The sequence below is a fragment of the Lycorma delicatula genome, chromosome 5, assembly GCF_047948215.1.
Source record: "Lycorma delicatula isolate Av1 chromosome 5, ASM4794821v1, whole genome shotgun sequence".
Taxonomy (NCBI): domain Eukaryota; kingdom Metazoa; phylum Arthropoda; class Insecta; order Hemiptera; family Fulgoridae; genus Lycorma; species Lycorma delicatula.
The window spans coordinates 129,181,094-129,469,451 of record NC_134459.1 but is presented as its reverse complement, the minus strand read 5'-3'; the positions used below and the strand labels follow the sequence as shown (position 1 = coordinate 129,469,451).

The 288,358-nt window shown below is 28.9% G+C and overlaps 1 protein-coding gene across 2 annotated transcripts; it reads left to right on the top strand.

Annotated features, from left to right (window-relative positions):
* Window positions 1-89,612: 89,612 nt before the first annotated feature.
* Window positions 89,613-283,988, top strand: LOC142325390 (fibroblast growth factor receptor homolog 1-like). 2 transcript variants are annotated; one of them, XM_075367110.1, is made up of 20 exons: window positions 89,613-89,946; window positions 149,637-149,717; window positions 196,764-196,867; window positions 220,709-220,859; window positions 223,296-223,624; window positions 226,886-227,053; window positions 228,394-228,581; window positions 230,747-230,888; window positions 232,164-232,292; window positions 232,956-233,144; window positions 234,494-234,672; window positions 246,711-246,852; window positions 256,158-256,287; window positions 258,166-258,265; window positions 260,541-260,769; window positions 261,335-261,657; window positions 262,704-262,897; window positions 266,596-266,736; window positions 269,273-269,378; window positions 271,155-283,988. In XM_075367110.1, exons 3-20 carry the CDS (start codon window positions 196,783-196,785, stop codon window positions 271,245-271,247), a joined length of 3,018 nt encoding a protein of 1,005 aa, XP_075223225.1. In that variant the 5' UTR covers window positions 89,613-89,946; window positions 149,637-149,717; window positions 196,764-196,782; the 3' UTR covers window positions 271,248-283,988. The 2 variants fall into 2 exon arrangements, with proteins under 2 accessions (XP_075223225.1, XP_075223226.1); XM_075367111.1 differs by lacking the exon at window positions 234,494-234,672 and adding an exon at window positions 238,734-238,909 and having other exon boundaries at window positions 89,615-89,946; window positions 271,155-274,118.
* The last annotated feature ends 4,370 nt before the right edge of the window (window positions 283,989-288,358 follow it).

Sequence of the window (288,358 nt, the reverse complement as noted above, 5' to 3'; positions counted from 1 at the left end):
TGAAAGTAGACTTAATTATTGAATGTTTAAATTTATCAGAAAAATTACCCCTAGCAACGGAGTGTTTCTTATACGAATTTTTTTCAGCTATAAACGGCTACGCATTTTTTATTACGGTAGAAAGGATTTCATCCGAACAGTAGAAACACTGTTTTAAGATTTTTTATTGTGGGTATATCTTCTTTGGATACTCAGTTAAGTATAGTTTTATTCATACATTATTTCTGTAAATTTTTAGATCTGCTAAGTTTACTTTCATTGAAAGTAACATTTAAAATGAAACTTTTAATAAATTGGCTCAACAACTGGATTAGTTGTTTCTATGTTGGCTCCTTTTATTTTTATGAGCAATTTATTCTGTTATGCATTACTGTGATCGTGTTTATCAACTTTTTATGTACTTCAGCATTTATTTTTTGACTTAGCTATTTTTTTTATTGCAATAAATTTTTTGTAAAAAAATATATGTATTTTTTAACATATAATTTAAAATTATGATCTACCTTTCAGACTAAAGGTGTTATTCATTTTTATGTTAATAGAATAATTCATTTCTTTATAACAACTTAATTTTTCTTAACGTGTTTGAATAGAATGATAAAATTAATAAAAATAAAATATTTTCAGAAAGATTTGTTCTTATTAAAATGTTAGTGTATATTAACCCCATTTTTATTTATTTAGTAAATCCAATAAAAAAAGGTATTTATTTCTTCCATCATTAAATAAACTCTTTCTGAGACAAATATTAATTCGTCTATTTTATGAACGTAAAGAAAATAAAAACTTAATGCCATGTAATCATGGCTAAAGTGTTTACGGGTAAAATTAGACCTTCCGTAAAATATAATAAATACAAAGTAATTCATGTAGTAATAAACAGGTAATAGATATCTTAATTTTTAAATATTAATGAGTGATAAAAAATAAAAATTCTATTCATGTAGGAACGGGTTGGCACCAAGGGTCCTCTTTCATTACATCTGTTTCAGTTAAATCTTGAAAGTATTAAAAGCCATTAATCAGTCCTGCTGATATATTTAGAGAGCGAAAAACAACAGTAAACCAATAAGATTCAATGAAAGGTTTATAAATTATCTTATGGTGATGAAAAGAAAGTTTATTTCTCCAGTTTTGTATTTTACTTTTGTGAAACTTTGGAACAGTACAAATTAAAATAGTAAAATTATTATTTTTATTTTAAAAACGATGGATTGTAATGAAATAATAACAGTTTGTATATGTTATTTTTAATTATTATAGTTATTAAGTAAGAACTTGGTTGCGTAAGAAACCTCAAGTTAGGGTCTTCGTTTGGTTAGTTTATTAATTCTTGATATCTGATCCCCATAATGCATGTCTTACTAATAATAACTCTCAGATAATGTTCAAGAATAATAAATAAAATATGAGAATGACAAACAAGATATAATTAAAAATTAGGGCTTTAAGGACTTTTTTTTGTGAACTGGTGAAATTGATTCCAGTTTGAGATTCCAGCTTCCGCTCCAATTCTGGATTTAAATATCTACCCATTTTACTTTCAGTACAATAAATATGATATGAAATGGAGTACAGTAATTATTTATTTTATATGTATATTTGATATAATATATAAAAAGACTTACAATCTTTTTTTCACCTTAGATAGATGTCTGACGTTCTCTGATAAAAGTGAAATATTAAAATTAGAATTTAATATAACCGCCAAGTCATATAGTAAATTAAAATTCTATTCGATTAATATAATATTTATTTTTGATTTCCTATTTAACTGATGTAGAATTTTTATCTAAAATTTAACTAAAATATATTATAAATAGATAAATTAATATTTTGTAATAAACTCATTTATAACAGGATACACCCACCAAAAAAAAACAATTCCCCAAGACTATATAAACTTATTACTTTGACTGAATAAAGTTTTATATTAAATAATCAGTGGCAGTTTTAAACAAACATTATAGTAACATACAGTCAAAATTTGGCTACAACTTCAGAAGTATAAATCACAAATTCACCAACACTAACTACTTAGATATTTTATTTATACTAGAAAAGTACTATCTGCTTGGATTTTATAAAGTATACAAACAACTTAAAACATAACATATGAATATACTAAATTAAGAGACACATTTAGCTCTAAAGATGTATATATCTTAAGTACTTGTTTTCCTTATTAAAAAAATTCATTACCAATAGCTGAAACAACCAGGATCAAACATTTGGGATAAAAGATTTGTAGCTGAAAGTGTTTTAATGTAGGTAAGACACGATGGTTAATTTAGCTCGGTTAGTCATAAAAATGTAATTATGCACAAGACATTTTAAACTTTAACGAATTCTCTTGAAATAAGTTATAATATTAGGAGTTTTATCTTACTATAAAACCATTGATATAAAGTGAACAATATAATCAAATTTTGAAAACAAATGTTTCCTTTGATTAAATTTTAAGCCCTGTTTTAGATTAATTTTACTATCATGACAATTGCGTAAAATTATAATCCCCCAGAGCTTAATCATTTAGTAGGCTACCCAACGTTTACAGTGTATTTACAATACATATATTTAAACAATAATTATTTTTCGTTCTTTGTTTGCAAAACTTATTTATATATATATTTTTTTATCTATTTATTTTTTTACCATTAATGTTTAATGGCTTAATAATTAAATTTATAAAATTTAATGATGCATAATATCAAGATCATATTTCTCTCTTACGCATACAGTAAATATATTCAAATTTGGAATTTTTACAAATATAAATATCTGCAATTTTCGCGCAAATATACCTTCTATGGGATAGCCAATTGGTAAAGAACTTCGTATAATAAAGTTTAGTTTCTTTTTATGTTATGGAACGAATCTCCTTATTCAGTTTTGCAAAACATTCAACTAATGATTTTCACCCGCATGCTAACAGTGTGCAATATTTAGGCTGCGTGCAATCCAGACTGGATCTGGATCGCGATCTGACGTGGAGGAATCAGTCAGGAAGAAAAGGACCCAGCTTAATATTAAGTTCACGAAGAGGTACTGGTTGCTAGGCAGGGGGTCGCAACTATCATTATCCTTTTTTTTCCTGTTTAGCCTCCGGGAATTATCGTCAGATATTACTTCAGAAGATTAATGAGGATGATATGTATGAGTGTAAGTGAAGTGTAGTGTTGTGCAGTCTCGGGACGACCATTTCTGAGATATATGGTTAATTAAAACCCAACAGCCAAAGCACACTGGTATCCACGATCTAATATTCAAATCCGTATAAAAGTTCAACGTCTTTTTTAATAGGATTTGAACGGTGGAACTCTCGACTTCGAAATCAGCTGATTTACAAAGACGCGTTCACCACTAGACCAACCCGGTCGGTCAACTATCATTACCTTTTTTCCTCTCTACTTCTCTGGGTCGGTCCGAACTGTTGAGTATAACTCCACCCAGAGGAGTGCCTTCCCACCAACCGGCTGTATATCCGGCATGGTAGGTCAGGTCGCCGGTCATCTCTTTTGAGGAGTCTTTATTGTACCCTTTCGTGATGCCTTGTCCGGACATATCTGCCCTAAAAACAGCGCCGGGCCTTTTCTCTTTTACTGTGCCTACTATTCCCTGGAATCCCCAGAGGATCATAGGCACTTGCACACCTGGGCATGCCAGCCCTGCCTCATGATTTGGTTGGTCTCCTACTACTAAATTTATCGGTCGAATTTGTCTTTTGCCTGTCATTAGAATGTACCTGCATTTCGTGGGTGCCAGAATCAACCCTTTTGCCGTCATCCAGTTATCGATCATTGTTAACGATTGATTACCTCTATCTTGTACTTCCTCTTCACGTCTTCTACTCACCAAGATCGCTATATCGTCCGCATAGGCAATGATCTCTACCCCTTCTGGCAGAGATCATTGCCTAATACAACTATCATTACCTAATAAGCAATTACTGCACTCAACGGTCCCGAAACCGATTTGGATCTACGATATCCAACTGTGGGGTACGACAAGTACTTGTGTAATTCATAGACTATTTTGTGGCGATTTCTTTGCTTTTTATGTTCTAAATTTTATCAATATTTCTTGGACTTATCTTTGAATGTTCTTATTTATGTATACTGTATAAGATATGTATATGTATGCATACAAATATATATACGTTATATGCAATTCTTTGAAGAATTTCAATGGAAACCGTTCTTTACATGTCAGTATTTGTATTCAAACTTACTTATGGTTCGGTAAATTAAAACCCATTGTAATTAAATACTGCGACAAAAAAATATATTCTACGAAATGATTGCGTAAATTTTTAAATAGATTTTAACTAGAATATCCCCTTACGTCTGTTTTTAGAAATCAAAACTATTATTATTCTGTTTTAGACAATAAAAATAAATAAACAACGATGCTTGTTACGGATATTGTTAGGAAGGACTAAGGGGGTATTATCCCGTAGTCCTTCCTTATTAGAAATGTTTATTTTATTCCGGCAGAAATATTTATTTATCAGTGGTACAGAAGTAGGTTGAACATTGTACGCATATATGTGAACAGCGATGAATGAATTGAAATCATGGTCATCAGAAAACCTCAAAAGATTTTCTTTGTCTGTGCTATAATAATCTCTGTTGGGTGTTTGTATAAGAGGAAGTAATGTCTGGGAAGGAAGTATTTTTGATTTACTATTTCCTTGACTAACGATTATTCTTTAGTAATACGATTCTTAGCGAGGGAAGTGTGCCGTTAATAATATTTTTATTCTATTATTTATTAGAAGTTTTTATTATTAGTATTATTCACATCCAGTACATGGAATTCTAATTTTTTAATTAATTATGCCATTCACACTTCACCTTAAATGTTAAATTATTAAATTACGTTGAATCCGCTTTCATTAACATTAAAATAAAATATTCGGAGAAATACGAATCGATTAGGCATAAATAAATTTATTATAATATTCATTAAATTAAAATACGAAACTGCGAAATAATTAAGAATTTTTGGTGTCAGCAATCAAAATGCTTTGTGTGTCTTTGACACACAAAGAGATAACAGCCAGGATTTTATTATTTCATCCAGAAAAATCTTTTTTTTACATAACTTTTTATAAAGAAATAAAAACCTAGTAAAAAATTTAATTTAAATTAACTCATAAATAGAGTTAATAAATTGTAATTGGTTGTAAACAGAAAAAAGATTTATCCTTACATCTGTAATTAATTTTAAGCTGTAACGTATTAAATAAAACAACCAGGCTGGTATTATTATCATAGTATAATATGATAGTAGCTGGTCTAATATCATAGTAAACCACAGGGCGGTCTAGTGGTTAACTCGACGTTGTGAAGTAGTTGCTTAACAGTTGATTTTCAAAGTCGAATGTTCTGAGGTTCGAATCCTAGTAAAAGCTAGTTGATTTTATACGGATTTGATACTAGACAGTGGATACTAGTGTACTTTGGTGATTAAGGTTCAATTAACCACGTCTCAGGAATAGCCGACCTGAGTCTGTACAAGACTACACCTCATTTACATGTCATATATGTCATTCTCATTTTATTAGGCTATGGGTGGTTGCTTATTGTTCACTAGTTGAACAGGTTGTGACGTACACGTTAGGAAAAATAAAAATCGATTGCTCTTGGTTAAATTTATGTCATAACTTTTAACTGTAACTTTTTCATAACTTTTTCTGCACTCATTTTTTTTTTATTTCAAGTATAATTCCGGACATCTTGATTACTGAAAATCTGGAATAAAAATATTATTTGTCACAGAACATGTCAGAAAAAGGTAATATTACTTCAAGGATTCATCTCATAACGAAAAATTATCTTGAAACGGTTTAAAAAAAGTATACTGATTACAAAATATCGTAATCTATAAGTAAATTTGTAAAAAATTTTTTTTCTATTAAATATATTTATTATCAGCAAATTACTAGAATCTACGTTGTAAATGAAACACCGACGTTGGTTTTACGCCATGATGAGATCATAATTTTCCCATTCAGAGATTTTTGATAAAAGAACAATCGAACTTTTAATCAGTCTTTTTCAAAAAAATGTTGTTAGTAAGATGAAATAATGTAAAATAAATTCATAATTTGACGGGATATACTTGTAACAAATTTTTCAATAAACATAGATATTCATATTGTGAAGTAACACTGAATAAGCTTGCAAAGTTACGGGCTAACATAAAATATAATGATAATAATATAATTAATTGAAATAATAAACAAAGGTTATATAATTATATTTTATTCGTAGAATAAAATTAATGGTCCTAATAATAAAAATTTTAATTTTTTTAAATTATAAGTTTTTACCGTAGCAATTGTCTTTCTGAATTTATTTTTTTATTTTGGAAGAATTATTAATTTTAGAACGTCTTTTAGCGAGTTATGTGCCAAAAAGGCTGTAAGCCAACACTCAGAACGGGCGGGAGCGGGACCGTTGGAAATTAGGGAGCAGGGAGAACGTACGACTATCAGTTGAAAAGAACCAACCCATTCGACTTGAAAATGTGCATTTGTGTCTGTTTGTGTATGTATGTATGTACGTGTGTAGAAAACGTGTATAGTATTTAAAAGATTATTTCTGTCGTTATGTTGTTTTTTCCTCTTACGTTAGTCATATATCAAGTTAACAATACAATGCAGTTCAAAATATTCTACCTAATTAATAAATGAAATCTTGGGACTATACCAGTTCCAAAATTATACAAGTTTGTAAATTTGTCGTAAAAAAAAATATATAGATCTTGGTTTGGCAGAACGATTTATCACTAGTGTCATTTAATACTTCATTCAACAGTGTGTGTGGTTTTTTCTCTATATGTTTGCGTGTGCGTGTACATGAATCTTAGACACTATGCGACTATTCGGCGACATCCTGGGTAACCTGTGACCCGATGTGATTTTTTATCGGTTATTTATTGTCCGTGTAAAAAATAAAAAATAATTTATCTTGTGGAATCCGATTTGGCAATGTTATTATTTAAAACCGATTTTATTCGATTAAAAAGAAAGAAATTTTCAACGGAAGAAAAAATATCATTAATTATTTTCCACTTAATTATTTTCTTTAATTATCTTGCATTATTTATCGATCTAAATTAGAGGAACTAATTTATTAAAAGTTTACTGAAAAAGAATACTTTATTCTAAAAGAATACTACCATAAAACTTCAATTTCCAAAGGAGATTTAAAAATCTCCTTTGAAAATTGTACTAAAAGTTTCAGTCTTTCTCTCTCTAAAATCCGAAGAAGGTTCTACTGGGTATTGTATGAGCGAATTTGCAGCAAGACTCTTTGCTGCATGGGCGTCAGTGAAGTCGTCCACCGTAACAGTTGTAGCTTTATCCCAACTTGGACATGTACTAATAAAACTACTAGCGCATTCCCAGACGCTATGCAATGGGTCATTGTCTATACTCCACAGTGTTCGATGCCGTAATTAATGTTTTCAAATATTCTAACATAAGACAAAAGTCATTCCCGAAAATAGTATAGCCATTCTCAGTGACACAAGGTTCTAACATCAAACTTACCAAAGGAATTGACGTGGTTTTCCCGTTCCCTTTTTTGCTTAAATAAAGAAATATTTGCCCAAAGGTTAGCCAAACCTCCATTAAAACGCAAATGATATTATTTTTACAAGCAACACCTTCACTCTTTATGTGTGTGTGTGTGTGTGTGTGTGTGTGTGTGTGTGTGTGTGTGTGTGTGTGTGTGTGTGTATATATATATATATATATAAAACAGAGATAGACTGTATAGAAAAACCTTACTTTCAGAAAAAGTAAATATGACATACAATTCTTGCACAACTTCCATCAATAATTTATCCTGGATTCTATTTTTTAATTTATTAAAAAAAGGTTTTGGATTCTATTTTTTAATTTATTAAAAAAAGGTTTTGGATTCTATTTTTTAATTTATTAAAAAAAGGTTTTAACAGGAGTACTTTTGAGGTATACCATATAAATAAGGTTTTGTGATTTACTCTTGGAGGTAATTAAATTTCTTATTGTATCTATAACACTTACTGTTGATGCGATATTTCTTATTTAGTCTCTGAAGATGTATTATAGCAAAATACTTTAAAGATAAAAATAGAAATTTATACAACTTTATTGGCTCAGAAAACTTTAACTTAAGTACGAAAGTTTGGTAAAATGTACTATTTTTATATTATCTTTTTTAAGGGTGAATAAACGTCAAAAGAGAAAATTACAGAAAATAAAATTTGTGATGAGGTTCAAAGAAATATTTTTCACTAAGTTCCTTCATCTATTCATCATGGTTCAGTGCTTCAATTAAGAACATTAGTATTCAGAGAAAAAAGGATATAATTTATATAAATAAAAATGTAAATCTTCGGTTGTTCAAAATCGTATATCTCCGAAAGTTCTTCACCGATTACTTTGAAATTTTTACACAACGTTGCATTCGAATACGCGCGTGTTTTATATACCTACTATTTATATACCTAAGATGTCACACCTGTGACAGGTAAAAAAATGTCTTCTTTGAAAAACAGTGCTATCTGTTGGACGTAAAAGCAATGTACGGTATACTAAATATTTTACGATTCAATTTTAATGTTTCCGATATGAGTGTCCGCTATAGACTAAAAACCTGCTGGATCGATTTACTCGCGGGGAAAAGGGAGAAAGGGAAAAATCGGAAAAGGGAAAATCGCAAAGGTAAAAGGGAGAAGGTAAAAAATGAAGGAAGGGAAAATGGAAAAAGGGGAAACGGGGGAAAGGAAATGGGAAGGGGGAAGGAGAAAAATAAAGGGGATAGGGAAAATGGGGATGAAAAGGGAACAGGAGAAATAGAATGGAGGAAATTGTGGGAGGAAATGTGGTAAAAATAAAACTAGAAACGGAAAATGAGGAACGGGGGAAAGGGGGGAAATGAAAAGAGGAAAAGTAAAGGAAAAATTTTGTGAAGTTCCGTAATGTTCATTTTGTTAATATTTTATCAAACTTTCAATTGTGTTCATTTAATCTATATATATATATACTCAAATCTAGAAATAGCGAAGCATTGCCGGGTCTGTTAATACATAATAAATTAAATTTATTTATTTACTTATTCACATCTTTTTTATGATTACAAATAAATTTTTAGTGCGTGAAATATATACAGCTTGATTAAGATTCGAATCTAGGGCCTTCCAGATGAAAGGCAGAGATATATGACTAAAATTTCTACATATGACATTAATGACCTCTACTCCGATGTTTTTCATAACTGATGATGTCAAATGCGGCAATGACATTAAACTGATATCATATGTCGCAAATAAATTAAAATTAACATATCAACCTGGAACAGAAAGTAATGGAAAAATTATCCAATCCATTCAAGAGATGAAAAAATTATTTATTAAAAGCAACCATTCATGTGATACCACTTTTTGTATTAGAAATATATCTTTTTAAATTTAAAGACGGTTAATTAAATTAAATTTTAATTGCATAAAATAATCGGTTGCAGATATATTTTGCAATTACTTCAGTTGATGATTATAAACGAAGTACCTGCTGTACATTATATAACAAATTTATACAACAAAATATGCGGTGATTTCTTTGATTTTTTAAAGTTCTGTTTCTGTATTTCTTTTTACTCACTACGTCTTTTCTTCAAATATTAATATTCTAGAAGGAGAGAGAAAAACAGCGATAAAATTAAATGAAGATAAATGGCATTCAAACATCTGTTTTGACACACATACAATTTAATTTTCAATATATAATGTTTCTTATAAATATGTTTTGTGTATTATTCAGAAAATAATAATCGTTAATTAAAATTTACATGAATTAATGTTTACTTTCGTGCTTCTTTTCTCACTCATCATAATGTAACGTTCTTACTTGAACGAGATCATTGTACAAAAAATAAATATAATGGTATAGATCTACTTAATTAAATAATGACTTTCTTTAAACTTAACATAAAACCTCAATACAACCTAAAATTATGTCATTTCTTAACAACGATAAATAAGCGGAAGACGTCATGATAACAGTCTTCTTCATTTACACATTACGACGTGAAGTGATGTTAATATAACATTATATCACAAAGAAATTACAATAATCTTAGTTGTAATTCTTTAATATTTTTTCTTTACTCTATCTGTTTATGCTTATTGCTTAGAAACAAAATAATAGGACAGTAAATTTAAAGAGGGTAAAGTTTTTTGTCGAACAAAAAACAAAAAATTCGTATGACTTGGAGAGGTAATGTACTGGAGAAAAGAAACAGACAGACCAGAAATTCAAGAATATATTGGTAGAGTTTCTCAATTATCTCTCTCTAATAAAGTTTTTCTATATAAGACCTTCTTGAAACCGATATGGATACGAAAGACCTTCTTGAAACCGATACGGGATTCAGCTCTGGGGGATGACTAGATAAAGTAATCCAATTATCACAGAACATGATATAGAGGAAAATGACCCAACCGCCTTGGTTCGTGAGGAATTCTAACCCCTAAGGATACCTTGGTTAGTCAGGATCCCGTATGTTCAGGATGTGATTGACCGTTTCAGTCCTAAATACAAGGTTAGGCTTAATAGACATGTAAATCCCCTTGCTTTGAACCTGCTAGATAACAGTGATGACATTAGACGAATGAAAAGGGTTCATGTGCTGGACCTTGGTGATAGTCGTTGAAGATAATCTATTTTACTGGTTTTTTTCTGTTACTATATTTTGTTACTATCTCTTGTTACTATTTTTTTCCTATTCTTTTAACAGTTATTTTTGTTGTTTTAACGTTATTACTGTTTATTGCTGTTTTCATTCATTCATTTATCTAATTGTGTTTTAGTTTTTATTTGATAAAATACATCACGTGCGTGATGAATGTGTTGGACACATATGATTCACAAATTGGACAAATTATAGAACCCACTGATGACAGAGCTTTTGATATAATGAGTGTTTATTGGATCTTAGTTGTTACAATAAGTATGTTTATTAACTTGGACATTTCTGTTATAATCTTTTACTGTTTGTTTTCAGGGGGAGACATCATTGTAGTAATCTTTCATTACAATTCTTTCATTCTTTTCAGGGGGAAGCACTCTTTCATGTAATTTTTTAACATATTATTTACTTATTATGCACCCGGGGTGTGGCAGGGATGTTGCATGTCACCGACTCTGTTCAACTGTTACCTAGAAGCGATAATTGAAAAGAGTCTAACAGGTAATAAAGGTGTAAATATTGGAGGAAGGAGGATAGAGTGCGTTAGGTTCGCTGATGACATGGCAGATTGGCAGAGAGTGAAAACATGATGAATGAAATATTGAGAAGAATAAATCAAATCTGCGAGGAGTGTGAGATGTTGATAAATACAAAGAAGACAAAAAGCATGCTAATTAGCAAATCAACCAAAAGGACAACGATTAGGATTGGGGGAAGTAAAGTTGAGCCAGTGGCATCCTTCAAGTACCTGTGGTGCATCATTAAGGAAGATACTAAGTGTGATCAGGAGTTAAAGTACGAATTGCTAAGGCAAAGGAATCATTCAGCAAAATGAGGAGATTGCTATGTTGCAAACTAGATCTGCGACTAAGGAAAAAACTTGCGAAATGTTTTGTGTGGAGTGTTGCCCTTTATGGGGCAGAGACATGTACTATTAGGACGGGAGAAGAGAGAAGATTGGAGGCCTTTGAAATGTGGATTTGGAGGAGGATGAAAAAGATCAGCTGGACGGAGAGAGTTTGGAGTGAGGAGCTGCTTCGTAGAGTAGGAGCAGAGAGGGCGATTATTAAAATAATAAAAAAAAGAAAATGCAGTTGGTTGGGACACTGGCTAAGACGTGACTGCTTGTTGTGACGGCATTGGAAGGGTTTGTAACGGGAAGGAAAGCAAGAGGTCGAAGATGAATGAAATGATAGAAAAAATAATTTTTTCGAAAAAACAAAATATCGCTATAACTTTCTTATTAAGTAAAATATCGAATTCGTTCCTACTATTTTCTGAATAAGGGCCTAAAACTAATCTAAGTAAAGTTTTTTGATATCGTCAACCGTTGGCCCAGAAGCTGGAAAAAATTGTTTTTCGAAGACAAAAAATTCATACCTTCCTTAAAAGGCACAGTATCGAATCGGTTTAAAGTGGTTGTTAGTCCTCTAAACATTGCCTCAAACTTTTCTCAAACAATTTTTGATATGACCAACCCTTACGACAAGGAATGACCAAAATATTGCTGAAATTGTAAGATGGGACTTGTCTTATATTAAACATCTGAAACATTTTTTCACATGCGACCATTGTCGTATTGAGTAAATTTGAAGTTTTTCTTAACTTAAAGGTAGAAATCTATTTTATCCCCTATTTAGCACCGGTGAAATCTACCTCCGCCTTCCGGCGTGCCGAAAGGGATGTTTTAATTTGAGGTGTATAAAGTTAGTGCAAATTCAAGTTTAAAAACTTCAAATATTCGGTAATTTTAAGAAATTATGTTTTGATAATTTAATTTAAAATCACAGGTTTTTATTTTTTTAAATGTTTCCTGATTTTTTTTTTTTTTTGTAAATAAATCCATAACTAGAATAACATTGATACTAGCTAAGAAAATAATAATAACAAAATGGGTGTGGCAAAAACGGCGGGTATTAAGTTATCTTTGTGTAACCATAATGTATTTTTTTTTTAAATCTGGCAAATTTAATGAAAACTGTACACAAATGGCTGTTAATAATCTAAAAGTTATTCATTAAACGTTTAGATAAAAAACAAAAAAAAATCCCTTTATAAATTATAATTACTATTAAGGCTACTTAGCGTACTGCAAATGGTACTTCAGTCTCATTAGTTAAAAATATTTGGCCAATTTAAAATATATGCAAGACCTGCCGGCTTTTAGACCAGTAAAGTTTGTAAAAGAAAAAAAACAATAGTTTAAATCGGTTACTGATAATTGATTAAATTAAGTTACCTATTCAGCGTATGATTTATTTTTGGATTAAAGTTTCCATAATTCTGGAAATATTCGCCAATTTTTGTAAAAAAAAATTTAAATCATACAGTTATAATCTGTAATTAGTTGCTAAAAATGAGTAAGTATAGAAAGGTATTTGATTCTTATGAAATATTTAATTATTCATACATATTTATTATGCGGTTTTTAACACTTTTTAATGTAATAATAGTGTAACTTGTAATTATACTGCTGGCATGTGTACTTTAGTGATGCAGAGAAAACTGGAAAATTGTTTATTTACTTTTAACACATTAGTGTTTGAACAGTGTTAACATAAATAAAAAACCTAATTTTACACAGTTACATAATTTTTCTCAGAAAAATTAAAAATCTGATGTGGACTCTACATAACTTCCTTGTACGCCTATTAAATCACATATATATATTTAAAAAAAATGAAAAGTACATAAAATTTTATTTCATTAATAACTTCTGATATTTTATTTATTGTAATTACTGAATTATTATTCATCGTAAAACTTTTTTACAACGAGAGGTTAATAATTATTAATAAATCAATATATTCAAATTAAAAAAAAGGAGATGAAGGAGAAAAATTCGAACCGATGTGCCTAAGACCCAATAATGTGTCCCCTAAGACCCAAATATTTCATTAAAATTAATTTTATTGCTATAACTGTGGAACCATTGAAAATAAGTACCACTTATGATATAAGCTATATATCATAAGTGGTACTTAAGATATATAAAGAAGTGAAGTATATAAAGAAGAAGGTGGCAGAGAAAAAGCTTTCAATGAGGGCTTATTACTGCAGTTAAGAAAAAGTCCAAAATCCAATTTTTTTTTTGAATTTTGAGCTTTTTTGGATACTTTTGGTCCAGTCATTACAATCAACAGGGAAGGTGCATAACTATATGTTACAGCAGTCCTAAATCCAAAATTTCAACATTCTACGGCTAATCGTTTTTTGTGTTATGCGAGATACATTCGTACGCTACGACCAGAATGCAGACGTCACGCCGAATCTAGTCAAAATATATTCAGGGTTGGTCAAAATGAATATTTCCTTTGAAACCTGAAAACCGAAATGTTTTGCGATCACAATATTCTTTTACCTCGTACAAGGAAGTAAAAATTAGAAAATGTACATACTGAAATTTTTAAAAACATTTTATCTATATATGTAAAATATATAAGTAAACACTGTACTTTCTTAAATCTTATCAAAAAAGATATATTTTTAAATGTATAAATCTTTTAGTTACGAGAAAATATATTGTTCAAACTAATTTTTTCCTAAAAATTTAAAATAGTATTTCTTATTTGTAATTACAAAACGAGGAATTTATTATTTGTTGTCTATGTAAAAACAAAAATGGAAATTGGTACAAAAGATGGGGATTTTTATGTACTAAAAGTAAATATTTCTTTAATTAACGCGAGGTCACAGACCATTAAAAATCCAAATAAATTAAGACATTGTCTAAATATGAATTTGGGATTTGATTTTAATTAAAAAAAGTCCCTTCAGTCTACTACAAGAATGTATAATATCGTTCGCTCTTTAACTCAAAGTGTGATAATAATTTAAATTGAATTTTAAAAATTATAACGTAATTTTATTTACTATATTAAAAACCAAATAAGCACCAATATTGAAGTTATGTTCCTCGTAAAACTTGATTATGGTTGTTTTTTTTTCATTAATTTCTAAAAATCTTCTTATTTTTTTGTATGGCAGTCTCCAATTTCAATTAGTAAGTTTTTCAAACGGCCACTTTTCGGACATTAACCTGAAATAAAATTAATGATTTTCTTACTTCGGAAACATCTAAGAGCTTTAAAGACATTATGTACGTAATTTCACTATATTCATTTCATCATTTTCACTACCACATTCTTCTGGCAATTCTAAAACTTCGTGTTCAAAATCAACATCACTAGCATCATCAATTTATTCTATTTCCTCTGCTTGTAAATTACAAAATTATTCTCCCGGTAACTGTTTTCTTTTCCTTCTCTTTCATTTATTTTCTTCTCTTTTAACCAAATCTGGTCGTAGTTTTGTACAGCCGGTATTTAATATTTTGGGATTCAATTCGTCCATTGGTTTGTTATGTTTATAATGCTATCACCCATCGAAAAATTCTTTTAATATTCGCTTGTAGCTGTATCATATTTATCATTTTCCTTTCCGTTAAAAATATAAATAAATAATCTAGCACATCGCTTCTTAGCAGAATTTAATTCATTATATTATCTTAGGGCACGCCAAATTTTAAATTAAAAATTTTCAGATCACTGGGTAGGTTGTAGCAGAACCATGAAATCTCCTAATCTGTTTCCAGATAATTATTTTTGCGGTTATTTGAAACATAATGTACACAAAACAAAACCTTTAAACAAACAATGACGACTTTAAAAGGCGTATAATAGACAAACCTGCACTTTTACCGCCAAAAATGATACAAGATATAAACGGATATTATTTAAGGTTAGCCCAGTGCCAAGCTACAGAGGGGAAGAAGCACTTGGAACGTTTCTTGTAAAACGGTATGCTTTCAAAATTTGTTGTATTAATTGATATAGGACAGAAAGCATTTAACTAAATGCTTAAATTAAAGTAAATAATGGGTAAAGTGAGTAAAAAGGAGTTGATGCTACCACTACGGTATTTCTAAGTTGTAACTTTTTTTGTTGAGAATAAAAGTAAGTTAAAACTACACTCTATAATTACAACTTCGTTTTTCCGGAAAGGTACTTGTAACTTCAGTTTTGGTGTGAATTAAGTGAAGATATAACTACTACTTAAGTACAGTTACAATTTCATTATTTCGGAGTCTGAAGTAGGGCACACTCCATTTTGTCAGTAACGTCAGTCAGTTATGTTTGACATGGCAATGTTCATGCATATGAGGAAAGGAAAAACGTATAGAGAAAGAAATGTTATGAGAGAATGCAAGGAACTGATGCTTTTCGAGGATGAAAGCATTAATTTTCTAACTTCAGAATTTATCCCAAATACTGATGAAACTCGAGGAAAAGCACTAACCCCAAGAAATCACATGGAAATATTTTTACGTTATACTGATGAATCTGGATTTCAGAGTGGAATGGCAGAAGATTTTAGAGTAGACCGATCAACATTGTGTAAAAGTATTAACAATTTTATGAGTAATATTCTTGAAAAAGCTTATAACTGATTCATTTTCCCAGTACAGCACAACAAATGAATAACACAAAGTTACTGTAGCAAATGCACAATCATTTACAAACTGTTGTCAGTGAATTAGATTAAAACCATATATCAATAAAGAACCTTGGCCCTTTGGTGAAACCTGGATTTTCTGTTTCATCCAATATTAATAAAAAACGTTTTCCGCTCTTAAAGATTGATCTTTTTGTTTACTGTTGCTTTTTATCCGTTTTCTTTTTTACTTTGACCTTCATGTGTTGTAGCATTTTCTTCATTTTGGCTGCGGAGATTTCAATCCCTGTTCCTTGGGAATATATTGTAACAAGACCGGTATAACGGATCTGGGTAACGGCTTTCTACCAATTAAAAAGAAAGTAGCAGAACATATAATAATGGGAGGAATACAGAAAGGGGCTGAAAGATACCTTTTTAGTAACAGGTCCGTTTAACAATCGTTTTTTGTAACATTGCCTACAGACACACTAAACACATGTTCCGTGAGATGTAAGGTTTCGAATGCATTTGGACGAAAGAGCTCGGTCGATAGTTCTTACGCTTCAGTCCAGCAGGTAAAGAAAATAGGAGTATAAATACTCCGCGGAAGACCAGTTCTGAGAATCACTCTAGCGAGACGTTACGACGTCAGTTCAGCGAGGAGAGCCGGCGATGTGAATCTGCGAGACGTCAGTCAGCGAGAGCATTCTGCGAGGAGTACAGCGAAGGAGCGAATTTCCTGTGTGAATTAAGTTCGATACGATTAAGGTGACGCCACGTTTAATTCCAGTAAACAAGAAATACTATCGGTGAGTTACTGTAAAATTATAAGTGGAAGAGATAATGCACTGAATTTCATTCGTAAATTGTTAGGGTAGTTTTATTTGTGAATAGCAAAGGTATTTGCATTAAAAGAGCTTTATACTTGTCTTATCTATTGTAATATTGTTATTAATTGAAGACTAGTGGTTAAAAGTGTTAGACTAGAGATCATGCTATATTTTTTTGTCTATGGGACTGAATTCTGGTTGTTTTCATTGTTTATTTATGTACCTGCAAATAAACTTGACGATTACTTTAAAATCTGTTTTGTATGTAATTTCTGTGTATTGACATTTATGATTATTTGTTTGTTATTGACATGTAATATTATTATTGTTTACTATTGCAATTATGTCATTATTCTAATTATTTTTGTGAGATGTTTTTACATTGTCTGTTATTATTATTATTATTTTCATTTACATTTCTACCTACCACTTCAAAAAAAAAAATATATATATATATTATTATTATTATTGTGATTGTGATCATTATGGTTAATACGTATTTGTGTATTTACTATATTTCATTAAATGTTTTATTATTATTATTATTATTATTACTATTACCTTTCTCATTATTGTTGATTTAGCTTGTTTTACTTATGTTTTTAAATCAATAAACTGTAATTATTAAACATTCTAATTGTCAATCTCTCAATATCCTAATCGAGCTGCGAACATCCGACAATATGCTAACATGTCTCCCCACGTCTTCTTTTTTTTGATGATAAAATCGTACAACAAACGAATGACCGCCATTGAAAAATAGCGATTGTGATCATAAAAATAACATTACACGAATTGCAATGCAAAAAATTAAATGAAAAAAAAAACATTAAATTAAATGAAAAAATACATTTTTATAAACAAATCATTAAACTATCATAGCAAAACAATAATTTGTATAACTGTATTTTACCAAACATCACGTTGTATAAGAAATATTTTTCTTCGTACGATATTAAAAAATAATTATATAAACATTTCCAGTATATCTTTTCTTTTATAAATAAGTAAAGTTTTCCGCCTATACTGAATATAGCGTCCTAATTACTTACTGTATAAAATAAACTCAAGTAAATTAAAGACTACTGTATATTATTTTAACTTCTATTACTCTTCACAAAAAAGAATTCAAAATACTAATAAACTAACATTGGTATATGATGTAATCGTTATGAAACCTAATTTTATTCTTATAATAACTCATCTAAGATATGATGCCACAATATTATTAGGTCAAAAGATAGTTTCATAACAATATCTAATTCTAAGATATAATAAATGAAAGGATGGGCGTATACGTTTCAGTATAGTTAGATAAACGTAGTTTAATATGAGACACCTGTTTTACATGAGCTTAAACTGCGCATTTAAGATGTTTTCTTTAATACAAGTTCTTCGGTGTCAGCTTATTTATTATGCTTTTTTAAGCCAATTATATCACGTACTGCATAGTATAATAGTATTATAATTCTACAACTATTATTATGATTAATATATTATACATCCTTTTCTGGTGTTCAAATTTAAACCATGTAAGTTTATATAAAAAAAATAAAATAATTATTTGAAATGAAAAAAAAAGATTATCTTATACTATCTGCAACCATTATTTTTGATCTTTGATTCTTGCCAGCGGAGTCTATTCAAAAAGTGAATATCTCGATGTAGAGTAGGAGCATTAGATTCAAAATATGAATATAGGGGCAAAATTTTCCTGTCAATCAGATCAAATGGAAAAGGTGCCTAAGCATGCCTTAATTAACATACTAAAAAAAAGTCGAGACCTCCACTACATTCCGACATTTGTTGAAATTTGAAATATCCGGGTGGATATAGTAAAATTACCCGCTCTATATCGATGAAAACATACCGTAGTCCCGTAGTCCCGCAAATACAACAAAGATGATTAGAATCCTGTTAATTAATTCCAATAGAAGCTCGCTATCTCACGACTTGACTGGTGAGATAGCGGGCAGGCATGGGGCTGATTTCGTCGTGGCAACTGAGCCCAATAGATACGTTTTCGCAGGAAGCGACTGGTGTGCAGGCACAAGAAGTGTATCGTCCTATTTACCTATGGCTAAAGCGGCGGAAAGGATCCTGGCAGTAAGAATAATTGAAGAAGTAAAAGCTGTGGCGGGCATTCACCCAAACCAATATGGCTTCTGCAAGGGGAAGTCGACCACCCAGGAGATCTCAAGAGTGATAAACTAGGCTGCAAGAGAAAGAGAGAACACATGGTGAACGAGTAATATGCCGACGATGATACCTTGGCGTAATAATACATAGAGCATGCAAATACGGTGAACACTACACAGAAGTCTGTAATAAGGCAGAAAGGTCAGTGAACGCCTTAAATAGACTTTTGTCTTCGTGGGCTGCTCCTGGCTCCGTTAAATGAAGAGTAATCATGTCGGCAGTACCGTCAGTTCTTCTGTATGCAGCGCCGGCCTAGGGCAGGACAGTTAACATCCAGCAAAATCTCAACAGGGTTCGGAGGGTCCACCGTAGAACATTACTTGGAATTTTTACGGGTTATAGGACACTTTCATACGATGCACTGTGTGGGTTTTTTCTAGGGTTCCCCGGTGGATTTGCTCATCTTGGAGCGGTTTGAGGGAGTGAGTAAGGCGGACGCCAGATTGTCTGTTATTCGACGATGGAGTGAGAGCTGGAGGGCTACTGTTAAAGCAAGCTGGACCAGAAGACTTATCCCTGACCAGCGGAAATGGCTCGCTAGGAAACACGATGAATTAGATTACCATCCAACGCAGGTCATATCTGGACGTGGCAGTTTGGAGGGGTACTGTATAGAATAGGCAGAAGAGAATTGCCAACGTGTATGTACTGTTACGAGCATGACTCAGTGAAGTACAACATGTTCCATTGCCAGAACTGGTAAAATTCTCGGGTCAGGACGGGAGTCGCTGACGTATCATCAAGAGAACTAGTAGATAATATGTTGGCTTCAGCGGCAAACTGGAGAGCCGTCGACAGGTTGGCGAGGACGATTTTGAGGGAAAAAGATGACGACGGACGTCGAAGGGGATTTTAGTTTAGGACAAGGTAGACAGCCCCGGCTGGAAGAACCGGCATGCAGAGGTGTGTCGGCTCCGATGATCAGCCGGGAATCAAAAGACCGAGCCCGACTGCTGGATGGGGCCCGGGAATGACATAATCGGACCCGGTTTCCCCTCCTTAGTAGTTAGACAGGCGAGAAAATGTACAGACCGAATCCCGGTCTTTGTGGGGAGCCCAAGAACGACGTAGTCTGGCCTGGTTAACCCTGACGAATTGAGGCAGGCGTTGATCACAAAAGATTCAACCGGCAAGCCGAATTGGACGCTCGTTTGAGTTTGAAGCACACTCCTCTGGGCTGAGCTTTACTTCATTGTATGTCCGGCCCAGGGGAGTAAGGGGAAAAAATTTTACACAAAAGAATTCTAGCGACATTTTCATAAGTTCATAAATAAACGTGAATGAGCTGGTACTTACATCAAACACAAAAAAACTCGTATTTTATCTTAAACAATTCAATTTTTTGAAAATTTAGAAAACTAAAATCGAAGGTAAAGTACATATTTCTAGATAAATTTACCAAGTTTAACATAAACGTATGTATTTGGTAACTTTATAAACATATATTTACATTGTTATTTTCACTATTTGTTGCGCACTGACGCATTTTACAAATATTACGCTCATAAAACACAGTTAAAAATTAAAATTTTCGTAAAAACTAACATTACCATCTAAAAGTAAATATCTTTCCCTAACTATTACCACTGTTTAATATTTAATTTTGAAAGATTTTAATAAGTTATTATTGGTTTTTTGTATTTAGTGAATATCCCAAAATACGTTTTCTGAAATATAATGATTTTAAGATTACTAATATTTAAAAAACAACATTATATTTTGCTATGAAACTTATTATATTCATAAATAATCACCTTAAGAATATATTCGCATAGTGTTTTTTCTTCATTTCTCCAATTTGGTTTTTATTTGCAGGCCTAATTTGAAAATACTTCGACCTGACAACATTGTACTATAATATATTATACCTAAATGTAGCAAATTCTTTTAAATTTACCAAAAGTTATTTCTTTAGATATCATTTATCGATGACACTTTGATTTTTTGCAATATCTATCGTAGATAAAAAGTTATAGGTATTTGTTTATCGCGCGTGCGTTTTGAAGCAGTGCTGCCGGCTACCTCATATCTCTCCCAATAGGCAGTATATAGAGCGCTACTGTTTGTTGCGCTAGCTCGTTTATTTTTGATCTGTTTGGAATCTGTTTATAAATTTTTTGAGTAGAATATTTTGCTTATTTTGCTCTACATTCTTGATAAGAATTATTTTTTCTTTAACGACCTACATTCAAAATAGTAAAAAAGAACACGGTTCTGAAATTTTATTTTATTTATAAAGAAATGTCGGAATGGTAGAGAGGCACACGCATTTTAGTATGTGTATTCTTTAAAGCCAGTAATTTTTACACGGATTTGAATACTAGATCGTGGATACCGGTGTTTTTTGGTGGTTGGGTTTCAATTAACCACACATCTCAGGAATGGTCGAACTGAGAATGTACAAGACTACACTTCATTTACACTCATACATATCATCCTCATTCGTCCTCTGAAGAATTATCTAAACGGTAGTTACCGGAGGCTAAACAGGAAAAAAGAAAGTATGTGTATTCTTAGGGACCTTTTCTACCTGGTCTGATCGACAGGAAAAGTTTGCCCCGATATTCTTGTTTTGTATCTAATGCTCCTACTCTAATGTATTAAAAAAAAATTTATCAGCTTGCTCCTTTATAGTAATTTTCCAATTGAATCCCGCACTAAAAAAATTTCTTGTGATCATTCAATGGAAAATCGTAAAATAAGGTTTCCGATTGAATCTGTTATCTTTTAATGGTCTTTTTGAAAATTCTATATTCTTTAAAAAATTAGGATAATTGCGAGTTCTGAAAATTAAAATTCTACTTATCTTTAATAATCAAATAAATAACCATATTTCACGAAAACATTTTACGAAATAAAGAAATATGGTCTGCAAAATAAAATTTAAAAGAATTTGATGTGTGCACTACATAACTTCCTTGTACGCCTATTAAAAATTACATATACACTTTTTTTTTTAAATGAAAATTACATACAATTTTATTTCATTAATAACTTCTTATTTTTTTTGATTTTCTTTTTATGATTATAATTGAATTATTATTTATCGTAATTTTTTTTACAATTTCAGGTTAATATTAATAAATCAATATATTTAAATTAAAAATAAAGTTGAAAAAAATAAGATGAGGTCTGACTGAAACTGATGTGCCTTCCATTTGATCCAAATATTTCATTAATTAAAATTTTATTTGGCTATAAGTCTGAAACCAATGAAAATAAGTACCGCTTATGATATATCGTTGAAAATCTCTCAATCAGGGTTTATTACTATCCAAAAGTCCAAAGCCCAAACGTTTTTGGATTTTGGGCTTTTTTAGACACTTTTGGTTCAGTCGATTGCAATCAAAAGGGAAGGTACACAACTAAATATTACAACAGTCCTAAATTCAAAATTTCAGCATCCTATGGCTAATCGTTTTTGAGTTACGCGAGATACGTACATTCGTACGTACAGACGTCACGCAGAAACTAGTCAAAATGAATTCACGGATGGTCAAAATGGATATTTCCGTTGAAATCTGAAAATCTAATATTTCCTTTACTTTGTACAAGGAAGTAAAAAATGATAAATTAAAAGAAAATATCAGATTATTTATGTTAATAGCTTCTTCTTTATTTATTTTTATTACTATTATATTTTTTGATTTAATGTTTTAAAAAAATAATGATGCATTATTTCTTTATGATATTGGTTGTTTTGAGAATCATAGATTTTAAACAGTGGTTAAAAAACACTGAAATCAAAATTTCAGGTGACTTAAAGAGCACCATTTTTTTTTTAATGGATAATTACATCGCCTACGTATATAATTTTAAAATACATTTTATTTTGTCATCATCACTGCTTATAGTCATCCTTAAAGAGTTCAAGCGTAATGATATTTGTAGTATTTTGACAAGAAAATTATCTGGAAATCATAGGGTAAAAATCCTCATTTTAGGTAGTCTTAGCTCATGTTCATCAATAGTCTCCTTACGTCGATTCTTTTATTCTTTTCCTAATTTTATCAAGGCTTTAGTTTGTTTGCAAAACGTTTGCATTTCTTGTGAACGGTTTTTTTCATTCAAATGAGGTTTTAAAAGTTATTTTTTAGATTAAAAATTTTAAATTTAGATTAAAATCAAAACAATATATATATATATATATATATATATATATATATATATATATATATATGTATATATTTTAATAAGACGTATGTTACGATAACTGCAAAGAATATACTTTTTTCAATTATTTTTTTAAGTATTATATGTTATTAAGGTTTTGGTAGTTGCTTTTAATTTGAGGGCGACTTCTAAAATTAAAAAAAATAAAGGTTTAACTTTTTTTTAAATTGATTTTTTTGTTTAATTTTTAGTATCATTCTATTTGAGATATGTTTAATAGTTTTAAAAATAGTTTATAATCTTTTTAAAGGAAGTTCATCTGGTCGGCCCGTATTTAGTTTTCAAGTAACATCCAATTTCAAGTTCATTTTTGAACAAATTCTTTTTATAATAAAAATCTATGTACCAAATAAAATATCCTACTATTTAATAAAGTTTCGCTGCATAAAGGTGTATATTTGAGAATTTTTTTTCTAAAAGAAATCAAATAAATCACCCCCAGTCAATATGTGGCATAAATAGTCCTTACTAAGTTTTTTTTACAATACTTTGCCGTATAAATTAACATTGAAAATTACAAAGAACTACTTGAAAAAAATTACAAAATAAAATCCAATTCTTTATACGTAGATATATATTTGTTTAGTAATATTTTATCGCTTGCAGACAGATTAGTTATTATTTAATAAACGATAATCTATTACAATTAGAAAAAACAAATTAGTAATTTCAAAAAATTTTACTGATTCATAAAACGTTTGAAGAATAAATCTACCTGATCCTACTCGAAAATTGAAGACCATTAAAAACGTATACCTTAAATGAAGAATTACTGTAAATTCCTTTCTATTGCAAAAACGAAAAATAAATAAATACTTTTTGTAAGAAAAATAAATATTGTATATTCTCAAAAATAAATTTAAAAGGAAAAATAACATCTATTCGTAAGAAAATGAACAAATTATGTTCAAGATTTATTACCTCAAGGACCTTGTATAAAGAAATCCCTAGTATACTATTGTACTGTACTGCAACATAAATAAGTTGGTGAATTTCCATGCAGTATATCTGTCTGTACTATAGACTGTTTATATAGTCTTCTAATATGTAAGCTATAGTAGAAGAGTGTATGTATACACATATCATTGCTGCAACGCCGCTGGATATATTTATATATATATATATATACATATATATATATAACACAGTTATGTAAATAAAATACTGGATAAACCAGTAAACTTAATAGATTTTAGTTGAAAAGAGATGTAAACCAAGCGATTTCAATCTTACCCTATCGCATTCTGTATACAATAACCTAAATAATATGTGTACCTCTACGTAAACAATTTATTTATTTATACAAGAAATAGTTCGGATACATTCCAATCATATTTTAGTCTTTTTTTTTTTTTTTTAATTTTATAAGTACGAATCAAATGTGCAATTATACATTTTTATTTATAAACTGTTATTTTTAAAAACAAACTGTAAATTAAAAAAACTACGAATTTTTGTTTATTAAATCGAAATTTTTCAATGAAAAAGATTCTTACCAACATATAATTTACCAACATATAATCAAAAATATGTAGTCAACCATCAAGAGTAACATCCTAAAGTAGTCCTTTTACATTAAGTTAAACATATTTTTTATAAAAAAAATAACTAACAAACCTTATTTATAAGTATTTATTAGAAACGTCTTACTATTCTCCCTTTAAAGAAAGAAAAACAAAATTATTACAGTGGTAATTACAAAGACATGGTATAGTTGGTAAATATTTTTATTTATTTTGATCTATAAGTTTCATATATATGCTTTCATTATCAATCTTTTGATTGATGATAATTTGTTTTAATATCTTTAAAGCAGGTTCATACAATGTCATCATACCGGAGTTATGAAAAAACTAATTTAACAAACAACGTTTTGCTTGGGAGCAAAAGGTTGTTTGTTAAGTTGTTTTTTATATGTTTGTTAATTATTATTAGTTTGTTAAGCTATGTTTTATAATGTTTGTTATATAAATAAATATATATATATACAGAAGACTATGTCGTAAGTAATTCATTATCAATGCTAATTCTTTATTCATAATTAATTTTTAATTTTTTTGACTCATAGTCAATGCTAATTTCCAGTCACGCGTTTCGGAAAAGCCCTACAACTGTAGGTTGTATCTGATGCACGGTTTACACACACAACTTCATTTAAAATATTTTTATTTTATCTAAATATAATATTTTTTCATTTAATTCAGTGATTCTAATTAAACGTATTCAATTCGCACGGGTGTGGCGGTACTAGCGGCGACGGTCGGTACTAGCTAAACTAATGCAATTTCACAACTTACATAGAAAAAATTTTGCATATCCGGTCGGCAACTGGTGTAGCCGCAAGGTTTAACGTACCAGGTACTGAGTCTACCTGGTGATCGAGTTTGAGACCCAGCCAAACCAAGTTACCTTTTTTACTCTTTACATATTATTCACTTATTTAATTCTACTGCTCACCTGTAATGTCACAACATAGCAGTAGTTTAGAGCATTTTTTGGAGGTGGGTGTGATGCTACAAAAATCTTTTTTTGTAAATATTTTTTAAATTTAATTGTTTACAAATGTGCCTAAGATAAATATAACCTTAATTAGGGAAATCTCGAGATACTCAGGATGACCTTGCTCTACAGCTTCACCTTCTTGACCTTTTAAGTTGAAGATTTAATGGCATCAACGTCCCATATATAGAAGTAATCTGTCGAAGTTTGGTCAAAATCGTTTCAGTAGTTCAGAAGATATAAGGTTATTTAGAGGCCAACACCGAACACACTCACGTATATACTAACATTAACATCTGGAAAATTTCCTTCCGGTTTTTTGGGTTCCTTATGTGTCAAAACGTAAAGATCCAGTGAAAACCACAATGTCCAAATTGGACCAATTTTAATACTTCTCTTCTAGAGCTATAGCTCTGCTACAATGCTATCTAGCCGGGAAAGTAATATTATTGAAAATAAATTAATGAAAATTCTTCACGTTCTTCTTACGGTGTAAGTGCACTCTAAGAAAAGATTTTTTGAAATTTCAATTTTAAAGTGTTAAAAATAAGTGTTAAAATAAATAAATAATTTACTTGGTAAATATTTAATGAAGATATTAAAAATACGATTGGTGTGTACAGCTTTCACGTGAATATTTAAAAACTATATTCTTTGATTTTTTAAAATTCCATCTCGAAAGGGGTGAAGAAAGTTAAAAATATTTCGAACTATGATTGCAATTTTTCTCCATTTCCAACTATACTAAATGAAATACTCACTCGATTTGGGCTTACAAATATTTTTCAGATAAATATCTAAAAATCACCTTCGAGTTTTTTGAATTTTAATATTTTACGGCTTAAAAAATATAAATTTGTTTTTACATATTTACAGTTTTATGCTACTGCTATTAAATCAGTATTTATGAAATTTAATAACATTGTGAGATAATTTATGTTATGTAATTTAGATTATATATTTCTCGAGTGAAGCCGCGATAGGAAATCTAAAAACAATTAGTAGCTCCTGTACTTGCCAAACTGTTGCTCTGAAGAAATTATAGTGCACTGATAATTTTTATACATTGAACAGGCTTTAATTTATATTTATCATTACGATTTTACAAGCATGAGTTCAATGAGTTTACAGAGGGGTTTCACTCTGATGAAGCCCTAAGCAGCTTAACATCCCTTGACCGCGACGGGAAACTCAAATAACCATATAGTGCGGATGAAACCGCGACGGGTATGTTCTACTGTGTGTGTGCCCGCGCGCGCGCGTGTGTGTGTTTTAAAGTACGTAACTGTTAATTCTTAAAAGTTTAAATAAATTTCACTATCTCAATTCTGCAAAGTGGAGTTAAATTTGTTCATATATTTGTTTGGTTTCTCGATAACTTAAATAAATACGAACCCACTTCAGTAGAACTGATGTAAATATTTCATAGATCACTATTTTGTTAAGGTCTCAGTCGCTGCATTTGTTGAAAATAAAATACCAAATATTCCTCCTCTCTTCGTACTCACTTCATAAAATGAGAGCCAATTTAAATCAATCGTTTTTTTTTTAATAAATTATTTTTTTTGATAAATGGTCAAATGATATTGGTGTCTTTAACAAAAAAATTTTAACTTACTTTTTTTAATAGTTCAGAAATTAGGAAAATATTTTATAGTTTTTTAAGTCATTATTTTAGTTTTAATTATTTATAAACTAGTTTTTATATAATTAGATGAGATATCTACATTAGTTAAAAATGTTACATTAATTTAAACTAAAAAACAGCATTCTTACAATTTTCATCCTTAGATCTCTCTAATATTATTATTTAAATTTAGATGTTGACCACAATTTTATAATGTCTTAAAATCAATTTTATATTGTTTGTATAATATAACAAAGTAAAATTCAAGAAAATTTACGAATTTACGCTAATTATTTAAAATAGCCTATTTCTTTTCCTTTATTTAGGTAAATGCACAAATGTCTGATCTGAATACAAAATAATTAGTCAGTGCTAAATTAAATTAATAAGATTCATAAATATTATTAATTATTTAAAGGAGCAAAGAAAAAAAAACTGTTCGCATGTTAGATGATTTTAAGCGTACGTGATAAAAAGTAAGTTACTGTGCATTGAAATAATAATAATAATGGTGATGATGATGAAGATGATGGTGGCGGTGGCGATGCCGATGCCGTTGGCGATGACAATAATAATGACGATGACGATGACGTTGATGATGATGGTGATGGTAACTAATGATTTGTACAGTCACACGTGCATCAACCAAAGAAAACCTCCGGCAGATTCACTTTATTAATCCTAGATACCTCCGGGCCTATGACACAGTACTGTTAACATGTTCAATTAGTTAACTTGTCATCAAGTAAATCTCCAAGATCTAGTACAATGCTCACTCGACTAACAGGAGTATAATTAACGTTGTACCTGAACAAGGACTGATTGGTCTTTCTTGAGATTGATATCAGCGTTTTTATTAATATTTAGAGAGATATTCATAGATCAAGAAATGACCACCACAAGATACTCTTGAAATCGCAAATAATCCACATATTTACATATCGGAGAGAAAATCTTCACATCATCAACAAAATCTCATACTGGCAATCTAAATTGCAAGAAATGCCATTGATAAATAAGATGAAGAAAGGAGGACCCAAATCTAAGTCATGTGGCACACCAGATGTTATGGAGAAATCATTAGACACTACTCCACCATATCTTACTCTGAACCGACGATGGCTAAGATAAGAAGCAATCCAGGCGATAAAATCTGGATGAAAGCCGAAAGCCGATGAACCGATGTTGTAAGATCAAATATTTCATTAATTAAAATTTTATTTGGTTATAACTCTGGAACCAATGAAAATAATTACCACCTATGATATATCGTTGAAAAGCTCTCTATGAGGGCTTATTACTACAGTTAAGAAAAAAATCCGAAATCCAAATTTTATTGATTTTGGGCTTTACTGGACACTTTTGGTTCAGTCGTTGCAATCAAAAGGGAAGATGCACAACTAGATGTTACAACAGTCCTAAATCCTAAATTTCAACATCCTACGGCTAATCGTTTTTGAGTTATGCGAGACACATACGCACATACAGACGTCACGCCGAAACTAGTAAAAAAGAATATTTCCGTTGAAATCTGAAAACGGAATTTTCCGCGATCACAATACTTCCTTTACTTCGTACAAGAAAGTAAAAATAAAAGTAGCGAATTCTTTGTTTTCGTTCATTTATACCTCCAAGCTTCATTCTTGAAGAGTTATATACTCAAAGGTATATATGCTATCAATTTTACAAGAAATGATGGATTATTACGTATATACAGCAACTTTTTAATCGGTCAAAATTAAAAAAAAATATTTATGCCTTACTAAAGTCTAGACGAATCTAAATAAAACTTGGAGCGAATAAATAAATACTATAAAACTTCCAGTTGTACTAACTTAGTAAAATTTTGCTTTGTAAAATTTTATGTTCAATTTTTCATTTAATTTTAAATATTTTTTTACGCATTTAATTGTCAATAAACAAACATACATTGTTATAAAATTATATGTAAAATATAATTTTTAATCTAACACGTGCGTGAACACGCACACATACACATACCATTTAAAAAAATTATTGATTTCTTAGGGCCTAATTCTCCTAAAACTTAGGTTCAACCATAAAGAAATGAGTTGGTGTTGTGTGACCCCCCACAACTGCGGTATGTTTTCCCTCGCAAGTTGTATACGTTTTCTTGAAGACTGCTTCAGTCATTTCATACGTTTATTTAAGTTGTTTTGGAAATGAATAATTATGAAATATTCTAATGGCGTATACTTAAAATTTTTTTTCCTAAATAAAAAATACGTTCACAAAATTTTACTCAAGTTAAAAGCTCAAACAATGTTCATTATAGAATTAAGTAGTAGGGTTTTAACAAATATCAAATGGTTGAACGAAATAAATTTTTAAATAACTAATCATCCTTCCCTTCTAGACGGCATTTGTTTGTGTTTATGTGTTCCCCTTACCTTAGCACCGGAATGTTACGATCACTAGCGGAAAATCTCGATTCGTTAGTACATGTCTCGTACAGATTAGATTTTTCGATAAATACGCTCAATCCTGTGCGCTAGCGCAGTTGTAAAGTATAAACTTATGAAGACTAAAAAGAAGAAAATATAAACTATATAAAAAAAAACTTTTTAAAACCCCACTCATACATTAAACGCACTAAAATATAAAAAATAATTTTAAGACGGTAGTTCAGAATGGACTTGACAACATGCTTTGATTGGGATATGTAAGATTATGTGAAATTCATAGATTAAAATAAAAATTTAATGTTTTTGCCAATATTTTCTTACGCGTGTTGAATGGCCTAAAAAGTGAGGTGCAAATACGCATAAGAAAAAATTGGCAGAAACATCATTTTTAAAGCAATAATATGCAAAACCTTTTACAAAAATGATGATGTCTTTGTTTAACTTTGTATATTATAATTACGCACGTAAAAAAAAATATTTTAAAGATAAATGAAGCATAGTATGTAATTTATTTATTAAATCACCTTAACCCAAATGAAGATATTACTGCTGTTGAATGATAGACAACGTACAATTTTAGAGTTAACAAATCTGAATTTATCACAGGTGATTTCTACGATTTTTGTAAAATATTATTATATTTACCAATGAGAGAGTCTAAATTGCAGACAATACAGTTGCCCGATAATCTCTAGAAGATTAAGAAATCAGTGGCTGCTCTACTTCCTCATATCAAGTGTTTGTAGGTTGCGTATTATTATTATTATTGTTATTACTGTATTATTTTTTTCTTTTTCACTTTCATTTACCCCGACCTGCGGAACAAGCATCTAAGTATAACTCACCCTGACTCTTACACGCGGAGTTCACCTGGCGACACAGCTCCTTTCACTGAGTGGAGGAGATCAGCCTAAGTTTTCCCCTTCGCTTTGACTACCTCTGTCGTTATCGGCGAGCCTACCGACCGTTTCCTGCCGACATCCTTCTGCATCAACAAGGTGCACAAAGTGTTTCTTTCCGACCCGTCAACTGAAATATTCAACTGTGTGGGCGCAATAGTTGCCCAACTCTCCCCAATCGTCCTGAAAAACACACTGCCCAACTGTGCTCATCCTTCATCAACTAAAAAACCGACCGGCAGAAGATGGAGACCACCTCATGGTCCCCAGCCGCCGAGTTATTTATTAGGACGTAATCAGTATGATCAAGGTCAATTATAGAACTACTGCCGTCCCCGGACAGGTCTCGAGCAGATGACTGTACAACAAGGACTTGGCCCGCCGTCAATTTACCCGAACGAGCCAGGTCCCCAATACATGGTGCTTTATGAAATACCGGAGCGTGATTTGCGTGGTCGACCCCATCTCCCAGATCAATTATCCATGTAACTCCAGCACCCTCTTTTACCCTAGCGATGTCCTTCACCAGGGTTAAAGATTGGAGAACAACCTTAGGCCAGCTCCGAAAGACCAGTCTCCCAAGGTCCTCATCAGCAACACCATCATCAATCATTCGTGGAGCTCCGCACCTGACCAGGACGCAGTCCGGTCAAGACCCGGGGTTGGAGTCTACGAAGCCATGTCCGCGACAATGAAATACGTCTGGGTAGCCTCTTACACCGTAGCCGGCTTAGTTGATTATCCTTCCTGAGGCTCCACGATTATTTCATCAAGAACATCTTGAAACATCATAATACAAACAGAGAGGCATTTTACGTTCGGAACACTTCTTGATTTCTACTTTTATGTTAGTATGCTGCCGCACAAGTTAGCTGAACTCCCTAACGTGGCTAAACAGAAAAGTCATGTTATTAATAAAACATCTCCCTTCCGGAGTGCAAGGCTCTTTGCACCACCTGCACTCCTATTCCCCTCCACCTCACTCACCATGCGGGAGTTGTCCTGGAATGAACCACACTTCTCCAATCCAGAGGCCTCTACTGAGGAGTACAAGGAACCCCCTACCACCATCATTGAACTTCTTTGTTTTCTCTACAACCGGTGGAGAAAGGCGCAATCTCCGTTCTCCAGATGTCTTCGGAATTCCCTGCCCCGCTTCCAAATTATCGTCAGAGACGATAACCGGCGAAGCGACAGCCTGTCCCTGCCGCTGTCTGTGCTGCGATGTGCCTTTCTTCTCGGTTTCTCTGCGTCTTTCATCAGTCGCTCCTCACGCCGAAATTTCGCAATATCCATTTCCGCCGCAATATCGGCCCCGCTGCTGTCCCAGGGGACATTACTTACAAAAATCCGAGAAGCACCAAAATCCCCTCCAACCAGTGAAGATACACCCCCGGACCGATCTGGCTCGGTCATAGTCCAACAACAACAAAAAATAGATTAAAGAAAAATAGTCTAAAATGAAAAAAAAACAACAAACGATTGTAAACAAACTGAATAAATGTAAATAAGCTCTTAGCAACGGGTAAATACCACGTAGCAACCGTAGGTGAAAACGCAACTAACCCAAACGTAATATAAACGCAAACTAAACTAAATAAAACAAAACAAACATAAACGAAACGAATCACAACAACCAAAATAACAACGAAGAAACACTAACGAAACAAAAAAGTAAAGAAAAGCAACAAATACGGCAGTATAACTCGGAGCAGGAGAGACACAACCGTTCGCTACGGGATCTCAGCTGCGAATCTATTGTTATTATTAATTAATTTTTTATTCGTTGATAATTGTGTTTCTTGCATCTCCGAATTTCGGAGTGTGTGATTGAAACACTTGCTTCCTGTTGAAGGCTTGTAAGTAATCCTCTAAGCAGGTTGTAGTAAATGAACCCACCGGGTTGGTGTAATGGTGAACGCGTCTTCCCAAATCAGCTGATTTGGAAGGCGAGAGTTCCAGCGTTCAAGTCCTAGTAAAGCCAGTTATTTTTACACGGATTTGAATACTAGATTGTGGATACCGGTGTTCTTTGGTGGTTGGATTTCAATTAACCACACATCTCAGGAACGGTCGAACTGAGAATGTACAAGACTACACTTCATTTACACTCATACATATCATCCTCTGAAGTATTATCTAAACGGTAGTTACCGGAGGCTAAACAGGAAAAGAAAGAAGAAAGAAGGTTGTAGTAAATGAAACGCTGCAGTTCTATGGTAGATAATACTTTTTATAATCAACTTTTTTCTTATTCATTATTCCTCTTTTTCCACTAAGGTTTTGTGGTTGTAGACTAGCCCCATTAGCTTCATGATGAGGTTGCGGGAACTTGTAATATCCTTGGTGGACTCTTTGGGGGAGATTGCCTGTGAATCTTTCTAAGTCGTTTCCAGTTTGATGCCCATCCTCTGAAAGTCTAATGCTGATCTAACAAACTGGGTCTCCTAAAACATAATTACAGTACCAGTGATCATACATTATAATAACAATAATAATGTGTGTTTGAATGCGCACAAACACGCATACACACACACACACACACATCATTACAAACACAAAATTTCGTTTACGAAATTATTACAATTAAATTTGTAGCGAGCTATAAATTTAATAATATGAAAGCTAAAACTGAAACGAAATTATCCGGACCATATTCTTAAATTTACACTCTGTAATAATAATCCACACATGCACGTGCGCGCGCGCGTGCACACATATTTAATTTTTTTAGTACAGTAAATAATATTTGAGAAAGATTCATTTTAGTAGTGTTATTTTTAGAGTACACCTAATTATTTACAAAAAATATGTTAAGAAGATCTTATCATTTAACAATTTTAAAAAATTAGAAAAGATAAAATAAAATTATACAAATTATTTAAATTTATTTTTTAAGCTTTTTATTTTACGAATAAAAATTTTTTTTATTCGTAAATTTTTTTTGCAAAAAAAATATATCTAGCGATCATAATAACAGAGTTGTTTTTCTTTATATATAAATGCATTGTTGACAGATTATTGGTGTAATCAAGCGGTGCATAAAATGCGGACGCTAGTTATGGTAAAAATTGTACAATTTACGTATAGTAATTATACTACAAGCCTCTGTTTACAGATAAATTTTTAAACACAACTAGATATACGTATATAGCCTCTCTTATCACCTTTTAACAAACAGATTATAAGGAACTAAAGGAAGACAAGCATAAAGGAAGTTGTATATAAAAGATGTCTTTGTTTTCTTTACAAAGCACGTGCTAAATGTATATAAAGATACACATATGATAAATTCATACTAAATAAATATGTGCTGTAATACTTGCTACCCTCTCATTCTATCCCTTCCTCCTTCCCTCCTACTCACTCAATCTTTCTCTGTCTCTTTAAATATATATTAGAGTGTTTGTGTGTGTGTGTATGTTTGCGCGCGCGCGCTTGTTTTCTCTTATGTAATTGTATTTGGTATAAAAGAAAAGCACTAAATTTTAAATCTTAATTCTATGTCAATGAGTAAGATATCAGAGTGTACACTACTAATTTTTTACATTATGGATGTTTATTATGCACGTTAATTGATTAACGGTATATTAAATAATTTAAATGATTAGTGAGAATATAGTGAAACTACGTCCTCATTCATCATCATTCAGTGATAATGAAAACAGTGTTAATACTCTTAACTTTGCTAATATATTATTATTTTTGGCGTATAAACTTAAACATTCAATTACTATGGGACATTTTATTTTATTTTAATTTTCTATTTATTAATAATTAAAATTCTGTTGTGGAGCTCAATTTTATAAATTCAACTCAAAATAAATAATGTCTACTGTGTACAGAATTAATTATAGATTGCATTACAGTACTCTACTTTTCTGCATTTTCAATGAAGAATTAATAAATTATTAATGGCATTAAATTAAATTCTTTAAAAAGAAAACTTCGTATGGATCGCGTAAGATAAACCATTATAGATCGCCCAACTGAACCATTGTCGTATATACTTATTCCCAATTTTTTAAAAGAAGTTTAGATTTTAAATCAATGATCAGGAGAATTATTTTTCGGTAAATCTATTCGTAAATCGACCAGCTTTCCCTAATTTGAAGAAAAACTTTTATTCGTAATGCATAACTTCTTATTACTGAATCACTTCATTAATTATTTTTGTTCTAGCTTAATTTATTTATTAACTATAATTATTTTTATTTCTTTTAATAATTTTGTTCATATTCCTGTAAAATATGTTATTCTATAATCTTCTCTGTACTGACTGTAATATCAGCTAACTGAGGACAACACAGTCGGTTCGACAGTAAAGTATGCAGGCCAGATGCTAGGACCGGAAACAGCGCACGCGCGTAGCACATCACAGCTTCCGTTCTAGCAACCCTCCTCCCCCTCCATCGTCTTGTTACAACTCTGCTGCGCGACGCGAATATGAAAAACACACCACTCTCTCAGCCTCCTTCGTATGACTTATGTATTCGTTGTCCCTCGTCGGTGGACGCGGTCCCTACTGTTAAGTTTCGCTGCCGAAGACAGCTGTCATACTAGTGTTACAACCAATAAGTCTCTTTCATTTTCTCACTCATCCCTAACTCATATACACTCATACTCTCTCACTCTCTCTTTCTCTCCCCGCTCGTTCCCTCTCTTTTTTCTCAGCGAATCACTTATATCATGTATATTCTCCAACTTAATCTTTCTCTCTTCTTTCTAACCTATTTTTCCCCCTTTTTTTATAATACTTGGAATTAACAGAGGGATACCAGAGTTTAAAAAGTCATGAGATCACGTTTAGAGGCTTAGGTCTAAGCTAGATATCAATAGTAAATCAGTCGTTACTACTACTTATGATTTAAAATCTGTAATAAAATATGTCACTAATTTAGCTTATTATGATAAGGGTATTTACCACTTAAAATGAATCTATAACTTTGTGATTTTCTAACAGATCAGTTCAACTATATTCTGGGCAAGACAATAATTATTATTGATAATTTTAGTTTTAATTTGAAGCATTAATTTTTACATTCATCATTTTATAACAACTATTCACTTCTATTCACTTAGCTTTATTAAAATAAATTCTAAAAGTAAAATTCAATCAATGAAGGATTTGTTAGTAAAAATAAAACCTACAAAAGATAAAGTATCTTCATAGGTTATTTCCAATTATCAATCCCTGCTTACAAATTGCTGTCATTAATAACAAAATCTGAACCTATTTTTTTTTCAAAATTAAGGCTGTTAATATCGAATACACAGTTTTTGGTTCTTATAACAAGAAATATCATGAAAATAAAGAAGAAAATTCATACAGACAAACGTTCGCAAACTCTTCGTTACGAGTCCGGCTGATGAAAGATTTTTCCTTGATTTCTGCGCCTAATTTTTGATAAAATTAAATCAGACTGTATTTCTTGGGATCCTAATTTAGAAATAAATTTTATGGTTGATTGAGAATGAGGATGATGTGTACGAATATAAATGAAGTGAAGTCTTGTACAGTCTCAGGTCCACCGTTCCTGAGATTTGTGGGTAATTGAAACCCAAAGACCAAAGAACACCGGTATTCACGATCTAGTATTTAAATTCATATAAAAGTAACTGCCTTTACCAGGATTTGAACCTTAGAACTCTCGACTTCGAAAAAAGCTGATTTGCGATGATGAGTTTACCAGACCAACCCCGTACTACTTATATATTAATTTTGTGATGCTATATAATATACATACCTCAGTCTGTTTATTAATTACTTAATTGCAAATCAGCTATGTACAAAGTGATTCTGAAGAGTGTAACGAACCCTCACTACACGTTCTACTGGTGAAAAAAAATAATAAAAAGTTCATATAAACATAGGTTCGGAAACGCTTTAGTAGCGAGTACCGGTTGAAGAAATTTTTAAGCACCTGAAACATTCTCATTGAAAATAAATGTTCCCAATATTTTGTCGCCTATCATATCTTACCAAACGTTTACTTGGACCTGTGTTAGTATCCAGTTTCGACGGTGCCATATGGATTCTCGTGACTGTATATGTGACTGATTAATTTTTTTTAATCAAAAATTCCATTTTTAAGTAAATGTGGCTTCATCGTTATATAAAATAGAATGTATATTATTAGCATTGTCTAGAATCCAGTGATAAAAGTTATAACCTACAGGATAAAAAATTAAAATTTAGGGGGTAAATTTTGTACCTCTTGTAGATTAAAAGAATGGAGCATAACTTTTCGAAATATTCATCAAACATTATTTTGTATTAAACCAGTGCGGTAAGAAATTTCTCTGGTACTGGTTTATACTGCTAACTTATGAAATAAATTATTTCAAAAAAATTTACATAAAATTAATTTTTGATTTGCTGTTAAAAATGAAATAAAACAACTTATTTTATTTAATTTCATTTTTAACCTTGATTGTTTACTTTTCTAAAATATATTAATTGGTTTTTTTATAATATTGAAATTTTGTTAGTAAATTCCTGGTTAAATCTGTAATATTTTACATGTTTTGTTTTTTATAAATTTCAAGATTCTTTCTTTTGCGTTAAATTTCTGCGAACTTTATTCATACCATTTTACTCGAATCAATTCTCTATAAGTTTTTTCAGACACGTTTATGTGTTTATTACCCATTTAACAAAATTATTTTTCGCCAAACATGAAATAATGTTTTTTTTCGACCCCAATCTTTTGTATTTACCCCAGATTTTACGAAAACTACTTAAAATACAATTTTGGAATACATTTTCAATTTTTCAGGTGAGATTTCATGTAAACCACTAAATTTACCCCTTAATTTGGGTCCCAAGAATTACAGCCTGACTTAATTTTTATCGAAAGCGAAAAAAAATCAGGGTAAAATCTTTTGTCAGCCGACACTCGTAACGAAGCGTTTGCGAAAATTTGTTTATATGAACTTTTTTGTTTATTTTGACCAGTAGAACATGTCCAGAAAGTTTGTTACATTCTTCGTGAGTCACATATTTATATAGAATAATTCAGAAGAAAAGAGAAATAATTTGGGAACTGATTCTAGAGCTTGAAATAAGGAAAGAAGTTTATACAAATAGAAATAGTCCGAAAACCGTTTTGTTATAGAGTTGAATCGTTACCGAAAATTTTTCGGTTAGCGTAAAATTTCGTCCGAATTTCAGTCTTCTCGGTGAAATGAGATCATACTAAAATTTTTAAGACGATATATAAGACGCATTATCAATGTTATAGCCCTCTTCAAAAAACGCGAAGATATCATTAGGTGGACGACAGAAAATAGAAACCAGTTGAAAAGTGAATCGATGTCAATGGAGGAATTTCGAACATTTTTTTCAAAAGTTAATACAGTATAAACCACAGTGAGATTTTTTTAAATGTATTTTAATTTTTTAAAAACCTAAATTGTTGTACGAAAAAAACTATTTTTAATTTTTACAAATTCATAACATTTTCCTGTTAATTTTTTTTTTAATAATAGAAGTTGATTTTTTCGTAGAGATGAATTTTCTCAGAATTAAATACTCTACATAAAATGTACGCATTTAGTCAATTTTATTGAAGTACAAAGTTATTTTACTTCAAACCTGGAAAAACGTATTTTCAACGCCTTTTTTTTCTTTTTTACGTTGGATATAATGAAAACTACGGGGGTACAGTTCTAGGACCTATTTTATTCGATTTCTCAAGTCAAGAAACAAAAGAAGTCATTAAATTTACCTCATAAAACGCCTTAAAAATGTTAGTATAACCTCATTTCACCAGGGGAACTGAAATCCGCGTGAAATTTTTCGCTAAACTCTCGATAACTCGATAACAAACCGTTTTCAAACATATGTTTGTGTGAACCTTTTTCTTATTTCAAGCTCTAGAATCAGTTTCCAGATTATTATTTTTCCTCATGAAAATAATAATTTTTACATTATTATTATTAATATATATATATATATAAAATATTAGTTTCCCTAATATTTTCCCGTAAACGTAAAAAGTATCACTACGTCTATGCTAAATTTCTAATATATGTGTTCGGTTAAAATATCTCTTTTTAAAAGAGATATTTCACTTCCCTTCTTTATTACATTTAATCGAAAGAGAGCAATTCGATTAAAGCAGTGGTTCAATTAAAACATATCTTGATAATTTTACCAATTGTACATCGTTATCTCTAAATCACGGTTAGTATAAAACTAATAAAACCTCTAAAAGAAAATCCAGGTTATTTGTAGAGAAAATATTTGAAATGGTTATTATCTGCATAAAATTATTAGATAAAAGCATATTTTAATTAAAACAACGGTGTAACCTATATTTTCCTAATTATTTTTTCCTTTTAACATCTATTTTAAACTATATTTAGTTTAGGTAGCTATTCATTGCACTTCATGAATTTTCTTGAAACATTAGACTCACTGAACAGTGTGTCTAATGATAAAAGATATATAATAAACGTAATTTCCGATAAATAAGGATTCATTTTTTAATTATGTTTACCTTTTTAATCGTTAAAAATTTTATTTTATTTTATTTTCTGGGTAACAGTGTTCAACAAATTCTGATATTTAATATGTTGTCGGTTTTTGTTTCAAGTTTTGTCGAAACTAATCGAATTAGCTAAATGGTTCACAGAGTTATACTGATTACAAAATTAGAAAGGCGCATGCTGGTTTGAAATACATACCAGCAGATAGAATGGTACTTTTATAAACAAATTATTTTCCATAAAAATATATAAATAATAACGAAAAAATCCCTCTAAATGTATAATTAAAAATATTTGTATTATATTTTTTTCTCTTATTGGAAAACGTTAAAAATATCGAATTTCCATTTCTAGATAATTGATGAAATATAAAACTCATTGTTTCACTTCAAAAAGAGGACATTACACTTCCTACCTCGGTATTTGTTATAGCTTTGAAGAATTTAATGCACTTGAAAACAAAGGCATCAATACCATGCTGATATGCAACCATTTATTTGGCTTAGTGAAAAGTCCATTTTTTTTTTATTGTACCTAAAGTTTAAAAGAATTAGGCCTTAAGAAATCAATCAAAATTTACCATTAAATTTAAATTAAATTAAATTTACCATGTATGGTTTGATAATCAAATACTTAAAATATATATATGTGTGTGCGCGCGCGTCTAATTTTTACAATATAAGTTTGTTTTTTGGTAAATGACAAAGCAGAAAAAATATATTTAAATATTAAAAGGCACAGTAAACAAAAAAATTTACAAAATTATTTATTAAAAATTTTTTAACATAAATAGAATTAAAATGTTGACTAAATAAATAAAAGAATGGGAATTTCTAAAAAAAATTTCTCTTTTTTTTGTATTTTTTCTTATAGGTAGAAGGAAAAATAGAATGTAAAATATAAAATGTCATCCAGATTGTTTTCGTCACTTTTGACACTTTAGAAGTAATTTATATATCCCTTTCTAAATTGCCAAATATGGGATTCCAAAACAAATGTATGTTAGCTTTTGTACACATTAACACTTTGTTCACTTTAATGGTAATCTAAGTGATTACCATTAATTTTGCCTTAAATAAATATAAACTTATCGTGTTTAGAAAAAACGTTGATCTCTATATTACTAAGGTTATTTGTAACAAAATAAGAAATTTCTCCCATATGAAAGATTTAATTCTATTATTATTATTATTATTATTATTATTATTATTATTAATAGTTGTGTAATATATTTTCCTATGAGTTTGAAATGAAAATACATTTTTTATTCGCTTCATCATTTAGGTAAAAAAATCGAGACTTTTCTTATTTTATTCCCTAATAATTTTTCTTCTTAGCTATATAATTTAATTCCATAACTAAACATTTTCTTCAAAAAAACAAGAAAAAATTTTGAAAAGATCCTTTTTTACTACTTTTCAATGAAATTTAACATCGGCTTGAAACGCACAAAAAATATGTATAATCTGATTTTTTTGCCTGATTTGAACACTGATCTACAAGAGTTTTTTACATACTGTAGATAATTTTGGCTTATTCATAAGTATTTTTTAACGCTTAATCCAAATATGATCTCAAATTTTGTCCTAACGCTTCCGTGTTTTTTAATTGTCATTGGGGAAAAAATTAACAATTGTTAAAACCGTTTATTTTCTCTATTAATACTAAATAATTATTTGTTGAAAGAAAGTGTTTAAATTAATAAAGAAATATGAATCTGAAGATATATATATATATATATATATATATATATATATATATATATATTATTATATTTATAAATGGTGGAATAATATGGAGGAGTGACCTGTGTGACTAGTTTGGTATTACTTCGTAGAATGACATCAACACTAACTGTTTACTATGATTCATTTCTTCTAGGAAAGAATTTATCACAGTAATGTGATTTAGTTAATAACCTTTATTAATAGCATTGTAATTGATATAGTCATTTCAATAATTATTTTTGCTATTGATTAACCCAGACCAGGAAATCATCAGTTTCGTTCTGGTTTTCATGCGAATATCTTCCAAAATTTGGTCTTTTGTTTTATCTTTACTTTTTTTTTATACAAACATGTATTGTTTTTTATTGTGCTTCATATATATGGATTTTTGTGTTGTTAGTAATTTAAATAAAAAGGCTTCATTGTTTTGTAAATCATCCATCCTATCATACTTTACTGTACACATGGTGGAATTCGAAATCTCAAAGAAATATTGTGCAACTAACTAAACAGCTGTCCAAGTGAGGTGCCGCGACATATGCCTTTTGCTAATCGTATGGTGCGGAAAGAGCCTAAAAACCACTCGACAGACTTTTATTTTTGTATCAGAAGTAAATGCAAGAAATCTATTAAATATTTAAGTCTTCCTTCAGCTGTAAGATCTATTCCACTAAGTGAAGGATTACCTATCCTAATTTCGCCAGAAACATGAAGTTTACAAGAAAATAATGAAGATGATTTACAAAGTTATAAAGAAAAAGTGGATCGAGATTTCCAAGGTGAGAGTACTGAATCTAAAAATTACTCTAGCAGAACTTAATGATTTGGTTATCGATTTTTATTTGTCTAAAATGCAGTAAGAGTAATGGGTTTAAGGTTAAATTACTGGAATCTCCTCCAAAGTAGTACTAAAGAATTTTTTCCGTGTTAAACAGCAAATTTTCATCACCTGTTCCGGTTACAAAATAATATGTTGTACTGCAATGATAAAATTCTTTATTGGAGTTATTAGGACAGCATTATAATTCTACAGAATAGATATTGTTAATAGATACCTCTAAAACGAATTTGAAAGCCTCCTTTACAAATGAAATGAGAAACTGTCAATTTCTTTTGCTTATACAGAAAAAAATAAAGAAGAAGCATGATAATATGACATTTTTGTTGTCGATGATACAGTATGAAAAGTATTCTTGGTACATATGTGGAGATCTAAAGGTGAATTTAGATAATTTATTAAGAATGAATCTAAGTAATACAAACTACTCTTGTTTCTTATGCGAGTAGGATAGGGAAGTCAACTATAAAACTGGCCGAAGAGTCATAGCCAGGCATAAAAATATTATTTTTCTATCTGAAGAATGTACATACATTCCTCCATTGCACTTAAAACTAGTTTGATGAAAAACTTTGACAAAGCAATGGATCGCAACCCAAGGTTTCTTATACTTTAAAAGAAAGTTACCCAAGATCAATGAGGCATAAATCAAATGAAGAATATTTTTTGGATACACAAGCAAATGAAGAATTGGGATTTTAAGAGGAGTTTGAACGACTCTGGGAAGTCATTTCAAAATATCGTTAAATCACTCATAAGCAAGGTGGCTGAGTACTATGTAGAACTTGGTAAGTGAACTTCTGTAAAACCTTCTATAAGTGAACCTATAAAAACTCTCCTATAATATAAGTATTATCTGATATTGTAATTTTTAATAACCTTTCAAAGTGGAAATTTTTAACTTGTACTTAATTTATTAGCATTCATTTTAATTTATTCATTTGTTTCAATTTTAATATATTTTTTTTTGTAAATGATAACAGTGTTTTAAAATCTAATTTATTATCGGCTGCCTTGGTAGCGGTTGATGATAAAGCAAAGACTATGCTGCATTAAAGATCCCGATCTCAATTGTCAGTTAAGATCAGGGAAATTTTGAATCAAATCAACCTCAATGTAGTCACAAAGCTATTTGATTCTTTAGAATTTTTTTTTTTTTTTAAGTAATAGATTAACAATTGAGAATCGTTTAACAATTGTGCCTGCGTACTTCTATGATTTTATTATTTAAATTAAAATTAAGTGAAAAATAGAAACAGTAATAGATCGATGTGAATTCGTTGTGTAGTTAGAACTGCTAGTTGACAATCAATAAGATTAATAGAAATTACCTGTCTTTTATTTTGATTTCGAACAAAGTTACGAATTAAACAATTATATCGAAGATATAATACACTGGGGATAGGATCTAACTGAATGGTTAATTGTTCAGTTATATTTATTTACGTGACACAATTTTGGAAATAGAGATTTTCCTCAATTCTGGATAATTTTCCTTAGGAATGCTAAGTTCTGAAGTGGTTCTTCAGAATTCCAGCTAAGCGAGGAACTCCGTGTAATTTTAGGAGGAAAAAGAATTTTTTAAAGAATATATTTGAACTGGACAATGTAGTCATTGATTAGTGATGTGGTCTTTTTATTACTGTGAGTAAAATAATATCAGCTATTTGAAAGAACCTTGAGGAATGACTTTGGTCGGCCTGTTGATTCCTTTTACATTCTCTCTGTAAATAAATGGTCGTTTTTTTTACCTCCCACCCTTTTCCTTTAGTTTAATCCCTTTCTTCCTGATCATGTTCCATGGGCTATGATTAGATCTCATTGGATTTTTGGTAAAAAAACAAACATCTGTTTATAAATTTTTTGATATTTAGTTTATTGGAGATGCTTCTGCCTAAGGATGAATCTGGAGTTATTTCATATCTGGTATTTACACAAACCCACTTTTGTCTGAGTCGTTCCTTGGTTGATGCTGGATTTGCAAATCCGTTTCAATACGTACAAATTAGGATTATGTAAACAGTATAACTTTCAGAATTTTCTTGCTTAGAAATCAATAAAATTACAAACTATGAAAAAGTCATCGAAGACTAAGGTCATCGATATCACAGGTATATTGGTACAAACCAAAGGATTTCACCCAAAATCATATTTGCTAATTTTTAAAATCGATTTAGAGGATTGAAAAAAGTGAAAAAGAAATATATACGTATATTTATACATACGAGTATATGTATTTTTTTTGTGGCACTGAAGCAACAAAGAAAGCTAGTAGTAGTACATAAATACACTTTTTTTTATCACTTGTGTCGGATAGAAATGGAACTATGAAGATATATATGCAAAAATTTCGAAAAGATACTAAGTATGAGGTGTTTACGAAAAAATCAAGTGTCTGTAAAAAAATTAAAACTATATAGATTTAGATTAGTTAATTCGATTATTTAAGGAAGGGTAGATGATATCCATATATATATATATATATATATTTTAAAAATATAATGTAGAATAACATAAAACTTATAAATCTGGACGTAGCTAAATATATCTAATAATCTCAAAACTAAACAATCAAAATTTTGTAACAATATAATATGCTAATAGCAGTAAACAAAACGTAGTAAATTACTGACGTAAAGTACTGAAAAATATAACCTTGACATTCATGCAGATTCATTCTTAATAAATGTAGAACATTATAGCTTAAGTAACGCTTATCTTATAATTAAATAAAAACGTATTACTTACACATTTATAAAAACAAAACAAAAAGTGGTCTTTTTGTAATAGGATAATCAAAATTCAATTTCTTTTTTGTAATTTTTTTTAATACATTGTTTATATAAGTTGTCAGCTTATTAGATTATATAACAAGAATAAACAAGAAAATACAGTGATAATAATAGAACAAAACAAAATCGTGAGTTATGTAACTTCATTTTATGTAAATCGTCTAACAAATCGCCTTTAATTGTAGTGTACTCATGTAAATAAAATCCTTCACCTACGACTGTTTACGTTTTATTTCAATTATTTAAATGTTTATTATCTATAAGTGGCTAATTTTAAATTATTTTCTTTCAGTAACTTACTTTCCTGCGTATTTTAATATTTTTTATTTATATATAAATCCATTAATGCCTATTCAATTTTATTTTATGAGTGAAGTAATACATATATATAAAATTACATAATAAATAGTCCACCAGGCTGGTCTAGAGGTTAACTCGACATCGTAAATAATTTATTTAACACTGATTTTTGAAGTCGAAGGTTCTTATCCGTATTTAAATTTTTATCAACCGTATCTCGTCATTTATCTTGGAATAGTTATATATATTTTCTGTATCATTCTCCGTATTGTCTGAAGTAGCAACTACTTTACGATACTAATCTTCAGGCAACGCAGCGAGTATTCTATCGTCTTACTGAGTCGGTAAAAAAAAATCATACGAAACAGACTTAAATACACCATTAGAATCATTAGTCTTTATTGAGTAAAATTTATAAAACAACGCTTCTTATATTATGTTTTCAGTTTTTTTTTAATTTGTATGAAAATAAAAGTATGGTTTTTACAGAAGATTTTTAGAAAAATTAAGTTTTAATTAACAATACAAAAGTATACCGATGGCGATAAAAAATTGATATTTAACATGTTTCTATAACTATTACTTATGTCTGCCGAATAACAGTTTAATTAAACGATTTTAGAAATTCCTTATACTCTTTTTTTGCCAAAGAATCATTTGTACTACACAAGACAAATATCATTATAACGATATGAAATCGAAATGAAATTATGAGACACCTGATGGACGTAAATTCAAAAAATATTTTACGAATTAAAAATCTGATGAGGACATCATATGACTTCCTTGTACGTCTATTAAATTACATATACAATTTTTTTTTAAATGGAAAGTACTTAAAATTTTTTCATTAACAACTTAAGATATTTTTTCATACTGTTTTTTATTGTTATTGTTGAATTATTATTTATCGTAAAAATTTTTTACAATCAGACGTTATTAAATATTAATAAATTAATATATTTAAATTAAAAAAAGGAGATGAAGTTTGATTGGAACTTCCACTTGATGTGCTTGAAGGCACTTGATGTGCCTTTCACTTGTGAGATCCAAATATTTTATTAATTAAAATTTTATTTGGCTATAATTCTGGAATCAATGAAAGTAAATACCACTTATGATATATCGTTGAAAAACTCTCAGTGAGATCTTATTACTGCAGTTAAAAAAAAGTCCAAAATCGAAATTTATTTTGATTTTTGGTTTTTTTGAACACTTTTGGTTCAGTCGATTGCAATTAAAAGGATGAGGTGAATAACTAGATATTACAAAAGTCGTAAATCCAAAATTTCAACATCCTGCGGCTAATTGTTTTTGAGTTATGCGAGATACATACGTACGAACAGATGTCACGCCGAAACTAGTCAAAATGGATTCAGGGATGGTCAAAATGGATATTTCCATTGAAATCGGAAAATCGAAATTTTTTTAAATATTTCATTAATTAAAATTTGACTTTACTTCGTAGAAGTCATTTAAATTTTAATTAATGAAATATTTGAATTAGTCACGGAGAGGACACATCGGCTCGTATCAGACTTCATCTCCTTTTTTTTAATTTATTTTTTTATTTTTTATTTTATTTAAATATATTGATTTATTAATAATAATTAATCTATGATTGTAAAAAATTGTTTACAATAAATAATAATTATTCAATAATAATAATTAAAAAATATGAAAAAATCAGAAGTTATTAGTGAAATAATATTTTATGTTCTTTTAAAGATGTGTATATGTAATTAGGCATTATTACATATGTGTAAATGTAATAGATCTGATGAAACATCTGATTATTTAATATTAATTGAAAATTATAATTTAGAATCGTATTATTTTTGGATTTTATTGTTTAATTTCTGTTAAATTTTATTTAATTATCTGGAATTTCTGTTAATCTACATTAAAGTTAACTACAGAGTGACTTTTTTCCTGTTTTAGCCTCCGGGATTTACCGTTCAGGCATTACTTCGGAGGATGAATGAGGATGTTATATATGAGTGTAAAAGAAGTCTTGTACCACAGGTCTCAGTTCGATCTGAAACGTGTGGTTAATTGAAACCCAACCATCAAGGATTTTTTAATAAGTTCCTCTGTGATAGGAAGAGGAGGAGACCGCCAGAGTGTAGGTATTGTGGGCTCTGTGATACGGTTGAACACGCGGTGTTTAACTGTTTTAGATGGGAGGAGGCTAGGAGGGAAGTGCTGGCTATTGTTGGTGCCATAACACCAGATAATATGATAGAGGCAATGTTGCATAGCCCTAGAAACTTTAACCTAATTGGTAAGATGGTGGGCAACATTCTGAGAAGGAAGACGATGGAGGAAGTTGGAGAGGAAGAGGATGTTACCTAGTGTGGTAGTGTAGGCTGTGGCTGGATAGCCCCGTTCATGAGGAGTGCGATGTTGAGATGTCGCACTTCCGATGAGTGAGCGGGGACTCCTGGGGTGAGTAGTGTAAAGACCGAGTCCCGATCGGAGGTCCCGTGTGGGGTACCTCTGATTTGAGGCAGGCAAATAAAGACCGAGACCCGGTTAGGGAGCCTCCTTGGGGGACCCCTGATTTGAGGCAGGCAATTGAGAAGACCTAGTCCCGGCTGACGGTGTGGTATCCCGTGCCGGGGATGGCATAACCGGCTTCGGCATGGTCGCCCGGGAGGTTGGAGGCAATGGCACCCCTAGGACCGAGTGTGCTTCTGCGGCGGGTCCGGTCTTAGGGGGATGGGATTAAAAAAAAAACCATTAAGGAACACCGGTATCCACGATCTAGTATTCAAATTCAAAAGTTGCCTTTACTAGAACTTGAACGCTGGAACTCTCGACTTCCCATCTAGCTGGTGTAGCCGAACAGATTAAGGCGACAAACAACATAAACACTGAGACATACATGCCCGATCATTAATAAATTGCAAAAAGTTCTTTTCTTTTAGTTCATTACTCCTCTGATATTGTCGGACAATATTCTCCCTAAGTCGGAGTTGATCATCTCGATTGTTTGTTTTTTGTTGTCAATCATATAATCGCTCTTTGGTTTGATATAATTTTTCTGATCCTAATTTGTGTACATTTTCTCTAGTTTTCAAACGTTCTGTCTCTTTATATTCATCATCCTCTCTTAATCTTTTTATTCTTTCCTTGGTTTTAACATTTTCCTACTCTTTATTTTCTTGTCGTTTTTTTTTAGATATATTTCTTCATGTTATCTTTATTTTTCCTGTATTTTTCTTTTTCATTTTTTATTATTCACCAAATAATCCAGTAATAAAAACTGAATATTTTACACCGTAAGGTCGAAATTAACATTGTAAACAGTATACACTAGTTCACTAACGGAATAGTTTAATTATTATTAACTTTTATTTGTACAACAAACCAGAAATCTGAAACTTTTGTTAATCAACTCACGAAGACACGAATAATACTGATTTAGTAATACGAGTAATAAAACGACTGTTACTTTATCCTAATATTTCATGTAAAATTCTTGAATTAATAATTGTATAAATATTTGATATTAATAAAAACTAATATTTCAGCAATTGTGTAACTGTCCACTTTATTAAAGAATTGAAGAATCGTATCTCATTTTCAAATGAAATAAGTTTAAATGAAGTGCAGTAAAAATGTGTACATGCAATTTAATAGGAGTACAAGGAAGTCATGTGGTGTCCACATCAGATTTTTTTCTTTTTACGAGAAAGATGAGATGGAATGGTCATATTCTTTAACGTTAAATCATTTTCTTCTATTTTCGATTAGACCTTTTTAGATCTTGTATTTTCTTTCTACTTTTTCACTTCTTTTCGTTGTTTCTAGTACTTTTCTTGAAATCCTCAATTGTTTTTCGAAAATTTATTTTATCTGTTATTATTCTTTTTCAATATTTATTTAGTTTTTCTAGGCCTTGATTTACCTCCCGATGCCACCCTATTTTGTTTTTCTATCTTTGTAAAAGTTAAATAATTTTTTGTAATTCTATTGTCATTTATTTTATAATTATTGCCAAAAATCCTCCTTTTTCCGTATTTCCGTTTCTAAATTTTATTTCTTGGTAAATTACTTTGTTAGATTTAAGCTTATAGCCTTCCTCTATTATTTGGGTCCAAAAATCTTCCTTAAGATTATTCTTTTAAAAAATTTCTTACTTTAATCTTTCCTAAACACTCACTTGCATATAAAGCTTCTAGGAAAATTACTGTTTTGTTGTTTCGTAGTTTAGCTTTATAGATTAAATTCTCAATGTAAACATTTATTGTCAGTCTACAAGCTGTTTCCATTTTACGAATCCTACGTTTAATTCCTTCTTTTTCGAGTACATTTGGTGCTATTATCTTCCCAAGATACTTAAATTTGCCTACTTTGTGTACTTTTTGTCCCTTTTCAAAGATTTCTTCTTCTACACAGTTGTTATTATTGGTGATAATTTTTTTTCATAGGATACTTCTAAACCTATTTTTTTTCTGTTTTCTACCAATAGATGTACTTTTAATTTTGCTTCTATATTTGTAACTAGAATAACTGCATCATCTGCAAGGACTAAATGATTAATGAGCTAATTTCTTTTTTCGCGTTCCTAAATATACAGATTCTGAGATTGATGTTTAACTAATCCTTTTATCCATTCTTTAATTATTTTTTTTAAGACAATGCTGAATAGAATTGGAAAGATTCCATCATCCGCCTTACTTCTGTTTTTATCTCAGATCTTTGTGACCATTTTCCATGTGTTTTAGATTTGGTGTTTATTAGTTTTTGTTTAATTATTGCTACAAGTTTCCTATCTACTTCTGCTTCTCCTAATGCTTTAAAAATAACGATTCGGGGTGTATGGAATCGTAGGCCTTTTTAAAATCTATATTTTTTATTTTTATTTTTTTATTAAAAAAAAATTATATTATAATTAATCTTATTTTTGTACAGAGTTCCTGATTTCAGGACTTTTTTCAGTATCTATTGATAATTATTTTGGTAGTTAATGTGATATTTCATACCTTTTTAGTGTATAAATTGCACAAAGGCATCCCCATCAATATACACATAGCCTATAGAATATTTTCACAGTAACTAATAGAAAGATAATAGGCGATGCTTCCATGATGATGTTAAACTTCCATGATGTTAAAAATTGTAAATAAATCATACATGGTGTAATTTTGACTTGATGATATCACCACATAAGCTTGTAGCTTGTACGTGGGATATGGAAATGGAATTTTGTAGCGTATGAAAAATGCTATGCCTGACTGAGATTCGAACCCAGGACTTCCGGATGAAAGGTCGGGACGTCTTTCATCAATTTGTAAAAGGTTTTAGTTTTAATTCCTCTATTTAATTATTTATGTATATATGAAGCTATTATTATTACCATCCTTATGCCTGAAAAGATTATAAGTTAATTTTAACGCTTCATCAATGGATCTATTAACTCTTAATTTTTAATTAATGCCATTTATACTATTAATTCTTGATTTAATCTAACTCGTAAACTCTAGAACTAATGCAATAAATTTATTGGAAAATCAGCTTTCATTTTATTTTAAAAATTAACTTGCACATAACTGGTAACAATAATGGTGCTTACAGTAGGTTGTATTTAAAAATGTATAACTGTTTCATATTAATTATCAAACATGAAATGTACATCACTTTTTACTATGTAACTGAGTAATTAATTTATACATAATGTAACTCAGATGTTAGATGGCCAAAATATTTCCCTAAAAGAGATTGAAGATGAATAAATACAGTTAGAAATAAAAATAAATGTATAATTTTAAATGTAATATGAAAGAAATTGGTTAAGATCTAACAAGTTTTCGAAACTTTTTTCTTTTTTTTTTTTTTTCATAAATTGGAACTGGCATAAACGTTGTGATGGAAATTGAACAGATGTCTTCCGTGGATAATAAATAATTGTTAATGTTCAAAATTTGCTGACAAATTTGTTGTTTACCAACGACTTTCATAATGTTTCTAAAGTATTTAGTTTTATTATCTGAATGTAAAAGAGAAATGAAATAAATTCTTATAATTAGTTTTTAATTTCTACATACTGTTTGTCATATTCTAAGAATTCAGGTTGTTTGATACTGTGAACCAGATATATGTATGGATGTTGTGACTATTTTTAACTTCTAATAGATTTCATTTAATCGATGTGAGACGGTTTGTTTAATAAATTTTATTTAATTAACGGGATTTATTTAATCTTAATTAAATAAATCATTTAACAGATAATAGATTTTTAATTTTTCTTTATATCTTTTTTCTTGAAATGTCAGAAGTTTTGTTAGCTACTGAAATATCTTTTATATTTTTATATCTAGTTGAAATATTTCTATTTCATGTAATTGTAAGACATTGAAAAATACATACGAATTCAGAATTCTAACACATTTCAAGTTACATTACTTTAAAAAACGAGGATTGCATGGTTATTTAAGCAATGGATTTAAATTTTTTTAAATGGTTTTTAATTTAATTTTTTTATGTTCTGAACTTCATTAACGTTTCTTGTACTCATGTTTATATATATGTTTGATTAATAATACTACATATATAATATATATATATATATATATAAAATTTATTTAAGGGGTTTTAATGGAAACCCCTCTCTGCATGCCATTTTTTGTATTCAAATTTACTTATGGTTCCGGTAAATTGGATCAAATAGTAAATTAAATATTGCAGCCAAAAAAAAAAAAAAAATGGTTTAAATCTACAAATTCTCTATTTAGGAATAAAACCGTAACTTTTCATTGAAAAATCTTCCTCTTAATTTATCTCTTTTTTCTGTTTAGCCTCCGGAACCACCGTAAAGCATTACTTCGGAGGATGAAATGTATGAATATAAATGAAATGTAGTGTTATTCAGTCTCAGGTCGACCATTCCTGAGATGTGTGGTTAACTTAGACCCAACCACCAAAGAACACCGGTATACACGATCTAGCATTGAAATCGGTAAATAATAACTGTGTTCACTAGGATTTGAAACTTAGAGAACTTTCGACTTCGAGATAAACTGATTTGCGATGACGAGTTAGCTACTAGAGAAAAATTACACGGAACCACAACTAGAGAAACTTCTGATATATAATATTACAAAAGGTTTTCAAAATTAAAAAAAAAAAAGATTTATAGTGTTTAGTCATATTAGTATATGACTTATATTTAATCAAGTTATTATCATATATTGCATGAGTTTAATTAGTAGGTTAATTTGGATTTCAAAAGATAACATCTTATATTGAAATTTCTGATATATTTATAAAATATCAAACAAATTTTCAGTCAAACATTTACTATACAAAGTAACGAAATAATGATGTTTTTACATAGTGAAGTTTTTATTTTATTTACTGAATTAACACAATTTTCGATAAACGTTTTTATGAGTTTTTATAAACGATTCCTTAGATCCATCTCTGATAATGCATCATTACTACAATGTTGTCAAATTCGGAACCACAAAAACTCCCGTACCAAGTTTTTGTCTTTTTTTATGTCAAACGGCTATTGGATTTGTCATCTGGGACCCCAAAAACCCCTCATAGCTGTTTTGCAGATTTTGCAATCTTTTACACCTGCACCCTTACTTTACTCCGTACGGGAGGATGTTTGCAAAAGTAATGGTGAAATATTGTATGTAATGTCACTCGACCTTAGTAACTGTGCAAATTTCATCAATAAGCAATGTCAGGAAGTATGTTAAATTAAAGATACAAGATTTGAGGACAAACATGAAAAAAACATTGTGAGTTAAAGAAAAGCAAGTAAAAATGAAAAGAAAATTTTGAAATTGATCTGGTAGGGAATGACTAAGGTCTAAATTAGAACCCCTCCTTTCTTTAAATTGGTTGAAAAATGTAAGTAAATGTAATTAAAACAGAATTCAGAATTATAACACACTTCAAATTACGTTATTTTACTTCTAAGTAATACTAATGCGTAATCTATTTCAGTAAAAATGTAATTTTTACTGAAATCCGAATTTACTAAAGCAAAAATAGATAATTATTTTTAAAAAAACTTCAAAATTTCAAAACCCATAAAAGCCATTACCAAAATGGAAGCGTTAAGTATATTCTTTTGCCAATTTTTTTTTTTTTTTGCTTGATGATATCGCCACATAAGCTTGAAGCTTGTGTGTGGGATATGAAAATGCAATATATGAAAATATATGTCATGCCTGACCGGGATTCGAACCCAGGACCTCTGGATGAAAGGCCGAGACGCTACTAGTCGCGTCACGAAGGCCGAGTGGAAGCTCGGCCTTCGTGACGCGATATAATAGCCGACCTTCACTCGGCTATTATATAATTCGTACCGTAATCTGGAAATATGTTTCTCATTTTATGTTTATCAAATGTTAGCGAACGTTTAACTGATTAAAAATAATTTGGACAAAAAAAATTCTACTACAACCCCAGTAACTCTTATGTAGATACTTTTTTTTGTATCAAGGTAGTTATCATTTAAATGAATTTACGTGGATCCTTTCTGGATTTACGTGAGATATCATATATGGTTTACTGCCGAACTAAATCTCTAAAAGCAAAATAAATAGTGTGATTTTTGAATTCGGAGTTCTGAGCCGAAAGAAAATTCCGCAAAAATTTTACAAGAACTTACGAGTAATTGTAATTGAAAAGATAGATTTAACTTATATATTAGCAATTTTTAATATGTTCTGACATCTTAGTTAAGAACTAAAAATTTTTAAAACGGATTGCAATGCATAATAGATATTTATTTGTTTACGTACATTAAATGTTAACATAACATTTAATTTATTTATAGCGTACATCTGCAGTAGAAACAGTAAATAGAACCTAGTTAAATACAAACTTAAAATTCTTCACTAAATTTTAGTGGTTATCTAAAAACTGAATTTCTTTTCTCGTGTTAAATAAAAATAAATAAATATTTTTTTATTTTTATTTTTTTAAATTAACTAATTTATATTATTCTTCTTTAGTATCACATTTTGTAGTCACGTTTTTAGGATAAGAAGATCTTACAGGAACCGGACTTAATTAAAAATTAATCTTGAAATTTATGATTTTTTTCTAAATGCATGTATTGATTTCAGAGATATATTAACAGTAATAATTTGGTATCTTTGAAGTCCTCTCCGTACACCGCGCCTGCTTGATGCATGTCTTTAAGTTAAATATCCCCTGGCTGTGAAGTCCTCTCCGTACACCGCGCCTGCTTGATGCATGTCTTTAAGTTAAATATCCCCTGGCTGTGTTAGAGCGATGCACATGTTAAGCTTATTAATAGCACTTTAATCTGTTTCTATGCCTGAAGGTTTCTATTTAGAATTATCAAATACACAGGCTCATCTACACTTTCTAATTACAAGCAAAATTGTTTCATACACTGTTTACACCGTTGACTGGGTATCACTCATGAACTTAAACGAGAATATTATTATAATTGGGTGCTAACATCTGGTACCAAATGAATCCAGGTTTTTATACAAAATTGATATTCTTCCAGCTCCAAACTTTACCATCTGTTTGTAAAGATGACCCCTGGCTTTAAACCGACTTGTTTAACGATTATTAGATTTATTATTATATCTCGGTAACATTTTTCATTAGTGTGACAAAAATTTTAGGAAGAAAATAATAAATTATTTCGAAAAGTTTTTTCTATAAGAAATGTTTATGCTAAGATATATAGCTTTTTTATAATCTATTTTAATTTCTTTTAGAATTCATAAACCTGTTCAGTATTACTAGCTTACTAGCAATAATCCCTATAATTAGTAATCACAGCTGGGAATTTTCGTACGAATTTGTTATGCGTATACTTCACTAATGTTCTGTTTTACTTCACTAATGCGAATTGTTTATTTGATATCTAACTTGTTCCGTTTTACTCGTATCTCTTAGAGTAACTCCAGCAGAAACTGTTTTGGTAAGTAAAACTAACCGACATTATTATTATTTTTATTATTGTTGTCGTTACTGTTATTATTAGAGGTTTCTTACCGTAATGGTTATTTAAATCATGTGACGGGTATGTGTCAAGTTACACGTTCTTCTATTGTAGGAATTCCTGATTATTGCAATTATTTTTAGAATTATGGCTTTCTGTATGTTGGCGTGAATATGTATTAGGAAATCTAATTTCTTCAGGTATCGTGTCACTGTTTTTGCTGTTATGCCTCTGACTGATATTATGATCGGTACTATTTTTATTAAGTTCCGTTTCCAGATTTTTTTCAGCTCTATTTGCAAGGGTGGTATATTTTTTTAGTTTCTCTCTTTCTTTTAATATTAAATTATTGCCGTTCGGTACAGCAATATCTATTATGAAAGCATGTTCTGATTTTTCGATTAATATAATATCTGGTCTATTGTATGTAATTGTTTTGATCTGTCCTAGTATAGTTTTTGGTTTCCGTTCTCTAATGTGCTTTCAGATGTGTACTTATAGTATGGCATATGTATTATAAGTTCATATTTAACTGCAAGTTCATGGTGAATTATTTTCGTTGCTGCGTTGCCTTTCAGTGCAGTCTGTTCCAGTGAGTATTTTACTATCTGCTCTTATTTGTTCAATAGTTTCTAAGCATTTTCTGCATATATTTGTTTCTATATTCTCTTTCATAATGTATTTCCTGCAGTTTTTCGTAGTTATTACTTTATCTTGAATGGCTAGTGCAAAACCTTTTCGAGGAATAGTTGTCTTATTGTGAGCCATTTGTTTGATAAAATTGGTCTGTATTTTGGTCTTAAATTATGTTACAGTCATTACCACGGAATGCTTTTCCTGCCCGTGCTTCTTTCTTATGTTGTACTGCGATTGAATGACTGAGTGTTATGTATGGATTGAGTGTTTCGAGTGTTTTTTATGTTCAGTCTTTTGTTGTGAATTGAGTGGTGTATATTGCTTGTCTGATTTGTTAACTGATTTGTGAAGTGATGTGTTTTTGTTTTATATAAGATCTTAGATTTTCTATTTGCTTGTTATGAAATATTTTTACGTCTGTGAATCCTCTTCCTTCTTCTTTCCGACTAATTTTAATTGTTTCAATGCACGAGTTTGGGTGTAACTTACGATTAGTTTAATCCTTCCAGGTCTTTGTCTGACCATTTAATTATACTAAAAGTACGTTAAAACTGGAACAGCGTATGTATACATTGCCTTGATATTATTATTATATAAATATTCTCCATTTTTTAGAATTTATCAACTAGGAAACGTACCACTTGTCATCCATAATTAACTACTTATATAAATGTAATAACTTACAAGAATTTTGGGTATTCAAAGAATAATTTTGTTTATATATTATTAAGCATATTCTAGGTATTTCCGTATTTATTTATTTATTTACTACTGAGAACTGGGTGATAAAGAGTAATAAAAGAAGATGACAAAAACTAATTAATCAGTTCAGATGCAGTGATACGAGTATAGTTAGTTGACCGTCGTCGCCGAACTGCTGAGTGCGGAGTGCGGAGAGTAGTGTCGCCACCATTGAATACGTCATTCCGTGTTATTTCAGGAACACTTGTATGCTATTAATAAAACATCCTGCGGAAAAATTGTGTAATAATTTATCAGAAATCTTGTGCGTTAAAGTTGCTATTAACTTTTTTTATTTTTAGATAAAAATCAACATTATATATACTCGCAATTTATATGACTAAAACTATAACACATCATACATAAAATTTAGATATATCCCGTAAGATCAGTTAAAAGATTTTTTAAATCAATGGATATACTCCACCTTCTTAACCAATATTTTTACTCGAATGATTATTTTATAGATTTGAAGACCCACGCTTTCACAGACTTCTTTTGGTTGTAAAAAAAGTTTTAATGTTTTTTTGATATCAAACATTTCTAAAAAGAAAAATTTGTATTTGCATGAATATTTCACTTTTTTACCATGCGCAGTAATTAAAAAAATAAAAGGTACATTTTATTGAATAATAAATAGCTAAAATCTACCAAACAGATGGTACCCTAAAAGATTTATTCCAGCTCTACATCTTTATACTATTAAAATGTGTACATTTGTAGAATAAAAAAGTAATAATTTATGTATGCAATTATGCATAATACAAACAGATTAAAGAAGTTAATTGTAATATTTTAAATATAACCATTGTAAAACAAACCTTTTTATTTAGACTACTACGGCCATTAGTCCTTCACGACAAAGAAAAAATAAATAAAAATAATATCTTTTCTTTCCTAATAAAAAAACACAAGCGACTTGGTCAAAAGACTATCTTGTCAAACAGATCATCCAGTAAAAGACTTGTCAAAGAATATTAAAGCTCTGAAAGAAAAACAAGATATCAAGGATATAGTTGGACCCGTGCCACTAAAAAAAACACAAACTATTTCTAACGAAATATTGTCGAATCTATCGAAACAGCTACGGGATGCGGCTGTTTGTCACCTTAATCCGTTTGGCTACACCAGCTAGATGGTGTAGCCAAACGGATACAAAATCATATAGTTATTAAAAACTGATCCTTTCATTAAATTCTTCATAATCTGGTAAAACTATTTACATTCTTATTTCCTACAACCTAGGTTTGCCCTTAGGTCATTCTTTCTTTCTTTCTTTTTTCCATCTCCCTGAATGCCTGGATGTCGAAATCCAAGGTATCTAGGTCTCGGAGATGCATTCTTCTGATCCTCCACAGTAAATTACGGACGATGTCTTGCTGCCGGTATTAGATGATACCGGCACCGATGGTGCGGTCAGGAATGCATTAGAATCAAGACGATGCACACCCTGCTAAAGCATGTGGGGCGGCTAAAGTGATCGCCTTCTCGTTTAAAGGCATCAATGTTTTCGGAGGTTCATTTTTGGTCGTTCAAAATCTTCTTTCATTAATATCCTTACTTCAGGCTTCACAGTTCTCTGAGTTGGGATTTTCTGTATTTTAACTTTTACCATCGGTACATAATGCTCAGATTTCTTCAGCGGTTAACTTCACTTTCATTCGCCTTTTGACTGGTCGAAGGTTCATTCCTAGGTTGTTTAACAATCTTTGCTTTGGAGAAAACTATTTTCTTTTGCATCGGTTTTGGACTACTTTCTCATAAAGGTCGATTTTTCAGTTTTTCATTGATTATACGTTCAAACATACTAGTCGGAGCTGGTGCCAATTGAGAGACTACGTCGCCTGGTTTAAAGGGAGCTGCAGCAACCTATGCATAGGACGCAATTCATGACGTTTTTCTGAGCTCAATTTTCCTTGCTTCACAGTAGCTTTTTGTACAGTGACTTTTTGTATAGTTTTAATCCCTGAACTACTTCTTGCTTTCAGATAGAGCAATTACGAGATCTCGCACTACACGATTGGCAATTGTTTAATAAAAGAAAGAAATGTATAAAGGACTTAGGTGTTTTGCTGGATGATGAGTTACTGATATCTAGACATCTGGAAGCGGGAATAAGAAAGCGAAACTAAATCTAGGTCTAACTAAATGGATCTACAAACTATTTCTGAATAGTTGTCTAATTCTATTTTATAATTCGGTAGTCCGATGTCACCTGGAATGCGCTACTTTAACCTGGAATAGAGATCGGAATTGTACAAGTAATGATCTAGGAAGTGCTCAAACAACTTTCTTGTTCTGGTTGAGGTAGAAGTTTCCCAATTTTCAACATCTACGAATAAATGAGTTTCACTGTCTTCTTAAGATTCCCAAAATTTCTGCGAGAAGAACGTTCTTGGATCTGATTCAACTAGATAAACATATACATGGTTTCGGCCGTCACAACAGTGTTGCATCGCTTCGAATTCCTAGAAGAGGTATAAGAAATGTTTTTCCGTTTTCAACCTCTTGATACAATTGTCTGGCTCCTTCGAGAGATGTAAGACAATGGCGAATATATTCAGGAAGTTTTGATCTCTTTGAGGCTGATAGTAGGGTATTTAAATCTAAATTCAGGGATCTCCTGCAGCAAGATTAAACAATAAAATACGACTATTGAAAATTCAATAATTTTATTATTACTGTTAATATCTATGAAATGATGTTTTTGTTTTAAACGTATTTATTATTGTTTTGTATTAGGGTTATTCAGTTGATACGATTATCTTCTCAAAGGAATGTGGAATGTCTATAATGTGGAGATGTGGAGGGCATCCTTTTAAAATTTAAAAAAAGAGAGAATTATTATTATTTACTAACAGGGTTTATTATTAGAATCATATTTAAAAGTCTAGGTAGGTAGCTCTTCATGGTGACTGGAATGACTCTAAGGGGAAATGTAGAGGCCATCTAAAAAATTTAGAAGAAAACAAATTAAGTCATGTAAATAACATCATGAAATTCGATTATTTTATTAATTGTTTACAAAAAAATATAAATATTTTAAGATATTATTTATCTAATTTCAAAAGTAAAACTGTTTTACCATGTTATAAGTAATATTGCTATTTTTTAATTAAAAATATAAATGTAAACAGACACTGTATTTACAATTTATTATTAACTTTTAATTATTATCTTGAAAACGCGTTGCACGCATTTAAGTTATTATTTTTTAATGCTTAAAAAATGCAATCGTACTAACAATATGTTTTTATCGTATTTTTTTGCTGTGCCAGAAAAATTCAAGTCGTATGAAATTAAAATAATACCGGATAATGATTTATGTGAAGTACGGTCCTACTAACTGAAGTCTCCTAATGGACTACGTTTGGAATTGCTCTTGTTTATAACGTTTACGTATTTAGATTCGCGCGCGCTAATTTTTTCACACTCGCTATTGAAAAAAATAGGATTAAATTAAGAATATGTTTAAATAATGCACTAATCTAAAAGAATGGTTCTAGTTTAAACATTTTAAATTATTTATTAATTAACTATCTTTCTTTTTTTCATTGCCAATGAAAGAATAATTGCAAAGTTTGAGAGATCACAATAATATTAACCTCATATACAAGTGTAATTTGAATTGTTTGAAATATTAATATCTTTCTGTTTATTCATGCTTACATATTTATAAACCAGCCTAAGTTGATTACCTAATTTATTAATAATATGTTTCTTAAATGTCATTATTTAGTTAACTACCAATAGTCTGCAACTCGAAACGGATCTAAAAAAAAAACCATCAACTGATAGGAAAACAAAGTCAAACGCAAAGAATCTGAAGAACATCTCTTAATATGTGAAAGGAGAAAGAGTTTCGAAAATGTCCAGAACATATTTACCTATGTTACTTCGTAATTTTACTCAATTAGCTGATATGTTTATGTATTTCCTAGTAACATTTGACAGCTCCCAGTAATAGTTAAATAATAATTAATAAATTCTGTAGTGTATGATAAAATACCAAGAATTCAGAATATACCAGATGAAAGCCAGAGATACTATTACTATCCCACGGGGCTCAGTTGATGTTATGTTAATACAACGACAATTACAAAAATCAGGAAATTTGAAGGATTTCATGAGAGAAAAAATGATTAGAGAAATTCCAAAACTAAAAGTGAATCATCAAAAATTTCTAATAATTCCAAAAATAGGAAAATATTCACTATGATAAAAAAATTTTAAAAAATGTAATATCCTGCGAATAAATCCTGGTCCTCGAAAAGAAGACGGTTTAAATCTTTGATTTACTTTCCACAATTATCTGTGCTATCAGGATAATGCTGGACTTTTTAATAAAACTTACCAAGCTGATTAATCCGACATGCATAATTTTGTTTTTTATAGGTACACAAATGGCTTTTAAGAATTAGAATTCTTCGGTAAAATATCTTTCCTTTTAGTTAAGAACAATATACTGATGACAATTGCAGAATAATACAAAGTTTAAAGATTTCTTCCTCCTTTCGAACATGAGTCGTGGAAAATAATGTCCTCTAAAAGTAACTTTTTATCTTTAATTAAAATACATTATTAACGTACTTCATGATCCAATGAATTTTAACGCGGTCAGAGCTAAGTACTGAAAAAAATCAGCTAATCAAAATTTTAAACTAATTCAGTAATTTTTAATAACATTTCTACGCTTCAATCGTTGCAACTAATATATTTTTAATGACTCCAGATACTTGTTCTAGGAGAAAAATTATTTAAATGAATAGCTTGATTTAGAAACTACAGATACTATCAAAGGACATTAAATCTTTTCTTCAAGTAAATTAATACGTACTTGTTTCATGATGCCAAATTGCAGCTCTTGACATAGTTACGAGGATGATATATAACAATTTATACTTTATAAATAATATATAGGGTAACGTAGGTCATATAAATATTTTGACCAATTATTTACTCGTTGTATGTTAGTCTAATATGTCATTCGAAATAGGCTGCAACGTGATGCAGTAGCTGTAATAACAGTTTTGAAGATTAACATTAGAACTGAAGTCAATTTTCGTTTAGATATTAACAACATTATTTGTTGTATGCAACTCATTTCATTTAAAACTGTATCTCTGTTTCTCTTATTCTCAAGTTAACATCTACGTCATCAACTTAATTTAATGGGATTTGTTTTTTTTTTAAACATTGAGCTGTTACTTTTATTATCTTTAATATTGTCTTACAGGTCTTTCATTATATTAGCCAAATATCAGGTCAATAAACTTCAATTGGGCTATTTAAAAATTAAAATTCAGTGTCATTATATCAGATGTCTTCATTTAATTCTGAAATAATACATAAATCTATTTTATTTAGTTAAAGTATTATCATTATTATTATTAATGTCTCAATAGGGAGTCTACCACATGTTTATTTTGCGTGCCACAGTGGTATTATAACTAAACTCTGTATAAAATAAGCTTAGACAATAAATTAAATTTTTAACTATTTATTTATATTTATAACTTTTTTATTTAAATATTTATAAAAATATTACACATAGAAACACGTACAATGTTATATCTTAATTTTTCTGGCAGTAATATATATATTTTTTATCATATTATAAAATGATTATATAACCATAATTTATTGCTATAAATTATAAATATTATTAATACTGATATTAAATCATTAAATTATTAAAAAAGTTAATATTATCAGTATAATATTAATTTTTTTAAAGTTTTTTCCTGATTCCGACAATTGTTATTTAGACCCTGGGTGTCCAATTAGGAAATTATTTCTACATATTACTTCTAAGCAAAATCTATTTTGGAAACATAATTTATAGCAGCAGATGAAGGTGAAAAATATGAGTTTGAACCAACAAAGTTCTACAAAAAAAAATTAATATAATTTAATTTTAAAGTTATCTATCTACATATCTACATAAGATTTATAATTGAAATGGAGTTGTATCAACTTTTAATTAAATTGAAGTCAGTGGTTTTTTAACAATATTAGGTGCATGTGTGAATACTTCTAATCTCACTGAATCTGTTTTTACAAGCCCACACATCGCTTTTTTATACTAGATATGGCAGTCTATTTACATTTGTACTGTATAACTTTATCAAATAAATTATCTTCTATGCTGTTCGGAAGCTGTTTGTTCCTCTGCTATCCTTCCCACAGTCTGTCGAACGTCATTACACCAGGGATTTATGCTGCGTTTATTACTGCACGCTTAAAAAAACAATATTAACGAAATTTATAACTCAAGTTCAAGTTCATTCCTGTCTTTTTAAGTTTAAGACAGTATTATGATTAATTTAAGTTAAGTTTTAGATAGCGATGTTTCAAATAATTCTTTGCCGCTTTTTTACCTATTCAATAAATATCTGTGTTCATATGCAAGTATTCATTGTTTTAAAATATTATTATGTCAGTTTCAGTTTTCATTCATTTTTATTCAATCATTTCAATTTGCAGTTTTTTTTTTAATATTAAAAAAATGGATTCTTTTATAAGTTTATTTATTTTTATATTTTTTTTTTTTTTAAATGTAATGTAACAGTTTAAGAATTTTTAAATATTTTTCCTGAAATGCTAGTGCAATTTTCTTCTGGCAGAAATTTTCTTCTGACAAAATAAATTGGAAATGGGAGGACAACCTATACATATTTTTTTTGTTTTCTTTGTTTAACCTCCAGGACCACCGTTAGGTATTGCTTTAGAGAATGAGATGAATGATTTGTAGCGTCTGTGAAAATGCCATACTTGACCGGGATTCGAACCCGGGACCTCCAGATGAAAGGCGAGACGCTACCACTCGCGCCACGGAGGCCGGCTATATCTTGTGTTGTGTGTTTATATCAAAGTAATGATAAAGCACTTCTATAACTCGTGATTCGGTAACTACAACAAAATAAAAAATTACGATGACAAATGTAGTAGATTACAATTTAACTTTTGTTTAAAACAAAAACCCAGTCAATAAGTTTTATGACATCTTATTAATTGGTTGGATTTTATCAATGTCTTTTCTTTACAATTTACTGCATATTTGTTAAATTAAAAAACAACTTACAAAAATTTAGCACAAGTCAAAATAAAAAGACGAATTGAAAAGTATAAATTTTGCTATTAAGAACAATTTTCTTTTAAGTTGGTTTTTTCCGAACAGGCCTGCAGAGGACTACGAAAATATCATTTCAATTCCTTTTACTCTGACTTCCCTCTATTTCCTCCAGAATTCTTGCATTCAATCACTATGCTGTGTTTTTCGTTCTTTTGTCCAACCCGTGCGCTCTCTTTTCTTTTTTTTATTCACAAGAATGAAAAAAATAAGTCGGTTTTATTTATTTAATTATTTTAATTTAATCCATTTCCAATTGTTTGTTTAATTTTTAGCTTAAAATATCAGTAAGCCTTCAAAAAAATGGTGTATGTATGAAAAACATTCATTTTCGAAAAACCTATCTTTCGATAAAAAAATTCAGGAAAGAGATAAACGTCATAAAGAAATTATTACTGAATATGAGCTCAGTATGAACGTGAGACTTTTCTAATTTTTGTTTCTTTTTAGCCTCCTCAGTTAAATTTTCTTTAATTTTTGTAAAAAAAAAAAAAATATTTATATAGCGAATAGTCGATAGAGATATTAGAATATCAGGCAATTGTCATTAGACTGTAAAAATCCAATACACTAAAGAAGTGACGTCAAAAAATATTGTTTAAATCTCTAAATTATCTATTTAAAAATAAACAGTGCAATAAAAAATGTTCCATTAAGCAATACGAAAAAAACAACTTACAACGAGACTACTAGGTAAACTTCCAATAGAAAATAAAAATATCATCGAAAATTATGTCATATCGAAATTAATGTGTTGAGGAAGAGTTAGGCTTGAAGTAAATAGAAAAGAAATACTTATTATATGGGTCTAAATTAGAACCCCTCCCTTTTTAGGTAGATTTCATAAGAAACTACCTACTGTAACGGGTACCATGATTCGACTTCCGGAAAATTTCGACATATCTTCGCGTTTCACATCCTCCAGACCCCAAAACCACCGTCAGCTCAAAAATTTATATATACATTCGTGGACACGATAACTACTGTAATTTTGCGCCAATCGCTTTCAAATTGTAGCTTAAAAATAACTCGTCCCAAAATTTCGGTCGAGTTCGTCAACTGCCATATGGCAAAACTTATGATAAAAAAAGAAAGACATTTTTGATGGCAAAAAGTAATAATTAGTTTTTTCAAAAACAAATACTTTTCACCACCTTAATTTAGAAGGTGTTTGAACATAGATATAGACAGTCAGGAGTTGTTACAAATGTTTGAGAGTAAAATGTTTTACGTTACTTATTTCATAAACTTGAACCTTTTCGTTGTATTTTATATATTAGTACGTGAAAAGATCACTTTATTTATAATTGCACTTCCATATCTATAAATGGTGAATTTAAAAATAACGTTTATTCTTAAACTGTTTCTGTTACAAACTTGTTAATTTTGCACAAAAATTTACAGGTTTGTAAATTTTCAATTTCGGTACTATAACAACAGATGGAGGTTTAATTTTTTTAAAGGCTTACCATCGCCGAAATTATCATCGAAACGAAATTTTATCGGAGTAAAGGTAAAACTGTATGTTTTAACATACTTTACAATTTGTTTTATGGAAGATGATGAGCATGTAATTAATTGTAAATAACAAAATACAAACGTAAAAGCATAATTCCAATTTTTTTTTCCTGTAAATTTAAAGGATTCTTTTCTTGCTGTTTATATATATATATATATATATATATAAACAGCAATTGTTTAAATATATATATATATTATACAACAAGACAGAGGTCTGATTGAAAATTATTATGGCTTAAATTCTAGTGCCTTTTTTCATTAATGATATCATAGTACAATTTCTTATTGTGATAAATAGACCCCAAAAAATGTGTTTTTGTACGAATTCTCTAATAATAATACTGAATTCTAACTTATTATTTATTTCTCAGTATGAACGGATATTTTCAGAAACATCATATTTCTGTTTGTTATATTTTTTAATTTAGACACTTTATTACCTTTGTAATCATTCTATTAAATATAATATGTATTTTTTTTTTTTTAAGCTTTAGGGGCATCGACTGCCATGATCATTAGCCTCCTCCACAACAAAAAAAGAAAAAAGGAAAACCTACTATTCCCTCCCGGTTAAAAAACACTAGCGACATAGTCAATAGACTTGGCTTGTCAATAAAGATCATCTAATAAACTTGTCATGGGATTAAAACCCTAAAGAAAGACAAAAATGGCAAGGGTGTAAATGGTCCTTAGCACTCAAAAGCAAAAACTATTTCTTATGAAACGTTGTCAAACAACCAAATTTACATCAAGTAAATACACCGTGAAAATCATCATTACAAAATAATAGAAAACATTAATATAAAAATATAGTGTCAAAAACATAAACACAAGAGTGTAAAGAGCCCTTGCCACTTATTATTACATGTCACTTATAATAGAAGACGTTCAGAGAACACCAAAATCACATCTTAAAAACTCTCATGTTAAACAAAAATAAAAACATCAATTATATTAAAATAAATTCTTCATAGAAATATAGAATCGATCTCTTGTTAAATTCTATCGCCTCGGTTTCTCTATCCGCCATCCTTTTTTACTCCTTTTCACCATCTTCTGAAGAGCCTTGATGTCGATATCCATTGCATCTGAATCCTTAGAGATGGAGTCTTCATCAGTTCCTCCGCCGTAAGTCTCGGTGAATCTCCTGCTGCCGGCGTCGGATGACACCGGTTCCGCTGGCGCAGTCAAAAGTACATCGCAGTCCAGACAGGATGTACTCACCGCTAGAATATGTGGGGCGGTCGATTGTCTTGCCCTCTCCGCTAAAGGCCGTGGTTTCGGAGGCTCCACTGTTAGTTTTTTAGTCTTCTTTTTCCAGAATCATCACTTCTGGTTTCTCAGATCCCTCGGTGGAGATTTTTACCTCTTACGCTTTTACCTTAGTTGGACTGTTTCCTCTTGATGGTCGACTCTTCATTTTATCCTCGATGATACGTTCGACCATCTTAGCTAAAGCTGGTGCCAATTCTGATAGCACATCTTGTGACTTTATAGAAGCTGTAGGAGCTGCAGGAACAGCCGCAACTAGCGCGTATGAAGCTGTCTTTGGCGTTCTGCCAAGCACAATTTTCCTTGCATCAAAATAGCTGACTTTCCGTGTTGTGTTAATCTCGTGGACAGCTACTTCCTGTTTATAAGTAGGACAATACCTAGACCTTGCAGACAGTTAACACAGACAGGAGGATTCCTGTACGGGTCATCTAGGTGTAATGGTTCACCACACGCACATAATTGCATCCTTGTACTACGAGCCGCCATACGTCCGACTCTTTCACACCAAAGAAACACAAAGGTGATGGGATAAACGGACGCACATCCAATCTTCTCTGGACAATTTGGTTTATATGAAAGTTAACACATATGATGCGCAGGGTTGAACTTATCCGTTCCGGCGGATGTTTAAGCGACGGCACACAACAACACCTTGTTCCAAAAGTTCATCTACAATCTCCTTTTCAGTTCAGTTTAACAAATTCCTGGACATAATAACGCCCTTTGAAGTGTTCAAAGTAACATGGGGAGATTCAATGTCCATAACTCGGATCTTCTTGGCTTTTAATAATCGCAAAGATTGAACGTCTTTGACAGTTTCTACTAAAGGTCCAACGCATTTTTCCGTGTCTCTTTTACCGATCCTCCAGTAGCTTCCGTGATGCCACGAGCTATCACGAAAGATTAGTTTTCGAAAAATCTCCGTCTTTCCACTTTATAACTAAATATTTCGGTACTGAACCACTATTCCAGATCTATAACCTCTTCTATGTCACTAAATTCTACGCTCTTCTCTTCGCCTGCGAAGACAAAGGCTCACCAGAACGAGGGTTTTACGTGGACCATCTGCCACGGAAGATGCGGATGAAAAGTTGTTCATGATCTTATTAATACGCCAGTCGTGATGTCACAAGGTGCGGGCGGAGAGACGGTTGGGCGTGACCCGGATCATTGAGCCTCCCTTGGTTTCCCAGTCAGCCGCCTCCCACAAATATAACCCGGGCTGGGCAGTCAGGTACTGCCTGACCCACTATACCGACATCCCAGGTGCCCAGGTACCAGGCATCCCAGGGGTACTGCACGTAGCAGTAAGGGCTTCGATATCCTTACCCATGGGACAGTCCCTGCCAAGAGCCGAAGTGACTGACTCACGCTGGACGGCGCAAGACTTCGGCAGAGCAAGCTCACAACAGCCCACTCTCAACCAGGCTACAACCGAGAAGAGGGATGGCCACTCCCCGTCCGCAATCCGCCCAGCGTCGGCAAACAGATCACGGTCATGCCTCCCACCCCCCCTTCAAGTAGCGAAACCGAGAAGCACAACTACAACCAGCTCGGACAGCTCGCGATCGCCAATCCCGAACTCCGTAGAGCGCTCCTGAGCAATATCATTGCCCCGTTGGCCGATATAAGTGCAAGTACCATGTCGTTGCCGGCCCCGTACGTGTTGTTGCACGGACGTGGGGCTGGATTTATCCGGGGCATTATTATGAAGTAATAGCAAGTAAGTTCTATTTAATGAATCACCAGTTATTTAAGGTAAATAAAGTGTTATTAGTAAAATATGTAAACAAGTAAAAATGTAATTAAAATTTAAAATGTAAAAATATAAATAAAATCAGTAAAAGTGTAAATAAATTTTCCTTGATAAATAATGATTCTTTATTATGATAATTTCAGAAATAAGTGGTTTATATGATTAGATTAATACATATTCTAATCATACATGGGCAGAAAACGCCATTTTGATTCTTTTAATAACTATCACTTATAAGTAGGGCCTACTACTTTTGCAATTTTTATTTCTCTAGGAAAAACTTAAGTATTTTGTGATAATGAATTTGGGATCGTGAATTCTATTCTCTTTTAAGAGTGAGAGAATATTTCTCTTAAAGTTCATATAAATTATATGATTGTGCTCTTATAACAAGCAATTCTCTGAATGTTCAAAAATAAAATTATTCAACTGGTAACAGAATAATTATAAAATTGTTATAAACTTTTCTTTTTACCAAGGAAAATATTGAAGTGATGGGTATGAAAAATAAATATTATTGGAATTCTGCGCCCATACACGTACAAGCACGCGCAAGTACACACATACACAAAATCCAGATTCTGAATTATTATGATTTATATTCTAATTCCTATTTTTACTGTTGTCGAATTCATGGTCATAATATGATTCTATACATTATTAATTTTTTTCTCGCTTTATAATTCGTAATATTCTAAAACATATACGTTAAAATATAATTCATTTCCAACGTAAAATATTTATAAATAAAAGAATGTATAAGTCTAATTTATTATTTGTTTTTAACATATAAGTCGTTAACATATAGATAGCTTGTAGAATGAATATTAGATTTAGATTTTGAATTCTAAATAGTAAGTTATAAAATCCGTATAATACAGACTAATTAATTTTCAATTTTAATAGTTTGTTTTATGTTTCAGCTGACAAATTTATTAATTTATGCGATATTAATTAAATAAATTAAGTATTGAAGTGTAACATGACACATAAATTTTAATTCTAACATAAACTTGATAATATATTATTTTCCATTTGTTAGTTTATTTCATAACATAAGCGCGTTCAATTATATTGACTGTTAGTGCCATACAAAAAAAAATGTGGTAAATCAGTTGTTTATTTTTACGTCACTCACTTCGTTACAGGAAAATAACAAACCCTCCCTGAGCGGGTCTCCACCTACTGCTTGTTAATTTTTGTTTTATTCACTTTTAGTAGATTGAAAAAGGAGTTCCATAAAAGCTTTTTTATAATTTTTTATTTTATTTTTAACTAAGTCCACTGCATTATACTACTAGAAATGTTTTTTTTTTTTTTTGTCTTCAGTCATTTGACTGGTTTGATGCAGCTCTCCAAGATTCTCTATCTAGTGCTAGTCGTTTCATTTCAGTATACCCTCTACATCCTACATCCCTAACAATTTGTTTTACATATTCCAAACGTGGCCTGCCTACACAATTTTTTCCTTCTACCTGTCCTTCCAATATTAAAGCGACTATTCCAGGATGCCTTAGTATGTGGCCTATAAGTCTTTCTCTTCTTTTAACTATATTTTTTCCAAATGCTTCTTTCTTCATCTATTTGCCGCAATACCTCTTCATTTGTCACTTTATCCACCCATCTGATTTTTAACATTCTCCTATAGCACCACATTTCAAAATCTAATCTTTTCTTCTCAGATACTCCGATTGTCCAAGTTTCACTTCCATATAAAGCGACACTCCAAATATACACTTTCAAAAACCTTTTCCTCTTCCTTTTCTCTTAGAAATGTTTAGAAATTGATTACAGTTTACAAACTACGTCATGAACTTTTATTCTGGAAATACTCTTTTTAAAATTTTGATTATTTTATAATCATTTTGCAGAAAAAGTTATAACACAAAACTTAAGAAAAATAATATTTTTAATGCTATAAAATTGTTTATTATGAAATTTCCATCAGTTTTATTTTTAATTTTAACAAATTAAATATAGAACCAACAGATTTTAGTGAAAAAAAAAAGGAATTAAAACTACAATTAAGAGCTATTTTAGTATTTTAACATCCCTTAATAAGTTTTTAGAGATAAAAATATTTTTTAAATATCAAATAAAGGATAATGTAGTAGTAAAATAGATAAAAATATTAAAAATTCAACCGTAAATCTTTTACTATTTAGAAGAGTACAATCTTTTCTTTTTCCTGTTTAACCTCCGGGAATCACCGTCAGGTATTACTTCAGAGGATGAATGAGGATGATATGTATGAGTGTAAGTGAAGTGTAGTCTTGTACAATCTCAGGTCGACCATTTCTGAGATGTGTGGTTAACTGAAACCCATCTTTACTTTACTAGGATTTGAACGTTGGAACTCTCGATTTCGAAATCAGCTGATTTACGAAGACGCGTACACCACTAGACCAACCCAGTGGGTCTCCTTATTCTGAACCTATTCTAATTAAACAGCTTGTGTGGAAAAAAAAACATAAAAACATACTGCAACCATCACGAAATAACGTGTCTATTACAGCTGCTATTATGGACGGCAAATTATTAGATAAGACGCCGGCAAATGAATTTCGAGTGGAATTTACGAGCATTTTCATTCCATCGTTTGAAGTATAGTAGTTAACAAATTTAAGCTTATTAAAATTTTCTGCCATTCAGTATTTGCTTATTTACTTAAAAACACGAAGGCACCTATTGATCTCAATAAGATTTTAGATTATATTTTTATTTGTGTTTTTTTAATTTATTTATATAGTTAATACATTCTTTTGTTTCTTGTTGCAGAATATTTCCAAGAAATATTTAATCTTTTAGAAATTAAAATAATCAAATAGAAATATATTCCAGTTGTACTATGCATTTTTATAACGTGTACGTATTTGCCAGTCATGTATATTTAACAAAACGAAACGCAAATTAGTATTATAAATCATCAAATATTCGCGTAGATATCCACTCTAAGGCAAAGTGGTCATGTCTCAGCCTTTCATCCGGAGGTCCCGAGTTCGAATCCCGGTCAGGCATGGGGTATTTTTCATACGCTAAAAATTTCCATTTTATATTCCCATGCACAAGCTTCGAAGCTTATATGGTGAATTAATCATCCAAAACAAAAAAAAACAAAAAACAAATATTAAGTAATATTATGATCAAAAGAGACTTTTGAAATTAAAATAAAAGTCATACAATAAATGAAAATATTAACTGTAAATTTCTATGGTTTACCATTTAAAATTATTTATCATAGTTTAAATATCATTGATCTGATAAATAGCAGCATTTTGCATATCTAGACTGAATGATAAAATATTAAATACGGCGATTTATCACGGTCTCATAATTTCACGTATCAGATAAAAATAATTTTTTTTTATGGTACCCCATCTTTCTCTAAAATCCAGAAAAGTAGGCCGCTAGATCTCTATTAAACATAAAGTAAACAGTACCATGGAGGAGGTTACTTTATTAGCAAATTTACTTAGTCACAAGTTTATACACTTCTATAAAATTATCTAAACATGAAAAAGTTTAATCTTAAAAAATTTACATTTTCCTAAAATTAGGAATAATTTGCATAAATGAAAGTTTCTCTAAGCTGTCATTTGATAGTTATTATGTTATCTCTGGGGTTTCCCAAGAGTCTAATTTGGGGCCACTATTTTTTTCTATTGTTTGTCATTGACTTGCCTGATGTGAATGTTCTATGTATACTGGTGATGTTAAAATTTAACCTCTGAGTAACGATTCTGAATCCCGATTTATTCAAGCAGAATTGAATAATTTAGTTTGGTGTATTGCGGTACAAATAAATTCTATTTAAATCTGAAAAAATTTAAAGTGTTAGTTGCGTCTAGGCAGAAATCTTTAGTCCCTGTAACTTTTTAATTCATTTGTGACTACATGTTACCGGCATTTGAGTCTGTTAGCGATCTGGGGATAATATCTGATACAAGTTTTAATTTTGATATTCAATTTATTTTAAATGATTCTAGTCGTTTTACAGATATGGACTCCGTTCACCAATTATCGGAGCACTAGTTAATTAAATACAGATTTTTAAGGTATTTGTTTTTTAAGGTTAATAAAGAATTTTGTTTCTATAACATTTCTACATGTGAGTTACCTGCAATGTTAAATATTAGAAATTTAAATTTAGATGTGAGTTACTGAAGTTACTAATACTATATAAGTTTGTTAATAATTTAATAGACTGTTAGTCTTTCTTGGATAGATTAGTATTTTATGTGTCTAAGTCAAAAGGAGGTAATGTATTTTTATTCCAAGATTTTGTATCTTGCAGTGTGCAAATTCCGCGTAAAATTCTGCTCTTAAACCGTTCAATATTGTGAGCTTAATTAACAGGAGTATATCTATTTAATGGTAGTTCGTGTATTTTAAGTCTTCAGAAGCACTGATGTAGCTAGTTGTTTTTTTTTCTTTAAGTGGATCATCCTGAAATCTTTATTTTATAATTTTTTTTTATGTTTTCATTTATTTTCTTTAATCATTTTTGTTTTTTATCTACTAGTTTTAATACATTTTTTTTCTATAAGAACTTCGAAAGAGAAACTATATATTCGTTTAATGTTAATTTTAATAAGAATATTTTGACTGATGCCTGTCATCATTATCTCTTATTACTTGTAAATAATAATAATAATAATAATAAAATTATTATATTATAATAATATTATAATATGCAGTTATTAAATTATTATATTATATTATAATATGCAGCAAATGTATGGGCTTTCCCTGCTCATATAAATAATAAATTGTTTACGAATCATCCTATGGCTGCAGTATATGAACATCGTGCTACCTATTCCAGACCAACCGGAATTAGGTATCACGAATTAAGAAGAAAATATGAAATTGCTATACCAGAGACACTAGCAATTTCTACTAGAGAAATACCGCCATGGCTCTTGCCAGCGGTAAATACAAGTTTGGATCTCTCTCAAGGAGAAATAAAAAAGAAACCTGCAGTAATCATCCAGCAGGAATTTTTAGCAACCGTCAGTAGTTACGAAGAACATATTAGAATTTATACTGACGGTTCTAAAACAGAACATGGTGTTGGATGCTCGATATATGTAAATGAAGAAGCCCACTCTTGGAGACTGCCAGATGTGGCCAGTGTCTACACGGCAGAACTCACTGCAATTCAGCAAGCTCTTCGCTACACTGAACACTATTGCGAAGAGAGAGTGCTAATATGTTCCGATTCATTAAGTGCACTCGTCGCAATTCGGAACAAGAACATTAAGGATGTCCTAATTGCAAACATCCTGTCCATTTTATACGTACTAAAACAACGAGGACAGCGATGCGTATTTGTATGGACTCCAGGGCATGCTGGTATTACAGGTAATGAAATCGCAGACGAAGCTGCCAGAAAGGCAACAGTCTGCGATGATTTGGATGCATTTCCTGTAAGAGTGGCAGATGTTAAAAACCGTCTAACAAACATAGTAAGAAACAAGTGGAACGCTGAATGGAGGAGTTTAAATACAAAATTAAACTCAGTTAAAACTTCTCCTTATAAATGGAAAAGCGACTTTAAGTTGACTCGCCGTGAACAAGTAGCGGTGACCAGACTTAGAATCGGTCACACGCGATTGACAAATTTATATTTGTTAACCGGCGAAGTGAGACCAATGTGCGGTGTTTGTAATAAAACACTGACAATCAAGCATCTAATAGAAGAGTGTACCATATATGAGGACCTCAGAAAGAGGTTCCGTCTTACAAATAATATTAGTGCTGATCTGGATAATGGAAATGAAGAAAATATAGTTGCATTTTTACACGCCAGTGGACTTCTTAAAAGTCTATAAAATGGAAGTTTAAAGCTGTGGTAAGAGATACTCTAAGCGGTAGTTTTATATATACATATAAGGGAGTCTCGAAGCGTGGCACGTATAGTGACGGGAGGTAGCCCTCTTGCCTAGGCCATTTTGGCTCACCTGCATTCAAGAGCAGTGAGTCGGGGTGTGTCCGATGATGGCATGGGGGACCCTCAAGGGTGGATTGAGGGCGCGAGGCTTTGGGTGTACGCCGTGCATGCCTATGGCCTGATATAAGAAGGAATCAACTGCCACAGCACCCTGGCACGACTGATATACTGCTCAACGGCGGTTCTGGTCGCCCCCAGGGTGCTTAAGCAAACTATAAATGAGACTTCGTAGAAGAAAGAAAGATATGGTGTTGATTAGTTTAATTTTAATTTTAAGTTCATGGTCTTTTGAGAACCTATCTCAAATTTTAATATTGGGGCCCTTTACACCCCGTAAGTGTTTGTGATTGTCCTTGTCCTTCATGTTTTAATGTTTATTGTGAAGTTTGTGTTTTTTAAATAAAATGTAAGGGCCCTTTACACCCTTACATATGACGATCCTGATGGAGATAATATTTTCTTTTAAAGAATGTGACGAGGGCTAATGACCTTAGCAGTCGATGCCCGTAAAAATTCACATAAAAAAAAAAAAAAAATTATATTATAATTAATATTATTGTCATTATATTATATATTATTATTATTATAAATATTCACATTGAACAACGTAATTTAAAGCTATTCCAACACATGTTATGTGCCTACCTCCGTAACGCGAGTGGTAGCGTCTCGGCCTTTCATCCGGAGGTCCCGGGTTCGAATCCCGGTCAGGCATGGCATTTTCACACACGCTTCAAAAAAAACATAGCTTATGTCGATCTCCGTGGTATAGTGATAGGGACACGGCCTTTCTTCCGGAGGTCCCGGGTTCGAATCCCGGTCAGGCATGGCATTTTTCAAACGCTAAAAATTTCCATTTTCATATTCCCACCCCGAAGAAGTTTTGTAAGCTTCTGCGGTGAATTAATTTATCAGTCAAAGATAAAAATATGCCATTACACATAGAGACTAAATTAATAAGAAAACTGTTAATTATAGTAAAATATTGTTGAAATACAAAATCATTTAAAATATAATTATTATTTTTTATTTTGAACCGAATAATTAATTATTTATTTAACAAGTAATAATTATTTATAATTATGATTAATCATATAATAATCATCTGAATCATAATATAATCATATTATATTTATAATTATTCATAATTATTTATTTTGAACAAGTGTTAAAGTGATGATTTACTTTCGTTTTGAAATTAAGTTTCCTATGCGAGGTTATTAAAATATATTTTGCAATAGTAAAGTGAATAATTATCAAATGATTAACAAATTATATTAGACTGTTTGTGTGTTAGTGGTAATGTTTTTTAATCTTACTTTGTTTCTTTGAAGTCTGTAGGAATAGCTGTACAAAAAAATAAATAAATAAAAATTAAACAAAAAAAAAATCTCCGTCTTTTGGCCTTGATAGATGTACAAAAGTCCAATCTAGACATTGATTACCTGAAAGAATTAAACTGTTGTGATTTGCATTTATTTAAAAATTCAAGTGAAAAATGTGAGATTTTAAAATTCCTTCAATGTTTTCTTTTGCGGCATTTAATTCAAGTTATTGTAGTTCGTAAGCTTTAAATACTATTTATATTTAACCGATAAATTTATATTCTCTTTGTTTTTGTTATAATACTACAGTCCAGAGTAAACAAAGTAGATTTGTATATGTTAAAAATTTATTTTAATTTCGTATATACTTATTGCAGTTCTATAATCCTAGTATGTATTACACAGTAATCTATTTACGAGAAGATAATATATAGAAATACATAAACACACACAGGTATGTTTATAAATATGTGAAAATATTTTATTAAGAAAAATGGGCGGAATACGAGTATACTGTATATTAGTAATAAAATAAGAAAGACATTTTTAACGAAAATAAACGAGGATTTATCCAAGTACAATTAAAGAATTATAAAATAAAATAAATTTATTAATCTCAGTAGGCTATAAGATGTATTTGGGTGGATAAATAATAAATAAAATATTATTTTCAAGAAGTTGACTTAATAATATATTTTAGGACGAATAGCAGGAGATTAAAATGAGCGTGAAAAAATATTTCATCTCAAATATTATCTACAAAACAGATTTAAAATATTAATATACAATGACAATGAATGTTATTTATCCTGTTTTTAATAAACTATGAAACATAACTAGTTAACCGTACGTGTAGACTTATTTAAATATTAAAGAATTAACAAAAACAAAAATTCCTGTCATAAAAAATTATTTGTAGAATTAATAAACACAATAATTTTTTTATGCGGGAAGTTTTTCTTACAATATTTTAATCAGTAGATTTAATAAATCCTACGTTATTTCTATCTCAGCATGAAGATGTTTCTGTTACAACTTAGACATTTCAGAATTACGAATTTCTAAGTAAATTGCCCAAACAATAACTTAAACACCGACGTTGCCCACTCATCAAGTCACTTACCGGTTAACCATACGTGTTGTTTATAGATCTGGTGCTTTGTTTGTTATAACACCCAATTCATCGGTTGTTTTAATCATTTCCACTGTGACGCTATCTTGGCCTGGTGACTTGTCTCTCAATTTCTTTATTGCTTTCCGCACCTTCTCTTTCAGAATTTCTGGTTCTCTCTCGGACACTAAATTTACCTCTGTGAGCTCCGTTTAGTCGTCACGATATAGGTTGCTGCAGTACTCTTTCCATCTTCTTCCAATTTTTCTATAGTCGGTAAGAAGTTAACCATCTGCGTCTTCTAAAACCAAACATTTTAGTTTGAATGTGTTCTTAAGTTTCCTTATTTTTTTGAACATGGGCCGTGTTTCATTATTCCTGTGCAATTCCAAGAAAATAACAGAAAGATAACTACCAAATGTTTTAAACTGGACAAAGAAAATAAAATCTTAAAGAAGCAAAAATAAAAACAAATGAAATCAGAGAAAGATAGTTCAGATAAAATCTCAAACCAAGTGAAGAATTCTAGAAGAACAGAATTGTCGCAGCAAAGGAGAGAGTACACACACCAAATGGAAAACAACTAGGAACAGAAGATAAGAAATGACAATAACTGAAACTACGAGGCTCAGCTGATAAATTTTGCACATATATGCGTAGCATGGGAGTGAAAAGAGATATTGGAATGAAATAAAAAAATGAATAAAAGTGCAATACCTTAGCTACAAAATGTAGTATTTGTTTTCCAGTATAATTCCCGTTTACACTGACACACTTTTCCCAACGTGTGACAAGTTATTGCATCCGTCACTGAAAAATTCTGGCAGTCTTTCTCGGATCCAAGTGGCCACAGCTTTCTTCATCTCATCATCGGTGGTGCAATGATTACCTTTGAGATCCCTCTTGAGATGAGAGAAGAAGTGAAAGTCGCACGGAGCCAAATCCGGCGAGTATGGCGGATGCGGAATGGGCTCAAACTTCAGCTTTCGGAGAGCCATCAGAGAGTTTGCGCGGTACCTATCGTGCACAGATTTTACGGTAACCCAATTTCTCGATAATATGGCCTAACCGTTCTTTAGATATGCCTAACTGAATAGCGATGCGTTGTTGGGTGATTTGCCGGTCACTTTGAAGCAAATCATCCACTTCCTTTCGATGTTTTTCGTCAGTCACAGAAACTGGTTTCGGCTGCGAGGTGAGTTCTCAATTTATCAAATTTCACATTCACGAAATTTCAACGCCCAACTATTCACAGTATTCCTATCAACAGTTTCACTACCGTAATTGCTTTTAAACAATGATATTATTCGTAGGATTCACATTTTCTGCTGTTAAAAATTCGATCACTGCGTGCTGTTTTAACCGTGTTGATATATTGGCCGTACTAGACTCCATTTTAACTGCTACTGAAAACAAACCAGTGAACTGTTTCAACACATTATCGCAGGATTGTAGAGGGGGATTTTAGCTTTCATGTGCTGACACGCCCAACTCTATAGTATCTTTTGTCTCCGTGTAGCGCGCTAGTATGCAAAATTTATCAGCGGAGCCTAACATTTATTTTGGTCCTGCAGAGATCAGTGTCAATAGAAAAAAAATTCTTTTCTAAAAATTTGAAAATGTAACAATGAAATTTAAAAATTAGATAAAATATTTTTTTCCAAATTCCTACTAATTAACGCATATATTTTTAATTTATAATTAAAATTGACTTAAAATAACTTTTTTTTGTTATTCTATTTTTTTATTTTGTCGAAAATTCTAGATATTTAAATACTTATTCACAGGTATTATCACAGTACTTCTTATCACAGTAATCATACATTATAATTGTCTAAGGTAACCTCTATATCTACAGTTCTACTGAAAATCGATTTTAAAGGTTTTGGTATGATTTGAAGGCTCTTCTTAAAAAAAAACTGCAAAAAATTCTGAAAGTTCCATTTTCAAAGGAAATGGAAAATTTACATTTTTATAATTTATCTCCAATATCAGAAATATGTTATAAATTTATTTGAATCTCAATAGCTACTTTACACGAATTTCACATCATTGTAAAAGCAGGAAATTATATCTTCCCAACCTTAATTATTTGTTCCAAGTTAATTTTTCCTATTTTTTCAATAATTCTAATTAATGTAATTTAATTAAATTAATAAAAAAAATAGCCTCAGATATAGTTAAAAAATAATAAAATAAATAAAAGTCTTAATATAGATAAATAGACCGTAATAATAAAAATATTCATCTATTCGGTTTGAAAACCCCAAGCTGCATGTGTCATTGCCCTTAGATAAAACGGCTCGGAAAATAATCCAAATTAAATTGCGCTATTTTGAGAATTCTCGTTTTCGGTATTCTAAAGTCGGAAAGACCAAAAGTAGTATTTGGAATATAATTTTACTTAAGAATGTAAAAATTATATGAGTTAACAAAGTATAAATAAAAATATTATAATAGGAATGGGAAAAAAGGGATATTTATCTCACAGTCCCAAAAAAAAATGAATGTAGATGAATTATAGGCATCCAAGATTAGTTCAAGTTAGGATAAATATGAAATAAAAGATTTAAAGGAAAAAGGCTAAAATGTGTTCTGTACTTATTTCCTTCTTTATGTCTGATGATAAATTTATATTTATAATAATACGATATATTTTATGATGCTGATAATAATGAAACTTTAAACATTTAAAATGGAAGGAATATTCAACTTAACTGAAATTCACATCCTGACTCTTATGGATGAAAGACACAAACCCACTCCAGCGGAGATCTAAAATAGGTAACTTTTGATAATGACTTTAGAAGTAATTTTTAAGGCAAAAAATTAATAGAATTAAAAGGAATAAATGCATCAAACCTGTCAAATGAATTAAAAAATAATAATTTCGTGTTTAATAAACGAAAAACTCAATTTATAGGACACCATCTGAAATCAGATATGCCTTTTACAAATTCTTACCATCTCATCCCAAATTTTTTGTCTACGTCTTACTTCTTACAAAAAAAAAATGATACTTTAACCGATATAACGTTTACAATGTTTTATTTCCAAATAAATTATTTTATTTTAGTTTTATAGTAGATGGTTTAAAAGTTAAAATGATAATCAATTAAAATTCATGTCATAATAACTCCACGTATTTATTTTATTTGAAAAATACTTCCGCAATCAAAAATTACTTACATAAATTTTCAAGTAAGTAGTCGTTTCGTTCTTTTCTTCTTTACATCTCCTTTATTTGAAGATAGTAATTTTAATCGTGAATATGGAAACCTACTTAAGGTTAGATTTCTTACATATTACAAGTGGGGTAATCTCTTTATATCTACTTGGATTAAAATCTGACTTTTTTCCTTACGAAATAAAATTTAATGTTGTTTAAATATTTTACAATAATTTAATCATATGACATGAAAAAATATATATTCTTATATAATACCCGTACAAAATTTCTGCTTATTAGTGTAAATAAGAAATACTTCGGCAATATATACCCGTATATCCCGTTTAAATTCTCTTTTGATAATATTATACTTATACTGTACAGTAATTCATCATACATTATTTGTATATCCTGAATATGAAGTAATCCCTAACTAATAAATATGTATAGTGATATCAACTTTATATTTACGTTGACAATATAAAAAAAACGACAGGTAGCACAAAAGAAGACAAGCTTATAATGATGTCAGGTACCAGATCAGACATATCTTTGTTGACAAAATTGAAAAGACCTGCGACAACCACAATATCTAATCTGATCTGTTCTTTTCTCTTTTAGACTACAGGTAGACTACGAGAATCAGGTAACTAAGAAGTAAAGCAAATGGTGATTATACTCCTACTACTATATTTTATTATAAATATATCGTGTGTTAGTGTTGCGTATATGTGTGTGTATATCCACGCGCACACTCGTGGATATATGTTTACTAACAATGCAACACGATATAATAATAAAATGGACAGAGATTAGATGGACCAAAACAACAATACACCTACACCTTTGAAACTTGAGACGCCGCAACTCATTCAACACACAATGTCATTATCAGGTCAGTAAATTCTTCCGTTTGATTGCAGCGTATAACGTTTTAAGTAATAAATCTAGATGTATTCCTTGAGGTATTTTTTTCATTCGCGGTTATTTAAAATATCATAAAAAAGACTAGCCAGTAACGGAACTTGTTTTAAACTGTAATATTGCGCAATTATAATTGATATCGACTGATCGATGAAGACCGTCAATTTCATGGATCCATTTAAGAGTTAAAAAATTAATGAATTAAAAAATTAAAAAAACTCATCCTTCTTTTATAGTTATACAAGTAATGTTAAAATAAAACTGCATAAATATTATTTTTTCTTTACCTTTTTTTTCTTTACTTATTTACTTATCCAAATCCACGACAAGATGTAATTATAGAATCGTTTTATCATGATGAATATTTTTAAATATTATTTTTTTTTAATAATTGGAAAAGTGACCTGCCTGTGGTTAAACTCCTCATCGCAAAATCAGCTGCTGCTTTCAGCAGAGATCAGCTGCTTTTCGAAGTCGACAGTTCTAAGGTTCGAGTCCTTGTAAAGGCAGCTCCTTTGTATGGATTTGAATGCTAGACTATAAATACCGGAGTTCTTTGGTGGTTGGGTTTCAATTAACCGCACCTCTCCGGAATGATCGATGTGAGTCCAGAATACATGTTTACCGATTTATTTACACTTACATTGCATTACGCCTGCAGCTACGTCAAGCCTAGCAAGCCGGTACCGGTAACTGCAATTGCCGACCCACACACACCCAGACTCGGCAGTAGCTGGAAAACTGGTTGGAGAAAATAAATAATCAGTATTTTGCGATTGTATTTGATGTAAGAAAACAATTTATTCAAACCGATTTAGTGTAATAAATTTTAGATTTGAAACTAATCTAAAATGTGATTTTCGGTCATTAAAACAATAAAATTGGGAACGAAATAAAAATACCTCCGTAGTAGAAAAAACCACAAATTTATCTTTTGTTAATAATAATTTATACTTTTTGTGTATTTGTTTACATAAACTTTTTCTTTTTTTTTAACGCATCCGAATTTATGGTTCACTGGTGGTGTCCATGTACCTTAATATTAAATATTTCAAATAAAAAATATGAAGTTAAATGTTTCAATCGTATAAACTGCATCCTAGTTAAAATTAATTAATTATAAAAGGTTCATTAAAATAAGTTGTACCGTTCATACCGAACACGTACAAACAGGAAAACAAATACAACTCGATATAAAAACCTACAACAAGCACAAATTAAAATTACGAGCTTTTCTTTCATTTTTATATGAAAAACAAAGATAACATAAAAGTAAAACGCATTCTTAAAGGAGTTTATAAAAAAGTACTGCATATATGCAATTTATACTTATGTCCGTCTTACACCATCTGTATATCATACATTAGTTTGCCTCGTTATCTTTATATACAGTGAAAAAAGAGATAAATATAAAAAGATACTCAATAAAAAATTTATAAATGACACATTTTTTTTTTAAATATTAAATTATTATTATTATTATTATTATTATTATTATTATTATTATTATTATTATTATTATTATTATTATTATTATTTTGATTTTGTTGACATGATGAACTTGGACGTTTTTACACATGAATCAACGGATCCTTCCTTCTGTAATAATGGTTTGGATTTAATTTTGACTAACTGCAGGGTTTTCACTAGAGCTGCTGAGGCTCTTGTTTGCCCTGATAAGTTCCATCCTCCGTTTGAAATTGGGTTCCTTGAAGTCGCAACCGTTGATGTGGCGGAAATGGGCCTGGTTTTTCGCTATGATCGTGGTGACTATCGTGCGTTGTATGACGATGTGAGGTTTGCTGATTGGTGTAATGTTCTCTTGACCGTCGATTTGGAGGAATCGGTTCTGGGTTTACAGAAGATAATTACTGCAGCGATTGATAAACATGTTCCTGCATTTCGTCCTAAGTCAACAAAATTTCCTCCTTGGTTCAATAGGAACATTGTTAATCTTCTCAAGAGGAAGAAGGCTGCTCATCGCAGGTTTAAATCTTCTGGTCTGTCGGATGATTATTTCTTGTTTTCTCGGCTGCGTAGAGATGTTAAGTATGCGATAGCGGATGCCAGAGTGGTTTGGGCTCGGAAGTGTGAATCTGACCTTTGTTCTAATCCGAGGAATTTTTGGAAGTATATTTCTCGACAGAAGTCTAACTATGTAAGGACTCCGGCCCCTACTGTCGATGGGCGGACTATTTCTGATCCTCGGTTGAGTTGTCAGCATTTTGGTGAATTTTTTCAATCAGTATACCAGGACTTTCCTACGCAGACTACGTCTGGTGGCGCCTGTATCAACAACCGGCGGATTCTTGACATTCCGATGGTTTCATCTTCTGACGTATCCGGTGCTATAGGAATTCTTAACGCTAGATCGGCGGTCGGCTTGGATCGGATTCCTGCGTTTGTTGTCAAGGGTTTGAATGAGATTGTTTCTCCTATCCTTGCTTCCCTGTTTAATTGGAGCTTGTCGTCTTCTTCTTTTCCGTCCCTATGGAAACACGCAGTTGTTACTCCTGTACCTAAGCCTGGTGTCCCTTCCCTGGATAATTTCAGGCCTATTTCTATCATCGGTACTTTTTCCAAAGTCTTCGAGAGGATTCTATTTAGACATGTTTATGACCATGTTCTCCCGATGTTGTCGTCATTTCAGCATGGATTTATTAAAGGTCGTTCACCAGCTTCTAATTTGGCCGCCTTTTTGCAGGATTCAGTTAATGCAATTGAGCATAGGGGTCAAGTGGATGTGATATATTTTGATTTTACCAAAGCTTTTGACAAGATACCCCATCATTTGTTGTTAGCAAAGACCAAGGGCTTCGGCTTCAGCGATCGTTTTAATGATTGGCTATCCTCTTATCTTCGTGACAGGCGTTTTTCGGTTCGTTTTGGTGGACAGATGTCTGAGGAATCCTTCTTGGCTAAGTCTGGAGTGCCGCAAGGCTCGGTTTTGGGTCCCCTTCTTTTTATTATTTTTATAAATGATATCGGGCAACTTTTGACGTGCAATTTTCAGATGTTTGCGGATGACGTCAAAATATATTGTCCGATCAGAAATAGTATGGATCACCTGTTGCTACAATGGAATATTAACAAGGTTGTTGAGTGGGCTGACCGCAATTGTATGCCCTTGAATTTTCGGAAGACCAAACATTTGACTTTGTCTCGTAAGACGTCGAGCTCTGTTTTCAGCTATAGGATTGGTACGCACGTTATTGTCGCTGAGACATTGGTTGAGGACCTCGGGGTTTTATTTGATGCGAAGTTGTATTTTCACGAATACGTTGCTCGGATTGTCAGTAAAGCACGCCGGGACCTTGGTCTTGTCCTTTGGATTTGTGGACGGTTTAGCAATATTTCCACTTGTAACCTGCTGTACAAGTCTTTGGTGAGGAGTCGCTTGGAGTACTCGACCGTGGTGTGGAATAGTACACGACGTTTTGCCTCTGATCTGGTTGAGGGTGTTCAGGATAGGTTCTTGAACTGGATGCGTTTTAAGTTTGGAGATTGTTTTGTTGGTGCTAATAGAGAGGATATGTTGAGGCAATTAGGCCTTTCCAGGTTATCTGATAGAAGAACGTACTTTGACTTGGTTTTCTTTTATAAAGCTCTGCACAACAGACTTCCGACGCGTTATCATGTTGTCTTGCGGAACCAGGCCAGGTCAGTGAGGTCTTTTAGGCAGTTTGTGACGCCGGTTGGTTCCACCGTGTCTCCGATTGAGCGGTGTACCAGTGTTGCAGTGGAGTTCCAGGATAAGCTAAGCTTTTGGGAAGATGAGGCAGCCTTCGTTAAAAATTTGAGAGGGTTACGTGGCGATGGATCATTGTCCTTGGTGTGATGCTCACTTTCATGATTTTAAAATTATTGTTGTTTTTTTTAAGGATTATTGCTTATAACTTGTTTTACTGGGAATGTATTAGTAATGTTGTCTTTTTGTTTTTGGATGTTCTTTATGTGATATTGTGTGGCATACAAAGGTTTTGTAACTGTTCTGTTGCACAATAAAAAAAAAAAAAAAAAAAAAAAAAAAAAATTATTATTATTATTATTATTATTATTATTATTATTATTATTATTATTATTATTATTATTATTATTATTATTAAGATAATATTATATTGTTATCAGATATAAAATATTCAGTAAATGATAAATGAGAAATTAAAAAAATGTTCTTAATTTTCCTCATGGAGGAACCTTATTGGTATACGCCAGTGTTTCTCAGCATGTGGGGCGCGACCCCTAGGCGTGATAACACTAAATGAGGGGCGCAAGCTTTGATTTTTTTTTTTTAATCATTTAAGATAGCAATTAATGCGAGTGTTGTTACTTTGAGTTCTACTGGTTTGCAGAAAAGTACTTCCTCTAGATTTAACATATCATCACAAAATCGAACACTGGTAATGAAATGAGCATCTTTATTGCTATCTGTTGCCTCATCGAGCTGAATTGAAGACAATTTGTCACGCAACTTCCCGAAAATTCCCTGATGCTGTACACCTTCAGGTATATCACCAATTCGTCGGCAACAGTATAACTTGATAGAGGCATGGACTGTAATTTTTTGTCAAAATTATCTCCAAACATAGTTTCTACAATCTTAATTGCAGCTGGCAAAATAAGTTCATCACCAATGGTGTGAGGCTTTTTACATCTGGCTATTTTATGTAAAACTTTGTAAGAGCCAAGTAAAGTTTTTCATCCAAGGACAAAGATTTTTTAAAAACGATGTTTGCTTTTCATATGATTTTAATTTTAATTCGAAGAATTCTCGCTTTCTTAACTACTCACTACGAAGCATTTCCAAAGGTCGTTTAAGTTTATTAAGTTTCATGCTGTCTGCTGCTAAAATATTTGAGTAAATGACTCACAGGGGCCTCTCTTCTTCATTTACTTCAGTATTGGTAAACCCAAAGATTAAGTATTCTTGAGAGTACTTTCTTGATTTTATTTTCGGAACCACGCTCGTCTGTGCACTTGCTAATGCTTCACTATCGTCTAATGCTCGTTTACGCACACTAAAAAATTTATCCATGATTCTGTGTAAATCTACTGCCGTGATATTTAATACCGTGAATTAACACGACACAAAATTACAACAAACAAACAAACACGCAATTAAATTACAACAAACACATTCACGATAGATTCGACAGCGATAGAAGGATCGACTCGACGGAGACTGACTGGAATTGAATGAGGTGCAGCATTTATACATGTTTGGGCAGACGGTCGCGCAGAAGTTCCAGAATGTTCGAGACAACTCAGAACTTCTCGCGAAGCCGCGAGAATTTCCAATATAGTAGACGTAAAACAGACAGCAATAGAGAAGCATCGATTCTGGTTTTGTCAATGTAGTGGATCGGTGTTGTCAAATACTAATAAATTTATTTATTCTCGGTAATTTGTAAGGATTTTAATTAAAGTAGTAATGTAGCTTTAGCGTCGAAATACATTTTTATTGCATTCATTGTCATTGTATGAGAGATGAGAGCGTGATAAAAATTATGATTGAAAATTGAGTCGAAAATACGGAAAGGTTGAGAAACGCCGCATTACTGTCTTAAGTATATTATCTCCTGAGATTTACTAACAAATCAGAACAAGTTTTCATGTTAAAAAAATGAGTGATCATTGCTGGATTCATAAATATGAATATACATGAAAGTGCAACGTTTGGTATAAACAATAGTTATTTATTCTTTAGAAATAATATCTACATTTATTTAACAAGACAACAAAAATACTTTCGTTGAAAAAGGGCTTAATATACTTCTTTAGTTATTTTTAAAAAAATCTGACAACATAGGTGTAGAACTTTCCCGTAACGCGGCTAAACCGCGTTCAGGAAAAGTCCTACAACTATGGGTTGTTTCTGATACACGGCTTACACACACTTACACACAACTGAATTTAAAATATTTACCATTTTATTTAAATATAATATTTTTTCGTTTATTTAATTCAATGATTTCAACTAAAGCGCGCGCGTATACAGTATTTAATTCGCGTGGGTGGGGTGGTACTAACGGTGACGGTCGGCACTAAATAAACTAATGTACTTCACAACTTACACAAAACAAAGTTTGCTTGTACGGTTGGAAAACTAGTGTAGCCTCTTGAGACTTAACGCACCAGGTACCGAGTGAAGCGGGGAATCGAATTCGAGATCCAGCCAGACCGAGTTAATTTTTTAGATTTTAAATATTATTCATTTATTTAATTCTACCGCTCACCTGTGACGTCAGAACGTAACAGCATTTTTTAGGGTGGGGGTGCGATTTTGCAAACTGTTTTTGGAAATTTTTTTTTTTAATTGTTAACAAATGTGCCTAAGAAAGATAAGACCTTAATTAGGAAAAATTTCGAGATAGTGAGGGTGATCTTGCTGTACAGTATCACTCCCTTGACCTTTTAAGTTGATAACATAATGTCCCATATGTAGAAGTAATCTGACCAAGTTTGGTCAAAATCGGTCCAGTAGTTCTGGAGATGTAAGGTGATTTAGAGGCCAACACCGAGTACATACACGCGCGTGCGCGCTTGCACGCACACGTACACGCGCGCGCGTATATATGAACAGAAACAGCCGGAAAGTTTTCATCTGGTTTTTTTGGGTTCTTTAGGTGTCAAAACGTCAAGATCCGATGAAAACCGCATACGCCCAAATTGGACCGATTACAATACTTTCTCTTCTAGAGCTACAACTCTGCTATAGCGCTGTCTAGATGGGAAAGTAAAATTACTGAATCGTTTAAAAGAGTGTATTAAAGAGTGTACCCCCCCCCACCCCTACAAGTGTAATTACAATAAAATAGAATGTTTCCAAATAATATTCAGCAACACCTTTTAAATTTTGATTGGTTTTTTTTGTAATTTTTTTATGTATTCAATACCTTTATATATTTACTTTAATATTATTTTAATTTATTTATATTTTAAATTATTAATATGAACCTGTGATAATTGTATATTATGTAATGCTGCACGGGTTAAAGTTTAATACGATTTCCTTTATTACAACCAGCTAAATTCTGGGATAGTTACTTCTTTTTATTGTTCATAGTTAATTCTCGAAAATAACTCCGAAGCTTGTACGTCTGAATATGGAATGAAAATTTTGTATAGTATGAAAAATTTCACACCTGACTGGACTCCAACCTCCACTCATTTTGTATCCATTAGAATAAAATACTGAATATTTATTTACTTAGCATTTCCTAGAATCCTGTATTAAGATTATCAAATAATGATAAAAATTTGAATTCACTCTACAGTATAATTAAATTTATAGTAATTACATATTATTCTTTATTTATTAAATTTCAACACGCTGATGGACTTGTCAGACATTAATATTTGTCTTTTTTGAAAAATATCTAAAGTAACCATCTAAGTGCCGACCGTCGTAGCTGAGTAGGTAGCATCTTGGTATTTCGAGTGGAAATCCCGATCAGGCACGGCATTTTTTCATACGCTACCAATTTCCACCGGGCTAATGACCGTGGCTGTCGATGCCCGCTATTTCATAACAAAAACAGATCAATTAGAAAGATTTTTTAGATCTTAAGCAAAAAAAGAATTCGTAAATCTAGTAAGATTTATAAGTTTTTCAGTTCTTAAAAATTCCCTAATGTTTAGTCTGGATAATAATTTAGGGAAACAGATGTCTCCTGCTTATACGTTACTTAATTTTTAATCCCAGGTTTCCCGGTTTAGGCGGTTAAAAAGCTATTATTCCAGATGGGAAAGCTATCAGGTTACATAAACATTAAAACTGGTTAGCAAAAAAAAAAAAAAAAACAATTAAAATTTGTAACATTAGTGTAACTTTGAATTCATTCTGGTGTAATGGATAGTTAGTTGAGTTGATTATGGAAGTTAAAGAAAGTTAAGTTTTGAGAAGTAAAATGTTTAGCTACATAAGAAATATTGATTACGTAATTGGAAATAATTAGCTGCCCTCTCCCCCCACACATACACATTCACACACATACTCCCCCATTAACCTGTACAGTTTTTTAATTACAGTACAATTATTTGGTTCTTGTTAGAAGCATTAAATCATTAATCTATTGCACAATGTTTTAATTTTTGTTTATTTTTTATTCCTTACTACTACGTAATGTATTTTAATACAAATATAATGATACACCATTACTTCTAAAAATAAATTTACTAAATAAAATTACATTAAATATATTAATCTCGTATCTCAGTATTATATAATTAACTTCTCGTAACATATATAGTCAGATATGACTTCTTTGCCACACTAGTGGTGGGAGATAAGCATTACAAATAACTTGCTCACATTCATTTCAATACTGTAATATAAATTTAAAAATACATAAGGTCAACAATAATCAGGTCTTGCATATTATTAGTAAGTTAGGTGATAACTTAGGTTGCTTATTGTCACACAGTAAATTAAATAAATTTTATTCACCTCACTTATTTTTATTAAGAATTTAATACATATTCTTATTTTATCGTTAAGAATATATATGTATACAAAGTAATATGTTTTACTTTTTAAAAGTAAATTATATTACTGTATTTCTCTTACTTAGATAAATATAAACTTTTTATCAGAGGCAAAGAAGTCGTTACCATGATGTATTAATTTATCATAATTCCTGTTTTCTTCTTTTTGTTAAAAAGTACATGTTTTTTTAATTAGTTATATAATATATTGGCTAACCATTACAGAACGATAGGTCAACTTTATTATGCAAACGTATTAAATTATATGACCTTGAAAACAGTAAAATTACTTTCTCATAAGCTTAATCACACAATACTAGCTGACTAATTAATGTATTATAGAGCAATAAACATTTTTTTTAAATATATCGTGAATGATTTTTATTTTTTTATTTTATCAGCTATTATTAGATCATTTTTAATTATTTGCAATGTACATATAATGATCAAATTATATATTAATTCATTCAATGACTTTTTACTTTTTTTTAAATTATTTATTTTCTTGTTTATTACATCATATATATAGTACACCGCATTATATGAGATAAGTTTGGTGAATATGTTTATATAGGATCAAGAGTGCGTGCGCACCCCGATTGATGGAAGGGATTTTTTGTTGTGGGGAGGAGATTGGAGCAGAATTGTGTAGAGAAACACAGTGGCTCAAGGCGCTGTTTGTCTGTCTGTGCTCCAGGCGATTGAAGGAGACTCTTTAGTCTAGCATCATCACATACCGCAGTCGTAGTATAAAAGAGTGCGCCGCGATAGAATAGTTCTCATTAGTTTGCATTTTACGAGTTTTTAAGTTAATATTATTTGTATAAACAAATAATAGATTATACTGTGAAAAACTTATTTGGTGTTTAGTTTTCCTGTTTTTTTTTTTTGTTTTATTCATTAATTGTTTGTTAAAAATACATTGAATGCAAAAGAAATTGTGAAATATTTAAAGGAATTACCCTGAATATCCATCAAATCTGGTAAATATAAATTTAAATGCACTTTATTTATAACTGCATGTTATAGTCAGAATTATGTTTAGTAGCCGGTCTAATTTTAGATATTAGCAAATGAATTTCTAGTTATTTCTTTTTTCGTCAACTAATTCATTTTAATATAATATTCTTTATTGAATATACTCATTTATTACTAAAGTAGATTCGTAAATCTTTATAAGTATAATTCTAAAAAAAAGTTCACAAATATATATATATATATATATATATAGATACACGCCTATAAGTATCCGTGTCATTACATGTGATAGGATGTATCAATTTTTATATAAAATCCTACAGTAATGTTAAGCTGTCCTATGTCAACAATAATATGATGAAATACAGTTATTTTCCTCACATAAGCATTCACAACTGATTACTATTGCAGATAACAATGAATGTATTTATCACTTTAAAATGCATACAACTGCATCATCATAAAACTACAAATTACTCTCGATGAGTCAGTTTACCTCTTGCCGTAGAATACTGTGTTACACCGTTTAAATCAGACTTTATTGACGAACTACATTTTCTTAATTACGTCACACATTTGACTCTGACTCATCTTTTCAATTTTTTTTAACTAATTTTAATAAATTAGATTTATTGTATTCCTAGTCTTTAGTTGTCGTTTTATTCATATGTCTACGTTCTGTTTCATAATAAATAAATAACTCTGTCTGTCTCTCTCTCTCTCTCTACACAAACACACACACATACGTATCTTTTTTAAAGATAAACATGTTTGATTTGAATCAATTTAATTTGAATCACGTTTGATTAAATTATTTTGAAGACATATTTTAGTTGTAATATAATTGCATATACATTTACCTATTTATTTATTATTATTTTTTTTAATTTTGATTTATCTTTTTATCATCAGTCATATGATTAGATTCGTATAGTGGTCTATATTCCCTGCTAATATTTTTCATTATTAGAAACACGATTAACTTCACCTTTCTTTAGATAACTTGACCTTAGTCCTCAAAGACAACAGTTAAAAAATGATTATCAATTAAATGGATAGTTCTGAATGATTTCAACTGTTTTTGTATGTTGATATTGTAATTTTACATTATCAAAGAAGAGTTGTAGTGAATATAAAGCACTCCAATGAATATTATTTTTGTCCAATGAATCTAATTTATTTATTGATGTTATTTGATATAAGAAAATTTGTTGTTTTTTAAATAATAGGATAATATATTTAAAAAAAAATAAAATAAAAGAATGTATATATTTATTTAATATATGAATTTGTTATTCAGTAATCTATTAAATTTATTTTTTTAAATTTATTTTAATTTTCCTAATGTATACCTTACAATCTATTATAAATGGTGATAAAATATTAAACAAATTATATACATTTAGTCATTTTTTATTGATACTGTTATTAGTCAAAAATAAATCGGTTATCTATACTAATCAATTTTTTAATTAATATTAGATTTAATAATTTTCTTAATTTTACATAAATATCATCACGGTAAATCACAGCTATTGTAATAAAAAATATTTTCTCTTATTCAAAATAAAGATTACGTAAAATATTTAAATATCTATTGTAAACGGAGACAAGGAAACAAGTTTATTACTATAATGTAAATAATATTAATTGTGAATTATTAACTTAATAATTTAAATACAAGACAAATAAAAACAATTTTTTTACTTACTAATAGTACTAATTACTTAAAATTCAGTCTTTGTTCTGTTTAAATATTTACTTACAGTAAAATTAAATGAACACACACACACACACACACGTCTAATGTATAAATGCGAAAGTTTGTGGTGGGGTCTGTCCGTTTGTAACAGCATCACGCAAGAACCAACCAACCGATTGCTTTCAAATTTTCTGGACACATTTGTGTTATCCCAGGAAAGGTTTAAGGCCATAAATCGAGGTGCTAACCCTTAGGTTGTGGGTTTACCTCGACAAAAATCTGTGTACTTTATTTACTAATATTCTTTCTTATAATTTAGTTTTCTTTTTCAGGTATTTGTAAAGTCTGTTATTTCTAAGTAGAGTCTGTTATTTCTGTAAAGTCTGGTATTTGTTTGTTATTTCTCAGTATTATTCTCACAACCATGAGGATAATGAACGCAACGGGGTTCCAGAGGGCCTGATTGGCTATACAAATATATATATATATATATATACATACTATTTCGTTTCATAATGGCAGCTGCTGATTTTTTTTTAGATAGGAGAATGGAAAGAGTGTGGTTCAGGGGAATCTTCCATCGCCAGGCCACCGATACATGTTCTCCCTTTACTCTTGACGCTTACTACTTCTAACGTTTACTGGCTAGACGGGAAGAGCGAGCGAAGCGATCCCTTACTGGCTCTACATAATATATATTTGTTTAGTGAGAGATAGAAAGAGAAAGAGACTTACGAGTATGCACACATTTTTTTTACACATATACGTTTTTTCATATGCTGTAGTCTACTTACATATCGAAATTTAAATAGGACAATTTTTTTTCGTTTTAATAAATCTCAAGTAAATAAAGTATCTGTACATTTTTTTATTACATAACAAAATTAAATTTTTCCTTTTTTAATGAATTCACAAAAAAAACCTTTACAATTATTTACTTACAAGTTTCCCTTTCAGCCCGATAACCAATCGCGTTCCCCATTTGTTAAATATAAAAAAACTTGAATCCTAAAAGTGAGAATGTTAAATTTCAAACTGTTTACAATTGATAATATTGAAAAAAAATTATTTATTAAACATCAGCAGTTAATCTCTGTGGTGGATTGGTAGCGTCTCGATCTTTGATTCTGAGGACTAGTTCGAATTCCGATCAGGCATGGTATTTTTCATACGCTAAAAAATTCCATCTGACAAGATACCAAAGGGGTCGATGCCGGCAATCAGTATTGCTATTATTTATTTATTTTATGAATGTTTTTATTCGTGTAATGAATATTAAATTTTTCAATTTTTCTGTTTTATAAAATACGGAAATATGAAAATGATGCTATAGTCGTTTAATAGTATTTAAATGTCTTTTTTTACTTCCAAATTGACCCAGTATTAAAAAAAAAATACACAATTTATTTCCCTCACTTAAGCATTAATATATTTTTCATTCTCATTATGTATATAATTATTATTTATTTATTTCTGTAAGAATAATAAAACAAAATATAGAATCTTTAAGAGCACCTCTCTAAAAATATTGCCATTTTGTAAAATATTAACATATTTTTTCACAGTACATATTAGAATAAGAAAAATCAACCTTCTTTTTCATATATCCTGTTGGGGGGGTGTTTGAAAACTATGATGTAACATGATACTTAGCTATCTATGTAATATGAAGCCCTATCGATCAAGTAGCTACCAGATATATTTATTTATAAATAAAAAGTTCTAAGATAGGTGCTTGGGTTTTGGATTGGAATTTTTTGATTGCTTTGAGTATTGGATTGGCATTTTATGTCACCAATAATTCTCATGATTTCTCTTTTTTTGTAATTAAAATATACGAGATAAAAGTAATAAACTTATTATTATTACAATATATTTATTTGATATACAAAAATAAAAATGATTGTTTTTTAATTAAATACAACTGTAAATAAATTATTTTAGATAGATTTAAGAGTTATACATTATTCGAAACAAGGTCAATAATTCTTTTTTTTTTTTTATAATTTTAAACCATATATGTTAATGTGAGTTTGTATGTGGAAGCATGGGAAAATTTTTTAGCGAACGAATAATACCAACTCTGACTAGAATCGAATGCTAACTTTTTAGTTGAATAGCCTAGACACTAATATAAGCTACTCCGCGAACTAGTATTCTCATGTTACGTTATCACACTCATTACCCGTGTGATGCAGTACATTATTTACATACAATTATATAGTATACATGAATTAACTTACACGATCTAAGCATTTATTTATTAATTTAATCTATTAAGTTACGTATGAGAACAAGTATATCTCGACATACTCATACTACTCGGGTATATACATACACCAAGACCAGTACCATAAACTTACGAATAATAGGCATTCATTATCTTTATACACACATTAAAAGAGTTATTGAATGAACGGAACTGATAAGTAAGATTTATGTATTAAAAGTACTTTATTATTAGCTATCAATTGTAAATTTATTGATATTTTTCGCGGAAAATGAGAACATCCACGCGCATTTATTTAATATAAAAAAGAAAAATAATAACATCTATTGGAGGTTTACAGACTACTCGTTTTTAATATTTATTTAATAAGTTTGAGGTTATGAAAATATTTAAGGTCAGAAGTTGTTACATCGTCATTTGTTTTGAATCATGCAAATCTTAAGAATTTCATACTCTTAATGAAAGCGTAAAATAGACAGTAACTAAATATTTTATTAAGTAGAATGAATTTGTTTCTATTGTTCTGTTATAATTAATGTTATTAAAAAAAATGATTGTACATTTTTGTAACTTTTCAGAGATAAGAATTTATTAAAATCTTTGAGTAGGTATATAATAATAATTGACTGAATAAAAAAGTAAAGCTCATCAAAAGTTTAGTAAGATTAAGTGCCTCTTCCTTTATTAAGATATATTAAATGAAGTCCTTAATAAATTACTACCTATTTGTTTGACATCACTTAGGTGATTTGCGAATTGCCTAGTGTTAAGTTCACGGCGTTGCCGAATTTTCCCGGTTACAAATATAACCCCGTATTAAAAATTTAAAAAAAATTTAAATATAACCCACGTATAGCCAAATAAAATCACTTGTTCTTCATAAATATTATAGATATTCCTTTTTTTATGATTTTGTTCGTTTCATCTGTGTTTACTGCATTATTACATCTGTATTCATATATCGTGAGTTCGATGAACAAAAATTTATTGGATTATTTCAATCTGTCTATTGGAAATTTACGCAATAGATTAATTTTAAATATTTAGATACCTTAGATATTTAGAACATGTTAGGGAAGTTTTTTGTGGCAAATATTATTAAGGAAGTTTTAAATCAAAAATAAACAAATTTTCAAGAATTTTAAAAATATTTTTTAAATTCAAATTTGGTTCTACCTTGTCTAAAAAAAAAAAAACAAGGTACAATTTTATTTGTTACTTATGTTACATTTTAACGAAATTATTTCAACAAATAATGTATGAATGAGCAGGTTCTGTTGTATTTATCTTTTATATTTTCATCCGTTTGTGATCCGTTTATGGCTAAATGCGTTTTCCGATTTTTAAGAAAATTTTTCATAAGTTTTCTTATTATTAAGCGGAATGACTATCTAAAATGTTATTTCTATAATCTACAATTTTAATTCTATTTACATAAATTTTTTTGTTTAAAAATGGCGAGCAGTAAAGCTGGAAAATCGCGGATCGTTAGCCTTCATTTTCTTTGTTACCACTTTCCGGATGCTGATTGTTTATTTTACTTTTTAAATATTAACTTTATTTTATAAATTGTGGTGAAGAGATTTTAATATTAATAACAAAAAGTAAAAAGAGATTTAATGAAATTACCTCCAGTCATCAGTCGGCGATTTGCGGAATCTGTAGGAGTACTTAAGGTATCACTAATACGTGAAGTTTATTAATATTTTGGCAATAAATAAATCTTCCACAATCAACATGATCGATAATTTTATTTTTATTTTATTTATTTATTTTTTCATTTTATTGTACAGTTTCGTTCTATTTAAAGAACTACTTATTAAATCAATAAATATGAGTCTAGTCTATTCATATAATATCTTTTCTTTTTCCTGTTTAGCCTCCGGGAATTACCGTTCAGATATCACTTCAGAGGATGAATGAGGATGATATGTATGAGTGTAAATGAAGTATAGTCTTGTACAGTCTCAGTCCGACCATTCCTGAGATGTGTGGTTAATCGAAACCCAACCACCAAAGAGCACTTGTATCCACGATTTAGTATTCAAGTCCGTATAAAAGTAACTGCCTTTACTAGGACTTGAACGCTGGAACTCTCTACTTCCAAAATCAGCTGATTTGGGAAGACGCGTTCACCACTAGACCAACCCGGTGGGTTTATTCATATAATTCTAGTATTATTTACATAACATTTGATAAACTTTTGTTGTAAACATTTTCCGGTATTTTGATCCAAGTTTTCCCTTCCTTTCCTTATATAAATCATTAAAATATAAATTTTGAGATAATATAGTTGTTTTGGCGGGAAACATTTCAAAGCACATAATCTTTCCAATGTTCACATTAAATTTGGTACAATTGTTTATAGACATTGCTATACTTGTAGACTTCATTAGATTTCAATCACCTTTTAAACTATCAACTTTGTATGATAAGTTAAATATTTTTTATATCTTTCATGTTATAAATTTATATTATTAACGTGTCTTACATGTTAGGTGTGTTTTTTGTTTTTTAACTTCAGCGGAATTTTTTCTTCATTAAACACGTGTTCTTACATTATATTAAAGATTTAAAAGTTAAAGCGTATTTGATACACTTATTATTTTTGTTACGATGATGTAACAGTTTCAATTTAATAATAATTAAAGAAACCTTGTCAAAGTGATATCTTTAAGTTTTATTCATCGCGGTAAAATATATAAAACTGAAGTTAGTATCTTCCTTTTATGCATTACGTAATACGCAAAGCAATTAACATGATGTTTTAAATTAAAACGAATTGAATGGATGTTTTATTCTACTTATATTAATTATTATTAATGAATTCCTAATGGTTATTAAAAAAATATATATTTTTATAAATTACATTTTTGTTTTATTTCTTCATTATCTAGGACAACAGTTATGAATAAGTTTTTAATGTATTCACATCTACATTAGTAAATGCATTGATATTTTTTTATTTGTTATTAAAAAATTAAAAACCTGACAAATCCCTCCCCCCCAATAATAGCTTTATATTTACCTAAGAACGTATATTACATTATTGACTACTATAAAAACCATATTATTTTCTTTCTGATTTATTTACTTTTGTGTGTTAAATCTGTTTCACTAAAAATTTTCTTGTTTTTAAGTTTATAATAATTTTACTGCTCTACAATTTTATTACGGACCTTCACAATTTCAATTCACATATTTTTACTCTTTTTTTTAAAGAGATATCAGGAGGTCTATCTTTATTCGATAAATACCTAAGAACTATCTGAAATATTGAAATCTTTGTTCAGTGATCGTATTGAAAAATACTCCCCCGTAATAGGCCAATAGATAAATCCATCTCCTCATACCATATAAATAGTAAGGATTCAATAAATCTGAAGGTTTCTTCACGCTTTCTAAATCCTTCCAGGTAATGAATATCCATCTCTCTCACAATTCTTGTAAAGTTTAGGATATTTATGATGTATAATAGTGTCTTTTTTCGATTAAAGTCAACTGAGAATCTTACACTTCCTAAATCAAACAGTATGGCCATCTTCAGAATTGTGTAGTGTATGGAAATAACCAGTTGAATTATAAATAGTTCAGGCAGAAATAAATATCTGGTATATCTTACGAGCACTGTAAACAATTACTTTTCAGTCACTATTTCATGAATAAGTTTTTAATATTTAAACGTATGGAATAAAACATGGAATATCTAAAAATATATTCAGTGTTCAAGAGCAGGAAAGTCATATCTAAATTTTTTATAAAATATTTCCAATTGAGATTGTTTTTAGATCTGGCTTTACCAGTATTGGGTAACAGCACTGTTGAAGTACTGCAGTAATTATTGCATTGAGGTAGTTCAGAATGTTGTGGAGACTATAATCTCCCGTAATAGGCTAATAGATTCTCTCAAACCATATAAATACCAAGGATCTATAAATATGAGGGTTTCTACACTTTTCCTAAACACTTCTAGGCATTGGATCTTCCCCACAATTCCTGTACAGTTTAGGATACTTATAAAAATGATAAGGGCATAATATTAATGATTACCTCAAAATGACATAGGATATATCATAAGCATTAAAATAAAACCAGATAAAGAGCATTTTTAACTGCACCATAACTGCACCAGTTTTCATTTAATTCCAGTTTCCAATTCATCATACAAACCAATAATTTCTTACGAGTTATTTTAATCTAATAGGTTACAAGAGGACTGTTATGTTCTAATACCTCCTAGAGGACTGGCTGGAAGTCTTAGCTCTTTTACATTGAGCACTGAACATTATTAGACTGAAATCAGGTACGAAAAATGGATATAACATTTTTAAAAATACAATATTTTAGACCACTTCAATGACAAGTAATATGCATTTCATGATTCTTTTTTCTTTATAGCATAATTGGTTACACATTTTCTTCTCTGTACAACTTTTATGTTGAAGCAATTGAAATTGAACTTTATCAAATTACACAAAACACTTAATTTATATACAGAATTAAAACCTCCTCAATTTTTTCATTAGTGACTTAAAAGATTCGAGAATCTTTTTTAAGATTCTCATCTAATCTTTTTGTGAAACCTTATAATATTTCTGATATCTGGTTACACCCTATTTCTCTAATTGTCTATTTTCTACGTTTTAGTTTTCATATTATTTCACTGGTTTTAATTTCTGCACTTACCTCTAATTTCCAATTTTACTTACCCTTTATTCCTTAAAAAGTGACCCAATTGTATTTTATTAGATTTTTCTACATAATTCATTCTTCAGAGATCTGTACTGGACATAGATTCACTGAAATCCAAGATTTATAAACAATAGATATGCATAGATATAAATGTGAAATAGTGGTGGCTTCATTTGAGATGGTTAATTATGCTGAATGACTATTGTAGAAGCATCCAGATATCATTTGGATCTTTGTTGATAGAAGATATCTCTATTATTTGTTCGTATAGTTAATGCACTAGTGCGCAGTGTATTAAAATATTACGTACGTAATATTTTACACATCATATTTTTGGGTCTATCGGGTAATAAATTACAGTATACAAAATTATTATTATTATAAGTTCAGAATTTATAAAAGGTTTTTTCAAATACGTCCTGTTACGAAAGAATTAAAGGATTCGGTTTTAATGAAGGTTTTATTATTTGTTTTGCAACTTTGAGTTGATAAATAATTGAAATTAACACATAAATGAAGATAAGTTCAAAAATTATATGAAAATGAAAAATTGGGTTATTTGAAAGCCTGAATTAGTCATAAAATTACTAAATAGTTATAATTACGTCATTTCATAATAAAAAAAAAACTATTGTGACCAAACCAGTTAACTATGAGAAAGTTAATGGATATCTATAGTTATAGACCGTGAATATTCTGAGCGCTGTACCACGCCATGGGAACAATCTATACGTATAAATGTTATTCTGATGTACTGAAATGATTTTGGTTTTGTTTTAATTATTTTCTTTATCGGTTTTAATTTATTTCTTTTACTAAAGAAAAGAAAAGCTTTTTAATACGCAATGAAATTAAAGAAACTTGTATTACTTATAGGTATGGCGTATATATAGTATAACCTATTTCGTCACACACTACTTATAAAGTTTAGACATTGCCATTGATATATCTACTATAGTTTTTATTATCCTATTATTTATACTATTACTATTAAAAATGCTGGACAGGGATGGTTTGGATTATAAGATGCTACGTATCTTATAATGTAGTGTTATACTAAGAAGGATGGATGTGCTGTTATTTTTAGCATTAAACAAAGTCGAGTGGCGAAGATTCACTCGCTCACTCACTCTATGATTCTTGAAAATACAACTAAAAAAGTTTCTTGAACCCAACAAAAACTTCCATTTCCACGTCCCAATATTATTAAAAGCATCTCTAAAAAAAAAAATACACACACGCGCAAACGCATCACTTATATTTAACAACAATATTTATTGACGAACCAAAATGTTATTCTGTCCCTTTTATATTTTTAGATTAAAATAGTATCATCCATTTCAATTATTTTTACTTCTTTTAATAGTAACTCGTATTGGCTCGTACAAAAATAAATGTATATATAAACTTATAGATTCCTTTCAGATAGATTGATAGTATAGCAGAGTAAATATATGTAAAAATAATATTGTGTGATTGTGTGTGAGTGAAGTTGAGAGAGGGGGTAAATAAACACTAAGAAATAAAAATGTTTATTTTGAAGACAGAAAAAGAGAAAAAAAAGTAGAATTTAAGAAACATGATATCTTTTTTGATCTAAACTTTTTTTAACTTTGTTATTAAATTGACTGGTGATTTGACCTTCTCCTTTACTGTGATCAGCTGTTGTTTTATTTTAGATTTAAAATTGTCACTCATTTTAGATTTAAATAGAATATTGCTTTGTAGCTTTTACGGGAAGGCATGTTTATCATTACTATGTTTCATAAAAAGGAATTTTCTTGTAATGGCGTGTGGTAAGAAATTTTATTAAAAGTTTTCGTTTATTATCTCACAATCAATGATATCCAGCTCATTCTTTTAAGTAACTTACGTTTAAACTTACATTTAAAAAAAAGGGCCAAACCTGAAATCAAAATCTTCTTTCTTTTTCTTAATCCCTTAAGCTTTGACCCTTTCACTAAAACCACTACATATCCGCACCAGTACAGTGATTTTCACTTAATTCCAGTCTCCAGTTCAAAATTTACATACAAATCAATAATTCTTTACGAGTATTTTAATCTAATAGGTTACAAGAGGACTATTATAGTATAATAGATCCTAGAGGACTGGATAGAAATCTTAGCTCTTTTAAAATAAGCACTTAACATTACTAGACTGAGATCAGTTACGAAAAATGAATAAAAAATATTAAAAGAATGCAATTTTTTTAGACCATTTCAACGATAATTAATATGCAGCTAGCATTTCAACATGATTCTTTTTTTTTTTTTTAGCTTGATCGGTTAAAACTTTTCTTCACAGTACAACTTTTCAGTTGAAGCAATTGGAAATGAACTTTTATCATATTACACATAGTCATACAACTCAACAACATGATTAAAAACGTAGTCACCTTTCTTCCAATAATGTAATGCATATCAGAATAAAGCGTTCAAGACGCTATCTTCCTTTTCGAAAGTTTCTTTAGTTGTTTCATTCGTATAACAAAACTATTTGGAGGATACTCATTAACGTATTTACAAATTTTTCATAAATTTATTGAGATGGTATGTTTATCATTACAATGTTTCTATAAATTTAAAGAAATTTCTTGTAATGGAATGCGGTAAGAAATCTTTAGTGGCAGTTTTTTTTTAATTATCTTATAGTCAGTGGTATCTAGCTGATTTTCTTAAGTAACTTTTTCATCAAAAGTCTGACAAACTTTTGTTTCATGCAAAGTTTTGCATAAAAAATTTCTTCTCTTAAGCAACTTTTGTCTTTGCATCATTGTTTTTTGTATTTTTACCATGTACTTGCGTATTTATGTTTTACTACTTTACTACAGAACTTATAGTAATCGAGTTTGCTATTAGTCTGAAATATTAACTTTCAAACAACTAAATAAAAATAAATGGATTGAAATTTCATTAGATGTAAATAAGAAATGAATGAAAAATCAAAACTGACTCTAAACTAAATAGTCTTCAATCTAGTGTTAATATAAACTCTAATTGTTGTTAAATTCTAATGTAAATTTTTTTAAGTTCGTGTGTAAATGTAAAAGATACTAAATTCTAATTTTAGTTTTTTCGCCTCTTGAAACGGAACGTAAGAATGTCGGGGGATATTTTACCCCTTATTCATTGCAGATCCTGAAAATTAGTCCATTTTTGCTGGGTCTTTCTATTTATCTGGAGGGTATTCAATTTCTTTTAGCGAAGATTATAAGTTAATTTTTTTAGTTTAGTTTATTTTCTTTCGTTTGAGACAAACTCCGTTCACCTCAAACTTAAGATTGGGTTCCGATCCTTTATAGATAATGCTTGCGAAGTATTTTACTTGGGTTATTCCTTGGGAAATTAGCAATATATTTCTGTTCTTCTCCCGACACGATTCTCCTTCTGTCCGTCCACTGAAGGCTTTGAGGAACTAGTGGTGTTCGGCCTAGCAGAAATACGCCTGATCGGGCCCTAGTTTTTGGAGACCCCAGTGCACTCCCTTTGCGGAAGGAGTCACATGTAGTGTCTGTATGTGGTTGCCTGACTGGTAATTGTAAGATAAATGAAAGATAGGAAATCTAGGTTTTGAGATTCTTCTTATTCCTGCAGTCTGGGTGGGTTGAATCTGTTGTCGTGGTACACCCTTCTTTCTTCTTTCAGGTCTTCTTCGTGTTTTTTGCCTGACTCTCTCCGTGTTTGTTGATTGTAAATATTTACAACCGTAAACTTTTAAAATACTTGTGTGTGAGCCCTGAGAAGGGCATCACTGTGAAGACTGCAGGCATCTTCGTTCTTTCTTTTCATTCCCAGACGGCTGCTGGATTTCTTCTCCATCCTTTGTCTGCTGTCTTCTGTTGGTCTTCTTTTTCTTCTTCACTTTTTGGATATAGGGTTAGCGGGAGGACTTAGTATTAATATTGAATGCATTTGTTCGAGTACGCGAAAGGCTGAAGCATTTGCTTGTTGTTGAAATTCCACGGGTAATGCCAACAGAACAAAACTTTCGTTATTTATTTTAGACACACATGTATCTAAGAAGAGTTTGGAGAGATCACAAAGCCAGAAAGGTGTCCTTGGTGCAGTCCCTGTGGTACCAGTAACAAACCTCTTTCGTCTATTTTTATCGAACAAAATCGAAATCAAATACAAATCTATTTCATCTTGTCCGTTTCTCTCAATATATATATATATATATATATTTTAAGTTATTTCGTTTGTTATATACTCTATCGATTTGATTAATTGTAGCATAAACAGAAAAATTATTTACTTTCAAACGTTGATTTAGAATAGTTTAATGATAAAGTATTAATTTTCTGATTCTTATACTGATATTACAGCTATTTGCGGTCAAGATCAGTGATTAAAATTAAAATGATATACTAAAAAATTCTTTTACTTTTCACTTCAATAAGTTATTGTGTCATTGATTCTGAAAGTTGATAATAATCGACCCTAAATTCTATATTCTATCTTACCTCTAAAATAACCACTGGGATTAAGATTCTTTTCTCTACCTAATCCACTTTATCAGCTAATTAGAGTGTGATATTTGCCTCAAACGAATTAAATTTATCGTAGTAAATTCTATATAAATATATTAGTATTCAATATTATACCACAATAACATTCCAAATATGTAGATCATCATTAATATTCTGTTCTTAAATCATACGAATATAAAAATCTAGCGGTTTCTGATAGTCTGTTGCTCTTTCACGCAAAAACTACTCAACCGATTAAGCTGATTTCTATATGAACATAGGTTTTATAACTGGAAAGAACGTAGTACTAAGAACATAGAACATAGTTACGAAATATGCCACCGTTTTAAGATGGTGGCCATTTTAATGGCTAGCAGTAACAACCGAATATGTTTCTTGCCGATATTCAACTTTATTATGGCCAAACTGTTGCTCATATTAAATTCGGAAACCAGATTAAATTATCCACAAAAAAAAGTTTCTTTCTCTTTTTCGATATCTTTTAATTATCGAGAAAAGGAGCTTTAAAAATGCGACCGTGTGCGACATGGAGGCTCAAATAACACAGCCACTGCCACTGTTACTAAGCTTGCGAAGCGACGCGCTGCGATTGGCTGAACTTACCTTCGGTTACTTGAATAAAAGATATTGAAAAAATACAAATAAATAAATAACTAAAAAATGAGAAACGAAGTACAATCAATCACTTCCCGTGGTTTGTCGGGTAAAACTGTGCAAAACCCTTACGGGTGGGTAACCAGCTACAACTATTATTTTTAAGATGGGGCCGAATATTCTGAAACCGGCATACTTCCAATCACTCAAAGTTTCGAATCCTGTGCTGATCAAACTATTGCTCTGAAAAAATTTGCAATACACTGATAGTTTTTATAAATTGAACATCAGGCTTTAGTTATTGCTTATCAGTATTATTCTCACAAACATGAGGATAATGAACACACTGTAATCAACAGTGTACACAGTGGATAGACAGAAACCGACTAGTGTAAAATAAACTGTTTGAAATAAAATAGAATATTTTTGTGTGTGCGTGTGTTTCTCTCTCTCTCTCTCTCTTTCTTTCTTTCTCTGTATGTCTGTATGCAGCTATGTAGATTAGTGCGTGTTTGTAACTGTCAGTAGTTAAAATTTTAATAAATTAACGGTTATCTGAGATAATGTTTTATTTAAGAAGTTATTGAATTTTTCGGTCAAGTAATTTCTCAGTATGGATAATTATTTTATATCTAAATCCTCGTACTTGACCAAATATAGTATAGATTGACAAAATTAATTCTATATAACCACCTAACGGTAATAATAATATCTATATGATTGTTCCACTTAAAAGAATTTGGCTTTTGACTTACTAACTACTTAGAAATATTATTTACAATGACACTAAACTAGAAACATTGTTTAAATTTGTTAATCCACGTATTTCAATATTAGAAACAAGACAGTTTTTAATAGGTGTTTGTAAGTTGTTCCTATAAAAAAAAAGGTAAAGAGTTAAGCTAAACTGAATAGTAGAATGTATAAAATAAAATAATCTGAAGTTTTTGATTTTATTTACATAATAACGCCTATTTAATATAATAAAATAACTTTACAGACCTTGAATTTATATTTAATTGCCTATAATATATCCATTCTTTTTAACAGAATTAAAAAATTAATTAATCATTTAAATAATTAAAAACAGAAATCATATTTGATTAATGTTGATAAAAAAAATGTAAAATATTAATTTCAGATTACAGTATTTTTATTGCAAAATTTAATCTGCATTTACTGATATATGCTAGTAAAATGTAAAGTAAATTATAATTTTAATCTCTAGGTTTATAATTTCCCGATTAGCAACCTATTTTACTATTAAAAAACATTATTACGTTACTGAATTACCATAATTTAATCTATTTGATAGTTAGTAATAAAGTTTTCTTTTAATGTTATTCACACATAATATTTAATGTAAAATAATGATACGTGACACAATTTAGGAGAATTTTTAATTTTAAATATTTTACTTTGATTGTCTGGTAGATGATTAATGGTTAATCTGGTTATCATGTAAATCTAAGTTTTAATTTATATGTAAAAATGTTGTATTTTAAAAAAACATTAAAAATGCTAGTCAACAGATAAATTATAGGAGGCTAAATTTTATTTATTTATTATTTTTTAATGTTTACAGCTTTACTGAATTATATGTACTTATTATAATATTTATCTATTGTTTCATTAATTTTATTATAATGAATCAAAATTATCAATATACTGAGTAAGCAATATAAAACCAAATCATAAAGAAACCGCTACCCTACCTATTTATGAAAGTCCATCAAAAACCAGCGCGACTAGTGGATATATACTTTACTACTGATTGTTACTGTCGTTTGCCAGGTGGTTACGTATCAGTGCAGTATACTTTTAGTTGCAGTGCGGTTGTGTTTGTCTAAAATGCCTTATTCAGTCTCGGAGAGGATAGCTGTAATTGAGTGCTGTAATGTTTGTTCTGGATTGTTTGAAGAATCACGTCAAATATTCGTAGAAAAATTTCCGAAAGTCTGTATCCCAGCGAAGTACTCTTCACTAAATCGTGTATGCTACTGCATACACGATTTAGTTAAAAAAGGCGTACAACAGGTTCGGTTTCAAATGCAAAACGAAATAGGCACCCTTTCGTAAGGACTCCACAGGCTATTGCCGATATTGAAAGAAGAATTTCTACCAGTACATAAGATGCCACTTTCGAAGAATTCTACTATTCATATTTAATTTTATCGCGTAATTAACTGATAATGAAAAAGAATACAGCTTCTTCTAACAAGACGGATCAGTATTTCACTGAATTGCGATCATGCAGCTTTCAAAAATGAACGAGCTGTCAGCAGAGGACGGTGACCTCGATCCGCAGAGTTTCCTACTTATCTCATTCGATAGACAACTCTGGGGATGAACTGAAGGTGAACATTCAACTAGAGATCAACGCAATTGACAACAACGTTTTGCGTCAGACGACTCTCAATATAATCAGTCGTGCACAAAAGTGCATTGATGCCCAGGGTGGTCATTTTCAACATATTTTGTAACAATAAGGTAAATAAATGCAACATTTAAATTACGTTTTATGTTTTTTTTTTATTTAATTTATCCGTGTCATTCGTAAAATTTCATTCCAACATACCTACTGATTCTGCAGTGGTTACATTATGGGTTCGGTTTTATGTTTCTCACTCTGCATAATCCTACATTTCGATCCGACTTTGTCCGATATTTAAAATTTGTCCGTTATATAAAATTTTATATAACCATTCGATAGATAAATATTTCCTGGATTGATCCATAGGATATGCTCCCCACCAAAAACTATATAAACATAAAAAATGTAGTAAATATTAAGGACTCCTTATCATGTACAATTACAAAATAGTATCTTTTAGAATCCCACGAAAAAACATTAACGGAGATATATTCTCAATGATAACGGAAAGAATGTTTTGACCTCATTCACACAATTCGTCATTCTCACAATCCCTCAGATTATTTTTATCCAGGATAGAATTACCAAAGTGCTTATCGATGATTTTCTTCTGACCAGTTCAAATATATTCTATAACAACTTGCTTTTCTTTCAAATTGTAAAAGTATCTTTCCTGAAAGAAAAAAATAGACTTTTTTTTTCTCTTGTCCGTTCGCAAAGCTGTGAATGCGTGTCGAAATACATGTCAAACTAGAAACCAGACTAGAAAACCAGATTATCCTCGAAAACTGTTCACATAAATTTTACTTAAAATCTAAAAATAAATGGAAATTTCACTTGTTAAACAATCATCATCAGTAGACCAAATCAAAAGTATATAAAAATAAGTAAAAGATTTAATAATTAAATGACAATAATAAATATTAATTGGTAAATAAAAATTGCTTACAAAAACGAGTATTTCTAATAGTATTTTCTGAATAAGAGTAAAAAAAAGTACAAACTATGTCAGACAGTCCAAATAGAAAGAGGAAATTTAACCTCTTACATAATTTAAATAAATAAAAATTTATCTGAAGAAAGATGAATATTGCATTTATCTTACTTTGGTAAACCTTAAACCAATCAAATGGACATCCCATATTTTTTCACATGAACCGGTTTTAAGGAAGGGGATAACAGTTTAATGTTCTTAATATTGAAAAATTTCGTAAAAATATTTTTGATAAATTTATTTAAAATTCAAAAAGGTTAATTATAAAAGTTAATAACGAAAAGTAGTTCTTATATTTTTATTCCTCACTTGAGTAACACCGTTTTTATACATAAGTTTAACAAACTATGAATATTCCATTTAGTGAACAAATAAAAGAGATACATTCAGAACAATGAAAGCGAAATAATTAAAATTTTTGTAAGATATATCTAAACAAAAATTTAATAAAACAAAATAGTAAGATCGAGTAGAGATCTCATTCAAGTTACATCAAAAAAATATTAAAAAACAATTAAACTGAATTTAAAATGTTTTTTTCTTCTAAACGGTACCTTTACTGAAGAAATATCAAACAACTATATTTTACCAAAGAAAGGCAGAACAGAGATAAACACAAGTATAATGTTTTTTCCAAGATAATATTAAGTTATGCTTTGGTTTTATTAAAATTTGCTAAGCCCTTCTTACCCTAGAACAAAAAAATAGATTAAATATAAATATCACTAACCCCCCCCCCCCTACATGGAAAAACCCTTGAGACACAATTCTAGAGAGATGTCCAACGTTCTTATTACACACAGAAGAGCAAGTGGATTGCTCGATACTCTACTCTCGCCAAGTAGAAACGTCGCTGGCTAAGGTCAATCTACCTGTCACGTGATTATTTATAAATTTTTTGAACGGAAAGGACTAGAAAAAGCTGGCAGCCTATTGCAGAGATTCTTAGCAATATAGATGGGAACTAGTTCGGGAGTTCAATTACTATTAACTGCTTAGGACTTACACTGAAAATTATTATAATGTTATGTATGGTGGTACAGCACTATGTCACCTTTTAAGTTTCTATATGGATATCGATGTTTCACTTTAATTTCTGGCTGAGTTCTGGTTGTTTTAAGTTAAGATAGATGAACTTGAATTTATTGAGGGTATTATATTTTAATGATTAAAAAGTAAATGTAACTGCTAAATTATAAATCTGCGGGTCAACTGGAGGACTCGCAAAGACTAGGTGATTGCGCAGGACGAGGAAGCGAAGGAAGTCAGCAGGCTTCCTTCGCTTCCTCGCCCTGCGCAGGACGGCCGAAGGGATCTAGTAGATAGTAGAGTAGGAAGCTGGGTGGCTAGGGCCCGCCTGGACAGTTGATTGGCCGAAGGTAGGCGCTTTGGCAGCGAGCCACGGTTAATCAGATAAGAGGTGTCATTTTGTTAAGCTGTCGGCGGAACGGCGACTTCACTGCCGATAGGCATGGGATGCCATGCAGCTGTGAGGTGTAGCAGCGTTTTGACGAGGGCATTTTAGAACGAGCAAACGACACTGTCGGCGGGATGCGGCTGCACTGCCGAAGGGCATGGAAGACCGTGCAGCCTTGAGGTATAGCGGCATCTCGACGATAGTTTATTGTGGTGAATGTTACGTGGGACTCTGCGATGGAGCTGAGTGGGAGTAGGCGATCATTCCGCCTCTCCCTGGTAGACCAGACCTGAGTCCATAATTAACCTAAGTCAGGGGTTTATTTAAGCGTAAGCTGAGTTTCAGTAAGGGAACTAGGACTAAATTTCGTTGTTGCGATCAACATGTTTGGTGGTATGCTGTGTTTATTTTGCCTCGAATTAAGAGACATTCACGAAATTGGCTCATAATAAGTAGAAATAAGCTCGCGCTTCCGCGAGCTCGGTTAACTAGTTCAGAGGAAGACGATGTAGGACATTCAAGATGTCCGGACGAGGCCTACAGCGAAGGCAGTAAGCTGAGTTATTAAATCACCGAAACAAATGTTTACCGAGGCATTTGCGTCGGTGGCATCCCAACGAGGCCAGGCTTATTACTAAGAGATGTACAAAGTCAAAGGACGATAGACAACTGCCGTTAAAGCCCAACAAGGCAAGGAACGGGCGGGGGTGGCGACCGGAACGTCACTAGGCGGGTTCTTCCCCTACGGGGTTGGAATGGTAAATTATAAATGAAAAGTAAAATTAAATGTACGAGTAATTTCTTTATTTTTATGTGCTCGTTTAAATTATGTTATAGTAATGAATTATGTTAATTATGAATACTTGTTAAGTAAATTTACCTTTTACTATTTTAGTAAATACATCATGCTATTTTTTGAAATTTATTCTAATTTTAGTATGTTATTTTTAATAAATTTGATATTTTTTTAAAGGAAATTGTTTCTTCCTACGAAAATAATCATAGCATGATAGTATTAGCAGTAATAATGTTATTATTTTGTGTTTTGTAATATTTTACTTCCCTGTTTATTATTTTTCTAAGATTATTAAGTAGTTTCTAGTATAACTGATAGTATTATTTTATCTTAATACTCCGACTTTCTAGCCGAAGATTTTTAAATTAAACTGTAGAATCTGTGCTTAATATATATATTGCAATTATTTATAGTAAATAATGTATTTTAAAACGAAATATTGAAAATAAAAAATTAATAATAATAATTATTACAATAATAATGTCATAGTTTGTTAATATTTGAGTTAGATTTATATTTCCCATTTTTTGTTAACTATTACCTGAATGATTTTGTTAAGAAATGATTTGCCAGCAGGCTTTTATCGTTAAATTTGCATATAGATAGATGTTTCATCCTAATATCATAACTCGTATCCGGTACATATAACTAATATTGATAGGCTGCGGATGTATAAGCAAAATAGTAGAAAATTGTTATAAATACGTTTCAAGTTAGCTACCTCATACTTCTCATCAGAATAAAAAGAAAATTTATTCTAAAAATTATTATTATTATTTAATAATTCAATCATTTTCAAATACAATACTGTAGAATCTATTATATTCAGAAATTTAAAATGTTATTTTGATCTTTTGATGAATTTTTATGATGGTTTAAACCCTCAAAATTTCGTGGTTACTTTACATCCTCCATAAGGGGCTTTTTTAACTTCTTTCATCTAACACATAAACCAGATGTAAAAGAAATTGACCGTCTTATACATATCTAAATAATTTACTATTATTATTATTATTATTTTTTTTTTTGTAGATTCAGATAGCTTGCTTTTCATACATGGGTGTTTATAAGAGCAGTCGTTGTGGGTTGTACGACTTCCTTGAATATAAAAAACAGAGAAGAAGATTTTCCCGTGTTACTTATTGTTATTTTATGTTCAGTAATATAAATATTTCATTGAACACGTCGTTTATTTTAGATTCAGTATATATAAATTATACGGTATTTGTTTTACATTATTAGTCTCCTTTATTTATTTGACCTATGACCTCCCGTAAGAATAGAATTCTGCAGGCGCAAATGTGTGTAGGTTGCATCCTCTATAAATAAACTCTGCAACGAACCCGATTAAAGTAACATCGCAAATCCTTTCCCGCCGTCTGAACGTTCTTTTTTTTTTATCCCATCAGTAATTGATTTTACATGTTATGTAGTAAAGAAAAATAAGTGTTGTAAAATAAATAACCACGATCGATGTCCTATATTATAATAGCTTTTTGGAACAAAAAACTTATAGGGTTTTATTGCTAGATCCGTAACTTGGCTAGATCAGAGTAGGCTGACATTTTTTGTTAAAGTAAAAGCAGAACTTATATTCCCAAATTAGATCACTTACTTAAATAATAAAATAGGTTCTTCGTCTTCTCAAAAATAATACCAATTAAATAATTAATAAAATATAAATCTTTATAGTCTATAATTTTACTTTCCCGGCTCGAAAAGAATTTATAACAGAAGGAAAACGTTCACATGGATAAAAAATTATTCCTACCGATGTTTTTCGGTGTTTTGATATCCCCAGTCCTAAAACAATAAATTTTTCGCTAAAAACGTCGATATGTACGTGTTCATATTAAGGAAATAAAATTTTTTCTTGTAATTTTTTTATCAGGTAATTATAAAATTTAGTAAGGTTTTTTTGGTGAATTAAAGGGATACTATATCACAAGGAAGTTAACAAATAAAAATTATACCTTAATTAACTTTGTAACTTATCAAAACTAAACATTATTATGTTATTATCACTTACATGTCTGATACCATCAGACAACAGCTAGTCCATCTTTTCGATGGAATAGCTGTTGTTGGACTAAGTATGTTAGCTCAGTAAAAAATACAAAATTGGAAACCACTTCACTTCCTGATTTTCTTAGTAACTCTGGTATGGCATTCTTGTGATTCTTAAAAATAAAACGCCGTTTTGGGACTTTTAATTCACGTCAAGACGTCTACAACTGTGTTACAGTTATGGCAATAACATAGAAAAAATTACGTGATAGTTTTTACGGTTACAAATTATTTTTTTAAATGACTTATTATTAGGATTGAAATATTATTCTTTTTCAATAGAAGAGTAATGGGTTATATAATCCACCCCTAAAAATAATTTTATAAATATTTTTACTTATTATTGATTCAATATTTCGGCTTGAACATTATTTTTGCAAATAAAGTGTTATCAGAATAATGGGTACAGTTTCAAACACCATATGCGACTCCTTCCAAGAAGGGAGTGTATTGCATTCTCCAAAAACTAGGGCCCCATTAGACGCGTTCCTACTAGAGTGAAAAGCATTAGTACTGAAAGGCCTTCAGTCAACGGACTGAGAGGGAATCGCACCGGGAGAAGCACGCAAATACCTTGCTAATTTTTCAAGCAATTACCCGAGTAATATTCTTCATTAACACGATCTACAAAGAATCGGAATGCAATCCCAAACTCCATCCATCTTAACTAAAAATAAACACACAATCTCTACTAAGAAATTAAGTACCTGCCAGATAAATAGAAAGACTCAATAGCAAGGGACTGATGTTCCAGGCTCTGCAATGAAGAGAGGTATAAAAAAATCCCCGATACCCTTGCGTTCCGTTTCGCTCCGGATATAGTTTATAACTTTGACAGTAATCATTATTATAATAAAATTCCTGAGTTTGTCGTTATACTTGAGATTTCAGATATTTATCAGTTCTGGGTTGATATTTTTTTAGTAAATAAGTATGAGGGTATCATTCCGGACAAAGTTGTTTTCGGTCGTGAGGATATAGTTTAATTTCGAGAAAAAAGTTGTTAAGTTTAGCTTTATTTGAATCAAAGTTATATGAAAGAGGCGTGAGCATGTAGCTGTTTGGTGTGATTTTGGGCTGGATGGTTGTTTTTGTTTGGGAGTATTTTATGAGCAAATGCTTTAATGAATTTGGGCAAAGTTGGCACGACCCTCGAAGGAACGAGGGTAGCCGAGACGTGTCCCTACGGTCGTGTCGAAGACTAGTAATGTAATGAAACGCTGTTAAAATTATTTTTCAGCTTTGATAGCCTAATTATTGTATTTTTTATAAACATTTTGTGATATCTAAATAAAAAATACGTAAGCGCCATAATGAGTTATTGCTAATTTGTATAAATCTTTAAACAATTTTATAAATTTTTATCAAATCATTGTAGAAAAAATTGTATAATTTTTCTTTTCAAAGTAAATAAGTTATTAAGAGCCATCATTTTAATCTAATTTTAAAAAAAGGGTAAATTTAAGATGTATAAAATAATCAGATCAACATCATAGCAGCTTTTTATTTAACAAGGACCGTTTTGGACAGACGCAAAATAAAAATAATGAATTTTTATTAACATTTTACATTTAGTAATAATATTACTCTAATGGTAAAATTGTTAAAAATTATATACAGTTTATTTACAAATTATACGAAAATTGTTTTTCCATAAAATCTTTCTGCATTTGCACCTTCTTCACTGGAGTTACATGCAGTACCCTTGCAACCGGTAACTAATTCCATTGAAGAAGGTCTACATTATTCATTAGTTCTAAAAGTTCTTTTAGAAAAACTATATTCATAAAATGTAAACATTCGTTGATTATTATTTTTAATTATTGTAAATTCGTACCGTGTTTCGTTATGGCATTCAACGAATTTTACGGTAAATTTTCGTTATTTACATTTTGAGTGATTTATTTAGAAACCCTAAAACATTAGCATAGGAGGGAAATACTTGGCTAGACTCGTACGTTCAAAATCCCATTTCAACACTAGCCTTTTAGAGGGTGTCAAGCGTCTCATAATATATACATCCATTTACTTGTTACAGAATATCCATTACTTCTAAACTCCAAAAACTAAGTATAAAACTCTGTAATAACACAAAGATCATTTAAAAAGATAACTTTTGGAAGAAAAATAAGAAGATAAATAATAGATTTAATTTATTTTATGTTTTATTAAAAAAAGAAATTAATGTAGATTATTTATAAAATTCTGACAATGTCACTTAAATTTTGTGTCTTCTGTCGCTTTAATTTTACTTAGGTACACATTTCCAGTAGCAGCACGCTCATATACAGTTTTTGGTTTGATTTGAAGTATCATATTACGATAAGATTAATATGATTCAATTAATTATGTTTGTCCTTTTTTTTCATTCAGTATACCGTCTGACCCGATATGTAACCTAAGCTTAACAGAATTAATAAAAAGTAAATATAATAGAATTAACACTATATTGCTAAGTAATTTCTGTGGTGTATTTATATTTTATGAGAGGGGATTGATTAAATGAGAATGGACAGAGGGAGACTGGGCCTTTAAGTCGGTGACCTAAGTAGGGAGGGAGACGGATTACTGGCTACTCTTATAATCAACCCGCATTACGTAACCTATTTAATAGATACAAACGATGATTCGATGGCAAAGAAAATGATTATAAAAAAGTACCAAAAGTATTCCTGCATTATTAAACTATTAACATTTATTTATTGAACAATAATATTACTGTTGTAATTTCTGGTTATCGTTTAACTGTGAGGCTACTACTGGTAAAAAACAAATAAAAATAGTATGTAACCAATATTAAAATTCAATTTTATTTACATATACTGATTTTCAATTTCTATGGAAAAACAGTTGTACCGATAATTATTATTACAAAAAAGTATTTTGTGATATAGCAAGATCCAAATTCAATTCCGGTCAAAGACATGGCCAATTTTTACCAAATTTAAATATCATCAGCATTTTTTTTATTAAGTTGATTCAACTAAAGTCACTTTTATCAAAATTGGTCAGCAATTAACCTCGATATTGCAGTGAAGAAGAATAGCTAATCTCAATCTCCAAAAAATTGATTCTTTCTTTTACTTGCATCTTATTTAAAATAATTTTTTTTTTCTAAAAAAAAGTAAACCATAATTTTAAATTATATAAATTTGTAATTTTATCTTTTTTAACCTCTTTAACATTTAGACCTAAATATCAAGGGATTTACAAAACGAAAAAAGAACACAAATAAACCAACTTCCAAAAACATTACACTATAAACGAATTGTTAATTTTTCAATAAATTTTGACGAATAAAACTCGGTTCCAAATTAAGAAATAAAATGGGCAAAATCATACAAACAAAAAATTTGGGGTAGACTTCAAAAAGTTTAAATTTAAAGAAGAATCAATGTAATTGTATTGTTGATTAACTTTTAGTGAAATAAGTTTTTTGAACGGAGATAGATTTAGTGGTAGTATTTTATTATTATTTTATATTTTTAACTTTTTATTTTTATAAAATTTGGTTAGGTCTATAAGTAGAAGCTGTTCATAAGAAAGAAAAAAAAGGGTAAAAAACCTGTAACATAAAAATTAGAAAAGAAACTGGAAAGTGAAATTTTAAAGCGAAAGTATATTTATATTTCGTTTTGACCGAAAATAAAAAAATAAGGAATGAAGAAAGCGTTCTGGGACAATGGAAATATTGTTCTAAGCGAAAATTTTTTCCCCCTAAGTTTCTACTAATGTTCTCGAATTTTTGCCTGAAATACTTTGAATATTAAAATACCATCACACTACGTATCATTAAGTATAAATAATCCAATATTAAGTAATTAAAATGAAATAGGAATGAAGAAAGTTGTCTATGAAATTGTATAACTTTTTATTTTAAAACATCGTTCACTTAATTTACCTAAAAAAAGATTTCAATAAGACCATCATACGAACTTATTTATAGAACCTTTCTAAAATAAAAGAAGAGTTATTGAAATCAGCCTGATTATTGAAGAGTAAGACTTACTCTTCAGTAATCAGAAGAGTAAGCCTACAAGTAAAAGCTGTCCATTAAAGAAAAAATACACAAAAGTAAAAAACCTGAACCATTATAAAAATTAGAAAAATAACTAGAAAGTTGAATTTCATCTTTCAGTTCATGCTAGTTTGTACTATTCTTAGAATCTAGGAATCTTGTTTTTTACATGCATTTAAAAACATCAAGTTGAATTGACAACTTATCCTTGTATTGAAATTTGTTAAAAATTAAACATAAAATTTAATAAGATCAATATTGAAGACTGAAACTTGTAAGTTTTTTTAGAAAAACTTATATATTTCACACAACATAAACTAAAATTTCGAACAATTGGTAAGTTTTGTAGATAGTCTTTCGTTTTTTTTATTTTTTTATTTTATACTTCCCACGAAGACGTTTTTAGCATCACGTAAACGATTTAAGGAATCCAGAAATAAGTAAAAATGATTGGTTAACAGTTTTCTACTTTTGCGTCGCACAGCAATTTTTATATTTTTTTCTTAATAGAAAATGTATTGGGTAATCGTACTAAAACAAATTAATAATAGGATGAACCAAATTAAAGGAGTTAACGACGATCGAACCATATTATTTCTTAGAATCTAGTGATCCAGTCATTTATTTAGATGAATTAGTTCTAATAACTCATCATAATCGGTAAAGAAGCAATATTTCAAATAATCACTGATGATGGAGAAGTGACTCCGAAAGCGCTCGGATAATTATGCTGAAAATTGTTGGTAAGTGGAAATATTATTTCATACAACAAAAAATAAGAAGTAATACTGTGTACTGACGAATACTTTCGAAGCAGATGTTTGCAGTAGGAAATGATCAACATATTTCTACCCACATCTCTAACACCCTCAGTTAGTTCAGCAGTGGTAACACTTACTGATATGTTTGGTGTCCTATGAACTGTTCATTCATTATTTAGTTCTATTTTTAACCTTCTCAAAACATTTTATTCTGTTAAATTTTTAATTGCACCAATATAAGGTAAAATCAAATAAGGAGTAAAATCAATATAAGGAAATCAAATAATAATTGCCAAAAATTATTAACGGGATAATATATTATTCCGGTAATTAATATCGGGATATTATATATTTTTTTAATTATCCCGGTGGATATATAATGGATAATATATAAAGGGGTTTAATATTTTCTAAAAAAAAAAGACAAAACTGATACAAAAAGACAAAATCTGATAAAAATGGATATAATAATTAATTTTCATATTACAGAAGGAATAATTAAGTTGTAAAATATCGTAAAGAAATATAAAATTAGGGATACAGAATATCGTAGGACGTGAAATAAAGATATTAAGGAGTACTGAGTTCCATATTATTAAAAAAAAGCTATCTACTAAAATTTAACACGTTTACACATCGATGTGCAGTAGTTCTACATGGGGTAAATGAAGTATTGCTGGAACTGCTAATGATATAGTGGAGAGGGATAGTGTTCCACGTCAGGCTGTCGTAGGTAGCAAGAAGCCAGTCAGTCACTGGCTCAGCAATTTATTCCCACCGTGGGGACAGATCCTGAAAAACAGCCTCCTAAACTTTGACGAGAAAATAATAACAGCTTAAAGTTTTATAAAACCTTTCTTATCAACTTTTCTTTGATAAACTAATTTTGAATAACTTTGAATGATAATAAAAATTAAGTATTTAAGTAGTACTCTGGTGTTTAGATTTATGGGTAGTTATATAAATATAAATTTAAGGGTAAAAGTTTAGAGAAGAATCAGTAAGAAATGAGTTAAAAAATACATGGGACGTTGGTAGAGTAATTTGACTAGGATAAGTTTTGACATACTACCAGTTACGCCATTAATGTGTATTCCAAGAAGGAAACGATAAGTTGTAAGAAGATTATATTCATAACTGGTTGAATAATCTAATCCTTGTGAGGAGAAGAAGAAAAAGAACTACAAACTAAGCAACAAACTACAAACTATAGTTGGATTAAAATTAAGGTGTACTGGATGTCTGGTTATACTGTTAGGATAAAAGTAAAAAAAATAAATTTTGATCTTGGCAAAGATTTAGTAATATTGATAAATTAATAGGCTAATAATTTACATAACAATTATTGTAAAAGTAGGATAATCTAAATAATATTATATAATTTATGTATATTCATTTATTATTGTTTCGTTTTCTTTTTTGCAAGAAAACTAATAAGTCCATGTTCGCTCAGTTTGGATTTTGACAAACTGTCATACAGTATAAAACTGAAGTTTATTTCTAACCATCATTCAGTCAGTATTATTTAAAAAAAAAAAATGTTTTTTTTCTTTCATTTTAGCTTTGATCATTATTTTTTATTTTTATTTTTCATGTGTTGAATGACAATTACTGTTCCGTGAAGTACAGGTTAATTTCGTTCTCAGAGTTGTCAAACATGAAAGATGGCCATGATACAACTAAAATAATAATGTTACTTTTCTTTTAAAGTTATTGAAAATAGCTTTACATTTGTCACCTTAAAACAAAAAACTAATGTAACACCTCTTAATTTGAATAAACTCATTGTGCACTGTTTTAGTTTCTAAAGATCTAATTTCCATTTTTTTAACATATATTATTTTATGTATAGAACAACGGTTAGAGCTTTTAGTGATCTTTGCTAAAAAAAAAAAAAAAAAAAAAAAAAAAATCTCCACTCCTACAAAACCAGATAACAGAACAAACTGTTTATAACTCAACAGAATACTTCAGCTTACGATGAAGAGCCTTACTATGCTTACGTTGCCATTTTTTATTAATCACCAAATAATATAAAAATCTTCTCACCAAGAGTCTCTTTTACGGAAATAATATTACTCATCGATGATTTTTTAAGTAATATTTAAAAAAACCTGTTTTCTTTTTAGTTCTGTTTAATGTGAAATTAAATACAAAATAAATTTCAAAAGCCCCTTCCGATTGTGAATTATTTTGTGATAACCTTTTTTTATATTTAATGTATATAACTTAATATTATTTCATTTGTTTGTATTTAAATAATTAATATAGATTTTAATCACGTATACTTTTTATCTTATAATGACGTGATCTGTATAATTTATTATGTACCTATTAAAATAAAAGATTTATTTATTTATTACATTTTTTGTTATGATTCAATAGGGGTAGGGAGCAAGTTAGATGTTTGCTTTTTTTATATTTTTCATTATTTTAAATTTCCATTTTTAAGCTCTAATTTGATGTAGAAGATTTTGTACTTAACACCCATAACTGTGTAGTGTTAAAAAAACATTCTGCTTATAAAATTTACTGTATTCAATACCTTTATATTAAAAAAGAGAAATGTATAACAATTAAAATTTTAGAAAATATACCATAAATTGTTATTGTGATGTACAACTCGTATTTGCATGTTTTGTATAGTAAATTATGATATGTTACAACGTAAATAATTCTTCTACATCGATGATTATAGTTTATAAGTCGTTCAGTTAAACGACATAACTTAAATTTTACCTTTCAACCTTTTCAAAGATAAAAAGAAAATTCTTGAAAATGCTAACCGGTATTTTATAATGGTTACGAATATCTTTTTTAATAATTCAAGTATTAATTTTTTTCTCAAATAGAGATAGACTATTAAAAAATAATATTTAATTTATGTTTAACTACAGTCTATTTATTTTCGATGATTATTAACATGTCATTCACCTCTCTTTCAATCGAATTATTTATTTAAATGTTGACCGAGCCACATAAATTATGTAAATTAATCCTATTCAAGATAACTAACGTATAAATGAATTATAAGTTTTTTTTTATCAAAAAGAAAAATATTCATCCGGAATTTTGTATAAGATATTATTTACCTGAAAAATTCCACGTCATAGTGTACATTATTCAAATTAGAATCAAATAACCGAAATAAAAAAAAATCATAGTTTCATAAGTTTTGGTATATTTTAAATACTTACGGCTATGTTTTCTTGTTTCATTTGTTTTACGTTTATAATATTTAAAAGAATAAATAATGCTCAAGGAAATTTAAAAAGGATTATTATTAACACAAAAATTAATTTCAAACGTTTTCACACCTCTTTAGAAATCTGTTTATTTTCGTAATATTTAAGCAAATTTTTTTAAACAAAAATGATTTTTTGTTTTATTGAAGATTAATTTATTGTAATAATGGTTAGATTTTTTTACACTGTTTTAATTATGATTATTTATTTTTTTAATGGTCAAAGGCATTGAGAGACTATATAATCTGAAATGAAAAAGAAAGTTATGTAAACAGTAGATTCTTTTTTGAACATGATAAAGCACTGATTTAATCTCAGACATGGTTTTACAAGTATTTTAATACTAAATGGCGGTCCAATTATCTATGAGGGAGAAAGTAAATTGATTTTCGGGTAAAACCATACTTGTGTTATTTCCCAACTTTTATGAATAAAACGTATTCATGGAGATTTCAATACTTCATTAGGTAGGTGGGTAGATAAATTTACAATTTCTGGATGGATGAGGTCGTTCCCTTTAGAAACCTTATACCTAATCTTAGGTGACCTTTGATTTCTGGAGGAAAAATATTTTTATTGTAGCATATATTTATTAGATCTGATAACATAAAATTACTGATCGGTAATTTGTCGCTCTTATGTTAGATAAAGATAACCAAATCTCTTGGGAAATTGTAAATGAAACCTGCTAATTGAAGTTCTAACCTTGAGAAATTTTGAGAATTCTCGCAGCTGGAGTTTGTTATTTAGTGCGTGCTATTTCTTTGTAAATAGATGGTCGTCCCTTCTCGTCATCATTCATCCCTTTATCTTAATCTCATTCTCTTCTTTTCCAGTTCTGTTTTAGATATGAATTGTACGGGGCCCGTCTAGATGATTTCAAGACGTGTAGAGCCAGTAATTTGAGCTATCCTTACTGTAATTTTGGCTGCCTTCGGATCGATTCGGAAACTGTTCTCGTAGCTGCACAATAACCTTCGTGGTTGAAATAACTATCGATTAAGCCAGGTCTAAAAATATCTCTTAAAATACAAATACGTAGATAAATTTATATAATTACGTTTAAAAGTATTTGTTTATGAATAATTTTTTTACAAATATTTATATTTTATTTTTGATATTTTTAATTATAATCTAAGTACAAATTCCATAAGAACATATTTACACAGTAAATAAAACAGACATGCACATTTACAAACACTAACAGTAACGTTGAACTGTTGACATGGATAAGCGTGCTGCACGCAAGTGTTATTGTACAGACGAGTAGTTGTCTTATGTCTCCATGTTTATCAGAACACTACAAAAGGATTGCGTGCGTTTCATGCTACCATCTTTGTTTTTAATTTTCTTCATATTACGCAGCGTTACGATATTGAATTCTTGGGCGGGTTTATAAATATGCTGATGACTGCAAAGGTTAAATTTCTTTTTTCAATTTTAAAAGTACTTTAAAATTTTATTACATAGAAAATGAGACAGCATAAAATAATTTAATGTATTTTTATGTTTGAATAAATCAGTCATTCATTATTAGTATTCTGATTGATGCATTTTTACATGCAAAACAAATAGTAAAAATCTTATGTGGACATCACATGACTTCCTTGTACGTTTATTAAACTACATATGCACATTTTTTCGTGCACTTCATTTAAACTTATTTCATTTTAAAGCGAGATACAACCCTCCAATTCTTTAGTAAAGTGAACAGTTACACAATTGCTGAAACTAGAAACCGTGTACACAAATAAAGATCAGAAGAACTATATCAAACCAAAGAGCAATTAAATGATTGGCAACAAAAAACAAATAAACGAAATGATGTTCAACTCCGACTTAGGGAAAATATTATCCGACAATATCAGAGAAGTAATGAACTAAAATGTAAAACAATTTTTTATAATTTATTAAAGATCGGACATGTATGCCTCAGTATATATATTGTTCTTGTGAGTGTCTACTTTGTAATCACTCTGTAGTTAACTGTAATTTATGACACTGCTCTCTCTTATAAAATTAAACAGAAATTCAAGAATAATTAAATAAAATTAAACGGAAATAAAAATATAAAATCCAAAAATAGTGCGATTCTAAATTATAATTTTCAATTAATATTAAACAATTAGATGTTTCACCAAATCTATTACATATACACATATGTAATAATGCCTGTTACATTACATATATACATTTTTAAAAGTACACAAAATTTTATTTCACTAATAACTTCTGATTTTTATCATATTTTTTTTATTATTGAATTATTAGTTATTGTAATTGTTTTTTACAATCACGGGCTAATAATTATTAATAAATCAATATGTTTATATTAAAAAGAAGTTAAAAAATAAATAAATTAAAACAAAGTTACAAAAAAAGGAGATGAAGTCTGATTCGATGTAATTGCCTTTCCTTCCTTGTAAGATCCAAATATTTCATTAATTAAAATTCTATTTACCTACAACTTTGGAACCAATGAAAATAAGTACCACTTATAAGTAGTACTTATTTTCATATTATTACGACATATTATAATATGTCGTTGAAAAGCTCTCAATAAAGACTTATTACTGCAGTTAAGAAAAAGTCCTTAATCAATTTTTTTTTTAGATTTTGGGCTTTTTTGGACACTTTTAGTTCATTCGATTGCAATCAAAAGGGAAAGTGTACAACTAGATGTTACAACAGTCCTAAATCCAAAATTTCAACGTTCTACAGTTAATCGTTTTTTAGTTATGCGAGATACGTACGTACAGACGTCACTTCGAAACTAGTCAAAATGTAATGGTCAAAATGAATATTTCCGTTGAAATCTGAAAACCAAATTTTTTTGCGATTACAATATTTCCTTTACTTCGTACAAGGAAGTAAAAATTTGTAACGTACTGGATGACGTAGTCCAACAGTAAAATAACCAGTTGAAAAGTTATAACGGGATCGTAGCATTGTTATTCACAGTAAATCATAAAATGAATGTTAACATCCCTTTTTATGTTCAAATTTCTTAACATCTGGCACCGTTGGTATTATACAATTTATATAAAAATAGAATATCCACTTACCAACAATTGTGACTATTGACTGCCCAATAGTATTGATTATTCGGATTATTCCTCTATCATTAGGGATTACTGTTTAATTATGAATTTTATAGTTGTGCATATAAATTTTTATAAATGGGAATTAAAATGAAAATAAAATTTAAAATTATTATGTTCATAACAATTGATTGTCAGTAGTTAAAATAAATTAACGTTAAAAGAAAAACGTCTTGTCAATAAGATGTCTATAACTTATCTACATATCTGTGATATACATATCTACAAACATATCATGTTTGTAGATATGTTTGTACTCAAAATTAAATGCTCTACAAATTTTATTTAAAACGTCTAGGTGTTTACCACTCGTTTAATAAAGTTATCTTACTACAGCTATAAAATAGTGTGTTTTTTGACCCCAATCTTTCGTCCCAAAATTCCCAAATTTCTAAAAAAAATAACTACTAAAAATACAGTTTTGGAACCTATATTTTCAATTTTTCAGACGAGATTTCGTATAAACTACTAAATTTAGCCCTTAATTTATGTTTCATTAATTACGGTCTGGCTTAATTTTAACGAAGGCGTACAAATCAGACTGAATTTTTTTCACGTCGACACTCGCTAACGAAGCGTTTCCAAACGTATGCTTATATGAACTTTCTTTTTGTTATTTTTACCAGTACATATCCAGAAAATTTGTTATATTCTTCATGAATCACCCAGTGTATATATATATATGTATATATATATATATATAATATTTTTACCTTTTAGTGCATTTATTTTAAATAAAAGTCTTAACTATTTTAGTGATACTAGTAAAAACTAAAATTGTGCCTGCATTTATTACTAGTTTTTTTTTTTGTTAAACACTTTTGTTAATGTTAAAAGCAAAAGTTAAAATAAACTGTGCCATAAGTTTTTATTAATGGTTTATTTTATTAAGTAAATAGAGTTTAAGATTTTATTAATAAATTTTCTGAATTTCAATAATTTCTTTAAGATAGAAATTGGCATAACAAATTTAAGTCTGAACCTTTCTTTACTATTAATGCAGTACTGGATAACTTCAATCGACAGTGTAACCTCGCACAAAAAAATATCATCAAATTTAAGATTAATTCCAAAGAATGCTCCTTAAATATTTTTTTTAAAAGGCAAACAATTTTTAATTCTTAATATAGATCAGATTAATAAAAAAAGAATTTTAACGGCAGATAACTATACAATGAAATAAAATTTTCGTAAATGTTAAGTTTTCTATTAGCAATTTTCATTATTTTTTTTAATTAATTTTTTTTTCCATAAGAATTATGTAAATATTTTAACTGGGACTATATTACAAAAGAGAAAACGGGAAATTTATTTTCTTTTAAAATGTATAAGCATATATTTTTACATTATGTAAATATTTTAACTGGGACTATATTACAAAAGAGAAAACGGGAAATTTATTTCCTTTTAAAATGTATAAGCATATATTTTTACTTTATTCTTTTTTTTTAATTAAAGCTTTTAGTTAAGCTTTATATAAGCTTTGAATAATACTTCAATTTTTTAATACCCAGTTTCATTCTCATGTTTCATTGTTCTTTTATTATCTTTCATGAATCAACCCTTCTGTTTTATTATATGATATTATTCATATTATTGATTTATTATCTGTGAGAAAATTATGAGTGTTTTAGGAAATACAACTTAAACAAAAAAAATAACAAGAAATACAAGTTAAACATTGGTGAACAAAATTCAACTATTTTTTTGAACATAGTTTAATTAAAAATCCCTTCCGAATTTTTTCATTATTAAAAATCAGGTATTTTTTTCATATTAACTTCACCATACTACTATTTATGTTTTCATTAGGTACAGAAATCAACTTATGCGTATAATTGCGCACAAAGCGCATGAAAATGCGCTTTCATTTAAAAGAACACTCGATTCGCTCACTCCTTTAAATAGAGCTAAAGAATATTACAAGTTTGAAAGAATAGATTATGGACATAATGCTATAGAAAAATTCAGATTAATATTCTTACAATTGAATACCAAATATGTGATTCGTTGACTATTTGCTGGAGTGTACGAAAATAGCCTAAACAAAATACGTTGAAAGACTTTAAAATATTTCCAAGTACAATACGTGAGCTGAAAGTTTGGCCCTCGCTAAATGCTGTATCTAATGTACTACTCATTGTATTGCGCTCGTCTGTTGTGTTTGCATTTTAAACACAAATGTGTATTAGTAAAGGTATGATGTCACAATTGGATAGTAATACAAATCCCGGTTGCCCGTCCCGCCTAAGCCAGCCGACAATTCGGTTGACAAAGACCTTCACCTCACTTAGTGTAATTTAAATTAATTTTTTTGTGACTTAAATACTAAAATATTACGCAGATTTCAGCACAAATAAATAATATACAAGTGAAGTCGAGTTAATGGGAAAGTATCAGGATTTTTTACGTCATCATTGGTAAATAAATATATATCATTTCCTTTACTTGTTCGTAGGTAGGGATGGGATAGTAATTTTTGATCGGCATCGTTAAGGGAAAATTTATAAAAAATTTACATTAGGTGACACGATTCAATAAAAAGAGGTTCTACTCGAGACGGTGCCAATTCATAATGAAATACACACACCAAATGATTTTTTTTTAGGTTATAATATAAGAGTTCTATAAATTATTACTATGAGATGGACTTCTGGGTATGTACCTGTCTTAAGGAATAGGTACATACTGCTTAAAATTTTGTAATAAATCTATGTAATCGTTAATTTTTTTTTTATTTGTGTAGGCTATGTATGCGTACTCATATATATGCCTGGGTCGTTAACGCTCGCACTTCTATTACATGATTTTATAGAAAAATAGATTGATAACGTCATTAAATATTCTTATTTGGATTAATTTTTAATTTAAATAAAAAAAATACAAGAAATGAACAGATTGTAATAAAAAAAAAAACTTACAAAAATCGTGTTGATAAACAGGAAACTATAAATTTTGAAAGAAGAAAAAAGAAGTAAACATCTAATAGAATATTTAATCACGTTTAAAATTGATGCCTATTGTGGGGTTTTTTGTTCTCTCATTCCTTTTACAAAAAAAAAAAAAAAATACTAGTCTTTCTTGCCAAATATCACTTCACTAGATTTTGATGGTAATTTAATTATTGCATGTATTTATTTACGAATAAATAAAACACAGCTATCCATTTATTTATTTATATTTTTTTAAAAGGAAGAGAAATGGTGAATCTTAATTAATTTATAAAAAGAACAACTAATAATCAAATTAAGTTTACCTCTAATTGTATTTTAGCTGAATCAAAATTGAAAAAAAAACTTATTGTGCTCGCGTGAACGTGTTTTATTGTTGATATAGATAACGTAGGATGGAAACATAGATTGTGGGAAGTGGGACTTCACTCTTTAAAAAAAAACTTGAAGAAAAAGAAAAAAAGAAAAAAATTGATGGGGTGAAACGTATAGAAAATGAGAATAAGTCCATTGTTTTAAAGGAAACAGACAAGTTTTTGGCTTGTTTAGATAAGTAGTCATCAATTTACGACTCTTGTAAAAAGATTTTATCAAATAACTTAAGTACAATATAATATAGTTAAGAATACGGGGTATAAGCGATGTATATTATACTGTACAAGATAATGATAACGACATTTTACTACAATTAATTTGCATTTAATTAGTGTCATTCACAAGGCAAAAAGAATTGAAGACAATAAAAGAATAACCACAACACACATTTACACACACACACACGTTACTGGAGTTGTATTGTAAATCGCATTACTTTAATCGCTATGTGGGAGCTCTAAAACCAGATTCCATCCGTTTCTTTATTTGCCGTATACTTTCCAAATATTATTATTTCTTCCATACACTAATTTAAATTTTATTATTTCATTTTATTACGTTTAATCAGTTAAATTATTTTTTGGGTATACCATTTTCTTACATAATCGGATTTTTTTTTTAAAGGAATTGACTTCTTAACTTACAAATTAAATCTTAATTATCTTAAATTGAAACAAGAAATAAATTTTAGAATTCATTATAATATTAAATTGAATAAAATAAAATAAGATTAAGGTTTTTGAACAAATTAATTAGTGTCTTTTTTATAACTGTACATATTAAAACATTATTTATTTTTTAATGAGTTAATTAAGTAATTACTTAATCTTGAATTTCATTGTAAATTATGTTTGATCTTTTAATCTATAAATTCTTAATTGGTTTTGAGAATAAAATACCAAATTAAACGCTCAAAAACAGTTTAATACAAATAAAAGACTATAACTAGGTGTATATTTTTTCTTACACACACATATATATATATATATATATATATATATATATACACACACACACACATATTTATATAGCTATATTTGATAACTATATATATATAATATATATAGTTATCACCAGTATCTATTAAACCTCTATTTTTAGTGATTATTAAGAGTTTGTTTCTTTTTTTTCCTCTAATAGTTACTTTTAATTTAAAGGTATACAGCTCGGGGAGGCGCATTTACCAAAACAGCATGTTTTCCGCTTTTTTGTAGAAAAGACACGTTCATTGTCTTCTCATTTCTTAACAATTTCACAATATTATAATTATATTAAAAAAAATATCAGGTTTAATTTATTCTGTATTGTTTTTTTTCACAACTCATATCTTTCTTTCGCTAGCTAGGCTACAAATATTTATTGTTTTTTTTTTAATTTTATATGGTAGTCGAGCCTTTTCTATCTTAATAAATTTCTTAAAATGAAGGAAATTCTTTATTTAGTTCATCTTATATTCCCATATGCTTCTAATAGAAGCATATGGGAATATACAACATAGTTTTCCGAAGTTTTCTTCGTAAATACAAGTGAAAAACGTTTAAAATATTTTTAGTTCACCATAAATGTTTCTTATTCTAAAAAAAAGAATTGTTAGATATTAAAAAAAATAACACAGGTTTTACAGATAACGTGTGTTATTTTTTTAATATCTATTAACTACGACTTTAACAGTCGAAATCATTTCTTTTACTATATTTGTTTCCTAGAATATATTTAAAGTGATCGTTCTCTAAGCTAATATCCAATTATTATATAGGATCAAACAAATTTCGGCTAGAACCAGAACCGAGAGCATAAATTAAAAAATTTAACTATACTAGAAATATTATTAGAACTCAGATGCTAAATTTTGTGAGGAGCCCTAGATTTTTGTTTGGAGGCGCATTTCTATTGGTCGTACTCATAGAAACACATTACTTCCACCGAAGCCCCTACCGAGAGCAGCATTGAGTTCTCTTACCAAGTGTGTTCTACGCAGAGAACATTTAGTAAAGCACGGCCTCTTCCTCTCATATGCCACTAACTCTTAACCAATACAAATATTATTTTGGTTTGGCCTCAATCTGGTTAACCCACCATATGATAAGACGTATCTTTACAGCTATCCTACCTATTTTCCATATTCATGAAATTGCAATACACTCGAATATATACAGTGTCCTTAAAAGGTGACGGAAAACTGTAGGAGTGATTCTATTTTACATACTGAAGGTAAAAGTTCCAGTGAATATAGGTCCGAAAATGGTCTGTCCGCCATTTTATGCTTTTTTAAAAAAAAGTTATTTTTCAACAACGGTTGGAGATAACGCAATATTTTGTACTTTATTTTAGACTAACATTTTTTAATAGAGGAAAAAATAACGATACTCTTCGTTGAAAAATTTCAAAATGGCGGTCGTTTCAATTTTTCAATCTTAAATATCTTAGGAATTAAATATCTTAAATATCTGTTGTATTATAAAAATTATGAACCATTTTTTTGTTAAAAAAGCGACACCTTAGTCGTAAAAATCCGACGACGATCAACAGAACTATTGCAAAACGTAGGCCTAAACCGATATGGTGGCCATCTTGTTTTTTTTTATTATCGTGACTTCTGATTTAGTTATCAAGTGGTCATGATAATTCCTGCGATGTTTAAGATTGAAAAATTGAAACGACCACCATTTTGAAATTTGTCAACGAAGTGTATCGTTATTTTTTCCTATTGAAGAATGTTAGTTTAAAATAAATTACAAAATTTTATTGCGTTATCTCCAACCGTTCTTGAAAAATAACTTTTTTCTTAAAAAAACATAAAATGGCGGACAGACAGAGAAATATGCGTTTTCGGACCTATGTTCACTGGACATTTTTTCTTCAATATGTTAAGTAGAATCACTTCCTACAGTTTGGACTCACCTTTAAAGGACATTCTGTGTATGCATATATATATATATATATTGTTCCACAACTAGTATATTTATAATTTTCTCCTTAAATGGAATTGTAAGTAAATCGTTTGATAATAAACACATGGTAGGAAGTTTTTAAGAAACTCCCATAAGTTAATCCATAACAAAATTTATCTTTAAGCAATGTTCTTAAAGTTCATTAGTAAAAGAATACAGCTGCCTTCACTTCATAGTCCATAAAAATAAATAATAACCAATAAACAAATGAATAGTTAACAAAAACAAGCATATAATCAAGAGATAGCGAGTCGATAGACATAACAACTTAGCAATTGACAAGAAAAAACAATTTGTAGCTATAAAAAAAGTAGAGAAGTAAAAAAAATAACATTACTAGATTTGGCAATAGGACTGCAAACAGTCATTCAGTGCCTCTAAGTCAAGCACATGGAAATGTTTCAACCGCTGTTTCAACATCAGATTTATCGCTAAGTTATTGACGTGATTTTCTAAACGTTGTTGGTATTTAACACTGTGCTATATCACAACCTCACGAACAGTCGGAAACTCTAGACATTCGCGAATCTCATCATTCCGTATGAATCATGGCGCTTCGGCAATTGTTCTCGACCTATTATTTGAAAGCGTGTAGTATGATATCTGCGTTACTGTTATTTACTGTCCACAATTTCACACCATACGTTCAGATTAGTCGTAGGATAACTTTTTAAATCAGAACTTTATTGAACAATGTGAGATTTTAGTTTCAACGCAGCAGGCAATGCAGTTTGCTGTACTTCGCGTTCAATTGTTTTCTTTTCATCTTCACGTGATACTTCTAGGACAAACGCCGACCTAGGTGCAATCCTAGCTACCTCACACTCTCTGTTTGTGGTATCAAGACAACGTCTATGTTTACATTGGGACAGTCATTCCTTCTCAAGGCGAAAGTGATATGCTTCGATTTATCCAGATTTACTTTAATCCTCCATCTTCTGCCATGCGCGGGCAAGATCCAATGCCGTTTACAGTTCCCGCGAGGCTAGTTCAAGGTCTTCATTAACGGCAAGGATAGCAGTATCATAGGCAAATGCAGCGACGGTGCAACCTTCCACGTTTGGAAGGTCCGCAGTGAATATAAAGTTAGGTTTGTTGTAATAAAAAAAAATATTCTACCCTTATTGAAAGAAGATCTAATACGGTCAGCGTAAGTATTTTTTCACATTTTTTTATAAGAATAGATAAGTTATTGATGATCGTTTGTGAAATTCAAAGTTTATAAACTGCATTTAAATTTAGTTAAAAATTTTATTAAGGCTTATAGAATATATACTATGGTTTTACTAATAAAATTAAGTTAGCATGAATGATAGATGGTTGGGAGAGAAAACACAGGTATCATAAGAAGCTTATTGGTGGAGCAGTCAGTATTAATACGTATGCTCTGTCTATATGTTTTGTTTTGGATGACCTTTAAATTTAATCCCTTTTATATTAATGAAAAAAATAATAAATATAATAAAAAGGGAACCAACAAGAAGACCGTCCCTTAACGATTTATATACGTAACAGATAGGGGATGAGTGGTCAACAACAGTGGTGAATGGTGAATAAGAAAACAAACATCAGCCATCATTATCTGATGTTATCTTTCTCACCCCTCCTTCATTTTCTTTCATCTGTCCTTTCGATCCTCTTTATTCCACCTCCTACTAGTACCTCATCTTAACTTCTGTTTAAGCCTACTGTTCTTCTGTAGGGCAGGAGGTTGAACGGTGGTTCGAACGTTTCCGTTGATAATTATACGTTTTTAAAGATAAACAAAAAACGCCAGGTATAAACGTCTACTAGAATGCATTAAGATTAAAAGATGATAACTATATCAATTTACTTTTTATTTTGTTTTATTTTTAAGAAAATATTCAAATGAATGAATTTTAAATTAGTTTGTTAAATTCACTGTTAGCTACTTGTATTGACGTTTTTCTAAATTCAACATTTCTTATAAATAATACGTCCTAATCGATAAAAATAAGGTTTTTGTTCTGTTTTATTTTTTTTTATGAAAAAAGTTTAAAATGAGCTTGTTTAATACTACAACTTATTTTTATTAAAAAAATTAATAAATATATTTTCTTCGTATGAAATAACTCACATTGCTATTAAAGTGTTTTTTTTTTCATCCAAATTCTCGGAGATAAAACAGATATAAAATACCTTTATTAGTACAGAGATAAACAAATTTACAAATGACATTGGAAACCTCCTTTTATTAAAGTATGCCAAAAACTTTAAAATAAAATATCGCTCCTGATCACATATCGATGAAAACATGCACAAGAGTATTCTTGTGTTTTTAAATCTCCATTAATTATCTTTAATCTTTCACTTTAAAATAGAATTTACGAGTTCCTACAATAAAATATTAAATATAAACATGAAATAGTTTGAAAATAAAACAAATATTCATTGATATTGCTTTATAACGAATTTTAAAAAGAAATATATTACAGAATAAAAACGTAAAAAGTTATTTGAAAATAAAGGAATTTAATAAATTTTTAATGTAAAAAAATTTTGGCTTTATCTTCAATCTTTAACAAACATTCAATGTATTTACTGAACATCTAACCAGTTGATTCTTTGCGTACTGACAATCTGCAGTAAAATCTTATGTAAGAAACTTTTATAAAATGTTCTATAAAAGGAACGTTTTAATTAAAATGTAATATGTATACGGAATATAGGGAATGTGTGATTATACGAAGGAATTTTGATTGAAGGCTTAGATCAAGTTAAACTTACATTTTTTTTATCTCAACCAAAAATCTGAACACCATACATTCGGATGGGTTTAAAAAGACATTTTTATGACAATAAATTTTGTTTTTAATGAGTGGATAAATGAATCTATAGCTTTGCTTCATGAGATAAGATGTTTTAAAATGATATTGTCTAGTAAACCGTTTTCCAGATGAAGCGCGAGTTAGCAAACAGTAGTTTGGGAGCATAGCTGTGTTATTTCAAAATAATAATTGTATCATTATTATTAAGCAAACTAATTAGTAAATTATAATAATCGCATTTAATCATATGATGTTGAATGGTTTGTTTATTTCTATTGGAGGCCGTCCACCAATCATATTATATTCTAAGAATTTAATTATAAGGACTTAAGTTATTTATGTATCACCCTCTTTTTCCACTGGCTTGTAACGGTAGTATGACTGAAGAAAATAGGATTCCATTGCTATACTAATAATTACATGATTTGTCTTCATAAACTTCATACATCACTTTATGTAGTTCTCTTCAATTATTTTGATCAATTAAATAACTGAATAGACTGAAATAATTTCCTTAATTTTTTCCTTTATGTAATATTTTTATACCTTTTCCTGGTTTAATACTTAATAAAAATTCAATGAAGTATTGAAGTATTCAATTCAATAAGGATTGTAATACCGGTTTTATAATCTGATATTAGCAACTGGTTAGGGTAAGGGACAGTGGAAACTTATTTCATGTTAAAACAAATTTTTTTTCCAAATCGAAAATTATATAAATTACTGTAATAAAAAAAAGACTTTTTTTAAAATTTGCATTAATAAAAATTTCTAGATAAATTCTTTTAATTTAGTTACGAGTAAGCATTTAATAATAATTAAATAAAGAGATCACAGTCTGGAAAAATAAGAAGCTCAGATCAGCCTTCTTCAGATAAACATATTAGTGTCACAGACTTTTCATTGGGCCTGCGTACAAGAATTCTCAGATGCTACGTATTTTCTTATCTATTGTATACGACGGAATCCTGAACACTCACTGTGGCATCTATTAAAAAGCTTGAAACCTTTGAGATGTAGTCTTACAGATGTCTTCAATGAGTGTCTGAATGGAAAAGGTAACAGATGATATATTTCTAAGTCGTATAAAAATGGAATCAGATTGTGCGAACTGTCAAAATTCGAAAATTTTTCTATTTTGGCCACATAATGAGATGTTTATATAAATAAATACTCCTTGTTAATCTGGTTACTAGGAAAAGATATCAGGTAAAAGTGGTCCAGGCAGACAAAGAACATCATAGCTAAAAACTTTGAGAAAATGAAAATGTCAAAGAAAATGTTAGAAAATTTTGAAAATGTCAAATTTATCTTTAAAATAAATCTTTTAATTATCCTATCCTCTGTAAGTCGATATCCTTTACCCCATTTTTATCTAATTTCTTGGAAGTTCGAGTTATAAATGAATGATTATATTATTTATGATTTAACAAACACGTACTAAAATACATATTTTTGGCAATCATCAGTGTTATTTATTGTTACACCCGTCGTGTGTTATTTCTTTCTTAGAAACGAGTTAAACTTGGTTGATATTATTAGTAAATATTTTATCATGTAAACATTTAATTTTTCTTTTAATTCTCATAAAACAGTTACTGATGATCTTCAATAATTCGAATTAATAAAAATCTAAATCAATTTGAATTTTCGATTTGTTCGGATTTTTTAACATAATTAATATTACAGAATAATAAGATGTTAATTAGGATAAAAAATATGTCATAATTTTTAGTGTTAGTTTTTTGTTTATGTAAAATTAACTTGTAATTTAAGTATTATACTTGAAATTTTGTAAGAACATATTTTAAATAGTGTTCTGTACGCTATAAAAAAAAGTCTTAATTTGAACAAAAACCATGTTTCAAAGTAAGGTTTTAAAATTTTTTTTAAATAAAAAATTATTTGAATCAGTTTTTTTACTGCACCATTTGTTTTATTTTTATACTGGTGCAAGATATTTCACTATTTTTTATCAAAAGCGGTTCCGTCGGATATAATTTTTGGTGATAACTCGTATTAAGTTATGTAACTTAAATGAAAGGAATTGTGAGAGTAATAGCATGAATAGGACTCAGTGTGCTGATGTCATTTGCCTCGTTACTACTTTCTTCGGGACATTCTAATTAGCGCAAGTTTTTTCCCGACTTTTTGTGATTTGATCATCATTTAAAAGTATGAACTCTACCGCATTATCATTTCTAATCATTATTTTGTACTTTTGTTACAAAATCTTCAAACTGGGGAATTAAATGTAAAAGATCTCATTTTCCCCCATCACTTTCAGCTCTAGTATTTGTTTATGTTTCGTCTATAAACGCTACAATGTTTACATAACTTTTTTTAATTATGCGTAGTAAATAATTAAGGTGTTGATTCTAAAAAAAAAAAATAAAAAAAATAATAATTTAACTTTTTTCATGTGTTTTGAAAGTAAAGTAACATTTTTTTTTTATTCACAAAAGCAGGAATACTCTGGAATGTAAATACAAATACGTAGTCAATTTACTCTGGAATATGGCATTCTCCTGATTCGTATTTTTTATTTATGTCAACAACGACTTAATTTTTGATGGTTGCAGTATATTCAAATTATTTATGTTCAATATAAAACTGATCACTAAAGCTGATGTTGATAATCTGATTTGTAATGCGGAGATCTTAACTGAACAAAATCAGAAAACCAATCTATCGTATGTTACGTAACTCACTGGGTTGGTCTAACTTGGTTTATTGAGATTCCTTAGGTTTTTGAAAAAAAATATTCAGCAATGAAATTAAATTACGTCGTTTAATAAGATAGAGGGGAGTAAAATAACCACCTGATTTTTTGTTTATCTTTATTATGAAGCGAATTTATTATGCTATTATACATAATTTGAGTCACTTTGAATTTTCTTAGAATCTGCAGGCTGTTAAGTTAGTTACTAGTGTTTATGACAAAAAGTGAACGTACGTTATGTATGTAAGCAATCGACAGATTGTAAGATTTAACATACAAAACTAAATTGTTTTTATTTATTAACTACAACATATTAATCACCTATTTATTGTTATTTTATTTCATCTATTTATTCTGTTGTTCATCTATTTACTGATGATATTAATCATCCACATATACATTAATCACGGGCTAGAGCTGTGAGAATATTCTGTAGGTATCAATAGAGAAATAAAGCTATGTGAGTAATTTACATAATGAGAAAGTTGAAGATTGTAGCACTTTATTTTTATCGATTTTAAGTGATGACGATATTCAGCAAGTATGTTTTCCGGTACTTGATGTTTGTTGAGGAAAACCAAGCCAAGTAGATGAGAAGCATATGTACACAATATACTCAATTGCGTATATTGCGCAACGTTGCGTATATGGCGTATGAACAAAATATATACGTTGCTCAATTTCTCTGCTTCCCAAAATCAATGAGTTTCCTTGTTCATTTACGATTTCCCGTTTTTAGGCGGTGTGGGAATAACGAATAGCTTCCCTATTCTATTTTGGTAATGTTCGATTGTTTTCCAAAAAAAATTGATTTTTTCTCTTATCTTAGTTTTTTAACTTAAGATTAAAAACTTATCCGTTCTGCTGTATAAAGAAGTTTTGTAATAAAATAAATATGAACCAGTATTCGTTAACCATGGCTTCATGGTGTATTTTGTATTCGTTTTTGGCGCAATCTACTCAGGTATGACTGATTATCTGTGAACATTTGGTAATTATAAGGCAGTTATTAGCAAGAATGACTATTTGAATTTGTTATGGTTTGAATAATTAACCTAGAATTACTGACACTTTGAATTATTGATAGTATATTTTATTACAAAATTATATATAAAGATAGAATTTTAGCATACATGATAAAAATTATTTCAGAATTTTATTTTTGTGAAGTCTACATGTTTATTCACTTATGCAACAATAACTTTCAAATTAACGTTCAAAAAGTTTTTAAGACAGTTTTTGTAAACCTCAGAAAGGGTAAATTCATTATGTAAAGAAATTAAGCAAAGAGCTTTCTGATTATACATAAAACGACTGGTACCCAACCTAACACTCGTCTTATTTCTATCATTTAAAAAAATTATACTACAGAATAAGCTCAACCATCAATCAATTGCATGTTAGGCTCATGGCCTATAATATATCGTAAACATCTATTTGTCATTCTACAAATCACAAATCTAATGAAATTTTATACTTTCGTTTGATCTGATTTTTTTATTACCGTTTATTTGTAGCATTCTTCCACCTGATTTAAAACGTTAACAACTTTGTCCCGTGAAGCAAAGTTTGTTGGGCTAAAACTGCATGAGACCTATTACCAAATTGTAATTTTAGGATTTTAATCTATTTTGAGACAATAACAGAGAATAAAATAATTACAGTTTAAAATGAAAGTGATAATTTAATTGTTTCACAACTAATAATTTAAAAGTTATAACTAAGTACTAAATAATAGAAATATATAAATATATAGGGAATAATAACAGGTAGTCAAAAAATTATTTAGCCTTTTGCGCAGAATAGCGTTAGCGTATTCTGGCTAAAATCGAGGAAGGCCGGATTATAAGCAATCATGATATCTCGTCACTGACCTAAACATCCATCAGCAAACAGCGTTAAACTGTTTTGAGAAAGCTAAATACAAAAAGAAGCTCGACGTTTGGGGACACATACTGCCCAAAGAAATTTACTCGATCGAATTTCTTTCTACAAATCTCTACTGAGACGTAACGAAATCGAGCTGTTTCTGAAGCGGTTGATCGTGAGCGATAGAAAGTGAATATCTACAATAGTGCAAGAAAAATATTGTGGTCGAAGCAAGGAGAAGCTCAATGGTCTATGGCAAAGCCCACATTGACGCCCAGAAAGATTATGTTTTGCGTTTGGTGGGATTGAAAGGTCATCGTGCTACTGCCGCCATGTAGAACGACAAACTTAGATCTATACTGTCAACGATTAGTGCTATTGCATCTAGCAATTCAAAAGAATCGACCTGAACTGATCAACAAAAAGGGTTTCGTATGCGCTGGCAACGTCAGACCACATACATTTTTAATGACCCGTCAGAGGTTGAGAGCTTGATTGAGAGGTTTTAATGCATCCACCGTATAGCCCGGACCTGGCACTATCAGACTATCTTTCGTTCTCTGCAGAACTCCGGGAATGGTATTAAATTAATTTCAAAAGAGGCCTGTGAAAACCACGTGTCACAACTTTTTGACCGGAGACCACAGTAGTTCTACAGCGATGGGATTATGGTGTTTCCGGAAAAATGGCAGAAAGTTATCGAAAAAATGGTGCATACGTGGTCACATAATGTTATTTTTCAATAACCATGAATGTGTTCTCAATTTTGGCCTCCCAAGGCTCAATACGTTTTAGACAGCCTAATATAATACTACTAAATTACAGGAATTTCTTTTTTACTTCTATAAGTGTAATTTAATTTAAATGTTGTTTATTATTCATGGAGACCCAGAAGTCTGAAGTCCGGAGAGAACTGTTATTTAGAGCAAACAAACTACAAAGTATTAATTAATATACGTAACAAAAAATAAAAATCACTATTACTATCCACACAATATGTTTAACTTTAAGGTAGTCCTTTTTCTGTTTGTACTTATCTTCTGTTAAATGTTAAAAATAATTTTAACGTTAAACTCATCCTTCCTCTCGCTTTACAGCAAACACCCATACAACAAACACCTTCCATAGAATGTTTATTTCATTTATTACTTTATTTTTTATTACCGTGTCATAAAAATTAAAAAAAAAACTGTTTTATTCTTATATGTAAACTTCATTATAATAAACGAACTAAGGGCCACGTGTTTTACAATAAATCACACCTTTGTAAAATTGCCCAATACATGTTATGTTCTGCTTGTAGAGAATATTAAAATACAGAGAATTTCTATAAAGAAAGGTTTTGGGGGTTTGGTCACATTTGCACGCCGGACTGTACCCTCTTCGTCCCACCCATTTCATAACCGTGTGTTCCATCTCGTACATATATTCGTTCATCTTTCTCTTTCTATTAGTATAAACTATGTTCTCTTGACCTTCTAATAGCTAGAGATATTACTGTTGAAAATTCACAGCTGTTCTCTCCATTCCGAGTTTATTACCAAAAATTCTGCTTTGTGTTTTACAACGGTTTTTATTATACTATTTTCCATATAATATGTGCTGTATTCTGTTTTACTTCTACCGATACATTTTTCTTTTAACACTTTTATTTATTTTAAAACCGATTTCATTGTTTCATTCTTTTAAAATAAAACAAATCTTATCGTCTTTAAATTTGTATTATGTCGTTAAAAAGAAATAAAAGAAAGGTGTGACGATTTCAGAGTTTTTATAACTTCATTCTTTTTTAAGTTTTAAATTAATAGTTACATCTTAGAAATCCAATCACTTACCGTTTTAAACAAATAAGTTCATATGCACTACTTTACTTTTTTATTTCTTTTTTTTACAAAACGAGTGAATTTACCAACTATATCGAAGGTTTATTGTTAGATCTTAGCAGTGAATTATTAATACAATAGTAGTGTTATGTTCAGTCATAATATGGTGTTTTTTTTTATTTTCACTTGTTTACAATCTGCTTATAATCATTTAATTATTTTTATTCTTATTCTTTAAAATACGCTTTTATATGAGATTTGTAAACTTTTGATTTTCTTTGTTTGAGTTATATATGTTGAAAGTTCATCAGCTTCAGAAAAGATGTATTACAACAATTAGATAGGAAAACGGGCTCTCGAACGCGTATTAGATAGACTGTCTTAAAGTAAATCACAAAAATACCTAGAAGTAATTAATTATACAGGTCGATATTATTAGCAAGGATGCAGTGGTTATCATACCATAAAACCACTAAATAACTAGTGAAAGAATGGGTTAGGAATGCAGAAAAGGGGGAGAGAATGGTAAAAACGTTGTGGATCTACCCTCAAAGGAACCATCAAATGACAAAAGTAAATGGAGACGAAGAAGTGTTTGAATTGAAGGCTCTCCAAGTGCCCACCCTGCTGCCCTCAATTCTTCGGTATATCCAAGTACGTTTACTCAGAATGAAAAAAAAAACAGCACATTACTGATCACCAATAATATGAGTACAATAAATTTATTTTCCTCTATGTTATAAAAAAAGTAAAGAGCATGTTCAAGCTTCCCTAAGGAAATTCTTGTCAAACTTAGAAAGAGTGGCGTTTCGAAGTATTCAATAGAAATACAAACAGTTCAGCACGATTCTCAGTGAAGGTGAAAAGTTGAACATTATCATAAGATATTTAGTTTCTATAATTGAAACGGACAACATATGAAATATATAAAAATCAATAAGCTCAAGAACTAACTTATAAAAAAAGTTGCACTAAAAATTAGAAAAAAAATACTTTCAATTGTTGTTTTGTAATTTCGACTTTTGGTTATCGGCATCAAATTAATAAAAAATTATCAATAAAGAACCCCTTAATTTGCCACTTATTTTAAAAATTTGATACTTAAAATTTGTAAAAGTGTTAATTTGTTACCATCTAATTTTTTTTATCGATTTTATTTACTTTTTAAATTTGTCTTACAAAATTTATTTTATTTTTAAATAGTATATCAATAGGCCACAAAATGACTCTTGGCCTTATGATAAGAAAAGATCAGTTTCTAAGAGAAAATAAGCAAGAATTCGAATTTTAATGAAAATAAAGTAATATATAAAGCGATGAAAAGAGGCTGCAACAGAATGTGAGCGAAGGCTTTCTGGGTTAAGGAAATATATTTTAATTTTTTATCCTATTTTCTGAAGAAAAAAAATGTTGTATTTTTACAACAAAAAAAAAAGAGTCGAATATCAGAATAACTTAAGGCTATACATCATTATTTTAAAATAAATTAATACTAAGCTGTGATGACAACAAAAAAAAGCGAATATATCTTCAAATCGTGTCTGTAGATAATTTATTTATGCTTCCGTGGCGCGAGTGGTAGCGTCCAGAGGTCCCGGGTTCGAACCGATCAAGGATGGCATTTTCATACGCTACAAAATTGTTATTTCATCTTATCCTCTGAAGCAATACCTAAAGATGGTCCCGAAATATAAAAAAAATAAAATAAAAGAATTAATTTATAAGTTTAAAAAATGTATCACAAGTTATTAAAAAAACTTACAACGGAATCTCAGTGATTCTTCGTCCATAAAAAAATAATCGAAATGTCATAAAAAGTCATCAAAACCTCGATCCATTTGAGGAGTAACGTTAGAATAATATACATTAAAAGATACATTCGAGTAGAAATGAAAACCTAGTTTTTTGTATAAAGTAGATTTTTTATTAAATTGTAGCATTCTTATTAAAAACTTTAATAAATTTTAAGGAGCACACACACACACACACATGGGAGGGAGAGAGAGATACAGACAGACACACACACCCTCGCACGCGCGGAAACTTAAATATATCTCTGTAGTTAATTGTTTTATTAGAATATAGAATAATATAGTTTTGTTTTTCTAAGAATATTGATCAATTAATTTTTATTTTAATCCATGATTCAGTAAAATTTTTATTTATTTTGGTTTGAAATGAATTAAACCGAACTTCCTGCTGAAATTCAAAACAGTAATAACTTGCGGAACAACAGCTATTAGACTATGAACTGCACACTTACACACGTGCGCGTGTGCAAACACAGTATACATACATAATACCTATTCGCATATTGAAGTAATGATGCAAATCAATTCAAATCTCTAATTTTAGTCCTGTTATAAATACTTTTATGTAATATACATGTGTATATGCCAGAGGAAATTGTTAGTAAGTATTTTTATGTTCGTATTTTTGTGTGTTGTGTGATGTATGTATGTATATATATATATATATATATATATATATATGTATGTGCGTAAGTATATGAGTACGCGCGCGCGCACTCATATACTTATACACGCGCGCGTGTGTGTCGAATAATAGGGTGGGTACTTTTTGAGCATTTGCGCATAAAGTTATATGGCGTGTGTGGGTGTGTATTAGATTGTTAGTATGCGTGCGTTCATAAGTGTACTCCTGAAATAGCTTGAATCTAAACTTCGTACAGCCAGTCACGTCAGATGTATATTGTCAGTTAAGAAAATGGCAGCGTAAAATAACATTGTGTATTTGATTAGATTCCCCTTAGATACACAACGTAGTGTTTTTGTTATTCTTTAAGAAGGGTTAAATACATATACTCACACTTACAAATCACCTAAGTGGAGAATTGTAGCACTTGATATCTGGTTTTTATTGGCCTTAATAATACAATTTGTAAGAACAATTCTTTCTTTGCATGATTTGGCGATTGATATTTCAGATTTTTTTTTTAAGAACGTTTTTATTTATTATTTTTTCTTATGCCTCGTTAAAGAATCTTAAGATAATAAACGATACGATAAAGGATAAATATTCATTTACTAAATAACCTTTCTTGTTGCTATAATTGAATATCCGGTCAAAATTTAAAGAATAAAATTTTATCATTTCTTTTATTTTCTATTTAACCAAATTATGCTATTTTTATTGAATATCTTATGATGTACCCTGGTTTAAGCTGATGTTACATGCTATAACACCTGATATATCATCCCGTCCTCCAATAAGAGCTGGCGGCTATTACTTATTAATAAGATTTTATAAGATTAAATCATTCTGAAACTAAATTTTATATTTTTTTTAGCGACTTCTCGAAGAAAATTTCGATATTACTTTCGATCTCACGGTGGGATTAAGGGGTGTAATTATATTTTTTGAGATATAAGGAGTACGAAAATTATCGCTCACTTAAAATGCAATTTCCTGATATGTATATATAGACCTACCTATAAAATTTGTGGCTTGAAAATCTTCAAAAGTATTAGATTAATTTTATTGAAATTTAAATGTACTGTAGTAGTGTATTTGTCGTTGTGCGTGTGAAAATTTGATGAAAATTGGTTGAATCGATCTTTAGTTACGCTCAATTTATGGTCAACAACAGACTATATAACCTCAATTTGAAGTTAAGAATAATTTGAGGTTTGAGGTCGACTTTGTATTGATCTCTCGTATTTTTCGTTCTCGTTTATACAATGAGTCACAATGTAGGTGGGTTTAAACTTGATGCTTGCGTGTAGAAACTACTAGTTATTTTAAATATTTCATAAAATTACGGTTATAAAAATTTAATTTTCTTATAAACAGAAAATGTATTTTAATACTAAATCAGAAAAAAAATTATTTTAGTTTACTCATTTAATTTATATTTTGTACTAGCATCCCCGTAGCGGCTTCGCCCACGCTATACGGTTACATATGATTAATTGTGTATCAACCAATATTTTGTCGTTTTGGACAAATATGAACCAAACCGGACCATAAATACAAATTTTCAAATTATCTCGACCCCAGGGCCACATAGCGGGTCCAAATTAATTCAGAAACCTTTGCGGACGTGCGCACAACTCACAAAATTTTATTATATTAATTATGCAACCGTATGTAAGTTTGTTATTTTATTTACTTTTATTTTTTACACTTTATTCACTGCTGCACTTTTTCACAGTTCTTTTTCTGACCACTTAAGAAAAAGTATCAGCACTTAGATACTTTTGCCTGCGAGATCTTCAGATTTTTTCTTTTTGTTTAGGTACTTTTTTACTTGCAAGATCTTTCGGAAGAATTTTAAAAATGTAAATTTTTTTAATATGTATCTTGTCCGCACGGGTAATCTATATATGTAAAAAAGGAAATTTGTTTGTTTGTTTTGTAAATATCTCGACACCGGTGCCACCTAGCGGGTATAGTTTTTGCAACAATTTTTCTTTTCACGTAAATAATATATATACTGAATATGAGCTAAATCGGTCCATAGATACATTTTTTAAATATATCTCAACTCCAGCGCCATCTACCGGGTCTATTTTTTGCAGAAGTATTTCTTTCCACTTAAGTAACACATACTCTAATTACCAGCCAAATCGGACCATAAAAATAAAATTTTTCGAAATATCTTGACCCCAGCGCCATCTAACGGGTCAAAATTAATTCAAAAACCTTTGCGGGCGTGCGTACAACTCGCCAAAGTTTCATCGCAATTGGATGAATGGTGTAGGAATTCATGCGGGACAAACAAACAAACATTCATTTTTATATAAGTAGATATTTCTTGCACAAAACAGGTATACAAAAAATATGATACAAAATAAAATAACGAAAAATCTGTCTTCTTGCGCAGAATTGCGTAAATTTTGTTTTTGTATATTTCAAGTTTAAAAGTTTAATAATAAATTTCAAAAGAAATTTCTTGAAGAAAGTAACGGATTTCATAAAAAAATTAATTTTAAATATTTGTCAGTTGTTTGAAATTTGTCATTCTAATGTTCGTAAACATTTATTTAAGTACTGTTTAAATTAACTTATTTACCTATTTAACAATTTAAAATTACCGTGTTTTATACATGTTAATTGTGACTAAGAAACTACTACTAGACTAGAAACTACTAAGAAACTACAATACTAGTTATTTTTAAAATAATTAGTAACACTAATTAACTAGATATTTCTCTTCACTATCTTCCATTTCTTCATAAAATTATTTTCCTTTTTTTTGTAGAAATGAAATCTAATTTTCTGTGACCGGAAATCGGGTTACCTCTTTTCCTTCGTTGTAGAAACTGTAGTAGGGTTTTATTGAGCGATTTTTATCAATCCTGTTTTAATTATTCTTTTCATTTTATTTCTGAAGGAAAAAATGATATAGAAACCGATTTTTCTGTTTCAGTTATTTCCAATTCCATTCACAAGTATTAGTTTGTCCCACTCCTTCCTATTGATTTATTTTTTCCAGACACTCTGTTAGCCAGACGTTTTGTTGGGTTTTAAATTTTCTCTCTTGCAATAACGATTTTTCACCTTTTTTTAATCTTTGAAATTCTTCCAAATATTTATTAGTAGATAATAACAAATAATACTTAACACTTATGTATTACTAAATCTAAAAAAAAAATATTTTAATTAAAACTCAAACAACACTTAAATGAAGTAGAGTACAAAAAAAATAACAGAACAAATAACAATTTTCTGTTTCAGGAAAGACGATCTTGTTAACATAAATTTTAGGCCTATTTTAAGTTTATCTTCATCGATATGAAATAATTTTATTGTACAGATTTATTTTGTTCTACACCGAATCAATTAAAGTTTAATTCGGATAATAATGCAGTTTCAAATAATACGGATTCTACTTTATCTACTGTATTCTAATTAATCAAATAACTCCTCTTGGTTTTTAAAAATAAAATTTAGCCTTTGAAACGCAACATTTCCAAATTTAAGAACAACTGTTCTAAATATAGAAGTTATGTGGAACAGCAGTATTCACAGAGTTTGTTTTTTTTAAGTCGACCACTAGTACTAAGTTGTTTATTTGTTTTCATAATTTTTATTTCTTTCTTCTACGAAGTAAACGAAGTATTGTGATCGTGAAAAATTTCGGTTTTCAGATTTCAACGGAAATATCCATTTCGACCATCCCTGAATCCATTTTGACCAGTGACGTCTGTATGTACGTATGTATAAGCATAACTCAAAAACGATTAGCCGCAGGATGTTGAAATTTTGGATTAGGACTGTTGTAACATCTCCTTTTGATTGCAATTGACTGGACCAAAAATGACCAAAAAATTTCGGATTTTTTCTTAACTGCAGTAATAAGCCCTCGTTTAGAGGTTTTCAAAGATATATCATACTTATTTTCATTGGTTCCAGAGTTATAGCCAAATAAAATATTAATTAATGAATTATTTGATGTTACAAGTGGATCTTCACATATGTTCACATATGAAGTTATTAGTGAAATAAAATTTTATGTACTTTTAAAAATATGTATTTGTAATTTAATAGACTACAAGGTGATGTGGCGTCCACATCAACATTTTTTTTAAAATAAGGTTTATTTTAATCTTAAATAATTCTGTAAACCTTCATTCACTTCTTTTAACTATTATTTTTAATTACAAATTTCAAAAAACTGTAAAGATTTTGATCTTTTAAAGTTTTTTTTTGTAATTCTAGATTCGTCTTTTATCTGAAATTTTATGTAATGTAAAATTATATATTGTTTAAATTATTGTTCGCGCCTTAAAAATTCATTAAAATTTATTTATAATAAAGGTTTTAGTTAATAACGATGAACATAGAATTATAGATAGTTTTTTTAAGCAACGACGAATTTAGATATCCGTTATTTAACGGGTATCGAAATTCATCGTTGCTATTATTTAGTGGTCCTAACTCAAAAGTTTATTGCACTTTAGATATCCACAGAAAGAATCCTTATTAAATATTATCCTTGTTATAACCGGTATCGTATGCAATGAGGCTTCAACCACAATGCATTTTTTCTTGCGGATGTGTGAAAAAAAAATTCTTTTGGCTTCAATGAGATTAAATGACAAAAAAAAATTGGTGCATAATAAAGAAATTTATTAATGGTATTTAGGGGTCTTATTTTAATCACAACATACAAAAAAAAATAAAATAAAAAACAAAAAACGGAGAAAGTTTAAAAAAACATTTAATGTTTTATTAAAAAGGTTACTCTGAATTTTTCATATGTTTTGCTGAATAATCTTATTAAAAAGTCTCTAAATAATCTTTAGAATAGTATGGATAGACAGATTAGTTTTATTTTAAAACCAATAATACTCAAGCAGATAATATGTTCAGTACCAACATGCCTAAGGATTTATAACTACCTCCATTGAAGGAACATTTAAGCTTCTATTCGACGTAACATAAAGATAATTTTTCGCACAAAAAAGCAGGAACATCGCCTGGTTACAACTTTTTTTTTAATCAGGCTTCATACATCGTTTTGAAGTGAAGTAGATGTAAAAAGCACGAGGAATTTACTCGATTAAAATTTTTTTACTGGTTTTGTATTATTTTACTTTTAAACAATTATATAATAAGAACTACATCTAGTAAAACAATAATCTCCAATAAATATTAATAATATTCGGGCAAAATCTTAGTACATCAATATTTGTTCAATCATAATAAGAGATTAAACATAATAAAAAGTTAATAACTAAAGTTAAAAAATAAATATTATGAAAAACTTTAATAATTCATATTATTGCAATATATAGAAAAGTATATCTTCATTCTGATATTGATGTTAGTTTAATAAAGAACGTTCCATTGGGGCTCCTCTAACTATTCTATTGGCATTGATCCACTTCTATTTAGAATGTTATTAATTTGATTTAATAGTTCGTGACTTTAAATAAACACCATAATTAATATCTAAAAAAAATTTAAATGTCAAGATAATTGTTTAGTCAGCTATGCTACGGTTATTGTAGTAAAAATATCTAATAAGGTTTTTTTATCAGTGGTATGCAGTTGAAAGTGTGTGTATGTGATTTCATAAAAATGCATATATATAAAAACGTAATCTTTAACAGCTTTGTTTAAACTGCAAGCTGAAGTTCTACGGGATAATTTTTAACGTTCTTTGTTTCGTCCTTTTTCTCTAGTTTTATTCTGTTATCAGGTATAATAGGTATTATTATGATAATATTGTTTATATAAGCATTAAAAAATATTAAATATTACGATATTATTGATACATAACAAATATTTAGTATAAATTAACATTTTTATCAATTATAATTTCTTTAAACCGGAAAAAAAAAATATATAAAAAATTTAAAATGAAGAAACCTTAATCTTAAATCCCGAAGTTCCATTAATTATTTCCTAACATATTTTTTTTTTCTTCGTAGCTTTGATATATCTTAACTTCATTTTATCTAAATCATATATATGTTTTTAGGTTAGGTTAGATTTTACGATGTTTTGGTGTGAACATTAATAAATAATATTATTTCTATTAATCTTAAATCCAACATGCAACAGATTCTTTAGCATTTATTCTGTTAAAAAACAAACAACTTTTTAAATTAAAAAGAACCATATGAACTGTTTATTTTATTATTTATTAAATGATTTTCAAATGTATTCTTAAGTTAAAAATTAGCATATTATTAGTTGGATAAATTATTTTATAGACGAATCTTTATATAACAGTAAATAGACATTTAAAATGTATAATAACAATAATAAATATCTTTCAAGGATCTAATGCTTATTGAATTCCATATATTTATGCCACTTTATCCTGATATGGCTCAAGGTACACAATTTATGTGCTCCTCGTGCCAAACATACGTGTTCTGACTTTTAAACAATTTATAGGAAAACTTTTTTAATCTCACATTTTTTGAATTTTTTATTATTGTTTTACACTTCCATTTTAAATTTCTAATAACTTTGATCAGTTACCATTTTTCAATTATCATTTGTAATTTTTATATTTTTTTGTAGATCTTTGTTATCGTTTATTATTACTGTACAACTGTCTTCCGTTAGCGAATATAAAAATTTATACAACTGTGGAAATTTACTCAAAAAAGAAAATTTGCTAATATCAAACCCGTATTTAGATGTTAGAAAGAAACTGTCTTTAAAGATATTAGTTACGAAATGTAACACTTTACTATAGCAAAACACGGGCAGTATGAAAATAAAACAAACTTTAGGATTTTTAAATGCGGTGTTATAGAATATTGACATTTTGGCGGGTTGATATGGTAAAAAGTGTAACGGTTTTAAAAATAATTGAACAAGAGAGAATTTTGCGGCAGAAACTTGTAAAATAGGTATCATACAAAGTGATTCACGAAGAATATAACAAATTTTTAAGATATCTGCCTGTTAAAACATCTTTTTTTTAACAAGCAGATATCTTAAAAATTTAGAACTTTCTTCTTAGAAAGTTCTATAAATATTAGTTCGGAAACGCTTCGTTAGCGAGTTTAGCTGGAAAAGATTTTGCCGTGATTTCTGCGCCTTCGATATAATCAAGCCAGACTGTAATTCTTGGAATTCTCTTCTTGAAAGTAAAATATAGCAATGACTTCGAAAAAATAAAATACAGACTACATTTTATTCTGACTATATTTTATCCACCGTATTCTGTAAGTACAGAGTGTTGCGGAGGGCATTTTCAGTAGTTTATTAACTGTTTGTAAGTTGGTTTTATTGTTCGTGTTATTTGTTATATTTCGAAAATATTTGATTTTTTTTGTTTTGTAATCTGGATATTTTTGTTTCGTTTAGTATCTAGATAAAATTTTCTAAATTTTGATGTTTAGTTTTTAATAAACTTCAAAATTCTTACGTTTCTATTTAGGTTTTGTGAATTTTATTCATACCATTTTACTCAGAATCAGATTTTCTACAAATTATGTTCAAAACTTTTACGTAATTACCAACGTATTTAACAAGATTATTTTACGCCAAACATAAAATAGTGTTTTTCGATCTCAATCTTTTTTTATACCTCAGATTTCTCAAAAACTACTAAAAATACAGTTCTGAGACCTACATTCTCTATTTTCAGGTGAAATTTCATATAAAACCATTCTGTATTTACTCTTTAATCTGGGTCCCAAGAATTTATAGTCTCTTTCTCTTTTTTCTGTTTAGCCTCCGGAACCACCGTAAGGTATTTCTTCAAAGAATATGTATAGATGTAAATGAAGTGCAGTCTTGTACAGTCTCAGGTCGACTATTCCTTAGATGTGCGGTTAATTGAAACCCAACCACCAAAGAACACCGGTATCCACTGTCTAGTAGTCAAATCCGTATAAAAGTAACTGCCTTTACTAGGATTTAAATCTTAGAACTCAAATAATTAAAGTCTATCTTAATTTTACCGAAGACGCAGTAATCAGGGCGAAATCTTTTTTAGTGTCTTTAGTAACAATCACTAACGAATCATTTGTGAACCATTGTTTATATGAACTTTCTGCTTTAGTTTTCATCAGTAGATGCCCTGAAAGTTTTTTACATTGTTTGTGAATCACTCTGTATATTATTATAAATAAAATATATGTTTAAACTAAGGGATTTGAAAAGAATAAAATGGTTGTAGGGAAGGGCATCAAAACAGTCAGATAACTAAAAAAACAAACAATAGGTTACATATTACTCTGAACCTGATCGTAGCAAATTACCTTAAAAATTTAAAAATGGGTTATTTTTTCTGTTGATTTTTATTTTTATAATTGCTATAATTATACTTTTCTTCAATTTTCTATTTTTTCATTGTTTTTGAAAGTTATACGGTTTAAAGTAACTTTTCATTTTTTTTCTTAAAACCTACCAAATTTTATTTTTATTTATCTGTTTATTTTTTTGACAATATAACATTCAATTTATTTAATCAGTTATAATTCATAATGTATTGATTTATTTAATTACTGACTTAGGTACAAACTGTAATATATTATTTTAAAAGAAATTGAAGGTCAATCTTTTCGAAAGAGATCATTATTTACATTTAATTTAACTATTATTTTGTATACCTTAAAATCAAAAATAAATTCTAACTGAAAAAAATATGTAAATACAGAATATGGATGATTAAATTTATGCCTCTCAAAACGTAAAATCATACAAAAACAATATACTGTTGCTACAGTCTTCTAACTTTAAAAACGAGTAAAATTTTGTGTGCCACTAGTGTTTAAATGAGAGTAGCGTAAGGGCAGTCTCTAGGGGTCTTAAGGTCTTATAGCCAGGCAGGACAGGAAGAAAGAGAGAAACACGCCTTCTGGCAACCATTAAAACAGTCACATAACACATAGCACACATGTACACACACGCACACAATACTAGAAGAAACCCACGTCTGTTCTAAGAAATTTAAAGAAAACATAAGCAATGATTTCTAAAGACATACAGCAGGACATATGGCACACGCATAAACCATGTGGCGTGCTTTTAAATAAAATGAAAATACACGTTACACTATATACTATGTAAGATGTACTACGAGTTTGATCTGTAGTTTCAATAATAATAAATGCCGTTCATATTAGGCAAAATGTGTAGCAATGATTTATTCAATGCATACACGTGTCGCGTAGGCTTATTACATGATTGCTTGATTTTTTGCCTAGTACAAGGTATATTGTGTTTTGTGTGTGTATATGTCAATACTTTTATGTTTTTATGTAATTTTTTTTAAAAAGATGATTTTTTTTCAGCCCCAGTCCTTACAATTTTCCAAATCAGGATCACTCATGGTTTTCGAGTCTCAACATAGATTATTCAACCATTATTGAACGGTAAGCCTAAAGTAATTTTAACATTATTTAATCAGTTGGAAGATGTAAAAATTATTATGATTTATAATAACTAAACGTTGCATTATTTCAATTAAAAATGTTTGACGACGAACTTTTTGTTATGACATATTCGTAAACTAATTTATAAAGTATGGAGCATTTTAAAAACTAAACAATGCATTTATGAATATTATAAATTTAAATTCTCTATTTTTTTTTTTTTTTTTTTTTAATATTGTGATCACTGTAAGATAAGATTCTACAAATTATTAATTTTTTTTACCTTTTTTTCTTAATGTGTACGTTGCAATCTAGTGGATAAAAAGCAACCCCCCCCCCCCCAGGAAAATTGTGATGAGGGTGATATATGTGGCATGTTAGTGACAAAATAAATCACTAAATATCTAATTCACGAAAAAAAGTTAAATATTTGACATGAGAAATATAATTTTTATTTCTTATCAATGTAAAAATGGAAATAAATACCCATTTTTCATATCATTGTCAACCAGCCAACCTGCTTGTAGCTTTTGACCGTCCATATACTTGTAATGCTACAATACAAAATCAAATATTAGCATACGGAAAATTTTATGAGTGCACCTCTGGTGTTTATGAAAATCATTCCGTTAGATTATTCTTTTCATTACAAAAAACGAAAATTTCCCTCTAATTTTTTCTTTTAATCACCGAACTACTTATAGCGTGATCCACTCTTAAACATCTTTAATTAAAAACTTAAGTATATTTTTATTTTTAGATTTTGTATTAATGATTATTAATGTCATATCCATATTTTTGTATAAATTATGTATTCATACATCACGTAAAATTATTGTTTAATTATCCAACTATTATATGGCTATTAATGTATCCTACTGTACGAAAAACAGGATAATAATTAGGCATAAATTTTACTGCCAACCGCCGTAGACAAAAGTATCGAAAATCCATTTATTTTTATAATTTCTAATCCATATCTCAACTGCATTATAGTCGTATGTAATAAATTACATATATATTAAAAAGCTTGTATTTTACATTGTTAAGTAAAAATACATTTAATAAATATTAAAAGTGGACACGTGGGCTTCCAGTATTATTATACGTAATCAGATTTAATCAGACATCTTATACTTAAAAGCTGACTGAACCCCTTGACTGGGCGCCACATAATTCCGACGACACTACACTATGCATTACAGAACATCGATTGCTTTTTACATGCTGCTAGTGTCTGTTTCCCCTGTTCCTCTGCTTTCTTCTTCTATCCAAGATTTTTTCGCTATAAATTACTCATCACTATTCATAACCTTGCATCCTATAAGCACAGTCATACAAAATGGAATGTTTTCTCACTTATAATCAAATATATATATAAATATGTGTGTGTGTGTGTGTGTGTGTGTGTGTGTGAGAGAGAGAGAGAGTGAGAGAGAGAGAATTAGTTATATAAATGTTTCATGGTTGCATTGAAAATTAGCTGCATCGATGAAATATTTATAACACATTAAATTCGTATTTTTCAACACTAATAGTAGTAGTAAGTTTATTTATGAGTTTAATACAATACCGGAATGTAGTTCTATAAATAAATTTTTAAAAATCAAAATAAACTAAGAGAGAAAAAAGTAATAAAATAAAAGAAAAAAATTTAATTTATAAAATAAAGCTATTTTAATTAAAATTAGAAACATATCAAGCCGATCTTCATGGCTGAATACTCATTATTTATAAGCCGCACGAAAACCGTCTCGGCATTTCGTGCGGCTGGAGGTCCCCAGTTCGAATCCCGGTCAGGCATGGCATCTTTTCATACGCTACCAATTTCCACCCGATTAATGACTATAGCTGTTGATACCAGCTCTTTAATAACAAAAATTGGGTCATAATTTAATTACACTCAGTTGACTTTCTTTAACAGTTCATTAATGTGTGTTAAGTTAGTTCTGCTACAAAGCACAAAAAAACCACATTAAAGTTTTATAAATTTTTTATCAATATGTTTATTTTATTTCCTTTTAGAAATAAATTTTCATAAAACCATTTTAATTTGTATGTCCTCTTTTAATGTATTGCCGCGTGTTCGCGGCTCGATCAGGATATTGAGAGATTGATAATTGAAAATGTTTATATAATTACAATTTATTAGTTTAAGAACATAAACAAAATACAAATCAACAACAACAGTAATAATAATAATAATAATAATAATAATAATAATAATAAGCGACAATAATAAACAACTCACAATAATAATTAGATTAATGACAATAATGGCAACAACAAACAATAATAATAGTAAACGTCAATAATAATAATAATAATAAACAGTGTTTACATACAAAACAGAATTTAAAGTAATACTCAGGATTTATTCACTGGTAGTTAAATATAATTCAGTCCTATTGACAAAAAACATTAGCATGACCGCTAGTTTTAACACTTATAACCACTAGTCTTGTATTTACAACAATAGTACAATAGGTAAGGCAAGTATAATGTTCTTTCATGCAAATTCCTTTGTTGTTCACAAATAAATCTACCCTAACAATTTATGATTGAAATTTAGTACATTATCTCTTCCACTTCCACTTATACCTAATAGTAACTCACCGAACCATTTCTTGTTTTCATGTACTGAAATTACTTGTAACGTCGTCCTAATCCCATCATGCTTAATTCACTATAAATTCACTCCTTCACTGACCTACTCGCATAATAACTCTTCTATCGTAGCATTCTCGCAGACTCGCATCATGCAGACTGACCTCATAACGTCTCGCTTAAACTGATTGTCAACTGGTCTTCCTCGGAGTATTTATACTCCTACCTTACTTTACATGCACGACCCCAGTTGAGCGTGAGAACAATCAACCGAGCCCTTTCATTCCCATGCATTTCTATCCTGCTCCGGTAACTCTTCTTACGGAACAACATCTGTTTAGGTGTGTCTGTAGGCAATATTACAAAAGATTATTGTTAAACGGATCTGTTAGCTTTATTAAAAGGGTTCCTTTTAGCCCCTTTCTGAATTCCTCCCATTATTATATTTTTTACTACTTTCTTCTTAATTGGTAGGAATCCGTTACTCAGTCCGTTTTACCAGTCTTGTTACAATATATATTTTCAACAATTTTTTTTTTTAAATTCTGTTAGCAAAATATTTTTCCAATAGAACTGAATTTATACGAAATTTCAGTTAAAACATCTTATTTTTCTATAGATTTCCATTTTTTAAGAAATTCATAAACATAAAAACAAATTAAACAGAAAAAAAAGTTTGGCTATATAAAAAATACAAAGATAGCATTTAACTTTGAATTTTAAAAATTTGAGTTCTCTTTGTAATATGTTACTTCAGTATATTATTAGAATAAGCTGAAACAGAAATAGAAAAGCCTTAAAAAATACAGCTATTTCTTCATAATTTCTTAAACTCATTGCAATTAACAAAAAAAAAAAAAATTTATCTATTATTTACATAGTAACAACATGCTTACCCCCTATTAAAGTGTAAGGGTGTAAGCAGAAAATCATTTATCATCTAGCATTACTAGATGATAAATTAATTTTTGTAGCGTGTGAAAAATGCCGTGCCTAAACGGGATTCGAACACGGAAATCTTTACATATTCGTATCAGTCTATGAGAGCTACGCGTATCATGATACAAACAAATATCTGAATACTCATCAACTGCTAAACCATCAAAAATATTTTGTATGAATGTTTATATCCTAACCAGTGTTACTTAGTTTTATCTAATTTCGACTGATCTACACATTATGAATTTTAATTTTAGATCATTCTAAGAAAAATCGAGAAATAGTATAATGGTAATTTTTACTCTATTAATAATTAGATGATTATTAAATTTAATAATATCTGGCTACACCATAAATCGTTTGGTATTTTTATAAATTGACTACAGTCGTGATTACATTTTTCCACTTCTTTTCCATTTTCTTCTTTTTTTTACGTTCGAGCATACTTGATAAAGATTTAGTTGGTATTTGTTACAACAAGATGCTCTGACTTATAACAAATGTTTCTATCATTTTATTAATATTGCAAAGGTGTTACAAAAATAAGGATTTATTTTTTAATCTGGAATATGCTAGTATGGTTAACCTGTTAATTTGTGATATTACTCTATCATGTTATATTTGAATAAGTAAGTAAGTTAACTTAACGTTTATTTGAAAAGTGGCTAGGAGTTATTCAAAAAGTTAAGGGATGTTTACATAATTTTTCTGGATATTCTATTCATTTTTCATAGAAATTATATTAAATTGTAATTACTTATGATAAAAATACCAAATTGTAATAAAATGGAGTGAAATTCACCCCCCGATTAGTAAATTGTATTTCATCAGTGATCCCTCCTCTCATGTCTAAGAGCTGGTAACCTGATTCATATCCCGCTGAGAATTTCTCGCCATAGCTCACGGTCCTCTGCCGTTCGAATCAATATGCCTAACGTTTCTCCAGTCGACTCTTCAATTTGGTCCAGCCATATTATTGGCGGTCTTCCGTGTGACCTGCTGCCCTCGATTTTCCCTACTTCTCAAAATTTTCGCCGGGAATACGGATTACAAGGCCAAAAATATTGAGGATGCGCTGGAAGTATATTATGGAAAACCATAACTGTATACCCAGCTCGATTGTAATTGAGTTGTTTTGCGGTCTTTCAGCTTACTGGTTTAGGTGTCAACGCTGTACATGGTTATTGGGAAGACTAGTATCTGAAGCAGTCACAGCATTGTATTCCTTGTGATTGCCCTATCCTTTCAAATAGCAGTCAACTTCACAAGCGCTTCCTTCGCCAAGACAATTCTTCGTATTTCAGTTGACGAGCCTCCATCTTCATCTGTTGTGGATTCTAAAATGTACGAAACAGTCCACTTTTTCGAAATCACACAGCGCATCACTAACTGGAAGATCGTTGGCTCTATCTACAATCGTAACTTTGTTTTTCCGATGTTTAATTTCAGCCATATTGCCTCACTTTCTTGCTGAACACGGTCGAGGATCTCTTTCATTTCAACTTCAGAGCCTGCGAACAGAGTCGTATCATCAGCAAACCTTAAGTTAGTTATACGCTGGTCTTCTACTCGAATACCGCCATGCCAGTCTTTCAAACTCTTCCGAACGATATATTCCTGTAAATATTGAATAAGTTCGAAGAAAGAATACATCCTTGCTGTACTTCTCTCGACGGTGAAACGGATCTGTTGTGTTATTTTCCAGTAGTTCAAAAGGTACAGTTGGAAACTTTTCAGACTTCACTTCATCTTAATAAAGAAAATTATGTTAAGTCATTAAGCAAAAGTTGATTTGATCATCATTATCAGTTGCTATAGAAGTTCTAAGCAGCAACGGAGATGTGTTCTATTTTTGGAGTTATAGGGTAGGAACACCAATTTTTACCTCTTGAAATATAACTACTGCGTAATGGTATAAATCATATAATATGGATGTCCACACAAAGATTTATCAGAAACACAAAATACAATAACTGTTTAGAAAACAATTATTTTATGCAAACAAATTAAGACAATATTGTTTTTCAAAATAAAGTTAAGTGTAAGAAAGTGCATTCCTTTAATATCTTAGTTTCTAAAACACTTGGAAATTGTCAAGCATAATTTTTTGGAAGATAAACAATAGGAAATAAGGATAAAAATAATAATAGAAAATTATACCTAGAAATCTGAAATAAGGATGAAATTTTATTATACAATCACCCTGAACGAACTAGTTTCTTTATTGCTAATCTTAATCAATGCGTTTCTCAAGCTCTCCGCAGATACCCATTACCGTTCAATACCACTATGAAAATAGGTCTTAAAATTAATAATTTTAATAAACTGTTTGTTATTATTGAAGTATATTCAGATGTACGACTTTTTAAAGTTATTTTTTTAAGTTAAAAATTAAATAAGTAAGAAAATCGATCCGTTAAATTCGTTTTTCTGAATGGTTTTAAACACTCCGATAATAAATTTAGACATTGAAGAACATAATGGAATTACGAATAAAGCAACTATGTTTTAAAAACATTTTTGTATGAAGAAGAAAGACAGTTGAAGACTGGACTAAATATTCTTGAAGGGAAAAGAAAACTTTTGACAGTTGATGTGAAGTCACACGTGTTCTGCACATGTGTGTGTTGTGTGGCGTTGTATTCGTGTACCATAACCAGCAGGTAGCTTGGCTGTCAGCCCTCTCCTGTACGTACCGTATATATATATATATATATATATATATATACACACACAACCAAACTGAAACTACTACTGGCTGCCCTTGCTCTTTGGTTTATACTGAGGAGGGACTGGGGAGTGTAGTCAGTCAGAACAGAAACGGTGCAGTCGTAAAGATGTCTATATTCCTTCTCTCTGTAACTTGCTCGTAAACGTTCACCACATACTCACACGCGCTGGCGCGCTCAAACAAATAAATTTTCACTTCACCCTTTCGGTCCATTTTTTTTTTTTTAGGGAGGTATATTGCTTTCAAATAATAAATGTAGCATGTACCCATAACTAGAAGAAAAATACAGTTGGTCTAAAATATATATAATGGATATTTTAGGTTTTAAAATCAATTTTGTACAACAAAATGTTACGTGTTTTATAAATCTAAATATGTAGGTTCTAATCGATTAAAAACATGTCTCATATTATAATATAAAATTCCATTTCTATACTCTCTGTGTTTGTTTTCTTTATACAGACAACTACTGTTATCTTTAAATGAAAAACTCACATGAAAAGTTTATGCAACATTTTTTCTTCATTTTTTAGATGTTTTATCCCCTGACGAATTATCTCTTCATGAGATTAAAAAGATTACATCACATTCTGTTGTTTCATTTATTTATATATACATATATGCAAATCATATTAATTTTCAGTTTAAATATTTTTACTCGTGTTGTTTCAGTTATCTTATAGTATTTTTTAATTAATTTCTATAACTTTATAAAGAATTAACGTGAGTTAATGATTTTCTTCCTTCGCAAATAAATCACTAAACTCAATTCAACAGTAATCATACCAAAAATTTTATGAATGAATGAAAACATTTTTCACAATCTTTATAAATTACATTTGCACTATTTAACTTTTTTATTAATCTTAATCTTCTGGTTATCTTTAACATTACTGTGATATTACAGCGAGTTGAATTATTAAAACCCTGTTCTAAAATTATTAGGGAAATAGTGAATGTGTGTCTGTAGTGTACAGAAATTTACTGCATTAAAATCAATTTTTCTTTTTCTTTTTTTTTTAGTTATTTACAAACATCAAGACAAATTCTTCAGAATCACTTAAAAGACTATTTTATTCCAAGCTTTAAGCTAATATTTTTAACCTTAAATAAAAATTAGGTAAATGAAAATATACTTCATATGCACTACCGTATTTCTTACAGTGTATTTTACAAAAAATAAAAAATAAATAAAAAGAAAAGTTCAGTAAATTATTAACCTTAATAACATAATCAGGGCACGAAATGATCAAACATATGTAACAATACTTATTGACTTTAAAAAAGCATATGATCTCTTGACAGAGCATAGAAGATGATCTGTTTTGATCTCTTAATGAAAACCTTGAACAAATTTAGAATTGACAGGAAAACTAGAGAAACCCTAAAAAACACTTATGGACACTAAATCCAGAGTGAAATTTCGAGACAAGCTCTTCCAACCGTTTGAAATTAATACATGCTTGAGACAAGATGACAGATTCTCCCCGATTTTCTTCAACATAACTCTAGAAAAGGTAATGAAAGAGACATTGGGAGAATACTAACAAAACAAAATCAAAGGAATTTCTTTTGGTAGCTCAGTTAAAGGATTAACGACACACGCATTAGCTTTGCAGATGATATTGCTCTTCTATCAATAAACATAAAAGATGCGATTAAACAAATAGAAATCCTAGCAAAACATGCAGCTAAATTCGGTCTACAGAAAGATAAAACTAAATTCATGTTCCACCAGAATAAAAAAAGTAACATACACAAATTTAGGAAATACAGAAAAAGTAAAATATTTTAAATATCTGGGAGAAACAATAACGGTAATTGGAATAGAGAAGAAAGCAATTAAACTTCAAATAGGTAAATTAAAGAGGGCGCAAATGTTATCACAGAAACTATACAACAAAACGTGCATTTCTAGGAACGCAAAACTGAGACACTGCAGTACAATGGACAAGAACAGAAGTATAATTCGGAGCAGAAACACTCTTCCTCAAAAAAAAGAGACTATTGATGGAACGTGAAAAGAAAGAAAGAGTAATTCTAAGGAAGATACTAGGGGTCAAGAAATGTGGTGACAAATAGGTTAGGTGACAAATAGCAAGTACAAAAACCAATAACTGAATTTAAGGACTTCTAGGAAAAAACAAAAATAAATAGAAAACTAACAGCCGAACATCTGACAAAAATGGCAGAAGGCAGAAGAAAGACCTTAAAAAAAGAAGAGAAATATGAAAAAATTTATTGCGCGGCCCCCCAATATGCCAATTTGCACTTAATAATAAAATAAACAAAAAATACATCAGTTAAAAACATCACATCTTTATTCAGAATGATCAATTTGACTAACATAAAAGATGGAACACACTCGCTTACTCGTGACAAGTGATAAAATTAAAAATTTTAAAAACCCACGAAGCCGTTTTGAAGAAATATATCTACTGTAGCGCCCCGTGGCGGCTTATAACCGTAAAACTAAACTAAGAACCTGCTCTGAGGTGATACCTATGTAATGCAAAAAACGCGTCAAAATCGATCCAGCCGTTTTAGATAAACACATCTACTGCAGCGCTTTCTGGTAGCCTATAAAACATGTCTACTACAAAATATGTCTCTTACATCGAAATCGGTCCAGTAGGTTTTTAGGAAAATAGTAACAGACGCGCGCGCGCGCACACACACACACACAACCTCTTACCCGAAACGCATGTGCCGTCTCCGATTCGTCGTGGGTAAAAATCTGCATTAAACACATTTTACTGTAAGTGCCATTTATATTTGATCAGTTGTAGAAATGAGCTGAAAAAATTAGGCGTGAAATATTAAAAGTGCTACAAAAAATAGTTTAAAATATAAGAACAAATTGAAATGTATTTATTTTTTACAAATGTTGATTTATCTTACATAAGTTTGATATTGTAACTATCTGTAATCTCGAAAGAAATGTTATGCTTAATTAAAATAAAAAATAAATTTTAAAAAGTACCACATATTATTTTAAAAACAAAAACCTTGCGATTGCGTGCTTGTCTACTTTATTTGAGCTAAAAATTATTTGGCCTAGAACCAATAAGACAAAAAAAAGGTTAACGAAAATTAACCAATATATTATTTATGTAAATGTGTATTTAAATTAGAACCAATGCTTGGAAATACGGTATAAGCTATTAAATAAATAATTATTTAGGGTAGTTTTAGTTGGAACAGTTACATGGAACCTATTTTACGGTATTTGACGGTGCAGCACTAGTTAATGTTAGTTTTCATTTAACTGTTAAGAAAATAGAATCATTAGTTTTAACAGACACATTGAATGACGTCCAAAAATTAAATTAGAATTTTACGTTTATTATAGTAGATAAGCTGGAAATCTATTTTAGATTTTCTTTTTCTTCCCCTTTTTTTACGTAAACTAGTTAAAATATCTATTAGTTTGTGTGTAATAGGGATGACAACAATGATTATACAAAAATTAAAATAGTAATAATTAAATATTACCGTAGAAAACTAATTTTTATTGCATTGTTTTGAAGAATATATATGAAAAACATTGTAATAAGGAAAATAAATTCAGAAAATTGTATTCGATAAACTTAATTTATTGTGTATTCTTTACGAGACATTTATTGTATAGACATATAATTTTTACCTTGAATAATATTCTAGCGTGTTCGTGGCTCGATCAGGATATTGGGAGATTGAAAATTGAAAATGTTTATATAATTAAAATCTATTAGTTTAAGAACATACAAAAAAAGACAAATCAATAAGAATAATAGACGACAGTAGTGAACAACTCACAATATTACTTCTTAATTGGCAGGAATCCGTTACTCAGGTCCGTTTATAGCTCTTGTTACAATATAAATAATAAGATATATTATTATGGTTGCTTTAAGTAATTTAAAAACACTGCAAAATTATTCCTTAACTATAGATTTATTGGCTAAAGTATTAAGGCATTGCCCTAAATACTGTTAAATTAAAATTAAATTTAGATCTTTTTTTTTTACTTTATGTTTAATTTTTAAATATACATATTATTTATCCACGTATTTTGTAATACGTAATTCCTAACCATATGTGTTATTAAATCAATAAATAGGCTTTGTCAGTATAGGAAACACTTAGGAATTACTTGAAACTTCTACAAATATTCTTACTTAAAGTATAACAAATTTTATTTATTTTTCTCGTTTAAAATTGATGATTAAAATACACAAAGAACATTTATTTTGAAATTTATTTAGTCGATTCTATTCTTAATTTGATATTTTAATACAATCATTAAAATACGATATTTTACAATATCGTTAATGATATTAAATACCGTTCATTCTTTCATTTCTTTATTATTTTCAATATTTTTATAATTACAACATTTTGTAATTTTACAGATTATTTACAATATAAGATCTATTGTACTTGATCTGGGTTTAAAAAATAATATATCTGAACATAAAATATAGTTAAAAATAATTATAAAGTTATATCAATCAACTACAACTCCAGAGTGGAAAGAGGCCTACAAAATATGAGACAGTTTCTATTCTTTTCCCAAGCTTCTCTACTATAATTAGGTTACTGACGATATTAGTAGTAATTTTTCTTCCTGAGAGCATTTTTATCCTTTGGAACATTAAACCACGTAGATCATACGCGCGCGGACACACACACAAATGAAATTCTTTGCTATGAGGCCAGTGGTAACAAGAATGGATTCAGTAAGGCCGTTAATGGGATATCTAATCGGTTCCTGCAAAGATAAAAATAAAATCTGAAATCCAGTAACTACCGAAATTATTTTACCTTAATTTCCTTTTCTGATTAGATACTTCTACATTCTTCTGAAAATCCTGTGGAAAAATATTTAATTGATTTTTTATGATTGTTGTAATTTATCAATTACAACATGAAAAAAGAATAATATGAATTATAAATAACAAGACTAAATATACTGAGCATGCATGATAAATGTGTTTTTTCACAGCTAGTATCCTGTATTTTCTTGACAAAACAATGCTTTAATTAGTTATTAAAGTCAGCATTTACAGAATTAATATTATTAAAAAATTATCAATTGATATTATTAGGTAGGTGAAGTAAAACAATGAAAAATTCAACTAAAAATGTATGAATTGAGTCAAGTGTATTTAATTGATTTCATTAATGAAATAAGTTTTCACAATAATTTTAGAACAGGCTTTTAGTAGTAATTTTTTATCGTAATTTATTGTAATGTTAAAGAAAAACGTGATGGGTATAAACAATTTTTCATTAGTTTATATGCAATCTGTAGTAATTATGAAAAATGTTTCTATTTATTCATAAGTTTATTACGGTATGATGAATTTTGAAGTAAATCAAATGATTTATGAAGTAACTGAAAGAAAACAAAATAATTAATTCATTTTAATTCTCTATAATTTTATAGAAATATTATTAAAGAAATATTAAGGACAATTGAAAATATACGCAATAAAGTTTAAGGTTGCAAATTAATACGACTTATTGACATATTTATGAAACAATAAAAATTATAAAAAACAAAAACGCTGCAGTTTTAATAATAAAAAAGTATTTATTACTAGCGGATAAAAGACGTAGTTCATTATTTATAATTCTCATAAAAATTGGAGGGTATGCATTTTTTACTTGACTAAAATCTCATTAAAATGATTTAATAACAGGTAACAACTGTAATTAAATAAATATTTTTAAAGAATGACAATTCGCTATAAAAGTTGTTGTTCTGTTTAAATATATATATATGTGTGTGTGTGTGTGTGTGTGTGTGTGTGTGTGTGTGTGTGTGTGTGTGTGTGTGTGTGTGTGTGTGTGTGTGTGTGTGTGTGTGTGTGTGTGTACATGCTGTTGATGCATATATGATATTTATGTATATTCCTATAAAGTTAGTAATCTTCTGCAATCACTCAACTATATCTACCTTAAAGATGAATTGTAAAAGAAATATTTCAAAAAATTGTAAATTGTACCCTTAAACACAATGTAAAATGTCGTTGAAAGAAGGTATAAATTTGTGCAATAATCCATATTCTTTTATAATTAATTCTTGACTGTTAATTAGTTTACGACGATTGTTTTCTAGAAATTTATATTAAAGTGATTAGAATAATTAAGTTACTTCAAAACAAGGACTCCCACCCCTGAAACTTCCGTAGTTAAAAAGAACAGATTCAATAACAGAAAAAAAAAATTTTTTTAATTTTCATTGCCTTTTAAAATTGGTTTATAATCGCGTATTAAAAAAAGTACACGTATTCTTAAATTATTTTTAAATTATTTTTATCTAAATATTCATTTTTTTTTCACAAAAATTAACGTTTAAAAAGAATTAAAAATTTAGAAATAAAAATTAAAAATATTTTTTTAAATATAATTCTTAACTAGTTTTTTTTTCTACATTTACCTTTTTAGTACAATCTAAACCATTTTTTACACTTTTTAGTAACTCATTTTAATTGTAATTATCTATTCATATTTATGTATTTATTATTAAATAATATTGAAATCTTTTATTTTGTAAAAAATTATTTTTATTAATTCCTTTTGTAATTGTTTTTTTTTTTGGGCAGAATGATACGTTGAAAAATATAAAATCTTTCATAACAATATGTATATATTTTTTTTTTATACCTGTACGTGTTAAGTTTATCAGACTAAACAAAATGGAGTGTCTATTGTCCACCATTTATTTCTTAAAATCGTTATTGTTCGAATCCTAGTAAAAGGTAGTTGCTTTTATACGAATTTGAATACTAAAAATTGCATACCGTTGTACTTTGGTGGTTGGGGTTCAATTAACCACACGTCTCAGGAATGGTAGTCTGAGTCTGTACAAGATCACATTTCATTTTCATTGTCATATTTATCGTACTCATCTCATTGGGCCGTGCGGGGGCGTTACTTATTGTTCACTAGTTGGAACAGATTGCAACTTACACAATAGGAAAATAAAAAAATCGTTATGAATACAGTGTTATATATGCAGTTGTTAAAATCGGTACCGCAATTCTAGAATTAAAGGAGGATATCAGCAAGAAATAAAAAATCACATATCATCACTTAAATAATTTACTTTTCTCTTGAAATTATGATAATTTTAATTACTCCAGTAAAAAAATAATTAATTTCGAGTTGCAGAATACAAAATTCAACAAAATCGAAATATTTTAATTATCCTTGGATACCGGATTTGAAATATTTTAACTGGAATCAATAGTGAGAAAACGATTTCATTATTTGAAAACATTCAGATAACGTTCTGTATTCCTAGTCACGATTTATGGTAATTTTACGTAAAAATTTACAACGGATATTTATGGCTAAATCCATTCAAGTCTGTACAGAACCAAAAAATACATCAAATTATGAGATTATTCATCCATTTTTGTATACAGTTTCTGAATTAACAAAGACTCTATTTTTTAAAAAAAAAATAGAAAGATTATTTGTACGTATGCTTTTAAATGAACTTGTAAATTCTGTAAATAATAAACAAGTTCAATAGAATTTTTAACAAAACTTAAGCAGTAGTCAGGCTACCAAGGCTTCAAAGAAAGACGACGCTATTCCCTTGTAAAAGCTCCAGAACCGCATTTATTTTTTAACTTATTGGCACACGCACCATCTTTCTCAAAATATTCACACCTCACCAATAATATTTTTATGTTTATTTTTAATGTTCAACTAATCTCGTCCTACACTTCTTTCAAGTAATAAATATATTTCATAATCTTAATTTTGTTTAAATTTATAAATAAAGTTTTTGTTTTTATTTTTAAATTAGTTAAAAAAAAGAGCTAAACAATATGAATTATATATATGAGGATTGATTTATAATGTTATTATGCTATATTTTAGCCGATTTCCTGCAATAAATTGCATTAATGGTATTATAACTAGGTTATTATTTATAGGTTGTCTACTTGTAATTTTATCAACTGAATAAATAATTTTACGATAAAAGTAGAATATCAGACTGCTGTAATACGTACGTAGGTTTAGCTTTAGACGTAGCTTTAATGCTTAAAAAGCTAAAACACTTCAAACTGGTTTTGTTATATATTATCCGCTCCGTTTGAATTTTAATAAATAGCTTCAGAATAAAGATATAAAATTTGCTTTCTATTACCTACACATTAACTCGAATTTTTCTTCAAAAAATGTGAAAATCTAAAAAAATATACTCATTTTTAAATAGCCCTGAGGGACAACTCAGGGCTCTGTGCTTGGCCCTGTGTTGTATTCCATATTCGCTGCGGACTCCGGTCCTGGATGATTGCATCCTCGCCACGTTCGTTGATGACACTGCTATCCTGGCTGTTAATGTAAACCCTGGCCTAGCCTCGCAGACCCTACAAATGGCGCTGGATCGTGTGTGCGTGTGGCAGAAAAAGTGGAGGATTAAGGTTAATCAAGGTAAGTGGAGGCACGTCACATTTGCCATGCGGAGAGGTGACTGCCCCGGTGTGTACTTCGATAGTGTTTTGATCCCGCAAACGGAGACTGTGTGGTATCTGGGACTTCATCTGGATCGGCGTTTGACCTGGAAGTGTCACGTGAGGATGAAGAGGAAACAGCTAAACGCAAGGTACTGGAAACTTCATTGGCTTCTACGGAGGAACTCAGGTCTCACGTTAAATTAAGATCTTAATTTACAAGGCTATCTTGCGCCCAATCTGGACGTACGGTGTAGAATTGTGAGGAACGGCTAGTACTAGTAATGTGGAAATTATTCAACGATTTCAAAACAAAGTAGCGAGGGTAATTGCCGAAGTTCCGTGGGTCACGCAGAATGATGAGATTCAGGATTATCTGGAGCTCCCATCGGTTCGTGAAATTGCACAACAGCGCAATGTCAAATACCTGCAGAGGCTTGAGAATCATGTAAACCACTTTGCAATTAATCTACTCGATAACAGCAGAGACGTCCGACGGTTGAAAGGAGCCCATGTACTCGACTTAGGGTCTGCGGAACTGTTTGGAATCTAACACCGTCAAGTTTAGTGGTGTATCTAATTTCTTGTTACTTCTCTTTCTTTTTCTTTTTTCTTTTTTATTAATGTTTGTTTTTTGGACTATATGGTGCTGAAATTAATGGTTTGTGATTTATGACTGAGCTTGAAATTTCATATTTGACTTGCAACTTTCAAGTTTGCTTGCAATTGTTTATTGTGTATTATTATTTATTTTGGGGGTTCCTGAAGGACCTTGTTATCACGTGCTTTTCTCAGGAAACTTACTTATGGCTCCGCAGGAGAACTGATTGTAATTATAATTGCTATTGAGCAAAAAAAAAAGAAGATGTTTAAATACTTTTTTAACTTGAAGTTATGGCCTATGTGAAATATGTAAAAATAATTCTAAAAAGATGTCGTCTTAACTGATTATAAGTAATCTTTTTTCATAGTTCACTGCCTACAATTCAAGCGATTTTGGATGAATGTTTATTCAGTTATCAGCCACCCTCAAAATAGTAGCTATTTTAGCCAGGAATAGTTTATTAAAATGTTTATATCCGTTTTTATAAGTTAAGTAAGAAAATTTGGTTGTAAAAAAAAGAACACTTTTTATGATGCTAATGAAGTGATATTTGTAAATTATAATAAGATTAATTATTTTTCTCGAGTATGGACAATATAACATTGAGAAAAAAATAGACAGCACCTTGTTTTATTAGTCCTAGACCAGATTAGCAACGATCTAGTGTATGTTATTACGTAATAGTTAAAGTAATTAATTCTCCCCAACAATTAAATAATCTTAAAATTTAAAGAAATCTCTTTTTACTTATAAAAATGTAATAATGATTTCTTTTAATTATCGTACTCATTTTCTTATTCAGCTTATCAAAAGAAACAGTTAAATTAATATCAAAACATCATATAACAATAAAACCATTGGTTCGTAAACGCCCAAAAATAGGAGTGAACAATGAGAAAAAGGTATTAATTTATCAGTTAATACGAAATAATTTTTTTTTTCGATTGATAGGGACATGAAACTGATTACGTTAAAAAGTGTTTAAAACATCTTTCTTTAGGTTACTTTTTTAATGTACCCATTTTTCTTTAGTTTTTGTTTAATTCTTAAATGAAATATTGTAGTAATAAAATTAAATTTCATAGGTAAAAAGAAAAGTAATTGAGGTGTAAGATAACCAACAATTTAACTTTATTACAAAGCGATTTATTAAGCTTAAATTGTACGGTAAACTGTATTAGTTTATAGAATTGAATATTACTGCTAAAATTATTTTTTTTCATCCTATTCTGAAACATTTATGTAGGTTTTATTAGCTGATAATTTGCAATAAACCAAATTTAAGAATTAAATTGTTATTATAATAAAACTTAATGCTTTTATATTGTTATTTTTAAGAAATAAAATTAATTATCTGTAAATTTATACAGTAGATTAATTTTGAAATGGGTGCTAGAATAGCAGCTCTATAGCATATCTAATAATCTGGTAGGTTTTTTATCTAAGGATACCAGATCCAAGTTCATCTCACAATGGTAAAAATTTTATCACCTTTCAGATAGCCGTAACCTTCCTAATAATAGCAGGTATAGTTTTTTTTAATACTTAATTAATTGGTATAAAAATAAGAGAAGTCGTTCGAGCATTGTATCCAGCCTTGCTATCGTCTAATCCTCATGAATCAAAATGGCGGGCCGCTTGTAGCCCTATGTCTTTTCAGTCGGGCTCCATCTCTGTTTTTTCAATGAATTTCTAACATTTTTATACTTTAAAAGAATTAGGTTGTATTTTTAAATATTTAAATAATTTTTTCTGTTAGCACTAATCTTTATCGTAATAATGTTGGTTATTAATTTTATTAGTTAAAGTAATAATGTATGTTCATAAACTACTCATGCATGAATGTGATTTTTTTTTAATAATTAAAATCGGCAATATCTGCCAAGGTAAATGTACCCAATCATGTAACTTTTATAATTTTTATTAGACTTATTTAATTTTTTTATTTTTATTTAATGTCTCTTGTATCAAACAAAACACGTTATATATATATATATATATATATATATATATATATATACATACATATTTTATAATTTATAGTGTTTTATGTTATATTGTTAATTACGCATTACTTGCTGTCCACTTCCCCTTGGTTACATTTACTAAAACTTAATAAGGCCCTCTCATAAAACACCCCCTTAATTGTTGCTATCGCATCAAAAAACCCCTATAATAGATTTGGATTTTATATTCTTGCTACAGTTTGTAGCGGCTAATAAAGATTTATTTAAAAACTCTTTTTTTTTTTGTTATCTCATTTAAAAATCATAAAATTAGAATTGCTATAATACTTTCACTAAGGATGTCTATTTGTAAGTTGATAGGATGCGCGCACGCGTGCGTTGTGTGCGTATGGGTTAAGGCATGGAACATTTAGCGTTCAAACTTTATTGATGTACGTACAGGTTGTCTGTTAGTATTTGTTCGAGTATTTTTAACTTTAACAGCTTCAGAGAACTACTGATAGACAACTTGTATATTATTATGTGTAAAACCTACATTAGTGTATATTTGTAGGTACTTTGAAGAACTGTAAAAAAAACTCTTTTTTATCGGAATGTACCTTACACATATAGCCAGATTGTACTTACAGATGTTACTTTAAACAAATCTTTGTTTACAATTTTATTTCATAATATTCTAAAAAAAAATTTTCGGGAAATAATTAGCAATTTTCTTAGATTTATTCTTAAATTTTCAAGTTTTTCCTTCTTGAAGGAAAAACTAGTTTGCACAAGGAAAACTCTAGTTTGCATTTTCTTTAAAGAATACAGTATAGAAAAAATTAATTAATAACCATACAAATAATTTCTGCTCGATTCTTCCTTATATTCATTATTTTGCATCATTTAAACAATACGAAAAACAATTTTTGTATATCTATCACTTGCTCCTCTTACTATACCACTTCAGAATAAAATATACAGGTATTTTTACATGAAAATTGAAATTTTATAAAGAGATTTTTGTTTACTCATGCAGTTGCATTAAAGAATAGAATTCTGAAATGTTCTAATTTTGGGGAAAAATAGGCAGTCAGACAAATTGAAAAGTTCTTTATTATAAATTTGATCTTTTGTTCCAAACAAAATTTTATAATTTTTTTTTTAAGACAGAATCTGTTGATTTGTTAAAATATTATTACATACTGTATCACAGTAGGATAACTTACCTAATATTATTCCAGCTATTTGTACTAAACAACTATATTTTTTTCTTTAGATTTGACCAAGATTTGAAACCGAATATTAGCCGATTTAATAATCATTATGTAAACTAAAAAGTCTAATTTAGGATCAACTATTTATTGATAATTGGTTACTACCTTTATCTTACAGGTCTGATATTTTACATATATGATTGCGAAAAATTAATATAACAACAGTACTAACCACCAAAATTATTTTATTATATAAATATATTTATATATATAATTAAAAAGCTGGCGGTAAAGTTTTTATTCATTTATTTTGTGTGTGTGTCTATATATATATATATATATATATATATATATATATATATAAATCTGTACCTGTAAAGCATTTTCTTCTGACTGACTAATTCATCAACGCCCAGCAAAAACTAATGAAGATAAATTGATGAAAATTGGTGTACCTATTCTTCTTACGGTTAAAGTGCACACTGAGAAAGGACTTTTTGGCATTCTGAGTTTAAAGGGTTAAAATAGAGTAACAATAAAATTTACCATTTTTTTTAATTTTTAGGTAACAAATGAAGGTATTTGATTTTTGGTGTGTGAATATCTAAAATCTTCTTCTTGTGAATATCCAAAACCAATTTATAGATTTATTTTTTTGAAATTTCGAGTTTAAAGAGTTAAAATGGATTTTGAACTTTTTTTTTGAAACCGGATATTTGTTTTTAATCTCTGGATAAAAAATGAAGATATAAACTTGTTTTCGGTGTGGGTAATTTCGTGAAAATATCTAAAAAGCAATTTTTTTATGTTTGTTGTTTCGAAATTCGATCTTGAAATGGGTGGAGAAAATAAAAAAATAATTTGAATAATGGTTTCAAATTTTCCCCATTCTCCACTATACTAAACGAGATATTGACTGGATTTGAGTATTGCATATACTCTTTAGATAAGTATCTAAAAACCATTTTCGGTTTTTTTAATTACGATTTTAAAGGGGTGCAACGGTGTACAGCGCGGCGACTCAACCAACACAGCCGCTGTTATATGTGTGACGCGACTGGCTGCACCTGCCTCCGGTTACTTAACTAAAAAACATAAAATGAAAAAATTGACCACGACGGGAAACGCAAGTATCCACAGCGCGGGAAAAGCCGCGACGGGAGATCGCTAGTATATGTGTGTGTGTGTATATATAAAACTGTTTGGCATATATATATGCCAACCAGTTTTCATTATACATATACATATAATGAAAATTGGTTGCTTAGCCAAAGTGGGTTTTCGCTTCATTCGATTGGAGCAATTTCACCTTTGTGCTCATGTTCTTCTTTTTGGATACTTTTAATATTGTGTAGCTACTTTTTTTTTACCTCAGTGCTTAATTTACAATCGGTTTCAATTTACGGGAACCATAAGTAAATTTGGATACAAAAAGAAAAAACAAAATCACATGGAGAGAGGAGATTCCATTGAAATCCAACATAGAATTGTGTTTGTGTACATATGATGTACATGTAAACATATTTTATATAGTATACATAAATATACAATAAACATAAATAAGTACATACAAAGGTGAGTCCAAGAAACATCGATAAAGTTCAGAATATACAATTCAAAGCAAAGAAAACACCAAAAAATAATCTTATCAATTACATAAAGAATATCTAATCAAACAAAGAATCGATCTGATATATGCAGTCACTTTAGACACTTTTAACGTCCTCGCTGATATTCAGGAGGTTAACGGCGAGCCAGTTCACTTGTTCGTTCAGCCTCATTTTGTATCTTGTACCGAATCTCTTCTCGAACGGCTGGAAATCCCAGATAATCGTGTATTTCAGTTGGCTTTTGATAATTTATTTTTAAACTGAAGGTATTTAACTTTCTAATAGATTTTTTTAAATGAGAACGTTTTTAGTATTTGTAATTGTTTCTTCAATAAAATTAAAATTAATTTTCTGAAATTTTCACTCGACAAGATTTAATTTCGTTTTTAGTATGAAATTAGCTTGAAATATGAAAATATTATCTAATCTAATCAGAAAAGTCCTTTAAATTAATTCCAGTTTTTTCTTGTAGCGCCGTATTAGTTTTAAAAGTTAGTATTCATTCATCTGAGCGGTTATGTTTGTATTTATCTAGTTTCTAAATAAATAACTTTGTTAACGTAAATATCCACTATTCCAAGTTCTTCAATCATAGTGTCTTTGAGGGACAGCTCCACCCGGGAGGGTGGGAGGCTTCGGTCTTCCACCTTCAATGATAGGGTGGGGACTCCTTTGAGATACCATTAGGGGAATGTAACACCGTAGTCCCGGTGGGGGATCCCTTTGGGGGTTCCCACTAGAGGCGAGGCGTCAGGACCGGTGGGGAGTTCCCCTTTGGGAACTCCTCATATGAGGCATGGCGTGCAAAAATACCGAATCCCGGCTGTGCCTGGGTGGGGCCTTACGTCCTTCCGAGGTAGTTTGAGGCGAAGGCACCCTCCCGTAGCTGAGTATATGTTTAATTGAGTGTCCAGCTCCGAAGGGGTGGGGAAACTGCAGATGTATTAAAAAAGGTTCTTTAGTCATGATATTCGCTTCCTTCCGACACCTTTCTATCTCCTCTTTCTTTCCAATTCGCTGTGTCTGTATATCAAATATAGCAGAAGATGCATTCTGATTGTCTCATCACCTATGTAAAATATTCAAATATTTTCATTTTAAAAATTTTAATGACTTCATTTCTAAGAACTTGTTAGTCCGAACACTACCCGACTAACTAAACTTAAGCCTCTTATAAATCTACATTTCAGACGCCTTTATTTATTTCAAAAATGCTTTTAATGTGGTTCAAGATTACTGGACTTTGTTAATTCTACTTAAATAAGATTCTTTTCTGCAATACTTAATGTACAAAAAAAAACTTTAAACCTTACTCTTTTGAATAGAATTATGTAAATATTTCTCTTTTTTCGAAGAAATTTATCTGTGATGTTGGAAAAATTTTAAAGAAAATCACAAAAACATATAATAATCTATAATTTAAAGTAATAAATTTTGAATTTAAATTAAAGTTACCTTGCCAGTTCATTAGGTCTTAAAATTTATTTTTCAGCCACCAGTTTGAAGAACCACATCGTACTTAATAACATATAAATATAATTAGTGAAGTGTAAGAGATATTTCGTCTTCCGAATAATTTTTTTTTAAATCATCACTTCTAAAGGGTTGTGGTCTAATGGTCTAAACACAATTTCAAAATTCTTATTTTGAAGACATTTTACTAGAACTGATCTTTTAACGGCATTAACAGAAAACTAAAAACTGTAAAATTTATATATTTTTTTTAATAGTATAATTTACCTCTTAGAAAAAATTCAAAAATAAAATAAATATGTGAACCTAAGGTGAACAGAATGAAATTTTCACTTGTCGGGTTGTAAATCATTTTTATTTTAGCGGGCTTGATATGTTGATGTGTAACATCAGCATACTTAAAGAATTACCTAATAGATACTTAAAGAATTGTCTAAATTAAATGATTGATTAATGAGACGCTTATTTTTTTATTATTTTGAATGGCTTGGCCTTGAATATATATTGAATATGTACCAAAAATCAAATAAATATTTCTTTACGAATAACCACTTACTAAGAATCTTAAAAATTGAGTTAAAATTACCCTTTCAAAATTTTAACCCCTTCCAACTAAGACAACCTAAATGATTTTTAGATACTAGTACCATTTATTTATTTTTTTATTAACCATGAAAAAAATGTAAAACTAGGAAGACGGAAATGATAATCATCTACGGCATTAAAAAAAGAAATAAATATATATGTCGGTAGGCTGTAATCATATATATACAAACACTAATTTAAAAAATAAAAGACAAAAATTAAAGGGTAAAAGAGTAAGGAACCTTTCCTTACATTATCAGTTCGATCTCTTAAATCTTTTTCTTTTTTAGATAAAAATGTCTTGGCTGAAGGACAAACACATATTCTCAGAAATACTACCGAATTTTTATATCTTGGATTTCTATTCGCCTATTATTATAATTCGTAAATTTATTTATTTTTTTTTTTATACTATACTTATATTTTATGATAATATTATAGGCTATTTATTTATTCTATTTATGTGTTATTCAATTTCTACTCAAAATCACTTAATTTCCAATTCAAAAGGTTAACTTCATACTGTAGTACTACTCTATCAGTTGAATATAAAATAATACGCGATACACTCCTATTTATATCTAAACGTACAAATAACAAATAACCGATTTGTATGTGAGTTGGTATATAATCTAGCGTTCTTCGTATTTGCTTTTATATATATAAACGTGTATTAAATAAATAAATATATATTTATATATAAATTACATTAGCCCACCAAAGTTAAAAGAGCTATTTTACATTGGTATAATACAGCGGATGGATGTTTTTACTTTTATATATATATATGTTACCAATGTACTAAATTTTATCAGATTTATTACTAGTAATTTTTTGTTGTTTTTTTATTCATGTTTTAACCACTTTTGAAAATAGAATAAATAAACAATAATTCACCCGTCAGAACGTAATAGCTATTTGTATCCTGTAAATTACGTTTAAAAAAATGACGAAGGTTACAAATTTTTTAGTGTCGCTTTATTTGTCTAAGTCGCTTTTTTATACATCCAAGGTTTGTTATCAGCAAATCTTAAAAAATTTGCTTTGTAACTTTATGAAAATTACAATTATTATTACTATTTTTTTAAATCTGATATACTTGTATATATATATATATATATATATAATTATATACATATTGTCCCACAAAGAATTTTGAATATAAAATAGCTGGTATGATTAAAAATAGTAGACGATAATTAGAACTAGAATAATTAAAAACAGTTAGATAATTAGTCATGGTTATAATTAATTATTAACTTGTGGTAATTCAATTTGAACAGCTGTTTAACAATACATCATATGTTTTTAATCATTTTTACTAGTTATTTTGTAATAAATAAAAAATATGGTTTAACTGAAATTTATGTTTTTATTTGAATGCCGCTATTTTGTTTCTATAAATCTTAAAAGGTTGAAATTTTCACAGAAAACTTTTATTAAAATGGGCGAGTGATAGTAAATCAAAAGCGTATACCTTTTCGTGGAACATTCTGCGTGTATATAAATATATATATAAAACAGTTAAAAATTTCAGTAAAATTATTTCAGTAAGTGGAAGTAAAAATAATGAAACTATAGAATTTAAAAATAATAATTCTTATTAACCTATTAATTATTTAAGACCTGGCTTTTTGAAATGGCTAATTCAACTATTAATTTATTTTTAACTGGTTTGAATATTCATGATATCGGTTTACGTTCAGGAACTATTGGAATTCAGTGCTTTTTTTTTTCAGAAATATTCTGTCAAATATTTGATAAAACTAATTATGGAACTTAATTTTACCTAATCTAAAAACGAAAAAAAATTAAAGTAAATTTTATAAAACTTTTACTGATAGAAATTACATTTAAATATTTTTTTAAAGATTATAATATAATTTTATTATAAATTAACTTTGAAAGAATTTTTTGAGAATGTGTATGTGTAAATCTGTATTAGGCTAGTATTAAATAAAAAAAATTAAAAAACCAAAATCAAAACCTTGATAAATTATGCTGTCATAGATTAATCAGTGTACCTGTTTCTATTCATAACGTTTTCAACATTTTTTAAACTGAGAATTTTAAAAATAAAGAATAATAATTTACACTAAAATATTCTTAAAATCTAAACTTCTTCTAATAGTTTTTATTGATAAAGACTTTACTATTACAGACGTATTAAATAATAACTAGCAATTTCCGTTCAGCATTTCTAACACTTACTGAACAACTTTAACAATAATCGGTATTGATTTAACCAAAATTAAGAAAAAATTTAACAAAAAGCATGAACTTATATGCTAAGATTTGTTATCTTCAGAAAACATTAATCAGGTAGAATTTCCTCAGTTTCTTTATAGTACAACAGTTTACCTATTAAAATATGAGACCTCGTAAGAAATATTCAAAGTGCAGAGAAGTTCAGGAAATTTATAGTTATCCGTACGATTTAAAATGCAAGGTTCATTGACAATCTTATAAAAATATTAGTTTTTTAATCAGGAATTTGTCATTATATTTAAGTTTTGATGATTCTCTGATTGTAATGGTTAGTCAGTGATACTATCTAGGACCTGAGTCCATCTTCTATTATCTTAACCTTCTCCATAGTTAATTAGGAAATATTAAAACACATTAGGAAGAAGTTCTGAGAAATATACGAAGTTAAGTATTATTATGTAATAATCAACTCCTTTTCTATTTAGATAATTAAATTTCTCAACAGTGATTTATAATATTCATATACATTAAGATTCCAATTATCTCATGTTTTTTTACTTCTTTGAAATATTACAAAACTTCTTTGTGAGGATTCTGAACCAATCATTGCTTATAATTTCTGAATCAAAGAAGATTTCTTATTTTTACCTTCGAAATGTACTTTAAACAATTTATTAAATATCTTCTCAAAAAACTCTTTCCGTAGTAGTTAAAATACCACATGTATAACCCGATAAAATGAAGGGTTTATCTAGACGAAATAGCTTCACTATGTTTAAATCGTACTGAAGAGAAGTAGTCTTGTAAAGAGCGGTACAATCGTTTTTACTGCATGTATATGATTATATTATTGTTTAATCATTTAATAACGATTCATCATATATACTATAAAAATTAATATTACTAATAAAATCTTTATTAGTAAATTATTCTTATTTTATTTTACATTCACATTATTTTTTTTTAATTAGTTGAAATGATAATTAATAATTTGAAAAAAAATTTAAATATTTAATTTACAAAAAAGATAAGTGAAATTAAATTTTACGTAATATAATGTCAAAAAGGTAAGACATTTCTATTATCAAAATCTGTTATTATTTAGAATTTTCTTTTAAAAAATACATGTTAAATATATGTAATAAACAATAGAAATATATGTAACAATAATAGTCAATGTTTAAGCGTTCCATATAATAAGCAAAAAATAGAAAAATCTTTTACAAAACCGGCCCGATTTCACTTATTAAACAACGAATAATGGTAAGAATTGTATTATTTCTGTAAATGCAATATGTATTACATTTAAATGAAATCGGGCCGGTAAGAGCTTTGTAACAAATTTTTCTTTTTTTTCTTATTATATGGAACGCTTAAACATTGCTTATTATCTATTATTGTATATCTATTGTCTATTACATATATTTACCAATTATTTTATTTAAAGAAATTTTGAAATTAATAACAGATTTTGATAAAGACATGTGTTGTCTTACCTTTTTTGATATCAGTATCGTTTTGTTAAAAACATTTTTATTTGTATTACAAAAATTTTTGTTTTTTGAGTCGAAACGATATCTGCGAGATTCTTTTTACAATTTCATTGGATATCACTGCGTTTTGTTAGATTATTCTTTTATTTGTTTTTTTTTTTATGAATTACTGATTTCTTATGGATGTATTATTAAAATTTATTTAGAATAAACAAATTGAATTTCACGGCCAATATTTTTGTTGATAGTCATATCATTTGCTTCATACCATATTTTTCCTTTTTTAATAAAACTGGTATAATGACCTTTACGAATCGAAAATCCGTGATGTAATATTGTATTTATTACTTTGTAAGTGTAACCCTCGATTTTTATCGATAAAATAAATAAAACAGAAATAAATTCGATTGATAAAATCGAATTTATATCTGCTTCATTTATTCCTATTTTTAATAAAACTAGTATAATCTCTTGTAAACTAATACTTTTATTTCTTTTTAAAGAAGTGATGGGAAATAAAAAAATTGTTTCATCTTCAGTAATTTAATTTACATAACAGAATTTACTATTAAAACAAGCTGTAGTATATTTTCTTTTAAATTTTATTACTTCAAGTAAATTATCAAGTTTTTGTACGCTACCTAGTTCTATCATGTACTGCTATCTAGCGGCGCGATTCGTAAAGTAACATTAAAAAAATGAATAAAATGTAACATTCGAGTCCTGCAGTTCATCAAATGGAAAAAGGTTGTCTAACAAAATTCGAGGTATTTTTTGAAAGTATTCTTTATAACTAATCTAATTGAACTAAAATTTAATATTTCAAGCTTGTTTTTTTCCCCATTTTCATTTCACTGTTAGGTTAGGATATGTTTAGTACTGTAAACGTAGTTCGTTGACTTCGTCGCCTCTTACTATCTTTTTTCTTTTTTTTTCCTGTTTAGCCTCTGGTAACTACCGTTTAGATAATTCTTCAGAGGATGAATGAGGATGATATGTATGAGTGTGAATGAAGTGTAGTCTTGTACATTCTCAGTTCGACCATATCTGAGATGTGTGGTTAATTGAAACCCAACCACCAAAGAACACCGGTATCCACGATCTAGTATTCAATTCCGTGTAAAAATAGCTGGCTTTACTAGGACTTGAACGCTGGAACTCTCGACTTCCAAATCAGCTGATTTGGGAAGACGCGTTCACCACTAGACCAACCCGGTGGGTTTCGTCGCCTCTTACTGACGAAGTTCTAACGAACTCCGTGATTAATACTAAGTCTTTTTGTAAATAATAAATAATTAAATTTGAAATTATGGAATAATACTAAAAGACATAAAGTATAAAAATTGTTGCATTGGTTTATGTATTAAGATAAAATAATGTACTAGAGATGTAAAAAGATTCATACAGTTGAACTAAAGTTTTAAACTTACCACCGTTTTGGTTCTTGATTTTTCTATCTAGTATTATTATTTTATTATAGAAAAAAAAAATTAGAAATTTATTATCTAAGCTTGTACTTCCGTTCGTTGTCAACAGAAGGTTACAGTGTTGCTGGAGATTAATAGAAATCTAATGAGTTATTTTTTTTTTTTAAATCAGCCCAGTTTCATAGAGATTGTTACATGATATATTATTAGATTAAATAATAAAAGAACATATTTTACGTATATTTAGTTATAATTTATAATAAATTATTTATTTAGATCTCTGAGATGAAGAATAATTTAAAGATTATAAATTTATATTTGATAGATAACAAGTAGTGAACGTAAAAGAAAGAACATAATACTGTATACATGAATGAATGAATTTATAAATATGAATGTAGTAGTAATAGTAATAGAAATAATAACAACAGAGAGTGGTAGCCTGGTAATATTGTCCTTGAAGTCTTACATCTACAACCTAATACATAAACTAAATTCAGTTCAACAATTGGATAATAGCTCGAGACAGCCCCATCCATAATCAGCGGAATAGTCTTTGATTTGTCTTGAGGAGAGAGTTAAGTTATATCTTATATGAGTTCAGTAAGTTAGTGGTTGAAGAACGTACATAGCTAAGCTGTTGAACAAACCCCTTTTTATTCATTAGTAGACTGTATTTCTTATCTTTATTTTCTGTTTTATTGTTGTTTATATTTTACATATTCTATGTAAATATAAGTAAAAAATGTACATTAATAATCTATAATATACTCTTCATATTGTATTGTATATTTGTTACATCGTAAACAAAACGATCTTGCCTTTAGGAAATATAATCTTTATTAGACTCACAAGCCGGTCAGCACATCTGACCTTAATCTATATGACAAGACTTATTACTGTTATTAAGTAACAACCGTAATAAAGTGTATTATGTAACCAATTTATACCTTTTTTCTAAACATTTAAATGATAATCTGCTTATAAGTAGCTATATATTTAGTCTGTTATTTATTTATTCTTTTAGAATATTTACTGTTTTGCATATAGAGAATAATAATCTGGATTTATGCAGACATACATAATTACATACATATAACATAATAAAACTTAAAGACTTTATTTCTTCATTTTAACAGTTTTTAACATTTTGGCTTCCCTAAGTAAGAAACATATTTTTTTAAATAACTTTTTGATTTCTGTCTTTTTTAAACATCAAATACATCTATCAACCTCTTTAGTCAAATTTTTGTTTGTTTTTCTTATTTTTATTTTTTAATGTGCCATTCGGTTTTTGAGCCTACATATCTTTGATTTGTACTTAAGTTTTCCATCAACCCAAAAAACGGGTTTTTTAATAGTTTGTCCTTATTCTATTTGGCATAAAATTGAATAATTTTATTCAAATTATCAGTTTAGGTTAGTGTTTCTCTGTTATTTATGTCTTAAATAAGCATTTTAATAAAAATCACCTTTAACTTCTGAAGTTTTTAAAACTTTTATTTTTAAGAAGACATCCTTACCTGGTTGTAGTAAATGACTTTTGTGTGTTTTTTTATATTACGAGCACACACATATTATTCATGGCATAGTTTACAAAATATTAAAAAAATAATATATTGTTAAACTATTTTACATTATTATTAGTTTTAATAAAAAAATATTTTACAGAAAATTATTAAATTTCTTTTTAAATAACAAAAGTTTTACACGTTCTTAAATAAATTAATCTATTAATGTATCTTTGTAGCAGAGTAGTATCATATTTACACTTCACCTAGAAAGGTTTCGGTTCAAGTTTTGATTCTAAATAGACAATTCCGAAGGTTTTTGGCATCTTCCCATGGTGAAACAGTTTTTGGATTGGGTGGAACCAAGTCCGAAACTTAGAATTAGTTTATATAATATATTTTTTTCAACGGACAAAAGTACATCAATTTGTTATTTTACTGTATCTGTTTCAGTCTCTGTTTTCTTACGGCTGTAACCCGTATAAAGCAGCTCAGATACAAGTGGCACTAGTCGAAGTTATTTTTTTCTGAGTAATGAACAACTATTAAATTTGTATTTGGATGATTAAAATTTTTATATTTAAAAAAAAAATTAATTATTAATGCCGACCTTCGTAACAGAATGTTAGCTACTGTTTATTTGTCAAACTTTTCTTCTTAAATAAATACTAAATACTCGCCTTTTTATATTATATATCACTTGTATTTTGAAGGCTGATATCGTATGTTGATATAAGAATACATGAGTACAAGAGTACTTATGTACTTGCTCTTCTTCAATGAGCCAGTGATGGATCATTGAAGAAGGCAACAACAGTTGCTACTATGAATAAGCAAACTTCTAAGTCATTAACGACTGTACGAAAGTTTATATTTTATAGGTGAAAATATTTTATAATGAAAATATGAGTGTGTAGTTTATTTGGTAGTGAAGTATTAAATTCAATTAAAAGGATGAATAATCTTTAATTAGATTTAAATGATGGACTGTGGAGTATCAAAGAACAGGAGTGATAAGAAAAAATAACTTAAAAATGTAATATTCCGAATTTTATTGTAAGAAACATTACATAAAAATTAAAACTTAATTATTAAAAATTGAAGTTGAATTTTCTTGGTCTGGCAATGTTAGTGTGGTCTATTAAAGACCTTTGTTTAAAGTCTTATTAGATCCTTGTACAAAGTAAAAAAAAAGTTATAATTCGCATCTTTCTGTTCACGATTTATATAAACTATTCCCGATTTATATTTTAAGTCAATATTTTTTTTTTTTTAATGTATAATATAAATGTTTAAAAACCAATATTTTGTTAAGTTTACTTTTTTATTTTCTTTATATTTTTTAACTCATTGATTGGATAATCAACCTCATATCACTTAATAAAAAAGTAATTTTATAGCTTAATTAAAACTTTTTTTAAAATAATTCAACTGTTAAAAATGTGAATTCTACTTTTCCATTAATACTGTATTGATAAATATCAAAAAAATAAGATTTTTGTACACTAATAGAAATTACTAGTTAAGATGATAAACTGTATTTCATTGCTCGCAAATCCTAGAACTTCTCCAGGATCAGAATCATTAAAACAAAAGGCTACAAAGAAAGGATTTATTTGTAATTAAAAGCATTTTTTATTGATTGAAGCCACATTTAATATCACTTCTGTAAATCACCGAAATATTAATCTTGAGTAAATTTGATCACACTTGCAAATATATGTTATGGAGTTCCCAGTGAAAATCCTCAAAATTTACATACTAGTATTAAAAAGAATTTTTGTGGCCATACACAAAGTAATTATGAAAAAAATTTAACACCTAACACCTAAGAGAAAGCGAAATAAAAGTCAAAAGTCATAAATAGTAAGAAAACGATTAAACAATGAAAAGATAAAGAAAAAGAAAATAATATGTAATAAATTTGAAAATAAAAATCGAAGAGATAATTCACAGCACTCACAGCTGATGTTACACTAAATTTGGAATTTTTTTTTTTAATTGGTAATGGGCTTTAATTTTATAATTAAAAAAAAAAATTAAAATAGGAGAAATTAAATTCAAACCATTGTAAAGTTAGAATTGTGAGGTTTTATAACCTGAAATTAACATTACTACTTACATCCAACAAAAAAAAAGTAGTTCATTCAATGTAAACATAGCTATGTTATCGACAGGGAGCATCTATTAACTAAGAATTGGAACACCCTCAGCTTCCGTAGCGTTGCACTTGCCAACATCGCTCACTCCATTTCGAATTGGCAATCTACCAATTGGAATTGGTATAATACGTAATTCCATCTTTCAACAGGGACAATAGGTTTTGTGGAGTAACTTATTATCCATTAGAGTTTTTAAAGTATTTTAATTTTATAAACAAAGGTAAAAATGTTTTAATTATGTTTAAAATTAATTGTAATTATATAGAAAAATAAACAGAATAGCTTACACCTCTTTTTTTTAAATTTAAACATACCTCTATTAAATATATTTTTCCATTCAGAATCTATTTAAAACTTAATCGTGTCTGTTAAAGATGCAAAAGAAAATAAGAAAGTGATGTAGTTTTTTATACTTGCTTATTTTTTAAAGAAAATTTCATTATAAATTACAAAATTTTACTTTTGGAATAGTTTTTCGTGATTTTTTTTACAAGTAATTTTTTAAATAACTTTCTTTCTTTTTCTATTAAGCCTCCGGAACCGCCGTAAGATATTAACTTCAGTGGTTGATGTGTATGAATGTAAATGAAGTACAGTCTCAGCACGATCATTCCTGAGATATGTGGTTAATTGAAATCCAACCACCAAAGAACACCGGTACCCACGATCTAGTATTCAAATCCGTATAAAATTAACTACTGCCTTTACTAGAATTTGTACCTTAGAACTCTTGATTCGAAACAGAGGATTTGCGATGACGAGTTCACCACTACACCAACACGGTGGGTTACTTTTAATCAGCTAATAAACAATATATGCCTCTATAAGATATTCGGCACAAATTAGATCGGATTGTACAGAGTCATATCATACACAGAATCATAAAATAAAATTACTTATTTTGAATTTTCGAAAATATCTTATATAGCTGGTTTTATCGTAAATCACAAATTACAAAGATCATGTCGATTTTTCTACAACTGATTCTTGAAAATTATCGTGGAAATTTTTACGAAACAAAAATCGAAAGGATTTAGTTATAGTTTTTAATTAATTGCCGTATCCTTTGTAGGTTGCTTTTTAGAGAAAAAGAAAATTAAATTTTTTTTAATAATGACTAAAAATGTTTAATAAAATTAGTTTAGAGCTATAATTAAATATCTGGCAAAGTATTAGTTAGGATTTTATCAAATATTTCTTAAAAAGTCATAGTTTAGTTACCAGAAGGGTTTCTTAAATAAAATTTTAAACATAACACTATTTATATTTCTTGAATCAGTTTGAAATTTAGGTAAAATTCAACAAAAGGTTTTTCGACTGTTTTAACTAAATCGCAATAAACCACTTAAAATCTGTGAAGATGTATAATACTATATTATGTATAATACTGACTAATTTTATTTGCTCTGACGACCAACTTCTAGTAATTATGTAAGAATTCAATGAGCTAGACACCATCCGAACATGGCATTTGATTCAATAATCAAAAGTTAAAAGTGAAATTTCCAGAAAAACTTACCGCCGCTTCTTATAACATATTTTTTTTAAGCTTCATTTTACTTTTTATTTTGAAGAAGTATATTATTATTTATTAGTTATTTTTTTCACATTAATTCCATTTTACAAACTTCTCAATGTAGGACACCATTTATATCAATCGTCTGCAGCTGTTGAGTCAAAAAATTAACTTTACGTACTCACGCTTATACGCTTGTTTTTTCTTTGATCATTTTTCATTGATCGTATGTAAAAATAGTAGCATTTCTCTAACAAATAATTTTTGATGTAATAATATAAGATACAAACGTCAAATTATTCATAACATATATTGAAATGCGTATAATAAAATGAAGTAGATAATAAAAATGTTATTTATATCGTGTTTCGGAATAATAAATGACCGCATATGTAAATTATAAAGGTTATAGTATTATTTATCGATGTTTTTGTAAAAGGATAGAAGACGAAATAAAAAGTTGAAAAATATTGAGAGAATAGTTTTGTAGTCGTAGATATAATAGTTGTAGGTGACAGTCGGTTTCTCTTTAATAATGACAAAATGGCTAAAAAATTAACCACAAAAAAAACCAAGTTTTAAATTCCTAGACATAATATTCTATATAATACACTTTAGTTCTGTTATTATTAGGACATACGTAATAACTTATCCCTTCTCTTTCCTTTTATCTAATATAAAACTTTACATCCAGCAAACGCAGGAGAAGGCTTTCCCTACACGCTATTTAACTATGTTGCGGGTGGGGGTCAAGCCCTCTCCTACCACTTAAAAGCCACCCAAAATTTTAACCACATGCATACTTGCACAAACCGTTGTCATTAATAGTAATGATAAATGGTTTCATCATATATTACTTTATAATCCGAAAATATTCGGCGTTTATTAAATGCTCATAGAAATATGTGTAGCTGTCGGTAAAATACAAAAAGTAATAGGTCTGAAAAATGTAAGAAAGTATGTGAATGTTGCAAAATAAAGACGCTTTGCTTAATCGCACGGTTAATGGAAAAAATTATTATTACTGTTTTAAAATAAAAATTTAGTTAGTTATTTTTTCTTAGAAATTTTTTAATTCCTTATCCCTTCCAGTAACATTTCAATTCTGTTTCTTACGATATATAAATAATGGTTTGACAAAATTGAGCGTAACTTTGGCTGAAAACAGAAATTCATAAAAACATCGAATAATTTTTTTCGCTCTTTCCACTTCAGATAGGTAGTATTTATAAAAGAATATGAAGAATATTTTTTCGAAAGATATTCGTAGACCAGTTTTGTCAGTCATTTCCTTTAATACGTTGATTTATTTTTTGACTGTTCTTAAATCTTTTGATAGCGATCGAAAAAATATCGTTTACCAAAAATCTTACTTTTTCAATTACATCTTATTTTTCTTCGCATTGTTTACACCATTTCCTAATTACTTTTTGTAGTACTGCATTAAAAAAATAGGCTATAATCCGTCTTCTTGTCCTGTTTGGATTTTGAAGTTTCTGACAGCTCTTTGAACTCTATTTTGAATTTTGTTTCTTTTAAATTATTGATTAATTTATTAATTAACAATTTAAAATATTTTTTTGGGGGGGATTTATTTCAATTCTCTTTGAACAAAGCCAGGAGGTTATTGATTGTGATTTACGTTTGATTTGTTTGAAGTTACATAGAACGACTAATTATAAACTCTGTGTGTGTGTTCGCGCGCGCGTGCGCTTATTATTTTATTTTAGTATTATGACCCAAGGTTTTTTAATTTTGAAAATGATAGGTGACAAAACGCCAGACCTAGTCGGAAATCAAATAACATGACCTAGAAAGTAACATACTAACCAGTACACCAATTGGCCAGCCGTATTAGTTATGGTATAGATAATCGTATTAGAAAGGTTTTTAATACTCATCCAATATATATATATATATATATAAATTAGTTATTATAAAATGAAAAATTTTTTCATTGATTAGAAAATGAAAATATGTTGTTGAATTTAGAGTCAGACTGAATTTTTTCCTAAATCATCGGTTAGTAGTTGAATCAAACAGTTTAGAATTATTAAATGGGAACGATTTAATCAAATGTGGATGGTTTATCCTCTTTGAAACGGGTAGAATACAAAGTTTTTCTTCGATGCAATTGAGTACAGTATGAAAAATAAAAAAAATGGAAGTAATCGGAAGAGATCCTACCCATATCAAAAACCCCGCGAGGAATTATGTTTCTACTATATACGATATCTTAAGAATTCCTGTTCTGAACAAGGTCTTATGGACCTGAGCAAAACGGTGTACTATAACGATCTACCTCGATCAGAAGCTCTGAATCTGTATGCTGATAAACTCCGAAATTGCAATGTGGAGCCTTCTAAGCACCATCTAATGACCATACATCAGTTACTTTTTTATTGAGGTCAATGTTGTGATGACTCTTCCTATGAAGCAATCCGGGGATTTGTTACCTATTCGGATTCCCACAAAAAAATGATCAAATAATACTGATTTTTTTATCAAATTATTACTTTTGCATTAAATTCACGATAATGTATATAAGTCAACCTATATCGAATTGACATGTTTGGAATTTTTATTCTTAATAAAAACTAAAATTACTTTCTTTCACCATCAACGGTTCATTTTATGTATACTGTCTCCTGTTCGTGTAGGATCGATACTGCTCTTATCATAGTCCCTTAATTGAATTATATTAAAATAAAAAATTTATTTAATAATATAAATGTTATAGGAAAATAAATTAGTTATACCCGCTTGAAATTGTTATAAGAGAGAAAATTTACTGTAATACTAGTATTTGCCTTACAAGATAGATATCAGACATTTGATTACTAAAGTAACTTTTTTTTATAATTTTATTTGTAAATTGTTTTATTTTTTATTTTGATATTCTAATGGAAATGGAAAAACTGTGAAAATTTAGATACTTATATGAGGTTAGATTCATGTTCTACCAACTTCAAAAGTTTTGGATTTTTTTTTATTAATTTTAAAATATTTTCATTAAAAAAAGTGTTTTGCAATAAATCCAGAAAGAAAGAAAATTCAAAGTCGGTAGATTTCAATAACCTTTTACTAATGGTCGATTAATTACTACTACCTGACCCCCCCCCCCCCAAAAATGAGAAATTACCAATTATGAGATATTTTTAAAACAATTAATAAATAAATAAAGATAATTTAAAACTGTTTGATATTGATGTGTCCTGTCAAAATCAGATATTATTGCATTACTTTTTTACTTAAAACATGAAAATTAATTTTTTTTAAAGATGCTAAATATTAATCCATTATATAAATATATAATATATTTCAGTAAATCTTTTATTTCAATATTTAAAAAAATTACATTTTAATGAGTAATTAATTTTATTCAGTTGAATTGATTACACCATGTAAAAAGAAAAAAATATTAAAAAAGCTACGATTTCTCCTAAAATAAACCTGTACACAGTGAAGACTGTAATATCACTACTCAATAATCTCATAAAGATTATTGCATTGTTGTAAACACATTTTAAATTGTTTCATATTCTGATAATACTATTAATAATTTATGTGGGAGTTTATTTATTTATCTGTACATCGTTAATAAGTAAAATAAAATTTACAAGAAGTATATCCTATATGATCAACCGGAAATGGAGGCTGTACAGCCCACTGCAGCATTATTTATTAAGGTTACGCAGGTATCACATCTTATTCGTACAGTGAGAGTTTAAATTTAACTTTGTCACACCCTACGTTCTCCAGGCCAAAATGTGTTGTTAATTAGTGACCAGTAACAAATTAGCCAGAATAAGACAGTCTGACAACATTAAAATTTAACCAGTATGATTAGGGCTCGATCTATTCTGACTTTTTACCCGGAACAGTAACCGCTTATTCTCTTTGCTACCTCAACAAGGAAACCACCATCAATAAAAAGAAAGTTTTATAATGAATTACTAAGAAAATTTTTCTTTAAATTTTTTATATTAGTTTATTATTTTACGATTAACAATTGTCGGTTTTCATGCTACACTGATAAAGAATCATTTTAACTTAAAATTTTTAGTACTTCTTTAATAATACACTACATCCTTTTACTTCTTGTAAAAACTGATTCAAAATTAAACGGCTGCTTATTTTTTCACACACACACATATATTCACAAACACTTTTGTGAGATTATGAAATTGAATTTCTGAACATAAAATTACCCCGTACAAATTTTTAACTTTACTAATATAAATCATTTTCAATCCTTTTTATGATTTAAATATTATAGATCATCTTTTATTATTAATAACACACAATATAGTCACTCTTACCATAAAATTAATACATTATGAGCAATAATCCTGTAGCTAAAAGAGAAATAAATTATTTTATTATAATAACGAACACGCCCAGGTGGTGTAGATTATGCTTCTACTGGTTGTAAAACCATAGACTATTATATTACTACTATTTATGGTAAAAAGGAAGTGCTCTCATGCTGTTTTATTTCCTTTTTTCTTCTTTTATGGAATTGTATTAAAACACATCTATTTAAATCTTTTTTAACTTATATGAAAGTAAAACTGATTTGGAAACGAAAATTTTGTATTTATTTTAACAAAAAAATATCTGTTTGTTTACAAATTAGTTAAAATAAGATTTTTATTTATTTTTAACTATAATTTGTTCTATAAAACTTAGTCTACTTAAGCAAATGATACTGTGTAATTTTTTTTGTCAACAGTTGTTTCTATAATTTAATCTTTAAATATTGGTAGAAATATTCTTTTGCGGAAGTAGTAGTTTTTTTTTATTATTCTTTTATTTATTTTTACTTTGTTTTTACATTTAGATTTACTTGTGTTAATTATCACTATATTTATTGATGATAATTTCTAAACAGTCGAAATTTAATTTCAATTGTTAAATTTTTTTTCCTCACAATTTGTTTATTTACAGTCGGCTCTGATTTAGGAACCACAAATAAATCGTATAATAAAAAGCATATGATGAGGGGTTCCAACGAACACCCTCAACAAAACGTACATATGCATAAAGGTATAAATAAAGAATATACATACATATATAAAGTTCATATATATAAATAAACTCGCACTGAATAAAACCACATAGTCACAAGAGTTTATAAAGTTCCAGTAAAAAACAATCAAAAAAGATTTATAACACCATTAAAAATAAACAAAGATAAACAAATAGTAATATAACAAGAGCATAGAGATAAATGGAAAGAGGCTAGACTCCTCATCAAAGCCTAGAAAGATGCTCATCACATATGTGGTACTTTCTTTTTCCTGTTTAGCCTCCGGTAACTACCGTTTAGATAATTCTTCAGAGGATGAATGAGGATGATATGTATGAGTGTAAATGAAGTGTAGTCTTGTACATTCTCAGTTCGACTATTCCTGAGATGTGTGGTTAATTGAAACCCAACCACCAAAGAACACCGGTATCCACGATCTAGTATTCAAATCCGTGTAAAAATAACTGGCTTTACTAGGACTTGAACGCTGTAATTGTCGACTTCCAAATCAGCTGATTTGGGAAGACGCGTTAACCACTAGACCAACCCGGTGGGTTCACATATGTGGTACTGAACCAGCTTAAGAGTAACTCAGATTTCCCTAAGACCAGCACATGTAGGCGTTTCAGTCACCGGACATCCTCACTGTAATCTAGAAGATTAACTGCTACAAAGTTCACGTGGTTTTCTAACCGCTGTCTGTACTTTACCGAACCGTTTGACCTCTTCGCAAATATAAGGTGATTCAAGATAGTCATGAATTTCTTCGTTCCGTACGAACCACGTTGCCTCTGCAATGGATCTCGCCAATTTATTCTGGAAACGTTGTATAATTTCAATATTACTTGTGCTCGTCGTACCCATAGCTCCATGCCATTTATCCAATTCGGTTTTAGAATCATCTTGTATTTTAAAAGTTTGTAGGACAGCGACAAGTGTGAATTCCTGCCTAACAACCAATAAAGCTTCTTACACACGTGTTGAACCGTTTCGTTTTTTCTCTCACGTAGTACTTGCACGTCAAACGACGATCAAGGTGGAGCCTAAGGTAATGAACGCGGTCAAAGTATGGGATGAAAATGCGGTCTAGTGGCTCCGGAGACAGTCACCTCTTTTCATCGCAAACGTTATATAATTCGACTTATTTTGTTTAACCTTTATTCTCCATTTTATTAAATATACGCAGATCAAGCCTATATGGAGATTTGCTGAGGCTAAATGTAGGTCTTCGTCTACCAACAACAACCAGGATTGGTGTATCATCAGCAAACGAGGCGACGGTGACAAAGGTTCGGAGCCGGAAGTTCTGCAATGAAAACTGAGTATAGGACTGGTCTTAAGACGGAGCCATATGGAACCTCTAATCTAATGTCAAAGAATCCAGATAATCATTGCATCTGACATGGGAATGTCGAGGTAGTTCGCAAAATCAGATAAAAGGGATTGAGGAAGGCTGCATTTCAGCTTATGGAGCAGAACAGGCAGCCAGACCTAGTCAAAGGCCTGCTGAACATCTAAGATGGCCGCTGAACAGAATTTCAGAATTTTAGTTTTTGGTAAACTGATATTATTTACGACTTAAAACATAATTTTATGTTTGGAAATTTATTCTTTTTAATTTTTTAAAATCATATTCCTAATTTAAATTTAAATTTCTTTCTTTTCTTGTTTTGTAATTTTGTACGTACATCATACTTTCTTTTATTATTTTTTTTCTTAAATTCAATTTTTGTTAAATCATAATTGAAAAATTGTATGGAAAACTTAAAGTTAACTTTTTTTCTGAAGTAATTATAATAAAAATAATTACTTAAGTACAAATTAAATTATTTATTTATTTTTTAGGGATAAGAAGTTTTGCTAATCCAAAAATGTTTAATAAGAAAATAGTTGTTATATGTGCTTCATTTTTATCTGATAATAAATTATATGAATTTTTCAGTCTCTTCCAAGATTTATTTAACAATGCAGTTAAGAGAACTTGACTGTTGATTGTAAACAACTGAGATTAATTGCCAGAATAGAAATCAACTTGAAAACAAAGATAATGAAATTTGACAGAAAGAAGGATAATGAGAAATTAAATATTAATATAGAGGAGGCCAACATACCAGAAGAAGAACAGTCTTGACAATTAGACAGTAAAATTATAAAGAATGGAAGAATATCAAAAGCATACTAAGAAAATCAATGAGTTTTCATAAACAAAAATCTGTTAATGGAGAAATTTTTAACACATATTTAAAAATTAAAAAGATATTTGTATGGAATGTAACGCTTTTAGATCGTAAAACATGTACAGTAAAAAAAAGAAACGAATAGAGGCCGTTGAAATGAAATTTTGAAAGGAGAATGATAAAAATTAAATGGATGTACAACATTTGAAATGAGGAAGTCTTAGGAAAAATAATACGATAGAGAAATTTTTGGTAGAATCTAGTAAAATATGAACTAGGAAATATATTAAGGCACCCAGGTTTGGTTAATTCTGGAATTGTTGAAATATAATTTGAAATAAAATTTATTGATACCTGTTACTTGTTTTTTGGAACTTTTTTCATACAATTCAACACAATAATTTGGCTTATGAGAAAGGAGCTTATTATGGTTCCGTTACTGTTTTTTATAAATTGGAGAACCATTTGAGAAATCTTCCCACAATTTACTTAAAATACAATTAAAAAATTTTCTTTTATGGTAACAATGCATAAATTCTGGACAGAGTAATATTACTCGCAGAAATTATTATTTTTAAATAATATTAATTAAAAACAAAAAAAAATCAATTTATCTGCATTTCGTTCAACGTGTACATAAAATATGTGTACTTAAAATAATTTTCATTAGTGGCCTTTGAATGGCGTATTATTTTGCAGTATTTTTTTTTTATATTTAATGTATTTCTTTTAACATTATTTCATATGTTTGTATTTAAATAATTAATATGGATTTTAAGCACATCTAATTTTTTTCTTATAGTTTATTTTTGTATTTATAATTTATCTTAAGATTGACATGATCATCTATAAAATCTATTTTTATATTCCGATCAGAATATTTATTTATTTGATAGAGGAACATGTAGAAGGTAAATCGGTCGAAGAATATATTTAGATTAAAATACATAAAACAGTTAATTGTGAATGTAAGAATAATAAATATTTTGAGATTAACCGTTTAGCGCAGAACAAAAAGGAATAAAGAATATTATTATCAAACCAGACAACTCTCTGATGACAGCAATAAAAAATGTACGTTTCTTTATGTTCAGTTAATCATTAAATTCATTAAGATCAGATTGAAATAGATCAGTTTTTCTTTTTTTCCACGAGATAAAAACTATTTAATATTTATAAATAATTGAACCATTTAATGAAAATTAAACTGTAAAATAATTTTTTCAGCGCAATTTTACAAGAAATGCTGATTATTGTATATCCATTCAAAAACCTTCAGTAAATAATTTTTTGTTTGACCTATTATGCAGTTTCTTTATCGCTAATTGGCATCATAAACGAAAAACATAGGCTTATTTTATAATGAGAAGATAATACTGGGAGTATCGCATAAAATCACCTTAATCTTTGTCAGTATTATTCATTTAAAACAACATAAGAGCTCTATATTACCAATTGTTTCCATTAATAAACATGTTAAATTAATATTCATTATTGTTAGACCACCAACGTAGAGCAGATAATAAACTACAACAGTTTATTTTAGATTAATAACAATAATGATGATGATGTTGATAATAATAACAACAGCAAAATAAAACATTAATTATATCAAATGAAACATGGTAACTGATACAGTCCCTTCAAGTCATTCTGGCAAATAATGTTACACTTCTAAATCGCTAACAGATTACCGTTTATATGAATTAAGTATCACTTTTTTATCGAACTAATACTGATTTTTTTTAGGTATTTTCTGTTATGCGCCCTGCATCTTTTTTTTTTTTTTTATTTCTCACGAATTTATATAAAATTATGAGATGATATCGTTTAAATCATCATATTAAATTATTAAATAATGTAGATAAATAATTTTGTAAAAACTGTTACTTGTCTTGGCCTTTACCGCTTACAGATAAGACAGCGATCTTTTTTTCTTTTTCTGTTTAGCCTCTGGAACCACTGTCAGGATTACCTCAGAGGACGATTGAGGATGGTATGAATTTAATCTTGTACAGTTGACCATTTCTGAAATGTGTAGTTAATTGAAACCCAATCACCTAAGAACACCGGTATCCACGATCTAGTATTCAAAACCGTATAAAAGTAACCGCCTTTGCTAGGATTTGAACCTTAAAATTCTCGACAAGATAGAGATCTGGTATTGTCAATTTGTACGCAATGTCAAATCGTCGGATGCACATACTCAAACAATCAAATCATTTTGGGCTTCAACCTAAAGGAGAAATCATATAAGGAGTGCGGTACAGCAGACACGTATTGGACTGTCTGAATTCACTTCCTGTAAGTGTGAATTGTTATGGCGGTAATCGGTTGCGTCAAAGCGATGCATTTAGTAAATTTTGTAGGATATTCTAGCCTTTTGGCCGCCTGCCTAATATTTTTTTCTTTATTATAGCTATTGTTGAGATTAGGTTAGTTAATTAGTTTGTAAAATATGTTAAATGTGTGAGTTAAGTGTGTAGCATAGATTTTAAAAGTACTTTATAGGTTACTGCTCTCCGTACGGCAAGTCTGTTTCTCATAACCAAATTATAAAATGGTAAATAAAGTTTACATTTTGTTAATACTCTACTTTTGTATCTTTCTTTGTGAAATAAGAGTTTCTGTTTGTCACCGTGTAAAACCGTTGTTATGGGTGTCACGACTATATGTACTTAACGTTGTCGCCCTGCTTTACTGTAATCTCGCAGTGTCCGAGTAGAAAAGTGCAGTCTTCTGTTTGGATGGTCGTAGGTTCCAAACTCAGGGAAGATGTGGAAATAACAATTTATAAACAATACATTAAAAAAGAGCGTACTCTTTTTTAACGCTTAACATAAAACACCCTTTTTTTAGAAAATTAAGAGTTTTTAATTAATTAAAAGTAATTTTATTTTTATACATATTAAAAGAGTTTAATCATAATTAAGGAAAAAATGTAATGGTTAAATACTGTGTAGGATAAAATATATGAAAATATCTTAAATTGATTGATTCGTATACAATTCAGGAAGACGCTAGATATCTAGTGTAGCTTTGTTCATTCAGGACCCACACACACCATATCCTGTGTTTGAAAAACATCGATATAAAAAAAGAAATTATATATTAGAAATCTGCTACCTATCATAACATGTTTGTACCAGAATTACTTACAGAATAGCCTGTATTGAAGTAAACATTAATTTTTTTCTTTTATTTGGCTGGAAAATTTTGAAGTGATTATTTTATCAGAATTTACAAAAGAAAATTGCATGGGCATACCCAAAATACTATCAATAGTCTGAATTGTTTGTTATTACTTTTTGTACTGTAGTATTTTTATAATAGGAATACATACGATAAAAATAATTATCATCCGTAAAGTCGAGTAGAGCTTTTTAATAATATAATTTTTTAACTGCACCGTATTACACCTTGCTGATTAATATCATCAGATATATTATTTAAAAAAATAAAATAAACATACAACTGTTTCATATAAAACGTACTTTTTAATTTAAAAGGCACCCCTCAGCTCAAAAAAAACTTATTTATTTAAAATTTTATAAATACTGACTGTTTCAGACTTGAAATCTTTGCACAAAGAATTGAAATTTTCTTCGCTATTTTTTCTCTAAATATGGCGTTGTTTGGGAAAGAACAGGCCTTTTTACTCTTATCATAACAGTAGGATTATCCCTGTTGAATTACTTCAACTTCCCCGCCCTCAAAAAGTGGATTTTATCAATTTTTTTACTTTTCCAAATGATCAAATTCCAATTTTTTAATATCTTCAAATGAGCTGTTCTCAAAAGTTAAAACAGATTTCAAACTTTTATCTGATGATTAAGAAAAGTATTAAACATAGATTTTTTGACTGGGGAAAGAAATAAATTCTGAGTTCATGTAAATCATTCAGAGAAAATTCAATCAATTTTTTTTGGATATGACTTTAGACATATCTATAAGTACATAATATCGTAGACAAAATTGTACCAACAAATCACGGAGTTCGTAGAACTTCGTCTGTAAGAGGCAACGAAATACGTTTACTGTTCTAAACATGACCTAACCTAACAATGAAATGAAAATGGAAAAAAATATAAGCGTGAAAGCATTATATTTCAGTTCAATTAGATTAGTAATAAAGAATACTTTCAAAAAATACTTCGAATTTTTTTTAGGTCCAAACTCTTTATGGCATACTAGAAATGTGCATAAATGTTACTTTCTCAAAAAACCTAAATAATAGAAGAAAATGTAAAACCAGTCTATATAGATATTAAACATTTTGTACATATTAATTTGATTAATTATTTAATAATTAATTAATTTGTTTACATTAAATAATTAAATAAATTGTTACGTGCAAATTTGTCTTTTAAATGCAAATATAAATATATGCACTGTTCGTTGCCTTATCGTAATTTTAATCTGATTATTAGCCTGTTTCTTTCCAATTAAACATATAAATTTGTAACTATGTAAACTACATAAATCAGACATATTCGTACTTTGTTAATATAAACAGAAAAGTTTAAGAAGTATGTAGTATGAAATAACAAATTTGCGTACGAGTGAAAAAAAGGCTTTGAAACCAATCGAGTAGTAAATATGAATATAACATTCTGTTACACATATATTCTCTTATATATTCATGCGTGCGTGTGTGTGCGCGCGCGCGTGTGTGTGTTGATTATTACTAATAGTATTTAAGACAGCTATAATTTTAATTCTAAATTCGATTTAGATAGAAGTGGTCTTATATAACTTAATGTTTTTTTACCTGCTTTTTGTGATGTCTACAGCTGAATTTTAATTTAAAAAAATAAATATATTTAAAGATTATCAAATAGTACAAACAATTAGAAACACGTTTTGATGAATGCGTCATCGTCAGTTAAATTAACAAAATAATTCAGAGCAGCCTCTGGTTTTATGACTATTAATAAAAATTAATTAATTTTATTACCTAACTTAATAACATTTTATTAATAGGAACGCAACAGAAGGTTGCACTTTTTTCAAGATTTTGTTTTATTTTAATTGTTTAATTTAACTGATGATGATGTAGGCGTCAGAGTTATTATTTTTTTAACTATATTTTAATAGTTAATAATCTTTTTTTAACGTTTTAATTAAAATTTCCTTTTTTGTTACTGAAGATTGTGGCATAGATTTCATAAAAATTCAGGTAGTTTAAAACACACATACGAATATACGTAAGCGGGCACACAAATTCTTATATAATTTTTCCAATAAGTTTTGTATTAAATAAAGATGTAATTTGAACGTAGCTGCTTCCTTTTCACTCTGTTGAAAGTTATGTTTCCTTCAATCAAACACTTAAACAAATTTAGTGATTAGCTTAAAACCCAAAATTATTCATCATTTTGTATGATTGTAGAAAAAATATTTCTGAAAGACCGAGATGCTTTAGTTTTACAAGTTCCATGATCGTAAAACATTTCCCTACAGAATTCATCGGAAATTTAAAATATTAAGGAAAATGTTTGGAAACGAATGAATTTGATTTAAGACATTCGTTTAAGAATTTAAAGAACCATAAATAGAATTTAATCATGATGCTTTTGATGTATGCTATACTTCGATTCAAAAATCCCGTTTAAAGCTTGAAAAAGTAAATCTCGTGTAAATCATTCAAATAGTTATGATTTATTGCTGAATTATTAAAAATCTAAATTATTTAAAATTTTAAAAATTATTTCACGTGTTATTAATTTTCATTAGTAAATAAGAAACGTATAATAATTCTTTTGGGTGTGATAAAGATTAATAAATAATAAAGGACGCGTTGCTATGAAAACCTACAACTAGCAATTGGCACGCGGAAGAAATTCTCACGATTTTATTGGCTATAAAACAGTTGTTTGCAAAACATGACCACAACAATGGGCCAGATATTCATTTTACGTTTCATTGCCTTACCTATAGTAAATAATAACACGATATAAATTATTAATAGAGTTTTATTGCCAATGTTATTTTAATTATTTTATTTAAATTATTAAAATACAGTAATTAAATATTATTACATCGATTTTACCAGTTAGATACAAAAATTTTGAACATTGAATTATATAAATATTGTTTTTTGTAAATAAATCAATTTTGTCCGTAAATGTTAAAATTGAAAAGTTGGTAATTTCTTACTGAAATACATGATGAAAATACGTAATTATAAAGGTATGTGGGGATATGTAGAAAGAATAGTTTTTATTTGAATTATCTATATGGATACAATACAGAAATTACTTCTTTTTTTATATTTTGTACGTTTTCCAATGTAGCATTAATATTAAGTTGTGTGAAATTAACAAATTAAGTGTAAAATTAAACTTAAAACTTACTGTTTTAAAATGAGTATTATTGTAAGAATAAAAATTATAAAGATATATAATTAATGACTTTCATAACCCGATTTTTTTCTTTCCTACCAATAACAGAGGTAAAAAAATTGTAGAAAAAATATGGGATACTATTGTATATATGAAGTTAGGTCAATTTTTTTTTTACTGTTTTCAAAAAATAAATTTCTTTTAGTAGTATATTAAATAAAAATTCTTATATTTTATTCATAGCTTATGCATGCATATCGTCTATTTGTGCTTGTGTGTGTGTGTGTGTGTGTGTGTGTGTGTGTGTGTGTGTGTGTGTGTGTGTTTGTGTATTTTGGTTTTGAAAGGGAGATGAATTGAAATGGATTTAGATGTGTGCTTGTGGTTGATGACCTTTTTCTCTATGCTACATTAAAAACGATTCTTTCCGCACAACGATGTGATCGTTTGTACTACGTTCTTTATATAAACGTACGTACATAATAAATTCTCTGAAGTCTTTTTATTAGAGTACATGTATCTTCCACGTGAGTATAAGCCCTTCATGCGTTCTTTACCTTCTTGGTTTCATATGTCTTTCGTCACACATAATTACACTCCAATAATTTTAACTATAGTAATAAAATTTAAATCCTCTAACAGTTGAATATTATTCGTTAATTAAAGTCTAATATAAATAATATATTAATATTAAATCATTATAGTAACAAGAAGTATTCTTTTATGACTACCAATAGTATATATATATATATATATATATATATATATATATATATATATAGTGTGTGTGTGTGTGTGTGTCTGTGTAGGAGGAAATGGTGCCATAAATTAAAATAATTATTGTTTTTTTGTTTATTTTTAATTAGACTACGCTTAAATAGTACACAAAGGATGACAAGAATTTTAAATATATTAAAAATTTTCTTTTTTGCTTGTCGTCTCAAAATATTATGTAACCTACACAAATCTATTATTATATAAACGAAATGGAATTTTGCTTTTCAGGAATAAGAGGAGGTAGAAAATGTTGTTTATATTCCTAACTCTTATCAGCGTCGTCTGTGTCGCGACGACTGCCCGTTCACCTGTTAGAGAACTACAGTTAAAAGGTAAGCTTTATAATTAAGCTTCATGATTTATAAATTAAATTAAATTATCATGATTTGTAAATTTTATTTTCAACTTTTTTTTCTTGTTTGATGATATCGACACATAGGCTTGAAGCTTGTTCGTAGAAATTAAATTTTTTAGCGTATGAAAAATACCATATGCTTGACCGGGATTCAAACCCAGGACCTCCGGATGAAAGTCGAGATGCTATTAAGTCTAAAACTTAACTTACAAATATTAAAAAAAAAAAGTAGCTTTGTTGTTTTATAAAATTTAGTCCAGTCTTTCTCACAGCTACGAGTGTATCAAGTACCTAAAGTAATACGTCCTATTCAGAGTGGTATTCTCTTTAAGTAGTGATGTGCCTCTAGTAAAAAGCGTGTAGTAAGTGGATTAAAAATCATTTATATTTTGATGATCTCGATATAAATATATAAAACAGTACATTGAATTAAAAAGAAAATCAACGGGAAACAACTTCATGCCCTTGTAGGCCTTGCATAGGATACTTAATCTTGAAAATGGTTCTGTGTAAATTAAAATATATCATAATTTATGGAGTCATCTAGCCTGTAAATGTGGAATAGTAAATATGTACTTACCTTCATCCAAGAACAAAAAAAACATATATTAGAAATACATTATATAATAATGGTTTTCTCGAAACAGTTTTCATCCTTATTATCCTTAGCTTTCGGTAACCGTTGATTCGGCATTTTTATTCGTTGAAATTTATTTCAATCCCTAGTTGTTGATAAATACATTCAAACATAGTATTAAGTACCTGTTCAAAAGAATAATATTCCTCAATCCGTAACAATAGATAGTAAATGTTTAATGTTAGTTTTTACGTAATGTATACAGAAGTAGCTTCTAACTAAAATACTAATTTCTAGTTTTATCCCTAGTCTGACTATTTATTTTCGAGATATTTATCATATCTGAAAATCTTTTCCCGATCTATCGTCTGAGGATTTCTAAATAGGAGGTTAGATCTAATAAACATGGATTTGAATTCTAAATTCTGTAGTTTAAATTTAACTAAATTCATGGTATTTTCATGTTAAAATATACGCTTACCACCTTTCTTATATTTCCATACAATATTCCAGTTAAAAATATTATCCATTACAATATTATCCATTAACTAAGAAATTTTTACCAGACTGAATCGGATTCGATCCTTGACTTCTGTATTTACAACTTATTCGTAAATGTATGCTCTAACCCTTAAATGCATGGCTTTATATTTTATTTTTAGATAAACTTAATGTGTACAAAAAGAATGTGGTTAATAACGGAAGATAATACAAGTCAGCTGAAGGTTAGTTCCTTATTCTATTCACTTAGTATCTAATTACAGAGTGACAACTATACATTTCTTTTAACAAATCTTCATTAACTTCCTGTCCATTTATACAGTACTCCAAATATATAGCCTATACGTTATACGCGTACTGTTTTTAAACACGTATTGCGTTAAATAGAATACGGAATTTATACATTGTATTTTATTTAATTATTACTAGTATTATATTACGTAAAATGTTATTACCGATTAATATTCTTAGCAGTACCTAAGGAAGTTCCTACTATATTAGTATCTGTTTACGCTTTGTTATTGAATTTTAAACAGATGGCCGATTCGATCAAAATGAATGCCTGTAATGTTTAATAAAAAGTTAAATCGATAGGTTGATTTCAGCTCACTGCTATCGTTTTTTAGATTATTGATTTTTCAATAGATAATATTTATTAAGTTAATTTAGTAATCTAACATTCACAGTATACAAACATAAAACCATTGTTATCAAAAAATGGATCTATTATTTATTTTTATTTTTTTGATGGCTTGTATCCAGAATTAATTTTATTCTTAAAAAAAAAATGTTTCCTTTTATTTCCAAGCCAACGCCTTAATACTGCTATGACATCGTTTTTTTTCAGTTCCTAAGCAATAAGATTTCTAGTTATTTTCTTTTGATTTTACATTATAATTATAAATACTTGTCTTTTAACCGAGGGATGTAAAGATCCGGTTTTATCTAAGTAAATTGATATTTATTTCTTTGTTTATTGCTACGATACACAATAAAGTGAATAAATATGAACCGATTTTAATGTAAATTTTCAGAAATATTATTTAATTTAAAATAAATGAAATGTACATACAAGAATCTTTTATTTAATGTACACAAAAAATTATACGTAAAAATTAGCGACGCCTTAGTAGATCCTCTTACACCTACACGGAAATAAACAACATTTCAAGAAAAGTTTTATACTCAGATTTGAAAATATGCGAAGTTATATTTGATTCTTCACTTAGTTAAGTCTCGGAAGTTGTCAACTCTGGTGACATTGTTTATTGTGATAGAGGAACACGCGGTGACTGCATGTTGTTGTCGAATAGTGGTTTGATGGTCGATCTTTTATTAAAATAACGTTACAATGAAAAATATGACTTAAGTTAGAAGAAGATCATTTATTTTTTCTACTTTAAATAAATTATTTTTAAACTAAGCGTTGTGCACCCGTTGCGCTTCTATCGCTAAACAGTTTAAGGTATTATATCTCGCCTACTTGTTTTACTTCTGTACTCCAATAAATCCTTGCACCACAATTCTCCTGATCACTACATAATTTCTCATATTTTTCTAACAAATTTTAAATTAAATAATAATAATAGTAAACTAAACCTGCCAAGAAATTAAGGATTATAAATAGCAAATCATAACTAAACTAAAACAACGAGTAAATATGTATTTTTAAAAATTAATTTCTGGGAAAAGTCTTCCAAATTACTTAAAAACATTCGGGATTTTGTGAAAATATAAATTTAATCTAACAAAAGATCATAAATAACTAAGAAATTATTTTTAAAGCAATAACTCGTTACAATATTACCATAATTAGATAACAAAAATATTTAATATTGATTCGAGGGACTCCAAATTGATCCTGATAAGTTAAAATGACGTTGTTTTTTTTTTTTTTAATTTAATGATTTCAAAAAAAATTCACGATATGTAACAAAAACAGAAATCAGAAGATGATTATCAATTAATATTTTAAAAAGTAAACTAAATTTTAATTATAAACATTTCCAAATTATTTAATTATTTACTTAACATTTAATGATCGTAATCCTCAATATCGCTACGGTTAATATTTTAATAAATAAAATCAAAAATTTTTAACATCGTTAGGAGGGAATCAACGATCAATATTTCCTGAATAATTAATTTCTCCAATAATTATAAATAGATTATAATTTCTATTAAATATTATATGCTTATATTAATAAACTTATGAATTGAGACAGTTAATATAACTAAAACAGAGAACATACTAAAAATAGAAAGAAGGTTTTTGAGAAAAATACATGGATCAAAAAAAGACAGAAGGTTGTAAATTAAGTCAAACTGAAATACCGGGTGACGCAAAAGAAGTAAACGGTTTTTAAACATTTACACAAAGCAGATTTTTAAACTGTTAATTTATTTCAATGAGGAATTATGAAATCTATGAATATTTTTTTTAAGCTACTAATGCAAAACTACGTCGTGCAAATAACCCAATAATAATTTACAATAATTTTCTGCCTCACAAATTGGTGCTTTTTTATAGAGTTTTCTATGACGTTGGTTAAAACATTCGGAGTTGGGTTTCAATTTCAGTTTGAATAATGGTAATTGTTGGATGGTCGGTGACTTATTAATTTGAACCTTCTCCTTTAGATACTCCCCCCCCCCCCCAGAAAATAATCTGGGGCTGTTAAATCCGGGGAACGAGAAGACCAGTTGATTGAAAAGATCCTTGAAATTATCCGTTTACCAAAAATTTTTCTTAAAAAAGCTGAATACTGAATCTAACAGTGTGTGTAGTAGTTCCATCTTGTTAGAACCACAATATATGATTTTCAGCAACAGCGATCATATGCTGTATCTTATTAAAAATTTGAATCATGTCGGTATCACTCAGCAGTCAACGGTTACAGCATTCCCGTCAACATCTTCAAAAAAAATATGGTCTTATCTGTGGAATATAATACAGCACCAGATTGTACATTTAAGCGGATGTAATTCCCTCTTGTGGATAACTCTTGAATTCACGTTTCCTCGTTTTCGGCAGTTTTGTTTATTAACAAAGCCATTTAGATGAAAGTGCGCTTCATCGCTCATTATCAGATTATGCATGAATTTTTTTTTACCTCGTGCCAATTCTTGAAACTGTACGGTATAATTTAGGCGTTCTTCAAAATCTCCCTGCTTCAGTTCTTGCACGAGTTTAATTTTCTATGGGAACAGTCCTTTACCAGTAATCGCTGCAATGATCTCGTGAGTAATGTTTAACTGAAGAAAGCGTCTTTGAGTTATGTTTCTGGGTTCTCCTCAATACTCTCTTGTACTCTTAAATATTCTCTTCACTTCGGGATGTACTGGACTTCCGGATTTTGGCATATCCCTTACTGAACCCTGCTGTTGAAAACGTTCCGCCAAGTGCCTAATCATGTAAGCGGAATCTGGATTCCTTATATTGAAATGGCGACAACAGGTTCATTAAGTGTGTATTATTGAATATTGATTTTGGAAAAAAATTCTATTATTTTCATCCACTGAACAAGCGTGTATATTTTTCTTTTATAAGGGAATATACCAGATTTCCTCTATAAGATCTGAAAAAAAATGAACAAAATCAATTAAAATTAAAAAGTTATAATTTTTTTCAAATCGCTTGGTTTCTTTTATGCCACCTGATACAAAAATTCATTAAGATTTAGAAATAGCCATTTCAAAGAAAACATTAAGTTTTCTGGGTCACTTGATCCGAATAGACTAAGAATAATTGAACAAAAAACTTTTTTGATAAATTCCGGCTTCTCTGAAAACTGAACTTTTACTACAGAAACAAAAGTTTCTGTAGTAAAAGAGAAAGATTAGAAACATTAGTGGTTATAAAGACAAACGAGAAAATGATGAAGGAAAAAAGAGAGAAATTGAAAGGATTTTAGCGTTGCCCTTAAAAAGACGATTCGTGAAAAAAACTTACTAATTAAAATCAAATAAAAATGTTACCAGAAATCCTAGATGACTTAAATAATATAAGGTCCTCCCTTCCAGTAATCAGATAAGTTTCTTTGTAGGGCGTATAATACAATATTACATAACATGATGAATAACGTTATGCACAATTTAATAGAAAAGTATAACACAGTCCATCTCCTAAAATTTTTATTAACAAAACCAAATTGAACTGTATAAGTAAATAGATTTGAGTTTAGGTAAACCAATATTTAAAAATGTCTGCTATTAAGAAAATGCAACGGAAAAAGCTACATTAATTTGTTGGTATATATACTTTTTGACCCAGCCTTTCTTGTGGCTGTGTATTAAACACCTCAGGTACAAGAGATACCAGTTAATTCAATTGCTTTAATGTAATAATTTTCATTAAAAATTCATTAGCTATATGTTAAAACAGCGTGAAGGTGTCACTTGTGAGGCTAAATATATCACCTGTATGTGTGTGGCCTTAACATACCGATGTATGTTAAGTGCCATAACTGCAATAATTGTAGGCGACCTGACATGAATTACAAATAAATTTCGAAAATGGCGTATCTATTTTATGTCAACCCTAATAAAGAAAATGAGAAGTGAGGCGGTTTCTTATTATTTTCTTCAGCAAGCCAAATATACTATTGCGTATAAAAATGCCAAGCCATCAAAATGCATGTGATATTCAGTTATTTGATATACAAATAATTATCCACCTTAAGTAATCGGTGATTCTCGGTCATAAACGTAAAACAAATTATTTTTACAATTTAATTATCAAAATTAATAATAACATTTAACGGTCGGGATTTATATATTTTTGTATTAATTTTATCATAAAAATAATGTAATAATACAATTCTATTATTTAATTACAATTTGTAGTTCTATGCATATAAATATGTATGAACGAATAAACGTTAACGTATTTTTTTTTTTTCATCAATTATAGTTATAGAAAGTACAAGTTCATCTTATGACAAATTTTAAATATAAATTTTTACAAAGGATTAAATTCTTTTTCTTTAAAATTTTGCTTATGATTAACTTTTAAAATTAGTAGTTAAGTGGGCATAAATTTGTGTTCCCAGCGAATATTACAACCTGTGCCAAATAATTATTATTTTGTATTTTAATCTTTTTTTTATTATATATTCTAAAATAGATCCAACAAAAAGTTAACAAAAAGTAGATTGTAGAAAACATTTTATTTATATATAATTAAAATATATTATAGAATGGTATTTTAATCGTTTTACGTAATTAAAACGGTTGTAATTTCAATTCAGTTTTATGTTTATTTATAGTAACATATTTTAATCGTCCGTTTCTGCTAGTGTTCTTTAGTAATTTTCATAAAAAGAAATGTTTCTTTGGCAACGATCTGTCTATGTTGTGTCTGTCTACAGTAAGAAGTGTTCTGTGTATTTTTGTATGTATACGTCGGTAGAACCGGGAATTTTTAAATGCTAAGGTAGTGCAGATGGAATAAGAGGTTACAAAGGGGGGTTAAGCTACTGGTTTGGCGAACAATATTCTGTGGTTTAGTTCTATTTGCGGAACAGTTATTTAAAACAAGAAGAAAATAAGGGAGAGAAAAAGAGAGAGAGAAAAAAAAAGAAACCAGTAAGCGTAAGATATGAAGGAAAGACAGAGAAAGTGAAAAGTTAGAGACCAGACATGGATACTAGGCGACGTACAGTCTGCCATATCTGTTATAGTACTATTAACGTTATATGTCCACATCCGCGTCTGACGCTGTTACTAATAACAAGCACACTTCATTATGGTACGTATACCTATTATAGTGTGTCGTATTTAACTTATAATAAAAAGAAAAAAATATGTAATTTACTTTCATAGCGAATTCAACGGATGTTGTTAATGCATACTTAAAATGTGTATTATTTTAGATCCCTTATAGCGAAAATAATTTATTACCAGAGAAAAATTATTGATAAGTAGCGTAAATATTATGTTACAACAGACATTTTATAATTAATTATACATCTATATAAAAATAGTTTTATTTTAGTCTGCATGTTTGTCCAACTTCAAATTTAGAAAGGCTGAATAGATTACAATTAAATTTTATAATTTTTCTATAAAATTTGTAGTGAATTAATTTTACTGAAAAAGAAAATCTGCTAAGGTTTAGTTCTGATTTTGATTTAAAAATGATCGCCTGATCTTATAATTAATTTCATGTTTTTTACTTCCTTGTACGAAGTAAAGGAACTATTGTAATCGCGAAAAATTTTGGTTTACAGATTTCAACAGAAATATTCATTTTGACCATCCCTGTATTCATTTTGACTAATTTCGGCGACACGTCTGTACGTAGGTACGTACGTATGTATCTCGCGTAACTCAAAAACGATTAGCCGTAGAATGTTGAAATTTTGGATTTAGAACTTTTTCTTAACTGCAGTAAAAAGCCCTCATTGAGAGCTTTTCAACGATATATATCATATGTAGCTGTTATTTTCATTGGTTCCAGAGTTATCGCCAAATAAAATTTTAATAATGAAATATTTTGATCTTACGAGGGGAAGGCACATCGGTTTGAATCCGGCTTCATCTCCCTTTTTTAATTTAAATGTATTGATTTATTAATAATTATTAACCTCTGATTGTTAAAAGTTTTACAATAAATAATAATTCAATAACAGTTAAAAAAAAAGAAAAAATCAGAAATTATTACTGAAATAAAATTTGCATACTTTTCATTTTAATTCAAAGATGTTTACAGAGGTTAACAATTATTAATAAAAATCAATATATTTAAATTTTTAAAAAAAGTTATAAAAAAATATATGTATATGAAGTCGGATTTGAACCGATGTGTCCATGGTTATTGATCCGACACGTTCTCACTTACACCACATAACTACTTGGGCGACGTGAAACAAAATTAATACGTGAGACCACAAAAATGTGATGCAATTTGGTGTCCTATACAATGCAATTATGTAACTGTTCACTTTATTAAAGAATTGGAGGATCTTATTATCTCACTTTCAAATGAAATAAGTCTAAAAGAAGTGCAGCAAAAAATGTATATACGTAATTTAATAGGCATGCAAGGAAGTCATGTGGTGTCCACATCAGATTTTAGGTAGACTTCAAAAGAAAGCTACCTATTGTAAAGGGTACCATGATCTGACTTCCGGAAAATTTCGACATATCTTCGCGTTTCACATCCCCCAAACTCCAAAACCACCGTCAGCTCAAAAGTTTATATGTACATCTATATATATACTTCACTTTCTTGTGGACACGGTAACTGCCGTAATTTTGTGCCAATCACTTTCAAATTTTTCCCAAAAATAACTCAACCCAAAATCTCGGTCAAGTATGTTAACGGCTAAAATCGGATCATGAGGGTGGCTTTTTCGGAAAAACAAAATATTGCTATTGGGTAGCTTTTTTATTAAGTAAAATATCGAATTCGTTTAAAGTTCCTTCTATTCTTTGAGTAAAGGTCTAAAACTTAAGTAAATATTTTTGATATCACCAACCATTGGCCTAGAGGGTGGAAAAAATGAGGTTTCGAAGAGAAAAAAATCATACCTACTTTAATAGGCAAGTATCGAATCAGTTTAAAGTGGTCGTTAGTCCTCTAAACATTACCTAAAACTTCTGTCTGAAAAAATTTTTGATATGACCAACCCTTACGGTAAGAGATTACCAAAATGTTGCTGGAATTGTAAGATGGGGCTTGTAGTATGCTAAACATGGAAACTTTTTTACACATGCAACCATTGTCGTATTGAACAAGTTTGAAGTTTTTCTTAACTTTAAGGTGGACTTTTCTTTATCACCTACTTATCAACAGTGAAATCTATCTCCGCCTTTCGGCGTGCCGAAAGGGATTTTTTTTCAAAAAAATTTTTTTTTCCATTATGTTAGAGTATATCCTTACTAAAATAAAATAGTAGCAAAAACTAAGTTACGTTATTTACTTGAATATATATTCCCGTAGTAATTTTGTAGACTCAACTGTTTACTTTATACGTAAGAAGACATTAAAACACAAGAGCCAAAAAAGTAACATATTAGAGGTTACTGACCTTCACTCAGCAATAAAAATAGTCTAAAATTTATTTTATTGTTGATTTTTGGCGCAATAATGAATATCATTTTCTTTAGTTTAATAGAATAATAATTTTTTTTCAGTAAATTGTTTTTATTGTTATTATTTTCATAATGCTTACCTTTGAAAATCGTATAGTCCTCTTTCCCTTTAAAATTATTAATATTATATTTTCATTAATTTAAATTTAATTTCTGTTCTTGTAATGGAAAATATGTATTTGACAATATTTGTTAGTAAAGATAAATAAAATTATTTATTATTATAAAAAATTCTGCAAAATAAGATCCTTAAGGTTTGCCATTGTCCAAGTTTTGAATAATAATAATAATTATTATTATTATTACGTAATGTGCCTTCTTACGGTTTTGTAACAAGCTAGAAATTCAATACTTCCAAAAATGCTTTTTATTTTAAAATAGAAAAAAGTAACAAAAATGTATTAAAAATATAAGTTCATTATTTCCCTTACTACTGGTTTTGTTAATTTAAAAATATTTGTGATTATGAAACTCATTTACATTCACTCGTTATTTTCCTTTTTTGCTTACTTTCTCGTCTAGCGCTATAGCAGAGCTTTAGATCATCTCGAGAATTTTTATTAGTAGCGAGTTTTTTTTTATTTACTTATTTTATGTATTGTGTTCTTTTTACTACAACAATGTTCATAATATAAACGGTCGGTTTAGAAAGCAAGATAACTAAAAAGCTGCAGAGGTATATTTATAGAACATATCTGAAGTTACAGATCAACAATGACAATAATTTTCATATACCGGAGATCATTCAGTAAAAATTTACTCCCGAAAACAGCATAGATATTCTCAAGAATATTCTATAGCAGACTTAATAAGGACAATGTGGAATGAAGTAGTTTGACATCGTCTTTACTGAATCGAATGTACTGTTGCATATCAGCATTTTATCTCCACCCAAGTGAAATTATTGATAATTGACCCAATAAATGACAAACCCGTTTACTCTGCTCATCACCTTTGTCTACAATGAACATCATTACTCTGGAAGAAAAGAACACTTAATTAATCTTGTTGTACCTCAGAAGTACCTTAATTTTTTAGTGTAAAAAAATCTTACAGATAGCGCTAAAGAATGATATATGTATATATATTTACATAATCTATAAAGAAGAATAAGTAAATTGCACGTGCGCTCTTGCAGTTTACTGCACATTTTTGTTAGTTACTAGTTTACGTAAATCCTACATTATAACCGATTGATTTAATTTGAAATTTGCATTAGATTTACTTAATTGATTTAAATTTATGTTATGTATCACTTATAGTAAGAATTTAAAAAATATAAAATTTAATCTTCGAGGGGCGTTTAGAAATGTATAAAGTTTTGTTGTTGGACTTACAATATCATAAACGATTCAGTACTTGTTTCATCATGCAGTATCCAATAGTTTCTCAATTGTTGATAACTTTAATGTAGGCAATAAACATGAAAAAACCCCACCGGGTTGGTCTAGTGGTGAACACGTCTTCGCAAATCAGCTGATTTCGAAGTCGAGAGTTCCAACGTTCAAATCCTAGTAAAGGCAGTTACTTTTACACGGATTTGAATATTAGATCGTAGATACCGGTATTCTTTGTGGTTGGGTTTTAATTAATCACACATCTCAGAAATGGTCGACCTGAGATTGTACAAGACTACACTTCACTTACACTCATACATATCATCCTCATTCATCCTCTGAAATAATATCTATCGGTGATTCCCGGAGGCTAAACAGGGAACAAATTAACTTGAACAAATAATATAATATTTCAATCACTTAAGAATTTGGATACGGGTTTAATTAAATTTTTTCTTTGCCAAATTTAACTAAATTAAATATACATTTATAATGTCCTGAATTATACGTATTAGCGTATTATACGTTCTTTTTGAACTCATTAGAAAATGAGTTCAAAAAGACTGCCGTATTATTGGCAGCAATAAACTAATAAAATAGAAAAAAACACGTAATTCTGCGCAAGAAAACTGATTTTTCGTTTCCGACGCCATCCCTATTTCGCAGTCAGAAACGCACCGATTTTCAAAGTATGACGCATTACATACGTTCGATTAACCAGTAGACCCTACACACAAGCATCAAGTTTCAACTCTCCACTGTGACTCAATGCACGAGTGCATATGAAAAATACACCACTATACAGCCAACATATTAATGAATTAACTAATCTTCATCAAATTTTCACATGTGTATCTTCAGATACAACTATTTCAGCATGTATAAATTTTACTGATCTAGTAATTTTGGGGATTTTCGGGCTACAAAACTGTACACATAGGCCTATATATATGTATATATGGAAACCCCAATTTAAGTAAATGGTATTTTCCTGCTACTCTTACCTCAAAACATAAAGAAAATTCATTTTCACTCCCACTCTCACCATGCGACCGAAGAAATACTGTACTTTTCTTCGAAAAATTGGTAAAAAAGAGATTATGTTAATGACCTAACACATATCCGAACCGCCTTGGTATCCATCAATTTTGGTTGATGAATGAACATTTTTAATTGGCCTTTTTTTTATGCAACTAAACAAATTCTTTTATTATCGCTTTGAAAATAGATTATTCGATGAAACTGCACCGACAATATAACTGCCAATAAGTGGCCTACTACGTTGAATTAAGGCATTCCAATGAAAAACTATTAGGTACACATCAAATTACTTTGTTGTCACCTCGGCTAAACTAATACTGTTTCAAGTTCAGTTCCTGGCAAAAGTATGGCATTTTTCCTTGTTTATTAAAGTATATTCGTAAGTGCAATCCAAAGCCGTATTAGTGTTAAGTTTGGCCTAACATTGACAGTTAATTAAAACAATTTTTCAAAGTAAACGTTTTTCATTTATAATCATTTTAAAATGGTCTCTTTTTTATATGGGTAGTTGCTACTTTTCTTTTTCCTGATATAAAAATAAAAACCTGTTTATTCAAATAAGCAGCTTAACTAAAAATTTAGATTTTTGAAAAGAGTAGTTGACAAGATCTCATTAATACTTTCAGATAAACTATTTACTAGCATTTTGTTTAAATTACGTTGGAATGGTATTTTTTATTGTGATTTGCTTTCTATAAATCACACACAATAGAGAAGAGAAATTAATTATAATGTTTGTGCTTAACTCTCTCTCTCTCTCTCTCTCTCCCTCTCTCACTCTCATTCTCTCTCTATCGAGTTTATTATTTAATCACTGCATTTTATAGATAGACCTACACAATTAAAAAAAAAATTAATTAAATAATCTTTAAAAACGTTTATATCTATTTACAACCTGGAGAAGGATATGGCAAATCTATTATGTTGCTACAATTGTATTATTTCAAGTTTATCTTCCTAATTATATATTTCTCATAATTACTAAAATTTAAGAAGTTAATTAAAAAATTACTCTTACAATCTCTAATTTTTTGAATTTTAATATTGTGTAATTTGTGCAAATAATAACAAAAACCAAGCAGAAATTAAAAAAATGGAAAAAGTGATATTCTTATTACTTATCTACTTGACTACATAATATTCTTTCATATTTCAGTTAATAACATCAATTAGCAATTAATTATTTTGTAAATAAATAAAATTAATATTTTATTTTAATCAGTACATAATAATACATTACATAGAACTTATTACGAATGAGTAGATACACTACTTCATATATACAAAAAAGAACTGATATTCTACATATTGTCTGATATACACACACATATATATATATATATTTCTTGTTGCGTGTGTATGTCACTGAACTCCTCCTTAACGGCTGGACCTATTTTGATGAAATTTTTTGTGTGTGTTCAAGGGGATTCGAGAATGGTTTAGATTCACAATTTGAACCGATAGGAAATATTTTTTAAATTAATTAATTAATTTATGTGTTGCTGTCGATCTTGGGATGGTTAAGGTTCACAATTGGATCCAGTAGGCAGCACTGCGATCGCGTTTTAGAAATTTGTTTTTAATTTTTGGCATATCAGTCAAAACCCGGTAGTTGGTGCTGCGATCGGATTCTAGAAGAGTTTTTTATTTTCTTGCTTTTTCGCATATATTGTATTGTTATTAAATTAAAATTTGTATTTTTAACGGACTACTGTGTTTAGAGAGTAGTTTGAATTAAATCCGGTAAGTACTGCTGTTCTGACAATTGGATTTACTTACATTCTGACTTTTATGAAGTGAAAGGTTAAATTTTATGAAGTTCCGTAATGTTTTGTAAGTTTCTAAATGTTCAGTATTAATTGTGATGATTTTGCAGCCATATCTCTTTTCGTTAAAAAGTTATTATCCATTGAATACTGTGATTAGAGAGTGGTGTGAATTAAATCCGATAGGTAGTGCTGTTGATTTGCCATTTGGATTTATTTACAATCTGCTTTTATAAAGTGAAAGGTTAAATTTTGTGAAGTTCCTAATGTTCAGTTTTTTAATGTTTAAACAAACTTTCAATTAGGTTTATTTAATCTGTGTATGTATACTCAAATCTAACGATAGCGAAGCATTGCCGAGTCTGATAGAATTGCGCGCTTATTGAGAATATTATATTATTATTTATTGAAATAACGTTTTAAAGTGTAATTAAAATATATACATTGTGCAAATTTGTAAGGTGCAGTATTGAAGTGAGTATTTTTTCATGAATTTTAATGATATATACACGTGCATTCAATAACAATCAACTTAACCTACAAATTTAAATTATCAGTTCTCATTTGATTCTATGCGATTTATGAAGTATTGAACGGCTCTTTGAAAATAAAAATGTAAGTTTGTAAAATAAATTATAACATTTATAAAGTTAAAATATAAGTTACTTATAGTAATTATAGTTACAGAATAATTTATTACAGAACAATAATGCTACGTCTGCCGGGTCCGCTAGTGTATATATATATATATATATATATATTACATCTGATATAATATATATTCATCAGATGTTTTGGTATTAAATCTATCATCACCACAATGAAAAACTTTGTACAAAGATTAGCAAAGTGTGGTAGCTATGTCCAAATTAATTATTTAAGATACAAACATTTGAAATAATATTAAGGTAAACACAAGAAGATAAAAAGTATAAAAAATTACTACAAAATAAATTTCAATTCAGAAGGTGTTAATAAAAATTATTTTAACGTGTCTTCCCAAATCAGCTGATTTGGAAGTTGAGAGTTATAGCGTTCAAGTGCTAGTAAAGCCAGTTATTTTTACACTGATTTGAATACTAGATCGTGGATACCGGAGTTCTTTGGTGGTTGGGTTTCAATTAACCACACATCTTTGGAATGGTCGAACTGAGAATGTACAAGACTACACTTCATTTACACTTATACATATCATCCTCATTCATCCTCTGAAGAATTATCTAAACGGTAGTTACCGGAGGCTAAACAGGAAAAAGAAAGGAAAGTTCTGTTGTCTAGATGGTTATGATTACTTTTAAGAATAAGTGACTATTGTTTATACTAAAAGTTGCACATATGAGTGTTGAGGGAGTGTGGAGGGTGTTTTTTTTTGGCTAAACTTAACAAACTAATTCTGGACATCAAAATAAACATAAATGTTAATGTGAACAACTGCCCTATCTTACTTCATTTTCCCTCTGTCTGCCATTTTGTGTTTTTTCAATAAAAATTTATATCTAAAGAATAGATATTTTAAGGAAATTTGGTGTACATGTACCCAACATCATCTACAAAATAAGTAAATTAAAATTTTTTTTCCTTTGAAAATTCCTAAAATTGTGCCTGTTTTACTTCCTTCATTAATAGAATTAAAATAACTTCTATTATTACTAATAACAGATAAGCACAAAATTGTTACATTGCATAATCTTTGCGATTCACTTAAAAATTTCAGTCACACTTCTGTTATTTAGCAACCAATTTGAATAAATGAGGTGTCATTTTGTTCACAATAAAATGTTTAACTTTTTTAAAATAATTCTATAAAATTAATATTTATAGAGCTGTTACGTGGCCACCATTTTGGAATTTATAATTAAAGATTATTTTTGAAATAATATTCCAAATTAATTACTGTTTTTGGGTTAAAAACACTCTTGAGTAATACTTAAAAAGTTATAATAAAATAAAATAACACAATATTTACTGATATGATACAAAAGATTAAACAATAATAATACAATGTTTTTTGTTGAGCACATTTTGTAATGTATTTATATTATGGTGTTTCCAAATGTTCTATTATAAATACATTTAAGCTTTATATAAGTGCATAATCTTTATGACAGCCAGATTGGGACTATAAAGAAAGCTTATCCTAATAAAAAACATAATAATTTAATATAACAAGACATACAATACCTTATTAAAATAACACAGCTTGTTGATTAATAAAAACTTTAAACCAATGCTGTGTTTATATTTAACACTCAAACCATGTTTATACTATCTTCTTAATAAAGTAAATAAATAAACATGCATGCATAAATTGGAATATAGAAATATAAGTGAACTAACAATTAAATTTTTATTGTACTATTTAGCTACACTTAACTTATCAAAGTCATATTAAAAGTATTTTTAATGACTGTTTTTGTGTATTAATTATTACAATTAAAATCACAAAAATATTTTATAATTGGTTGAAAAAATTGGGAATTCAGGAATTTAACCAATCATGAAATGACATATTGTATTCAACTATTACTGTACACAATTTCTGTTAATTTAATAAATTGTATAACTTTTTTATGAATAAATAAATGGCAGTCTCGTAGTTAACTACATTGCAAGTAGTTGTTTAATAGCTGATTTCTGAAGTCGAAGGTTCTGAGGTTCAAATCCTAGTAAAAGTTAGCTGCTTTTATATGGATTTGAGTATTAGGTAGTGAATACTGGTGATTGGGGGTTGAATTACCCACACACCTCAGGAATGGTCAACCTGAGTCTATACAAGACTTAACCTCATTTACATATCATCTCATTGAGCCATGGGGGAGTTGCTTATTGTTCACTAGTTGAGCAGATTACAACATACACATTAAGAAAATAAAAAAGGAGGAATTAAAGGTGAATTACAAATTTACTTATCATATTTCACGTTGATTTTTTAATTATGACACATTTGTGATACCTTTTTTTTTAAAAAGACAAAAATTGAATTTTTCTTTTCCTTTTTTTTAATGTCTATATCTAGCAAGTAGGAAAGACATCCTTCTATAGTTTGATTACATGTTCAATGATTAATGATAGTTATGTAATACTAATAACATCTGTATAAAAAAAACCTAGGAGCTAAAACTAGTCTGTCTATAATCCATTTTTTTTTTTTTTTTAATTGGTTTGCTTTGTTCTATTTTATTTGTCAGTAGGGTGTGAATATAACTTATTTACCGGGTAAAAAATATTATTCTATATAAATGTGTATATATATATATAACATACAGATGAATAAATTCATAAGTTTTTTCTGAGTATACAAAGGATCAGAAAATTTCTTAACAGATCTTTATAAAAAATCTTTTTATACAAACATAAAAATTTATATGCAATTATAAGCTCATATTAAATATCTAATACAGTGATTGTTTTGTTTATATGAAAATGCCATGGTATGTTAAGAAAGAAATATTTATGCCTATTCTCTTTCCTTGGGTTGACAAAAATGTTTTATTGCAATCAGTCATAATTTGAGTTAGTCTAGGTAACAATACTTTTAGTTGCTGTGGAATTGGTTAATAAACTACTGAACTTAGGTGCATTGCTTTCATATTCATATTGAATTATAAATTTTTAAAAATCACTTTTTTCTTATTCTCTTCTATTAAATCAATTATTTAACCCATCATTCTTCTCTCTATTTTCTTCTTTGTTTTGCTGTATATACACATGTAAGGTGCCATAGCTTTTTTTTTCCAGTTTAGCCTCCGGTAACTACCATTTAGATAATTCTTCAGAGGATGAATGAGGATGATATGTATGAGTGTAAATGAAGTGTAGTCTTGTGCATTCTCAGTTCGATCATTCCTGAGATGTGTGGTTAATTGAAACCCAACCACCAAAGAACACCGGTATCAACGATCTAGTATTCAAATCCATGTAAAAATAACTGGCTTTACTAGGACTTGAACGGTGGAACTCTCGACTTCCAAATCAGCTGATTTGGGAAGACGCGTTCACCACTAGACCAACCCGGTGGGTCTAAGGTGCCATAGCTGTAATGATTATAGGTAATCTGTCATATAATATAAATCATTCCCAAAAATGGTATAACCATTCTCAGGAATAACATTTAAAAGCAAAGTAAGGAGTGAAGTAGTTTCATATTTGCTCCTTCACTGAGTTAATTAGACTGTATATATCAGCATAGCAACCCCACCAAAAGCCAGGTAATATCCATTTCTATCTGTGGCTTGTTCATTCTGCACATCACAACAAATGATTTTTGATGAATGTTATTATTTTATGAGAAAGAAATTCTGATTAGTCATATAGTTACCTCAGATGCTTTATGTGCTACAGCCAAAAGAAATTTTGAGACAGGTATTGTAAAGTTATAAATTAATGTGCCACTTTCCATAGGAGGGAGTGTCTCCATTGATAACACTATCTCCACTAGTTAGGAGAAATTGTCTTAGTGTATTTGTGATTTTACTACAAATTTCACTTCCTATTGTAATATAAGTTCCATACAAAGTTATTACTGTGATGTTGAGACAGTAGATACCATCCTCATAACTTACAGAGTATTACAGAGAGTATAATCCCTAGCTTCATTTATCATTATGTCTTTCTTATCAACAATGCAATAAAAATATTAGCAGAAGTGTGGTAGCGATGTGCATGAATATAACATGACATTACATGAATAAGTAATTTGTTAATTTGACAACATTCATTCTTGGTAAAACACACCACTCATGCAAACACTATATAATGATTTTTTTATTTATAAAATGATCATGGATTATATTTAAGGAAGAGCAGGAGACTTAGCTTTATGTAACAGGCAACTTGGCCATTAATCTCATTTTTTGTACAACTTTGCTGACAGAATGTCTTCCCATTAGTACCTATCCAAGAAAAACTGGACAGAAAATAAAGAAAGAGGAAGGCTAGAAGAAAAATAAAAAACTAGAATTCTTTTTGATTAGCATAGATAGGGGTAGTTTTCCTCTTGTCCAGAGCCAAAACTGGTTCTGATTTGTACAGTATAACATTAAAAAGTACATATATTATACAGTTTATATATTAAATAGTTTTGTTCTTCTCCTATTGGATCAAAAAATTATGTTTTACAGATTCAGTCTGTAGTAGCATTGTAATTGTTCCTGTCTCATAACATCTTCAGTACATCTCATCTCATCATCACTCATCAATAAGTAAATAAATAAACATTTTATTTTGATCAGACACTTGGTGTAGATTCTATCAGGAGTGGATAGGTGTGCTAATCCATTGATAAAAATGGAAATTCCTGAACATTTGTCTGGACAGAATGAGGGATATCATGGTAAAACCTTGTCAACTGCAATTTTATAAAATTAATCAATTAACTTATAATAAACAAAACTATGGTTTTGTTTAAGTTCACATTAATATATAAAAATAATAAGTGTATGAAATAATAGTATAACAGATCCAGGAACATATTAATCAATAAAATAAAATTTAAAAAATAAATAAACAATTTAGAAAACATTAATCGAAATTACTTGAACATACATTATTTTTACCATAAATCAAGATGCAGAAAATTCAAATTTTTTAAAATTATTATTAATAAAAAAAAGCTTCACTCATGACTTTCCTTACCGTATTTGATCATAATCATCATCGTTGATGTTTTCTCAAGTAGCAGGCCTCTTACATCGCAGTTTCTCCCGTTGTTCCTGTCCCACGCTCCTTGATTTTCTAATACCCTTCATTCTTGATTTCATCTATCTTGTCATCATTTTTATCTCTTTGCCCTTATTTATAAGTGCTTCACACTCATACAAGCAATGAATGTGTTTGGTAATCAACCACTTGGCTCTAAATCTAAATCATAATGTAATAATTTTGTTAAAAGCATTTTTTGCTTTTACTAAGCAAAATATGTTTTGATCTCCACTCCATTCTTCTGATTCTCCATTTGCACATACCCAAATATCTGTATTTTTTAACTTGTTCTATTCTTCCTTCCTTTATCTTGATAAAGGCCATAAAGCCAAACGACAAGGCCAGAGGTCATGTTCTCTCTCACTTAATATAATAACTTTTGCATTCTTCACATTTATTTTTATTCAATTTTTTCATTTCTCTTCTAACACTTTATTATTCTTGGGAAATAGCATTTGCTTATATTTAATTTCTACTTATACACTGTACGCTGTTTTTAATTTTCTATAATATTGTTTTCTGTTGAATTTTTTCCTATTCCATTGTTAATTACGTATTTTCTCAGCTGTATTTATAGCTGATGATGGAAGAATACTTTAATGAAGAATTCTAGCTTGTTTTATAGTGTGATAATCTTAGTAGCTAAAATAAAAAAAGAAAACAATTGTTTCTGAAGTCCTCAGTAACACTTTATTTTATAAAATCTATTTTAGAAGATGAGATAAAAAGATTATAAAAAGGATGAATTATATATATATATTTTTTTTTTAAAAAAACAGTGCATTTTAAATAAAATAAGCTTAACCTTGTTTGATAAAAAAAATCAAAGATATTTTTCTTCTTATTTATTTACATCATATCTCAAATTAGATGAAGGTGAATATTCATTGCCACATTTTAGATAACATGCAAATTCTTCATTTGATTACTTTATAGATCAAGGTAGTACCTGAAAGAAGATCTAAAAATAAATTTGGCTTGTTTATGTTTACACTATTAGCTAATCAGATATTTAGTTTATTATTATTAGATAGTTAATCTTGTTTATTGAATCAATGCCTGTTAAAGGGAAATGTATTTTTTATTTATTTATTTATTAGAAGAGAGTGGAACTCTGAAGAATTCCTATAAAAATTTCAATCAATTTTATAAAAAATGGGATGAAAGATTTAAATTGCCAAGCCAGTATCTGATGTTGAAAACTGTACCTAAATGTGGAAATTTACCTCATCCTCACAACAGCACTGTTTAAGGTTTTAAAATAATGATTCTACAGGATTGACTGTAAAGTTAAAAAATTGACAGAGAAGCATCCAGTTAAGTCAAATAAATAAACCAAGTTTTTTACTTTGAAAATTATTTACAAAAAATTGAATGGAAATATAAATCTTTCAGTTCATTATGTACAAAATACAGTCTGTGCAGTGAAGCAAGTAGACATTTCTTTCTTAATCTAATTGTAAAAATGGCATTTATGTCACAAAAATTATACAGTATGGTAGTCTTATCATAAAATTTACCAAACCAATAAGAGAAAGGAGATTCTTTTCATTACATTAAGATTTTATTAGATTGTTTTGTTCTGTCTAAGCAGCAATAAGAATGCTTTAAACATAACTTGTAAGAAAAATGAAGCATTTTTTTAAAACATAATATGACATGAAAAGATAACTTTTTTTATTGCAAGAAATAAAATTCAAAAAATATGAAATTTCTGCATTTTTTTAAAAATTGTTACAGTAATTAAAAAAAAAAATCTGATTTGGGCACCACATGACTTCCTTGTACACCTATTAAATTGCATGTACACATTTTTTTGAATTGCATAAAATTTTATTTTACTAATAACTTATAATTTTTTTTAAATATATTTTTGTTATTATTTATTGTAAAAGATTTTTATAATCAGAGGTTAATAATTATTAATAAATCAATATATTTAGAAAAAAGTTTAAAAAAACAAGGAAATGAAGTCAGATTTGAACCAATGTACCTTTGCCTTGTAAAATTCAAATATTTCATTAACCAATGAAAATAAGTACCACTTATGAAATATCATTGAAAAGTTCTCAATAAGGGCTTATTACTGCAGTTAAAAAAAGCCAAAAATCCAAATTTTTGGATTTTGAGCTTTTTTGGACACTTTCTAGTCCAGTTGATTGCAATCAAAAGGGGAGGTACACATTTAGATGTTACAACAGTCCTAAATCCAAAATTTCAACATTCTATGGCTAATCATTTTTGAGTTATGTGAGATACATACATACATATCTACGTACAGACGTCACGTCAGAACTAGTCAAAATGGATTCAGCGATGGTCAATGAATATTTCCATTGAAATCTGCAAACCGAAATTTTTCTCAGTTACAATACTTCCTTGTAATTTGAATAAGGAAGTAAAAATATGAAAAAAAATCAGAAGTTATTAGTGAAATAAAATTTCAGCAACAATAAACACTGCTAGTTTATTATATTTAAATTTTTTAATTGTTTTGTTTAAACTACAGAGTGTTTGGAAAGTTGCTGTGCACTGAAATTTTGGATGAAAAATGACAAAACTTTCTTTATTATTTTGTATTTTTATTTCATTATTTTATAAAAACCAATATTACAATAACCGGAATAGTCTATAGAAGGCATTGAAAATGACCTCCTCCAACACAAGTACAACATTTCGTTCATTTCAATTTTTTTTCAAACATTTTAACCATCTGATGTACAGAAATGTCTCATATGTATGCTGTTATTGCGGTTTTAATTTTGTCAATTGTGTATGGTTGCAATACATTGCTTGTTTCACTGCCTCCCCATAGAAAGTAATCTGAGGGAGCAGGTAGGGCGATCGTGCAGGTCATAAAGTCCTCAAAATGATTTATTCGTTTATCAAAGACATTTGTAAAAAAAAAAATCATTGTAAAATTTTTTAAAAAAGTTATTGATTTGTTAGTTGTGTATGCTATGACACCATCATGTTGGAACCAACAGTGATTTATTTCCACTTCTGTTGACTAACTAATGAAGTTTGTTAAAACAGCACAATAACGATCACTATTAACTGTATTTTCAAATAAGATTTCACCAACAATGCGCGTTCTACTCACACTGACCCAGATGGCAATTTTCAATTCGTATAAAGATTGTTCGTGGAATTCATGGCGGTTAGTTGTCCATCACAGTTGTGTATTTTGGAATTAATATATCCTCCCTGATAAAAAACCTTGCTTTATGTGTAAACGTAATGTCGAGGGTACGTACAGAATAATTTTGTCAATAAAATGTTTAAACCACTGATAATAATGTAGTCTTTTGGCATGATCTATAGGCTTCAGTTCTTGAACACACATTACTTTTTAGGGGAAAAGCTTTAGTTCTTTCCTTACAGCTTTATATGCGGTAAAAAGTCCAATATCTTGCTGCTGTGCTAACTTATGTATTGACTTTGACTTTCGGTCATAACATGTGAAATATCAAGAAGCTTATATTCATTTAGTTTAGGTGGTCTTCCACTTTGATCAACATCATCAACAGAGTCTTGTTGTCTGAAATATTTTGATTAGAGTTCAAATTGCATTGCGGTGAGGAACAGGAGTTTTTGAAAACTTTTCAGAAAACTTGTGCTTTACTAAATCAGTATACTTGTCATATTCACAAAAAGACATGTTCAATGAGAAAAATGGGTTTCTCTACTGAAAAAACCATGATGTTTCTCACAGTTATTGATTTCAATAAACGAAAAAACACAAAACAAAGCATACAGATCACAACTAAACAACTGACATCTTGGTTTATTACTCAGCAACGCCCAACAAACCCACAGGGTAACCAACCTAACACCGAAAGAACAGAATGCACCGTGTAACTCTAAGTATAGTGCACAGAGACTTTCTGAATGCTCTATATCGTACCTTCTTTCAACCAGAGATTAAAAATCATAAATTATTAGAAACCTATGTATGTAATCTATAGTACAATATTTATGTTATTACAATCATAAAAAAGTAAGGATTTCAAAATATTAAAAACAAAATGATTGTTATTTAAAAATGAATATTTATTTATTTTGATAGTTTTTATGACACTACATCTTAGAAATGGTCTTTAAACAAAAGCAACCAATAATCTTGTATTGTTTAATGGCCATGTTGGAGAAGCAGGAGGCCATTTAACAGAGGTGAAATTTAGTGTCTTTATAGAAAATAAAATTCATTCCATAAAAATCTAGCTATTAGGTGATGGCAATCTTTCAATATTAGTTCATGTAGTCAAGGTTTGCTGTAAACAATTTTATTGAGTTTAAATTTTGATTTTTCAATTAATTTTTTAAATCTGGGTTCTAAATAAGATGGAAAACTGCTCCCTTTCAGTCTGTTAATTCTATAACAACAAAATATCTCTGATAGTAGCATCTTAAATGTCATTTCATATTAAAAGATGTAAACAAAATCTACCCTTACCTCATGTCAACACTTATAATAATTTTTTTAATAACCCAATTCTCGATGATCAAAATTAATCAACAGTGGTTGCAGTTTCACTTCATCCTGTTCATATTTATTAGTGACTAACAAACACTTCAGTTAACCCTGCTTAAGATTAAAAAAAAAGTAAAGGATCAAATGTAGACTATCCTACTGATCTTTATATTTCAATAACTTGCTGCATTTATATTTCATCAGTAAAAATTTTATAAAATTTTTACTTTCTTAATGATCATTTACTGATCATTAATGAACTTAATGATCATTTACTTTGTATGTAGAGTAGTTATTTATCTGTTTTTGTTTTATCCTTTTACAGATGGTTGGTTGGAGGATGTTGCTGAACTTGGTGAAAGGCTTGCTTTTTACTGTGGTAGTAATTTTTCTAGTACAAGAGATACTATGAGTAATACTTCATTGGTTTATATCTGGTATAAAAACGATATACCTTTGCTCTATTCAAAACAGTGGTAAGTACTATAATTTTTTCATTTATTTACATTTACATACACAAGTATGCACTTCAGGACTGCTGATACATCTCATTTCTTACTTACATTTCATTGCTTATCAAGTTTATAATGTATTAACTTTTTATTGTTATCAGATCAGAAATTTACACTACCACCTGTATGTTTGATCTGAAAATTGATTAGATAAACACTTACTGTATTTTTAGCTGATTGAAGAGAGCTACTGTTGAAATTGTCACAGAAAATGAAAAAGTATCATGAACTGGTATGGTCATTTAGTAGTAATAAAATTCAACAATATGCAGTGTAACTTATCTAGTGTTGTTTAATTTAATTGACATGGAAATCAATGTAGTTTCAGCAGTTGAAAGTTTACCTATACTTTGTGCCTTTCAGTTTGCAGGATGATATACCCTGAGATATTTTGTATTTTGACATATCAGGTTGTATGGAATGCAGAATCAATGTAAAACAGAATTACAAAACTAATACACCAAATTCAATGTAATACATGCAATATGTTAATGAGTTTAAAAATATTTTAACTTTCATTAACTTAATTTCAAAATTACACTAACAAAATTACATTGTTTTATATTACTTGTTTTATTAATTAGCATGGATTCAGTTTTCTTCTGAAACATATTGGATTATATTTCTCATGTAAATTTTTTTAAGCAGATTTCATATGATTACTGATTAATTTAAAATGAGCAATAAGAAAAACGTATTACTTAAAAAAAAAAAATCCCTTTCGGCACACTGGAAGGTGGAGGTAGATTTCATCGGTGCTAAGTAGGGGATAAAAAAGATTTCCACCTTAAAGTTAACAAAAACTTCAAATTTACTCAATACGACAATGGTTGCATGTGAAAAAAGTTTCATATGTTTAGCATACAACAAACCCCATCTTCTTACAATTCCAGCAACATTTTAGTCATCCTTGCCATAAGGGTTGCTCATATCAAAAATTGTTTCAGACAAAAGTTTTAGGTAATGTTTACAGGACTAATAACTATAAACCAATTTTATACTGTGCCTATTAAGGGAGGTATGATTTTTTTGTCTTCAAAACCCCACTTTTCCACCACCTGGGCCAGTGGTTGGTGATATCAAAAAAGATTATTTAAGTAATCTTATCTTAAGTAATCTTATCCTAAAACTTATTTAAGTTTTAGGCCCTTATCCAAAGAGTAGTAGGAACTTTAAACAGATCCAGTATTTTGCTTAATAAAAAAGTTATAGAGATATTTTGTTTTTGGAAAAAAAGCCCCTCCCCCCTTTTTCCACCGTCCGTGGTCCAATTTTGGCCATTAACGAACTCAATTGATATTTTGGGTCATTATATTTTATATATCAAAGTGATTGAAAGTGATTGTCGCAAAATTACGGGAGTTATCGTGTCCACAAAAAAGTGAAATATATACATATATGTACATGTATATAAACGTTTGGACTGACGGTGGTTTTGGGGTCTGGGGGATGTGAAACGTGAAGATGTCGAAATTTTTCAGAAGTCGAATCATGATACCCATTACAATAGCTGGTTTTCTTATGACATCTACCTAAAAGACATAAATTTCCTTAAGTCATCCCATAGAAAATTTAAAGAATTAGATATTTTGTATTTTCCATGTTTGTTTATTATGTATCATTATGAAGTGAATTAATTAAGATTTAGATTATATCAAACATAAATTATGACTATTGATTGTTATAATTATTTTATGGAATTCCAGTATGATTATGTATGTATTAATGCTTGTGTGTGTTTTTTATATATAAAATTTATTTAATTTAACAATATCTGTTGTATGCTCAACTTGTAGACAATGAAGTAAAAAAAATAAATATGCTTGCATGAATTTGTGTTTAATAATTAAGGATAGGCTACATTTTTTGATCACATCTTTTTGAGGCCCTCTAATAAGCATTGGCATTGTTCTCTTTGCTTCCTATTTCTTCCAATTTCTTTTTTGTATCTTTCTTTTCAGTCAGTCATCTCCCATTTTAATTTATTTTTTATCCCTTTACATTATTCCTCTTTACCTTGTACATTGTTCTTCTAATTTCAATAGAGTTTTAAGTTCCTTCTCTTCTTATAAGATGCCCTAAAGATGAATGTTTTTATCTTTTTTTGGTTTTTTTTTTTTTGTTGAAAAGTTACCATATTTTTTTCATTATCAGTCTATTATTTAATCCATTCTTTTTCACTTCCATGTATCAAATATATAAAATTTGTCAGTCTGTGCTTTTCTTATTGACTCCATTTTAGGTTATAAGATATTTCTAAAGATATGCAGACAAATAAGCTCACCTTACTTTTTAGCTTTATGGCAAGCTTACTTTTTAATTGACTTTTACTTTTTTACTAAGTTATATTTTGTTTTCAAAATTAATATTTTTAATAAATATATATTGTTCTGTTAAAAGGTTGAAATTTCGCCCAGTAAAACGTAAAGATGAGGGTAAATATAGTTGCCTTATAACAGAAAGTAAGACCACTGTACAAAATAATAAAGTACAACAGCAAAAACAATGGCAAAATATAACACTGAGTGTCATAACTCATGGGCCAAATGATTATAAAAAAAAATCATCGCCATTAGAAATAATGGATCATAAACATGATGATGATGTGGATGATGACAATGACAATATCGCTTCTGATATAACACCACATTTTACTAATCCTCAACAACAACATGCTATGGTTGCTTTATTAAAAGGACAGAAATATATCATTAACTGTTCAGTAGATGGTAAGATTCATTTTATTAAGTAATATTTTTACTTTAATATTAATTATGTAAGAAATTAATAAAAAAATATAAACACATAAGAACAATCTCTTATTAAGCATGATTAAATTAGAAGTAATTATATTAATACTGCTGATTTTTTGAATAGATAAAACTATTAAAATTGTTTTAGAATAATTGTATTATGGATTTACAAAGCATACCATTAAAGCAAGGCAAGGTAAGGCATGAAAGTAAGAAAATTTTTAGGGGTTAAGAATTAAACAATATAAGAAAAAAGCTGTTTGATATGTAGAACTATACTATAACAGTACTCAAGACAGAAACTTTTCCCATTTAAAAAAAAAAACATTTTATGAAAATAATTCCATTTCAATTGCTTTTATCTAATAAAGCAACTCAAAATGATAATATTTCAGAATATAATCTTGTATATCATATTATGATTATGTTTGTTATATAAAAAGCTTTTCAGTTTTAGTTTGAACATATTTTTACACAATAGAATTTATTAAATTCTAGAACATACAGATATATTAAAACAGAATTTGTATTTTACATTATTTTTTTTTAATGTGGATTAAAACCAGAATACATATTTTAAAATAAATGTTTTTAATATTTCTTACCACACAGTATGTGTGTTCTGATACATTGAAATAGGAAGCCTGCTACTGAGACATAAAAAAGAGCACTATGGACAATCAGTAACATTTCTGTTGCCTGATGTAATAGTTGTGTCACACAAATCTCTTTGTTTGTATTTGTAAAAAACTCATTAGCAAACAGTACCCAAAACATAAAAAAAATTTTGTAATTTTAATTTCCTAGAATTTTGTAATGATATTTTTCTAAACAATTTGACCACTTTTATTTAAGGGGAATATCAATAAGTTCTATAAAAAATTATGATCACTGATTTTATTTGAAAAAAATAGAAATTATTATACCATATTCAGAAATTAATGTAAGTATATTAAAATAGTATAGTCAAACCCCCTCCAAAGAACAAACTTGATGCAAAATATAAAAATTACCCAAAAAGTATGGTTTACATTGACATGTATGATTTGTATATTAATGGATAAGAAGAGGAAATTGTAATGTTTTAAATTTCTGTTTTACTCATTTTCTATCATTTTAATATGTATGATTGCAAATAATAGTACCAATCAGTTACTGTATTTAGTTAATCTTACAGTCTACCAGGATACTGATCACTTTGAGACCAATGCTTTTAATTTAATGACATAATCAACTCTTAAAGTAAAAGTTACTTTATAATAAATATATATATATATATTGTGTGTGTGTATGTATGTTAGTTATACAGACATTTCTATTTCTAAAATTTATAAAAACAGGAAAAAAATAGTTGGGCTGAATAATGACTACGTAGTGCTGAACATACAAAGTAATATTGTAATACTGTCAGCATGCAGACTGTTCGGGAGAGCGGCCGTGTCCGAACACGGCCATCTCTGAGACATCTGCCGAGAGGACCGTACTGTACAATGTATAAGAAAACAGCCTCATGCTGTATTAAATGAACCACCATGAAGAGGCAGTACGAGAATCAAAAAATGACAAACCAGGCTTAGGAGCCTCTATATCGCGTAACCTATGAATGGAAACCGCATGAAAATTCCGGCCGCGAAAGTGACTGTTTTCGCAATTAAATTTTGTTAAAACTATAAAAAGCTAGACAACACCCCACACCGTCCCACGAAGAGACCACAATTTCATTTAGTCAGCATATGCGACTCCCTCCGAAGAATGGGACACATTTCTCCCTCCAAATAACTAGGGCTTCGGTAGACACACTCCTGCTAGCCCATAGGTGCTGGTACCGAAAGGACTTCAGCGGATGGACAGAAGGGGAATCACGCCGGGATTACTAGGCTCAAAAGCTTAGTCTCTCACGGTCAGAACCAGTAAATAAATTTCACGATGGTCCATATGGATAGGAACACAAATTACCAAATCCGTTCATAAATAAAACTTAAAATTTATAACCGCCACTAAATAACCGATGAAGCTCGATAATAGAAAGATACAGCAGCAAGGGACATTGTCCAGGCTCTGCGATCAGTAGGGAGAAATATTGAAACTCCTGCCATTCTTGCGTTCCGTTCCGTAATACTGTCAGGTCAAGTAAAATGTATAATTATTGCTTTACTGCAGACAATTAGATTTTTCTACTTTTTAATAATGGTAAATGTAATCATTTTTCATTACATATAATGAAGTATTAGAAATTATAAAAACAAAACTGATACAAAGGAAACTGATCCATAAAATCCCTGTCAATATGTTAAACTTATAAGAACTTCAAACATTGAAAATAAAATTGGGCTCAAAATATTATTCTAAAACACAGAAATTATGCCTTCAAAACCAACACAATTAAAAAAAAATAAACATAAGCAATAATTAAGTCAAAATAGTAACCCAGTTTAAATACTTTGGAGAAATAACAACAAACAACCTAAATGAAAAAACCTTGATCCACATAAGATGAAACAAACTACCTAAAGGCAAAAATTTAACCTGGTATACTTACAATAAAAAATGCCTATCAATAAACGCAAACTCTCAATAAACTACAACACTCTTCCACCTGAACAAGCAAGCAAAGACCAACAGACACCGGAGAATCGAAAGAAGAATTGGAGAACCTGCATCAACAAAAAGTATCAGAAAAAGAAAAAGTACCTGCTTCCGGTAGTGATGGATCATGCCTAACACAGTAATGTTCAAAGAGTTAGAACCTATAACTGATACCATGCGTAAGAAGAGATTAGGATTCTTTGGACACATCACGGGGGATGCAAGATTTGAGACTTCTGAAACAGCTAGTAAAGTATAATCTTGACTCAAAAAACACCAAGACAGGATGTCAATGAATCAGAAAAACAAGAGAGTATCTGAAGGAAATTAATCTTATACCAGAAGACACCACAGAAAAGATAAAATTAAACAAAAAAATCAACAAGGACAAAAATACTCACTTCATACTTTCAAGAAAGAAACTCACAATATAAACATTTTCAACACTAGAGATAGCATGAAGATCAGAACATACAAAAAAGTACTGGGACCATAAGGACCACGTAGTCCCTTCAAAAAGACTTGGATAATGGGCTGACTAAAGTGATCCTGTGTGTTCATACAAGATGAAAAAAAATTTATAAAACATATTATGTAATCAGTTTTGACATTAAATAAATTAGGTCTACTTGAAAATTTTTGTGTTTACAGGTGATGCTGAATTAAAGATGAGTTGGTTAAAGAATGGTAAAGAGATGTTGATACATAGTAATCACTTAGTGTTAGATCAAGTACAAGATATTGATTCCGGTAACTACACGTGTATTGCTACTAATAAATATGGACGCGTACAACACACCACACAACTTCAAGTGTATGGTTAGTATCTATATTTAGATTTCATCTGCTTTATAATAATTACAAACATTAATTTTTTTCTTAGTAAACATGTGCAATTCTAGGATATTAAATTTAACTAAAAGATTATACTAATATTACATCATACGATATCATATATTGTTAAAAAAATTATTATATATTACATGTAAAAATTCAATGATGTTTTCTAAAACTGCCCTTATGTTTTTAAAGAAAATCACTGAGTTATTTTAAAGGAGCTCTAAATATAAATTTATAAAAATAAATTATTTTTTTACCAATTCAATCCACACTTACAGATATCATATTATACAAAATATAGAATAGAGAGAAAAACAGTTAATGACAGAAAATATAAAAGTCACTCCACAAAATTACCAGTATTTTCTGAAAAGAGAGTTGTGTCACTTTTAGCAAGCAAAATACAAAGAGAGATACAACAAACTAACAAAGCCCATACGCAGCACTCCAGGAGTACACAAATTAAACTACAATGGTATACTAAATTATATTACACTGATAAGACTCATCCACAGATATACAGATAAATATGTTTTAACAATTAAAATTATATTAAATATAAAAAATGAAACAATAATTGGTAACTTACTACATGTTATCAGAATGTTCTTATATACATAGATGAAAGGTATTGTTTATACAATTATTTAAAATGAAATTTATTTAGTTTCTTCTTCATTCAAAAATTTATTAAAATTCACTGATTTCTTTAATTAATTTTTCAAGCACTCAAAAATAATCTCATTTAGTTAGTACATGATGAGTAGTAAACTATTGTTTTTTGAGTATACATTGCTTTATAACTTAGGCAGTAATTAATTAGGAAATGAATATTATGTTGTAAATAAAACCAAATTTAGTTTTCTCAATAATTATTGTCTTATTTTTTTTCTTACCAGAGCACATTTTCAAACTTGGCATCTCTTCTATGAACTATAATACAACTCTTCTATGAACCCTCTAAGGAGACCCTGAATGCAATAATATTGCTTAAAAACAGTGTATGTAAAAATCATTAAATTAAAAAGTTTTTAATCCTTTTTTTTATGATTGTTATACTAAAATGAGAATTAAGAATGCATAATTCTGTCCTAAAATGTTTTCCCTCGTAGGTAGAACCCTGAATAAAATGTATTAATGATTATACAAAAACATAGTTGTATATTAATAATATGTATTATTATAATGTATATTATTATTAATTTTGAGAAATTAATATTTCTTTATAATTTTTTTTTTTTTACTAGATTTTCATTAATATTGCTGACATGTTTTTATTTATTTACTTTTTTAATAATTTAATTAATTTATATTTACAGATGATAAAAAAGAGATGCCTATAATTTTAGAATCACCAAAAAATACCACAGTTAGTGCTGGTGATAGTACATGGTTTGTTTGTAAAGTACCAACTTTAACTGATAGTAAAATAATATGGTTACGTCTAAATCATACGCATCCTAATCAGATTAATTTATCACAACCTCTTGATAAGTATCATATTAATGTAAGTGAAAAAATATTATTCTGATATTAGTTTTGTTTATATTTAAATTACTATCTATGAAAGTTTTTCTTTACTTATTTATGTTATGTAAAAAACTTCTGTTTTTTTTTTTTTGTAACCAGAATGTTTGTTATGTTTACTATATTTAATTATAACTAAAACTATGCAAACTTCCAATTAACTCTGTGATATTATTAAATTATTAGTAACTTAAAAGCAAAAATATTTACCAATTTATTACTAATCTTTTTTTCTGTGCATCTTACAGTAAATTACATATAAAAAATTAATCCCATCATTCTAATTCTATCATAATATCAATGAAAGAGTCCTACACATTTTCTAAGATCTACTGTGTCCACTAGTTCACATCTTTCATTTCATTTGTACTCTGCTATTAAGGAAAACTGTTCAGCATAAATGGTATATGACCTTTCTATTTCTGGAGTTCTTAAATATCTGTCAACAGACTTAAAAATGCATTTCTACAGGTTGGAAATGCTAGTTTTTACTACAAATGTCTTCTTTTAATGTAAAAAAGAAGTAACAAATAAATATCTTCTATCTATACATTATTTCTAGAAAAAATAAATGGTTTTATGTACTTAACTGATTTATTTATCTGTATTGAAAAATGAGGATCACAATAATAAGAATTTTCATGACATGTAATAAAATTTAGATATTATGAAAGATATATGTTCTTCAGTTTTCTATTATACTGTAGTTCCATTACCTTCCATCGTTAATTTAAATCACTGATCACTTCAATGCTTTGAAAATATGTCTTAAAATAATTATTTTAGTAATGTTAAAATCTAAACTAGCACTTATAATAATAGCAAATTTGTATATTAGTAAGATAAATTTCTGAAAGTAATAAATAATCATAACAATAAAAAAAATAAAATGTACAATTTGAACTATCAAAGTTGCATAATGTCATCTAATCTTTATTAAGAGAACTATTTCAGGAATACATTTGGCAGTAAAGTATCAAATTATTAAATTTAATGAAAACTTATGCAAAATACTTTCTAAAGAAACATTATTTTTGATGGTTTTTAGATTATTATAGAATCTATTTTTCTAATTACTGTTATTTCTATAAAATTATGTAAACATAAATGCATTTATACAGCGGACTCCAGTTTCTACATAAATTTGAAATAATTATGCAGAACTCCATGCAGTATATGTTATGAACAAAGTATAATGAAGTTCATTATTTTGTTTTAACTTCTCAGCATAGAATGTCTTTAACACACTAATATTATAGGTAATTGTACTGTTAATATTTAGAAAAGTTATCCAAGGTTAAACGTTATTGATTTAAGTCGAATGGTAGTTGCATTGTTTCAACATTAAATTTTACTATTATTTAGTGTATTTAAGAATATAAATTTATTTTACCATTCTCACCATTTGTTTAGTATTTCAAATAATATCTGGTTTTTAAAAGTAGAAGGTGATTTATTTTAAAAAAAAAAATAATAATATAATGATATCATGAGTAATATTAATTATCAAAAATACTTCCTAGAATTAGGAAATTATTTGAAATACGATCTGGTGTAATAATTAAAGACTGATTAATGTAAGTTGTTAATTGTTATTGTATTATAGATTATGTAAATATTGTTTCTTAGTCAACCTATCCATTTACTGGATGATCATTTTGACATCATTTTTCTACAGTTTTTTCATAAAACTTTGAAGCATTGTTAAATATTATTAAGTCAAAATCAGCGAGTGGCCGCTTGTGGTGTCTCCTCATTTCATACTATTTTTTTTCTACTTTATGATATCGTCACATAAGCTTGAAGCTTGTGCATGGGATATGGAAATGGAATTTTGTAACATATAAAAAATGCCATGCCTGACCGGGATTCGAACTCGGGACCTCCAGATGAAAGGCCAAGACGCTACCATTCTGCACAAAGACCAGCTAAAAATTAATAATTTTTTTTCAGAAAAGGGTTCTAGAATTTCATTAAAAAAAAATTAAATGATATTGTACAAGTTATGTAAAATAATAAAAACGGTTTTGTTTATCATATATTATGTGTATTGATATATTAAGTCTCTTAAAAACAATAGATACTGCTTTTAACAGAATAATAATAATAATAATTTGTCAGTTTTATAATTTTATAATTTTGTAGATGAATGGAAATAAAAATAATAATGATCCTGAAAGACTTTTATTGCAAGATATTAAAATAGAAGATAAAGGATGGTATTCTTGTTTGGTTAGCAGTCCACGTGGTAAAGAATTACGTAGTGCTTGGCTTCAAGTGAATTCTGGTAATTAAAATTGCTTTGTCATTATGTAATATTTCTCTATTATAATATATTAATATAAAAAGTTCATCAGTATTCTTTGTTTGTCATTATTTCTTTGGCGTACTTCCATGAAACACTTCCATTTAATTTGAAATATATGCTTTACAATTATTTATTATAAGATGTTTGTTATTCAAAATAATTTTCCTGTGAGTCACAATCTTTGTAGGATAATTTAATGATCAGTATCCAACTAGCTGAAATTACTAGAATTGGTGATTGTTTTTATAAATAGTAGTTTTTCACTTTAAAAATAATTCTTTTGTCAGTTATAAATAATGTTTAAATATTGCTGAAATATTTAATATATCTGATACTTAGTTCCAATTTTGTGTTGTATTGAATTTATAATTCTTGTTTACCAACAGCATTATTACATTTTATATAATGTAATCCATATTATGGATGATACAGAGAATAATTAATCTTTGCTTTTTGATATGTAAGGTCAATCATTAATGCATGTGTTTATTATTATTGGCTCCTCAACAAAAACTTCTGGCTATCATTCCTTTGTTAGGTTCTAATTAACGACACATCCTGCTCTGACAGTTCACAGGTTTAACAAGCTACAAATTGTACTCACTACTTAAAAAAGCAACTGCCTACAGACCTTCCATTTCAACAGTAGAGATCTGATCTCTACTAGAAAGCATATATTTTTAACTTCAAAAATATCATATAAATCAGTCAGTCATGTTGTGGAAATTGTTTGTTGCTACATATATATTCATCATTATAGTTTTATTATTAATCTAATTTGTATAATAAGAGAAACCTTGAAAAAAGAAAATGTTTAGAAATTATTTTTTTAAAAAAAAGGAAGAAAATTAATTAAAATCTAGAACTAGGTAGTTAATCACCTCAGCAGGTGGTTTGATTTAATCATCAGTAGATACTTAATAAGTGAAACTATCCATCTAGTTTTAAATTTTATTTATTTTTTGGGAGCTGTTTTTGTGCCTTTCCTTTTTTCTATATTTGTTTAATTTTTTGTTTGTATCAACTCATACAACGTATGTTATAAATATTATTTATATTGCAACAGCTTTTATTGTTATAAAATTAATTTTCAAGTGTTGTCATCCTGTTCTTCAATTTTTAATATATATTAAAATTTATATTTAACTACTTTAGTCAATTTTTGACTTACTGTAATATATTTCATAATAGTTCCTTTTATTTTGTAATATATCTGATACTTATATGTTTTGTTCTTATTATGTTAAAAAACAGAAGGAAATCCCGGTTCTTTAAATGATAATGAAACATTGAAGCCACCTCGATTTACTAAGATTGATCAGATGCATAGATTTGTGGCTAAACCTGCTGGAAATATGTTACGACTGAAATGTCCTGCAGAAGGTATGTTGTTTTATGGTTGAGTATATTTATGTTTTGTATGTGCTTATTAAGAGCATACATCTTGCACATTCCCAGAGTGTTGATGAATTTCCTCTATAACTTATTTTTTTCAATCTTGACAACTTTCTTATACTCCCATTTCTCAGCTGTGTATGTTTTCATTGTTTTTTTCCATTAAGATTATAGATTTTTGAATTATTTTACACTTCATTCAATGACCTGAAACAGTAAATGAATACTATGTAATTGTTTATTAAGAAATAAAAAAAAACATACAATGTTGGTACCTTGCATTCTGTCAATCTCATGTGCTCTAAGATCATAATCAGCCTGAAATGAGATGCAGGTCATCTCATGTCCAGATTTTAACCATTTCACGGTTAAAAATGCCATGATCAAGCTCAAGAACAACTGTAAACAATTGCCCCATATCAAGCATTCTAGAGAAAATGGTATGTTATTTTCAATCAGCCTTAAAAGGTATTTCTATAAATACATGTATGGACTCACTAGATTATTATTATTTATTACACATAACTTATTTATCTGTACACAACTTTTAGTTTTACTTAAAACGATATTATAAAATTATATATGATTATATGTTAATCAATCTGTTATAAGTTCTACTATTGAATTGATTTTATTTCTGTTTTATAACAGGTAATCCATCACCAAATATTACTTGGTTAAAAAATGGTATTACACCAGAACGCTATCTTGGTGTAGTTCATTATAGACAGTGGTCGATTGCCTTGGAAGATCTTGTGCCAACTGATTCTGGAAATTACACATGTGTTGTATGTAATATACTTGCATGTATTAATTTCACTTACAAAGTAGATATTATTGGTAAGTATGACAGATGATTGTGTTATCTTATATTCAGTCATTTAATTCATTGTAAAAGTATTTCACACTGTAATAATTTTCTAAATAAATATAATAATTTTGTAGGAATTAAATGGATTTTTTTTGTTAATCTTCTACAATTATATAAAGCAATTATCTAATAAAGGTAATCTAAGTTTATTTGACTGACCCTAAACTATAATTTTTACATTTAATAATAATGTTACAATCATTTTATGCAATACTGATGTGAATATTGTTGATTCTCTCTTTAATTACAAACCATTAAAAACAACCTACCTGCTGTTCAGTCAAAATCAAGACCAAACTGTTCAAGTAAAACAAAAATTAAAACTTTTCAGTCAAACCATCTAAAAACAGTTTTAGAACACTTTTAAAAATTAATTGTTGTGTGATGTGAAACCATTACAGTGTTTGATAATATTTATGTACTAGTACTAAAAAATAATTCTCTAAGAAACAATCTGTTGATCTTTATTTTTATGAATGTCAACCACAATATTAACATGAATGTAATTTTATTTTCAATCCCGCAGCAGGATGTTATTTAAAACACATAGCAAAATTGGTTGGGTTTGGTTGAATTTTTTGTCATTATATTCAGATAATTCATTCACTTGGTTCTTGCAGAGTATCCAGCCATTTATCATATTTTTCATCTAAAAAGTTATTAAATATGTATATATGCACATATATATACATATTACACACACACTCAAATATATATTTAAGTTATCAGTCAAAAGATGGCAGAAAACTTCCTCAATGCTGTTATGCAGCAGTACAAAGATTTACTAACCAATATTTATTTGTCATTAAAATTAATAATTTTATATCATTTTCACCATTGACTACATGAACAAATAAATGGCTAAATAAATCACGAACAAATAGATGGCCCAATGGAATGACACTGCTTTTTCATTTTATTTATTTTTTTCTTTAAAGATTGCCTCCTTTCATTTTTGATCTCACCAGGTAGTTGAAATTATTTTTTAAATGGTCCATGAAACACTTGTATTATTTTGCAAAAACTTTTCTCACACTTAGTTTAGTACTGCCAATTGACTTCATTGTTCTGTATGGTAATTTAATTAACTTCATCTTTTTCCAAATGGTGATGTAAACTTCTTTGTTTCATAAAATTACAAATTCAACCATCAGATTGAGTTTTTTAAGAAAAATATTAAACAAATTCATTAAACTTGCAATGTTCTACAAATAATTTGTTTTACAGCACTATTTCATTATCAAAATGCACTTTTAACGATATTACTATTTCAATTTTTATAAATAAGTTCACTTTTTTTATCTTATTTTTTTCTTAGAACGTTATCCTCATAAACCATATATTAAGGATTCTCAACCAAATAATGTAACAGCATTAGTTAATACAACTGCAACATTTGAATGTAACACAATATCAGATTTGGAACCATTCATACAATGGTTAAAAGTCACCTCCCCTGGCGATGGGGAGGATAAACCTAACGGCACTGTAATTCAGGTAATTTCATTGGTTGATGGTGGCTAGTATGATGGTGATGGTTAATATAACTGTAATTATTGAGATAATAATTAATTATTTTTCAGTTATAAACCTTTTTTTATCTTTGTTTTATGGTGTGGTATAAATACATTACATAAATGCTCGTATTTAAAAACTGATACAGATGTCATCTTTTTGTGATTTTCTTTTACGTTAAGTGATAAATTTTACATGTGAAATTGTTAGATATCATTTGATGAACAGAATTTAAACTGATTGATTGTTGCTTAATATTTGTTGCATAATATTTTTATACAGCAGAATATTCTTTTTATATAACTTATCACTTCAATAAACATTATGATTTTTGTATAATTTAGGTATAGTTCATTGCTGGTATAGTTAGGTACCCATGTGTTACTCAACAGATGAGTGAAAATTATCATTTGCCATTAAATTATAAATGAAATCTACAAATTTGATTTCCTTAAATTCATTCTTTGTGAAATTCAGATAATTTTTTTTTTCATTACAGTTGCTTAAACTTCAATTATAGTTATGCACGCTTTTCAAAAATGTTATTATTAGTACTGCTCACAAATTTGGGTAACTGCTTAGTACATGAAATATGAAAATTGTTATTTCATGACTTTATTGATGCCAATAATTTACATGACATTTTTGATGAGTTATGAAGTCAGAATATTGAAAATGTCTTTTCATATGAAGGTAATGAAGATTGTAAAAAATAAAAACATTTTAATAAAAAAGCTTGATTTTGTTTTTTCTTTTCTTTTCATGGGAGGAGGAAAAATCTGCTGTCAGGTGCCCAGCAGCCCATACTACTAGGTATGTGAGGTTTCCCGCCAAAAATTTACTAAGCAGGGACTCACTAAGAAATACATTACTTTATGATTTTCCTCCTTGAAAATTAATTTTTCAGTAAAATATTTAAATTTTTTTTTTTTAGAATATATATTCTTATTCCCATTCCTTATAAAAACATAAATTTGTTACATCAGCAAAAAGAAACATTTCAGTTATTTTTACATAATCATTTTTTTATGCATTGTTTATACTCTCATTTTAAGGAAAAGTATCTGGCAGTCTCTAATTTAACTTAGGATCTTTTACTTATTTGAACAGTACTTGGTAATGTAATGGCCTCATTATCATGTTATAAATGATGAGCTACTCAAGTCATTGATATTTTCACATTTTTGCACTTTGGTGCTAAAATTCAAACAGAAAAGTAATCATCGACATTATACTCAAATAAAAAAACAATTAGCATTCTACCATTTCTTCTCCTTCCTCAATTTCTTTTCTTCTATATAAACTCATACTTCTTGTACCCATAAATATAAATTTATGGGTTTATTATTTTATATTCTTTTTTTTATTATTACTACTTTTTCCTTATCACATGTTTTTTATATATCTTTCCCTACTGAATCTATCTCCTGGATTCTTGTTCTAGCTAATGATTTTTTTTTTCATTTCATTCTTAGTTTTCTTTGTATGCCAGCACCCTCTTTATGTAACTAAATGACTGTAACTACAGAGCCTGTACTAAACATCTTTTGTTCTCTTAATTCTTTCCTCCACTACCTCTTATTTTATTTTATTTCTTATTAGGCTTTCTTTATATAACATACATAAATATATTTCAGTTTATTTAACATTACTGAATAGTGTTACGACCAGTAAAAGAAAATTAATTGTTGCTTCTCTATTAAAAACTCTACTAGGTAATTCCTCAATTTTATCACCATATTTTCATTCTCAAAGCTGTCATTAAAATCAGTATTGTAGTACTGACAACAACTTAAAAAAAAATTATCTTTTATGCGAACATTTTAAATTTCAAAGTTATTTGTCTCATAACATATAGAAACACATTTATCATTCACAATTCAGTCTATTTTTCCTGCTTATATAAAACATAAATGTAACAAATAGTAAAAGAATTCTAAGTTAAATAAACACTACCTATGGTCACACAAAAGAATTAAAACTTATTATTACTTGGTTAGTAAATTTAAAACAAAAGATTTAATAATGATAATAATAATAAAAACTGAAAAATTATGTAATCCATACATCTTTTAGTGTTTGTGTTAATACTCTGTGAATGTAGATCTGTGGTGCACAAATGAGTTGATACTATAGGAATAATAAAAATATAACATACTGGAAATAAAGTGGCTTGTAATAAATTATATTATTGTTAAATAAAATACTGCCCTACAACTGAATTCACCATTGTCTTAAAATTACTGATTGTACATTGATCCATGCTTATATTAGTCTACATATTCTCATCTCTAAGAATAGATGTTCGCTGTTTAATGGAAATAATTTTAGACGCTTCTAAAGTAAGATTATTAAAAAGATACCTGAAGTATGCATTTGACCATTATATGAAATATATATTTTATTGGAGTTATTTATTGAAGACATACAAACAATATGTTAATAGCCTTAAGATTATTATTGATTTTATTCAGTTGACAACTTGTATCAGTTTTTTTTTTTATATTTGACGAATTAGTTCTAAATTTCAATCATAATTTATGTGTTCTCCTATTATTTTGGTGTTTGATTGTTGATCTTGTATTTTTTTTCACACCACAAAAATATTTGTTTTTGATTTTCATTTGTAAGAACAGGTCTGATATTTTTTCACCTCATCTTCCTTATTAAAGTATATATATAAAAACATGTTCAAGGTTGTAATAATAAAAAAATAAAAATAGATTATATTTATTATAAAATCTGATTTTACAAATTTTAATTTCCAAAAACTATTCTTCTTTCAAAAAAAAGTCTTTTTGATTTTAGTTTATCTAGTTCCTAGGAAGCAGTTTACAAAATTGTATGCACCTACAGAGATGTCTAAAATATTACCTACTGGTTAAATTGATCGAGTTGGTCATTGAAAATAAATTGGTGCCATAGCAACAGTTCATGGACAGTAGCCACTAGCAGTTAATAATCTCATTACACATCCCCCTCCTAAATATTCTGCTTAGTGCTGGTAAAGAAGCAGTCAATGAAACATGAAACCTGTTGCTATTACTTCTATCAGTTATGAGGTTTATGCCATGATTTAATTTTTTCATATGGAAGGATATATCACCACCAAGATCCATCACAATTCTGTTGTAATAAACGAATGAGTGACAATGATATGAGAGTTCAGTACTAGAAATTCAGAAAGGGAAACAAGTCAAAAAATATTCAAGCAATAACTTTCGATCTAAATGATCATGGCTACTTTGTTTTGGAACCTGGGCCTGTAATAAGTTAGTAACATCTAAAGTTTATTGCCAAATGCTGAAGAAACTTCATACCTCAATCTAAAACAAATAGCACAGCACACTCACAAAAGATGTTCTTAATGATAACATTTGATGCTATTTTATAGATCACGCAAAAATTTTGCCATATATACCAAGTGGGAAATTTTAAAATCATTTCTGACAACCCAGGCTTGGGTTTGAGTGACTAATAGTTTTTTACCAAGATGAATGGGGAAGTACCCATGAATGGGTATAATAACTGGCTTTCCTAATGTTTTCTCCTGATGTTCTTTAATGATCACTAGTTCTTTGATGAGGGCCATGTAATGTTATGAGAAAATTAGTGCCTGAATATGGGGGTGGTAACTATGTGCAAAAGAAATGTTTATGTGTCGGTTACTCACAAACATAACAAAATGGGTTTCTTTATTTTTTTTCACCAGCCTCTAAATCTTTGAGTAGATGCTGACATTTAAAAATTAATTTTTTTTTCTAAATTTAATCTCATTTCATTTTCTATGAAATAATAAAATATTTGAACCAATGAAAAGGAGTTTTATAACCTTTTTGAAAGTTTATATCATTTTTCAATGTAATAATCACCAAAATTAATAATTTTAGTGAACTATTCAACTATCAAATACCAAAAACTTACCTAAATGTATTGCTTTACAATCTTATAAACTCTATTCAGATAATCATATACTGGTTATTGGTGTTGGTAATTTATGTAAATATGTTTTCGAATATGCAATTGTTATTGTGTTATTATAGAACGCCTGCACCATAGTCCAATATTGACAGAAGCTCCACAAAATCAAACAGTGGTGTTGGGTACAAATGCATCATTTACTTGTAAAATATTATCAGATCTTCATCCACACATCGGTTGGTTCAAGGGACAACTGAACAACATCAATGACACTGTTTATAATAATCAATCGGTGAAGGTATTATACACTGGTCTATGCAATGCACAGCTTTTGCTAGTGAATGTCAGCACACACATTTGGGGTTGCATGAATGAATGTATGAATTAATTAATTAAGAGATTAAGTTAATAGTTTGTCTATCCTTCTTAACCATTAATAATGTTTACTTCATCATGTTCATAGTTGATTTAATCGCATGAAATAATCATTTGTTTTATTTTTAATCATTATTCTATAATCAATTTGTAAGAAGATGCATCTTAATATTATGTTTGTACTAATAAGGTTCTGTTAGAGTTTGTGAAAACAGTGTGAAATGTCAGGTGCACATGGTAAGACCATTAATTATGTACTTGTATACTTATAAATATTTAAAATTTCATCAACTTAATTTACTTGTAATAAATGTAGTGAATACTATGCAATTAAATATTATGTATGGCCAAGCTGGATAAAATTCCATTAATTGACTGTCTGATTTTCATAAAGTATTCATAAAAATTTAGCCTATTCAGTTTTATTTTGTTGATTGCTGTTCAAGTTTTTTCAGACACTATTTGAGAGGTTTTTAACTTAAAAGCCAGTTTTCAGAGCTCTGTTTTTAATTTGAAGCACAAAATTAAACTTATTTTTAGAAAAGTAATGAGACTGACTCTTTACTTACCAAAGTTTTTATTTTTTTCAAACAGCAATATTATCCCCTTCAAAGTAGTTCCCTTGGACAGCTATACACCGGCGGAGTCATTGAGTCATTGTTCCACTCCCGTAGCAGCACTGGAACGCTTCAACTGGTAGGGCTTTTAACTGGTTGGTCACAGTCTTTTGAATGTTTGCCAGAGTTCCAAAATTTTTGGAACTTTTGAAATTTTGAAACATGTCTTTTAAGACATGTTTCAAAAAGTCACAAGAACACAAATCAGGTGAATAGGAGGGTTGAGTAATCGTAGGAATGCATTTTGAGGTCAAAAATTCCCTGATGGAAATGGCCATGTGACACAGGGCATTGTCATGATGAAGCATCCACTTGTCTGCGATGTCTGGTCTCACACAAATCACTCTTTTCCTGAGCCTTTCAAGGACACCTTTGTAAAACACTTTGTTGACAGTTTGTCCTGGAGAAACAAATTCTTTATGCATGCTACTCCTACTACTGTCAAAAAAGCAAATCAGCATGGTTTTGATCTTTGATTTGCTCATTCGACTTTTTTTCGATTGAGGAGATGACGGAATGTGCCACTCTTCGCTTTGTTTCAGGATCGTACTCAAATATCCAGGATTCATCACCTGTGATCACACGATTGAAGAATTCTTGGTCATTGTCAATCCTCTCAAGAAGATCAATGTACACGTTTCTTCGATTGTCCTTCTGTTCCGTTGTGAGGTTTTTCGGCACAAATTTCGCACAAACCTTTTGCATGTCCAAATCATCAGTCAAAATTTGATGTACGGTGAAAGTGTTTAAATTTAACTGTTCACTCATCATCCTTATTGTTAAATGGCAGTCTGATCTCACAAGAACCCTCACACGTTCAACGTTTTCGTCAGATTTTGAAATTGAAAGTCTTCCTGAGCGAGATTGATCTTTAACGTGTTCTCGGCCTTTCAAAAATGATTTGTGCCAGTGGAAAACTTGTGCTCTTGATAAGCAATGTTCCCCATAGGCCTGTTTCAACTTTTCAAAGGTCACACTCATGGATTCCCCAAGTTTAACACAAAACTTGATTGCACAACGTTGCTCTAAATTCCAATGCTCCATTTTCATAACACACAACAAAAACACAACTTCACTGATGGCGCTGTCAAAAATAATGAGTTGACTGAATGGAGTTGAAACTCGTACTGAGCATGTGGAAGGGATTAACAAATCGGTCTAGCACAAACTGGTAGACATAGCATTGTCAGATCGCTCACAGTGTTACCAATCTCATTGCCTCATAGGTATATCTTGCATTAATTTTTCATAAAGTACTTTCGTGAGATCCCACACCCTCATTCATGATTGAAATAATTCTGTATTGCATAATAAAAAATAAAAAATAAAACTACTAAAATGATGAAAATTGCACATTAATTTAAAAGAGTGCTATCTGTTGCAGTTTTTTCCCTTAAACACTGTCTAATGGTTTATCAAAATGAAATTTTGTTTCTATTTATATATATAATATTTTTGTAATATATTACAAAAATAATGACAGGTTCATCTAATATGGCAGACCATCTAATAAACAATAAAAATTCTATTTCTGTTATTAACACAAATTTAATTATAACATAAAATTATATACAATTAAATATAAATAAATATTATATATATATAATCATATTTATATGATTATATATTATATAATCATATAATATTGATTATTATATAATCATAATTATATATAATATAAATTAGATATATCAGAAAAATATTTCATATATAAATACAAACAAAATTTCAATTTGATAAACCATTAGGCAGTGTTTAAGGGAGTCGGTAATATAAGGGAAATGGTGTTTTAAGGGAGGTAGCGCTCATTTAAATTAATACGTAGTTTTCATCATTTTAGTATTTTTATTTTTAAATTTTTATTATACAATAACAAAATTATTTCAGTCATGATTGAAGATGCAGGATCCCACGAAGGTAATTCATGAAAAATTAAGTTAAGGCATGTCTTATCTCAATATTCTGTACTAGGTGGTTTATTTAGAAAAATTTAAGTATTATTTAATAGACAGAGGAATAATATGACTTAAAAAGATTAATTTCAGTAAAATAATATATATGTATATATATATATATATATATAAAAGTTGCTTGTCCAAAAACATGTTTAATAAGATTGCCTCATTCCCATCTCATCTATCATATATAGTAATGAAAAAAGAAAAAGAAATTATCAAAAAACTGTTATTCATAAGTTTAACATTATTTGGTTCAAAAAATTGGTTCATAATGATATCAAACGGTGTCCCTGTACCTCTGCAAGTTGTAATTGAAGAAATGTTATACTTTCAAAAAAAGTATAAAAAATTTAAATGTTTAAACTATTCTGGATTTCAAAGAACCATTTAAAACACTACATTAAATAGTGATTCAAATTGTTAACAACGCTGATTATGATTTTACGAACTACAATAAGCCATAGTAAGACCTTAAAATTAAACCTTTTTTATAAAAATTTCCTAAAAAATCTCTCAAATAAATATTTCAAAAATATTTAAATACAATCAACAAATCTAAATCTAAACAGCTAAATTTTTATGAATACTTATTGAAAAAAAGACTGACAGTCGTTCCTCAGATATTATCTTCTAACTTGACCACACATAATATTTGATTTAATAATAGCTTAATGATTGCACTTTAGAGATATTCATTAAATATTAAGAAACATGAGACTACTCAAATTTACTTATTTAAATAGAAGTTTAAAAAAAATATTTATGTTACATGCTTATTCCAAATCCTTTAATTAATTAAATATAAAAATGTATTTTAATTATATTTTACTTATATGTTAATTGTTTTAACCCCCCCCCCCGCCCTTTTCCATAATTTTCATCTCTGCCATTTATTAATTCTAATTTTCTTGTAACTCTACATTTGAAATCTTTGCTACAAATCTTGCTATAAATCTTTTTTTATGTTGTTAAAAAAGTGTTAATATAAATGTAGTATCCACTATAAACTCAGTAATTAAAACTAAAATATTAGTTAATGTGAACTGATCTGAAACAATAATATAATAACAATTCTGAGGAAAAATAATAAAATTAAAATGTACCCTTATAACTGTTACACACCTAACCTTACTATTCAAAACTTGTATTTAAAAACTTCACAATGTGTTACATACTATCACTTAAAATCCTGGAAATTCCTGAATATGAAGTATTCAAAAATTTCCAGGATTTTTTAGTTTTCCCTTTAAGGTAGAGGATTGACATTTTCTGAAGTTTTTAAGTACAATTACCTACGAATGAAAAAGTCCTTCAAAATAATCATACTTCTCAAAAAAATGTAAGATGATTACATTCATTTCATAAAACATAGGAATCTTTAAATTTAAAATACCATTCGATTTCTGAATAAATAGCAAAAGTAGACTGACAAAATATGAACATACATATTTATACATTTTACATACATATTGAAACCTTTCATTTTTATTTAGAGAAAGGTATTCTTTTTAAATTCATAAAAAGTAATGTTTATTCCTAAAATATTAAAATTTAAATTAGTGTTTATTCCTAAAATTAATTTAATTCATAACAAAATTCACTTTCCATTCTGGTTTTTAGAGTAATTAATAAATCATAATTTAAGTTACCCTCATTTTACATTTTGGTTGGGTTCTCCTTCACACCCAACTTGGAAGATAAAGAAATATAGTATTAGCATTAATATTAATAATAAACAATTTCAAAGAATAAAATTCTATCAGAAATATTTTTTTATTAAGCAAAAGGTATTATTACCTTTCAAAAATGTGTATGAAAATTGATTTAAGGAAAAAATTTCTAAAATCTCATCTTGGAACACATTTACTACTTCAAGGAGAAACAAAACATTAAAAGTTAATTCATAGTTTTCTTACTATGAATTTATAATACTACCATCGCACAAGACTACAGTGCAAGCCTAAAAATATACAGATTTCAAAGTATTTATTTAAAAACCCAACATGTATGAGCTCTTGTCCACTGACAAAACCAAGAAACATTATGCAACTAGTAGTATATATTGCTGATAGCACTTCCTTTTTGTCTGCATTATTTTTACAGTTTGTTAAATGTAACTTTGTTATAAGTGAATGTGAGACCCACCGGGTTGGTCTAGTGGTTAACACATCTTCCCAAATCAGCTGATTTGGAAGTCGAGAGTTACAGCGTTCAAGTCCTAGTAAAGCCAGTTATTTTTACACAGATGTGAATACTAAATCGTGGATACCGGTGTTCTTTGGTGGTTGAGTTTCAATTAACCACACATCTCAGGAATGGTCGAACTGAGAATGTACAAGACTACACTTCATTTACACTCATACATATCATCCTCATTCATCCTCTGAAGAATTATCTAAACGGTAGTTACCGGAGGCTAAACAGGAAAAGAAAAAAGTGAATGTGAGGGTGCATGTGTGTGCATGCATTCCTAAATTTAAAACCTTTTTTTATAACATTAAGTGCTTTTCTATACATGATATTTATGTAAACCTTATCTACTTATTGTAACTCTTATAAATTATATTATTGTTACTTCAATTTACAAATATAAATTCATTATATATATATATATATATACATAATCTTTCATCTTTATTTATATAAAATAGAACAATATTGGTGACTATCATCAGAAGTCAGAAGGAGAAAAGGAAACTAGATTAGGCATATAATTAGGTGAAAAGGAATAGTAAATACAATTCTTGAAGGCTCCGTTGAGTGAAAAAAAAGAGGCTGAGTCAATAAATAACATAAAGGGTACTGAAGGTTATGATGAGATGGAAAGAAAAGGATGGGACAGAAGTAGATAGATAACAGTGGTGCCAGGGACCTGCCACAGGCAGATCACCACATGATGATGAATAAGATTTCATTATAGAATGTTTTTAATTTACTTGAAATCCTTAAAAAAAAAATTGAATCAAAATAAAAACTATCCAGTAATTTTATAACTTAACTTCTAATTATAACATCTGTATAATACACAGAAGAGAAATTTAATATTTAAAAAAGAAATAACTTGAATACTTATTTTTATAACTTTTCACTGAATTTTTTAAATACATATTACATTATTAAATGATTTAATATTCATTACATTTTTTTTAATGCATCATAGGAGGAATATTTTATGTATGGTAAGTTCATTATGTTATATGATTTTAGAATAATTTAAACATAGTTTTTTATTGACCAATAATAATAAATTAACCACCAAACACAGAATTAAGTGAACAAACAGAACTTGATAAATGAGAAGTAACTGCTGATTCTTATATCATCTTTAGTTATGATTTTTAACTTAATTTATATAAATCATGTGGTTACATAATAAATTTGTTCTTTGCTCACCATTTTTTATAAATATTATAGTAAAAAAAAACTCCAGACTAAAAAAGTCTAAGCATTAAAAATGCCTTTTAACTAGCTAGATGTGTTTACTTTTATTATAATTAGCAGGTTTATTTATTAATTATATGAGAAATATTGATAAAATATGATTTGACTGTTGTTTTAATTTTTTTTTATTGTCACATTACATTTATTTTATTTATACTTAATACATATACCTCCCCTTTGTTAAATTACAAATAACTTGAATGTTTTAAATATTTACTACACTTTTCTGTATTTCTTTCAATAAAAAATTAAATGTAAAGAAAAAAGAAATATGACATTAATATGTTTTTTAGTTTTTTTCAAATAATTGCAATTTTTTCCTTGCACACTTTTAGCAAACCATCTAATAGTTTCCAATTTATATAGGTGAACAATTATTTATTTCTGGCAGACACAGAATTTTTAGCTGATCTTGAAAAACCTCAACTAATTTTTTTAATTAGATTATAGTAACCCCAATTATTTCTGTTTCTCATGTTAACTGTTAAGATGTTGATTTAGTAAGTGTATCTGTATTTTTTTATGAATTTTAAGTAGCTTTGACTCTTGTAGTCATTGTCACTATACATTTTTACAAATTGTTAATACAGTAATTCAGTGTTACACATTATATTATATATATTCCTTAAGGAACTAACAACAAATAGAAATGCACTTTTCTTACTTTACCTTAGACATTACTCATGCTTTAATACAATTTTCTTAACAATTACACTACTTTATTGAGATAACATCAGTTTTATTCCATAGTTTTTCTGAAATACAAGATTTATTTCTGTAGAAACAACCAAGATTTTCTGCAAAACATTTGAACTTCATTACACTAAATTGTTGATAATTTTAAAAAGACATAAAGAAGATTTTTTTAAATTATTAATATTTAATTATAAACTGAAATGAATTTAAACATCACATCACTTCCTTAATTTCATTGAAATAAATTCAAGCTCTATTGTAGTAATCCTCAGTGATACTAGTACTAGTATTCATGTGGTGCTATAATTACAACTAAGGTTACTGCTAGCACTTTTTTTTATTGGAAAGATGAAATAGAATGTGATAGAAAAGAGTATATTACACTCAAAATATATATCATTTTTATCCTCATCTAGAATAAATATTTCCAACTCCAAAATATATACCAGCATAACCACTAGGTAAATCAACAGTGATAAATTACATGGATGATAACAGAAGTATTAAAAGCCTTATTTACAATGTAACATTGAATTCAACTTGACCATTAAATAATAATTAATCATGTTAATTTCATCGCTACCCTTCATGGATATCAAAAAATTTTATAATTTTTTTTAATTTTCTTTCATAATATTTTATTTATTATTATCATAATGATTGTTTCTTGTCAACATGCTGTGTTTGTTTTGCATGTACTTTTGCCTGAACATTTTTTTTTTATTTTCTGAATTTATTATTTTTAATTTATTTATTTGTGTTGTTGAAAATTCTCTTTAATTATCATGTACGATTTAAATTGCATTTCACTATAATAGGTCAGATTATTTAACAATTTATTAACCAGTTTATATTACTGGTATATATTTAATGTATAATTACTAACTTTTGTATATATGTGTAACTATTTTGTTGTATTTATTTAATTGCCATTAGAATTTTATCATGTTAATTTCAGTCAAGGAATTTTGATTTACTACCACTGCATTCATTTATTTCTACTATTTTTCAGGCAACTAATGATGATAATTTAAAAAATCCAGAGATATTAGAATTGCGTAATGTAACACATGAAGACGAAGGTTGGTACACTTGTATGGCAAGCAATGGTCTTGGATTCACGTATGCCAGTGCATACCTAAATGTTGTTGATGGTAAATATAATAGATTTTAATAATTTAATATTGTAATATAGTTTATAGTCAGTCAAGTTTTATTCATTAAACTAATCTCATTAATATGCAATCAAATTTTTATCTGTGACTGAATATGGATATGTTTTTTTTTTTTGTCTTCAGTCATTTGACTGGTTTGATGCAGCTCTCCAAGATTTCCTATCTAGTGCTAGTCGTTTCATTTCAGTATACCCTCTACATCCTACATCCCCAACAATTTGTTTTACATACTCCAAATGTGGCCTGCCTACACAATTTTTTCCTTCTACCTGTCCTTCCAATATTAAAGTGACTATTCCAGGATGCCTTAGTATGTGGCCTATAAGTCTGTCTCTTCTTTTAACTATATTTTTCCAAATGCTTCTTTCTTCATCTATTTGCCGCAATACCTCTTCATTTGTCACTTTATCCACCCATCTGATTTTTAACATTCTCCTATAGCACCACATTTCAAAAGCTTCTAATCTTTTCTTCTCAGATACTCCGATTGTCCAAGTTTCACTTCCATATAAAGCGACACTCCAAACATACACTTTCAAAAATCTTTTCCTGACATTTAAATTAATTTTTGATGTAAACAAATTATATTTCTTACTGAAGGCTCGTTTAGCTTGTGCTATTCGGCATTTTATATCGCTCCTGCTTCGTCCATCTTTAGTAATTTTACTTCCCAAATAACAAAATTCTTCTACCTCCATAATCTTTTCTTTTCCTATTTTCACATTCAGCGGTCCATCTTTGTTATTTCTACTACATTTCATTACTTTTGTTTTGTTCTTGTTTATTTTCATGCGATAGTTCTTGCGTAGGACTTCATCTATGCCGTTCATTGTTTCTTCTAAATCCGTTTTACTCTCGGCTAGAATTACTATATCATCAGCAAATCGTAGCATCTTTATCTTTTCACCTTGTACTGTTACTCCGAATCTAAATTGTTCTTTAACATCATTAACTGCTAGTTCCATGTAAAGATTAAAAAGTAACGGAGATAGGGAACATCCTTGTCGGACTCCCTTTCTTATTAGGGCTTCTTTCTTATGTTCTTCAATTGTTATTGTTGCTGTTTGGTTCCTGTACATGTTAGCAATTGTTCTTCTATCTCTGTATTTGAACCCTAATTTTTTTTAAATGCTGAACATTTTATTCCAGTCTACGTTATCAAAAGCCTTTTCTAGGTCTATAAACGCCAAGTATGTTGGTTTGTTTTTCTTTAATCTTCCTTCTACTATTAATCTGAGGCCTAAAATTGCTTCCCTTGTGCCTATACTTTTCCTGAAACCAAATTGGTCTTCTCCTAACACTTCTTCCACTCTCCTCTCAATTCTTCTGTATAAAATTAAGATTTTTGATGCATGACTAATTAAACTAATTGTCCTGTATTCTTCACATTTATCTGCCCCTGCTTTCTTTGGTATCATAACTATAACACTTTTTTTGAAGTCTGATGGAAATTCCCCATTTTCATAAATATTACACACCAGTTTGTATAATCTATCAATCGCTTCCTCACCTGCACTGCGCAGTAATTCTACAGGTATTCCGTCTATTCCAGGAGCCTTTCTGCCATTTAAATCTTTTAATGCTCTCTTAAATTCAGATCTCAGTATTGTTTCTCCCATTTCATTCTCTTCAACTTCCTCTTCTTCCTCTATAACACCATTTTCTAATTCATTTCCTCCATATAACTCTTCAATATATTCCACCCATCTATCGACTTTACCTTTCGTATTATATATTGGTGTACCATCTTTGTTTAACACATTATTAGATTTTAATTTATGTACCCCAAAATTTTCCTTAACTTTCCTGTATGCTCCTTCTATTTTACCAATGTTCATTTCTCTTTCCACTTCTGAACACTTTTCTTTAATCCACTCTTCTTTCACCAGTTTGCACTTCCTGTTTATAGCATTTCTTAATTTCCGATAGTTCCTTTTACTTTCTTCATCACTAGCATTCTTATATTTTCTACGTTCATCCATCAGCTGCAATACATCGGCTCAAACCCAAGGTTTTCTACCGGTTCTCTTTATTCCGCCTAAGTTTGCTTCTGCTGATTTAAGAATTTCCTTTTTAACATTTTCCCATTCTTCTTCTACATTATCTACCTTATCTTTTTTACTCAGACCTCTTGCGATGTCCTCCTCAAAAATCTTCTTTACCTCCTCTTCCTCAAGCTTCTCTAAATTCCACCGATTCATCTGACACCTTTTCTTCAGGTTTTTAAACCCCAATCTACATTTCATTATCACCAAATTATGGTCGCTATCAATGTCTGCTCCAGGGTAAGTTTTGCAGTCAACGAGTTGATTTCTAAATCTTTGCTTAACCATGATATAATCTATCTGATACCTTCCAGTATCGCCTGGCTTTTTCCAAGTGTATATTCTTCTATTATGATTTTTAAATTGGGTGTTGGCAATTACTAAATTATACTTCGTGCAAAATTCTATAAGTCGGTCCCCTCTTTCATTCCTTTTGCCCAGCCCGTATTCACCCACTATATTTCCTTCCTTGCCTTTTCCAATGCTTGCATTCCAATCTCCAACTATTATTAAATTTTCATCTCCTTTTACGTGTTTAATTGCTTCATCAATCTCTTCGTATACACACTCTACCTCATCATCATCATGGGCGCTTGTAGGCATATAGACGTTAACAATCGTTGTCGGTTTAGGTTTTGATTTTATCCTTATTACAATGATTCTATCGCTATGCGTTTTGAAATACTCCACTCTCCTCCCTATCTTCTTGTTCATCACGAAACCTACTCCTGCCTGCCCATTATTTGACGGATATGTACATGTGTGTTATTGGCATATTATAAAAATATTCCATGTTTAATATTACATATATAAATATATTTTAATTTTCTTTTGCTGCTTGTTCCATCCCAACTTTGTGGTCATGAACCAGTTACTGATTGATAATTTTAAAGAACAGGATATTAGGTATTTATTCCTATAAATCTTTTACCCACCCTGGATTCACCATACTGAATGAATATCTTCAGATAGTAGAACAATATGAACATAATTTGAAACTATTGATTCAATAATTTAACTGTAAATGATATGTATAATTAATTTTTTTTGCTGATGTCATATTGTACAATTTACATCTAAAATCATTATTTCATGTCATTAACACAATGTTAATCATCATATTATTTTACAGCATCTTAAATTATTTTACTTAGTATAATGCATATTTATAATTATATTGTTAAACTTGTCAAGATTACAAACAAAGATTATTAATATTATTTCATTAAAATATTATAAAGGAAAATATCCTCAAGATTTTTGACGGGCAGTTATGTTCAATTTTTATATTTTCCTAAAGCATATATGATGTTTAATTCTTATCTGCAGTTGACTAAATTATAATACCATGTGACACTAAATATGGTACTCAGTAAATACTTCCATTTTACAAACCACTTGATGAAAAAAGAGAATTTTATATCATATTAAATTACAATGTTTTTTTCTGCATATATTACAGTAATATGCAATTTATTTGAAAAACCTATAGAAATTATGTCAAATTACACATAAAGGTACCTTTTTTGTACCTGCTTTCCTAATAGTGTAGTTTCAACATTCCAAAGCCTTGTTTAAAAACTTTAACTTAAATATATTTATGAACAATACATTTTATATCACTTCAGTACTTTTACATCAATATTTCCAGTCTTCAGTTTCAGTGTGATAACCAATTTAATAAAAAATGCTATTTTGGCTCTCAAAAATGGTAGGAAATTTATTTATGCTTAACTGTGTTTCAAAAACCCTTTTGTAACAAATACATAGTTTCATAATTCTAACTAACAAAAGGATTAACAAGTAGGATAAGAAAGGTTGTAGATAAAAGAAAAATTTCAATTAAGAGATGTATGCTTTTCTCCTCCCATCTGATATTTTAAAACACGGAAATAATGCAAGAAGGGATTCTAACAATATTATGACACACATCGTTCTTTCTTTTTCCTGTTTTAGCCTTCAGAACCACCATAAGGTATCAGTTCAGAGGATGAATGAGGATGATATGTATGAATGTAAATGAAGTGTAGTCTTATACAGTCTCAGGTTAACAATTCCTGAGATGTGTGGTTAATTGAAACCCAGCCACTAGAGAACACACTGGTGTCCACAATCTAGTATTCAAATCCGAATAAAATGAACTGCCTTTACTAGGATTTCAACCTTAGAAAATTATGACACACATGCCATAGGAGAAGACATCCTCCATGTTGCAGTTTCAGTCGCCACACCATCCCCTCTGTACCTAGCCCTTATGGGCTTTACCAGAGGTCATCTTCAGAACCTCGGCAAAAGTCATCTCTCAGCCTTGTTCTTGCCTCAATCAGGATACCACCAATGCAAATACCACATGTGATATTCTCATCGGTGTACTACTAGGAAATTAACTCTTTAAAACAAAATACATCTATGACGAGTCTTTAACAAGACTGAGTGACATGAAGGAACTGATGTCCACAATTATGACACACAAGGCAATCTAAAAACAAACAACCTTCAAGACTATCAATCCAACCCCACATTATAGCTAAAGGATGTCCAACTTTCAAATTTCAAATTCTTTTATTTCTTTCACTTTTACAAAATTAAAAATTAATGGAGTAATCGTAATACTAATCATAATTGTACTCTAAGGTTATCTATTCATAGTCTAGAACCAATATTAACATTGTTTTATAATACAATTTAATATTTATTACTTAACTTAACTTAATTATACTTAATTTATATGATTTATAATCGGAAATGAGTTTTGTAAAAGATGAAAAATAAGGTGTCCACAAGGGTCTTGCCCGTTTTGTGGCACCATTCCTTTTATATTAATCTGTTTAGTTAGAGTAAAGGGACAAAAAGGAAACAGTTTAATCTTATATAGGAGAATTGTTTTGGTTCAATTCATAATTTACTCTGGCGAAAACTTATCTTTTTTGCAGTTAAGTATAGAGAAGATCAATCTTCATCAAATATTTATGTATACTAATAAAACTTTCATCCAGTGCTATCCATTCAGTTATATATGTAAAAAATCTATTACTATGTTAAGACCAATAGTATAAAGCATTATAATTAATTAAATATATAATCATAAATCATGTAATTACATGGAACATACTTTCAGCATCATCAATATTAATTAGCCATCATCTTAATAGCTTTAAGAAAGTGTTTAGGTTCCTACTCGTCTTTATATCATTAGGGAGTATGTTATACAATCTAGGAGCAGTACTTGAAAAGAACTTCATATAACTCGTCTTATTTGCTCTGGGGACATATACATTCCTTTTACTTCTAAGTTCATACTCTGTTATCATACTATCTCTATGACCACTTCTGATAAAGAAAATTTTCATTACTTTATAAACATATAAATAATGTAGCAGTAATATAGACAATTCCCTAAATATTGGCAAAGAATGATCCGTAGTTCTTTTTTTACTTATCATTCTAACGAATCTTTTTTGGATTTTGATTTTGGAATCTAAATTTGTAACATAAGTTCCTCCCAACAACTGATGCCGTAGTCTAATCGACTATGCAGAATAGCAAAATAAAATCTCATGGTTATTTTTGGGGATAGTTTGTTTAAAAAATAAAATATCGTAAGATAGCTTAATAGTTTTTGCTTTACTAGCGCAATATGATTCTTCCAGGTTAGACCACTACCTAATACAATGCCCAAGTATTTACAAATATCACTTTGTTTGATCTCACTACATTCTTAACAATTGGATTTATTTATCACACATTTTTTAAATTTATATTTTATTGTAAGTGGCAATTTTATTTTCCCCCTTAAGCAGAAGTTGATATACAAAGTTTTTTCAATGCTCAAGATCATATAATGATTTGAAAAACATAACCGCAGTGCATCCAAATCTGATTGCATGTCCTCAGCCATTTCTATCCAGGTTTTGCAGACATAACACAAGGCAGTATCATCTGCAAACGCATATACATTACCTTTAAGTGGTGCCGAACAGACACTATTTACATATATTATGAATAGTATGGCTCCCAATACAGATCCTTGTGGGACTCCATATTGTATCCCAGCAAAATTACTTAAACACCCTTTTATTCTCACGCATTGTTTCCTGTTGATCAGATAGCTCTCAAACCAGTCAAATGAAACACCTCTAATACCACTCATCCACAGAATGCATAGAAGGACATTGTGGTCTACACAATCAAAAGCTTTTGTTATGTCTAAAAGTAGAGCGCTCACATATTTCTTATAATTTATGCCCTGAAATACTTGGGTAGCAAAATTTAAGATCGCCTTTTCAGTATTGCTCCCAGCCATGAATCCATATTGGTTTTTACTAAAAAAAGAAGTTTTATTGAGGTATGTTATTAATCTGTTCTTCATACATCTCTCATAAAATTTAGAGAAGATAGAGAATAGGGATATTGGTCTATATTGAGTAACAGAGTTTTTATCTCCTTTTTTAAAGACAGGTATTACTACTGCTTTTTTTTAAAGTGTCTGGGAATTTTCCAGATTGGAGGCTTATATTTACAAGAAAGGTTAAGACATGTGATATATGATCTACTGCTAATTTAACAATTTTTGGGCTTATTTCATCAATACCAGGGGATTTATTGTTTTTGAGATTTTTGATAAAATTTTCAATCTCAGCATTAAGGACAGGCTCAACGAACATTGATGACACTTCACATTTTATATTTGCTAGGTCATTATTTGTATCATTACAACCTTCATTTAATTGTTTACGTAAGTAACTTACAACATTTATGAAATAATTGTTAAATATGTTAGCTACTTGAAATGGTTCAGAGATATTTTTATTTTTTCCATTATTTAGTTCAATAACTTTATCTTTTCTTTTTTGACCATTTAAGGAATTAATTACTTCCCACTCCTTTTTAGAATTTCCTTTACATCTGTCAAACATGTTGTCATAGTATTTTTGTTTAGCCGATGTAATCTTATTTTAAGTTTATTCCTATATGTTTTATAATGTTTAATTAAATGTAAGTTATTTTTAATTAAATGTAAGATTTTTTAATGAAAATATCAAAAGCTGCTGACGCATCGTTATGCATATAAACATCCTGCCAGTCTACTTTAGCAATAAGGGAAGTGTATTTATGATAATCAATTGTAATAGCATTCATAATATTCTCATTTTTAAAAGTATTGGAATGTGTCACGTTAGAAATAGCGATATCCCAACGCCTATAAAACTATGATCTCTTATCTGCAAATGACACATTGAAACTATTTCATAATTATTTTTATTTTCTATTCTTGACAATAAGTGATCAATGCATGTTCCACTTGCAAGTTGTGTGGGTTCATTGACTAATGATTCAAAACCATGGCAGTTATAAATAGTTTTATACTCATCTATTAAGTAGGATTCGGAAAGTAGGTTTAAGTTAAAGTCACCAATTATTATGCAGTTATAAGAATTGATTTTAGACAGTACATCATTAAATTCATTTAAGAAGAGCCTCTTATTCTTACTATGTAACCTATATAGCGCAAGTATTGCATATTCAATACCATTGTGCACTAAGTCAATAAGAATTGCATCAGATGCAGAGATAAAGAAACCCTTTGGTAATTCAATTTAGATTTGATATAAACAATTATTCCACCTGACCTATAACCTTCATTGCAATTAGCTGTTATATCATAATTTTTTATTTCGTATAAAGATACTTCATTTGACATTATCCATATTTCCGATAAAAAAATTAAATCTGGCATGTTTATAAATTTAGATAAATTAACTAATAATTCATCAAAGTTCTCTCACAGATTACCAAAGTTTTAGTGAAGAATTTTAAATTCACAATTCATTAATTTATTAAAATTGGTAGAGATCATTAGAAATAATAAGAATTTATTTTAACATAAATAAGTGTGCTTATGGTAATTTGTTTAAGTCCTCTCCATTCCTAATCTGCCCAACTTTGTCTTTTTCATTCTTCTGCATAAGTATTTTCCCATCTCGTAGCCAAATGTACTTGTAACCTTTAGACTTTTTTGCCTGCCGAGCGAGCGCATATAGTTGTCTCCTTGGTGGACAGAGCGACTCATTTATGTACACCAGAGTATCAGTTGTTAATCCCATGTTTAACATAGTGATAAATTTTTTATCTCATTTCTTCTTCATGAAATTTTCCTTATCCCTCCTTCTGACAAACTTGACAATGATTCCGTCGGACATATTATTTTTCCCTGGCAATCTGTGACAAGCATCAATCATCTCATCCGTAACTTGGAAACCAGTTACATCTCCCACTTTTTTAATTATATCAACAACATCTTTTTTGGGGATACCATGAATTTCTATCATACTTTTATGACTATATTGCTCCACATCCTCAAGTCTGAACTCAAGCTGTTTAACTTGTTGACAGAGATTATGGTTTTCAGCTGTCAAATTCTCAATTTTTTAAACAAACTCTTCTAATTTTAGTGTCTGGTCAGCAATGATTTTTGAGTTATCATCAATTCTTTTTATGTAGGAAGTCTGACAATTCATTCATATCACTTATCATACGTTTCTGGGCTCTCTTTAATTCATTTATAGCAAACATCACGTCATCAAGTGTAAAATTGTTTCCTTGTACAGCAGTTTCTAGTTGAAGATTTTTTCTTTTGTTTAAGGTACAATGTTCACAACTCCAAATTTCATTATTTAATGTTAACAATTCAATGTCACCTTTGCTCATATTTTTACAGCTTGTATGAACTAATCTCTTGCAGTCAGTGTAAGCTATTTTACTATGTTTAGTGGTTATATTTTTATTACAAACTCCACATTTAGGCATGATGTTGGCGTAAACAGCAATGTATGAAGAATAATAAACTAATAATAAATTTTGAATAATAGACGGCTTATAGATCCTCTGTTAATATGTATTCACATTGAACACAAAATTAAGTTTCCCTAGAAATACTGTTCCATTTCATTATACAATTACCATCAATCACTACCATGAAAATAAGACTCAGCATTTCAGCACTTATCAAACACCAACACGCTAATCGCTCCCGATGTTTAATCCTCAAACTCTGAATCAAAACTATAAAAGTTATACTATAACTCAAAACCAAATATTTATTATGCTTTTAAATATAACTTTGGAATTAGATCATAATGTTTGCTAACTTCCTATTATGGGAATATCATATTATAATCTTTTTATGAATTTTGTTGTAGATTCAGTTTTTTGAGTTTTTTAAAATTATTTTTGTTTTAGAACTTGAACAACCAGTAATTCAAGCACCTGCTCCTCAATCAACAATAGTTAACATAATAGCTGGTGTATTATGTGTCATGTTTCTTATATGTGTGTGTATTATGATGAACATACTTCGGAGGCTCAAAAGGTATTATGATTACTTTTTAAAAAATTGTATGTTTCTGAGAACTGGGATATTTAATTTTGACAAATTTTTCATTTTTTGGTGAAAATGCAAATTTTTTTATGTATTATATATCATATATTTTTATATTATACATCATAGTTTATGATAGCAATTTTATGAAAAAAGATAGAAAAATAATAGATGTATATTAAAATGTACTTGATAAGTAGAACATTTTAATTAATAGTCTTAGGCAGGATATAAGTTTTTTGATTATTTGTTCATCTGAACAGCATTTATTATATTAACAAAAAAAAATTTACTTTACAATCTTAAAATATGCATATGGAGGGGGATACCCAAAAAAAGAGAATTATTTTCTTTAAGCAAGTGAGTTGGCAATGCTGCTTTCTCCTGCTAGATACAGTGAATAAAATGAAAATTAAAGCTTATGTTGGAAAAGATGAGACTGCATTATTACCAAACCTGAAAACATTTACACCCATCTAATAGGACCACAATAATTATTGTTATCCTTTTATTTATGCACATTTAATTTTAATTACCGTTTTCATGTTTTATAAGTTATAATTCATTATTACGCAATTAGGATTAATAATTCAATAAATATTGAAAAAGCAAGAATTTTAATTTAGGTATATTTTTTAAGATAAATTTCTTAACTAGTGCCTGAATGAATATTATATTCATAATTACACTAAATTATATGTACAATATTTAGAATGTTTTTATTTAGAAATTTTTATTATTTAAAATTTTTTAATTTTTTTTACTATTTTTTTTGTTATATGGCATTGACTTCTAAGGTCATTAGCCCTCGTCACATTCTTAAAAGAGGTTTATATCACCATCATAGTTGTCATATGTAACGGTGTAAACGACCCTTACATTTTATTTAAGAACATCAAAATTTACAAAACATTTAATCACAAAACACTAAATATCACTTATGAGGTGTAAAGAGCCCCAAACTTAAAATTAAAGATAAATAAAACACAAATATATGAATGGAAAAGGAAGGCTCCACAATACCAATATCTCCTTCTTTTTTTTTAAGCACTCTTAGGGCAACCAGAACCACTGTTAAGCAGCACATTAGTCTCCCTAGGATCCCGTAACAGTTGACTCCCCCCCTATAAATAGTCCCTTAGGATGTAACCAATCAGGATCCCGCCCTGCGTCTTAAGAGCAATCTGACCACCTGTTCAGGGTGGCTAAAGAACTCCTTGGCGGAGAGGCTGCCCTCTCCGCCAATTTTTAGTATAATTAATTTAGATAAAAGAGAAATACATTGCATAGCATTGATTGATTTACTTTTATGGTTTTGGTACTTATCAGTTTTTTAAAAATGTTTTGTTAACTTAAGACAAATCATCAATAATGTATTAAAATTATGCAAAATTATTATGTAAAATTTCTGTTTTAATATATTACAAATACTGTTTATAAATATTAAAAAAGAAAAAAAATTGATAAAAAGAATACACAACAAGTATAAAGAAACTTATCAAACAAACAAATTGTAATACAAACAAGTTGTAATACCAATTTTTGGTCAAAAGATTAAATTATCGTAATATTTTTTAAACATCAAAAATCCACCTATTCCAATTTTTTTTAATAAAAATGGAAGATTATGGAAAATGAATAAAGAAGTTAATATCACTTAATTATGTAGCCATAGAAAGTAACTAGTATTACAGGGAACACATCCATATAAACAAGCTGTCTTAGAAGGTTTAAATTTATCTTTTCAATTATTTTTTTCATTTAGAAAATAAATTTGTTTTCAGTAATGATTAGTATCATGGTACTTAAGACTCCCATGTATTTTTTTACTAATTTCTTTGATAACTTTTCTTTATTCTTAATTTACAGGGAAAAATTAAAAAAATTATTGGCTATGGAAACAGCTACTCAATGGACTAAGAAAGTTATTGTTGAAAAACCGATTTCTAACGCTAAGGATGCTTCATTAGTAAGTAAATTTTTTTTTTTATAATGTTATGTAACTGTGATTCTATTGATTTTCTTTGTGCATAACTATATTATTATCTTACTCTTTATTAGTGACTTGTCTTAGATGAATAAATGTTTTTAAGTTTTTGTTTATGTTAAATTTTTAATATGACTAAACATGTTTTACTGACAACAATGTTTTAAGATTAAAAATTAAAAATAGACAAACGGTAATAATAGTAATAATTATCATACATTTTTTCACAGCTAACATACACAATTTGCAAACATGTAAAAAGCAAAATATAGAGGAACTGAAATTAAAGATTTTCAATAAAAACTAATTATGTAGATCATTTGTTCTCAAAGGGGCAATAACGCCACCTTGTGGACACTGGAGGCCTTCAGGGGAGGGCGGTAGAAGGCCCACAGAAAATTGACAGCATTCAGACAATGGCTGATTAAAAAAAAAAATGGTAAAAATTATGTTTTCCTGATATTTCAAACTAAAATTAAACACCTACTACACTAGTAGAAAAAATGAAAGGGACACCTATATTTTATGATAAAAAATTATTGTATTCAAACTACTTTAACTTTGCAACCCAGAGGCTTAGAGAGATGAATAAAAAAAATTAAAGCTTGAATACTCTACTTTTTGATAGTGTACATCAGATTTAAAAAAACATCAAATTAAAAAAAAAAATCTAAAAAAAATTTTAAATGTAAGTTTCAACTCTCATTTACTCTTATTCAACTCTCATTTAAAATGTAAGTTTCAACTCAGAAATAAGATATGCCACGTTTAAAAATAATAATTGTAACTGCTGTTTTTAAGATGAGCTCTTAAAAACAGCAACTGCAATTATTATTTTTAACAGATGGTAACTTTAAAAATTTTGGAGGCACTAGAAAAGTTTTGATTCTCAATGTGGGTGGTAGGAAAAAAGTTTGAGAATCAATGATCTAGATGAATGATATGCCAATAAATAAGACATCTATTTTTTAAGACAGTGTGGTTCAAAAGAATGAAAGAAACAAGAAGACCATAACAACCAGATTTATACAGTAAATTAAATGTAAAATATTATATAGAAAAATATTGTTAAAATGATTAGAGATTTTAATGTACTGTTAATGGAAAATTCAGAATTCAAATGAATTTATGTACTATAAGAAAGTAAAGAAAAATTAAGCTTTCAGCAAAATGTGAAAATAATGAAATGCATTAGTACAACTTTTAATCCTCTGATGCATGCTTCTGTAGTAGAAAGTGCTATTCATTGATGCTGCAGGTTTCAGTAAAACTAAATCAATAAGTTTAGATGAGTTTGTTATAATTTTCTGCATACCTTTAATTACTATTTCTTTTAAAGTAAAAATTTATTTTGTTTCTAAAAAATTAATAATTGCATATTCAAAAATTTGAAGTGAATTGAATGAATGCTTTGTCTGGAAAAGAATCAAAAAAGGTTGGAAAAACTTTTTCACATATATAAAATGAACTGCACTTTTGACAGTGTAAACATTTTTCTACATTTATTTTTAAAAGTTTCATAACTTTACAAATAGAACATTTCAGTAATAACTGATTATTATTAGAATAAAATTCTGATGAATTTTAGTTGAATTATAAGAAACTAAATTCAGTAAAACGTTCTTGATTAAATTTTTGCTTAGATTGTATATATTGGTATGTTTAAAGTTAACTGTATTTACTGGACCTTCTTAACTGATCAGAAATAAATATAGAAGGGTTGGCTTAACTCAGTAGGCACCTGAGCCTTTAGCTTGGCATTTTGTAGTATCATCAAGTAGGACACTTTTTACAAACAAAGGATTGCTACCTTACTAATCTCCAGTAAAGAAGAGGCTGGCTATCAGAAGGTGTTATCATGGAGTCACAAGTTGAAGCAGGACAGCTGATCCGCTCCCATGACACTTGTCTGTGGAGGATGAAATGAAGAATAAGAAAAGGGGTGAGAATGGGAAGGGAAAAGTACAATGGTACAGTGAGTGAAGCAGATGCATCTGACCATCAGATCAAAAGGATAAAGATATAAAATCAAGTTTTATAAGAGAAAATTATACTATTATAAATATAAAAACAAATAAAAAGCAAACATAACTGATGTACAACCAGGCACTCAAGATAATTCGCTCACTTTTACAATATTGAAAAGTATACTTCCAATATTATAGTTTTTACATTATTATTGTTCTATTTATTAACATTTTGTCATACTTTTATGTTTTATGGTTTACTGTTATAATTTGTTCTTGTTTTATTGTAGATGATGCCGGTTGTTAAAATAGAAAAACAAAAGTCACGTGGTAAACTAGATTTGATGTCTGTATCTGAATATGAACTTCCATTAGATTCTGAATGGGAATTCCAAAGAGATGACTTAACTCTTGGTAAAAGTCTTGGAGAAGGTGCCTTTGGTAAAGTAGTCAAAGCAGAAGCCCAAGGAATCTTACAACAGGGAATTTCGGCTGTCGTTGCAGTTAAAATGCTTAAAGGTAAAAATCATTTGAATGTGTTTCTAATTTGTTTTCTTCAGTTTAGACTGATTTATCTAATTTAATTTTAATTTAATTGTGTACAATTGTGATACTTGTAAAAGCAAAAATAAAGCAGAATATTAATTTCAAAACAGATTTTAAATTAGATTTTTTATGCTTGAAAAATGTAGTGTTTTTAATTGATGTACTTGTTAATTCATTCTCTTAAACTAAGCATTCAACTAAAATTGAGTATTAATAAACAATAATGTACAGAAAGTTTTTATTTGTGATAGTCTGCGTAAGGTTAAAAATATTATTTTTGTCATTATAAAATTTGAGGTGTAAATTTTAGTAATTTTTTTAAGTAATTAAGTGGTAATCCACTTAATTTTTTAAAATGTTTTCTGTAATAAGGTATCTAAGTAGTTAGCGTACATTTCTAGTAACTTTTTATAGCTCTGTATTAAGGACATTATAATGATGCACAGCTTCTTTGAAGTTTTCCATTTCTTAGAAGTTTATTGAAAACAATTATGAAATAATTTATTCAATATTTCTTTAACTATAATTTTTTTTCCAGAGGGTCATACTGATTCAGAGATGATGGATTTAGTATCAGAAATGGAAATGATGAAAATGATTGGTAAGCACAGGAATATTATAAACTTATTAGGATGTTGCACACAAGGTGGTCCATTATATGTTATTGTGGAATTTGCACCGCACGGTAACTTACGAGATTTCCTACGGCAGCATAGGCCATCATCTGGTTATGAACCAGCTATTGGTACTAATAATGAAAATGGCAATTTACAGTCAAGTAAAAATACATTAACACAAAAACAGCTTGTATCATTTGCATATCAAGTTGCCAGAGGGATGGAATATCTTGCATCAAGAAGGGTAAGGAATTCATTAATTTAATTTATTTTATATGAGTCTTTACCTAAAGATTACCAAAATATATTCATTAAAAGCTGTAAACTTATAAAAAAACTAATTGATTTCATCTTCTTAAAACAAATCTCCTACTGCATTGTTATATTACTATTTTAATGCTCAAAAACACTGCTGGAGGTCACTTCCCATCAGCAGTCTCATCAGAAAGTCCTGCAATACTTCTTAAATCTCCTCTACTCTTTGAATTTTTCACTTTGAGCTTTAGTATAATTTTGGGAATAAAGAAGAGTTGTAGAAGGTGTATCAGATAGGTAAATGAAATGTATAAGTGAATTATTCATAAATGATTTTATGAATTTTAATAGTAAACAGTAGACTGGCTCTTTTGTGATATTGAAGACGCATGCAGCTGCACATTTCTTTATCATACTCCATTTGGTAACTTTGTCATAATTGATTTTCATTGAATCAACTGCATTTGTTTATCTTTAGAATTTGTAGTTTTCCAAAAATGTTTTTTTGTTTACAAAAAGAGGAAATAGTTCCTCTATTACATTATAATAAAAGTACTGACTAGATTTTTCTTATAGGATAGACATGACAATACATAGTTATCTTCCATGATAAACTTGTGTGTTGTATCCTGATTAGACCATAAAGTTGTAAAAATGGAAGTCTTGTGTTGTATCCTGATTAGACCATAAAGTTGTAAAAATGGAAGTCTTGTGTTGTTAAGTTTATACAATATTCATGTACACAAAAAAAATCACCAGATGATAATGACACACTCTCTAGTTCTTATCATCAAGCCTTTGTATTAAAGAAACACAGAAAATATTTGCTTGGTGTTTTATTGTTCATCTGGGGAATCTTCTGGTTGTAAGGCAGAGTGCTAAAACACCAACTTGCAGTTTTATGGAATCTGTAACATTTTATTTTTTTCCTTCCCTTTACTACAAACTAATTTTTTACTATCATTACAGTAAAATAACTTAGGTATTATTTTTTTAGTATATTTTAATTTTTTAATCTATTTATTTTAATTTCAGTGTATCCACAGAGATTTGGCAGCACGTAATGTTCTTGTAAGTGATAATTATATATTGAAAATAGCCGATTTTGGACTTGCAAGAGATATTCATAGTCATGACTATTATCGTAAAACAACTGATGGACGGTTACCTGTTAAATGGATGGCACCTGAAGCTCTCTTTCATAGGGTGTACACAACACAATCTGATGTGTATGTATAACTTTATTTTCTGTTTATGTACTCAATATTCCAAAATGATTTTAAATGTGCTTATTTTAATAAATTACTTGATAAATTTAAATGATTTTTTTTTTTTTTGGAAAGCTCAACTAAGTATTTTTCAACATATGTACTTGTTTTCAAGTCAGCACTGGTCAAAAATATTAAAATATTTATTTATGTACAAGAATTTTTCAAAAAGTAACATCCCATTTGTATTTAAATTTATTTGAGATCAGATATAAAAATCAAGGAAAAAATTAATTATACTCTTTTTTCTGTTTAATACTGAAATTAGATAAGCATTTTTTCAGTGGTAAACAACCTGGCAAAATCATTTCTGTTAAATACCAAATAAATCAGTAGAACTTTCTGTACATTCAAAAAAATTACTTTCTAATTCCTTAACTTTATAGACAAAACACATTCCTTCAAGATATTCATTTACTTTTCCAAATAAGTAAAAGTCATGGAGAAAGGTTCAGGGCCCTCTAGTAGTTTCAAAGGTATTTCAAAAGAAAGACAATGGTTTCTATGACATTTGGGTGTATATACTCAAGCTGGGGAAAGATTCAGTGTGGAGTCTACAGGGATGTTTTTAAGTGTCCTATGAAGGTTTCTGAAAGTCTCTTTATAATGATTAGTATTGATAGTCATTCCTTGCTCTAAAATGTCAACAAAATACTACCTGTACAAAACATTACTGCTCGTTGTTGATGAAACTGGTCTATTAACATATGTTTCATTAAATACTGCTGCAGCTATTACCAAAATTTTTATTTTAACATATATTTTTCATTTTTTAACACATCGATTACAGTATTTTTTTTAATGCATGTAATGTTTTTGTGTTACAAGTTTTCATTGTCCAGTATTTGCAACTCCTCTGGTGTTACAGGATACAAGGCGTATCCTTAGGTAATTTTATAAATTTGTGTAAGCTTTCACCGCTTCTGACACCATCTGTCAGTCACAGAACTAATTGTGTTACTTAGCTTTATTATGAGCGACACAAGCTACACAACTCAGACTCTAGGGAAATTGAGGAGAGAATAAGATGCCTCATCATAAAATATCGGTACAGGATATATTTCACCAGAACCACATGTTAACATCTATGATTTCTGGCCTGTATGTTTGCATTAATCTTTCATGGATTTCATGAGGTTTTATTTGTTTCATTTTGAACTGAAAACACACTGAGAGGCCAGTGCAATGTTATTTAATACAGGAGGACTAGTAACATTTTCCCCTCTGTTTGATTAAAATGGCTTAAGTAACATCCATGACAACAGATTTGGAACAGATCATAGTTTCTGAACACACACTGTATTTTTTTTTAAGTAACTAGGCCGCACTGAGTAGAAAGAAGTTTAGCAGTCGACTTTCATATGCACCAAACCTGATATTATTTATTGTTTTTAAAGATTGTTACGTTTGTTTTCATAGGCCCAATTCTAGCACTAATCTGGAGTACAAAATATTGTTTTGTATGATATCAGTACTTCAAAGTTTAATATTTTTTGTAAATTGTATTCAAAAATTTACAATGAAATTGTAAACCATACAATAAGAGTCTCTCAGATATCATTTCTTCTGCTCAAAGAACAAACATTTCTGTAATATAAATAAAACTGTTTTTAATAAAATAATACTGATATCAAAAAAGGTAAGACAGTACATTTCTATTAATAAAATCTGTCATTAATTTAAAATTTTGTTAAAAAAAATACATGTTAATTAAATGTAACAGACAATAGATATACAATAATAGATAATAAATAAGCATTCCATATAATAAGAAAAAATATAAAATTTGTTACAAAACTCTTACCAGCCTGATTTCATTTATTAAACAACGAATAATACATATCACATTTACAGAAATAATACAATCCTTATGATTATTTGTTGTTTAATAAATTAAATCGGGCCGGTAAGAGTTTTGTAACAAATTTTTCTTATTACATGAAACGCTTAAACATTGTTTATTACATATTATTGTATATCTATTGTCTATTACATACAAATATGTATTTTTTTTTAAACAAAATTCTAAATTAATAACAGATTTTGATAATATAAATGTAGTGCCTTACCTTTTTGGATATCAGTATCATTTTATTAAAAGGTTTTATATTATAGAAATGTTTATTCTTTGAATGGAAGAAATGATATCTGAGAGACTCTTACTGTACAGTTTACAATTCAGTGTAATTTTTTTTGGATAACACTGCGTTTTGTTAGGGTATTCTTTTATTTTTTTATGAATTACTAATTGTTATCTTATGGATTTATTATTAAAATTTATTGCCTTTCTAAAACAAACAAATTGAATTTCACAGCCAATTTTTTTATTGATAGTTGTTATATCATTCACTTCATACCATATTTCTCCTTTATTTTAATAAAACTAATATAATGACCTTTATGAATCGAAGATCCATGATGTAATATTGCACTTATTAGTTTGTAAGTGTAGGGTTTCAATTAACCACTCATCTCAGGAATGGTCGAACTGAGACTGTACAAGACTACAACTTCATCTACACACATACATCATCCTCATTCATCCTCTGAATTATTATCTGAATGGTAATTACCGGAGGCTAAAGAGAAAAAAGAAAGTTTGTGAGTGTAATCCTTGATTTTTTTTGTTAAATTCAATTATATGAATCAAATTCATTTCTGTTTTATTTATTCCTTTTTTAATAAAACAAGTATAAGCTCCTTTTTTTAAAAAAAAGACATGATGAGAATTAAAAAAAATGTTTCATCTTCAGTACTTTCATTTACATAATAGCATTTACTATTAAAATAAGCTGTAGTATATTACCTTTTAAATTTTATTATTTCAAGTACATCATCAAGTTTTTGTACACTACCTAGTACTGTCAAGTAGTGCCATCTAGCGGTGCGATACTTATAGTCAATGTAAAAAATGAATAAAATTACATATTCAAATCCCATTGTACATAAAATGAAAAATAAACTGTTGTGTAACAAAATTCGAGGTATTTTTTGAAAGTATTCTTAATTATTAATCTAATTGAACTGAAATATAATGTTTTCACGCTTATTTTTCCCCCATTTTCATTTCACTGTTAGGTTAGATTATGTTTATAACTGTAAACTTAGTTCGTTGACTTCGTTGCCTCTTACCGATGAAGTTCTAATGAACTCCATGAAAATTGTATTTATTGTTTTTTTTATTGATTGTTTTAATATATTTTACTTTTCACTGGGTTTTTATAAGAAATAATATCTCCAATAAAAATTTAAGATCTTAAATATAGGATTTGCAAAATTCTTTTAACCTGTCAATTGAAAAAATATGTATGAAACAGTTTTCAAAGAAGCAATCTCCTATTTTCATTAATTAATTAATTATATTTTGTGATATTTCACAACATGATTTTAGAAGTTGAGATTTTAATTTCCAGTAGACATATTTGTCTAAATATTCCTAGTAATCACATTAATCACTTTTGTAGCATATTTTATTATTTCCATAAACATTAGAAACTGTTTTGAAACTTTCTTCTTAAATAATTTCTTTTTTTAGTTAATAATTGTAATACCCTTATTATGCTTTGATCAAATCTCAGATGACTTATGACAAAACACAATTGCCCTTTCATTATTTTTAAAGTTGTTGATTTTTTAAAAATACTTTTTTGCCATTTCAGTTGGTCATATGGTGTCCTTTTATGGGAAATAATGACATTAGGTGGTACTCCATATCCTTCTGTACCCAGTATGGAAAAATTATTTCAGTTACTACGAGCTGGACATCGAATGGAAAAACCACCTTGCTGTTCTCTTGAAATGTAAGAATTCAAATTCACAGTACTTTATTTACAATTAAATTTATTTATTTTTAATTATAGTGTAATATTAAATATTTTTTTTTGATAAACACTTTTTACATGTATAAGTAGTTCTAAAATGAACGTATACACGTAAAGAGTATGATTTAAATTAAATGGCACAGTAGAGTACTTGATATAAAGTGAAAGTAATTCAAGAATACGTGTCTAAAGCAAGATCAACAATTGTATCAACAATCTTGGTGACTAAGACTCTTTCAATAACTTTAAATATTAAAGTCATTTTCAGCACCCTAACATGTATAAATTGATACCTCACACAACTACGTTTGTTACTTTTAACATGATTCCCAAAGTGTGAGTCAAATTTCAATTTTATAAAAAATCTAAAGCAGTCTTGTTTATAATAAAAAAGGGAAAGAAAAAAATGTTAATAAATGGATGATGCTTGGTCGGGTCCGGCTGCTCGATGGGGTTTGGGACTCCCAATTTAGTAAAAATTAATTTATATGCATAATTAAATGACGATAGAAGCAACTGCGATGAAAAACAACCATCATAGCAATAACAACAAAGCTCCAAAGTTTAGAGCATTTTTGGAGTGGGGTGTGATTTTGCAAAAATATTTTTTGTAGATTTTTTTTATCATTAACAAACGCGCCCAAGAAAAATATAACCTTAATTAGGCAAAATCTCAAGATACTGAGGCTGACCTTGCTCTACAGCCTCACCCCATTGACCTTTTAAGTTGAAAATTAATGGCATCAGTGCCCCATATATAGAAGTAATACTTTCCCTTCCTGATCTATATTTCTATCTAGACAGGAAAGTAATATTGAATATCCAGTTTCAAAATGATATATAAATTTCTTTGAAATAATGAGTATAATATCTGAGCATAAGTAAATTTTTTTGCATTTCAAGAATTACGTTTTTTTTTTAAATTCAGAAGTGGATACCTTTCTGAGGTCTACCTGCAGAAGAAAACATGTATAACCAGTTGTGTGTACTTGCAATTAGAGTACAGTATTTTTTCATTAATTTTTTTTAATCATTATTTTATACTGATGTTGATTCTTAACTAATTTAGTATCACCAGTATATCTTGTAATGCAACAGTGAGTTGTTTATTTGCATAGTACATCCACTGTACCAGTATACAAAATTATAAAATATCCTAGACAACAACAAACTACCCTGATAGTAGTAGAGTGTCCTTTCTCACATTTACTCTTTGTGCTTAGCTTTGATTTTTTCTTTTCCAATATTGGCTCTGTTGTCATACATAGATTCTGAGGATGCCAGTGATGAAATAATCTCTGCCTTGGTGAAGTATCTTGGTTAGATTTAATTATTTATGTAGTTGATTATTTCATTTGAATAAATAAAAAGCTTTACTTGATTTATCATATAAATTATATTTATTACAATCTTGATTATGTAATTCACATTTATGTATATTATTAATTATGACTTACAACATAACAATATGAGCCTTCAAACGATAGACCAAGACTGCCAGATTTTAGTGTGGAGCCGGCATATATAGTGTGGATGAAGCTGAGTAAGCTGTCAGGAGCTGTGTTCAGTATAGAACTGAGTGAACTGCCATGAGCTGTGTGAGCAGTATGGAGCCGAGTGAACTGCCATGAGCTGTGTGAGCGGTATGGAGCCGAGTGAACTGCCAGGAGTTGTGTGAATCATATGGAGCCGAGTAAATCGTCAGGAGCTGTGTCTCAACAGCCAGAGCTTTGGCAATAGAACCATGACATTATCTGATTAAAGGACTCCCTGTTGGCTGACTCAAGGGCTTCATTTCTCAATTGCCTCTCAAATAAAGCTGGGCATCTAATCCCTCCCAGAAAAAAATACATAATAAATATAATACATGTATTATGCAATAAATCACAGTTCTTTAATGCAAATCCTGCAGATTTCTTAGTAAGACACTTTGTGTGTGCAAAATAAATAATATTTTCTTTACAAAAAAACATAATAAAGTAAAACTTGATTACTAAACAGTAAAAAATTTTAAAACTGCTTGATACCCATTTCTTACTGCTTAACATCCTACATTACATTTATAAAGATACATACCCAGATTCTATCTAACAAATATACTAACAGTTTTGACACTACTTTAGATAAAATTTGTTATGTTGGTTCAAAAGATAGGTTATAACATACATAAATCAAATGTACAACTCCCTTGTATATTTTGGTCTTACAATCTTAAAAACAAAATTTAGATTTTAGGTTTTTTCATTTTTTAAAACTTAATGGGTAATTTTATTACTTAAGACTCAACTATCGCAAATTTATACTTAAGAAGCAGATAGGATAAAAGAGTTTTTACTGATACCGATCAAGTACTAAAAGTGAGGGTTTCATAAATTTCAATTACCATATTTTTTTAATATAAATAATTTTGTATTATTCAATTATAATGTAATATAAAATTTATATAATGTAGTTTTATTATGTAATTATGTATTGTATAAAATATATTTATTTTGAATTTTTTAAATTTTTACAGATATCTGTTGATGAGAGATTGCTGGAGTTATCAGCCACTAACACGGCCAAAATTTTCTGAGCTAGTCGAAGATTTAGATAGAATATTAACAATTACAGCAAATGAGGTAACCCCATGCTAATTAAATAAATTGTTGGTACATTGAAACACTTTTTTGTGATTTTTTTTTTTTAGGAATATGTCTAAAAATAATATTAACATTTTTTATTAGTTTTGATTGTCAAGTTTTCTGTTTTTCTTAGTTAAAATTAACCATAAATTTTTAAAAACTTATTGATTACCTTTATCTTATAACTAGCTGCGGAGGCCCGCCCTGCAGGCTCTCCAGGCGGGCGGCATCTCGGAGTGGGATTATTAGGTGTCTAATAATCTCTTGTTTAAAAATCTTTTTTGAATGATGAAAATTGCTATAACAAAAGTTAAATTAGAAATTTAAGCCTAGAAATTGATACTAACGAATCGGAATTTTCCACTAGTGATTTGTACATTTCGGTGCCTACGTTTTGATTATAGTTCATTATTTTATGAAGCAAAACAATCACATAAATAAATAAAAACTATGTAAAAAAAATTTTTAAAACACCACTTAAATTAAACGCACTGAAAGGTAAAAAAATTTTAGGACAGTATCTCAGAATGGATTTGACAACATGATGTGATGTGTAAGATTATGTGAGTCATAGCTTCAAATTAAAAATTTGATGTTTTTGCCGATTTTTTCTTATGCGTGTTTGCACCCCACTCTTTAGGCTATTCATCACGCAAATGGAAAAATTGGCAAAAACATCACATTTTTAATTGATGCTAAGACTTTTACATAATCATCACCATCAAAGTTTATCAAATCCATTCTGAGATACCATCCTAAAATTATTTTTTATATTTTAGTGCGTTTAATTTAAGAATGGTATTTTTAAATTTTTTTTTACATATTTTTTATTATCTACTTTTTAGTGCACTTAATATAAAAGTGATTTTAAAAAGTTTTTTTTAATATTTTTTTAATTTTCTACTTTTTAGTTTTCATAAGTTTATACTTTACAGCTGTGCTAGCGTTTAAGCGTATTTAGCTTAAGATCTATCAGTATGTTTTATGGTGGGTGAGTAATCGAAACATAGAGGTAAACGATTTAATTTCCGGATAACCGAAATCCGGTCGATCAAGAGAGTACCCGATGCATTAAACAGTTAGCGCTCGACCTACTGATACATACGCCGTTTGAATCGTGAAAATTGGACAAATTTTAATAATAGAGATATTATGGTGGCCATTTTTAATGACCAATTAAAAAGCTTGTAGACTTTGAGAGTTACCTAAAAATTTCATTGAAATTTTTGATGGGTTGTGTTTGGTTTCTTTGTAAAAAAAATTTTTTTTCTCAGATTATTTTTTCCTGTTATGACCTCAAACATGTAGACCAGTCACAAACTAAACCTGAATCATATAGTTTAGAAGCCAACACATTGACCACTAAATTAACTGGTCAAGTTTTAGATAAAAAAATCGTCAGTAAAAAAAAATTTAAGTCCAAAAAATTTGCAACAACTTATTTTAAAAAAAAACTTTTAATTGTGAACAGGGGCTCATTCTCAAAATTTACATATTACAGCTAATAGAGATATATAGGGTAAAATAATTTGTTGATTTTTTTACTAGTTAATAGGATTGAGCTCTCTAGAACATATTTTGATATTTTGAACCAATATGTATTTAACATTTACAATTGTCCCATCTAAATAGGTGTTTAATACTCTAAATAGTAAAGTTTGCAGTAAGTGTTAATAGTTTTTTAAGATATTTTTTATTTATTTATAAATGTATGATTTTGAGTTAAAGGAAATTCACTTGACAGCAGTAGCAATTAATTTTTTTTTTGTCTAGGAGTACTTGGACTTAGGTCTGCCTCAGTTAGACACTCCACCTTCCAGTCAAGAATCAAGCGCTGGTGAAGATCAGTTTCCGTACCTGTTGTAGATTTATGTTAATTTGTACATGATTTAAAAAATTAAATATGTACTGCGTCATTGTGAAAGTACAACAATTAATATTGTTGAGTGCTATAATAAGAATGTTAATAATATGTATATTATAATTTTAAATATGTTATAGACAGTAATGTATAAATACATAATTAATAGTACTCTTTTTTTGTAATGCCTTGATGGTAATATAATTATTCTGTTTCTAGATTGTACAAAAAGCTTTAAGAAAGGTAGTTATTTCATTTATGTTTACCAAACTGATTATAGTTTAAAACTATAGTGTATTATTTCAGGTTACTAATAAACTTGAAGATAATTTGTAAACTAGAGGTTACCTTTTGTCAAATTTGCTGAATCTACCTTCAGATCCTTTAAAGCGTATTTAACAATAAAAAGGAATACTGAAAGACTAAGGAAGATAAGTAACAAATCCTTCAACACTATTCTTTGAGTAGGAAAAGAAGATAAAGAAGAAGGAATAGTTAAATTACATATTTTATAAGTTTTTGAGTATTACTAAATGGGAATTTTCTATTCAGCTTTATTTACTCTGGAGTTGCAGTGTTGTCACAGTTACAATTAAAACATTTTCAGTTTCAGGTTAATTCTGAAATTCAAACATATCTTTTAAAGGTTAAACTATTTCCTAAATTTATAATCTTTAAATTACTAATTTTTACAACTCGAAGATAGATTCATAATTTAAAAGTACTAAAATAATCAGTTGAAAACATAAAAGAACATAAAAACACCTAACATCTGGTGCAACCAAGTTCATCGTGAAAAAGTTTATAAATTATTGTATCAGTTATATTAACTGATGATGTAGCACTTTGATATCAAAATTTTTACCAATTAATTTATCATAAAGCGTTCAATGTGATGCATAATTGATTCTTATTTTGTAGTATAAGGCAGTTTTTTCTCAACTTCTATTGTCAAAAAAAAACTGCTAAGTATTTGATAAATATATATATAATGTACAGATAATGGCATTGTATCTGAATTTTAGAATGATTTAAGTTGTGAGTGACTGATAATAAATAGTATAAAATAGTATATAAGTACATAAAAAATAGTATCCAAGTTGATGATATATGGGGAAAATGGCTTGTCAAATATTAATGTACATTGCATTTCAATGGTTTTTTTTTTTTTTGTAAATGTTTGCTCAGACATAAAAATTGCCCATTTTCCATACCTCAAGATGTAACTTTATCACCTTCTAAAATTAAATGGGTAATCTGATTCATATAAAATTTAAATTGGGCACATATAAAACATTTTTTAATGCTAAAGTACAATTTAAATCTTTTCTCTTTGTTTAAAAATGAGCTACTAATAATTTCCTAAAGGAATCTTTTCTGGAAGTTAAGAAACACTCTGCAACCGGAAGTTAAGAAACATGTAAGTTATATTGTTATTATCATCTCAAAGTCACTGTTACATCAATATATCAGTTTTTTATGAAAATCTCAATTTGAACTTTGTTGATTTTTATTTCAGTTTTGTGTAGTTCAGCACAGAAATTCCACTGAACTAATTTAATAGACTCCTTTAATTGAATACTTTAAATTTAATACATTCTGTTACCTTTAAAAGTTTGTAGGAGGCAATATGTTATATAACACATATGTAATAAAAGTTTAGGTGTAATAAAAGCATCTCTTAACTGTAATGTTGTAAAACATAATCAATGACTAATCAACATTTTATTAGATATAAGTAGATAAGTAGATAATAATAATGTAAGCATTAATATGGCACCAGTGTTTCTCAATATTATTTATTATCGTTACAAACAAGGAATACACTAAGAGTATCATGAATTATTATTAAAATTTTAAGAGATATTTTTGTTTATTATCATGAATGTAGGGTAGAAATGATACTAATAGTAAAATCTTAAAATTCATTTTTAGGTTTATCGCCATGACAAACAGCTTGGTGATATCTTATTTGTAATTCTTTAATGTAAGATTTGTTTTAATTGTTACAAGCATTTTAAGAAGAGTGGTGCAGATTATTCTAGTCATTATTTGATATTTTTATTGGTCTTCGGAATTGGAATTTTAGTGGCATTTAAACTATCATAAGCAAAAAAGTACAATAGAAATGGAAAAATAGAAAAAAATTGTATTTTTAAGTATTAGTATAGGATTTGTAATAAGAATCATTTAAATGTTATCAAAATATTTAAATTAATTTGAAAGAATTATTTTTAAAAGAAAATCTAAAATTTAAGTTATATTGAAATTTTAGAGTTGGATTACATACTTCTGATGTAGTATTCTGCTAGAAGAGTGCAGCAAGTACCCTAATTAACCAGCACCTGATCTGTTGATACAGAATGGCATACAGTAATTTCAAGATCTTTTTTTTTGGCAAAAATTGTAGAGTATAATATTATATATTTATTAGTAGAGAAATAATACCTTGCAAAATATTTTTTTCTCTTAGAAGTTTTATTTTTATTTATTAATTAATTTTATTTTTTATTTAATTTTTTGTTTGTTTGAGAAACACTGATATATTCAGTATTATTTATTGTTAAGGAAAATCTGTAGAAAATTGTTGTAAAATAAATTTATGATTAACCCATCTTTAATATGTAGTCAGTAATATAAATATTTTAACAAATATAATAATTAATTACCTTCATTTAGTAATTTTATTTTTTTTTATTTAAAAACTTATACTCAATGATTTTAATGTTAATATGTTAAAGGATTGACTTGAAAATAGATACAATCATTAAAATAAATATAAATTGTAAATTTATGTAATTTTTATTCTCTTTGTTAATTATAATAATTGTTTGTTAATACATTGATGGTAAGGAAAGCAAAAATGTAATTTTAATGCAATGATTAACATTTTGTTACATTCTGATTAACAGACATCACTGTGGAATTCTTTCCTCTTATTTGTAAAACTATAATATTATTAAAGTTTACAAACACTTCTATATGTTATCATGAAATTTATGTTTTTTAGTAATAAAAAATAATAGTAGTTAAATGCTAGTTGATTAACTGAAATGTTATAAATTAACATTAACATTTAGTTTGCAGCACTATTTTCTTAACACTCATTTTATGATAATGTTATGAATTTTTAATTTTCTACAGTTAACAGCTCTGTTAATCAGTCCTGACAAAATGTATCTATTTATCAAGAACAAATTACTTCTACAATATTAAGGTTTTTTAACAATTTTATTCTTTTTTTTAATTTGAAGTTCAAAAATGAAAGTGAATGGAATACTATGGAATTAAAAAAACACATTTTCTTAACTAGATTTATCTTAATTAGTGTACTAAGTTACATTAAGAGTAAGAGAACTAGTCAGAACTCTTAATAGTAAGAGTTTATTCTGACCTTAGGTCAGTAACCGGGCTAACAACACACGCACATAAGTGATTCTTTGCAGCAGGATGTATTATTGTTTCAGAATTTTTAAATTATAATGTGATAAAAATAATTAAATAGCAATTTCATAGTATAATTTAAAAATATCAAATTACACAAACAATTTCACTTTTAAACGTGGAAAATAATTTTTGAAATCCATACCATCTCAAAATGTAAAGTTGATAAATTTATGAAAGGTAATTTGTCCTTATACTATTTTACTAATATTATTATTACTATAAAAATAAAATGTACAACACAATATATATATATATCAAAGGTTAAATAAATGCCATTTGCATATCATAAACAACCATTACAAAATGCGTTTAATATTTCATGCTGCTAAACATGAAAAATTATCATCTATTAATAATAAAATACAAAACAAGGTTTATATTTTGGAATGGAGGGAAAATTGGTTAAACCAACAACTCTTTTAAAAGTTATACAGGCTTAAGAATTCCAAGTGTCATGCATAGGTTCCAAAGCAAAGTTTTTTCAGATAAGAAATGACATACTAATACCACAGAAATGTCAAGTAATATACTAGGCCCAGCCATTGTACAAGCTTGTGTTGTCACAAGCAGACTGAGTATACTACTCGGCCTGAAAATATCAATTCCACGTATCAAATTGAAATATTAATTATTATCACATTGTACACAGTAATAACTATCATATTTACATTTTTTCTAATTATAAACAATACGTAATTAATTCTTTTACAACCTTTATTTGTACTAAATTATTAATTTTTAATAATAAACAAAAGCTTACTTGAATTTTCTTCATGCATCTAACTCAAACTTCTTGCAAGTTCACCATCCTTGCTAAACGAATCGCTCAGAGTCTACACGTATAATATAAGGTTCTGTCATTTCATCTATCAGTGGTTCCAGTTTTTCATACTCTTTTTCAACATTTTTTACTTTTTCACAGTAGGATTTCCAGTCATCTTCATTCATGGAATTCATTTTCTCCATAGTTAATTTTTCAACATTTGTGAAAGAAAATGTGTTACGACATGTTTTATGGCTGACCATACCATCTCGATCAGATTCAAATCAGTGGGAGCCTAATAACACTATGCTAATTTTTTTTCAAAAGTTCATCCAAGTATATTTTTATACTTAGTTTTATGTAACTTTACTAATGCATAGAACTGTGGTTTCAGTATTTTTAAACTAAACAGAATGTGGGTTTTTTCCAGCCAATCGGTCATATCATTTCTTCTGGAGTTAGAGTTTGGCACTTTATCAATACCTGTATTGTGATAAAGGGCGTTATCAACAACTACTACAGACATTGGTGTAAGATTTGGAATCAATTTTTCACATGCCCATTTCATGAAATTGTCTGTATTCATGTTGTCATGGTAGTCGTCACTTTTCGAACTGGCTTTCCAAGTTAGTTATGTGTTCGGAATAAAACCAACTTCTCCTCCAACATGAATTACTATTAAACGATCACCTTTATTAATCGGCACATGAAGTCCCTCAACAATAAAATCAGACCACGACTTTGTCGAACAATGTGAAATTAAAACGTACATTTCATCCAAATAAACAATTGCAGCATTGCTTTGTCTGTACTTAACCATTGTCTGCAAATATTCAATTCGCTTACCTGATTTTCAGATTTCTCAATTAAAAGTTTTCTATTATTTTCAGTTTTACGCCATTTGAAACCTTACTCTTTCAAAATAACAGCTAAAGTTGACTCACTGCCTTTAAAACCAATAGATGACTGAAGTTGTTGTGCCTTATTTTTTTTTAAATAGGTTATTCATTCTTCTTTGAATGAAATTCATTAACTGTTCTTTTAACTATATCTAAATCCAAACTGGCCAGTTCACCGACAGATTTCAAACATCGTTTATAATTTTTCGGCGTGCTGAAAGAACGCGATTGGGATGTTGATTGAAGAATCATGTCTTTTTTTTCTCTTCCGAGTTATTGAACCTGTGTTCTTGATATCCCACAAGCAGCAGCAGTTCTTTCTTCACACTATTGAATGCTAATTATATGATTGTCGTCAGTTGATTTACCTACTTTTAGAACTTCTTTTTTCATAAAATCATAATAATTATTGATAATTTCACTTGCTTGACTCCTAATTTTTTTTCTTAACTACAAATTTAAATTTTGCCATAACAAACCACATTAATAACGCACGAACAAAAATAAAACAAAAAGTAATATATTATAAAAAATTTGTGAAAAACAATGAATAATTATAAAATAATATAACCACACAAAACCACTACCCGAATACCTTCACTGAACACAGTGTAAACTGGACTAAAGTTTATTTCTTTATACACACTTTGTGTACTATGAATGACGGATCTAAATATAATTGTGACAAAAGTCATCATTTCTAACTGCATGTATAAATTTTTAGAGACCTGTATCTAATACCAACCACAGCATTAGTCATTGGTTAAGGAATTGTTATTGTTTACAAGATTGAGTCATAAGCATTTTTATACATGTAATCAACTTAAGTGGAAAGAACTGAAAACACAACATTGTGTGTTCTAAAAATGAAATAAAAATAATAATTTTACACAAAAATATTGTTTTGGAAAACAATAATATAATGAGATGTCAGCATGTGATGTCACAAGCTCGTGGATTTGCTGGGGCATCTATACTAATAATGTGGCTTGCATAAGTTAGTATTACTATTAATTTAATGTGTTTGAAACATATGTTGACATTAAATTTAAAATATAAACTTCTTTAATGACAAACCAAACCAAATTTATCATAAAATGTTTTTAAAACTTATTTAAAACCATTTTCAGACAGTATTTTGTAGCCATCTTCAGTGAAGGCACTACTTTTCTCACTCTGACATCACCTGAGATATTCCTGTTGGCAGATATTTTTTTTTAAACAGACAAATATTTATAATAAACTGGATTTGAATTGTAAGTTTTAATTTAGAGCATAAGTGTTGTGTGTGTTTGTGTTTTTATACTAAATAATAAATTTAAAAACGTAACTCAAATCTAATGCACTTTTCAATCACAATCAAAAAAGTGTCTGCCTAATTAAAAAAAAAAAAAAAAAACTACTAGCAGTAACATCAGATTTGTTGTGAGAATAGCAACACCAGCACTTCTGAGAATGGTCACAAATCTGACTTTTTTTTAAATTTGGGTTTGTTTGTCATTGCAAAAGATCATATTTTTAAGATAATGTCATCGTCAACAGTCATGGACAAAAACAAAACAAATATTTTGACATTTTTAATGTATGATATTGGTTTATCAAATTGTCATAATCGTTTTAAAAAATAGTTGTAATTTTTTATTTAAGTAGTCTTATTTGTATTTTAAACTAATGTAAATTATTTTAGCTACTACGTGTTAATATTCAGTTACCAGAACAAATTCCACATTTCCTGAAATATATGCATACAGTATTAAATTAATAATAATTATACATAAATAAAATTATTTAAGCCTTATTAAATAGTAATGGAGAAGTAGTTTCTTTTTATTACCTTAAGTATCACAAACTTATTTTTAAAAATAATGCAGGTACAGAAATAAAATGTACATACAATATTTTACTTTGCTGTCTCTTTAGTTACTAATTTAATCATATTAGTAATCAGTATTTTGTTAATTATAAATATGTTTTTATTATAATTTTATGTTTTCCAATAAGCAGCTGATTTATTGTTTGTCATACAGATTTTATTATGTAGTTTTTCAGTTTACATTTTTTAGCAGTATTTTGTGTTTGTTTAAAACCAATAACTGAAAATTATTTCTGGCGTAGATTCTAAATATTCAGAAATTTATATTAACTTTCAGTTTATACGTCATGAAAATTTATATCTTACTATTAATTGCAACATATCACTTGATCACCTTAGTCAGCCACTTAGGTACTGAATTAGTCATTACTGTTATTTAATTCTAAATTAATATTTATAAGTAAATAAGGTCTGAATCTTATTGAGGTACTGAAACCTTCATAGCCTACAAAACTTCTTTTCATAACTTCTTATTAATTCATTAATGTGTTGCTGACTGGTTTAAAATTGCTGTGTTGTCTACTAATTTGATGAGATTGTAGCTTTATGGCAAAAATTGCCACAAATTTTCAAGCATTATTTGTTTCTAGCAAAGGTAAAAATAAACATGCAATTTAAATGAATCCATAAAACAAAATCCTTTTGCAAATAGAAGAGATAATTCAATTTTTAATATGTCTGTCATATCATGTTTAATTTAACAAAATAGAATCTTAAAATTTAATAAAAGATGCCTGCGGGGAAAGCATGCTTAATCGTAAACCAATGTTTAAACTTTCAAATTCAATTTTTTAGTTCAAATTTTACCTTTACTTCATTTCCATGAAGTTTAATACAATATTAGAAAATATCAGATAATATTAGCATGAAGGGAATTTGTTCAAAACAAATAAGAATTGCCTAAATGAATGTAGAATACAAAATGAAAAGAATATATAAAAAGCATACTTAAAAGAGAATGCAGTGTTTAGAATGAAAGAAAAGAGTGAAACAACATAATTTCTGATAGCAGAATTCTCTAGATCCAAATTGGTTATAAAAGTTTCATAATTGCTAGATAAAACTTTTAGATTAATAGGTTTACAGCTAAATAATGTGATAGTAAAACTACTTCACATTGTCATATTACTTTTTTGTTTACATGCAGTCCAACTTTTAAAGTAGAGTCCGTCACAGACAGATGTAAATTCAAAAACGTCTATATCTGTTATGAACATGCACAGACAGTTCAACACTTACTAACTTTACTGTTCCCTACTAAAATAAAGATGTTATATTTTAAAAACATAAGTAAAAATTAAGTCAGTAATCATATAAGTTTCAATAATCTCAAACCTGACCAGTAACTGTTTATATAAGATTTATTGATATTTTAATTATTTTATTTATTTACTGGATCAAGACACTTGTTATTTTAATTAATTTATAATTGTTAAATAAGGCTTAAAATTTATTTTAATCTGTTACTTTATTTGTTATAATTTATTTTATTATTTCTACAAAAATTATAATTATTTTATTTTATTTACTTTTTGTCTTTTATTTTTTATAACATTAATTTTTTAAATAACTTAGTATTATTAACTTACCAGTGAATTTCAAACAAAACATCTATCATTTGGGCAAGTAGGTTGCATTATTGGAATTTAACTATAATGAGTGCTCAATGAGTACCAGGTCAGGTTCAGTTCAGAAGAATTTTTATTTTTTAACCTTATCATAACAATATATATCTTTTATTGCAATCATAAGGGAGAGAATATGTGGTGAATGACATTCATAATACACTGATAATTAGAAAAAGGACAATAATATTTTTATGTTCATATATATATATATATATATATATATATATATATATATATATATGTATTTTTCTAAAGTCATACTTATAAGACCCATATTCCTCTGTACCAGTATGTACCAGTAGTATTTTTATAATCAAAACCAACTTGAACAACCCAAGTACAGAATTACAAAGTAAATGAAATGACACTTACCTTACTATTATTATTTTTTATTCCAAAAGCACTGCAGGATCCCAGTTGGATCATCAGTTGCATGTAAGATATATTTATATAAAATTACATAACAAATATAAAAATTATTTATAAGTTATTTATAGCTTTCACATTTATAAGTTATCAAAATATAATACACTTAACTTTGAATAAAATGTACTTTAAATTAAACATCATCCCTAAATATGCTAGGATAAAGATAAAGAATTCCCAATTTAATAAATGAATAACAAAAACAAAAAATTTTTTGGAAAGATTTAGAATGAAGCAGGAAATCAGACATGCATATTAAAAAAGAAATTTTACAAATATAAAGTTATATAGTACACATTTCCAGTTAATTCAGGTCTTGGGAGTTGTAATGTTTGATTATGTATTTAATTTGATCAAGACTAACATTGAAATTCTTAAAAATAAACTTTATGAATCCAAATATGTTAAAATAAATAATTTGATAAAAAGTAGAAATAATAATTATAATTACAGGGGTTTCGATGATTGTAAATTGCAGGAAGACATTGTAACAAATGATGCTCATAGTGATTTACATTTCAAAGATGGATGTAGATTAAAAATTATTTAATAGTAATTGTCTTGAGTTGATTAATTTTACCTAATGTTGACCTTGATGATAAGGAAAAGTTTATCATTGCTAATGCATTTAAATTTAATTTGAATGATGGTTATAAGAATAACATTATTAAAAATATAGTAATTGATTCTAAAATAAGTATTAATAAAGTAAATCCTGATGACAAAGAGCAATTCGTAACATCATTAGCAGTAAAATTCATAAAATTATAAGTAAAAATTTGACTTGCAAACCAATTTCCAAAAATATTAATAAAAAAGTAATTTATGTATTAGAAAATAATTTCAAAGAAATAAATAACCCCACTAGTAAATTTTTAAAAATAACTAAAAGTTTAATAAAGAATACCTTAATATTTTTAATTGTAAAAATAACTTAAAATATCATTCTAGATTATACCCATTTGAACCAAATTCACCAAAAGCAATGGGACTTCCAAAAATACATAAACCTGGTATAACTATGTGACCTTTGATTGATTTCACAACTGCTCCATCGTATATTATATAAAAAACAATAGATAAAATACATAGGATAAAATGAATTTTGGTTATAAATACAGTATAAAAAAAGGATTTGAATTTCTAAGTAAATTAAAAAATTTAACAATTGGAGAAAAACTAGAATGTTAAGTTACAATATTAGTAATATGTACCCTAGCATATCCTTAGATAAAACAGTTCAAATAATAAAAAAACAAATTAATATACAATAATGAAGACCATTGTTTATTGATAATATTACTATTGTTAGAAATATTTTCCAACAAAATTACTTTAAACTTAATGATAAATATTATATTCAGGAAAATACTTTACCATTGGATTTTCCATTATCAGCTATTATGTCCGAGATTTATTTACAGGATTTTGAAGATAAAATTATTTGCGGCATTACTCGTATACATGATATCCTACTATGGACTAGGTACGTTGATGATCTTGTAGTTTATAATCCCATTATACACAATGAACATTTAATCATTTTGAATAAAATCAATTCATATTATAATAGTTTAAAATTTACTTCTGAAATTGACATAAATAGAAAAATAAATTTTCTAGATGTTAGTATCAAAATTAACAAAAATAATCAACTTTTAATGTTAGTATATAGGTAACCCACAACCAATAAAACTACAATACATAGAAATTCAAATCATCTGTGGTCACACAAAATTAGTACATATACACACATGGTTAAAAAGCACTCAGTTACACAATACAATAAAAATAAAAGTAAATTAAATAAAGAAATATGCATTATAAAACAAATTGCTAAACATAATGGTTATAATGTTTCTTTATTGATAATATAGAGAAAAAACAAAATTCAAAAATTAATAATACTACCAATTCTTATCACTATAAATGACACAAAAAATTGACAAAGTATATTTAAAATATTTATACACTGATAATGTTGTTGAAAATATAACTAATATCTATGATAAAAGTAAATTTAAACCGGTATACAAGACAATCATATAATAAAATATTTAAAAAATAATAATCACACTGACTTATATAATTCATGTAGAATTTATAAAATAAAATGCAATGATCATGACCATATATATATATATATATATAGGTAAAAGTAATAGATCTTTTAAAACTAAATTTTTAGAACACATTAGAAATTATAAAAATGGTAAATTGAATTTATCTAATGTTGCTGACCACCTTAAAAATAACAAACTTACTGTATTTGATATTCAGACAAATTTGGAAATAGTGGAAATCAAAAGATTTAATTTAAATAATAATAGTAAAAGTCTGGATATTTTTGAAAGATTTCATATATGTATATACAAAAGAAATTCCAACTTGATCAACTTTAGTCAGAATATGAAGATAAAAGCAGGAACAGATGGCAGCACATTTTTAGATAAAAATAGATATAATCATAATCTATATAAATAATTTAATTCAAATCCACTCAGTAATGTAACATTGGCTGGCCAGGTTACATTGTATAAATTTTCTATTTATTTTATATTTAATTTTAATTTTTAATTATGACATCGTATTTATATACATGTAGTTATTTTATTTAATTGACTTCATATGTTTTTGTATACATGATTGTAATTTTAATTTTAATTTAAAAATTTTTATGTTTGATAAGTAATTTTATATAAATATATCTTATATACAACTGATGATACGGGATCCTATGAAAGTGCTTTTGTAGTAAAAAAAAAAATAAGGTAAGTGTCATTTCATTTATTTTGCAATTCTGTACTTGGGTTGTTCAAGTTGGTTTTTGATTATAAAAATACAATATTTATATATATATATATATATATATATATATTTGTTTTTTTTTTAATTCAAATAATTTATTAATTTTTTTTTCAACTGCTGTGCAAATACAATTTAAATTACAATACAATTTTAAATGAAATATAAACCACCAAAACACAGTAAATAGATATTAAATAGGTACTTACTGTGTTTTGGTGGTTATATTTCATTTAATATTATAAATAGAGAATATGTGTTTATTTTGATTTATATAATAATAAAAAAACAAATTTTAATTTTAACGGTCTTTTACTTTGAGAAGTACGATAAAAAAAGTAAACTATAATCCATTTTGTATAACAGTTTGAATTTCCAAGCCTGGTTCACACTTTACAATACATCACAAAAGATTTTAACATGTACTGTAAAGACAGAGTTAAAAATATTACTGACACATATTATGTAGTATAGATTGTAAATTCTGATTGTAAATATTTTTTAATAAATTATATTTTATACAATTAATTAATTTGCATTTATTGTTAATCATGTATTATTAGAAATTAAATAATGTTAATTTTTAAGTATTAATAAATTATAAATAGAAAAATTAGTAGATTTGTATATTTAGGTATTATTTGTATTATATTTATTTATGTGTTTTCTTTTTTAATTAAATAATCAGTTAATTGTATAAAAAGATTACAAGAAGAACTTTACTTTAAGATATATAACTGCATAAATGTTAAAATAAGATATGTGCAGAAATATTTTAATGACCTATCATCGATACATTATTTTTAATGGTTTGGATTATTTTTCTTCATTAATAAATTATTAATACTATATAAAACAATATTACAATTATTATTCTATATAGATGCCTTACTAAAATATCACTGTTTTTATAGAGGAAGCTGTTTTATTATTATTATTTTATTTACCTTTTCATAGTTGCAGACTAATTACAGACTACATCATTTTTCATATCTGACTTCGTTACTTTTAAATGAACTTGATTGTACTGGTAAGAAAATTTCATCTACAGAATTAAAAAATATGATTTTTAAAGAACGAACTTAATCCTGCTCCAGCAACTGTCAAGTCTAGTACTACTCATCTCCTATCCTCTTACCCAGAGCCAGTGGATTAAGATCCATATAAGCAATAAACACTTAAAAGATTTTGATGCCCCGTATATGTTTATTTTTCAAAATTAAACAAAACTTATAGTAAGATGGAAAACAATTTTATTTTTATATACTTCCATTTTATTTAGCTTTGAAAAGTTTTTTCTACTTTCACCTCTTGACAACAGTCAACAGTACTTCGGTCTTCCAAAATTTTTGAATGAGCTGCACAGGATACATACATGGCAAACTTATTTGTTTCTAAAAATTTTTGCTGCATCCCCTTATAACACCCAGGCATAATAACAGCGTTTTCATAAGACTGACTCCTTCATTTTAAAAATTTTTGTTGGCTAACTTACCATAAGTACTGCAACACTTGATTTGCTAGAAAGGTTAAAAAGCATTCAATGGGTTGTCTATCTTTTAAACACCTAAGTACAATATGTAACTGTCAATATGTGACAGTTCTGGAGTTGAATCAATTGACAAAAAATAATCAGAATATTTTACTTTAACAACAATAAGCAAGAGGACCATTTGAGCCATCAGTTGAATGAGTTTAAAACCACCTCACAGGGGTTTTGCACATATTTATTAGGATTTTCTTTTCCATAATCTCCATATTTCACAATGTGAACTGCTAAAACTGGATTAAATGGATTTTTGTGCTCAAGCTACCTAAAATGTTTCCATTTTGCAATGATTCAAATCTTTCTTTTGTTTCTCGAAAAGCGAAACCACATGAGCTAATGTACGATAACAGCCATGGCACATCTCAAGACATTTTCTCAATAATCAATCTTCCTAAATTTATTTTTTCAGCTCTTGCCCCAATCCTACAACTTTTCTATGAGTTAAGTATGTTAACAGTCTCAGTGAATAGTGATTTTTTTTTCATGTTGATTAATTGTAATAGTATTTCACCAGTCACTGAACCCTTCTCTTGTAACAAATATGAGAAATTTTTAGGACTAAACATTTTAGAAGCAAAACAATAAACTGATCCCATTGATGGTAAATGTAATAACCACTCTCTTGTGTTTCTCACCAATGACTTTTGTCCCACCAAAAGGTTTATGCGAACAGTATGTTGCTGGTTTACCATTACTGAAATGGCATTAAGAATTGTGATAGCTCATTGTGGTGTTGTTGACAGTCACTGAGTCTACAAGCAGTCCAACATGTCATCTGCAGAGAAATCAAGTCACAACCCTGGATTTTTTGCTGTATATTTACTTCATCTTTTGCAGACTGAATCATTACACCACCATCACTTTATCCCAACAAACTTTCATTTTCAGCAATTACTTCAATCTCAAAATGTTTTGTAAAGCAACTTCCATCAACATTTGCAATAGAGATATCAAGAGAATTTACTGGCAAGGTGAAGTCAGGAGTGAGACTTGTGCTAGATGAATTTGCTAGTGACACCTCAATGATTCCAGTGTTAATTGGATTTGATTGCACTTCAAATAATATTTCACTTCATATAATTTGATTTGAAGTGATCAAAGTGGTATTTATTCCAATTCTGATGATGTAAATTTTTTTTGATCAGGAATTGGTATATCATTGTATCATGGTATTTGGCTGTAACAAACAATAATTGAAAAAGCTAACAACAAACTTGTAATACTTTTCTGGCATTGGTTATTTATTCTTATATAGTGAAACAGTAATTATACTTGAAAAAAGTTACTTAAGATTTCTTTTTTGGGGTGGGTGTAATCTTTGAAGTTTTATTGCAAGATTATCTTTCATTATATGTTTAAATAAACCAAAAAGTTTTAAAAATTCAAAAAAATTGTATTTTTTTAATTTTCTGCTCCAAAATCACGTAATAGAATTTGTTAATTTTCCTATGTTTACTATGATAAATAAAAGAAAAAAACCATTAAAAATGTACAACCAATAAAAAGTTACCTTAAATTTTCTTTTGAGGGGGTAGTGAATTATGATGAAATTTTATAGTAATATTATTACTAAAAGTTAATTAAGATTTTAATGATATTAAAAATTTAAATAAACCAAAAAAAGTTTTGAAAAATCAATATTTTTAAATTTCAATTGCCTCCCCCACTCCTAACATTACCCAAAAGGTAATTTTGGTAAGGTTGGTTGCACTACTACCATGCCTAGCAAGACATTTAAAAAAAAATCAGTTAAAAAATATAGCTTTTAGATTTCTGTTTTTTGTTTTGTCAGTAAATATATATTTTTTTTTAAGAAGAAATATAGTGTTTTAATTTTTTCAGGTTTAATTAAAAAAATATGAATTTACTTTTCAAATATTAAATACAAAATAATTTAAAAGAAACTAAACAATAAAAAAAAAAAAATAGGTCTACCCAATGCAAATATTTTTTTTATTAAAAAGCAGTCTTGTCATTTCTGTTTTCTAAGATGGATTGGTCAGATTTTTTTGTTCTAATTCCAAGATTTTGAAATAAATACACCATAACGTTATTATAAATTCATCATAGACATTAACCTTCATTCATCGTGGCTATAAATCTTCCTCTTCACATAAAAGTAAAAATTAACTTCTGGTATTTTTCCTCTTTCATAAATGTTCTGATTAAAAAAACCACTTTCTTAACTGTTTTGTAAAATGAAGATTTTTAATTTTCCCACAGAACTTTTGTTACATGTGAGTATTATATAAAGTAGAATATTGTTTTTGACCATGACCATATATTTAGGTTAAGTTGTCAGCAGTCCAATCAATCAATCCTTTTAATGGTTGTAATACTTACTATCTTATATTTAATTTCTTAATAAGCAATGCAGGACATCCAGGTTAAAGGTATCCAAAAGTAACAATGAGAGAACCACTATTTAATAATTTAAAAAAAAATAAACACAAACTTACAAAGTAGGTTAGTTAAATTCAATTTGTGTAGCTTTTGTAGTTCAGTAGCATCTAGATTGATCTAGATCTAACTCTTACCAAGTGTTTATGAGCATCTGCAGCTTTATTAGACAAGCAGCTTCAACAATTCTGAATTTTAAATCATCCAAATTTTGAACTTTTCTGTGGTACACACAACTTTTAATAAATCCCTGAGCAAAAAAGTCCAAAGGAGTGATATCTGAAGACCTATAGGTGGCCATGCAGTTGGACCTGTCACCTCGTCTTCACTTTAAGAAACTTGACTTCTCATTCAATCCCACATCCGGGAAAAAAGTTGTTCAAGAATATGGTAAGATCTCGATGAAAGTGTGGTGGGGCACCATCTTGTTGGAAACTGAAGCCTGTAGGAATCTTGAGGAACAGCAAAGTTCTCAAGATGTCAAGATAATATGTCTTGTCTCAGTGCACTCCATGAAAAAAAAAAGTAACAAAATTTTTCTGCAATCCTAACCTGATATTGAATTTGGGTGTCTCATTTTCAATTACAGTGGGGTTTTCAGTATCCCAAATTCAACAATTGTGTCTGATAACTTTCCCACACATATGAAAGGTTTCTTCAACACTAAATGACAATGTATCAAGATAATTAGGATTGTTTTCAACATGGTGCATTACCGACATAGCAAAATCATAGGTGGGGATCATTTGATTTAGAGTGATGAAGGAATTGTAACTTGTACACCTGCAAACGAGGCTGCTTACTAACAATGTTGTGAATGGTGAAACAAAAAATTTGCAGTTTGTAACTTGCCCACCTAATTGACTTCCCAGGATTGGCAGTAAATGCATTGTGTAAACAATTCACAGTTTCATCATTAACTGAAACTTTTGGATGATTTCCAGTTTATAAAACCAGGCTTCCAATTATCTCTTAAAATCACTGATGAACAGACTTGGATGTAGGAGGATCGATATTCCATTCAGTTCATACATGCTGTTGAACACACGTAACTAATCAAATTTAACTGACCAAAACATGCACTGAACCTTCTGTTATGGGGTACACATCTCGACTGACTACAACTGCATTGAGAGTCAGCTTGCCTGTGCATGCATAATCCGCTGACCTTGAGTAAACAGAACAAATCTTGGGAGATATTTCCCATCGATTAAGCTTATGTTTAAGAGATTATGACAACTAGTTCTCTAAATATAGGCCACTACTTTTGGATACCTTTAGGCTGGACACCCTGTAATAAACGCACATATGTTCTGTTATTGAACT

What these genes read in the sequence shown, in the direction of transcription:
- LOC142325390 (XM_075367110.1), top strand. Translation starts at nt 196,783, where the DNA reads ATGTTGTTTATATTCCTAACTCTTATCAGCGTCGTCTGTGTCGCGACG. An exon ending in ATACCTAAATGTTGTTGATG is followed by an intron (nt 246,853 to 256,157) that starts GTAAATATAATA and finishes TTTTTGTTTTAG; the next exon opens with AACTTGAACAACCAGTAATT. An exon ending in CCTTGCTGTTCTCTTGAAAT is followed by an intron (nt 266,737 to 269,272) that starts GTAAGAATTCAA and finishes AAATTTTTACAG; the next exon opens with ATATCTGTTGATGAGAGATT.